The sequence below is a fragment of the Mytilus trossulus genome, unplaced genomic scaffold (genome assembly GCF_036588685.1).
Source record: "Mytilus trossulus isolate FHL-02 unplaced genomic scaffold, PNRI_Mtr1.1.1.hap1 h1tg000070l__unscaffolded, whole genome shotgun sequence".
Taxonomy (NCBI): Eukaryota; Metazoa; Mollusca; class Bivalvia; order Mytilida; family Mytilidae; genus Mytilus; species Mytilus trossulus.
Genome location: NW_026963294.1, coordinates 1,922,931 through 2,172,754, shown reverse-complemented (window position 1 = coordinate 2,172,754; position 249,824 = coordinate 1,922,931). Strand labels below are relative to the sequence as shown.

Sequence of the window (249,824 nt, the reverse complement as noted above, 5' to 3'; positions counted from 1 at the left end):
CTAATTTCTATTTCAAAAAACAACGGCAGACATTATCTGTTAACAAAACTCTGTTCGTTACCGGTTAATAAGTTAAATAAAATTTTGGAGGATTGCAACACAATTTCATATAGCAGTCCTAAGTATGAAATTGTTCAAATTATTATGGCATATTGTTATTCTAAATTATTTCCCAAAATTGATCGCCCTGAAGATCATAAAAACATTTTATTAAAATAAAGTATGTCAATAAAGGCTTTGATTTTGTAAATATTGCCGGTATATTAAACGACCATTCTGTTAAAGAACAAATTCCTGGATATTTTGACAATACTGAGCTACCTCTTATTTGTTATATTTACAAGAAATCTACCCGGAAATTTGTGTTTAATTATAGTCAATTGTGTAAAGATGTTAATATCAGTGAAAATACACCTACTTCATGTAATTGCAGTAATTCCGAATATATTTATGGACCCATTTCCCTGTTATAACAGGAGATCTTAACATCGTACAAGACCGAGAACTAAAATCATTTCTCAGTAAAGGACCTAAATATCGTCCCCCGTCAAATATTAATTGGAATGAGTGTCGTAATATCATCCACGACTCACTCCAAACTTACTGTATGAAATGGATAAAACGGGAAAAAGCTGACAAAAATTCTTTGGACTCTTTTTTTAATTCAGTAATGAAGATAGTTGATATACGTATTCAACATTTTAAAGAACATTTTACTATTAACAATAACCACAATAAACCTATTTCCCGTATCAAACATAAACTAAAAGAACTAGCCAAGGAATTTGTTTTTGTCCCGGCCGATAAAGCTGCTAATAATATTATTATTGTTTGACGTAAATTTTACATTGAGGTTCTGAAAAAGAAAATCACCAATTCACCAACATTCCAACTGACTCCATTTTCAGAAAACGAAATCTGTAACAAACATAAACTTTTAGCCACCGCTTTACAAGCAGAGCCAAATACAATGAAAGTCCCAACTATGTATTGGCTTCCGAAGCTACACAAAACCCCTTACAAATATAGATTTATTTCGTCTTCAAGCCATTGTTCAACTACTAAATTGTCTATTATTCTTACCAGCACACTTGGTACAATTAAAAACCTTATAATAAATTGTTCAAATTAGGCCTTCGAAAATAATGGAATAAATTACTTTTGGAGTGTCAAAAACTCGTTGGAAGTACTTGATAAATTGCATGCTTATATTGGAGATTTTCAATCTGTTCAAAGTTTTGATTTTTCTACCCTGTATACCACATTGCCTCACATTCTCATTAAGAAAAAATTCACATACCTAATTAAATGGGCATTCAAAAAATTAGAATGTGAATATATATGTACAAACTCTTTTAGGTCATTTTTTAGTAGCAATAAACAAAAAAACTATGTTAATTGGACATGCTTTGATACTATATATGCCCTTGAATTTTTAATAGATAACATTTTTGTTCGCTTTGGGGATTCCGTATATCGTCAGATTATAGGAATTCCAATGGGGACTAACTGTGCACCACTTATTGCGGACCTCTTTTTGTATTGTTATGAGTTACAATTTATGACAAAAATAAGCAAAGACCCATCAAAACAACATCTGATAAACAAATTTAATAATACTTTTAGATATTTGGATGATATTTTGGCTCTCAATAATGACGACTTCAGTATGTATTTTATAGAAATTTATCCTGGTGAACTTACTTTAAATAAAGCTAATACTAACAATGACCACTGCCCTTTCCTCGATCTTGATATCTATATCACTAACGGGAAGCTGAATACTAAAATTTATGATAAAAGGGATGATTTTTCATTTCCTATCGTTAATTATCCGTTTTTAGATGGTGACGTTCCCTTGTCACCATCTTACGGTGTTTGTATATCTCAACTTGTACGATTCGCTCGTGTATGTAACAATGTTTTAGATTTTAACGAGAGAAATTTATGTATTACTGAAAAATTATTACACCAGGGTTTTCGATATCACAAACTAGTCAAAACATTTACTAAATTTTATCATCGGTATAAAGACATCATTCGTAAATATAGCTCAACATGCAGACTTCTTATACGTTCAGGTATTTCACATCCATTTTTTTTATGGAAATATTCTTTATAAAGCACAAAGGTGTCAGTATTCACCTCATAAACTTACAAAACCTTTGAATAGAATTATTAAGAAGGGATATAATTACGATACTGTTGTCAAGTCATTAAAGATTGCATATTTTGGCGTTAATATTGAGTCACTGATAAGGTCTTTGCATCGGAACTAAACACATTTATTCTAAAAACAGTTGTTGGCATGACACGGGTTATGTTCTTCTCATATATGTTATGATAGTATGATACTAAAACCCTAACGGGAAGGATTGTGCCTGATGTTCATATGATGAAATCATAATCTTTCAGTCAGTTTAATTGAAGTCTGGAGCTGGCATGTCAGTTAACTGCTAGTAGTCTGTTGTTATTTATGTATTATTGTCATTTTGTTTATTTTCTTTGGTTACATCTTCTGACATCAGACTCGGAATTCTCTTGAACTGAATTTTAATGTGTGTATTGTTATGCTTTTACTTTTCTACATAGGTTAGAAATATTGGGGGAGGGTTGAGATCTCACAGAATGTTTAACCCCGCCACATTTTTGCGCCTGTCCCAAGTCAGGAGCCTCTGGCCTTTGTTAGTCTTGTATTATTTAAATTTTAGTTTCTTGTGTACAATTTGGAAATTAGTATGGCGTTCATTATCACTGAACTAGTATATATTTGTTTAGGGGCCAGCTGAAGGACGCCTCCGGGTGCGGGAATTTCTCGCTTCATTGAAGACCTGTTGGTGACCTTCTGCTGTTGTATTTTTATTTGGTCGGGTTGTTGTCTCTTTGACACATTCCCCATTTCCATTCTCAATTTTATTCTCGTATCAAACATATACTAAAAGAACTAGCCAAGGAATTTGTTTTTGTCCCGGCCGATAAAGCTGCTAATAATATCATTATTGTTTGACGTAAATTTTACATTGAGGTTCTGAAAAAAGAAATTACCAATTCACCAACATTCTAACTGACTTCATTTTCAGAAAACGACATTTATTACAAACATAAATTTTTAGCTTCCGCTTTACAAGCAGAACCAAATACAATGAAAGTCCCAACTATGTATTGGCTTCCGAAGCTCCACAAAACACCTTCCAAATATAGATTTATTTCGTCTTCAAGCCATTGTTCCACAACTAAATTGTCTAGTCTTCTTACCAGTACACTTGGTACAATAAAAAACCTGATAATAAATTGTTCAAATAAGGCTTTCGAAAATAGTGGAATTAATTACTTTTGGAGTGTCAAAAACTCGTTGGAAGTACTTGATAAATTGCATGCTTATATTGGTGATTTTCAATCTGTTCAAAGTTTTGATTTTCTACCCTGTATACCACATTGCCTCACATTCTCATTAAGAAAAAATCACCCACCTAATCAAATGGACATTTAAAAAGTCAGAATGTGAATATATATGTTCAAAGTCTTTTAGGTCATTTTTTAGTAGCAATAAACAAAAAAACTATGTCAATTGGACATGCTTTGATACTACAGTATATACGCCCTTGAATTTTTACTAAATAACATTTTTGTTCGCTTTGAAGATTCCGTATATCGTCAGGTTATCGGAATTCCTATGGGGACTAACTGTGCACCACTTATTGCGGAACTGTTTCTGTATTGCTATGAGTTACAATTTATGACAAAAATCAGCAAAGACCCATCGAAACAACATCTGATAAACAAATTTAATAATACTTTTAGATATTTGGATGATATTTTGGCTCTCAATAATGACGACTTCAGTATGTATACTAAAGAAATGTATCCTGTTGAACTTACTTTAAATAAAGCTAAAACTAACAATGACCACTGCCCTTTCCTCGATCTTGATATCTATATCACTAACGGAAAGCTTAATACTAAAATTTATGATAAAAGAGATGATTTTTTATTTCCTATCGTTAATTATCCATTTTAAGATGGTGACGTTCGCTTGTCACCATCTTACGGTTTTTATATATCTCAACTTGTACGATTCGCTCGGATATGTAACAATGTTTTAGATTTTAACGAGAGAAATTCATGTATTACTGCAAAATTATTACACCAGGGTTTTCGATATCACAAACTAGTCAAAACATTTACTAAATTTTATCATCGGTATAAGGGCATCATTCGTAAATATAGCTCAACATGCAGACTTCTTAATGTTTAGGTATTTCACATCCAATTTTTTTATGGAAATATTCTTTATAAAGCACAAAAATGTCAGTATTCACCACAGAAACTGAAAAAAACCTTTAAATAGACTTATTAAGAAGGGATATAGTTACAATACTGTTGTCAGGTCATTAAAGATTGCATATTTTGGTGTTAATATTGATTCACTTATAAGGTCTTTGCATCGGAACTTAACACATTTATTCAAAAACCAGTTGTTGGCATAACACGGGTTATGTTCTTCTCATATATGTTATGATGGTATGATACTAAACCCCTAACGGGAAGGATTGTGCCTGATATTCATATGATGAAATCATCATCTTTCAATCAGTTTAATTTAAGTCTGGAGCTGGCATGTCAGTTAACTGCTAGTAGTCTGTTGTTTTTTATGTATAATTGTCATTTTGTTTATTTTCTTTGGTTACATCTTCTGACATCAGACTCGGAATTCTCTTGAATTGAATTTTGGATGTCCGTATTGTTATGCGTTTACTTTTCTACATTGGCTAGAGGTATAGGGTGAGGGTTGAGATCTCATAAACAATACAATACAATACAAAGTTTTTTATTGTCAATTATGACGCCCAATAATTTGAGCAGTACAATTAAGTTCAATTTCATACAAGTGATTACATATTGATTACATTGTTATTTAACAATTAAACAAAGTCAAGTCTTTTTCACCCAATTTCAAATAATATCTGCAAAAAAGATGAATATATATATATATAGTTTTACAATATAATATAGATGGACAAACTACCGGTGACTAAACTGTATCTAGAATTGATTTTCTCTCTTTGAATAAAGTACACAATAATAAACTTACTTTTTTAATTATAACATTATCCTCAGATGACATTAACCATATTAATTTTGATTTATTTGGGAGGCTTTTAAAGTTTTTGTTAACCTTATTTAAGTAATCTATATATTCAGATCTTTTATTTTCTAAAACAGGACACTGAAGAAGAAAATGAATTTCATCTTCAACCTCAGTGTTACATAATTTACATGTTCTATCCTCCACTCGAAGCCCCACATATCTGCCTCTTTCAATTTCTAATGTATGTGCACTGACTCTAAACTTAGTAAGCAGTCGCCTTTCATCCTCATTTAAAATTAATAAGTATTTTTCCATATAAATATTTTCTTTAAATAATCTGTAAGTTCTTAGTTTATTTCCATGCTGTTTATTTTGTCTATCATTGTAAAGTTCAGATTTCCAAAAAAAAGAATATTTCTGTTTTAATTTCCGGTAAATTAGTGATTTTAAATCCATCTTTGAATTTTTAATAAGTTTAAGATCTATATCAAGATATTTCATAAGAATAGCAATACAACTATACCAACTATTTTTGTTTAAACTATTTAGTGATCTAGAGACATTCAGGGCATCAGAGAGAAGGATATCATCAGACTTTAATATATATTTATAATATCTAAACATATTTAAAATTACCTCAAGAAATAAGGGAAATCTTCCCATTTCACCCAATACAGCTATATTTGTAGATTTTTTACCTAAACCCAAAGAAAATTTACAGAATTTGACATGAATACTTTCTTGTTTCATGTCTTTGCATAGTTTAAAAAGGTTATGTTCATTTTTATTTAGTTTATTTATTACTGAAGATCCCCATATTTCACTCCCATATAACAACACAGGTTTCACAGTATGATCAAATATATGTGAAAGTGTGGTAATTTTAGGTTTATATAAGTTAAAACTTTTTTTATATTTAAATAAAGCTTTCAGTCCCCTTTTATATAAATCATCTTTAGCCTCTGTAAAGCTTCCACTTGCGCTTACATAAATTCCTAAATATTTATAGCCCCTAGCCCTTTCAATAGGTATATTATTAATATTAAATATTTTTCATCTAGTTTTCCTGTTTTATTAAATACTACTGATTTAGTTTTCTTTATATTTATTTGGAGCCCCCATTTATCACAGTAATTATATAGTTTATCAATACACCTCTGTAGACCATCAGCTGTTTCTGACATCAATACTAAGTCATCTGCATACAATAAGCAATTAAGCTGTAAGGAATTTAAAATAGCAGGTTTACATGTCTCATCAAAAGAGTCAATAATATCATTTATAAGAATTTTAAATAAAGTGGGGCTTAAATTATCCCCTTGTTTGACTCCTATGTTAGATGTAAAGTTTTCAGTCATAGAATATTTGTTGACCTTTACACAAAGTTCAGTATTATTATACATATCTTTTAGAGTGTTATAAAATAAATCACTGACTCCAATATTTCTCAGTTTATAAAAAAGTCCATCATGATTAACAGTATCAAAGGCTCTTCGTAGGTCAACAAAGCACGTACAGAATTTTGTATTGCCTTGTTGAGTATACTTTTCTATAAGAGTTCTCAAAACTAAATGATGATCACTGGTGCGCTTGCCTTTACAGAAACCAATTTGTTCCGGTTTAATAATATTTCTACTTGCCAAAAATTTCTCTAAACGAATGTTTAAAATTTTCACAAATAACTTGCCTAAACAACTTCCAATGGTAATTCCTCTATAATTTGAAGGATCATCTTTTGAACCACTTTTAAATAAAGGAAATATATATCCTTTTGCCCAAATTTTTGGAAAATTTCCTGAGTTTAAGATACTATTAAACAATTTTTGAAAACAAGAAACTAAATATATTTGACTGGACTTTAACATTTCATTTAAAATTGTGTCAAAACCATTGGCTTTTTTATTTTTAAGTGTACTAATCGCCTTTTCTATTTCTGCTTTTGAAATCAAATTAAACATGTTTAACCCCGCCGCATTTTTGCGCCTGTTCCAAGTCAGGAACCTCTGGTCTTTTTTAGTCTTTTATTATTTTAATTTTAGTTTCTTGTGTACAATTTGGAAATTAGTATGGCATTCATTATCACTGAACTAGTATATATTTGTTTAGGGGCCAGCTGAAGGACGACTCCGGGTGCGGGAATTTCTCGTTACATGTAAGACCTGTTGGTGACCTTCTGTTGTTGTTTTTTCTATGGTCGGGTTGTTGTCTCTTTGATACATTCCCAATTGCCATTCTCAATTTTATTCAGTGTGTCAAAGGATTGAGGCCCACGACAACAGTAGTAAAGTATTACAGCATTATACAGTCTTTACTAACAGAAATATTGTTTTCAATGTGTCAAAGAATTGAGGCCCACGACAACAATAGTAAAGTATTACAGCCTTATACAGTCTTTACTAACAGACAAATGGTTTCAATGTGTCAAAGGATTGAGGCCCACGACAACAGTAGTAAAGTATTACAGCATTATACAGTCTATACTAACAGACAAATGGTTTCAATGTGTCAAAGAATTGAGGCCCACGACAACAATAGTAAAGTATTACAGCCTTATACAGTCTTTACTAACAGACAAATGGTTTCAATGTGTCAAAGGATTGAGGCCCACGACAACAGTAGTAAAGTATTACAGCATTATACAGTCTTTACTAACAGACAAATGGTTTCAATGTGTCAAAGGATTGAGGACCACGACAACAGTAGTAAAGTATTACAGCCTTATACAGTCTTTACTAACAGACATATGGTTTTCAATGTGTCAAAGGACTGAGGCCCACGACAACAGTAGTAAAATATAACAGCATTACACTGACTTTACTAACAGACATAGGGTTTTCAATGTGTCAAAGGATTGAGGCCCACGACAACAGTAGTAAAGTATTACAGCATTATACAGTCTTTACTAACAGACATAGGGTTTTCAATGTGTCAAAGGATTGAGGCCCACGACAACAGTAGTAAAGTATAACAGCATTACACAGTCTTTACTAACAGACAAAGGGTTTTCAATGTGTCAAAGGATTGAGGTCCACGACAACAGTAGTAAAGTATTACAGCATTATACAGTCTTTACTAACAGATATAGGGTTTTCAATGTGTCAAAGGATTGAGGCCCACGACAACAGTAGTAAAGTATTACAGCATTATAAGTCTTTACTAACAGACATAGGGTTTCAATGTGTCAAATGATTGAGGACCACGACAACAGTAGTAAAGTATTACAGCCTTATACAGTCTTTACTAACAGACATATGGTTTTCAATGTGTCAAAGGACTGAGGCCCACGACAACAGTAGTAAAATATAACAGCATTACACTGACTTTACTAACAGACATAGGGTTTTCAATGTGTCAAAGGATTGAGGCCCACGACAACAGTAGTAAAGTATTACAGCATTATACAGTCTTTACTAACAGACATAGGGTTTTCAATGTGTCAAAGGATTGAGGCCCACGACAACAGTAGTAAAGTATTACAGCATTATACAGTCTTTACTAACAGACATAGGGTTTTCAATGTGTCAAAGGATTGAGGCCCACGACAACAGTAGTAAAGTATTACAGCATTACACAGTCTTTACTAACAGACATATGGTTTTCAATGTGTCAAACTTGCAATCATCTCAATTCTTAACAAGTTCTGAACAAACCAATCAGAAAAAAATTAAAGATATGCTATTCCTATTTTCCAAAACGTTGCTTTGGGAAGGTTTACATTAGCCTCTCTCTAAATTCGCGTCCATTTACATTGTATAGAGACCATACAAAGAGAGATCTTAACACAGAAGCTTACAGCTTGACCCGTTTAGAAAGGGGTATTCGACATGAGGGAGCGAAAACCAGGTCCCTGTTAATGAATCTTAATATTTTTCGAAGCATACTGAATCTTACAGGTCTTATTACCAGTCAATTATATTTCATTAATCGTTGATCATCGTTAAAACTGGTTTAATTCTGTTTGCAGAATATAGTTGAAAAGAATAGTCTTTTTAAGTTACAATGGTTTCTTTTGTGACAAAAAGTGTAAATATTCATATTGATAATCACAGATGTCTTATAATTAATCTACGTATATCAAGTTTTACCCGAGTTTTCAAAAGGGAACAGTTGACGAAATGTTTTTTCGATATGATAATGTGTTTAGATATAAATTTATAATGTACAATCTAAGGCCAACTTTGCCCCAGGGAGTCGAAACCATATTTTCTAATTTCAATATTTATTAACGGACAAATTTAGTATCTAAGTTTTGACTACTGAACTGATGATACCCTCGGGGACTGATAGGCCACCAAGAAGAGGTATGTCTCAGTGCTGTGAAAAATGAAAACACCACGTTATACATTTCATGTGTCCGAAGCGCTTTTCTATGTTTTCTTTCATCAGGATTATACATAAACAAGGTGACTGAAATCATCAATTGTTAAGACTTTTTTTCGCGAATGCAATGTGAAGTAGTTATCGTTTATTTTACATGCGAATACTACTGTAGAATAGAAAACCTTCCGAGTAAGAAATTTGATTTTACTGCTTCCAAAATGAGCATACTGATTATTTATGTTAATATATTTATAATACATGTAAACGCTATACAATGGGCAAATGATACACAAAACAAGGTTTGCTACTGCAAAAAAAATACATCATGTCAAGGTTTCCAATCAATCTGTCCTTTCGGTTTTATATTTAAATTATGAGGTTGACAGAAAAATAATCGAAAGAAAACAAAACGAACATTTAAAAACAATCATATGAAATGTAGAATAAAGACACGTTTATGTGTCGAGATAAACGTGTTGCGGTCAAATCCATACGTACTTGTATATCTGTTTCTTTAATACACTTATGTACACATTGAATATTGGTATTATTATAAAATAAACTGCATATAAACATATAAACTCAAGTGAATATAAACAGGTCTAACTCAAGTGATGTCTTATTGGCAAATAAAATATCACTTTATCAATAGAAAAGCCGGAATATTAAATATGTAAATGTTGAAAGGCAATATTATGAATTGCTAGACAAACTTAAAAATCTCTGAGATTGCATTATCCTTTAGTGTGTTAAGTTCAAGAGAAAAACTATACAAACTTTAAATACACACTTTAAATACATTCTCAAACCTAATAATCGTCAATAACACATGGCTAAATACAAGCTCTCTTTGCCTATCTTAATTTAAATCCTTTTAAATGACATCCGAATATAAAATGTCAGATTCTAGTGTTATTAGTCATTGAACTATCTATTACGCTCAAACAATGTGTCTGTTGTATATTTATTAAAAATTTGCACACATGGATAAACTTGTATGGCTCTTTGTTAAATCGCACCTAGTGTATTTAACAGAATATTTGGTGTCGAAAACAATGACAAAGACTTTAATATTTGTTCACTCGAAATATTTCCTGTACACTTATAACTGATTGCCGTCTTCCTCATTGAGGTATAACTGTGCATTATTCAATAAACTTATACAAAATTTTAACTTCGTTACTTCTGCGAGATGCAACACATTCACAGGCTACTTTTTACGGCAGTCTATGGTCTCATTGCAGATACAATTTAAATGTTCTCTGTACATTTGCATGTTTTAAATCTCAATTTTTTGCGGACACTCCTCTTTTGTTCAGACTAGATATAAGTCAAAATACATTTGTTCATACTATAAAATCATGTCTTTTCCACATAATTTGTTTCGGCAAGGACGTCAATATTCTTTGATTCAATTGTACGTGACTATTGACTCTTCATGATCCGCGCAAATCTGACGTTAACCCTTGTATAAGTGTATTATTGTTTATCAAGTACACATGCTTTTCGGTCCGTTTAATTTAAGCCGGGGGTCTTGGAGGCACCGAATAGTCTGAATTCTAAGTCGATAGAAAGGAATTCGAAAAAGCAAAACAAAAATTAGATTTCGCTTCAGAAAAAAAAATCTTAATGATTCAATAAAAAGGGCAATTGAATTTAAAGGAGACATAAACTTTTGTGCAAATGCAAAGCATTCGTTATTCTTTCCTTGTGTTCTCATTTTGAGAAAATACCATATTACCGTAACATTCATATCACGTCACTGTTACATATTCAGTAATAGTGTGTAAAAACAATTTATGTGACGAAGAAAGATAGAAAATATTCCTACCTCAAGCTGTCAATTACATTTTTCATATATGAATATGTACTACCTTCCATTTACATTCCATTTAAACGGTAATTGCACCCAATGTAGCGTCTAGTTACTACGCAATCAATGCAAAACACGAGATTTGTCTATTTATTTAAAATTTTACTCTTGAATAAACAAACAGGATCTTTGTTATATTGTACCGTTAATATTTAAAAGAAGTATACTATGTATAGTTACATGCGTAAATAGACTTGTCATACTATTTATGAACATGTCATATTGGTTGCATTTCCTAATTATAAGCTAGCGATAACAACTTCTAGAAATTGACAATAAAGGTCGGTTGAAAACAAAACTTTACGACAAAAGAGATGATTTCAGCTTTCCAATTGTGAACTTTCCATTTCTAAGTAGCAACATTCGAGCAGCACCTGCATACGGGGTATATATCTCCCAATTGATACGATATTCCCGTGCTTGCATTTCATATCATGATTTTCTTGATAGAGGGTTGCTGCTTACAAAAAAGCTCTTAAACCAAGAGTTCCAAATGGTGAAGTTGAAATCATCCCTTCGTAAATTTTACGGACGCCATCACGAGTTGGTTGACCGTTATAGAATAACCGTTTCACAAATGATATCGGATATGTTTCTACAATCCCCTTCCCTTTTATGAATGTGACCTACCGAATTAGACAATTTACCGGATTTGTAATCATATAAGCAACACGACGGGTGCCACATGTGAAGCAGGATCTGCTTACCTTTCCGGAGCACCTGAGATCACCCCTAGTTTTTGGTGGGGTTCGTCTTGTTTATTCTTTAGTCTTCTATGTTGTGTCATGTGTACTATTGTTTTTCTGTTTGTCTTTTTCATTTTTAGCCATGGCTTTGTCAGTTTGTTTTAGATTTATGAGTTTGACTATCCCTTTGGTATCTTTCGTCCCTCTTTTTTTTTCTAGCAATTTTAGGAGCTTACTTCTTAACCTTTGCAGCAATTATTTTGTAAATACTATTTGGTCTATAATTAGAAATGTCAGTAATTTCGAAATTATGCTTTCGTTATCGATCATATGAATAAGCATTGCAGCTGTCCACCCTTTATTCAGTTTAACTGTTAAGATCTACATGTAACAAAGTTATAGTTGAGTGTACATTATTGAGGCACAAAACCGCCGACAGAAGAAGCAACAATATGTCTATATATTCTTCAACAATAAATAGATGACAACGCAATATTTCAAACTAATAGATATCCGAATTCTTAAAAGTTAGGAACAATTCAAAGAGAAAAACAAATATGTCATATTCACCAAATTTCAAAAACTTGGCTCTGGCTAGGTCTGTAGTATCCTCTCTTTGGATTCACGTTAATTAACACTATACAGAGTCTTCATAACGATAGACCTGAACCATGAAGTTTATAATTCGACACAATTGTAAAAGTGAAAATAATATATAAAAATAACCCGTCAACTGGTCTAGTGTGTTGGAGGTAACTTAATCTTATGCTTTTGGTCAGGTTTGGAAAACAAAAAGGGGGGGGGGCATTATATTGAAAAGCATGAAGCAAATGTAACATGTTGTTTGAATAATTGTGATTTTTGATTCATATGAAAATCAAAATGAGATGAAATGAAAGGTTAGGGGTAAGAAATACAAACATAAACTAATAATAAGAGCTACGATATAATGTTTTGTAAACTGTTGTCTTACGTGAAATAGTCTTTTTAGTCTCGGTTAAATAATTTAAGCTTTAGTGTTTACAACAACGTTTTATTTTGATATCTACAAAACGTATATCACAGAATATTTATCGTATATATAAGGATTGAATGGCATGTAACATGATACAACTGACTATCAACAATATATTCCGTGTCATATAAAAAAGAAGATGTGGTATGATTGCCAATGAGACAACTCTCCACAAGAGACCAAATGACGCAGAAATTATCATTATGGGTCACCGTAGGGTCTTCAACAATGGGCAAAGCCCATTCTGCTATAAAAGGCTCCGAAATGCCAATAACTAGTAACTAGTAAGTAGACTATTTTACTGTTTTGTACGAGAAAATTAAAACGTGTCCACTCAAAAGTCATTCATATTTCTTGTATTAAAACACCTGCTTAATTTGGGATGGTGCAGTAGATAATACAGAATTTATAAAAACCTCAGAAGGGGGGCTGGTCTACAAAAGTCTCATAAGTGAACCTCGTATCTGCAAGATTAGAAGGTAAAAAACAGGGCCCGAAACCCTGAAAGGTTTGTTTTCCAAAAACAAATGAAAAGAAATCACAATGATATTATATGTTTTTGAAATAGTACAATCTGTTATAACATATTTCAATAATGAATTTGAAACCTATCAACAGCACCCAATTTTAAAATATTATATCCTAGCCTAACAATAGTGTCGTACTAAACTATCGACCACGTACACATTGTGTGCCTTTTGTGAATTTTGTTAAAGGTCCCCGCATGAATAAACATAAATACCTCAGTTATATTGCACCTTAAGTATTTAAAAGAAGTATTGGGTTACGTAAACATTTCAGAAAACTTTAAATGATTTCAATCGAAATATTTTCTGTACACTTAAAATATTATTTTTTTATTTCTGCGAGTTGTAACGAATTCATAGGGTACTTCTTAAAGGCTGTCGATGGTCTTATTTTATAAAAGATTTACCCTGCTCTGCGGAATGTTTGAAATCTCGCGCGGTACAGACTAAATGTTAATGATAAATATATTGACAGACCTTTTCCCCTCAAAATGAGGTGCCGCTGTCTATATTGTAGTGCCAATTCAACTATCCAAGGTACTTGCAAAGTAGGCATGCAATAGGGATATAATTGAAAACATCCATTTCTTTTGAACTTAGGAATCATTCCACATATATTCTTTTGTTTTAGATTTTATTTGTAATTGTTTCTGTTGTTTTAATTGTCTCATCATTCCGTTTCAACTTCGTACCTCATTTGGCCTTTTAAACATTTTTTTATTTGAGCGTCACTGATGAGTCTTTTGCAGACGAAACTCGCGTCTGATGCAAATTAAATCCTGGTATATATGTTAGCTGATTGACATTGCTTTTTTTTATTACCAACATCAACATTTTATATCATACTATACAGCCTAAAAATCTTCTAGACATTTCTCTGCATTTACTTTAATTTGTTAAAACCATTGAGGGTCTGTGAATGCGTTACCTTCCTACGTATACGTATTCTAGACTTGAGGGAAAAGAGAGTGTCGTTGTGGAACTGATTTTTTCGACATAGATAGACATACAGTGAGGATGCAATAATGAATCATGTTTGTTTCTACATAAAACCTTAAAAAATAAGAAATTATAAAATGTTTTTTTATAAAAAGAGAACAATCGACGATCAGCAAAAACATCTGACTGATCGAATGATGTTATGAAACTTAAAGGAGTGTTTAATAGCGAAGTTTTCATAAACCTGACCTTTTATTTTAGAAAAAAAATAAAATAACATATCTCATTTAAATATAGATGACTTTCAACTGTTAGATATTAAGAAGTTAATTGTTAAAGACAAACTATTGTACGAAGACAGCAAAAACATGTTCTTACCTCAAACTGTCTTTAATATCCATCAAATATCAATATGCAAGTTATTTACTATCAAACCATTCACTTATATCCCATTTTAAAATTTAAACTTCATACTACATAACGTCGCGTGTAGTTACTGAGTAAATATATACACACGCTATTTGTCTTTTTATTTAACAGATATCCGCTTGAACAAACATACAATGTCCTTGGTTATATTTTACCTTAGGTATTTAAAAAAGAAAATATAATATGGTTACAGGTGTAAACAGTCTTTGTACGTATTCATCCGAATTGTGCGCACTGTCAAAATATAAAATAATTAAACTACTGAACTACTAGGAAAATTCAACACGGAAAGTATATTTTATCAAATTACAAAATCAAAACCTTTAACACATGGAACGACTGTTACTCAACTGTTTTATTCCTTATTTGGTAAAGACATTTCCTTGTTTAGACAATGGTTTATTAAACCTGGTTTATTGCCTTGCTAAACCTTTCATTTGTATGACAGTTGCATATAATTCAACTATATTGACAACAATCTGTGAGCAACACAAACAGACATAATAGGAAAAATGTAAAAAAAAAATAGTTATAGCAGTCGACACTTTGTAACAGTGAAACGTCTCAAAAACTAGCCGCTCGTCGGCCCACAGAAAACGGCCACTTTACATGGGTGGCTGGTTAGTCAACTTTTAAATCACTTAAGAGTTACTTCCCTTTTAATATATGTGTTTGTAAACATTTGAAAATATATATTACCTTAATCGAAATATATGTTTTCCTCTGTGCATTTTAGGTTTGTATTTTACATGTATCATAAAATACAGCTAAAACTTCTAACTCATCCTATTTCATTTTCGTTTGCAGGAATAGCAAATAAAAACACCATAAAGTCATTGTATTTCTTATTTATCAAACTGCTCTACATTAAACGATTTCAATATGGTTTAAGAATAATGACTACTTTTGTCTAGCATGTGTATTCATTTTTATCTGTCAAAACATGAATGTTTTGTTATTGAAACCAGTTTGACAAGTAAAACCGTAATCAGTAAGCATGCATTTGGACGACAGTATCTTCTTTGTTTATATAACAATAATATGTACTAATCAATCATTCCAGGTTTTGTGAGGTGGAATTTTCTTGATTTTGATTAACTAGATACACAAAACCGGTCGGTTCTGGTGTGTAGAGGTTGCCGGTTTTTTTTACCATTTATTTGAATACAAATCATCACGGACTTTTATTTTGCCGGTAACATGTTTGACCCCGACACATTCTGTATGTGCTGTCCCAACTCAGCAGCCTGTAATTCAATGGTTGTCGTTTGTTGCTGTGTTTCATTTGTTTTTGTTCATAAGATCTATCTGCCTTGAAAGTTTCAGAAGAATCTAACAACTCGTTGTTGGGTTGCTGCCTCTGAATTGGTAATTTTAAGGAAATTTTGCTGTTTTTGGTTATTATCTTGAATAATATTATAGATAGAGATAAACTGTAAAAGGCAATAATGTTCAGCAAAATTAGATTAACAAATAAGTCAACATGAACAAAATGGTCAGTTGATCCCTTTAGGAGTTTATATTGCTCTTTTTAGTCAATTTTTAACCATTTTTCATAAATCTTAGTAATCTTTTAGAAAAATCTTCTCCTCTGCAACTACTGGGCCAAATTAAACCAAACTTGCCCACAATCATCATTGGGGTATCTAGTTTCAAAATTGTGTCCAGTGACCCGGTCAACCAACCAAGATGGCCGCCATGGCTAAAAATAGAACATAGGGGTAAATGCACTTTTTGGCTTATAACTCAAAAAACAAAGTATTAAGAGCAAATTTGGCAAGGAGTTAAATTGTTTATCAGGTCAAGATATATCTGCCTTGAAAGTTTCAGATGAATGTAACAACTCGTTGTTGGGTTGCTGCCTCTGAATTGGTAATTTTAAGGAAATTTTGCTGTTTTTGGTTATTATCTTGAATAATATTATAGATAGAGATAAACAGTAAACAGCAAAAATGTTCAGCAAAGTAAGATTTACAAATAAGTCAAACGACTGATATGGTCAGTTGACCCCTTTCGGAGTAATTGCCCTTTATAGTCAATTTTTACATTTTTCATAAATTTTGGTAGATTTTTAGAAAATATTTTCCACTGTTATTACTGGGCCACTTCATTATAGATAGAGATAATTTTAGCAACAAGAATGTTCAGTAAAGTAAGAGCTACAAACACATCACCATCATCAAAACACAATTTTGTTATGAATTTATCTGTGTCCATTGTTTAATATGCACATAAACCAAGGTGAGCTACACAGGCTCTTGAGTGCCTCTAGTTTCGGGCAGTTGTCAAATCCGCCACCTCCTGTTCTCAGGGTAAACATATTACCATCAGAGCTCAGAACACCATGGTCCAGCTATATATATAGAAGACTCCATAATCAACCCAAAGTTTATTAAACGGCACCATATGGCATCCATTAAGACTTGCCGCATTATTGGTTTTATTATAATTCAGCCATTTATGAATATCCATCAAGCAGATGCTACATGTACATATAATATAAAAATAAGAAGATGTGATGTAGGTGCAAGACAATAACAATCAAAACCAAGGAGTAAACACAGACTCAAAAAACCAAAGGACATTTACATCAACAGTTATAAATAATGAATAAGAAACAACACGAACTCAACTAAAAACCGGGAGTGAAATCAGGTGCTCCGGAAGGGTAAGAATTTCCTGCACCGTATATGGCACCCGTCGTGTTATTTCTTTGTTCAGTTTGGTAATGATGGAAGGTTATTATGACTGAGGAAGAATATCAGATATGATTTCTGACACACTTTTGTCATAATGGCCAATCAGCTCATGATGGCGACCGTAAAATTTCTTATCGGACCACAGATGAATTATCACGTTGTGATTGATTAAACGCCGTCAAGTGTTGACCCCTATGAGACCGTATGGGGTTAGTAATATTCATATGGGGTTCATGACGCGTTAATAGGGACGTCATCTATTCATGTTGTTGTGTTTCATTGTTTATTTTTCAACAAAACGCCGCAGAAAAAGTCCAGCGTCCGATAAATTCGTTATACGGTTAACTACTGAACCCCTACGGATCCATAGAGGGTGAATAAAGTTCACAGGGGACTCGGACTCCGGCCTCACCCCCTATGGATTTTACTAACCCTCTACGGATCCGTACGGGGTCAGTAGCAAACCATATAACTTATATTATCGGATCACAGATGAATTATCACGTTGTGATTGGTTAAACGCCGTCACGTGATGACCCCCTATGAGACCGTATGGGGTTAGTAAGTTTCATATGGGGTTCATGACGCGTTAATGGCGACGTCATCTATTAATGTTGTTGTGTTTCATTGTTTATTTTTCATCAAAACGCCGCAAAAAAAGTCCAACGTCCGATAAATTCGTTATACGGTTAACTACTGACCCCCTACGAATCCACAGAGAGTGAATAAAATTCAAAGGGGACTCGGCCTCCGGCCTCACCCCCTATGGATTTTACTAACTTTCTATGGAACTGTATGGGGTCAGTAGCGAACCATATAACTTATAATAATAGACAACCATAGAATGACGGGTTCATGCCTAGTGACCGGCACATACTGCTATGAGGCGGGTTTAAATTAGTTTAAAACGCCAACCTTCTTTTAAACTGGGGCAGTGTTGTGATCATTATGACCTACAATCTTAAACTCCACAAATAGAATGATTATGTCTATACGGATACATAATTATTGCAAAAATAAACATGATTGTGTAATTTATTTGTTCACCATTAAGTTACAATTGTAACATATTTATCACTTATTGTCATGTTGTATAAATTTCTCAAGATCAAGTTAACTCAATGGTTCCCCCTTTTCTAACCCAGTTGACGATGCTTCAATCACACTGTGTATTTAACAGATTACAACCCTCCTCGGTACATGCATATGTTCATTTCTGATGGAAGGAAATTTAACCATGTCTTCATTTACAATAAAGTTTCCTTATTTTGGATCTATTATCTTGCGACGTTACCTCGCAAGTCGTTGCAAAGAAGAAAAAATACATAGCGATCGATATATTCAATGATGAAAATACATGCGACAGACATGCTTTATATATCTCTGATATCAGGAATAAGAAGAAAAATAATAAATTATTTAAAAAATCAGGGAAATCCTTCCACAATGCTATTGTAAATAAAAAAAAGTCAACAGTAGTATACCACTGTTCGAAATCCATCAATCGATTGAGAATAAAACAAATCCGGGTTACAAAACTAAAACTGAGAAAAACACATCAAATATAAGAGGAGTACAACATTAAAATGTAACACACACACACAAACGGACTATAATATAACAATTGCCATTTTCCTGACTTGGTACAGGACATTTTAATACAAACATTTGGTGGGTTGAATCTGTTTTTTGGCATGCCAAACCTCCCGCTTTTATGGTCTTGTTAAATATAACAATAACATGACATCATTACATGATAGGACTTCAATACATAAAAATAGGAGAACATAAGGGACAGAGAAACACACGAAAAATAGCCAACAAAATGTGCCAGGTTTAATTTTTAATACGCCAGACACACGTTTCGTCCACACAAGATTAACCAAAAATACGAACAAAGTTGCAGAGCATTGAGGACCAAAAGTTCCAAAAGGTTGTGCCCAATATGGCTTGGGTTTTTCTTCCTGGGATTTGAACATCCTTATTACTACTTTTGCAAACAGTTCATTTTTATAAAATGACTATATAAAAAATATAAATGATAAAACCGGTGACTAACTACAAAATAAAAACGAAAAGATAAAAGGCCCAAGCCAGCATATAAAAATTCACAGCCGCGTTAGCAGAATTGATAAACGGACAATTTAAGTTACGTCACATTTGAGTTTCTAAAAATTCCCCCAAAATAGGATAGAATTAGGATAGATTCCACAGTGCTATTGTAATAGTAAAATACCAAGGGATAGATGTGTTTGGATAAGAACCACCGTCGGTCGGAGGCCTCAGAGGTTTGGTATCTAGACACACCTTATCCCGAGATGTATAACTAACTTACACCCTAAGCTTAACCATATATTTGTTAACATTGATTACTATCTGAAAAGCAACGTATAGCGTATTTATTGAGAATATCAAACCATTCCTAATTAAAAAAAAAGATTTTTTTCACGTGAAACCCCACTAGTAACCTTATATTGTCTATTCTCGTTCAAACTTTGACAAATTAGCAGATTTAACAAATGTCGAAGTTGCTGTTTTGCATATTCTCATTAAATTCATGTGCTAATATGGCTAAGCAGGTCAAGATTGACTGTTTCGTGCATTCTCAAAACAAAATACATCACGCTCTTTGTATGCAGCTGTCAATATGGTCGGGTATAAGACGGACGACATTTTGAGTCAATTGTAGGATTTGGTAGAAGAGACTTAAGATAAAGGCTCTCCTATAATCTAAAGTACGTATACCTCGGTTTTAGTTTGTTACCCCGATTTTGTTTTTGTCCATGGATTTATGAGTTTTGAATAGTGGTATACTTCTGTTGCCTTTATTTACTTAAGGTAATCATCAAAATCAATGTTGCGGTTTTATTAAAAAAAGATGTTTGACACATTGAAAACCATATGTCTGTTGGTAAAGACTGTATAATGCGTAAATAAACAATTTGTAAATTGTAACTGTGTCACTTCAAAATTCATTGTTCGTAGATGGTAAATTTGTAACTTGTATCTGTATGATTTCAAAATTCTTATTGGTAAATTGTCAATATGTAAATTGCTGTTTTGTAACTTGTAACATGTCGATTCGTTAAATGTCAATGTGTGAAATGTTATCGTTGTATTATGCTAACGATAATTTTGACGACAGACGGCGGGTAAATTAACTTGTTAACTAACTTTGGAAATTATGAAATAAACTTCGAGTACATTTTACGTTTGAATTTGTTTTGTTAAAATTACTTTTATCTTAATTTTTACGTATACTAGTAAGTGTTTAAAAACCTTTACAATTCAAAAACACTGTAAATTCAAAATATTAACTGTGATTAAATAAAAATCATAACAGTTACTTTAGTAGCGGATTTTCTATATTTTCCTAAACTTAATATGAAATTACAAGTATTGTAGATTTTACAGTTCTAAGATATACATATTTTTTTCTAAATGTATACGATGATTAATCTTTAATTAATTAAAGAGATGGTATATACATATCTGTAACTGTAATCGTCAATCTGTCAATCGAAAATGTACAGTCTTGTGATATGTTATAAAATTGAGAATGGAAATCGGGAATGCGTCAAAGAGACAACAACCCGACCAAATGAAAAAACAACAGCAGTAGGTCACCAACAGGTCTTCAATGTAGCGAGAAATTCCCGCACCCGGAGACGTCCTTCAGCTGGCCCCTAAACAAATATATACTAGTTAAATGATAATGAACGCCAGACTAATTTTCCAAATTGAACACAAGAAACTAAAATTAAAATAATAAAAGACTAACAAAGGCCGGAGGCTCCTGACTTGGGACTATGTCTGTATATTAAGAACACGATGACTATCCGTGTAAATAGTTATCAAAAGTACCAGGATTGTAATTGTATACGTGTAACACGTGTGATTATTATTCACAAGAATAAAAAGGCGCGCCTTGTTTCACATTTACGCGGAATCAAATGCGAAAGTAAACGCGCGTTTACCCTTTACAAAATTGGAAGACGCGCCGTTTTTGCGTTAACGGAGGTAAACGTTTACTTTGTATACGTATGTCTACTGAAATTTCGAAGTTTACGAGGCGTTTACATGAAGTGCACTCGAGTAAACACCCAACTGTATGACTGAGTCGTCAGTATTCCAGTTAAATCGTCGATTTTAAAACGCCCAAGTGACTTTCAATGTTCCGAACGAGATACTCCCCTTTGTTAACTGGAAGGCTGATTTTCCTTTTAATCAGCAAAATGAGCTGCTGTTCTCTTCCCTTACGATTTATTTTTATTTTGTATACACTTTCATCACTTTACATCATTTTATTTGTTACTGTGTTCAGAACAATCTAATAAGAGTGTGAAATATTTTGTCCCTCCTGTTACCATTTTCAAAAGAAATTTTTAGTTATTTAAAAACGGTTTACATGCAATTTTGAGCGTGTTTTACGTAGCCAATTGTGTGGTTTTCAAGAGAATAAACTTATATATATATATATTTATTCTGTGAAATAATAGATTATTTGCCAATTTTCCAGGTTGTAAAAATTACCACCAGTAATGCAAGTCTAAGATAGCAAGTCATATAGTTCGGCATTTTATGTCTTTCAAATAAACCCAACATCAAGTAAATCCCTCATAAGTTAGTTTATACTTTTCCCTTTATTTCATTGGTAACAGGAACGTACGTTTATGATCTATCACTATATAAAAGTCATCCTGTTACCTTTTTTGTCTATCCTGTTACCGATATCAGTATTGCACCTGCAAAAACTTAACTGGGAAGATTAAGACGTAATAACCTTGAGATGAGTTCAAACAGCGAAACATTTCATTTGTTTTGCAACTATATGTTAAGATAAAAAAAAAAGTAACGACATTTCTGTCTACAGTTGTCTACCCTGTTACTGTAACCATAGCAACCATTGTAACAAGATAGACATAACAGAATAGACAAATTTCTTCAGTTTTGAATGCTGTTGTGAAATAACTACTCCCCCTTTGGTGAAGTGATTATGGTTTTCTGTTATAAATTTGGTTTCCAACACTTCTTTGCACTTTTTACAAGTATACTGTTGATGAAATTAATCAAAATTGTTGTTAACAGCATAGACATGAAAAAAGTACCCTCTATTTGTTTTCACTAAATGTCTTGAAATTTCTTTTCTCTACACTGTCGTTCAAGAAACGTGACGTTTTAAATGCAAAGGTTACTTTGCACTTTTGAAATTAACACTGACTGATTCAAATCATAGGTAGAACAATTTAACGACTGATTTAAGTAGCGGTAACAGTATGAACATGAAGTTTAGTTGTTACAGGCATATTTTTTCTGTAATTACATATAGGTGTACTATTCAAAATTGGAATACTATGAACTGTTACATCTTTCAATGGACATGAAGTTCATGTACGCTGATTGAATTTAGTTTGTAGAAATGTGTTTTTCTGACACAGTACGAACACAAATACCCCCCCCCCCCCCCAAATCGGCCTTAAATACATCATAATCTTATCAAAATAGATGTAAATCGTGATTATTATTTATGTTCTGAATCCTACAAGCTTTTACAATTGTACTTTTTTCACTTTCGATCTTTTATATCTGGGAGTCTTGTTTTCGTCTAGTCTTGTGTGGACGAGGCGCTTTTTTGGCGTATTGAATTTTAAACCTGATGTTTTTTGTTATCTATTAATCATGTGTTTCTTTGTCTAATATGTTGTCCTATTTATTTGTATTGTAGTCCTGTTATATTATGTTGTCATTTCAATGTTATATTTAACATTGCCATTAAAGTGCGAGGTTTGGCACGCCACAAAACCAGGTTCAACCCACCATTTTTTTTCCTTTAAAAATGTCCTGTACCAAGTCAGGAAGATGGCCATTTTTATATTATTTTTCGTTTCTGTGTGTGTTAAATTTTAACGTTGTGTCGTTTGTTTTCTCTTATTTTTGAGTGTAAATTCAATTTGCGATAAGACGTGTCACTGTACTTGTCTATCCCTAATTCATGTATTTGGTTTTGTTGTTATATTTGTTATTCTCGTGGGATTTTGTCTGATGCTTGGTCCGTTTCTGTGTGTGTTACATTTCAGTGTTGTGTTGTTGTTCTCCTCTTATATTCATTTGCAAGTCAATAATTCGACCTCATCAAATACATATTCTTGTGAACTCCAATTTAACCCTGTAAAAAAAGATAGAATAGCGTATGCATTGTCCGTGTACGGTATTTAAAGGAAATGAATGTGAACATTGAAAGTCAAACAAAGGTAAATAATTTGATTAACCGATTCGATCCACACAAAAACATTCTTATAAAGGTAAAAACGACGATAAACATACATTTTGAATCTATAATACAAAATTTAACAGACCTATAAAAATCTAATTGCACGAGATGCTTAATCTATTTATAGTTGTGTTTATTTTCACATCGCTTATATGGTCATAGAAGGTCAACTCAATAGTTAATAAGATGACGTATTGGCTAAAAGAGGGACGAAAGATACCAAAGGGACAGTCAGACTCATAAATCTAAAACAAACTGACAACGCCATGGCTAAAAATGAAAAAGACAAACAGAAAAACTAAATTTCACACGAAATGAAGCAACATCTTATTGAGACCATGTCCTGTATGAATTTGGCAGATAGTGCCCATTTAAGGCTAAGTGTTGATCATAAGACATGAGAAGACAAATGCATTTGTCTTCTAGTTTAAGTAAAAAAAAAGCGCGTTAAACAAGATATCTTTTTTTAGGAACATCCCAGGTGGGGTGGGGGCGTGTGACCTACACGCCGTCTGGATTCCTCACAAATGTGATATAACTAAATCGTATACCAACTTAGAACTTTTAGAAGAAATAAGAAAACAGTGACTACCGCGAAATCGAATGTATATGAGAAGGATTATCATGTTTAATCTAAACATTCACATTGATAATTAAGAATCGTACAATAGCAGTCATATTTATGTTGAATTTCATCCGATGGACAATTGTATTAAGACCGTGTTAGTGTTACTTTTTATAAATTTGTGGTTTCCAAACAAAACAAAAACGGTTGATATACATAGACAAAACCGGGTGTTTGTGTAGTAAACAACATTGACCAAACTGGCCTTTTCCATTTTGGCCCATTTCTTTCATTCAATTCACAGAAATACAAGTATTGAGGTGCTCAAAGTGGTTTGTTTTGTAATCTCCGATTCAAAATATCTTTATTTTCATGCCTTTATTCCCGTAGAATGTGAACAATTTATCGAGATATTAAACAAATCCGAGGCAAGGTTCACTCAATCCGTCATTTTGACATGCATTTTTGATGTTATATTTGTAATTCTCATCTTGATGTTATATTTGTAATTCTCATCTTGATGTTATATTTGTAATTCTCATCTTGATGTTATATTTGTAATTCTCATCTTGATGTTATATTTGTAATTCTCATCGGATTTTGTCAAATGTGTTGACGTATTTCTATTATATTTTATGTGTTATGGTAAAGAAAATTAATCACCGCCTTCATTTATTAGATTTCATTTTGTTCAACGTAATCTGTACGATCTTTTACGTTTGAAGTTAGATTCAAAACAAACCGGACATAGCTATATAATATAGTTAATTGCTACCTTAGTTTGCTATTAATAAGTATTGAAATGTTCATTGTTATTAAATGTAATATCAATATTTAGTTCAAACATAATCTTAAATCAATCCTTATTCTATCTTATTCATTCAAATGTGACGTATTTTTTTCATTTTTTGATGATCTGTTTTTACAAATTCAAGTGTGACGTCATTTTTTTTTGTCATTTTTTACAATTTCAAATATGACGTCACATGGCGTTGAGGTTTTAACTAATTCGGATATGTCTATTTTTTGGTACATTTGTCGGGTTATGTAATAAAATAAACGGTACCAATTTTGTTGCACCAGATGCGCATTTCGACAATACATGTCTCTTCAGTGATGCTCGTGGCCAAAATATTTGAAATCCAAAGCATATATAAAAGATGAAGAGCTATAATCCAAAAGGTCCAAAAAGTATAGCCAAATTCGTAAAAGGAATCAGAGCTTTGAAATGTATTTCGGTTGTTTCTTGTAATTAGTTCATACCTCAGTTTTATCATAGATCTTTTGTATAGTCATTTTATAAAATTTACTGTTTACAAAAGTGTAAATTATTCTAAATAATAGGGATGTTCTGGTTCCTAACAGAAAACCCCGGCCGTTTTTGGCACAACTTTTTTGAACTTTTGGTCCTCGATGCTGTTCTACTTAGTACTTGTTTCGGATTTCTAACTTTTGTATCCGGGCGTCACAAGTAAGTCTTGTGTGGAAAAAATGCACTTCTGGCGTATTAAAATTTTAAACTTGTTGCCTTTTGTTAGCTATTATTCGTGTGTTTCTTTGTCAATTGTGTTATCCTATTTATTTATATCGTTGTCCTGTAATGTTGTGATGTCATTTTAATGTTACATTTCACATGGCCATAAAAGAGGGAGGTTTGGTATGCCATAAAACCATGTTCAACCCACCATTTTTTCCTGTATAAATGTCCTGTACCCAAGTCAGGAATATGGCCATTGTTATATTATAGTTCGTTTCTGTGTGTGTTACATTTTAACGTTGTGTTTCCGTTGTGTCGTTTGTTTTCTCTTTTTTGTAGTGTGAATTCACATTACTATAAGACGTGTCACCATACTTATCTATCCCAAATTCATGTATTTTGTTTTGATGTTATATTTAATATTCTCATAGGATTTTGTCTAATGCTTAGTCCGTTTCTGTGTGTGTTACATTTTAATGTCGTTGTTCTCCTCTTATATTTATTGCGTTTCCCTCAGTTTTAGTTTGTTACCCCGTGCCGGATATTAGATACCATCGAGTCCAAACATGTTTTGCCGGTGTGGTTAAGACACAGTGTGAAAGAAAGAAACTTCAATCGCAAAATTTTTTATCACAATAAGAACTGTCAGTCGACAGATGAGAAGTATACTGTCCAATCTACTATTTTCACAGAATACATCAATGTTTTACATCCAGAATTATTTAACTATGTTATATCTGTGATGTGTATAGTATATATTTCCCTTCTTTAAGTATTCTTATTTTCAGTAATAAACTGTTCTTATGTCAATAATTATTTAATTTTCTAGCAAGTTAGGTTTTGAAACTTGCAATTTATGTAATTCGATATTCCTTCTGATAGAATACACTTCAAGAAGAATGCATTTCATTGTCAAATCATGCAAATGGAGATGCATCACTATAATGCTAAAAGAGTTATACTCATATTCAACGTTTTGAAATAAGAAATAGTGATATACATCACTATAATATAAACAAACATACTCTAAGATTGTAATAAATCTGTCTCAAAATGAATCATTATATTTGAAATTTGTATTATTTGTTTCCTTTTGTAATTCTGTCAAGAACTGTCTTCTTTCATTGTCTGTCTTAAAATTGCAGTGACTATGATACTCAAATAACAATCACCGACCCTCCAGATCTAGTTATTATTCTTTTTTTTATGCCCCACCTACGATAGTAGAGGGGCATTATGTTTTCTGGTCAGTGCCTCCATTCGATCGTTCGTCTGTGCGTCCGTCTGTGCGTCCTTTCGTCCCGCTTCAGGTTAAAGTTTTTGGTCGAGGTAGTTTTTGATGAAGTCCAATCAATTTGAAACTTAGTACACATGTTCCCCATGATATGATCTTTCTAACTTTAATGCCAAATTATAGTTTTGACCCCAATTACATGGTCCACTGAACATAGAAAATGATAGTGCAAAGTTCAGGTTAAAGTTTTTGGTCAAGGTAGTTTTTGATGAAGTTAAAGTTACATCAACTTGAAACTTAGTACACATGTTCCCCATGACATGATATTTCTAATTTTAATTCCAAATTTAAGTTCTGACCCCAATCGTTACGGTCCACTGAACACAGAAAATGATAGTGCGAGTGGGGCATCCGTGTACTATGGACACATTCTTGTTTCTTCATATATTGGACTGAAAGAGCCTGCCCTTGTGTTACAGTTAATGTGCAATAAATATTTGTTTGTATTTTTTTCTGTCATTCTTACTTGTGTTTTTCTTTATATGCCTTTTTGCGTTTCTTTGTTACATATTTGTTTCTGTTATGATGATTATACATGCGCGGGTTTTAGCTAGCTATAAAACCAGGTTTTATTTACCATTGTCTACATAAAAAATGCCTGTATCAAGTCAGGAATATGATTGTTGTTATCCTTTCGTTTGATGTGTTTGGGCTTCACATTTTGCCATTTGATAAAGGACTTTCCTTTTTTAAATTTCCTGGGATAGCATTTTTTTGTGATTTTACTTCTTCAAAAGAATAAAAATAAAAATATACGACACAAAATAAATTATTAGAGACAAGTACAAAGAACGTATATCTAAAATGAACAATCAACTAAATGTTAGTGATCAGAACAACAACAATTATGAAACAATGTAGGTAAAAATAATGAAACCAAACAAAGAAGTAGAAAAAGAAAGAGACAAACACAAAACTGGTAACAAATCATTCGTAAATAGTTATCAAAGGTACCAGGCTTAAACGTTATCGCCAGTTTAGAATGAGAACATTTGAATGCAAATGGAAACCCTGTTGAAAGTAAAAGAATAAAAACCAGGCTACAAGGCAGCACTCGCACCGGCAATGAGGAAAGAGATTAATATAAGTTGTAAAACTGGTTTCCCAATCCACTATAAATAAATATGTTTAAACTAAAACTAAACTAAACTAATAAAAACCTGAAAAAATTGCAAGGGCATTGTAAATTCAGTGTAGTAAGAAGATTTCTGCTTCTGAAAGGTTTTGATCATTAAATGATCCTGCAAAGCATGTTTACTATTCAAGGACTGTACTATGAAAAACAAAAGAAAAAGAAACGTACTAGCCAACACAATTGAAGAAAACAATGTGTAAATGGATATAATTTCTACACAGTCATCTCAGTACCAGAATCTATGACAAACGAGACGATTTTAATTTTGAAATTATAAATTTCCCCCACCTTAGTAGCAACATACCAACTTCACCTGCATATGGGATATATATTTCCCAACTTATTCGATATTCAAGAGCTTGCAGCTCCTACTAAGACTTTGTAAAACGTCATCAGTGTCTGAGTAGAAAGTTGATGAACCAGGGGTATGTCAAAGAACGTCTCGATTGTCCTTTTTCTAAAAAAGTTCATCGGAAGGTACCAAGACCTTGTTGATAAAATATTCCGTATCAACTTCTCAAATAATACACGATGGTCTTGATGTATAGATTCTGCGTACTGATGTTGTTTATAATCTTAACAACATGTTTTACTGTTCTTTCATTTGTATTTGTTCTATTATTAATATTATTTTTACTGTTGAATGATTTTATGTGATATCCGTTTGACTTGGCTCGGTACTTATACATTTCGTCAATGTGTGTGTATTGGCTTTAATTTTTTTGTGGTTTGTTTTGTATATGCGACTCTTTGTATTTCTTTTGTTCTTATTACGTGACTCTGTACTTTAAAATATCCCGTCAGTATTATTTTGGTCTATTATATGTCATTATGATATATTTCTATTATGAATTACTATATACGTTGAACCACAAACGTCAAAATCATTCAATCGCGTAGTGGAATTAACTATTTTTGGATTCTCATAAATTCTACCTATAACTTTGGGACTAGTTTAAATCTCGGTCTATTTCTGTAATTTGCTCTTACATACTTTTGATTTTTAACTCAGTATGCTTGCATTGCCTGTGTAAATTTTTAAACTGTTTGTATGCACATTGAACGACAAATTTGTGTGACGTATACAAATTTTATGACGTCAGACACTCAAGTCAATCCATGTGTTCGTAGATAGATGTTTTTGTGTTCTGTTAAATTGTCCCTTTTAAAATTGTTATGCGATGATGACTGATGTACCCATATTTTGACTATTTTATTAATTGTGACTGTTTATTTAACGCATCATGTAAATATAACGGAATTTAATGAGACTGTTATTAAAGAGAGAGGGTTGGCGCTGTGGAACCAGGTTTAATCCACCATTTTTACATTTGAAAATGCTTGTACTAAGTCAGGAATATGACAGTTCTTGTCTATTCGTTTTTGATGCATTTTGTTATTTGATTTTGCCATGTGATTATGGACTTTCCGTATTGATTTTCCTCTGAGTTCAGTATTTTTGTGATTTTACTTTTTTCTGATATAAGTTCGCAATAAAACCCGGTGGCATTTTGATCATAAGAAATCTGATTTTAAGGACAAAAGATGATAACATATCCACCACAAAATTGCAGAAGTAGTCTAATTCATTATTGGAGATCATAATTCATTTCTGAGATTTGAATCTGATAATTCATTTTAATCGTAGAGCTAATTCATAAAAAAATAAACTGACAACGCCATGGCTAAAAATGAAAAAAAACAAACAGAGAAACAATAGTACATAGGACACAACATAGAAAACTAAAGAATAAGCAACACGAACCCCACCAAAAACTAGGGGTGATCTCATGTCCTCCGGAAGGGTAAGCAGATTCTGCAACACATGTGGCATCCGTCATTTTGCTTACTGTGGAATCATTTATTTTCGTGGATATCAATTTTCCTGGATTGCTGAAAACTTGCATATTCGTGGATATTTGATTTCGTGGTTTTATCAATCACTGTATACAAACCTATTCAAAATATGCTGAAAATATGTGGAATCTTCTCGCTGCATTGTAGACCCTTGGTGATCTACAGCTGTTTTCTGCTCTTTGGTCGGGTTGTTGGTCTATTCGACACACTCCCTATTTGCATTCTCAATTTTAAAGTCCATTAAAGACATATCTATCGAAGTATTATTAATATAGAACTCAAGTTAAGATTTCACATTGATAAAAAAGATAGGTATGATCAATGTGAGAAGAATAAATCCAGTTATTATCCTAACTGGTTAAGAATTAGGAACCAAAACAAGCATTTTTCTTCTTTTGGGACCATAACTTGTGTGCCCTGCAAATCATTTTATTGATGGTTGTTTTCGTTCTTTGAATCAATCAGATTGGTCAGGCGTTTTTAATTTATTTTATAGCTTATTTTCATGTTGTGCTGTTATAACCCTTCCGAGTTTAGAGATCAGTAGTTTTGATATTTTACTTTTCGCCATCCAAAACAGATTTGACATTTTGAATGTGTTTGTCCAAAGTGAGGAGCCTTTAATTCTGTTGTCGTTTTTCTAGCTGTACATCCATTTTGGATAAATCAGGCAGTGATGTTTTTTATTTGAATTGTTTTACATTTTGCCATGTCAGTTCTTTTTATGGATTGCTATCTGGTATTGCTATTGGGTTTTGTTCATTGTTGAAGCTGTATATTGATCTTTAGTTGTCAAACATCTACATCATTTGGTTCTGATTCTCATGTTTGGAAAAATTATAAAAATGCAAAAATATATTTTGATATCAATGAAATTTCAGAGGTAGTGCTGTCTTTACATTCATCAGTATACCAAAATAACAATATTGTTTAATGCACATTTACTACATATTTTATCTTTATCGACATTCAATATTCTCTCCTTAAAGATATTAACTATTTTTCAAATTGATATATTTATTCCTTTTTATCAAATATACTTATTTACAACCAACAAGTTACAAGTTTTAAGTACAACATATACATAACAACGATAAAATATACATAATATACTGTAGAGTGGTTTGTTTCCAGGGGATTTAAATAGGCTTTAGAATATTTCATTATTTTCCTTTCCCTTTAGTAAAGTGGGAGATGTATATCTAAAAGACAAACTAGATCTATCAACAAAAAACTAATATCTTCACAATAGATTAAATAGAATTTAGGATGGAGACCTGATTTAATGTATTGAAGATTTAATATGCATACATTTTAGGGATAATACTAGACTTAAATAAAATGTTTTACTATTCAAGAGTTACACTTAAGTTCAGATGGACTACCAGTAAGCTTTTACAAACTTCCCAACTTGTGAATTTGCATTTAACATAAAAAAAACATTCAACAAAAAAGCTATTCTGATGTTACACAGGTATTGTATTATCAGTTTTTATTATCAATAAGAAACATCATGTCCAATCTAGAGGGTTGTTATCTCCCACCGTGGTAAGTTAGTTACCATGAAATCCATCAGAACTGGACTGTGGTAACTATTTATAATTTCAATCATCACCATCTACAGAACAGATACTTTTACAAATGTGGTTGGGATGGAAGGTTCAATAAAAAAAATATTATAATTTATCTTATATGTTGCAAATTATGTCCCCAAATCTCATTAAACAATTAACAAGTCAATTCACTTTCCAAAAGTTTGATTTTAAATTGTGTGAAATACCAATATGAAACAGAATAGTATTAATTATTTTATTAAAAAATAACAATAAAATGAACAACAGCTACTAAAATTGATTTCAAACTTATTTCAAATACAATTATCAAAAGATGATTGTTTTCAAACTTGATCTCTTTTTTTTTATATCATTATGTACAATAAAGCAAAAAATAATGAATTAAGAAATCAAAATATGTCGAATCTATGAACCAAATGTAAGTCACTTTCTCCCGACAGCTTTCCACGTTGTCATCTTCCATTTCAAAGGGAGGTAATTCCATTATTATCTGGCTGCAGCTGTTGTCTCCCCTACACCATAAATCAATCATTGTCTGTTCGGGTTTAACTTACCTCTTAACAAAAATAAAAACTATCAGACATGCCTTGTGACTACCTGAATTCAGCTATCTCCACAGGAAACAATGTTATGTCATTGTACCCTGTAATTGAGGGGGATCAGTCATTTCCACTAAATTACTGTGGGTAGCTCAACTCAAATGTTACTTCAAGATTTAACACTTATGATAAAAGATAATAAATTGACCAATCATCTTGAAGATTAGAAATGACAAACTTGTCTTTGGTAGCCCCACAAAAATCTGCTTCTTTTGGAAGTTTGACCCTTTAGTGCCCCTCCAACTATGGACAATTAGCCAGGACATAACTGGTCATCTGTAGTGATCACCAGCTAAATTACATAAAAAAGATATGATTTTGAAAAAATAATAAAATAAGTATGCCTCTCCTAAACATTGATGTCATGAGAGGGGGAAAAAATCTATAAAATGTAAAACCATTAACAATAGAAAATTGGGCTCAGGCTATTCCAAAAACAAGATTTTAACCCTCAATACAATACAGTCCTCTCTGATTTTAATATAAATCTTACATCTAGTTTTTTATCATCTTTTCTCAATAGACAATATTTAAGGATGATGAACACCGTAAATTCAGAAATCATTGCAATTTGTCATTTCAGACAAAAAATAAATTTTAATTTTTGCGATATTGAGAAAAATCCTGTTTAATTCATACAATTTTTTCTTAGATGCAAGTTTGAATTACTGCGATTATTACTCAGGTGAAATTTTTAACAATAATAAAAACATCGTAATAATTTCTGAATTTACAGTGATTTACTTCAATCAGTTAACATACCTTCTTTAAATAAAAGAATAGCCGGTAGACAGACATCTATCTCTTCTAACTGGCACTTTTTTGCAATGTCTACAGAATACATACCTCATACATGTCATATATCCATCTCAATTATGAAGAAACTCCTATGTTTAGTTCATGTTTTATCAAAAAGTGTATTTCCTGAACTAAGAATATTTTGAATAATGTCATTAAAAAACACGAAATGTGAGAATTTAAAAACAATGATTGATTTATGGTCCTGTTAATATCTTCTTCCACGGAAACCACGACCACGTCCACGACCTCGTCCACGTCCTTGACCTGAAAAACATTAAAGTTATGTCTGTAAATAAAAATTGTAATATATCATAAAAGAATAGAATTCTAATGTCTCTTGCATTTCACATCTGATCTGACCAAACTCCTGACATGTGATTTTTTTTTTCAGGTAAAATTAATTTAATTTTGTGGGAACCAATTAGAGAAAAATTGTATTTTCTTGGTTTTGCTCAATTCTGCTGGACACAAGTCTATTGAAAATTATATTTCACCTCTAGCCACAAATCCATGAAAACAGGTAACCCCATAAAAAATATTATTCATAGTAAAACTGCTTAAGCTATTTACAGAACTTTAACCCTACCACATTATTTATGTATGTGCCTGTCCCAAGTCAGAAGCCTGTAATTCAGCTGTTGCCGTTTGTTTATGTGTTACATATTTGTTTTTAGTTCATTTTTTTACATAAATGAGGCCTTTAGTTTTCTTGTTTGAATTGTTTTACAATGTCTTATCTGGGCCTTTTATAGCTGACTTTGCGTTATGGGATTTACTCATTGTTGAAGGCCATACTGTGACCTACAGTTGTTAATATTTGTGTCACTTTGTTCTTCTGTGGATAGTTGTCTCATTGGCAATCATACTACATCTTCTTTTTCATATCACAGTGATCGGGAAGGACGTGCGCCCTGCGCCTATAGCGCATATTCACCAGAAATGGCGCATAGAGTGACAAATGTAAGCGCCCACGTGGCGCACGATATTTTTCACATCGTTTCGAAACGTTTAGATATCGTCAAAAAGTTTTCCGATCGTGTTCCGTGCCGCCATGTGTGTGTACACAACTGTATAATGTTCCTCCAATCATAGGAGCACCTATATATTTTAGGACGTCTCGTGTGTTTTCCTATGGTAATAGAACCATGCGGTTTAACGTCTCGGGTGTTTTCCTATGGTAATAATAGAACCATGTGGTTTAACTGATAACCCAAAAAAACGCAATTAACCATCATTCATGATATAATTTTTTATAAACAACTTTACATTTGTGAAATTTGGCTATTACAGACGAGATTTAACTCTAATAATAATCTTTTAATTTAGTTTAGCTTGCTATTATTTCGATTGAAAACCCCTGAAGCCTTTTTATGAAGATAGTTTTTGTCTCCATAAAAGGCGCTTAACTGTCCTTGTCATTTTTTGGTCTTTGGCTCGTTTTGACATTTTGTAAACATGACTTCAGCGAATTATTGTTTTGTTCTATCAATTAATGGTACTCTCTACTGTTATTCTTGTCATCTTGATGAAGTAATAATAATAATACAAGAAATGCAGAGGACGTTCCTGAAATGACCTCTAATACAGAACGTCTGGAAAGAGTATGGTATCGACGAAGACCCAAATTTAATGTTAAAAAAAACATGAACATGAACAAGCCAAGGCAACAGTAACAGTTTAAACATTGTAAATAAAGGTTTATCTTTAATATTGTCCGTTTTGGAAGAAGTTATTGTATACTCATTGAAATTACAGAATCACAGGAACAATATTATTTAAAATCATAAAGGTAAACTTGTACCAACACCTCTTTTCCAAAACATTAGAAAATAATGATACTTTTTATTTTTTATAAGTCAATTCGAATGGCCCACTCATTTGACAACATGGCCCATTATTTTTTAAAATGGCCCATAAAATTTATTTTTGAGGGGCCCTGGGCCCATAGTGAAAAAAACCTTCCAGATCACTGTATCATAAATGTTACCTGCTTCATATGTGCCAGCTCGTTCACTGAACTTTCCACCAGGGGGTGAATATAACGTCACATCTTTTCTGGAATATTTCTTAGCACTGGAGCCATTGGAATCCAAAGATGTGCTTCGTTTTTGACTGAAATTAAAAAGACCGGAATTTTACTATTTTGGGTCTTAATTTCTAAACCATTGTAAACAAGACAAATGCAGGGACTGGATCTGCTTCCTTGCATGTACATGATGTAATTGATCAACATGATCAAGGTTATATGTATACTGGTCCATAACACAATTATTTTCTTTTACTGATGCCATGACAAAATTTTCTTGTACAATAAGAGTTGTAAAATTTCAACTCCTGCAAACTACTGCAGTTTTTTTCAAACTACTGTAGTTTATTTTGGTGGAGTTCAAATTTTGTGGTTTTGTCTCTTTAACGATTTCGGGGGGAATTTAATTTCGTAATTTCCAGTAAATGAAGGTGATACTATACGCAGGTTGAATTTTCCTGGAGGTTTTAATTTCGTGGATATATTCTTTCCACAAAATTAACGAAATTAGATCCTCCACAAAAATGTCTGCGTTTACAGTATCAGATGTACACAAAGATACCAAAGCCATAAAAAAGATTATGTTTGTAAGCCCTAACCTACCTACACAAAAAACAGCTGCCTACTCAAAATATTTCATTGTCTTGTTGTGAAAAGTGTTGGTTTTTTTAATCGTATAGGCATGGAGGGTAAAAAACATTTGATGCTTAAATTTCTTTTTAAACAGGTCTTATACAAATACTGTGGATTCATTAATATTAGTTGGATACTAATTTTAGTGGATTTTGTGGGTACAGGGGACCTTTGAAAATAAATGTTCAATGAATACAAATTTTCTATAGGAATTTAAACAGACTTTGCCAAAACCACTAATTTGCAAATTTTACTCAATCCTCGAAATTTTGTACCCATGAAAATAAATAAATTCCGATGAACAAAAAACAAATTTGTGGAAGTCCATCAAGCAGGTATAAAACTGACAGGGTATCATCTTGACATAAATTGTTGTCCACTGGACAATAGTTATACTTCAATCAACCAATGTTAATTGTTTGTCATTCTATCATTTACCGTTTAGTTTTTGTTATTTCACACTAATCCGACTTACCCTGTCTCAGCTGCTTTTGGCTCTGGTGCTTTTTTCTGAAATGGGAATTAAACATATTAAGTTTATTATTAATCAGTCTTCATAACCTAGTTTCAAGGATGCTGTACACTCATCATACCATGTTTACTTTGTCTATTTTTACCCATCACAGAGCTTGCTGTTTGTTCTATGCTACTCAAATGTCTGCTATGTTTGAATGTTGAACACAAATGTATTGTTATTGTTACCCTTTTGATATAAACCCTTTCTACTAGGTTTCATCTTCAATACCTTTTGATATAAAAACATTCTATAGAAACTAGGTTCACTAGGTTCAATCTTTAATTTTCTGTGATGGGTTTATACAATCTTAAATTTTCTGTTGTGTTTTCTGTTTAATAGGTTTACAGTTTAATATTGAATTTTCTGTAACAAAAAAACAACACTTCATAAATATAACATCATTAACAGTTTCCATGACATCATAAACATAACAACACTTAGTTTCTTTGACTGCATAAACATAACAACACTTACCATTTCCTTGGCTACATCAATGTAACAACATTTACCATTTCCATGGCTACATAAATGTAACAACATTTACCATTTCCATGGCTACATAAATGTAACAACACTTACCTCTTCCTTGGCTACATAAATGTAACAACATTTACCGTTTCCTTGGCTACATAAATGTAACAACACTTACCTCTTCCTTGGCTACATAAATGTAACAACATTTACCTCTTCCTTGGCTACATAAATGTAACAACACTTACCTCTTCCTTGGCTACATAAATGTAACAACATTTACCGTTTCCTTGGCTACATTAATGTAACAACATTTACCATTTCCATGGCTACATAAATGTAACAACACTTACCTCTTCCTTGGCTACATAAATGTAACAACATTTACCGTTTCCTTGGCTACATAAATGTAACAACATTTACTGTTTCCTTGGCTACATAAATGTAACAACATTTACTGTTTCCTTGACATCACACCAAACATCACGAACAGTTTCTGTGACATAAACATAAAAACACTTACCGTTTCCATGACATCATAAACATAACAACATTTACTGTTTCCATGACATCATAAACATAACAACATTTACTGTTTCCATGACATCATAAACATAACAACACTTACCGTTTCCATGACATCATAAACATAACAACACTTAGTTTCCTTGGCTGCATAAATATAACAACATTTGTTGTTTCCATGACATCATACCAAACATAACAAACAGTTTCTGTGACATAAACATAACAACACTTACAGTTTTCATGACAAAGTATACAACTGCATTAGTAACCACTGAAAGTTTCCATGGCTTCATTCTCATGCACTGTACCTACAAGTTTCCTAGACAACACTTACCACTGAGTGTAGAATGACTTTGTTACCATGACAACACCATTGAACCTGAATGTTTCCAACACATAACTCTAAAGACAACACTGGGATGTTATTTACATCAAAATGACACTTACCACCAGCAGAATTCATGACTATACAACCGTGACAACACTTACCTCTAAGGTTTCAATGACTATATAAACATGACAAAACTTACCACTAAAGGTTTCCATGACTATATAACCATGACAACACTTACCACTAAAGGTTTCCATGACTATATAACCATGACAACACTTACCACTAAAGGTTTCCATTACTATATAAACATGACAAAACTTACCACTAAAGGTTTCCATGACTATATAACCATGACAACACTTACCACTAAAGGTTTCCATGACTATATAACCATGACAACACTTACCACTAAAGGCTTCCATGACTATATAACCATGACAACACTTACCACTAAAGGTTTCCATGACTATATAACCATGACAACACTTACCACTATGACTAAAGGTTTCAATGACAATATAACAATGACAACACTTACCACTAAAGGTTTCTATGACTATATAACCAAAACAACACCTACCACTACAGGTTTCAATGACTATATAACCATGACAACACTAACCACTCAAGGTTTCTATGACTAGATAATCATGACAACACTTACCACCAGCAGATTTCATGACTATATAACCATGACAACACTTACCACTAAAGGTTTCCATAACTATATAACCATGACAACACTTACCACTAAAGGTTTCCATGACTATATAACAATGACAACACTTACCACTAAAGGTTTCCATGACTATATAACCATGACAACACTTACCACTAAAGGTTTCAATAACTAAATAAACATGACAACACTTACCACTAAAGGTTTCCATGACTATATAAACATGACAAAACTTACCACTAAAGGTTTCCATGACTATATAACCATGACAACACTTACCACTAAAGGTTTCCATTACTATATAACCATGACAACACTTACCACTAAAGGTTTCCATTACTATATAAACATGACAAAACTTACCACTAAAGGTTTCCATGACTATATAACCATGACAACACTTACCACTAAAGGTTTCCATTACTATATAAACATGACAAAACTTACCACTAAAGGTTTCCATGACTATATAACCATGACAACACTTACCACTAAAGGTTTCCATTACTATATAACCATGACAACACTTACCACTAAAGGTTTCCATTACTATATAAACATGACAAAACTTACCACTAAAGGTTTCCATGACTATATAACCATGACAACACTTACCACTAAAGGTTTCCATGACTATATAATCATGACAACACTTACCACTAAAGGTTTCCATTACTATATAAACATGACAAAACTTACCACTAAAGGTTTCCATGACTATATAACAATGACAACACTTACCACTAAAGGTTTCCATGACTATATAACCATGACAACACTTACCACTAAAGGTTTCAATAACTAAATAAACATGACAACACTTACCACTAAAGGTTTCCATGACTATATAACCATGACAACACTTACCACTAAAGGTTTCCATTACTATATAACCATGACAACACTTACCACTAAAGGTTTCCATGACTATATAACAATGACAAAACTTACCACTAAAGGTTTCTATGACTTTATTACAATGACAACACTTACCACTTGAGGTTTCCATGACTATATAACCATGACAACACTTACCACTAAAGGTTTCCATGATGGTATGATGGGTGTTTTATAAGATGGTGGATTATGAAATAAATCTTTTATCAAAGAATTTATGTTTGATGTTATCTTTAATGCTACCACTTTGATTTTATTCTGAAAGAGAAACAAATAACAATAAATATCTGACAAGTTTATTTGCAAATTTTTATTTCAAGGTATTAGACATTCTATTGGTAGCTATACTGTGCAGGTTTGTATTACTGTATAGTAGGATATTTAAGCAGGGTGCTCATTTTACGCTTATTTTCGTGGATAGAACAAAATCTCCAAATAAATTCCACCAATTTAAAAGTGTACATGCTAATGTATTGATGATGGATTTAAACCACCAAAATAATAACCTCCAAAATATTTCATACACTATATTCAAGGTAAACCGCACAATTTTACATCCGCGAAAATAACCCCCTATATTGTATGTGCTAAATTTTAACAACAAAGTAAGACAAACAAAAGGAAAGGTTGGTTTGTGTGAACATTTGCTTGAACCAAGTTAAGCTACAGGTCTGTCTTTTGTGCTGTTAGTTGTTGTTTATTCATTTGTACATCTATTTTTATGATTCTATTGTCAGGTTTTGTTGTGGTCTGGCCAATTTATTGGTGTTGATGTTGATTTCTAAAACAATAAAATGAATGCTTTTGAATGCCTCAGTTGCAGGATTGTATTGCCCATTTGTGGCCTTGGGCTATTTTGTCAATGGTACTTGTTTTTAATATCCAATTCCAGCTGGTTGCTGTATAAACTCATTGCTACTGTATTTTTATGGTTTAGTGATGTTTATATTCTTTGCTACTGTATTTTTTTCAGTTTAGTGATGTGTATATCAGTATATATGTCGCTACTGTATCTCTTAGGTACAGTGATGCTTATATCTATTGCTACTGTAATTTTTGGTACAGTGATGTTTATATTCTTTGTTATTATTTTATTTTGGTACAATGATGTTTATATTCTTTGTTATTATTTTATTTTGGTACAATGATGTTTATATTCTTTGTTATTATTTTATTTTGGTACAATGATGTTTATATTCTTTGTTATTATTTTATTTTGGTACAGTGATGTTTATATTCTTTGTTATTATTTTATTTTGGTACAGTGATGTTTATATTCTTTGTTATTATTTTATTTTGGTACAATGATGTTTATATTCTTTGTTATTATTTTATTTTGGTACAATGATGTTTATATTCTTTGTTATTATTTTATTTTGGTACAGTGATGTTTATATTCTTTGTTATTATTTTATTTTGGTACAGTGATGTTTATATTCTTTGTTATTATTTTATTTTGTTACAGTGATATTTATATTCTTTGTTATTATTTTATTTTGGTACAATGATGTTTAAATTTGTTGCTACTGTATTTTTTTTTGTACAGCGAAGTTTATACCGTACATCAGGTTTTTTTTCGCGTGTTTAATTTTTGCTTTGTTTGTGATCGCTATAGAAACACACAAAAATTTGATTTCACGCAAATTTCCCTACATATTCCATGATTTTTTAAAACTTGAAAGTTTTAAATATTATACTGTTAATTATGGAGTCTATTGTTTGTTTCAACAGATCAAAAGGATGAGCAAACTCAATCAAAATCTCTGTTTTCATAAAAATTTAATCAGCAAAGCATGTCACACCTTTTGACAATCACAACAATCAGATGCTAATTAGTGATGTGCTAATGTATTGATATGTATATATAATCCAAAAAAAAAATGTTAAAATATAATAAAGATAATTATTTTTACAAGAATATTTTTATATCGATCAAAACCTTCAATCTTCAGCATGCCCCTATGACTCAGTAAATGTGGATATTCCTTCCGTTTGGTAACTCGTAATATCTGTAATAGATTACCTGTCAGTCAATCAATGACGTGTTCCTTCCATTTATAACAATGCGAGTTATATTTTCACATGTTTTTTCTCATTCAGCGAAAAATTTTACAGTGAAAAGTTAGTATGCCCATTTTGTATTGAAATCACGAAAAAAAAGCAGATGCTTACAAAAGAGGGATAGATGGTAGTAGTTGCTAATTTGCTACTGTATTATTTTGGTACAGTGAATTATACATCTGGAGAATGTAACTAACCTCATCTGTTTTTAAAGCTTCACCTGCTTTTCCTTGTAACGCCTGTCGTAACTGTTTAATATAAATCTGTACACCTCTGGCAAAATACTGTAATCTGAAAAAACATGCCAATGAGACACTTATTTTTAGTTTTCATTCATATAATGAAGTCTCAACAATTCCTTATCCTTGGTAGTACAACATTAGAACAAACTAATATTCACTTGATCAAAACTCTTCAGATTGGAAGTCAGCACATAAGCAATCACAATTAAGAAGAGTTTGCTACTCAGTTTCAAAATAATAAGCTTTTCACAACACTAGTATATATTGACATGATTGATAGCCATGGGGTTAAATAAAGGAACCAAAAAAGCAAAAAAATATATAAGTCAATGTGCTTTTTTTGAGATATTTAATTTTGAAATTTTGGTGGGTAAGTGACTTTTCATAGCTTTATCATTGACAAGTTAAAGTTCTCAAAAACTATTAAAAAATAACAAAGATTTTATAAAACTTTACAGGTGACATATAATTACACATACGATTTATTAAAAGAAAAATGGTGGTAAATAGGAAAGATATTTTTTAAGGCATTCCAATGGATAAAACCAGAGGATTCCTAAAATCTTACAAAAAGTCAAAACATCATTAAGAAAGTTTTCAATGATCACTCAATGTTTTAAGTTTTTTTATCAACTTTAATGATAAATCCAGAGAAATAAGAAAGTGGGTCATTCCTATTTAAAATATTCCAATGCAGGAGAACTCCCACTTAAAACTTGAGGGTTGTTAGGTATGTATCAGACATACAAACAATCATTCAGCCCAAATTTCACTGAAATTGGCTGGACAGTATTTTAAGAAAAACACCTGACAGAAATCCAAGTGATGACGAGAGGAATATAACACTTTCAAGACCCTGTGGCTAAGATAGATCATTTATTTATATGAAATGTTAATTTTACCTTAACTTAAAATCTTTTAATCTGTCTGCATTTGCTTCATCTGCCAGAAAACCTGGTAACTTCCTGCCGAGCTGATGGAAAGCTAACATTAAACATTCTACGGTAGAAAACTGGAACTTAGGTTCTTCTTCACTGCTACTCAGATTATCATTTTCCTCGGCTGGGGGCACTGGCATATAACTCTATAAAGAAAAATAATCAGATTATCATAAAGAAAATCATAACACTCCAAATGGCAAATGATAAAATATGTATATTTGGAACGACAGAAATGTTTGTTTTTTAAAAAGCTAAAACAATGAAATAAACAATTGAATCCACAGGCCTGAAGCTCAATTTTATCAAATTTTTAGTTGGATTCTGTAGAGAAGAATTTTGTGGCAGAAGGATGGATAGATGGACGGCAGGTAAAACTTAATTTGCCAAAATTGCCAAGGAATTGGCCTTGCAAAAATCAAAATCTAACATAATAGATTTTGATAGCATTATTATTGAATTTATTCTAACACAATGAACACCATTTTGATTTTTCAACTATCACAATTATATAAAATTTGTAAGGGTTCTGCAGAACCCAGTTACTCGCGATCGCCTAATTTTGCTGTTAATCACACATGCAACAAAAATGATGAAAAAAATCAATAAAAATATTCCTCTTGATACTAAGTTTGGTAAAAATCCAGGCTAGTTTAAGAATCTTGTTTTAAAAACTTTAACTGCAGACTGTATGTAATGATAACTGGAAGAAAAACTTAAGTCTATTTATAAGTAAAATACGTGAATGATTTTTTTTTTTTAAATTTACTTCTGGATACTATCTTATGATTAGAAACATGCCTTTACCCAAGTTTGGTACAAATCTAGGATAATTTAAGAGAGTTATCAAAATTTTAAAAACTTTAACTGCAGACTGTATGTAATGATAACTGTAAGAAAAACTTAAGTCCATTTATAAGTAAAATACAGAAAAATTTGAATTTTATTTTTACAAAATTTACTTCTGGATACTATCTTATGATCATAAACAAACTTCTGTCTTAGTTTGGACAAATCCAGGATAGTTTAAGAAAGTTATAAAAAAAAAATTAAAAACTTTATAAACCACAGAGTGAATGTAATGGTTCCTGACTTCGTTAAGGGGCCGTTAAAATTTACTCCTAGATACTATATCTTATTAACATAAACAAGCTTCTGTCAAAGTTTGGTAGAAATCCAGGATAGTTCAAGAAAGTTATTCAAATTTTTAAAACTTTAACCAGAGTGAATATTTGTGAACGCTGCAGACGACACCAACGAAGCCAACGGAATGTAGGATCACTATGACTTGCTTTTTCATCTAAAGTCGAAAACTCAACAAAAATGCACAAAAACTTGTTTTCCTTTATCAAATTTATGGATTGATGTCTACTTAATACACACCATGCCTCTTCTTTTCATAGTATTGTACCTCTGTCAAATAAATAGATCACTTAAGTTAGAAAATAAATGTTGCATCATTAATTGGAACAAAAATTAGATAAACACGAAGAAATAAAATAGTTTACAATATCGTCCAACTTACAATAAGACATTTGTATAGATTATCCAATCTGTTTTCTAACTTGTCCAAGTCTCCAGCAAACTCTGAGATCTCACTAAACAATTTTAACATCTCTAACTGTGCATCTACTCCATCATCAGGACTGGCTAGTTTACTGATCACAGGTAAAACATTATCACATATATACCCTACAAACGCTTTAGAATGCACATTCTTCTACAAATAGAAATAAAACTGATTTTGTTATATAGAAACAAACACACAAACCACAAAGGGTATATCTGAAAAGAAAAGAGAAGATGTGGTATGATTGCCAAAGAGACAACTCTCCAAAGGAAATCAACTGAAAATGAAAATAAGAACTAAAGGTCACCATACAGTCTTCAACAATGATCCAAGTCCATAAGTTAACAATCAAACACATTTTCTTTCTTTTAAATTGATGAACTATTGATCCTCTTTTTTTTCTGACAATAAACACAAATTTTTCCAATATTTTTTGGGTGTGATAAGGGACATAATTCAATTCTTATCTACCTCACATTTATTACCAGGTGATTTAACAATGGAATGGCACTTATTAAAATAAGTTTTCTTATTTGAATTGTAAAACAAAATTTATAGCTTCCTATGTGGTATTGGTTTTGCTCATTATTCAAGGCTTTACAGTAATCCAGTCATTTGGTCTCTGGTCCAGAGTTGTCTCTTTGGCAATCATACCACATCTTCTAATTTTTATATTAAAAGCCTTAGCTTGTTTGTACTTAAATAAAATAAAGGCCCTCTCCTAACATACTCTAATCTGATGTTCAGTAGTTGTCTTTTGTTGATGTTGTTCAAAAGTGTTTCTGGTTTTTCGTTTTTTATATAGATTTGACCATTGGTTTTCCTGTTTGAATGGCGATACACTAGTAATTTTTAGGGCTCTTTATAGTTTACTGTTCCATGTGAGCCAAGGTTCTGTGTTGAAGATGGTACTTTGACCTATAATGGTTTACTTTTATAAATTGTGACTTGGATGGACAGTTGTCTCATTGGCACTCATACCACATCTCCTTGTATCTATCTAATATTCATAATATTACTTACTGAAAATAAAGGTGCCGCTTGTTTTATACAATGAATCAATCGATCAACACAGTCTGTATCTTCAGCCTGTAATAAGAAATAAGTCAGAGCTATTCATGATCAAAGGTTGGTCAAATATTTAACCAGTATTATCTGAGATATTTATTTACAAGATGTTCAATTGATTTTATTCAAATATACCCAGTTTAATACATACAGGGGTTTATGTGTGCGACACTTTTACTTTGAGTCCTGTGCCAAATGGTGTTGACAAATTTCATGTTCAGTAACTAACCTCAAAACTTTGATCCAAGTCTGCCTGTTCAGTAACTAACCTCAAAACTCTGATCCAAGTCTGCCTGTTCAGTAACTAACCTCAAAACTTTGATCCAAGTCTGCCTGTTCAGTAACTAACCTCAAAACTCTGATCCAAGTCTGCCTGTTCAGAAACTAACCTCAAAACTCTGATCCAAGTCTGCCTGTTCAGTAACTAACCTCAAAACTCTGATCCAAGTCTGCCTGTTCAGAAACTAACCTCAAAACTCTGATCCAAGTCTGCCTGTTCAGTAACTTACCTCAAAACTCTGATCCAAGTCTGCCTGTTCAGTAACTATATAACCTCAAAACTCTGATCCAAGTTTGCCTGTTCAGTAACTTACCTCAAAACTCTGATCCAAGTCTGCCTGTTCAGTAACTTACCTCAAAACTCTGATCCAAGTCTGCCTGTTCAGTAACTAACCTCAAAACTCTGATCCAAGTCTGCCTGTTCAGTTACTAACCTCAAAACTCTGATCCAAGTCTGCCTGTTCAGTAATTAACCTCAAAACTCTGATCCAAGTCTGCCTGTTCAGTAACTAACCTCAAAACTCTGATCCAAGTCTGCCTTTTCAGTAACTAACCTCAAAACTCTGATCCAAGTCTGCCTGTTCAGTAACTATATAACCTCAAAACTCTGATCCAAGTTTGCCTGTTCAGTAACTTACCTCAAAACTCTGATCCAAGTCTGCCTGTTCAGTAACTTACCTCAAAACTCTGTTCCAAGTCTGCCTGTTCAGTAACTAACCTCAAAACTCTGATCCAAGTCTGCCTGTTCAGTAACTAACCTCAAAACTCTGATCCAAGTCTGCCTGTTCAGTTACTAACCTCAAAACTCTGATCCAAGTCTGCCTGTTCAGTAATTAACCTCAAAACTCTGATCCAAGTCTGCCTGTTCAGTAACTAACCTCAAAACTCTGATCCAAGTCTGCCTGTTCATTAACTAACCTCAAAACTCTGATCCAAGTCTGCCTGTTCAGTAACTAACCTCAAAACTCTGATCCAAGTCTGCCTGTTCAGTAACTTACCTCAAAACTCTGATCCAAGTCTGCCTGTTCAGTAACTAACCTCAAAACTCTGATCCAAGTCTGCCTGTTCAGTAACTTACCTCAAAACTCTGATCCAAGTCTGCCTGTTCAGTAACAATTTCTACAAGTTGTTGTCTCCCTTGCACTGTAGACATTGAACTTTGTGATCTTAATACGTCCATAATCAAAATAAATTCTTCTTTAGTTACATCTTGTAAAACCTGAGGAAAAAATTATGAGATTTTTTTTAATCTTATATATTTAACCATTATTAACTGTATTTCAAAAGTAATTTTATATAATCCAGTTTCCATTCAAAAAAGTTTGAAAATGTTCAGTTTGTAGATTATTATTGTAAAAAAAAAAAGCAAATTATACTATCAAATTCAACACAATTATCTGCCCTTGATTTTAAAAATATAATTGTTCTAAAAATCGAAAACACACTTGAAAAATCTTTATATTTTTTTTTTTTATTTAATTCCTAAGTTTCAAGTCATTGCAAGTGTTAAATGTGATTCTATTGTAAATTGAATAGAAATTGGTAAAATATTTTGCAACCAAAGAAGTATTTTTGCAATATGACAGTAGAGATACTCAGTAAAACACACCCAATCTACCTTAAGGTTGGTTATCTATTAAGAATGCTTTTTGCCAATTTGAACAATAACCAGATTACTTGAGCCTCTAAAGCATCTTTTACAATAGCTTCTTTTTTGTAATATCATCAATAAAGGGCAATAACTCTGTAAAGAGTTAAATGACGAATTCAGTCTTGTTGACATATTTGTAGTTCTTGGCCTACAGATATGTTTTGCTTTTAAAAGTATCTTTCTACCTATGTACCTATTAATTTTCAAGATAATCATGATAATAGGCAAAAAAAATAAAAAAATGGTAAAAAATCATCTTTAAAGGGCATTAAATCCAATCAAGAGTTTTAGCAAGGTCGGCTAAAAAACTTTTAAAGCTTATGTGTGATGACCTTAACATAAAACAAAAGAAAATTCCTGGAATTCAACTTTTTGACCCCTCATCATAATTTTCCAAACAAAACAGAAAAAAATTGTCAAGGTGGTACAAATTCCGCACACTGAATGATGTCCATATGTCCATTCCAAGTGTTTTGTACATAAAACGTCATTTTATGTATAATAGGTATACAAGTCTGGCTTCAATTCTTCCAAATTCTTTTAAAGGAACACGGTTTTCAACAAACAGAAGCGCCATGTTTGAACTTTCATACAGGTATTCAACAAAGAAAGATAACTTGTGTTTGCAATGTTTTTGATAGAGAAACATAAAAGAGGTATTCTGATCCCGTTACCTGTTTACACTGTGATACAAGAGAAACATTAAAGAGGTATTCTGATCCCGTTACCTGTTTACACTGTGATACAAGAGAAACATTAAAGAGGTATTCTGATCCCGTTACCTGTTTACACTGTGATACAAGAGAAACATTAAAGAGGTATTCTGATCCCGTTACCTGTTTACACTGTGACACAAGAAATTCTTCAGCTTCTTTATCTATTGTATCTTCTCCAAGAACTTTGACTTTGGTACCTAAAAACTTAATGGCTCTCTCCCTCACAAGTTCATCTTCTGATAAGATCTGTTTAAACATACCCTGTAGAGTACCTGTAAATATATAATCAATGATTTGTTACCCCACTGTCACAGGTTAGTGAAAGGTTGTGCAACTGCAAACATGTTTAACAATGTTTAACCCTGCCATTTTCTGTATTTGCCTGCCCCAAGTCAGGAGATAGTAATTGAGTGGTAGTTATTTGTTGCTTTATATATCATATTTGTTTTATGGTGATTGTTTTGCAAACAAGTTCATGAAGTTAGGCTGTTATTATTCTCACTTGAATTGAATTACTGTCTTTTGTTATGTATAACGTGCACATTTATACCCTAGGTCATGTTTCTTGTAAGAGGGGTGCGTGTTATACATGACAAAACAATTTCTTAGTCTTTTTTTTCAGGTCCAAACTCCGACAAATAAATTTCCAAGTAAAGTGAAGAGTACAGAATATTTTGGCTAAAACCTCAATTGTTTTTATGTTTTACATGTTTAAATTGTAATATATATCGTATTGTTCTTGATTTGTCATGTTTTATTCAAATAAAATACATTTTATATCTTTGTTGTAACGTTAATCGTGTAAATTTGTCCATCTGTTTAGCAATCTTGAAATTTGCCAAGTATTAATAAAGACACAATAAAGCTTTTGCTGTCGATTAAATTAGCCTCTGTGTTCCTTGTTGTCACAACTTACTGTTATTACATGTGTTCATCATAGAGAGTTGAAGAAAAGTGTTTGAAAATTGAATAAACCATTCTCGTTTTGAAAATATAAACCACCATATTTTTCGAATGTATTGATAAGGTGATCGCCAGTCATGTGGGTCAGTCATGCGACTTAATATTGTAAAGTGATGATTTACTCTATGACAAATGTATAAGGAAAAATACCTTTTTACTTTTTAACTTTTCAACTTTTAATTTGTTATTATTTCATTGTCTGAATCAGAATAATTTGGACATTTAATCTTGTCCTTGATACTCAAGCAGTTTATTAAATTTGGTTTAAAATATTTATCTCAATCTAATAAAATATTCTTATTCATTTGTAGGAATACTTTCAATTTCATATTAATCACGTATTCCGTAGGGAATTATCTGACCTTAATGTCCATTTAAAAAACTTCCTGTTTGCCGATTTTGGAGCTGTAACTTTTCCGAAAATTGTCTAGTATAATATGACCAATAAACTTTTTTCTCTCGATTTTTGGAACTCAAAAGGGGGGCACACTATACACACCAAAAGATGGTACATTAGTATTTCATAGCTGACTAGGTGGTATGAGTTTTGCTCATAGTTCAAGGCCGTACAGCGACCTATAATTGTTTAATATTTTCTATGCCTTTTTGTCTGTAGTGGAGAGAGTTGTCACCTTGGCAATCATACCACATCTTCTTATTTTTATAAATGTATAGTAAATAACTTTTAGAATACCAACCTTTACAGCACACTGCCATTAGGTTGATAAGTGATGACTGAATGAGACTAAGTTCTGTTGTATCATCACATCCTAGTAGTTGTGTTAAAGCCTCAGCAATCTTTGGTACATTATCAGCAGAATTCTTACACAGGGTTGGTAAATCTTTAATGGCTTGTTTACGGATCTGTAAATGTTCATATATTATTCATTCTATTAAACTAAAACTATCTCATTATTCTCATATGCTGTCATGACTGTAATTGCTTTACACTTTTAAATATATATATATTGTTAGTTCAAAAATTATTGCTTGCATTTGTTATTGTGATTTTTCAAGAATAAACAAAAATTCCAGTCTTATTATTGCTATTTAGTAAACATGGTAAAGAGAAATACATGTCTATATTTCGGTTATCAGAAAACACGTTATTATTATTGCTATTTTGTAAAGAGACATACATGTCTATATTTCGGTCCTATCCAGCACATGCTTGCATTCAATATCCTAGCAGCTACATAGATTTAGGACTAATGAACATGTAGCTAGCCCAGCTGCTACATAGATATTGATAGCAGCTAGGCTAGCTACTCAATCAATAGTCATTCGTAGCACTAGTTATGTAGCTGCTACAATATTGAACACAAGCCTGATTAGATGATATAATTACATACCATAACATCATCATCTTCACACAGATCAAACAAGGCATTGATAGCTTGGTTGGCTAGTGATGGGAAGTGTTTGAAGAATCTGGCAATAAACTGTGATGCTAATCTCTTCTCTCCCGGTCCTCCTTTAACAGCATTGATGAAGTTCAAGTATTCCTGCTCATGCTGAAAAAAAATTGTTTTTATTAATCACATATAATAACATGAGCTACAAATAATAATTCACAAATCAGAGTCTTTATCCAATTATCATATAATTAATTAATTGAGTGAAATATTTTTCTAATTGCATTATCAATTTCAGTTTATATTACCCCTCAAGCCACTATCACATTGTGTTTTTGTACCAGTAACCAACATGACCAACATGCTCATAAATGTATTTGGTTTTTTTTTCAATATATATAACATGATATAAACATTGAATAAAGGCATTCCATAACAAAGATGAACATCAACTGTTTCATATATCTTAATCCATATAATATGTATAAATATGTGTCTTTCAAGTAATTATGTGATCATGGTGAGAGACATTTTATTTGGCTGAACACTGCTGAGGCAGGGCATTTTTTCTGGTTTTATTTGTGCCTGGTTTGTTGCAATTGTTCCACCAATTTTGTATTACAAACATGACAAATACAAATATACAGATATTTCATTGGCACAAACTCATTAACAATAAATGGTTAATGCTCATGGTATATTAATTACATAGTTGATCATACATAATAAGTATTGTAAATAATGACTATATTAATATGTAATATTACTGTATTTTCTGTTTATTCATATAAACTGATGTTACTAGCGGAGAAGTTACTGATATGTTTAGCGCTTTCATTTTGTCTTGAATTTGATACCTGGTATGGTGAAATCTACACATAGTTAAATTGACACCTGGTTAAATCAATACCCATCAGTTAGTCACTAGTCAAATGCCCCAGACTAGCAGTCAGAGCTCAGACATAAATAAGTCTGAATCTGCTTTTGACTTATAGGGGTCTAAATATGTAGGTTTTAGGATTTGTCTCCCTTTAATGCAAGGCAAACACGACTTTAACGAGTCAAATATTGTTTAGCAAGAAATATTTGACCAGAATCAAAAAGTTGCAAATATCTGAATATCGACTTCTACAAGTCGATAAGTGATCAAAATTGGTTAACTTCAAGACCCACGCATATTTATAAGGAGGTCATGCATCTAGATCAAATAATGACAACATTGAAAGACAATGCTTTGTCTTCTAAAGAAAAATATGAATGAGAGTCTAAAAAATCGGAGATAATGTTAATTAACCTTAAAATGCAACCACCTGGAACCACACTTAATGAGGTAAAACTTCTGTGTTTAGTAAGGATGTTCAATTAGACAATTAAATATAGATAGCTCAAGTCCTTGTGAACTCTCAGACAGGTTTTTGCTGTCATAGGTGGTGTAGTTTGGCTACCAAGTGAAATAAAGTTTTTTCATTAACATAAACAGACCTAAACAAGTCTGTCATTTTCTGACTTACATTGACTTAGATCAGTCTAAAATTGAAAACACATTTTTATGATAAATACATGTTTTGACTTCCTTAAGTCGAAAACAAAAATTGACTTGTTTATGTCTGAGCTCTGACTGACTAGTAAGTGGGTCTTATTGTTATCTTAGTGTGACATGGGAATCATTGTAGATTTTTTGTTAGCAGGACTATATATAGCAGAATCTTCAGTTTGTTGAAGGAGGCTATTATCCGACAGAAACATTAAAGTCAAATAATGTGCCATTAAAACGGAAAATGAAGTCTAGCGGGACATGGGAAATTACAAATAAATGAGAATTGCTGACATACATAGTGTAAGTGGGATACAGGAATCTGACAAAACAGTAAGCAGGATCCACCATCAAAACACCCCAATGACAGGGTTTCAGCTAGGATTTTGAGGGCTTTAGTCATTTTTGCGCGTGATAAAAATCAGCCTTATTTTTTTATAATAGCAAGGGGTCTAGGATGTTTATCAAACTACAAAATGTAGCTATACATATACATGTATGTCCAAGTCCTTCAAGGACTAGTCTAGGATCTTTGAAGACTTTAGGATTGCTAATGTAGGCAGTTATTGGCAATATTGAATGAATTGACTGATGTGATGCTAAGATATGAAGATAAGAACAGGGATCTGGTAATATGGTTCACAATTTCACTTCAGTTATTTACAGGGCACACCCCTGATCAACAAAAGTTGGGTGCCTCTATTTTTTAAACCACTGCACAAATGATCTTGTAACGACTTTTTCACTTCACAATCATTTATATCCTTGAAAATACGTTTAAATATCTATTTGGAATCAATTTCTTTAATATTGGATAGAAGGATCTGCATCTATACTTAATGTGACGATTCTAATGACTGTAGACTTTAGATCATGTTTACTTTCGATTTTTAAACAAAATGAAATGAAAACGGAAAGTGACAATGGAAAATAATTTCAGAAGAAAACCGGATTCATCTACGAACTTTTACGCATGCGCAATACATAGAACAGGAAGCACCTGTTTGCAAGTGAAAATATTTACGTTTTGAATAAAGTTCATTCTTTTTAATCAAAGTTGTCGAAAGTTTTTGATGAATATTTATATAAAGTATGACGAAAATACGTTAAAATGACGAAACTACGACAAGCAAATTATGATCGTAAGGAAAATAAAGTTGAAATGTCCAGGAAGATTATCAATTTTGTTCGAATGATGAAAATTTGACAGAATATTGTGAGAAATGATAAAAATGAAATGCTGACTGACCGATTTAACTTAAATAGATTATTATGATGGTCATTTATGAGGTTTTATAATAATAATTAAGGGATTAGTGACCCATCTGATTGGCGATAGGCGGATTACATGTCATCACAACTTTTAACACCTTTGGTAAACGTTAATTACCTGAGGCTCATAAACTTGTCAGAAACATAAAGACATGCAGAATTCAAGTAATTGATGTGTAAATATTTTTACACTTTCCAAAGGAGTAGGGGCAATAAGGCCCTTATTTGGCCCAAAAATTACTGCAAATTTCAAAGTTATCATACATATTCTTTAAATACTGAAAACTTGTCTAAGGTATAAGGTACTAAGAAAAACCAAACAAATTTGACATCGAACAAGTTACCATGGCAACAAATCATAACCTTATTTTCATATTTTGTTAAATTTCATGATTTTTATTGTTTTTTCAATAATTTTCATCAAATTTTATGTATATTTTAGACTGAAAAAGTATGTGCGCACTCAAGAAACAACTTTATATTTAGAGAGATAATGCCAATAGTTATAATATAGCTTTTGTTAAATTATTTTGTTGTTACTTGGCTGCGCTGGATGTTTCCACAACGGAAATAAAGTCAGAAAACTACATAAATTCTGTATTTTTTCTTGTTTTTTGTGAAAACAGTACATATTATGACGTAATTGTGACGTCATCAGATAAAAATCTGAATGTTTTACATTTATGTTTCTTGACCCCATGCATTTCTAAACATTATGTGCCAATTTGAAATAGTTATCAAACATTTATTTTTCTTGGGCCAAAACTAGGCCTTAATGCCCCTATATATAGCTACTCCTTTAAGTGACGAAATTGATATGAAATATTTTCGTCATTTCGAAAACCTTTTCGTAAAATACGAAAATGACGAGCGCTAGAAAAATCACGGAATGAGACCCACTAGTAAATATTGATTCATACTAGTGAAAAAGTTTCAAAATTTCTTATAGTCATATAAAGATAAATTTGTACATATAGTTTCCGGACTAGTAGAAAAAAAAGTATCAAAATTGTTATTTGGGTATTACAAGTGTTATTCTCATAATAACACTGATATTCAGTCCTTCAAGGTACCGAGTTGCACCAAGCACTGACATTGTTAAATTCAAAGACAGTCAGATAAAAAAATGTTTTGCCTACATGTATCTGTAACAAAAAATATGTTCCAGCGTGACATTTGTTCAGCTGGAACAAATTTCATAGGAAATATGTTCCGCCGGAACTTATATCACAGAAAATATGTTCCAGCACTGTAAAATTTGTTCCAGAACTAATTTTTTGACCAAATATGAAAAAAGTTCCGGAACAAATATCATATCCATGAATTTTGTTCCAGTTAATATTAAAAGTTTTAAATAAGTTTCTGTGATATTAGTTTAAGATCAATATGTACATATTTTAAAGAAATTAATGAATAAGTTATTCTCAAACCTATTTTCACTGAAATAAGTACCTTTGCAACATATTACACAGCGAAACATTTTCTTGTTACACTTAAATTATAAAGCAAGCTAAACGCTGTACTGAGTGTGCTGGCATGGGATACATGTGCAATTGTAGGCATGACTGTTAAGGTCTACAGGATAAAGTGATGGTAATTTATCATAATTTGTATCTATGACTTATGTGGTATTCCTCCTTGGTTCCTGTTAACTGTCATGGCCCTGTTTCTAGTCATACATGAACTTGTCATGGAACAGTTTCAAAAGAGTTTGTCTTTTGTTTTTTCATGTCTTTTAGAATCATTAATCAGTTATTTTGTCCTTTTCAAATTAGTTCATATGTTCATCTTTGACTTTTATTTTTTCTAAAATATTTTTCTTATCCTACTCTTTTCTGGCTCAAAATGGGACTGTCATTTTGATATTTTTTACGTTTATAATTAAACATTTGCTATAGTCCACAAGATTCTTTTTGGATGATTTAAATTTTTCAACTATTATATTATCAATATATTATATTTATTTTTATAATGTACTTGAATGATAACTTTAAACTCATTGATGACAAATGTTCAGTATATATAAGATAACCTGTTCAACCAGTGGAACATATTTCACCGACTAGGAACTTATTTTACCAGGTGAGGAACAAAAGAGGGATGAAAGATACCAAAGGGACAGTCAAACTCATAAATCTAAAACAAACTGACAACACCATGGCTAAAAATGAAAAAGACAAACAGAAAAACAATAGTACACATGACACAACATAGAAAACTAAAGAATAAACAACACGAACCCCACCACAAACTAGGGGTGATCTCAGGTGCTCCGTAAGGGTAAGCAGATCCTGCTCCACATGCGGCACCCGTCGTGTTGCTTATGTGATTACAAATCCGGTAAATAGTCTAATTCGGTAGGTCAAATTCATGAAAGGGAAGGGGATTGTAGTTACGACGTAAGGAACATATCCGATATCATTTGTGAAATGGTTATTCCATAACGGTCAACCAACTTATGATGGCGTCCGTAAAATTTACGAAGGGATGATTTCAACTTCACCATTTGGAACTCTTGATTTAATAGCTACCTTGTGAGCAGTAACCCTCTATCAAGAAAATCATGATAGTAAATGCAAGCACGGGAATATCGTATAAATTGAGAGATATATACCCATACAAATTTCACAAACCCAGAACTTATTTCACCAGGTAAGGAACAAATCTCATAAACCTGGAACCTATTTCACTAGGTAAGGAACAAATTTCACCAACCCGGTACTTATTCCACCAGGTAAAGTGTGGAACTTATTTCATAAAGATGGAACAAATTATATTGAAATTATCTATGAAAAAAGTTCTCCCAGAACATACACATGACATATTTCCTGTGATATTAGTTCCACTGGAACTTTTCTCACAGGAACAAATTTTGGCTCACATATCATCTACCTTCCATTTTTTTCTTGCAACCTCATAATTAGTTGGACTAGTCTTAACCAATTACTGAGTTTTACTGTATATTTCCAGTTAAAGAACAAGACTTTTTATGGGCAGCATGTTTAAAATGGTTCGTTTAAAATGTATGAATATATTAGATCTTTATTTATTGAATAGAAGTACTGTGCGCATGCGCGGAGAAGATGGCTGTGAAATTTTTCGGGGAAGAACTTCATACAGATTTTTAGAGTTTTTATCAGGAAAATGCATGCAACACACATTTAAAATACGTCCAATACATATCCCAACATATTTGTCATAGATTTGAAAACTATTTGTGTCACCATTATAGTAATTACTAGCAAAACAGTAACTTTTATTGGAGTCTGGTGCAACCACGTGGTAACCGCAAAATGCCTCCCAAACAGAAAAATTCTTGTAATGACTGTGAAAAAGACGTTACAGGTTCAGATAAGGCTCTGAGTTGTTGTATTTGTGAAAAATGGTTTCATATAAAATGCCAAAGGGTTCCAAACAGTGACTATGACTTTTTGCAGAAGTCCGATGACAGTATTCAATGGTACTGCAAATCATGCAAGGGCGCATCACAGAAAATGTACAAGATGATATCAGTAATGCATAAAAGGCAGGATGAAATTGATAATAAAATTGTAGGGTTAAGTACTAACATTAGTAAATGTAATGTCAAACTTGACGGTCAAGCTGAGAACATTAAAGGGCTCAAAAAGGTGGTAGATCAGTTGAAGGATAATTTACCCTCTCTTATTACTAAGAGAATTGTCAATATGTTAGAGGATAAAGTCGAGGAGGAAAAGAGGGAGGATAACCTAATATTCTTTAATATCCCAGAAGTCAGTGCAGAGGAGGATGAGTCCTTTATTAAAGATTTATTAACAGAGTCATTGGGGCTTGGGGAGACATGTGTTACTATTGATAATATGCAGAGGTTAGGGGCTAAACCAAAAGATTTAAATAGTAGGCATAGGTTATTAAAGATAAGCATTAAAAGCCATGCGGTAAGAGGTGACATTTTGAAAAGTGCACATAAATTGAGGAATGCTAAAAAAGTGTCTCACAGGAAAGTAGGAATCAGTAAAGACCTTACACAAAGCCAAAGGGAAAATAATAAGATTTTAAGACAAGAATTAATGAGGAAAAAAGAGGAGTGTCCAGAAAAAAAATGGGTAATAAGACGAGAAAAGGTAATAGAATTAAAAGGCCATACAGGGATTCCTCCCGGGCAGTCAGGAGGAGATAAGGGAGAGTAATAATGTTGATGACAGTTTTAATGATGTAAATAGTGTTGAGTTAACGTTTCTAGTTCAAGTTCAAGTTCAAATAGTTCGTTTTCTAATGTTCGAAGTTCGAGTTCAAGTTCGTTATTTTTAAGTGACAATTCTGATGTGAGTTCAGAAAGCAACGAGGAAAGTTTGAATACAGATGATAAGCAGAAATTGAAAATTTTGTTTTCAAATGTCGATTCACTGAGTAACAAGTGTTCTGAATTATTAACATATTTAGCTAATCAGCGTCCTCATATAATTGGTTTGTGTGAGGTATTTCCTAAGTGTTCAACTGACAAAGAAAGTATAATAGATATATCCTTGCAGGGGTATGATAAAATTACACCGGACAATCAGGGAGACAGAGGTGTTTTATTATTCGTAAAAAGCAATTTAAAAGTTAGTAAAGTATCAATATTAGATAACGCATTTAATGAAGCAGTCTGGTGCGAAATAGTGTTAAAAGGTACAGACAAATTATTAGTGGGGTTACTTTACCGAAGCCCAAATTCTACTACAATAAACAATGACAATTTACTAGTAGCAATAAACAGAGCTATAGAGCTAAAATATAGCCATTACTTATTTTTTGGGGACTTTAACTATAAAGAGATTGACTGGATTAACTGTGAGGCAACTGTAGGTGAGGAGCATTCAGCTGCAAAATTTTTTAATTGCATTCAAGATAACTTTCTTTTTCAACATGTGAAGTCTCCGACTCGATTTAGAGAAGGTCAAAACCCAAGCTGTTTGGATTTGGTTTTTACAAACGAAGAAAATATGATTGATAGTGACTCTTTAGTAATTGATTCACCAATTGGTAAAAGTGATCATGCCGTAATTCATTTTGACTATAACTGTTATTTAAGTTTTGAACAAGATACAAGTGAAAGATTTCAGTATTTTAACGGTGACTATAAAGCTATTAGCGACGAGCTAGATCAAGAAAATTGGGATGTCTTATTTGAAGACAAGAGCATTGAACAAATATGGAACATTTTCAAGTCAAAATTAAGTCAGTGTATAGAAAAATATATACCAAAAAGAAGGCATAGTAACAAATTTACGAATCCGCCAATGTGGATGGATAGGAGAACTAAATCAGCTATAATTAAAAAGCGTAGAGCATGGAAAAAATACCAATTCTCAAGGTCAAGAGTTTCATATACTAATTATGCATCTAGTAGAAATAATTGTACAAACACTATACGTGAGGCTAAGAAATCTTATGAAAGGAAGGTAGCATTAGAGGCTAAAACTAACTGTAAGTCATTCTGGAAATATGTCAATTCTAAATTGAAAACAAGAACTGGTGTGGGTAACATAATGAAGTCTGATGGCTCTTTAGCTATTAGTGACACTGAAAAAGTAAACGTACTTAATACTTTCTTTAGTAGTGTATTTACACGTACAGAAGATTTAAATGAACAATCTAATGTGAAAGATATGGAAGAGGTACTTTTAGATATCTCAGTTACTGTTGATGATGTTTTAAAAAAGCTGAACAATTTACATGTAGACAAGTCTGCAGGGCCCGACAACCTTCACCTTAAAGTTTTATATGAAGTGAGACAATCTATAAGTTATCCGTTATGTATAATTTTTAATAAATCCTTATCAGAAGGTGTTTTACCAGAAGAGTGGAAAAATGCAATACTTTCACCTATTTTTAAAAATAAAGGTGATAAAAAACAGCCATGTAATTATCGTCCAGTCAGTTTGACATGCGTTATTTGTAAAGTGTGCGAATCACTTATTAGAGATAAACTAATGAAACATTTATTAGAGAATAATCTGTTGTCTGATTGTCAGTATGGTTTTAGACCTGGACGTTCTTGTTCAATACAACTACTCGAAGTACTTGATCATTGGTCATCGTTATTGGATAATTTTTGTTCAGTGGATGCAATTTATTTAGATTTTAGTCGTGCTTTTGATACTGTGCCTCATGAGCGTCTTATTGGCAAACTTTACAATCTAGGAATTCAAGGAAAAGTTTTGGATTGGATAAAATGTTTTTTAACAAATAGATCCCAGCGAGTTAGACTTAATAATACATACTCTACATTTGCTCTACTAGAGCTGAAGTGATAAGTGGCGTACCCCAGGGTAGGGTACTGGGGCCCGTACTATTTTTGGCGTTTATTAATGATATGCCGGATGCAGTTGCTGGGTTGATTAAGGTTTTTGCAGACGACACAAAAATTTATTCATCTGTAGATAATGAGCAACAACACCAGGACTTGCAAGCCGATTTAGATAGACTATGTGATTGGTCCAGAAAATGGAAATTATCGTTTAATGCAAGTAAATGTAAAGTTATGCATTTTGGTCAAAATAATAACTTGTCTAGATACACAATGTTAGATAATGAGGATGATTATGTCCAGGTTAATCCTGTTACTGAAGAAAAGGACTTAGGAATAACTTTTGAGCCTAACCTAAAGTTTGATAAACATATTACTAACTGTGTGAATAAAGCCCAGAGAGTCTTGGCATTAATCCGTATTTCCTTCGACTATTTGGAAAAAGATATGTTTATTATTTTATACAAGTCAATTATACGTCCTTTGTTGGAATACTCCACTACAGTGTGGTCACCATATTTGAAGAAAGATATAAGGAGAATTGAAAAGATCCAGCGTCGAGCTACCAAATTAGTGCCTAGTATAAAAATGTTAAGTTACGTTGAAAGATTGAGAGCCTTGGGCCTTCCAACACTTGAATACAGAAGAGATCGTTATGATATGATACAAGTTTATAAAGCTTTACATGGGATAGATGATATTAAATGGCAAAATATGTTTGAGTTATCTACAAATTCTACTAGAGGACATCCTTGGAAATTAAGTAAAAAGAGGTGTAATTCAACTCAGCGTCTCCATTCATTTTCTCAAAGGATCATTGATCAATGGAATAGTCTTTCAACCGTAACAGTTTGTGCAGAATCTGTCAATATTTTTAAAAATCATATTAATGATGAACATTGGAATAGGAAGAAGTTTAATCCTACATAATGGAATAGTCTTAATATTATATAGATTTCAGCAGTAAAAGTTTGTGCAGAATCTGTCAATATTTAAAAAAATCATATTAATGATGAACATTTTGGAATGGGAAGAAGTTTAATCCTACATAATGGAATAGTCTTAATATTATATAGCTTTCAACAGTAAAAGTTTGTGCAGAATCTGTCAATATTTAAAAAAATCATATTAATGATGAACATTGGAATGGGAAGAAGTTAAATCCTACATAACATTTTAATATAAATGCAGCAGTTTATAAATGTATGCGACAAGTATTTAAAATATTGTGGAAACCATCGTACAACATGTACAGAAGTACAGAAAAATTATTCGTTCTATTTATGCGCACAGCTCACAGTTAAAATAAGTAATTTAATATCAAGTAAATTATGAGGCGGCAAAAGAAGTTTTCAACTTAATGATCGCCGCAATAATCCAGGTAGAATCCAGGTAAAGATGAAAATCTTCATTAAATTTTGTGTTGTTTTAACTTTTAGTAACGAAATGTGAATTATTAAAAGTGATTCATAATGCTATACCTCTCCGGCTTTGTCTTTAGCCTCTGCCAAGACACCAAAGTCTTTATACATTTGTTCTACTGTCACCATTTCTTTATATTTGGAGAAACTCGTAGAAATGAATAGAAAACGTTTTCCTTGCGCGTGGGTTACCGGCGGAAGTTGATTCTGAGACAATAAAGTGTTGATTTATAATTTTAAAACCTTAATGATCATTTATATATATCTCTTAAATGGCCTGTAACAAGTGTTATAATAATTAGTTTCATTCTGTACAAACAAACAAAAAACTTTTTTTTTTTATAAGGCCGTATTTCATTTGATAATATTTGTCTTTATTTTTTTTTTGCCATTTTTTATGAAGGAGGCCAGACCAACGAACGCTAGACAATTCGCCCCAAAATATCTCGCCACCGTCTAATAGTTAATTTCAGGTATCTTCTCCTGAAGTTAATCCTGTACAGTTAGATCTTAAAAGCTAAATGGCGTACCAACTTCGGATATCACCCGTTTAAAGTTTAAACACTTAAGCCGTCCTAATGTGACAAAATGTGTTTATGTCACACAAATAAATTAAGAAATAATTTATGGGGCTTGAACATGTTGAATATATCGTGATTTTACCACGGGTTGGCCCTTTATGCAAAATATTTTACCCCTAAGCGATAGCACAGCATTAATATGTGAGTAATTATTCAACCAAATAATTTCAATCCAAATTTCTGAATTTTTGTAGCAAGATCGACTGCATGGCTCGTCACTTCCATAAAAAATAAAACACGATTTGTCAGATGAGGATTAAGTACAGACAAACGAAAACATAGTTTCTTCGTAAGATCCATCATAAGCTGGAATGAACTGCCGCCTAAATATAGGTAGCCTATTTGGAAATTGTTAACTATAATACACCAAGACGCACCTAATAGCACACGGATATACATGATATATGCGTTAATCAACATATAAAAATTTTGCTGCGAAATATCATGGTTGCTTTTCAATCTTAATTTATTGTAACGGATGTACACCTATCAGTGAGGAGCCAAAGATTTTTAGAATTAGACTTTTAATCTTAACCTGATATATGGGTTTGAGTGACTGCAAACAAATTGACTGAAGAAAAATCATATGGTGGTGCACTTCTATTTTGCTTCAACCATTTGAAAGTACCGTACCCATTTTGATGATTTTTCCTTTTTCATAAATTTTTACTCATTCTTGTGCTATTAACATGAAAAACAATATGACAGTTTCACAGTTAATTTTTTTTTTAATGCTTTCACTGAAGATGAAGTGGAACAATCTGAATAAATTTAACTCCCCAAAAATATAGGTATAGGTGTTAATATATCAAATCAAATCAAATGCTTTTATTGCCATATAAATAAATAAAAAACGATCTGTGACAAACATAACATATATACAAAAATAAACAATATAAATAATACAATACAAAATGTAGCAGTTCAAATTATTGTTTTGGGTCTCCCGTCGGCGCAGTTCTAATTACTGTCTTACATGTATATAAAGGAAACTGTATTTTTAATTTGACTGTGAGATGTGAGGTTTAGTAATAATTTATATATAAGTTTAGGCATGTCATCTTTAGCAGTATCTTTCCACTCCGAATTGATTTTCATGGTTTTTTCTATAAAAGTTATATTTAGGGCATTTGAGAAAGAAGTGTTTTCGTCCTCTATCTTATTACAGAATTTGCAATATCTCTGATCTCTAGGATTTACCCTTTTCTATTAAGAGTGTGTTTGCTAATAATGAATTTTATTAATAGTTTTCTGTAGTCGAAATGGTTAGAAAGTTTTGTAAATTTGGGATTTTTCTCTCTTTTTTTTTGTATTTAGAACGAAAGCACTTTATCTTTTAACTTCTTTGTTATACTTATGGTAATGTAATTTAACATTCAGGTTTCAAGCAGTATTCATTATTTTGTACGTATAAAGATATAATTTTATTTTAGAATTGTGCGTGTAAAATACATTAATTTTTTCTTTCTTTAAATATTTTTTTACACTTGATTGAAATTCTCCGCCTAAATCAAAACGTACAGTTTTGGGTCTCCTGTTACCCGTTTTAAAAATCTCTTTTAAAGCAGACGTTACTGTGTCACTCTTTTTATCTTTTAGAGGTTTAACTATCAAAAATCAAAAATCTTGAAAAAATATCAATCAGTATCAATAAAAACTTAATATCCGAGTTGTATTTTTCCATTGAGTTGTATTTCGATACATTTTCCATTGATGCTAAATCTCCGTCCCATTGAGCATTCAACCCTGCTACAACTACTCTATTTCGTCTAAATGTTTTTCGTGAAGGTTTTTGAACACTATATGTATCCTCTTTAGCTAAAATCTTTTTTAAATGTGCTCTGCTTATGTCAAATTTTCCTTCACTACGTATAACTTTTAATAATTTATCTGGTCCAGCAAAAGCTCCAGGATGATTAGGGTTTGTCCATATTCTTTTAACGTAATTCTCCTTTTGCTTCTGTGTCATTTTGTTTTTCTGTGGTGTAATAGTGTTCAAATTTACAATAGTTTTAAACGTGTATTAACGTTCTGATGATAACCCACTTAAATGAACATTAAATCTGTGTAACAATGATTTTATAAAGTGGTATAATTTCCAATGAGACTCAACTCTCTGCCAGAATTCAAATGAAATAGATGTAAGAAATATAGGCAACCGTAATGCTTTCAACAATGAGAAACATCCATACCGTATACGGTAGATATAAATAGTCAACTTTAATTAAGACATGAACAATATGAAACAACAAAAGAGAAAACCAGCGTTCTTACTTTAAATTTCTACTTTTAAATACGCTGGACTCTAGAAAGGGATAACGTATGAGTTAGATTTTGGGGTAGGCTTAAAGCCTCCAAACCCCTTCTTCAACTCCCCACATATATGTTTTAATTTATTTGTTTTGTGTCTAAATTTTAAGAGAAATTGTGTTGTTATTGATTAAGCCTTTGTTTTATTTTTTCATTATTTGATACTCGAAAGAGGAGGGGCCAGACAGTGCCATAAACTTCCATCACAGAAGATGATAGGGAGCTACCATTTGAATTACGGAAGGGGGGGGGGCTAAGATAAAAAAAAAATGGCCTGCGTTTTTCTTTAAATTGAGATCTCTGTCCTGCCCCTTTTTATTAGTTTATCCTGAGTTTCTTTTTTTCCCACAAATTGTCATCCTGTCTCTTTTTTTGCCAGGTTGCTCTTCCTGCCTTTTTTGTTAAATTTTTCAACCTAGCACCATTTTCCATAACAATCAAATGGTAGCTCCCTAATATCTTCGATGGTGGAAGTTTATAATGCGGCTGGTCTAAGCTCCTCTCCTTCTCTGCTTTTTCGTATCATTGTCAACGACGGGAATGGGTAGATAATGGGTATAGTGCAATAACTAAATAAACCGCCCGGTTAATGCATTTCTTTGGAAAACCTCGCTAACGTTCATTCATTATTTATTTTTCATATTTCAAAATTAAGTAATGAATTTAAAAAATAACAGAAGTTACAACGTTAATAGCATCGGAGATCGCAAAATACCATCCATATGCTTCAATGTCATAAAATTCGCTATAAATAGCCAAGAAAAATCAATACTAGCAAGTCATGCTATTTTTAAAGGTATTTCTATAGGTAAATTGGATATGCATTCAAAAATATTGTGAAAATACAAATAGCAGTCTATTTATTGACCTTTTTGTAGAACAACTGTAAAACAGTGACATGTAAGTGATGATTTTATTATACTTTGGTTTGTATAGTTCGTTCTTATGTTGTACTGTTATACCTCTGTCCCCGGTTAGGGGGAGGGTTGGGATCCCGCTAACATGTTTAACCCCGCCACATTATTTATGTATGTGCCTGTCCCAAGTCAGGAGCCTGTATATTCAGTGGTTGTCGTTTGTTTATGTGTTACTTACTTTGTTTTTTGTTCATTTTTTTTACATAAATAAGGCTGTTAATTTTTCTCGTTTGAATTGTTTTACATTGTCTTTACATTGTCTTAAAATAACCCATATGGTCCATATACATATATTGTCCAGTTCGTCCTAAACCGTATGAGTATACTCATAATGTCGGACCGTACCATAGGTGCTTGAGGACAGGATCCTGTAATGAGCCCCCCATAGTCCCCCCTTATTATCATAAATCTCAGATTTTTTAAATAAATATCACTTATTTGTACCACATATATACTAATATACCATATTTTTACTTTACGCATGTTTACTATCAACCTGAATCTCGACTATATATATACTAATTATATACCATATTTTTACTTTAAATATGCATGTTTACTATCAACGTGAATCTCGACTATAGAGCGAAGTGGGGGACTATGCGGGGGGGGGGGGGGGGGGCTCATTACTGGATCCTGTCCTCAAGCACCTATGGACCGTACGAGTATACGCATACGGTCAAAATACTCATATGGTCAAGCCTTTTATTTGAACTGATAATTTTAAAGAGGAGGCATGCTGTCAAAAATAGTATAATAATCTATATTTTTGTATTTCTTGCAATTCTACTGTAACATGTCTATCATTTTGTATAAATTAATATGCCTGTCTGTCTGTTTGTTTAATTTTGTTTTGTATTTTAGTAACAATCCTATTGTTTGGATTTTAGACTAATAAAATTCTTATTCTGATTTGTATTCTTATTCTTATGGTCTGAAACATATTTACATTTTAAAATTTATAACTTGGAGAGATTTAGAGCAGATACAAGCATATCTATTGCTTAAAAGAGGGACGACAGATACCAAAGGGACAGTCAAACTCATAAATCTAAAATAAACTGACAACGCCATGGCTAAAAATGAAAAAAACAATCAGAAAAACAATTTGTACACATGACACAACATAGAAAACTAAAGAATAAACAACACGAACCCCACCAAAAACTAGGGGTGATATCAGGTGCTCCGGAAGGGTAAGCAGATCCTGCTCCACATGCGGCACCCGTCGTGTTGCTTATGTGATTACAAATCCGGTAAATAGTCTAATTCGGTAGGTCAAATTCATGAAAGGGAAGGGGAGTGTAGTTACGACGTAAGGAACATATCCGATATCATTTGTGAAACGGTTATTCCATAACGATCAACCAACTCGTGATGGCGTCCGTAAAATTTACGAGGGGATGATTTCAACTTCACCATTTGGAACTCTTGGTTTAAAATGATTCAGGTTTTGCTCATTGTTGCAGAACTCATTGTGACCTATAGAAAATCGAATCTTCGACCTTATAATCAGTAAATATATACAAATAAGTAGATCTAGTATGATTGACAACGAAACTGATATCCACCACAGTTAAAAATAAACTGTTTGTAAGCAATTATAGGCAACCGTACGGCCTTCAACCCATATCGTATAATTGGCTATAGAAGTCACCCTCGTGAAAAAACCGAAGCAGTTTAATTGAGAAAACTTACGGCCTGCTGTATAACACTGAATTAATTTACGAAAAAACAAATATGACAGACATAAACCAACGGCAACTTCTGAACTACAGGCTCCTAACTTGGGACAGGTATATAAAATGTGGTGGGTGTATAAACAAGTTTGAAGGCGTCAACCTCCCCTACCCTTCTACAGTGGTGAAACAATACAACATAAAATCAAATTATAAAATAAGTAGTAATATATGTCATTTGGTCCCTGGTGGAAAGTTTTCTCATTGGCAATTATACCACATCTCCTTAGTTTCATATTGACTCATCAAATAGCAGAAATGCATCTAACAAAAAAACACAGACAGGTCGTGACGGGGTATTTATACATTTCTAAAAACAAAACAAACAAAAAACACAAAGCACAGTTCTTAGAGTACTCTGAGTTACTGAAATCTTGTTCAAGGTAAATAAAAACTAATAAAAAAAATCATGTATCTAACACTAAAATATCAATCAGTTCACATCCAATGGATTTAGTGTAAATACGTCATACTTTACAGTCAGAGAAAAATACGACCTTGTGCAATGCCAAGATACAGTTATTGACTGTAGAGCCAAGATTTGTATACTAGTATGTACATAAAATAAAAATGATAATAAGTTTGATTATAATTTCCTGATAGTAAAATGAATATTTATACCAATACAAACAATACTCAAAGATATAATTACAGTGTTGAAATGGTAATATTCTTTTAGAATAAGTTTATTTCAATGATCGAAAAGTTTGACCGGATCGTTTCTAAGTTTCTGGGCTCGATAAACAAAAGCGCAGTAAAAATTAGGATGTGTTATCCCGTTTGAAATAAGGGGGCTACCATTTGATTGTTAGGAGAGGGGGGCTAGGATGAAATTTGAAATACGGGCAGGACAGCTGGGAGTTCTTATTTAGAAAAAAAACCAGGATGAGGTACTTGACAAAAAAAAGGCAGGATGACAATTAATGTAAAATAAGTCAGGATAAACTTAAGAAATATAAGACCGAATAGCGAGAAAAATAACGCAGGACAAAAATTACAAGCCGCCCCCTTTTTCCCCCCAATAAAAATCAGATGGTAGACCAAAGTTTTCTACAGATACAACCAATTGCAAACTTCAAAATCTAATCTTTATATATCTATAGAAGTATTAAGTAAAGGATTTATGTAATTTATGGTAACGAAAATCCTTAAATGACTTAATAATTTACCAGTTTCTGAACTACTAGTATATAGATTACTTAGTGAAATCCAAAACGTCACAACAGACACGGGCATAGCGAACAAGTCGAATGTCAAAGTACATACGTACTACTATTTGTATTATCTTATAATTGCAGGTATCTTCCATGAAGATTTCAGTATCATATGAAGTATGTCGATTCAACCAAAATGTATGCATAACAAGAGGAAATGACCATTCGACCATTGCTGTCAACGATCGAATCAACCTGAATTTTGTCATAATAACGTGAATTACAGAACAGTAATGGAAGAAGGTACATCTTGGTTTTAAATGCTTTTTACTTAAAAATCAACCAAAGTGTTAATAATTATGTGAGGTGCAGAATGGGGTTTACAGAAAAAAGAATAATGACGAAAAAAGATAATGAATAGAGAAAAATTAGCAAAATATATAAAGTACAGAGAATAAGTGGGTGCAAAGGTGTAAAGAACAGAGAATAACGGGGTGCAAAAGTATAAAGTACAGAGAATAAGTGGGTGCAAAGGTGTAAAGAACAGAGAATAACTGGGTGCAAAAGTATAAAGTACAGAGAATAAGTGGGTGCAAAGGTGTAAAGAACAGAGAATAACGGGGTGCAAAAGTATAAAGAACAGAGAAAAATGGGTGCAAAAGTATAAAGTAGAACTGTGGAAAATATAATAATAGAGTAATACAATACTGATTATAAAACTAATGATGTGGAGAATAAAACAAAATTTATCGTATTCCACAAAATTTCAATTGTAAAATATTTTCTTGAAATTTTACAAAATAATTGTTATTGTTTAAGATAAGGAACAAATCAAATCAAATCATTTCATTGGTGTAAAATCCAAATATTGATAAGGAACATTGCTTTTAAAATCAAAAGAAAAACACAAATGAAAGTCCCGTATCAATACCCTGTTCTGTTGTCTAGTGTTATAGAGTAAAACTGTCTGATAGAGGAAAAAATACACAGAACAATAACAATACTTCCTTGCTTTTAAAAAGATTAAACAGTTAATATATATACTTTTCTATTTAAAACTTCCAGGGTAGCAATTGATTTAAATTTGATATTGATGAGAATATTTCAAAACAAAAGATATAAAATATTTAGTAGCTATTACATGTAGACATAAGTGCTCCATTTGTATTTGACTTTATAACAATACGATAAGTTTCATTTTTTTTCTCACAAATAATTTGACAGTTGTGAGCATGACGTGAATGTAAGCCGCCATGTCGTGAGCATGACGTGAATGTAAGCCGCCATGTCGTGAGCATGACGTGAATGTAAGCCGCTATGTCGTGAGCATGACGTGAATATAAGCCGCCATGTCGTGAGCATGACGTGAATATAAGCCGCCATGTTGTGAGAATGACGTGAATGTAAGCCGCCATGTTGTTTGTGTATTGCTACGAAATTAGTCCAATGAACCGAAATTATAAATAAGAAGATGTGGTATGATTGCCAAAGAGACAACTATCCACAAAAGACCAAAATGACACAGACATTAACAACTATAGGTCACCGTACGGCCTTCAACAATGAGCAAAGCCCATACCGCATAGTCAGCTATAAAAGCCCCCCCCCATAAGACAATGTAAAACAATTCAAACGAGAAAACTAACGGCCTTATTTATGTAAAAAAAATGAACGAAAAACAAATATGTAACACATAAACAAACGACAAACACTGAATTACAGGCTCCTGACTTGGAACAGGCACATACATAAATAATGTGGCGGGGTTAAACATGTTAGCGGGATCCCAACCCTCCCCCTAACCTGGGACAGTGGTATAACAGTATGTCTAAAAATGCAGCGTACAAACACTTTCGGAATCACCTGTTTTCTTTAATTATTCAAAATAAAGCAAATTATCAGAATTAGTATCATCTGAGTATTTATAAGTCTTCGTTGTGGAAAGAAGTACTAACTATTTAAAAATATCGTTTTGTTTGACAGGTATTCAAGAAAGACAGAAAATGTCTTACGCAGTAATAAGACCTTCAAACCAACAGAATTCCTCATATGTTCCTGCAAAACCTACAAATAAAACAGAATCTTCATCCAGTACTGTTTCTAAGCAACCAGTGATAACTACCAGAAGACCCCCAGGTAATAACACAAAGTCTAATGCAAAACTGTAATCAACTTTATAAAAAGTGAAATAAGCTATTTTATAAAAGATAAGACGAGGATTATTGCCACAGTGAAGACCAACACTTTTTTGACCGTTTGATTTGACTGTTTGATTTGACTGGTTGATTTGACCGGTTGATTTCGTGTCGGTTGGCTAAGAGCGGCAGGAGCAGCTTATGGATAAATTGGTCAGGGCTAATTTTTCAAATGCATTGATTGTGCCTATATATATGGGAAACGCATCTGGGCTTACGGGATTGAGCCGCATGGGTAAATGCCGTTTGACTACCGTTGATGACCAAACTGCACCATATGTACGGCCACTGAAGCCTCATTTAAGGACAACAGCAAACAAGCATTAGCCTTTCAAAAAGGGCTATAGTCGACTCTTAGCTGATGAAAATGGAAAGTGCTCTCGCTTTGTAGATAAATTCATTTACTAGAATAGCCACGTGCATCAATCAACAAATTTTACCACACACGTGAGGTTACACGTTATGGAGTAGTATATATCGTTTAACGTTGTTGTTTACGAAACTCCAGAAGATTCGACTATTTATAGATAAAAGTTACATGTGTACCAATATCATGAATATGCATGATTGATGACCGGGCAAAATCTAATTGCTAATATAGAGAGTACAAATCCGATGCTCTACGGGATTGAAGGACATTTACTAGGTTTGGATTGTCCTAACCAATCAATAAATTTGGATTATTCACGTCTCGTAATATCTTCCAATCAGGAAGCAAGAAAAATTCACGCACTAACTGTGCATCGTTCAATTCTTAATATCGAATCATATGAGTCGATAATGAAATATTTTGTCAATTAAATAATGTAGATATTCTGCAAATTAGGTCACATAATTAATTATAAATCTGACAAAACACGAGGATCCCTAAAGGTCTTTAAAAAAAGGAACAGAACGTTGTTGTGTTACGCTATGGTTCGACAATTGGGTTTAAAGTAGTTCGAAATTTCCTCTTGATATTCTAATGTTAAAACATATTTTTCTTACATTCAAGTAATTAATCATATTGAACGCACATAACTTCTTTAGACTTGTTTTTAAAAGCTTTTGGTCAGATTGTAAAGAAACAAGTATGGGTAGAAGAAAAGCCGACCATTCCTGGTGTACTCCCGGGACTGCAGTACCTTACATCTCTGGATCAAGTTTTCGTCAAACAACATATTGACATGATGGAAGGTAAGACAAGAGATTTCCAAAAGATATTTAAACTTCAGGAGCCTGTATATAGTGGTTGTCGTTTGTTGCTGTACATCATATTTGTTTTTCGTTCATTATTTTGTACATAAATCAGGCCATTAATTTTTGTCGTCTAAGTTGTTAATTGTGGTGCCATTTGGTCTCTTATGGAGAGTTGTCTAATTGACAATATCCAATATTATTTTTATAATGACTTTAAATTGACTTTTGTTTTTTTACATCCAATCTTTTATGGTAATGTTCTATACAAAGCTAAAGAATTTCATCATTCACCTCATAATATAACTAAACCTTTAAACAGACTTATTTAAAGAAGGGAAAAATTTTGATACTGTTGTCAGGTAATTAATATTTTGGTATTAGTTTTGATTCACTCATAGGGTCTTTGCATCAGAAATAAACATGCTTATTTAAAAACCGATTATTGGCATCATACGGATTATGTTCTTCCCATATATTTTATGATGGTATGATACTAAATCTTTAACAGGAGGGATTGTGCTTGATTTTCATATGATGAAGACATACTATTTCACTCAGTTTAACTGCTAGTAATCATTTGTTGATATATATATGTGTCATTGTCATTTTGCTTTGGGTCTTATGTTACTTATTCTGACATCGGACTTACAATTTATTTTAACTGAGTTTGGTCGTTTCAGAATCTAATGCATCCTGGGTAATATTTTCGAAAGCGTTCACCAATGAAAGCGTTTTGATTAGTTTAAAACGTTATAAACAATGGAAATTCAACCAATGACGTAACGTTGTTTTCACTTTGGGGTACGAACAATTAGATTACCCATGATGCTCTAGTGTGTATAGCTTTGTGTTTGTGTATTTTCCATTGGCTAGCGGTATAGAGGCTGGTTGAGATCTCCAAAAATAAGTTAAATAGCGCCGTATTTTTGCACTGGTCTCGATTCAGGAACCTCTGTCCTTTGTCAGTCTTGTATGTTTTTAAAATTTTAGTTCATGTTTTTATTTAAAGTTTGATGTTACTCCCATTTTTGGTTAGGTGCCATTGGAAGCCCGCCTCAGGGTGCGTGTTTTTCTCGCTATACTATGTTAAGACCCATTGGTGGCCTTTGACTGTCTTTTGGTCGAGTTGTTGTCTCTTCTACACTTTCCAATTTTCCATTCTCAATTTTATTTACTCTAAACGCTGTTAACTACACAGATCCACGAAATCGTTCATCGACGTTACTGTTCCATGAAAAATGTAGTGACTCATTGATTCTTGTTTCTTTAACGTTCAGATATGTTATACATGTTCACGACTAGAAGAATTAACAAATAATACATAATGTAGGTCATGTAGCACATACCTACCAACTGTCACTATTTGAGGGGATTTCCCCCATGGAGGCTCTCAAATTGAAATTTTGAAAGAGCAATTTTGTCCACAATTTAAAAAAAACAATTACTCGTAATTTTACAATGACTTTAGGCTTATAAAAGTATGAAAAAGCCAAAAAAAAAAAAAACCAACATCAAAATGTATTTGCAGGCCCCCTTGAAGGTTTTTAAGGACTATGCCAGCCATCTTGCACGCGAAACCCCCATGGGCATTTTGAAAAGTTGACAGATATGGTAGCAGAGTGTCGACAGTATTGAAAGGATAGACATTTGGCATGACACTGGACAATGAGGATATACATGTATTGGATATGACAGACATTTAGCATAGCAAGTCACCCAGGGACAACTCAAAGAGTTGCTACAAGGATGTTGCAATAAAAGAAATATGTCCAAAACAAAAACAACAAAATACAATTTAAAATAATGTTACTTAATTTGACTCAATACATGGCTTTGAAATAACAGTCAGTTAACTGTGAGTACTCTCAGATCTGTACCTAGTGTCTTTATGTTGTTGGGATGTACAAGTACCTGGCCACGTCCACTTGTATTTCTATCCATCTGATGAGTTAAGAAGCCTTTTTTCAACTAATTTCTATAGTTCGTTCTTATGTTGTGCTGTCTTAGCATGAAGGGAGGGTTGGGATCCCGCTAACATGTTTAACCCCGCAACATTCTGTATATATGTGCCTGCCCAAGTCAAGAACCTGTAATGCAGTGGTTGTCGTTTTTTTAAGTGTTACATATTTGGCCGTTAGTTTTCTCGTTTGAATTGTTTTACGTTGTAATTTTGGGGCATTTTATAGCTGCCTACGCGGTTTGGGCTTTGTTCATTGTTGAAGGCCGTACGGTGACCTATAGTTGATAATTTCTGTGTCATTTTGGTATTTTGTTGAGAGTTGTTTCATTGGCAATCATACCACATCTTCTTTTTTATATTTATTATCTAGTTTAAAGATGTTTTCTATTGCAGCAACGTGGGAAAAAGCAAACAAGTACAAAATACTAAACAACCAAAGCGAACAAGTTTACTTTGTGTCTGAAGGTAACGCAATATTTGTATTATAAAAAAGAAGATGTGGTATGATTGCCAATGAGACAACTATCCACAAAAGACAAAAATGACACAAACATTAACAACTATAGGTCACCGTACGGCCTTCAACAAAAGATCAAAGCCCATACCGCACTAACGGCCTTATTTAAGTAAAAAAATATGTAACACATAAACAAACGACAACCACTGAATTACAGGATGGGACAGGCACATACATACAGAATGTGGCGGGGTTAAACATGTTAGCGGGATCCCAACCCTCCCCCTAACCTGGGACAGTGGTATAACAGTACAACATAAGAACGAACTATAAAAATCAGTTGAAAAAGGCTTAACTCATCAGATAGACAAAAAATACAAGTGGACGTGGCCGTTTTTCAATTAGTTGTAACTAGCGGTATTAATTTTTGATAAACCACGTTATTCATATAACATATTATGTTCTAGTCCTCAATATGCATTTAACTTCACACTGAAAGTATAACATTTGGAAATGAAGGAACGTTGTTCCAAATCAGAATTCCAAACAACAACATTAAACACAATGTTCTTTATATAAAATATGGCTCGTCGACTAACTGTTTAGCAAAATTATATGACTTACAAATGAATAAAGAATTTGAAAATGGAATCTTGTATAATTAGTAAATTTATTGGGATAATGTTTTTGAACATACACATTACAATTAAATTTCGCATGTCCGTAATTTCGCAGAGCCTTAAAATTATATTTTATTGATAAATCCCAAAATGCAAAACTTTAAAAGGAGGGGATACAGCAAACTAGGGACACATCGTGTTTTGTTTTTTTTTAATTTGACGAACTTTGACCGTGTGATTTAAAAAAAGAATTACGATAGTTAAGCAGATGTAGGGAAACAGAACAATAAAATTGAGAATGGAAATGGGGGATGTATCAAAGAGACAACAACCCGACCAAATATAAAACACAACAGCAGAAGGTCACCAACAGGTCTTCAATGTAGCGAGAAATTCCCGCACCTGGAGGCGTCCTTCAGCTGGCCTCTAAACAAATATATACTAGTTCAGTGGTAATTAACGCCATACTAGTTTCCAAATTGTACACAAGAAACTAAAATTAAAATAATACAAGACTTACAAAGGCCAGAGGCTCCAGTATACAAATATCCAAGTTGATTTCCGAATTGAACAGGAAGATTGAAGAAGTTGACCCTTGACTTTCTTTAATTTTTTTTCGATTTTTTAATGGAGATAAATATTTTCATATTTAAATAGAGGCAACAGTAGTATAACTCTGTTCAAAAGTCACAAATAATTCCTAATTTCATGTATAGCTCTATGCAATAAAATTTTATATTGTTAGAGTCAGATAAATGGAATAGACAATTACAAGGACCGGACCGAGGATTCAATCTTCGTGTACTTGACAATACATCACAGGTAAGTGTATAGAGCACATTCTTTCCACATTCGTTACATCTCGGCAGATTCCGTACCTTCATCTAGATTGACGGAGAATAACGGATTCATCCGAGGATTGCCGATTGATGTTAGTGTGCGTCCGTCACAACTCGGCCGATTCCGTACCTTCATTTAATATAGAAGGAGAATAACGGATTCACCCGAGGATTGCCGATTGATGTTAGGGTGCGTCCGTCACAACTCGGCCGATTCCGTACCTTCATCTAGATTGACGGAGAATAACGGATTTATCCGAGGATTGCCGATTGATGTTAGGGTGCGTCCGTCACAACTCGGCCGATTCCGTACCTTCATCTAATATAGAAGGAGAATAACGGATTCATCCGAGGATTGCCGATTAGTTCTTTCAATTCTGAATTTAGTAGATGTAGTTCTGGGAAACCCGTTTTCACATGGATACCGGCGAGACAATGGAAACTGATATAAATAGGAAGATGTGGAATTATTGCTATTGAGATAACTTTTCATCTAAGTAACAATGTATAAAAAGTTGAGAGTTGTAACCTTTTCTGCACACTGAAAGTATACAAACTGTAAATAATGGAAAAGAATTTTTTTCTTTTGACAAATACTGGTTAAAACTGAAAAGTTATGAAATCAGGCCTCATCTTACATAGTGCATTGCAAAGGTGTATAATTGAGGCGAAAGATACAAAAGGAACATTCAAACTCGAAAATAACTTACAACGCCTAGCTGAAAAAAAGACAGAGACAAACAGACAAACAACAGTACACAAAACACAACACATCAAACTAAATACCGAGTGTGCAATACGAACTGTGCCAAAAACCGATTGATGATCTAAAATGCTCCGGAATATTAAGCAGTCCCTTCGCCGCATGTCTTAATCTGTCAATGTAATGCAGCATACGAACATATTGAATAAAATCAGCAGATCGCAGAGTTATTTCCCTTTTATTACTTTTTATATTGCGTTTTACAGTATACGTATATCCAAGTAGAAGCTACAGGTAGTTTGAAAGATAACTTTGCATTCTAATCAAAATATATAAAACAAATATATGTATACATAGGCTTTCAACCCTGAAATCAACCGTTGCATGATCCTGAGGTAAAGTAGTTCTTATATGTAGAAGGTAAAACTTATTTATTTCTGCTTCTGCTTATTTTTTAAAAGGAGGTTATGCGTTTCTCTAGAGAACACATATGCTGCGGTGGATGTTGTTGTGGTTATTGTGAAAGTCTTCGCCAAGTGCTGACCGTAGAGGCACCAGTCGGGGATGTAATTGGATATGTTCGACAGGAGTAAGTACTCATTCGCGATCCTACCATTGTCATCTTTTTCTCTCACAGCCAGAGACGCCCCTCTCATAGTTTATATCACGTGATTCTTTTAAAATCACCTTTCTACTGAAAAGTGAACATTGAATGATCTTTCTCTTTCAATCAAAGAATTGCTAGAATCGGTGACATCTCATAAATCCCCTTCTGCATGATTCTTAAAAAGATATATTTCGAAATACTAAGCATTTTCTGCCCCATGAATAGATTACCTGGCTAAGCAGTATTTGGCAACACTTTTAGGAAATTTGTTGCTCTTCAACTTCGTACTTTGTTTAGCCTTTTTCATTCGAGCGTTTCTACTGAATCTTTTCCAGACGAAACGTGCATCTGACGTACAAAATTTCTATCTTGGAATCTATGATGATTATATTTACTACGTCATCAACAGCCTAAGACTAACATCAGATTGTGCAATGTCAAAATGTCATACTTACACAGCTAGAACGAGAAATCATTATACGAATGAATGCAACAGGTAGACTGGGATTCATATTTTTCCTACTTAATGCAAAGCTTTTTAATTATTTGATATGAATTCAAAACAAATGGAAACTCCTTCTATACTTTTGGTGACGAAAACTTAAAAAAAAATAACTAACGATTTAATTTCTATCGGGGGAAAAAAATGTTTCTTTTCAGGTTTAACAAATCTGGACCTTGTTATTCAGTCAGAGATGCAGAAGACACCATCGTTTATAAGATTACTGGACCTTGCTGTGTATGTGACTGTCCCTGTAATAGAGTTAGATTTCCGGTAAGATTACTGGACCATGCTGTGTATGTGACTGTCCCTGCAATAGAGTTAGATTTCCGGTAAGATTACTGGACCTTGCTGTGTATGTGACTCTGTCTGTAATAGAGTTAGATTTCCGGTAAGATTACTGGACCTTGCTGTGTATGTGACTGTCCCTGTAATAGAGTTAGATTTCCGGTAAGATTACTGGACCTTGCTGTGTATGTGACTGTCCCTGCAATAGAGTTAGATTTCCGGTAAGATTACTGGACCATGCTGTGTATGTGACTGTCCCTGCAATAGAGTTAGATTTCCGGTAAGATTACTGGACCTTGCTGTGTATGTGACTGTCCCTGCAATAGAGTTAGATTTCCGGTAAGATTACTGGACCTTGCTGTGTATGTGACTGTCCCTGTAATAGAGTTAGATTTCCGGTAAGATTACTGGACCTTGCTGTGTATGTGACTGTCCCTGTAATAGAGTTAGATTTCCGGTAAGATTACTGGACCTTGCTGTGTATGTGACTGTCCCTGTAATAGAGTTAGATTTCCGGTAAGATTACTGGACCTTGCTGTGCATGTGACTGTCCCTGTAATAGAGTTAGATTTCCGGTAAGATTACTGGACCTTGCTGTGTATGTGACTGTCCCTGTAATAGAGTTAGATTTCCGGTAAGATTACTGGACCTTGCTGTGTATGTGACTGTCCCTGCAATAGAGTTAGATTTCCGGTAAGATTACTGGACCTTGCTGTGTATGTGACTGTCCCTGCAATAGAGTTAGATTTCCGGTAAGATTACTGGACCTTGCTGTGTATGTGACTGTCCCTGCAATAGAGTTAGATTTCCGGTAAGATTACTGGACCTTGCTGTGTATGTGACTGTCTCTGCAATAGAGTTAGATTTCCGGTAAGATTACTGGACCATGCTGTGTATGTGACTGTCCCTGCAATAGAGTTAGATTTCCGGTAAGATTACTGGACCTTGCTGTGTATGTGACTGTCCCTGCAATAGAGTTAGATTTCCGGTAAGATTACTGGACCTTGCTGTGTATGTGACTGTCTCTGCAATAGAGTTAGATTTCCGGTAAGATTACTGGACCATGCTGTGTATGTGACTGTCCCTGCAATAGAGTTAGATTTCCGGTAAGATTACTGGACCTTGCTGTGTATGTGACTGTCCCTGTAATAGAGTTAGATTTACGGTAAGATTACTGGACCTTGCTGTGTATGTGACTGTCCCTGTAATAGAGTTAGATTTCCGGTAAGATTACTGGACCTTGCTGTGTATGTGACTGTCCCTGTAATAGAGTTAGATTTCCGGTAAGATTACTGGACCTTGCTGTGTATGTGACTCTCCCTGCAATAGAGTTAGATTTCCGGTAAGATTACTGGACCTTGCTGTGTATGTGACTGTCCCTGCAATAGAGTTAGATTTCCGGTAAGATTACTGGACCTTGCTGTGTATGTGACTGTCCCTGTAATAGAGTTAGATTTCCGGTAAGATTACTGGACCTTGCTGTGTATGTGACTGTCCCTGCAATAGAGTTAGATTTCCGGTATGATTACTGGACCTTGCTGTGTATGTGACTGTCCCTGTAATAGAGTTAGATTTCCGGTAAGATTACTGGACCTTGCTGTGTATGTGACTCTCCCTGTAATAGAGTTAGATTTCCGGTAAGATTACTGGACCTTGCTGTGTATGTGACTGTCCCTGCAATAGAGTTAGATTTCCGGTAAGATTACTGGACCTTGCTGTGTATGTGACTCTCCCTGTAATAGAGTTAGATTTCCGGTAAGATTACTGGACCTTGCTGTGTATGTGACTGTCCCTGCAATAGAGTTAGATTTCCGGTAAGATTACTGGACCTTGCTGTGTATGTGACTCTCCCTGCAATAGAGTTAGATTTCCGGTAAGATTACTGGACCTTGCTGTGTATGTGACTCTCCCTGTAATAGAGTTAGATTTCCGGTAAGATTACTGGACCTTGCTGTGTATGTGACTGTCCCTGTAATAGAGTTAGATTTCCGGTAAGATTACTGGACCTTGCTGTGTATGTGACTCTCCCTGTAATAGAGTTAGATTTCCGGTAAGATTACTGGACCTTGCTGTGTATGTGACTGTCCCTGTAATAGAGTTAGATTTCCGGTAAGATTACTGGACCTTGCTGTGTATGTGACTGTCCCTGCAATAGAGTTAGATTTCCGGTAAGATTACTGGACCTTGCTGTGTATGTGACTCTCCCTGTAATAGAGTTAGATTTCCGGTAAGATTACTGGACCTTGCTGTGTATGTGACTGTCCCTGTAATAGAGTTAGATTTCCGGTAAGATTACTGGACCTTGCTGTGCATGTGACTGTCCCTGTAATAGAGTTAGATTTCCGGTAAGATTACTGGACCTTGCTGTGTATGTGACTGTCCCTGTAATAGAGTTAGATTTCCGGTAAGATTACTGGACCTTGCTGTGTATGTGACTGTCCCTGCAATAGAGTTAGATTTCCGGTAAGAATACTGGACCTTGCTGTGTATGTGACTGTCCCTGTAATAGAGTTAGATTTCCGGTAAGATTACTGGACCTTGCTGTGTATGTGACTGTCCCTGTAATAGAGTTAGATTTCCGGTAAGATTACTGGACCTTGCTGTGTATGTGACTGTCCCTGTAATAGAGTTAGATTTCCGGTAAGATTACTGGACCTTGCTGTGTATGTGACTGTCCCTGTAATAGAGTTAGATTTCCGGTAAGATTACTGGACCTTGCTGTGTATGTGACTCTCCCTGTAATAGAGTTAGATTTCCGGTAAGATTACTGGACCTTGCTGTGTATGTGACTGTCCCTGTAATAGAGTTAGATTTCCGGTAAGATTACTGGACCTTGCTGTGTATGTGACTGTCCCTGCAATAGAGTTAGATTTCCGGTAAGATTACTGGACCTTGCTGTGTATGTGACTGTCCCTGTAATAGAGTTAGATTTCCGGTAAGATTACTGGACCTTGCTGTGTATGTGACTGTCCCTGCAATAGAGTTAGATTTCCGGTAAGATTACTGGACCTTGCTGTGTATGTGACTGTCCCTGCAATAGAGTTAGATTTCCGGTAAGATTACTGGACCTTGCTGTGTATGTGACTGTCTCTGCAATAGAGTTAGATTTCCGGTAAGATTACTGGACCATGCTGTGTATGTGACTGTCCCTGCAATAGAGTTAGATTTCCGGTAAGATTACTGGACCTTGCTGTGTATGTGACTGTCCCTGCAATAGAGTTAGATTTCCGGTAAGATTACTGGACCTTGCTGTGTATGTGACTGTCCCTGCAATAGAGTTAGATTTCCGGTAAGATTACTGGACCTTGCTGTGTATGTGACTGTCCCTGCAATAGAGTTAGATTTCCGGTAAGATTACTGGACCTTGCTGTGTATGTGACTGTCCCTGTAATAGAGTTAGATTTCCGGTAAGATTACTGGACCTTGCTGTGTATGTGACTGTCCCTGTAATAGAGTTAGATTTCCGGTAAGATTACTGGACCTTGCTGTGTATGTGACTGTCCCTGTAATAGAGTTAGATTTCCGGTAAGATTACTGGACCTTGCTGTGTATGTGACTGTCCCTGCAATAGAGTTAGATTTCCGGTAAGATTACTGGACCTTGCTGTGTATGTGACTGTCTCTGCAATAGAGTTAGATTTCCGGTAAGATTACTGGACCATGCTGTGTATGTGACTGTCCCTGCAATAGAGTTAGATTTCCGGTAAGATTACTGGACCTTGCTGTGTATGTGACTGTCCCTGTAATAGAGTTAGATTTCCGGTAAGATTACTGGACCTTGCTGTGTATGTGACTGTCCCTGTAATAGAGTTAGATTTCCGGTAAGATTACTGGACCTTGCTGTGTATGTGACTGTCCCTGTAATAGAGTTAGATTTCCGGTAAGATTACTGGACCTTGCTGTGTATGTGACTCTCCCTGCAATAGAGTTAGATTTCCGGTAAGATTACTGGACCTTGCTGTGTATGTGACTGTCCCTGCAATAGAGTTAGATTTCCGGTAAGATTACTGGACCTTGCTGTGTATGTGACTGTCCCTGTAATAGAGTTAGATTTCCGGTAAGATTACTGGACCTTGCTGTGTATGTGACTGTCCCTGCAATACAGTTAGATTTCCGGTAAGATTACTGGACCTTGCTGTGTATGTGACTGTCCCTGTAATAGAGTTAGATTTCCGGTAAGATTACTGGACCTTGCTGTGTATGTGACTCTCCCTGTAATAGAGTTAGATTTCCGGTAAGATTACTGGACCTTGCTGTGTATGTGACTGTCCCTGCAATAGAGTTAGATTTCCGGTAAGATTACTGGACCTTGCTGTGTATGTGACTCTCCCTGTAATAGAGTTAGATTTCCGGTAAGATTACTGGACCTTGCTGTGTATGTGACTGTCCCTGCAATAGAGTTAGATTTCCGGTAAGATTACTGGACCTTGCTGTGTATGTGACTCTCACTGCAATAGAGTTAGATTTCCGGTAAGATTACTGGACCTTGCTGTGTATGTGACTCTCCCTGTAATAGAGTTAGATTTCCGGTAAGATTACTGGACCTTGCTGTGTATGTGACTGTCCCTGTAATAGAGTTAGATTTCCGGTAAGATTACTGGACCTTGCTGTGTATGTGACTCTCCCTGTAATAGAGTTAGATTTCCGGTAAGATTACTGGACCTTGCTGTGTATGTGACTGTCCCTGTAATAGAGTTAGATTTCCGGTAAGATTACTGGACCTTGCTGTGTATGTGACTGTCCCTGCAATAGAGTTAGATTTCCGGTAAGATTACTGGACCTTGCTGTGTATGTGACTCTCCCTGTAATAGAGTTAGATTTCCGGTAAGATTACTGGACCTTGCTGTGTATGTGACTGTCCCTGTAATAGAGTTAGATTTCCGGTAAGATTACTGGACCTTGCTGTGTATGTGACTGTCCCTGTAATAGAGTTAGATTTCCGGTAAGATTACTGGACCTTGCTGTGTATGTGACTGTCCCTGTAATAGAGTTAGATTTCCGGTAAGATTACTGGACCTTGCTGTGCATGTGACTGTCCCTGTAATAGAGTTAGATTTCCGGTAAGATTACTGGACCTTGCTGTGTATGTGACTGTCCCTGTAATAGAGTTAGATTTCCGGTAAGATTACTGGACCTTGCTGTGTATGTGACTGTCCCTGCAATAGAGTTAGATTTCCGGTAAGATTACTGGACCTTGCTGTGTATGTGACTGTCCCTGTAATAGAGTTAGATTTCCGGTAAGATTACTGGACCTTGCTGTGTATGTGACTGTCCCTGTAATAGAGTTAGATTTCCGGTAAGATTACTGGACCTTGCTGTGTATGTGACTGTCCCTGTAATAGAGTTAGATTTCCGGTAAGATTACTGGACCTTGCTGTGTATGTGACTGTCCCTGTAATAGAGTTAGATTTCCGGTAAGATTACTGGACCTTGCTGTGTATGTGACTCTCCCTGTAATAGAGTTAGATTTCCGGTAAGATTACTGGACCTTGCTGTGTATGTGACTGTCCCTGTAATAGAGTTAGATTTCCGGTAAGATTACTGGACCTTGCTGTGTATGTGACTGTCCCTGCAATAGAGTTAGATTTCCGGTAAGATTACTGGACCTTGCTGTGTATGTGACTGTCCCTGTAATAGAGTTAGATTTCCGGTAAGATTACTGGACCTTGCTGTGTATGTGACTGTCCCTGCAATAGAGTTAGATTTCCGGTAAGATTACTGGACCTTGCTGTGTATGTGACTGTCCCTGCAATAGAGTTAGATTTCTGGTAAGATTACTGGACCTTGCTGTGTATGTGACTGTCTCTGCAATAGAGTTAGATTTCCGGTAAGATTACTGGACCATGCTGTGTATGTGACTGTCCCTGCAATAGAGTTAGATTTCCGGTAAGATTACTGGACCTTGCTGTGTATGTGACTGTCCCTGCAATAGAGTTAGATTTCCGGTAAGATTACTGGACCTTGCTGTGTATGTGACTGTCTCTGCAATAGAGTTAGATTTCCGGTAAGATTACTGGACCATGCTGTGTATGTGACTGTCCCTGCAATAGAGTTAGATTTCCGGTAAGATTACTGGACCTTGCTGTGTATGTGACTGTCCCTGTAATAGAGTTAGATTTCCGGTAAGATTACTGGACCTTGCTGTGTATGTGACTGTCCCTGTAATAGAGTTAGATTTCCGGTAAGATTACTGGACCTTGCTGTGTATGTGACTGTCCCTGTAATAGAGTTAGATTTCCGGTAAGATTACTGGACCTTGCTGTGTATGTGACTCTCCCTGCAATAGAGTTAGATTTCCGGTAAGATTACTGGACCTTGCTGTGTATGTGACTGTCCCTGCAATAGAGTTAGATTTCCGGTAAGATTACTGGACCTTGCTGTGTATGTGACTGTCCCTGTAATAGAGTTAGATTTCCGGTAAGATTACTGGACCTTGCTGTGTATGTGACTGTCCCTGCAATAGAGTTAGATTTCCGGTATGATTACTGGACCTTGCTGTGTATGTGACTGTCCCTGTAATAGAGTTAGATTTCCGGTAAGATTACTGGACCTTGCTGTGTATGTGACTCTCCCTGTAATAGAGTTAGATTTCCGGTAAGATTACTGGACCTTGCTGTGTATGTGACTGTCCCTGCAATAGAGTTAGATTTCCGGTAAGATTACTGGACCTTGCTGTGTATGTGACTCTCCCTGTAATAGAGTTAGATTTCCGGTAAGATTACTGGACCTTGCTGTGTATGTGACTGTCCCTGCAATAGAGTTAGATTTCCGGTAAGATTACTGGACCTTGCTGTGTATGTGACTCTCCCTGCAATAGAGTTAGATTTCCGGTAAGATTACTGGACCTTGCTGTGTATGTGACTCTCCCTGTAATAGAGTTAGATTTCCGGTAAGATTACTGGACCTTGCTGTGTATGTGACTGTCCCTGTAATAGAGTTAGATTTCCGGTAAGATTACTGGACCTTGCTGTGTATGTGACTCTCCCTGTAATAGAGTTAGATTTCCGGTAAGATTACTGGACCTTGCTGTGTATGTGACTGTCCCTGCAATAGAGTTAGATTTCCGGTAAGATTACTGGACCTTGCTGTGTATGTGACTGTCCCTGTAATAGAGTTAGATTTCCGGTAAGATTACTGGACCTTGCTGTGTATGTGACTCTCCCTGCAATAGAGTTAGATTTCCGGTAAGATTACTGGACCTTGCTGTGTATGTGACTGTCCCTGCAATAGAGTTAGATTTCCGGTAAGATTACTGGACCTTGCTGTGTATGTGACTGTCCCTGTAATAGAGTTAGATTTCCGGTAAGATTACTGGACCTTGCTGTGTATGTGACTGTCCCTGCAATAGAGTTAGATTTCCGGTATGATTACTGGACCTTGCTGTGTATGTGACTGTCCCTGTAATAGAGTTAGATTTCCGGTAAGATTACTGGACCTTGCTGTGTATGTGACTCTCCCTGTAATAGAGTTAGATTTCCGGTAAGATTACTGGACCTTGCTGTGTATGTGACTGTCCCTGCAATAGAGTTAGATTTCCGGTAAGATTACTGGACCTTGCTGTGTATGTGACTCTCCCTGTAATAGAGTTAGATTTCCGGTAAGATTACTGGACCTTGCTGTGTATGTGACTGTCCCTGCAATAGAGTTAGATTTCCGGTAAGATTACTGGACCTTGCTGTGTATGTGACTCTCCCTGCAATAGAGTTAGATTTCCGGTAAGATTACTGGACCTTGCTGTGTATGTGACTCTCCCTGTAATAGAGTTAGATTTCCGGTAAGATTACTGGACCTTGCTGTGTATGTGACTGTCCCTGTAATAGAGTTAGATTTCCGGTAAGATTACTGGACCTTGCTGTGTATGTGACTCTCCCTGTAATAGAGTTAGATTTCCGGTAAGATTACTGGACCTTGCTGTGTATGTGACTGTCCCTGTAATAGAGTTAGATTTCCGGTAAGATTACTGGACCTTGCTGTGTATGTGACTGTCCCTGCAATAGAGTTAGATTTCCGGTAAGATTACTGGACCTTGCTGTGTATGTGACTCTCCCTGTAATAGAGTTAGATTTCCGGTATGATTACTGGACCTTGCTGTGTATGTGACTGTCCCTGTAATAGAGTTAGATTTCCGGTAAGATTACTGGACCTTGCTGTGTATGTGACTCTCCCAGTAATAGAGTTAGATTTCCGGTAAGATTACTGGACCTTGCTGTGTATGTGACTGTCCCTGCAATAGAGTTAGATTTCCGGTAAGATTACTGGACCTTGCTGTGTATGTGACTCTCCCTGTAATAGAGTTAGATTTCCGGTAAGATTACTGGACCTTGCTGTGTATGTGACTGTCCCTGCAATAGAGTTAGATTTCCGGTAAGATTACTGGACCTTGCTGTGTATGTGACTCTCCCTGCAATAGAGTTAGATTTCCGGTAAGATTACTGGACCTTGCTGTGTATGTGACTCTCCCTGTAATAGAGTTAGATTTCCGGTAAGATTACTGGACCTTGCTGTGTATGTGACTGTCCCTGTAATAGAGTTAGATTTCCGGTAAGATTACTGGACCTTGCTGTGTATGTGACTCTCCCTGTAATAGAGTTAGATTTCCGGTAAGATTACTGGACCTTGCTGTGTATGTGACTGTCCCTGTAATAGAGTTAGATTTCCGGTAAGATTACTGGACCTTGCTGTGTATGTGACTGTCCCTGCAATAGAGTTAGATTTCCGGTAAGATTACTGGACCTTGCTGTGTATGTGACTCTCCCTGTAATAGAGTTAGATTTCCGGTAAGATTACTGGACCTTGCTGTGTATGTGACTGTCCCTGTAATAGAGTTAGATTTCCGGTAAGATTACTGGACCTTGCTGTGTATGTGACTCTCCCTGTAATAGAGTTAGATTTCCGGTAAGATTACTGGACCTTGCTGTGTATGTGACTGTCCCTGTAATAGAGTTAGATTTCCGGTAAGATTACTGGACCTTGCTGTGTATGTGACTGTCCCTGCAATAGAGTTAGATTTCTGGTAAGATTACTGGACCTTGCTGTGTATGTGACTCTCCCTGTAATAGAGTTAGATTTCCGGTAAGATTACTGGACCTTGCTGTGTATGTGACTGTCCCTGTAATAGAGTTAGATTTCCGGTAAGATTACTGGACCTTGCTGTGTATGTGACTGTCCCTGTAATAGAGTTAGATTTCCGGTAAGATTACTGGACCTTGCTGTGTATGTGACTGTCCCTGTAATAGAGTTAGATTTCCGGTAAGATTACTGGACCTTACTGTGTATGTGACTGTCCCTGTAATAGAGTTAGATTTCCGGTAAGATTACTAGACCTTGCTGTGTATGTGACTGTCCCTGTAATAGAGTTAGATTTCCGGTAAGATGACTGGACCTTGCTGTGTATGTGACTGTCCCTGTAATAGAGTAAGATTTCCGGTACGATTACTGGACCTTGCTGTGTATGTGACTGTCCCTGCAATAGAGTTAGATTTCCGGTAAGATTACTAGACCTTGCTGTGTATGTGACTGTCCCTGTAATAGAGTTAGATTTCCGGTAAGATTACTGGACCTTGCTGTGTATGTGACTGTCCCTGCAATAGAGTTAGATTTCCGGTAAGATTACTGGACCTTGCTGTGTATGTGACTGTCCCTGTAATAGAGTTAGATTTCCGGTAAGATTACTGGACCTTGCTGTGTATGTGACTGTCCCTGTAATAGAGTTAGATTTCCGGTATGATTACTGGACCTTGCTGTGTATGTGACTGTCCTTGTAATAGAGTTAGATTTCCGGTAAGATTACTGGACCTTGCTGTGTATGTGACTGTCCCTGTAATAGAGTAAGATTTCCGGTAAGATTACTGGACCTTGCTGTGTATGTGACTGTCCCTGTAATAGAGTTAGATTTTCGGTAAGATTACTGGACCTTGCTGTGTATATGACTGTCCCTGTAATAGAGTTAGATTTCCGGTAAGATTACTGGACCTTGCTGTGTATGTGACTGTCCCTGTAATAGAGTTAGATTTCCGGTAAGATTACTGGACCTTGCTGTGTATGTGACTGTCCCTGTAATAGAGTTAGATTTCCGGTATATACACTTTTACATTAACTCCTCTTGTGCTTGAAACTCCACACTAAAATTTACGACACAAGGGACGATTTTCGTTCCCTATTGTTAATTTTCCACTTTAATTAGATGGTGATGTTTCGTTGGCACCATCTTCCGGTGTTTATATTTCACAGCTCGTTCGCTATGCCGGTGTCTGTTGATTTGGTTTTGAAGTTTGGTTGTACCTGTAGAAAACTTATTTCAAACGGGATAGCATATCCTCATTTTTACGGAAATGTTGTTAACCGTGCCCGGAAATTCAGAAATGATCCTGGTAAACTTATCGCTCCTTTAAATAAACTTATTCTATAAGTTTACCATTTCAACACTGTATTAAGATCATTGAATATTGTTTTTATTGGTATAAATATTGATTTTGTTATCAGTAAATTAAAAGCAAACGAAATATTTCTAGTATGGTATATACATATACATATTCACGGATCTACAATCTGTATGTTTTAAGGTCATTCTGTTTTCTTTATACGTTTGGTCATTTTCACTATTCTTTATTTGTTCGCCCTATTTTTAGCTATGCCTATTTTTTGGGGTTCATTTTGTCCCATCATTCTTAATTCTGTAAATTCCATTCACTACAGACCCTTATATGTTGGGAAGAATTATTTTGTTCAACTGGTAATTCTATAAAGAGCATGAAAAGTACATTTCAAGATACATGTTTGTTTGGAATTATTTTGTTTTGCATGGGTTTGGTAGACATCTGTATACAATGGTATATGCCCTTTAGGTTTTTCTTGGCAACGGTTAAATTTGTAGATGGGTTGCCGTTTCATTGATGAACACGCCACATTCCCTTTTATTTCAACATAATTGTACAACGTATTTTAAGTTCACATGTTTTCATATTTTCTTAGTTCTATAGATATTGAGATGTCCTTTAAAAGATAAAACAGACACCACTTTTACATATTGCATGATTTAACAATATTGTAAGATTGTAAGATGTAAGTCTTTACTCCACTTTGAAAGATCACTATGATTTTGAGATGAAGAACGGCGATACATGCAGTATTTCTTTCTTTAAGGTTTTCATGCTAATGAAGAGTTCCAGTCATGAATTTTTATGTTCAATACATTATTCCTTTTTTGTGTTTTGACTACTCATACATTCTAAACAGGAATCTTATGTTCAGTAGTTGTCGTTTGTTGATATGGTAAATAAGTGTTTTTCGTTTTTCGGTTTTTATATAGATTAGGCCGTTTGTTTTTCCGTTTGAGTTGATTAACACTTGTCATGTTTGGGCACTTTATAGCTTGCTGTTCGGTGTGAACCAATATTCCGTGTTGAAGACCGTACTTTCACCGATAAGGGTTTACTTTTACAAATTGTGACTTGGATGGAGAGTTGTCTCATTGTCACTCATACCGCATCTTTTTATAACTACTTTCAATAATTGTAGATAGTCGTTGATCATCTCAACGAGATTGATTTTCTCGCTTGAGCCGGTACGGCGTAAGTGAGAAAAGCAATTGAGGTGAAATGACCAATGATTATCTGTTTATCGCTATTTTACCTCTGACAACGTTGTCGATTTCATGTCAATTTTATTAGCAACGCCACGTGCCTCCTTAGTTTTTAGCGATTATTTATATATCACTCGACTTCGCTAAGAATGGAAATTATAAGTCAGCAAGATCAAAGAAAAGTTTTGTAAAACAGTGATAAAATAACATACATCCTAAACAATGAAACATTGTAAACAGTAAAAAATTCCTAATTAACAATTTACATACATCAAGAAACGTTTTATCTTACAGATAGTGTCAGCAGACGATACAGAGGAAGTAGGGGTAATCAGCAAAAATCTTGGTATAGAAAATTATTTCGGTGATGCTGATACGTTCGGTGCAAAGTGTAAGTAAGCATACTATTAGTTCAAGGGCAACTCTTTATCCACAACTGTTTTTCAAGTCAGGAAGATGGCCATTGTTATATTAATGTTCGTTTCAGTGTGTGTTGCATTTTAACGTTGATTCGTTTGTGTTTTCTCTTATTTTTGAGATATTGAGATAAGACGTGGCACGGTACTTGTCTATCCCAAATTCATGTATTTGGTTTTGATGTTATATTTGTTATTCTCGTGGTGTTTTGTCTGTTGCTTGGTCCGTTTCTGTGAGTGTGTGTGTTGCGTTTCGGTGTTGTGTCGTTGTTCTCCTCTTCTATTTAAAGCGTTTCCCTCGGTTTTAGTTTGTTACCCCGATTTTGTTTTTTGTCCATGGATTTATGAGTTTTGAACAGCGGTATACTACTGTTCCCTTTATTTATTTACTGTTAATATTTTGTTGGAATGTTGATGTATCATATCAGTTTCTTATTTTGTTCATATACGCACAAGCATGTCGTTAAGAAGAAAATATTGAAAGATTTTTAATCAAATTACAAGTCTTAAAAAAATGTTTCGGGTAGTTTTTTTATGAATGTATTTTTTACTATGTTAAATTGTTGATAACGCCACACAATAGAGCGTTATATACTGTTCCGACAAATGTATGCTAACTGTTAGACAATGTGTTAACCTCTAAACGATTTTGTTTAGTTGTTTCGTGAAGTTGAAACAATAAATTTATCGTAATAATTTTTGAAAAACTGAAGCTTTTCTACCTCAGGAATAGATAACCTTAGCTGTATTTGGCAAAACTTTTAGAATTTAGGTCCTCAGTATTCTTCCACTTCGTTCTTTATTTGGCCTTTTTTACTTTTTTGAAATTGAGCGTCACTGGTGAATCTCTATTAGACGAAACGTAAATACTGGTATCTATGATGAGTTTATTTACAACCACTGGGTCGATGCCACTGCTGGTGGAGTTTTAATTCCCCGAGGTTGACATGAATTATCATTGATATGGTCATATTTATAAATTAACTGTTTACCAAACTATTAATGTTTGAAATACTAAAGCTTTTCTACCTCAGATATATATAACCTTAGCTGTATTGGACAAAACTTTTAGGAATGCTCTCCAACTTTGTACTTTATTTGGCCTTCTTTAACTTTTTTTGGAGCGGCATTGGTGAGTCGTTGGTAGACGATACGCGCGTCTGCCGTTAATACAAAATTTTATGAGTTCATTTGCATTCGTCAAAAACTCGGCATATTCGTTACTTTCATCTAGACAAGAAGAGGTCCGAGGATTGCCGATGGGCAGGGTTGCAGACACATCTTTGTTAACATACAGGAATTTTATGCAACTGTCATACAAGTGAGATTTATAAAATCAGGTTTTATCCACAATTTTCTACACAAGAAAATTGCTTTACCGAGTAAAGAATATGGCAATTGTTATCAATTCGTTTTATGTGTTTGAACTTTTAAATTGAGGAGACTGGACAAACACCTGGGTTGAGTTCAATATCGTAGTACCTAGTTAGCGGCTATCAATATCAATGACTGCAACCAGTCTATAGCTGCTACAACATTGAACTCAACCCTGCATACATATTATTCGTGTTAACTTCTTTTTTAAGATTATTAATATGATTTTTCATGGTAATGTGTATAACCACTTTGGGAATAAATGAGTACTTCATTAATAAAAAAATATATTAATCAACCAATATTATTAGATTCACGTTTAAAACAACATTTTTAAACAGACGCCTCCGGGTGCGGGAATTTCTCGCTACATTGAAGACCTGTTGGTGACCTTCTGCTGTTGTTTTTTTATTTGGTCGGGTTGTTGTCTCTTTGACATATTCCCCATTTCCATTCTCAATTTTATTTATACAAAAATTTTTATTTTTTATTTTCCACAGTTCCACTAGATATTGATGTAAAAATCAAAGCCGTACTGCTTGGTGCAATTCTGTTGATTGTAAGTTGATATACAAATAGAGATAGATAGTATGCCAAGGATGATCACACCCTGTACATAGCTTTACTCAAAACAATAAAAATATAAAATATAAAAAACCAGTAATCAAATATTTATACCATACTTTATGCTACACAAAATTGTTTTAAATATATGGGAATTATTTTAAAAAGACAACTAAATTATGTGCTTTATATCATGTTACACGAGAAGGATAATATTTCATCTGGAACCATATCCCCAGTGACTGAGCTTGATATATAAAGACACCAGTAGTATACCGCTGTTCAAAAGTCTTAAATCGATTGAGAAAAAAAACCCAAATCAGAGTGTCTTACGGTCTAAATAGGGTTTACAGAATAATGGCAAAAAGTAAAATCACAAAAAATACTGAACTCAGAGGAAAATCCATACGGGAAGTCCATAATCACATGGCAAAATCAAATAACAAAACGCATCAAAACGAATAGACAAGAACTGTCATATTCCTGACTTGGTACAGGCATTTTCAAATGTAGAAAATGGTGGATTAAACCTGGTTCTATAGCGGTAACCCTCTCTCTTTAATAACAGTCTCATCAAATTCCGTTATATTTACATGATGCGTTAAATAAACAGTCACAATAATATTATAATGAAAAGAGAAAAAATAGGACATAAAATAGAGAATAGAGAATGATGGAGTGCAAAATAATTAAGTGCAAGAATAACTGTGGAAAATAGAGTAAAACTGATTACAGAAATGAACAATGTATAAAATAAAGAAATTATACATTTTCGGATGAGTTTAATGAAATCATTTTCATGAGAATTTTATAGAATATTATAGAGTTATTTTTAAAGATAAAGAAAAATACCGACCATGCAAGACACCTTATGTACACCCTCATATATCATTGCAATATCGGTATATATCATTCTCACGATTGTCGTTCCATACTTTGCTTATTTTTGATAGTGATCCTGTAAACTATTTTGTTGGGGATGGGGACAGGGGACAAAGGTGTTAAGACTATCGAGTTGAACAGAGATAAATGGGTTTAAAACTAAAGAATACAAAAATGGTTCAAATAAATAAAGAAGCAAATTACAATATACAAATATATCTATTTCTGCAAAAACGTGGACATACAAAATAAAGGATATATAAACATTGCATAAAAGCTGAAGGGTACAGAACTTACGACCTCTAGGTTCCGACAATCGTACATAATTTGTATTCATGTTGCAGGACTTCAGCCATTTTGAACAAGGACAACAACACTGGTAAAGAGCAGGTAGGAAAGAGGTTATGTTAATACAATGTATATAATCATAGTGTGATATCACATCTTTTCTTTTCATTTATTATATCTGGACCCTTTATGTGATGGAAAACGTATGATTTTGTCAATACTTCCCCTTTCTTAATTTACTATTGAGTTTAGTATTTTTGTTATACTTTTTGTAATATATTTTCAGACTATACATTATTTTTCACCTGTCCGTTTTTAATATGACACAAGGGTCACACAAATAAGAATAAGAACACTTCTTGTTCCTATAATGCAAAACGTGGAGTGTTCTCATGTGCAACGGTGAGGACAGCAATTCCTGTTAATAAAAGGTAAAATATTGAAGAAAAAAATAAGTATCTACTAGTATATCATGAGTCCAAATCAATTTTGAAGGAATATCAAGAATGAAAGGAAATATTGTTTAACATCAAATAGACAACATCCTAATGAAATCTTTTATTTGCAATATTAATTACACGAATGTTTAGGCCTACTTACATAAAATAGTAAATTTCAGAATCTGAAGCTCGAAAAACACTGCTGGCATGTGTTTGAAAATATAGTACACCCTGGGGGATTTAACCAAGTAGTAAAGAGGGCCCCTGTTGGATTATAATACAAAAGGTTTAAGGGTTATGCAATTACATGCTATATGTCTAGATTCTTCTATCAAAGGTATAAACTAACAAATTTAGAGCGAGGGGCCATGCTGATGATTAAAATTGCTAATAAAATGGAGGCAGCTAGAGAAACGAAAATAACTTTTGACAATGATGGGATCATTTGACGATAACGGAAGATAATTAAACGCTGAGGGATTCATGTTGTTCAGTTTGCAGTAGCCTATGCAGTGAATGTTTGTGAATGTTGTTTGCCTTTTCGTTTTTCTTTCGATCTTTTGTTACTGCGTAGCGGTATGTTCTCATCTCTTTTATTACGATTTGATGATTTAAACGATAAAAGAAAAAAATGCTAGATATTAATGCAAAGCATATGCTGTTGCAAACGATATAGTCTTGATATAAAAAAATATATATTTTAAACAAAGTACATGTACTATGATATTGCTAAAAACGGTATCCATATCAAAGTATGGGTAAAGCAGACAATTCTATGACAATATAAAGTTTGCACTGTTACTTTTTATTTTATTTTGTAGGGCTATAATAATCTCCTTTTGGAACAGCGACCAATAGAGAAAGAGATTGAAGAGTAACCCTATTAATGAGTTGTCACTTTACTTTGAACATTGTTTGTATGTTGTAATTTGTAACTGTCACCTTAGATTGGCTTGAAATTTGTGCAAATATATTCAGGTCTAATCTACCATTTACTTCATAAGGAAATGCCTGTATCATGTCAGGATTATTGCAGTTGTTCTATCGTTCGTGTGATTTTGACATGTGATAAGAATTTTGTCGTTTTTAATTGAATGTTGTGCACCAACGCAGGAATATGACAATAATTTTTTCACCGTCACTTTTGTTATTTAACTTTTTGCGATAAAATAAATCATGTATCTAACGCTATGTCAAACAATCAAACAATATGTACACAATATGTACGTATTAATGTATAATACAGCTATCATTATCAAGGATTTTCTCGTGCCATTGTTAACATGTTTAATACTTAAAAATGTTAAAAACCTTATTGTCCAGAAGTTGTTTGGTTTATAACACTTGTTTTTATTTGTTTGCCAATTAAAATGATACTGGTGTGTTTTTTTTAACAATATTGCATATTGTATATGGTGTAAAAATATATTAAAAAGACAATATTCAGCTCTTCTTTTTACAGGCAGAAAATCCCTACAACACCTGCTTTTGTTAAATAGATATAAGTTTTGGAGATAACAAATAAAATAATCAACATTATATACACCTGGTGCGCGTTGCGTTCACTGAAAACTCACTGAGACATGACTATATGGAAATAATCATTATTCAGCGTTTGGATCGGCTTTAATAAATAGAGAAAAAGTGGGTCATATCTACGAAAAAATTACCTCAGCAATTTATGAATGAGAAAAAGAGGACAAACAAGTATAACATAAAGAAGGATGGGGTGTTAAACTGCAAGTCTAGAGAATAATGGGCAAAACAATGGCGTTAAATAACATCCAGAATTAAAGAATACAGAAATCAATGTCGCCCCATCCATATGCTTATAGTATAATAATTCTTCTATGACTTGCATATGACGGAACACGTTGATATTATTGGTCAAGAGGACTTCTAGTAGTTGATCTTCACGTTTGTTTGTTTTTTGATAGACGATGTTGACCGACAAGCACACAATACAATACACATAACCTACACAGATATCTTATAAGCTGAATCACAAGTAATAAAAACAAGGAACTAAAAGCATCATATATATAAAACATTTAGTGAGCAGGATCAAAATATACACACCTCTACAAGAAGCTATATGCGGTAATGATTTATAGCTCGGTTTAACTAAATGGAAATTAAAATGAAGACGTCTAAAATTATGGGAGGTTTAGCGTAACACACGATTTGACCCACAAGTTTATTTTGAAATTGCCTATTCAAAGTCAATATATGGCAGTTATTTTTATATTTTTTTCCTTGATTGAAAGTGTTTGATGTAGTTTTTATGGACTTCCTCCTTTTTTTAATTTGAGATTTTTGTTATACGTTTTTAATGTAAAACATTTTTTTCCATCTTCAACGTTTACCCGATACTTTTGAGTTTGCAAAAATTGAATATCTTAGCGGTCAATAAAATGGAAGTTGAAAAAGCTGTATTTTAGTTCTCAAGACGATTGCAAGCACGTATGTAATACTCACCCGGGACGCTTGAGTCAAAATTTTGGGTTGACCAAATCAATTGCGAAGTTTTGAACATTAAAAACAAATATTTCAAAACTTTGTGACAAATATCACATTAGCTTTCTATACATGGATATTGATAAACCTAAGTGTAGCGAATTATTCAACCAATTATTATTTATACTTGTTTTGGCTTTCAGACATTTTTAATCTGCATGAGCGTCGCTGGTTAGTCTTGTGAGGACGTGGTGCACGTCTGACTTATTAAATTTTCAACCTGATTCCTTTTATTGGCTATTATGCGTTTATTTCTATGTGCTTTTCTTCCAATTATTTGTATTTTAGTCCTGTCATGTAATGTTTTCATTTTACTGTTATGGATAACATTGCTATTTAAGCGGGAGGTTTGGCATGCCACACAACCAGGTTCAACCCACCAGTTTTTTTCTTAAAATGCCTTGTACCAAGTCAGGAAAATGGCCATTGTTATATTGTAGTTCGTTTCTCTGTGTGTTACATTTTAATGTTGTAATTCTGTTGTGGTGTAGTTCTGTTATATTTGATACTTTCCCCTCAGATTTAGTTTGTAACCCGGATTTGTTTTTTTTTCTCTATTATTTCATGAATTTCGAACAGCGGTATTCTACTGTTGCCTTTATTTACAAATAAGAACGCGACAAAGATAGGTTTTATCAACAACCAAGTACCGAGTACATAAATGAGGAATATTAAAGTCATTAAGCATTCCCGTACGTGAGCACCTGTTTTCTGTATTTGAATCATTTGGTTCAGATGTAGACACATATTTCTATCTTGTTTTGAATTAACTACAAATATTGCATTATTTGAAATTCCGGCTTGCACAGTTTTTTTTTTTAGAAGTTAAATAATGTATCCTTTACATAAATATATATTGCAGAAAACATATTTATGGGTAATAGTGCAATGTAGCTGTCTATATTTCATAATTTATAATGGACACAATGGTTAATTATATAGTTATTTAATGTACCAGAGTTATAATTTGACACGCCAGACGCTCGTTTCGTCTTCATATGACTCATCAGTGACGCTCACATAAAATAATCATAATTTCATTTTGATGTTGTTTGTAAACTCAAAAAATAAATAATGAAAATAAAAATGTCTGTAAAAATTCATACTGCTTATGGCCAAGGAACAGTATATAGGGTATATTTCAGATCTAAATAGTATTTTGCTTTCAACCTAGGCTCGGCAACATAAACTTGGAACACTAATAGCATAAATCTAAAATTTAATTTTCTTAAATACTGTTGATTGAATAAATTTGTCTTAAAATCGTCAATTCTTTTTTTTTTAAATTTCAAATCCACAATTGTTTTCTAAACTATATACTAGTATATAATATGCTATGAGCACAAAAGAAGTGTTGAGATGCAGCTTATATTTTTTGTGTGACAAGTGCAAAGCTCATAACATAAAAACTAAAATCCAATATACTAGTGTACAAATCAAAAACATAAGAGGAAAACCAATTCGCGAAAGTTTATCCAACTTCTCAGCTTTACTTCGTCCACTGCATGTTACTATATATATCTGTAAGAATAAAATCATATTCCTAGGGAAGAAATTTATAAATATTTCTCTAATAAATCATACTTTTGTAATTCAAAACTATGACCTTTTTAATGATAATTCATATCAGCACAAAAGTGATGAATACCTAAAAACGCGGATATTGTGCAACAAAAATATGCTGTTATCAATTAATAAATCAAAAAATAATTTCCAATTAAATAAAGTATCCGAACCAATTATGACTACATAACATGTATGTAAGACAAAGATGATAATATATTATTTTAAAGATCTATATCTCAACAAGATTTGACTGTCATAAAGGCATAGGGTAATGCAAATTTGTAATTGTAATGAATGGTAATGCATTACATGTTTTCAAGTTATTGATTTTAATGTGTAATGCAGCATTTTTTGCATTATGTGGAATTGTGATTTAATGCATTACTTGAATAAAAAGTTGTGTCATTTCATGCAATACAATGCATTACATAGGCCGAAGTCATGATTTTACTTCTTTTTTTCACGTATGTTGACCTTTTATAAAACAAAAGTAGTAAATGTGAACTATCCATTCGAGGCATATTTTCAACGTGTATATGCCCAAAACATGTAATATTTTAAACTTACACTCAAATCTTGTACTACCCCTACCCAGACTTTAGGCTTCACACAGATTTTAATTGGAACGATATGAATATGTATATTTACTGGTAACAATCCCGAGTTATGTCTCTACGAGATGAAGCATAAATATCATAACTGGGAACCAGCCCGATTCAGCACGTCAACAAAATTTATTATCTATGAACATTATATATCATCCGAAAAGAAGCGTGGTTTGAACAACAGCTTTATTTTCAAAGTGCAACACGTGTTTCATAACAACAGCATGTAGACGCGTGTTTCATACCAACAGCTATAGACATGTGTTTCATGATGAAATTGAAATAAAAAGAACTCTATCTACAAGTAAAAAAAGACAACAGTAGTATACCGCTGTTCAAACTCATAAATCCATGGACAAAAAACAAAATCGGGGTAACAAACTAAAACCGAGGGAAACGCATTAAATATAAGAGGAGAACAATGACACAACACCGAAACGCAACACACACAGAAATGGACCAATCATCAGACAAAATCCCACGAGAATAACACATATAACATCTAAACCGAATACATGAATTTGGGATAAACAAGTACCGTGCCACGTCTTATCTTAATATCTCAAAAATAATAGAAAACAAACGACACAACATTAAAATGCAACACACACATAAACGAACAATAATGTAACAATGGCCATCTTCTTTACTTGGTACAGGACATTTTTAAAGGGGAATACAAATGGTGGGTTGAAGCTGGTTTTGTGGCATGCCAAACCTCGCACTTTAATGGCCAAGTTAAATATAACATTGAAATGACAACATAATATTACAGGACTACAATACAAATAAATAGGAGAACATATTAGACAAAGAAACACATGATTAATAGATAACAAAAAGAATCAGGTTTAAAATTCAATACGTCAAAAACGCGCCTCGTCAACGATAATATTCTGCACAAATACAAACGTACCTGTTCGTCACCAGTATGCAAGCTTCGCCCCATTGTTTCATTGTCATATTGTGGAATACACCTCCTTGCTAGAACATTCACAACTGCAAATTCTATAACTGATGCAAAAACAAAGATCAAACACATGAAATGCCAAGCATCTATTGCTATAATGTATGAAACTTTTGGAAGAATAATACCAGCAGCCGACGGTTGTGTGACCATGGTGAAGAAAGTCAATATACCTAACTGTGTTCTGGCAGTGACAGCGTTACAGTCAAGCCAAAACGAGATCCACGAGATGATAAGTAAAATCGTTGTCGGTGCATAAACTTGTAGTATATGTGACCATAGTAACCTCTTCAGATGAAAATCCATTTGTAGACAGGAAAAGTTAGTTACTGAAATAAAATAATATATTAACTACGAAACCTCTCGTTAAACGTTGTCCTCCGTACAGCGCAAGTGCGAAAGGGAAAACTGGACGGTAATGAAATAGCACTTGATAACTGGCATGATTCTTAAAGAATAAATTAAATACACCAAATTATTAATGGAATTCTGTTAGTTACAAATAGGAACGTGTGAAAATTAAAAAAAATATATAATGGCTCTATTAATTCATCTATAATTACATGATCCGAGTGCTTTTAGCTGATTGTTTATCAATGTCAATATTCAACTTAAAACTTATTTGCTAATTAGTCTCCAACTTTTTGTTCAGTATCAAACAATTTGAATTGTTCTGCATCAAATCAGCAGTTAACCGGTGAACAGATCTCATATATTGATGAAGACAACACATAAATGTTACTGACAAAAACTAAGGGAATTCGCCGTTTCAGTATCTGGTGCATTCTGGGTAATATTGTAAAAGTGTAAACCGAAATGCGCTGATTGGTCCTAAATATTGGAAATTTTACCAATAACGTGACGTTATTTGGGATACAAACAAAATGAAAATAACCGTGGCCACAGTCCTTTAAATTCGAAAAGGTCAATTGTATTAACTCCAGAAGGAACGAGACTGCTTGCGTCTTTTTGATAATGTCTCCTGCTGTGCTTTTATAATCCGTACTGCAATTCATATTCCGTCAAGATATCGCAATCGAAAATAAAACACAATCGGTAATATTACAAATTAGTTCAGCATTATGATATATAAATCTCCAAGATGTCCAAAACATGGTCCTAGTGATTTGAGACACATACATGCAGTAACGCTGAACTAATTCGTATTGGTTACCGTAAATAAAGGCAACTTAAAGTAGTATACTGCTGTTCAAAGGCCATAGATCGATTGAGAGAGAACAAATACCGGTAACTAAATCCAAGGGAAACAAATAAACTATTATTATAAGAGGGAAAATGACGAAACAACAGAACTCTGGAATGCAACCAAATACAAAAACAAGGTAAATACTAGTAAATAGAAAAGAACTATTAAATAACAACTGTTGTATTCCTGACTTGGTACAGGACATTTTAAGAACACAATGGTGGGTTGAACCGGGTTTTGTGACTAGCCAAACATTCGCACTTTTTGACAATGTTAAATATACCCCTAAAATGACAACAAAACTTACTTGGTCCATATAGTGAAATCATGTATGAGAGTTATGCATCAGTTGAGGTAATAAATGTATGTAAACTCAATATGCCGTGACAGAGGGTATGTTACAACTTAGAATAATCACTGATCCTAGTTTGACGTCGTTCATTTGTATCAATTTTTAGAAGAAGAAAAATCGGACCATTGACTTTTTGTTGTTGTTGATATATATATATCAATTTTTAAACCATGGTCAATCTGATAACAAAGTTGAACTAGAAATACAAACCTCTTGTTTGTCTGCAGTCTGAATGTCTGATATCAGAAATTTGAAATTGTCGAAGTGCCAATGTTTTCCTTATATTTCGTTTACTCCACATAAAAACAACTGAACTAGTAGAATGAGAAACTGAAAATAGAAATATGTTATCTATTAAAAAGAAGTTTCACAAAACATAGTATGCCCTATTGATTAAATTATCATTTCAGATGTGCCATTTTATATGTCTTGTTGTATTGTTAAATATATTAAAAACGTCTTGATATCTTTTTTTCTGATATTTTCTAAATCTTATTCATTTTTGCTGCGTTTAAGAAATACTAGTAAAATTGAGAATGGAAATGGGGAATGTGTCAAAGAGACAACAAACCGACCATAGAAAAAACAACAGCAGAAGGTCACCAACAGGTCTTCAATGTAGCGAGAAATTCCCGCACCCGGATGCGTCCTTCAGCTGGCCCCTAAACAAATATATACTAGTTCAGTGATAATGAACGCCATACTAATTTCCAAATTGTACACAAGAATCTAAAATTAAAATAATATAAGACTAACAAAGGCCAGAGGCTCCTGACTTCGGACCGGCGCAAAAATGCGGCGGGGTTAAACATATTTATGAGACCTCAACCCTCCCCCTATACCTCTAGCCAATGTAGAAAAGTAAACACATAACAATACGCACATTTCAAATTCAGTTTAAGAGAAGTCCGAGTCTGATGTCAGAAGATGTTACCAAAGAAAACAAACAAAATGACAATAATACATAAATAACAACATACTTCTAGCAGTGACATGCCAGCTCCAGAAATACTGTATGTTTACTACGTATCAACACACACACATGAATATTCATAGAGTATTTTGTTTACATAAAAATACTTACAACTGCTAAGTATTAATGTACAAACTTGGACATATACAGAGTTTATATGTGTATACCTATATACTTACAACTAGTAAATATCAACGCACAAACTTGCACATATAAAGAGTATATGTGTATATCAACAAACTTACAGCTATCAAGTATCAACGCACAAACATGCACATCTAAAGAGTATATGTGTATACCAACAAACTAACAGCTACTAAATATCAATGTACAAACTTGCACATCTACAGAGTATATGTGTATACCAACAAACTTACAGCTATTAAATATCAACGTACTAATCTGCATATCTAAAGAGTATATGTGTATACCAACAAACTTACAACTATTAGATATCAACGCACAAACTTGCACATCCAAAGAGTATCTGTGTATTACAACAAACTTACAGCTACTCAATATCAACGCACAAACTTGCACATCTATAGAGTGTATGTGTATACCAACAAACTTACAGCTACTAAACATCAACTCACAAACTTGCACATCTATAGAGTATATGTGTATACCAACAAACTTATAGCTACTAAACATCAACTCACAAACTTGCACATCTAAAGAGTATATGTGTATACCAACAAACTTACAGCTATTAAACATCAACTCACAAAATTGCACATCTATAGAGTATATGTGTATACCAACAAACTTACAGCTATTAAATATCAATGTACAAACCTGCATATCTAAAGAGTATATGTGTATACCAACAAACTTACAGCTATTAAACATCAACTCACAAAATTGCACATCTAAAGAGTATATGTGTATACCAACAAACTTACAGCTACTAAACATCAACTCACAAAATTGCACATCTAAAGAGTATATGTGTATACCAACAAACTTACAGCTATTAAACATCAACTCACAAAATTGCACATCTAAAGAGTATATGTGTATACCAACAAACTTACAGCTACTAAACATCAACTCACAAAATTGCACATCTAAAGAGTATATGTGTATACCAACAAACTTACAGCTATTAAACATCAACTCACAAAATTGCACATCTAAAGAGTATATGTGTATACCAACAAACTTATAGCTACTAAACATCAACTCACAAAATTGCACATCTAAAGAGTATATGTGTATACCAACAAACTTACAGCTACTTAATATCAACGTACAAACTTGTACATCTATAGAGTATATGTGTATACCAACAAACTTATAGCTACTAAACATCAACTCACAAAATTGCACATCTAAAGAGTATATGTGTATACCAACAAACTTACAGCTACTAAACATCAACTCACAAACTTGTACATCTAAAGAGTATATGTGTATACCAACAAACTTACAGCTATTAAACATCAACTCACAAAATTGCACATCTATAGAGTATATGTGTATACCAACAAACTTACAGCTTTTAAACATCAACTCACAAACTTGCACATCTATAGAGTATATGTGTATACCAACAAACTTACAGCTATTAAACATCAACTCACAAAATTGCACATCTATAGAGTATATGTGTATTACAACAAACTTACAGCTACTAAATATCAATGTACAAAATTGCACATCTATAGAGTATATGTGTATACCAACAAACTTACAGCTATTAAACATCAACTCACAAACTTGCATTTCTAAAGAGTATATGTGTAAATCAACAAACTTACAGCTACTTAATATCAACGCACAAAATTGCACATCTATAGAGTATATGTGTATACCAACAAACTTACAGCTATTAAATATCAACGTACAAACCTGCATATCTAAAGAGTATATGTGTATACCAACAAACTTACAGCTACTAAATATCAACGCACAAACTTACACATCTATAGAGTATATGTGTATACCAACAAACTTACAGCTATTAAATATCAATGTACAAACCTGCATATCTACAGAGTATATGTGTATACCAACAAACTTACAACTATTAGATATCAACGTACTAATCTGCATATCTACAGAGTATATGTGTATACCAACAAACTTACAGCTATTAAATATCAATGTACAAACCTGCATATCTACAGAGTATATGTGTATACCAACAAACTTACAACTATTAGATATCAACGTACTAATCTGCACATCTAAAGAGTATATGTGTATACCAACAAACTTACAGCTACTAAACATCAACTCACAAAATTGCACATCTATAGAGTATATGTGTATATCAACAAACTTACAGCTACTAAACATCAACTCACAAACTTGCACATCTATAGAGTATATGTGTATATCAACAAACTTACAGCTACTAAACATCAACTCACAAAATTGCACATCTATAGAGTATATGTGTATATCAACAAACTTACAGCTATTAAATATCAATGTACAAACCTGCATATCTACAGAGTATATGTGTATACCAACAAACTTACAACTATTAGATATCAATGTACAAACTTGCACATCTAAAGAGTATATGTGTATACCAACAAACTTACAGCTACTAAACATCAACTCACAAAATTGCACATCTAAAGAGTATATGTGTATATCAACAAACTTACAGCTATTAAATATCAATGTACAAACCTGCATATCTACAGAGTATATGTGTATACCAACAAACTTACAACTATTAGATATCAACGTACTAATCTGCATATCTAAAGAGTATATGTGTATATCAACAAACTTACAGCTATTAAATATCAACGTACAAACTTGTACATCTATAGAGTATATGTGTAAATCAACAAACTTACAGCTACTAAATATCAATGTACAAACTTGTACATCTAAAGAGTATATGTGTATACCAACAAACTTACAGCTATTAAATATCAACGTACTAATCTGCATATCTAAAGAGTATATGTGTATACCAACAAACCTACAGCTATTAAATATCAACGTACTGTGACGTTTTTGACAGATAGCACTGCCTAAATTGCTGTTGATATCGTCTATATTTTGTTGAACTGCTATTTAGCTAACCTTGGGAAATACTTTATGAATTATGGAGATTACATGTTTTAATCTAATTGGGTTGACTTTGTTTGTCTATGTCTCTACCACGACTGTACTTAATATCAATATATATAGCAAAGAGTGTTTGTATTTTATGTCATAATTACCTATGTATTGTATAAATGTTTTTATATTGTAAGTTCCTGAATAACAGAAGGCATGGTTTTATGACCGGTAGCTTGTAGTAAAATGTACGTTACTTTCACTTTGGCTTTAACCGGAAGTCACGTATGGTGTTAAATATAGTGGAAAGCCTGAGAAATAATATAATTTGTAGACTGTCTTGATCATGTTTTTGTATGTTTTTCAATATAGAGATATATGTTAGAACATTTTATGTAAGATTTATGTTGAATAGAGTTTTATTCTCTTTATTGTAACATCGTCTTACGAACTATTTTTGCACCGACGTTGCGCACCTTTTCTCCGTAATAGGGCTGGTATGACGTCATGTTTCTAAGACGTTAGTGCAAAGATATGAACCTTATAAGGAAGTTTCCTTATTAGGTCATTGTTTTCTATCCATATTTGGAAGTTCTCTCACGCGAAATAACAACACTAGCGTAAGATTAATAGTATTTTTACGTCAGTTCCAGCTTGTCCCTAGTTCCGGAAAGCAGCAAAATAAACTTGTCTTAACTTTCAAGGTACAGTTTTTCTAAAGAAGCAGTTTAAAAGTTCCTGTATATTGCATAAAATATATGCAATATAACTATTTTTGCAGTTCAAATATAACGTTAATTATTCCAGTTTCTAGTTTTAAACGGAGGCAGAATTTTACTAGTGTTCTTGATTTCCGAAAGATTATAAGTTTTGAGAATAAAGATTAATAATGTATTTTAACTTTAAATAAGAGAAAGGTGTGTCAACTCGGCAAAGGGGGCCGTTTGTTTTAAATAGTTAGGGTGGCTGTTTATATATCTTTTTATGATATAAAAAGAGAGTTACGAAAATAGTGACTTGTTTATTTGTGTATAGTATTTTACATGTATTTATATGGAGAGTTGCTGATAATCTGTGTTTCCTGAATGTTGATTTTTGGTGTAACTGTTTTAGAATATTATTATCTGTTTATCTAATCTATGCGGACGATTGTTAATTGTTGATTGTTGTTTTAAGAGATTTATTGCTGTTAATCCATGGTCCAGTTGTTTTTAATATTATGTCTGGATAATAAAAGTTATTATACATGTTAAACGTATTTGTGTTTCCATCCAGAACCTCAAACTAGAGACTGAACTGATAATTTATAACATTTACATATAAAAAGCAGATCCGACGTACACACACACATATAAAGAAACTTGGTGCTGACCTAGAAACTATGTCTTGGTGATATGCAGTTATTGTAGCAGTAATATAGTAATATTGATTTATCCGGAGTGTTTATATTTCCTGTGAAGTTATCTTTGGTTCGTTGTTGGTGTCTGGTCTGTTGGGTAGTTTGGTTAGTGGGAAAGGTTCTCACCGGTTTGCGAACACGTTACAGTACTAATCTGCATATCTACAGAGTATATGTGTATACCAACAAACTTACAGCTATTAAATATCAACGTACAAACCTGCATATCTAAAGAGTATATGTGTATACCAACAAACTTACAACTATTAGATATCAACGCACAAGCTTGCACATCTATAGAGTATCTGTGTATTACAACAAACTTACAGCTACTCAATATCAACGTACTAATCTGCATATCTAAAGAGTATATGTGTATATCAACAAACTTACAGCTACTAAATATCAACGTACTAATCTGCACATCTAAAGAGTATATGTGTATACCAACAAACTTACAGCTACTAAACATCAACTCACAAAATTGCACATCTAAAGAGTATATGTGTATATCAACAAACTTACAGCTATTAAATATCAACTCACAAACTTGTACATCTAAAGAGTATATGTGTATACCAACAAACTTACAGCTACTAAACATCAACTCACAAACTTGTACATCTAAAGAGTATATGTGTATACCAACAAACTTACAGCTACTAAACATCAACTCACAAAATTGCACATCTAAGGAGTATATGTGTATATCAACAAACTTACAGCTACTTAATATCAATGTACAAACTTGCACATCTAAAGAGTATATGTGTATACCAACAAACTTACAGCTACTAAACATCAACTCACAAAATTGCACATCTATAGAGTATATGTGTAAATCAACAAACTTACAGCTACTAAATATCAATGTACAAACTTGCATATCTATAGAGTATATGTGTATATCAACAAACTTACAGCTACTAAATATCAATGTACAAACTTGCATATCTACAGAGTATATGTGTATATCAACAAACTTACAGCTACTAAACATCAACGCACAAACTTACACATCTATAGAGTATATGTGTATACCAACAAACTTACAGCTATTAAATATCAATGTACAAACTTGCATATCTATAGAGTATATGTGTATATCAACAAACTTACAGCTACTAAACATCAACGCACAAACTTACACATCTATAGAGTATATGTGTATACCAACAAACTTACAGCTATTAAATATCAATGTACAAACTTGCACATCTATAGAGTATATGTGTATATCAACAAACTTACAGCTACTAAACATCAACGCACAAACTTACACATCTATAGAGTATATGTGTATACCAACAAACTTACAGCTACTAAACATCAACTCACAAAATTGCACATCTATAGAGTATATGTGTATACCAACAAACTTACAGCTATTAAATATCAACTCACAAAATTGCACATCTATAGAGTATATGTGTATACCAACAAACTTACAGCTACTAAACATCAACGCACAAACTTACACATCTATAGAGTATATGTGTATACCAACAAACTTACAGCTACTAAACATTAACTCACAAAATTGCACATCTATAGAGTATATGTGTATACCAACAAACTTACAGCTATTAAATATCAACGTACTAATCTGCATATCTAAGGAGTATATGTGTATATCAACAAACTTACAGCTACTTAATATCAATGTACAAACTTACACATCTATAGAGTATATGTGTATATCAACAAACTTACAGCTATTAAATATCAACTCACAAAATTGCACATCTATAGAGTATATGTGTATATCAACAAACTTACAGCTACTTAATATCAATGTACAAACTTGCACATCTAAAGAGTATATGTGTATACCAACAAACTTACAGCTACTAAACATCAACTCACAAAATTGCACATCTATAGAGTATATGTGTAAATCAACAAACTTACAGCTACTAAATATCAATGTACAAACTTGCATATCTATAGAGTATATGTGTATATCAACAAACTTACAGCTACTAAATATCAATGTACAAACTTGCATATCTACAGAGTATATGTGTATATCAACAAACTTACAGCTACTAAACATCAACGCACAAACTTACACATCTATAGAGTATATGTGTATACCAACAAACTTACAGCTACTAAATATCAATGTACAAACCTGCATATCTAAAGAGTATATGTGTATACCAACAAACTTACAGCTACTAAACATCAACTCACAAACTTGTACATCTAAAGAGTATATGTGTATACCAACAAACTTACAGCTACTAAATATCAATGTACAAACTTACACATCTATAGAGTATATGTGTATATCAACAAACTTACAGCTACTAAACATCAACTCACAAACTTGTACATCTAAAGAGTATATGTGTATACCAACAAACTTACAGCTACTTAATATCAACTCACAAAATTGCACATCTAAAGAGTATATGTGTATACCAACAAACTTACAGCTACTTAATATCAACTCACAAAATTGCACATCTAAAGAGTATATGTGTATATCAACAAACTTACAGCTACTAAACATCAACTCACAAAATTGCACATCTATAGAGTATATGTGTAAATCAACAAACTTTCAGCTACTAAATATCAATGTACAAACTTGCATATCTATAGAGTATATGTGTATATCAACAAACTTATAGCTACTAAATATCAACGCACAAACTTACACATCTATAGAGTATATGTGTATATCAACAAACTTACAGCTACTAAATATCAATGTACAAACTTGCATATCTAAAGAGTATATGTGTATACCAACAAACTTACAGCTATTAAATATCAATGTACAAACCTGCATATCTAAAGAGTATATGTGTATACCAACAAACTTACAGCTACTAAACATCAACTCACAAAATTGCACATCTATAGAGTATATGTGTATATCAACAAACTTACAGCTATTAAATATCAACGTACAAACTTGCACATCTAAAGAGTATATGTGTATACCAACAAACTTACAGCTACTAAACATCAACTCACAAAATTGCACATCTATAGAGTATATGTGTATATCAACAAACTTACAGCTATTAAATATCAACGTACAAACTTGTACATCTAAAGAGTATATGTGTATACCAACAAACTTACAGCTACTAAACATCAACTCACAAAATTGCACATCTAAAGAGTATATGTGTATATCAACAAACTTACAGCTATTAAATATCAATGTACAAACCTGCATATCTAAAGAGTATATGTGTATACCAACAAACTTACAGCTACTAAACATCAACTCACAAAATTGCACATCTATAGAGTATATGTGTATATCAACAAACTTACAGCTATTAAATATCAACGTACAAACTTGCACATCTAAAGAGTATATGTGTATACCAACAAACTTACAGCTACTAAACATCAACTCACAAAATTGCACATCTATAGAGTATATGTGTATATCAACAAACTTACAGCTATTAAATATCAACGTACAAACTTGTACATCTAAAGAGTATATGTGTATATCAACAAACTTACAGCTATTAAATATCAACGTACAAACTTGTACATCTAAAGAGTATATGTATACATAAAATACTTACAAATACTAAGTATTAATAAACAACTTGGACAGCATATGGTATTGTATACATCAACATACTTACAACTGCTAAGTATTAATGGACAAACTTGCACATCTACAGGGTATTTATGTAGATCCATCATGCATGCTACTGTTGACGAAATCCTGATAAAGCAAATAATTAATATTGTTATAAGGTATTTACAAGATGAAGGTACTTCTTTCAATGAGAATATGAAAAGTTTCAACCTTAGTATGTGAAAAATAAAGAAAAATTAACCCTTTTTCGGAAGTAGGGTAAACTGAGGTTTAGCTAGCTGCTAACTGCTAATTTATTTCGGAAAATGTTTTTAAAGTCAATGAAAGTTCTTTTCTAGTCCGAGTGTTGGTCGTTGAAAATCGAGCGTATGGTTTTGGTGAGGTGCGTTGGTCGTTGATAATTGAGCGTATGTTTTTGGTGAGGTACGTTGGTCGTTGATAATTGAGCGTATGGTTTTGGTGAGGTTTTCTAGTTCGTGTACGGGGCACCGAATGGGACTCTTGTGATTTTGTCCTCGAAATTCAATTTTGTACGAACAAAAGTGACGTTTGTTCAACAAAAATGAGTTCAGTTATACAAAATTTGTAACATACTACAAATCTAAAATTTTGTCATACAAAATTATCTTTCAGTGGACAAAAGTCACTTTTGTCATGACAAAATTAATTTTTGTTACACAGACTTGACTTTTGTTACCTGATTTGAAATTTGGGCGACAAAAGTCAATTTTGTATGCAAATTAGTTAAGTTTGGATTCTGTGAACTTATTTGCATACAAAATCGACCTTTGTTACCGAAAATGGGAATAAAAACACAAAAGTCAATTGTGTGAGACAAAATTGACAAAATTCAATTTTGTAACAACAAAATTCAATTTTGTGAAGACAAAATTTAATTTTGTGACGACAAAATTCAACTTTGTGACAACAAATTTTTTTTTTATGACGACAAAATTTTACTTTTGTTAGACAAAATTGACAAAATTGAATTTTGTCTCAATTTTGTGAGACAAAATAAAAGTCAATTTCGTTACTTTTGTTAGACAAAATTGACAAAATTCAATTTTGTCTCAATTTTGTGAGACAAAATTTAATTTTGTCAATTTTGTCTCACAAAAGTCAATTTTGTTTTCCATAGTAGGTAACAAAAGTCAATTTTGTATGCAAATAAGTTTATATTTGCATACCTATTTGACAATATTTTTTGTATACAAAAATGAATTTTGTCATGACAAAATCGAATTTTGTCTACAAAAATGAATTTTGTCATCATAAAAAGAAGCTCTCATAAAACAAATCTGTATCACATAGTTTTGTAAGACAAAAATGATTTTGTTATGACAGAATTGAATTTTGTACAAAACCACAAGAGTCCCATTCGGCGCCCCGTACCGTGCGTTGGTCGTTGATAATTGAGCGTTTGGTTTTGGTGAGGGTTTATGGAAATCCCTTTATTTTAATTTACATTTGGTGTTTCTTATATTGAATAACAAATACTTATTTATTTATATTCTATTGAAAGGGGTTGAATTGTAACCAAACCCCCCCCCCCCCCCCATAAAAAACCCTTACGTTTATGTTCGTAAAAGTATATGTTATGTGTATTTATAGGTGTATTTATATATGCCCCCCTGGGAACCTAATTTGGAAATAACAGTTATCTTATCTTATCTTTTAGGCACTAATTGTCTCAGAAAAAAGTCCTATAGATATATATACATGTATAAAGAAATATTTGAATCAATATCTAAACTCAAAAGTGGTAAAGCCTCAGGTTTGGGTGGTATACCTAACGAGATGTTAAAGGCAGGAAGTCTAGTTCTAAATCCTTTAATTTAGAAACTGTTTAACCATCTTGTATTTTAATCTGGTATTTATCCAATGCAGTGGTCATCAGTCTATTTATCTGCTGTTTTTAAGTCTGGTGATTCAAGTAAAACAGATAATAATCGTGGCATTGCCATTAACTCTTGTGTTGGTAAATGCTTATATTCTAAATATGTATAGATTATTACATGGCATTTTTCATATCAGACCCTTTATCCGCCCAAGGTTATGATATCAGCCCAAGAGCCGCAGGCTCGAGGGCTAATATCATGAACGAGGGCCGATCAAGGGTCCGATATGAAAAATGACATGTAATTATCTGTTTATCATATACTTCAGCAGAAGAAATACAGACAAGAACTATTAAGATTTAATTTTGTTTGCCTTTGCACTTTCAAATACTATTTTCAGAAAAAAACGAAAAAAAACCATTAACTTTAATTGTTTTTATTGATATTACAAGCATTTTATTTATCTTGTCACAACAATTATCATGTTCTCCAATAATATTAACATGTTTGACTCAATTCATTTTTTCTCCTCAACCATTTTGTGAAAAGTTTTATCACTTGCTGTTTTTCGCGTTCTGTTATCGTTTTCAAACGAATTTTCGGAAATGCACGAAGTTGCATGTGATAAACGTCACGGAACTTAACGGAAAGGCATGTAATAACATTCCGGAAGCAGTCAATAAAGGTACCTTTATCAGCCCGCTATGGAAATTCTTAGGAATCTGGGCCCAGTTTCACGAAGCCGTCTTAGGACAAAGACATGTCTTAGGATGGTCTTACGGACATGTCTTAGTCCTAAGTGGGTTTCACAAAGTGGTCATAAATTATGACATCTCTTAAAGTTGGTCATAAAGTTAGGACAACGCGAGAGGTGTCTTATGATGGTCTTAGGACAGTTATACGTTTATTTATATAAATAAAACTCATTTTTTATATTAATTTTGAAAAAAAATATCTTATTATAACCAAATTATCTCCTGTCCCTGCTTATAACGTTATCTTTCTAGATTGACGGATTATCATGATTTGTCAACAATGAAAATTCGATGTATTGATATAAGATTGCATGATTTTATCCCGTAACCTTTTATAACCATTGAGTTTAACTCACTTGTACCGATAAAATAATGTCATCATTTTATATTCTTTTTTTCTTAGTTTTGCATTTAAAAATTTCATATTTGTATTGATGTATATTGTTTAAAGATAATTTATAAATTGCTTTTATTTTTCTATTTTTATTTTGCAAATCATGTCATTATATTAATCAATACGTTTAGAATAATTTATGGTAAGACATACTACCGTAAATCATATTCATATTTGAAAATATAAAGAACTTGCGACAGGTTTATGATGTCTTAGCTAAGATTATCCTAATATAGCTTCGAGACGAGGTCTGAGATATGTCCTAGGATAGTCATAAGAGGATCATAAGACAGGTCCTAAGATATATCTTATGACATGTCTTAGGATAGCTTCGTGAAACCGGCCCCTGGTTAATAAACCTAGTAATCTTTCATAGCCTTTTGATATTTTGAAATGTTATTGAACAGTAAAATTTTGGTAATATTTTATTCCAGTATATGATAAATATGTATATATATGCATGCCTCTATTATTGTTGTTGTTACCAATTATGTAAATCAATTATATCTGATTTTATGTCCTTTATGGGCCCTGTATTTGGGAAATAAAAAATATTCTATTCTAATATATTTAATTATATTCTATACAAAATAATAACTTTATTCTATACAAAATAATAATTTTATTCTATACAAAATAATAATTTTATTCTACTTAGTATACAAAATAATAACTTTATTCTATACAAAATAATAACTTTATTCTATACAAAATAATAATTTTATTCTACTTAGTATACAAAATAATAACTTTATTCTATACAAAATAATAATTTTATTCTACTTAGTATACAAAATAATAACTTTATTCTATACAAAATAATAATTTTATTCTACTTAGTATTCAAAATAATAACTTTATTCTATACAAAATAATAACTTTATTCTATACAAAATAATAACCATGATAACTTTATCACTGTTATCTGGTTATATTAACATGATTAATATAAAGAAAGATTTTAAGATGTGGTATGATTGTCAATGAGACAACTATCCATAAAAGACCAATATTACACATACATTAAAAACTGTAGGTCACCGTACGGCCTTCAACAATGAGCAAAGCCCATACCGCATAGTCATCTATAAAAGGCCCCGATAAGACAATGTAAAACAATTCAAACGAACCTAAAGCTAACGGCCTTTTTCTGAGGCAAACGCCTGTATCCACGCTGACTGTGTGCACACTTGTATTCTAACAATACGTTATGTATACCCTTCCGGAGCACCTGAGATCACCCCTAGTTTTTTTTTGTTTTTTTTTTTGGGGGGGGGGTTCGTGTTGTTTATTCTTTAGTTTTTTATGTTGTGTCATGTGTACTATTGTTTTTCTGTTTGTCTTTTTCATTTTTAGCCATGGCGTGGTCAGTTTGTATTAGATTTAGGTGTTTGACTGTCCCTTTGATATCTTTCGTCCCTCTTTTATTACCACTGGGTCGATATCTCTGCTGGTAGACATTTTGTCCCCGAGGACATCATCCGCCCAGTAGCATGAACTTACGAAGATCAAACAAGAAACTGGCTAGGACGTCGCCCAGTATACAAAGGTCAGAAACAGACGTCACCGTGGACACGGTGTCGTCTGATATGGCAGGTGTCCCCTCGTCACCAGACATGACGAGAATGGGACAACATCCCTAATGCGCCTTGAAATGAGGAACTCAAAAGTCACGTGTAAAGAAAAATCTCTATGTAGTGATATTGGACATGTTTCTATTTTTAACAAATGACTGAACTTTTTAAAATTATTTGTGGTGATTAGGAAAGTAGAGGAACATAGAATAAATGTGTAAAAACTATGGAGCTATTGAATGTGATCAAAGTATTAAATTTTCAAAGAACTTATTGTGTTAAAAAGGGGATATTTTACCACAAGGAGCCGCATCACAAAAGGATGTTCGGGGTTTGCTAATTTACGGAAAAAGTAATCTCACTTCGTACCCCGAAAATTTAACCACATATGTGAAAATGTCACAGCTTCGAAACGAGCTATCATACATATCCAAGTTTACGATATGGACTAAGCTACATGAAAAAACGTTACCATTACCGCCTATGGAAAAACAATTAAAGATATTGAGCCAAATATCTCAAAAACGTCTCATTCAGATGATCTTCCTAGTGACAATAGCAATATTACACATATACAGCCATGTTCAGTTCTCCTTAAAGACATTTTGGTTTTGATGACACAGTACACTACTGTCGCATTTTAAAATGTGAGACCAAAGGCTGCAAAACTTGTGCTATTTTAATTACAGATGCTGAATTCACTAGCAATTTGACCAAGAAGTCATATTTTACCAGAAGTTACGATAATCTGAATTGTAAATCGTTCAATGTCGTCTACGGATTAGAGTGCAACCTTTGCGGATTGGTATACGTCGGTGAAACGAAAGGAAGGCTAAACAAACGTATGTGCGGTCATAGATCAGACATTAACCTCAATGCTAACGACATTCTATACCAGCATTTCAATCAGCCCGATCATTCCATCGTTTCTATGACAGTTCGCATTATCGAAAAGATATACCATAGCTCTAACAATCCTAATCTTTCAACGACTCTCTGTAGACAAAAAGAAGACTACTGGATTAGACAATTGGGAACTGCTACACCTTATGGCTGCAATGATAAAATTGATGGTATAGGTATTCTGTCTAGTCCTTCGTGTAACTCGGTGAATGTGATAAATATTTTCAACTCCTTGCAGTCATTGTCATCGTCATTATACATTACCTTCTCTGCATGATGTCTCTACTTGCTGCCATTCATACAAAAGCCGTTATGTGTTCATCACATTTGCACGAAACTTTATTCATTACCCCTTTCAACACTTCATTCTCTGTTCAATTTATGTTTGGAATCCACTGTTACAAACCCTCATTCAAACCTATACAAACTTCAAGCTATTATTTTGGATATTGCAAGTCACAGAATTTTCAAGCCAGTTCGCATTGGAAAAGATGAAAAAGAGAAAAGATCTTTTCTAAATCTTTCCTTTGCCAACAAAGGTCTCGATGGCGTCAACCTAGCTAATATCCTTCATCATAAATTAGTTCAATCGAAAATACCTCCTTATTTCAAAGACCATTATGTACCAATAATTTCTTATACCTATACCACACCCATTGCAACTAAAAATTTTAATTACAAACGCGTTTTGCAGGATCTCGATATTGACGACTTCAAGTCTAAACCTCCTGATTACACTTGTGCTAGTTCCCAATTTACAAATAATCCTGCTGGCCACGTTATTACCGGTGACCTTAACATTGTTAATAACACTTCTCTTCGAAATGTGTTATCAAAAGGTCCAAAATGTCGTGAGCCTAAATCCATCAATTGGAAATACAACTTTAAAATTTTGATGGATTCAGTCGAGGATTATGCCAGGCAACGGGCTAAGCGCGAGAAAGAAGACGACGTAGACCGAATGGATTAAGGCAGTGAGGTCGTTGATAAAAATCAGAATTAAGAAACTGAATGGGTCGATCAATGCCCATACATGTACTACGTCAATCTTTAAAGACCCAAATGTTGCTAAACATCTATCCGACCTCCATGATAATGTTGTTGTCCCAGCAGACAAAGCCCCAAATAACATCGTTTTTGTGTGTAAAAGTTATTATATTAGCTGCTTGACAAACGAATTAGGTATTGACAATTCACTTGGAAACTCAAAATATACCCTCACGACACTTACCAAAGAGGAAATCCTGGATAATCATAGGTCTGTTCTTTGTTCCTTTGGAATTTTAACCAAAGATGAAGATCTGGATCTTCCATCACTGTATTGGATACCTAAACTACATAATTGTCCTTACAAACAACGGTATATTGCTGGGTCTTCCAAGGGCTCCACGAAACCTCTTTCTAAATTATTTAAACATCTATTTTATCAGCAATCAAAGACGGTTTTCAAAGTTGTTGTGAAACTGCATATTCTAGAGGCGGCGTGAATCAGATGTGGATACTTAAAAATTCCAAAGATCTTTTAGAGTACATACAATCTTACTCTCTTTCATCTTGTAACAGTATTAAAACATTTGACTTTTCTACTCTTTACATAAGTATTCAACATTCCAAACTAAAAGACAAATTGAAAGAGTTGGTATTACTTAATTTGCTTCATAAAAAAAGAATGGCCAACGTAGATACAAGTATCTTGTCTTAGGGAGGGATAAATCCTACTTTGTAAAGAATAACTCTGATTCAAACAAAAAATTCTCTGAAACTGATATTATCAAGATGCTTGATTTCTTGATTGACGACATATTTGTTACGTTCGGAAGACATGTTTTACAACAGACTGTCATTCCAATGGGAACAAACTGTGCCCCTCTACTTGCCGACTTGTTTCTTTATTATCACGAGGCTGACTTCATGCAGGATCTTCTTAGGAAGAAAGATAAGAAGTTAGCAATATCCTTTAACTCTATTTTCAGCTTTAGAGATGATGTTCTTTCACTAAACAATTCAAAATGTGGTGACTATGTGGAACGCATCCATCCCATCGAACTAGAGATAAAGGATACTACAGATTCAGTTAAGTCGGCTTCATGTCTTGACTTACATCTAGAAATTGACAATGAGGATCGGTTGAAACCAAAACTTTACGACAAAAGAGATGATTTCAGCTTTCCAATTGTGAACTTCCAATTTCTAAGTAGCAACATTCCAGCAGCACCTGCATACGGGATATATATCTCCCAATTGATACGATATTCCCGTGCTTGCATTTCATATCATGATTTTCTTGATAGAGGGTTGCTGCTCACAAGGAAGCTATTAAACCAAGAGTTCCAAATGGTGAAGTTGAAATCATCCCTTCGTATAAATTTTACGGACGCCATCACGAGTTGGTTGACCGTTATGGAATAACCGTTTCACAAATGATATCGGATATGTTCCTTACGTCGTAACTACAATCCCCTTCCCTTTCATGAATGTGACCTACCGAATTAGACTATTTACCGGATTTGTAATCACATAAGCAGCATGACGGTGCCACATGTGGAGCAGGATCTGCTTACCTTTACCTTTCCGGAGCACCTGAGATCACCCCTAGTTTTTGGTGGGGTTCGTGTTGTTTATTCTTTAGTATTCTATGTTGTGTCATGTGTACTATTGTTTTTCTGTTTGTATTTTTCATTTTTAGCCATGGCGTTGTCAGTTTGTATTAGATTTATGAGTTTGACTGTCCCTTTGGTATCTTTCGTCCCTCTTTTATGTCCCAGTTCTAAAACAGTATGACAGTGGTATAAAAACACTATAAAATCGGGGCCGATTTATAATTTCTATAAATACTAAAACATTTTTTTTTGTAAAATAGATCGATCGATACCTTAAACTAAGAATATATCATATTTATACAGATATGCTTATAATTAAAATAGCATGAACAGGTTTTTGAGATCTCCCAAAATATAGATAATTAATAAACCAAAATTAGATCTTCTTAATAATTGGTTAGAATTTATTTTTTTTAAAGATACTTAAAAAATAAACACAAAACAAAATTAATTTGAAAAAAGCCGATTTGTTATTGGTGATGTCTCCTGACCACTTGTTCTTGTCCAAAACTCCTTTCCATGCATAAACAATGCAATTCGGTCTACCCCCTTTTTTTTTTTGAAAAAAATATTGATTATATAGGGATCATGGAAGCATGACAGGAGGAAACCCCCTCACGCATATGGCAGTCAGTGGACCCCCTTATAAGTATTATAAATTCTAGATTAGACACTTATTATCCAATCGTTTATAATACTGCAGCACTGCTCCTTGTTCGATCTGCTCATCCAATATATCTGTACCCTTTAATTTTGACATTAAGATTTTTCTGTCGCCATTGACTGACGTTAACCCAACGTTGAATTAACGTTGTTGTTTAAACGTTGATTTTAACGACGTAAATTCAACGTTGAAACAACGTTGTGAATTCAACGTTGAATACCATGACGTTAGATCAACGTTGAATTTAGGTCGATCAACGTCACGACCATATTTCAACCAAATTTCAACGTTGTCACAACGTTGAGTGCCCACTGGGTAGTCCTATAACATATGACCTCGGGGGCATTATTTACTATTTCTATTTACTGTTCTGATATTTTTTTTACTATCAATGTGTGATACGGTGCTTTTTGTCCGCAATTCGCTTTTTGTCCGCTTTTGCTTTTTGTCCGATTATTTTGCTTTTTGTCCGAAACTTTTGCTTTTTGTCCGTTGCTTTTTGTCCGTTTTGCCTTTTGTCCGATTATTTTGCTTTTTGTCCGAAACTTTTGCTTTTTGTCCGTTGCTTTTTGTCCGTTTTGCCTTTTGTCCGATTATTTTGCTTTTTGTCCGAAACTTTTGCTTTTTGTCCGTTGCTTTTTGTCCGTTTTGCTTTTTGTCCGATAATTTTGCTTTATGTCCGATATAAAATGTGTATATTTTTGGCAGGTTTCATTTTGAAATTCAAAATACCATGTCCTTTTAGGAGTTAAATACAGACCATACTCACATTATAAATGATTTGCACATGAAATTTCATGTCTTTTACAATATATCGCATTACCTCTAAAATGGCTATAAGCACTAATATCCTAGACTAGGTGTTGGTCAACAGAGGGCAAGGGGAATACTCTTGTATATCCCTAAGTCTAAAAAACAACTATTGAAAGCTGGCTAAACTAAGACATACTCCAGGTAGGCCATTATACCAGAAGTAGAGGTAGTCAAACCCTTATAAATGGCTTATAGCACTTACGTCCTGGATCTACACGAGTTTATCAGCAACGAATTCAAAGGGGCATGAGTTTCGCCGGTATATCACGAAGTAAAAATAAACCTCATTATTGTCAGCTCTTCAAACTAAGAGATTCTCCACGTTGGCAATTATACCAGAGGTATAGGTTGGCAGTGCCTCTTAAATGGTCCATGGGCCATGTCACTTATGTCCTCGACCCGTACGAGTTGGTCAGAAGAGGGTAAGGGGAATACTCTAGTATATCACACAGTCCACCAAAAATAGTGACGGCTGCCCAAACTAAGACATTTTTAGGTGCGCCCTTATACTAGATGTTGGAGTAGTCATTCTCTTAAAAATGGCTCATAGCACTTATGCTATAGACCCGAACGAGTTTGTCAACAATGAGTTAAAAGTGGGATGAATTACCCCGGTATATAACGAAGTTGAAATAAACTGTTGCCCGCTGGCTAAACTAAGAAATTATCCACGCAGGCCATAATATGAGAGGTAGAGGAAGGGATTGCCTCTATAAAATGACCATGAGCACGTCTGACCTAGACCCGTACGAGTTAGTCATCAAAGTGTAAGGTTGGTACCCTAGTATATAATAAAGTCGAACTAAACTATTGCTGGATGGCTAAGAGATTCTCCGCGTGGGCCATGATACCAGAGGTAGAGGTTGTCATTACCTCTAAAATTGCCTAGATCACTTATTCCCGAGAGAAGTACGCGGTATCATCAAAGGGTTTAAAAGGGAGTTGGAACCTCTGTTTACAAAGAAGTCGAAATAAATTATTGCCGGCTTGCTTAAGTACGAGATTCTCCAAGTTGGCCATTAATCCTAGGTTAAATGTGTGCATTGCCTTTTAAATGGCTGATAAAACTAACGCCCTAGACCTGTACGAGTTTGTCAGCAAAAGGTTAAAGGGGGGGGGGGGGGGGTGCGATGCCTCTTTTTACAACGAAAATATAAATTAAGCCGACTGGCCTAACTAAGAGATTCTATACGCGGAGTATTATATCAGAGGATGAGGTAGGCATTACCTCTAACATAGCCATAACACGTATGTCCCAGACCCGTGTAAGTTAATCAGCAAAGGGTTAGGGGGGTACCTATGTATATCACAAAGTCGAAATAAACTATTGCTGGCTGGCTAAACGAAGAGATTCTCCACATGGGCCATGATACCAGAGGTAGAAGTGGCCATAGCCTCAAAAATGGCCACTTATGCCGTAGACCCGTACCAGTGCTTCAGCAAAGTGTTAAAAGGGGGAGGTGGTATTTATGTTTACAACGAAGTCGAAATGAATTATTGCCGGCTGGCCAAACAAAAAAAATCTCCACATAGGCCATTATAACAAAGGTAGTGGTGGACATTGCATCTAAAATGGCCCATACTTCTTATTCCATTGATCTGTACGAGTTTGTCAGCAAAGGGTAAGGAGGGTACCCTGGTATATAACAAAGTCGAAATAAACTATTGCCGGATGGCCAAAAATAAAAGTTGATCCACGTTTATCATGATACCAGAGGTAGAGGTGGGCCTTGCCTTTAAAATGGTTTATAGCACTTATGCCAGCAAAAGGAAAGGAGGGTATTCTAGTATATCGCAAAGTCGTTATGAAATATTGCCGGCTGTTCAAACTACGAGATTCACCACATAGGCCATGCCACCAGAGGTATAGGTGGCCATTGCCTTTAAAATAGCCTATAGCACTTATATGGCATATACCCGTACGAGTTTGTCAGTAAAGATCTAAAATGAGGAGGTGGTACCTCTGTTTACATTAAAGTCAAAATAACTGTAGCCGGTAGGCCAAACTCCGGGATTCTCTACGTGGATCATTATACCAGAGGTAGAGGTTTATTTCGACTTCGTTGTAAACAAAGGTAACACCTTTTATTTTTAACCCCTTGCAGGCAAAATCGTACAGGTATTTGGAATTAGTGTTATATGCCATTTTAAAGGCAATTACCATATCTATCTCTGGTAAAATGGCCTACGTGGAGAACCTTTTAGTTTGGCCAGCCGGCAATACTTTATTTCGACTTTGTTGTAAACAGAGGTACCATCTCCCCCTTTTTATTCATTATTGTCAAACTCGTACGGGTCTGGGGCATAAGTGTTATAAGAAATTTGTACGGCAATGCCCTCCTCTATCTCTGGTAAAATGGCCTACGTGGAGAATCTTTTAGTTTGGCCAGCCGGCAATTATTAAAGTGTATTTCGACTTCGTTGCAAACAGAGGTACCACCTTACCCTTTTAATTCATGCATTGTTGTCAAACTCGCACGGGTCTTGGACCTAAGTGATCTGTGCCTTTTTTAAGGTAATGCCTACTTCTACCTCTGGCATCATACCCCACGTGGAGAATCTCTTAGCCAGCCGGCAATTGTTTATTTCGACTTTTTTATATACCAAGGTACTTCCCTAATCCTTTGCTGACTTACTCGCTGGCTTATCCCTTATTGTAAGTAAGTAAGTTCAATAAATATAAGACTATATGCCAGGTCTTTCTGACAACCAATTACAAACAAATTGGGGTTTATCTAATGAGGCTTTTCCCAGGATGCAATTGCTCGTAGGCTGTATACAGTTGACCAAATAATCCACAAATTCCGCAAAAGGATCTTTTAATTATAGGCCATGTCCATTTAGACATTAAGCAACAAAAGCCCAGCATGACCGATGCATTTGTCTTTAACATCTCCGATATTGATTCCGCGTGGCCTTCCAATTGACATGAGTGTCCATTGGTGTTCATTGTTAAACCTTTGGAGCTATATCAGTTTGTGTGGAAATTAAGAGCACGATGACCTTCCCTTGGTGATAACAACATGACCAACAACCATATCGTGTGTTACCAAAAGCCGTCAGCGATAGTCACACCGACAATTTGCTACCTTCGTGGACAAAAACCTGGCTTTTCGCTGGATCCTAATTAACATCTAGTGTTGTCACTACCATTTGCTGTAGAGATTTAGTTGCACAACATAACAGAAACATTCTTTGTAAATACTCTATGTTGATATTTTGACATTTGGATGGTTCATATACCAATTGTAGCCGAAAAATGATAATGAAACATTTCTGTTTAATATCGATCTATTGTTGGAGTTGTAAATTTTCATATTCAATTTTTGTTTGTTTAAAGATTACCATTTCAAATAAAGATTTTATTTTTTTAAAAAGCAAGTGTTAAACTTGTGCTTTTATTGCCACTCAGTTCATATAACCTGTCATTTTAGTCGAGCCTGTAACTTTTGTTGCAGAAAGCTCGACATATGAATAGTGATCCGGCGGCGGCGGCGTAAGTTAACTTCTGAAAAGCTTAATATTTTAGAAGGTGGAAGAATTGGATGCTTCATACTCTGTATATACTCTGTATATATTCTGTATATAGATGCCTCATGTTACGAAGTTTCTGTCAGTCACATGTCCAATGTCCTTGACCTCATTTTCATGGTTCAGTGATCACTTGAAAAAAAAGTTCAGAATTTTAGTAATGTTGAATTCTCTCTTATTATAAGTAATAGGATAACTATATTTGGTATGTGCGTACCTTGCAAGGTACTCATGCCATTCACTTGACCTCGACTTCATTTCGTGGATCAGTGAACAAAGGTTAGAATAAGTTTTGGTGGTCAAGTCCACATCTCAGATACTATAAGCAACAGGGCTAGTATATTCGGTGTAAGGAAGGACTGTAAGGTGTACATGTCCAACTGGCAGGCGTCATCTGACCTTGACCTCATTTTCACGGTTCAGTGGTTATAGTTAAATTTTTCTGTCTTTGTCTGTTTTTCTCATACTTAATGCAATGAGTCTACAATATTTGTTGTATGGAATGATTGTAAGGTGTACATGTCTAGCGGGAAGATATCATCTGACCTTGACCTCATTTTCATGGTTCAGTCGTCAAAGTTCAGTTTTTGAGTTTTGGTCTTTTTATCTAATAATATATGCCAAAGGTCACTATATTTGGTGCATGAAAATATCTTATGATCTATATGTAAGTCTCACAGGTTTTATTTGACCATGACCTCAATTTCACGGTTCATTGCACAGTGTTAAGTTTTTGTGTTTTGGTCTGTTTTTCTTAAACTATAAGTAATAGGTCAAGTATATTTGTTGTATCGAAGAATTGTTAGCTGTTCATGTCTGCCTGGTATGGTTCGTCTGACCTTTTAAATTACCTCATTTTCATAATTCATTTGGTCTTTGTTTAGCTATCTTGGTTGATGTTAAGTTTATGTGGCAGTTGTAATAAAATCTTTATACTTAGGGCTATCAACATAATATTAATGATGAGTAAAGTAGGCGAGACATTTCAGTGTGTGCACTCTTGTTTAAATGTGCTTATTTATCCGAGTCCTGGACTGCATTCCAGTGGCTTTCATTCGTTTACTTTTGTGTAAATTTTATACAGATCAGTATTTTTTCAAATGTTTTACCAATATTTTAGCTGCATGTAACATCTTGAACACTCAGAACAGCAAAACCAAAATTTAGATTTCAGCAATAAATAGCCTTTAGTCATCGACGAATAGCCGATGATTTCAAGAGTTGTTTCCGTTAAAGGATGATTCCTTTTTTTGTGTGCAATACTTGCTCTTTCGGAGGCTCGGGGGTAATTTCAGCAAAAAATTTATCATTTTTGTTTTCATTACAAATTTTATTTATTACACTATTAGTTATAACTTTATGAATCGGCTCAAAAATCAACCCAAAAATCGAATGATTTTGGCCTCAGATTTATTTTTCAAATGTTTATATCACTGTAAAAGCTCCAAATTGTCTCCCTTTAGTGCAATAATGACATTTTGTTTTGGCATTAGAATTAAAATGTCTTTTTCAACTCATCGGTGACCTATAGATATTTTTCAAATATGCTTTACGTAAACTAAACAGTTGTAAAATTAAATCGATTTCTGTAATTTAGTTCTTTTTTTATTTCGATATATATATCTCTCTATTTCTCCTATTATTTCAACTTTAAAAAAGTACCTTAACAAAAATGGTTGCTTCTTTCGAGGGCAGATTGTGAGCTTAAGTGAACGATAACCCCATGTTTTTATTTGATTTTTCTATTTAGTATATGATAAAAGTTCATCTATAGAAAAACAAGCAAAATCCTACATGTATATTTAAAAAATAATGGATTAATACCCTCCAGTCCCCTTAACGACAAAAAATATAAATAGAACATTACAGTATTTTACAACCTCCATCGGTGATACAATATATGTATTTCTGCTGTTGTTTTATATAAGTTATTGTCCTGAATAAACATCTTTATGCGTTTTTGCGTTTCAGTTTTTATTGTGAAATTTCTTCAATCAGCCAAGACAAACTTTAAATTTCGCCTTAACGATGTTTTCGCGGGAAATCCATGTATTATTATCGAATTACTACAAATTTAATCATTGTCTAGTGCCCTAAAATGAGATTTTCCGAGACTGGGTTTGAAATGGGATACCCTATTTAGTTTAAACAATATTTGTAATCTTTTCAAAAAGATGCAGATGGGAATTTTCGTTCCTTATGAAAGTGTTCGCAAGGAGTTAAATTATAAACTCCTTATAGGATTATCAAAAAGCAACTATTGAGGACCCCCTTGGAATAAAGATCTTCCAAGACAACGTGTTCGAGAGTTTGAGTTTAATACATGACTTTTTAAAACTTAATGGACGGAGCAGGATTATCTTACTCTTCCAGTTAACCATACATTATCACAGTTGCATTGGTTTTTGTTGCTCAGATTTTATATTTCAATGATTTCGTCCGAGACCACAATTGTCGTCCCTTGATTTTCGTTATTAGTCCCTAGTGATAACAGTGGGTTACTTGCCAATAATTTTTATACCCCTTCCAAATTTATTTCTCCTTGTTTAATGCCTCAAATTGTAAGTAGGGGTGGGGGGGTGGGGGGGGGGGGGGGGGGGTGAAATTACACTGTAAAAAAATTTGGGTCCAGAATTTTACAGGAAAGTAGTGATTTGGTCCAGCTGAAAAAGGTTAAAAATTAGCACTTCGGAAGCTGTCAAAAGATTTCAAGACACCCTAAACACAAAATTGTCCATATTTTGAGTTAGACGCGATGAAGTTTTCTATAATTTTGATATAATTGGTCCCAAAATTAGTACAACACACTGTAAAAGTTTCATTGAGAAAGCGCAGGTGGGATTTTTTTTATTTTCATTTATGTTCTAAAAGAAATGCACTACGAATTAATTGTGTTCTCGGACCATTTGTTTTGTGGACTGTTGTGTATCTTATTGTTTTTCATTCACGGCTGCGGCTTTGTTGGTTGGTTTCAACCCTTTTTAGTGTGATTATCCTTTGGTACACTTTGCCTCTCTCTTATATATGATATCGCAATAATTATATATATGTAAGCGTTCATATACATTTATATGGATACAATATTGAATTAAAATAGACATAATAATTAGATGAGTGAAAAAAAGAAAATGAAGTAATAATTGTACGTGTGAGGAGTTGGCATTCTTATAAAAAAGAAGATGTGGTATTATTGCAAATGAGACAACTATCCACAAAAGACCAAAATGACACAGACATTAACAGCATTAGGTCACCGTACGGCCTTCAACAATGAGGAAAGCCCATACAGCATAGTCGGCTATAAAAGGCCCCGATAAGACAATGTAAAACAATTCAAACGAGAAAACTAACGGCCTTATTTATGTCAAAACAATAAATGAAAAAACAAATATGTAACACATAAACAAACGACAACCACTGAATATACAGGCTCCTGACTTGGTACAGGCACACACATAAATAATGTGGCGAGGTTAAAGTCTTTTACACTAGAAATATTTTAGATCTTGTTATATAGACTAATTCTTATTCATTCTGGTCGTAAGTTAGTCTGTCATCCTCAAACGTGTGAGCAATGGTGTACGTACACCAATTTGTAGAATACATGGGATATTCAAAGACTTAAACGAACGTTAAGTCTCAGAGGCATGACTTTTTATTAGTTGTTAGTGGCTTTGAAATAGCTTTCAGATAACTGCGAGTACTCTCAGATCTGTTCATTGTGTCTTTTTGTGTCGGGATGTATAAGTACCCGGCCACGTCCACTTGTATTTGTGTCTATCTGATGAGTTAAGCCTTTTCAACTGATTTTTATAGTTCGTTCTTATGTTGTACTGTTATACCACTGTCCCAAGTTAGGGGGAGGGTTGGGATCCCGCTAATATGTTTAACTCCGGCACATTATTTAAATCTGTGCCTGTCCCAAGTCAGGAGCCTGTAATTCAGTGGTTGTCGTTTGTTTATGTGTTACATATTTGTTTTTCGTTCATTTTTTTACTTAAATAAGGCCGTTAGTTTTCTCGTTTGAATTGTTTTACATTGTCTTATCGGGGCCTTTTATAGCTGACTATGCGGTATGGGCTTTGCTCATTGTTGAAGGTCGTACGGTGACCTATAGTTGTTAATGTTTGTGTCATTTTGGTCTTTTGTGGATAGTTGTCTCATTGGCAATCATACCACATCTTCTTTTTTATTTGCTCGAAACTTTAGAATAGTTTAGAAATTTATCAAATCAAATAATCCTTGAGTGATGGTTTCGTTATTGAAATTCTAAATTGATGTTTAACCGCGCTAAATATTATATATGATAATCATACGAATAAGTCAGGAACGGAGTTTCAATCTGTAATTCAATAGTTGTTGTTTGTTTCAGTATTTGTTTGTCGTATAGTGTTTTGTAAATCAATGGTTTTCTCGTTTGAATAGTTTTATCATTATATTAAATGGTGTCGGCGTTTGCTACATGTGAAAGTGCACACATTTACGACATGTTATTGCTTAAACGCACAGTTTCTTCTTCCCGCTAATAATATATAGTCACCATTTGCACTTATATGCGAATGGCCGATTGACAGTCGCTCCAAAATATTTCAGTTAAAAAAAACTTTTTTAAGTCTGGTAATATTTTCGTCATATTTCCAACAACTTTATTTTTCTTAAACATTACAAATATTACAAATATAACAAACAAACAAACTTCATTTTTGGAACACTATCACAAAGTTTACGTAATACATGTGTAGCTATTTATTTAGATAAACTGTATTAATCCATACATTTCGGAATTATTTAGCAACTATATCCAAATGACGAGGAAGTTCGAGGTTATTCAAGTAATAAGATTAAGGAAACTTTGGTTAACACAACAGCATTTTCAACAAAGTAGTTTATTTTCGTTTGACAAACTCGAAAAGAGGGGGAAAAGTAATAAAATGGTTACTTAAGCATTTACTTAATTTCTATCACGAAATAAATGCGTTTAATATTTTAGATACAGATACAATATAGTGCATTCGTAAATGTAAAACACTTTTTAATAGAAAATTTAAAAGAGATACATCAACAGTGTTTATTTTAGAATTGCTCAAGTCTGTAGGCTTATTCCCGATTGTTCCACTTTTTTTGAAATTAAGAGCTCATATTGTCCCACATGAAAAGTTCTGACTGGTCCACATTATTTTATGAGGCGAAATGTTCTTATCCCTTGTTAGATTGTCTCTATGGTTTTGTTTCAGATATATAAGCCAAAATCTACATTTTATGCGATGTTCTATTTTTAGACATTGCGGCCATCTTAATTATTGGACGGGGTCATCGGATACTTTTTTGAAACTAAATACCCTAAGGATGATTTTGGCCATGTTTGCTTTAATTTTGCCAGTAGTTTCAGAAGAGAAGATTTTTGTAAAAATTAATGACGACGACGAATAATGAAAAAATGAAAAAAGCTCACTTAGTCCTATGGTCCAGGTGAGCTAAAAAGCAAAACGGACAAAAAGCAACGGACAAAAAGCAAAAGTTTCGGACAAAAAGCAAAATAATCGGACAAAAGGCAAAACGGACAAAAAGCAACGGACAAAAAGCAAAAGTTTCGGACAAAAAGCAAAATAATCGGACAAAAGGCAAAACGGACAAAAAGCAACGGACAAAAAGCAAAAGTTTCGGACGAAAAGCAAAATTATCGGACAAAAAGCAAAAGCGGACAAAAAGCAAATTGCGGACAAAAAGCACCGTATCAAATGTGCCACAAAAAAAAATGAAAATATCAATATAAAAACGTTAAAAATTGAATAAGAATACGAAGTCATATGTTATAGGACTAGATCGATACCTACAGGCTCAGAGCAGACGGAGCAGAAAACTTCTTACAAAATCACAGATCGGACGTGGCAGGGTATTTTGTACATCGCCACAACCAAAAGGAACAATAAGTAAAGGCCAATAAAAACTTTATAAATTCGTGTTTGTTACAATTTTGTTATCATAAGTTATTTGTTTAAAGTTTATTTACAAGTCATGTATTACTATTTAAATAATCATAAGAAGTAAATATGTCCGCGTAGCGCAGGGGATAGCGCGCCGGACTTCTAATCCGGAGGTCGTGGGTTCAAATCCCACCGTGGATGACATATATTTTTTCCTATTTTTTTCAACCATCACTGTTTAGACGTTAAGGACAAAAATGCTGAACTTTCAGTTAAGGAAAATAAAATTAGATTTAAATTACGTTACATGTCATACGTTCCGTGCAATTTGGACGTGGTTAAATTTTGGTGAGACACGGACAATTTGACGGAAATTGGTGAAAAATTAGCGTTTCCTTAACATTGAAGGCGTAAACAAATCTTAAAACAAATTAAATTTCAGTAGTAACTTTTGTTTTCATAGTTCATTTGTCTGTCACTTTAAAATAGCCTAAATTATCGTAATACTGAAAAATCTTGAACAAATTGGGGATTTGTGTACAATTTTGTAAAAACAATTAGGCAATGTTATATTTTTTTTGGAGCAGAGATTTTTCGTCGTAAATTATTAAGATCGGGTTTAACCTGAAGCTGTGATAAGTGATAAAAAAGAAAAAAATAAATCACTAAATGAATAACAATACAATTATTCAAGCCTTGCTTGTCATTGCGCTTCAAATGCTCAATATTTTTTTAAACCTAAAAAAAAATGGAAATAAACTGTTTCTGAAAATGTCATTTTTATCATTTTTCTGCATGATCTGTATTTTGACATGCTCTCTCCCAATCTCAAATAAAAAATATAGGTCCCCGTGCTTGATTCCCTGATAACTGACGCAAGCGATTTATCCTAAAAATTGTATCCCCGTTTGTAACCTCAACGTTAGCGCTAAAGTGCACGACGTCGCTGGCAGACAATTTCGACGTTATCTCTGCAAATTACCGGCGACATTTTTCAAATAAAAATATTGCTTGTAAAGTACTATCTATAAATTGGTAATATTGTTTCCGGATGTTATGTGAATAACAAATACCTCTCTCTGTTTGTGGTCTAAGTGAGAAACATCTCCAGAAAACTTATTATAAAGGACTGCTAACTATTTTTACGGATTTTAAAATTAAAGACTCGGCAATTTAGAACTTGCCATTCAGGTACATTTACTGTTCACACTCGTATATTATTTCATACAAATTCGGCTTATAAGATCAACGTAAATGAGTCGTAAAATAGCTTTTTCTTGTTGTGATACATCTCAAAATCAAGTATTTATATATATTTAACAAAAGTATGCCCTATTTTTTTCTATTTATGCTTTTGAGACAATCTGCTGATCTTAGAAATATAAAGGATGCAAATAAAACAAGAAAACTGTTCACCTTAGGCAGGTAAATGGTGTTCCGACTTAAATTAATGTTTTTTTTCGATCGACGTAAATGTGGAAAATAAAATTCCCGGGTTACCACCAGGATACTCATTGAAACTCATTTCGTGGAAATATAAATATTCATAAAACGAACAACTGTTCGTGACCTTATACACGAGACATACAACTTTTATAGCCAGTGTTGGTGCATGTTTTTTTTTTTAATTTTACGGCTCTTTAACTTCGTTTTTGATTCCACGGCTTTCAAACTATTTTGATTTAAGTCTTTCAGTTCACTTGTACTAGTATATAAAAAATAAGGAGATGTGGTATATGATTGTCAATGAGTCACCAAAGTTCGAATACATTGTACAGTTGATACTATATAAAAAAGAAGATGTGGTATGATTGCAAATGAGACAACTACCCACAAAAGACCAAAATGACACAGACATTAACAACTATAGGTCACCGTACGGCTTTCAACAATGAGCAAATCCCATACCGCATAGTCAGCTATAAAAGGCTGTCTTTTAAAAAAAAGATAGAACTTTATAATTCATAAAATACATAAGGGTGGAAGATAAAAACGAAACTATGATAAAAACGATGAAAGTTTATCAAGAATTCCATCGTTTATGTATAGTCGACTCAAAGATTGTAAAATAAACCTAAAAACAACCGTTACATTGAAATACTTCAGCTGTATATCATTAATGGCCGATGTGGGCTCTTTTTCTTTTGAAAACGCATGAACCATAGATACTTTTTTTTTAATTTATACGATTTATTGCAGCGCCTTAATTACATGTACAGAAAAATTCTCACTCGTTTTTTTTTTACCGAGGGTATAGTTTGCCCGCCTGAATGACTAGAGACCCGAGGTAACCCTCCCGGGTCTTACGTGCAGCTTCTCGATGAAAAATTGATTTGAAGCAGTTTGTCTGTTCTCACAGGAATAGAACTCCAGTTGAACGGAATCCAGTCCAGTACCCACGAATGAAGTACCTTGACAAATCTGAAATCATTTCGATTTGATTATTGTAACCCGATCACTAAAATGTGAAGGTACTTCATCATGTTCATTGTGTACAGTTATTCAGAGGGAAGTAAGAAAATGTTCAACTCCAATATATCTTTAACAGCGAATCAAAAATGACGTACTAGTGTAAGATTATTATATGAGTGATTGGTCAATAAAATTTATTCATTCACTAGCTAGTAAATACTTTCGTCGGTTTAAGCCAAAGTATCATATTATTAATTTGAGTGGCTAAATGCATGCTTTCCTTAGAAAGGGAACTGAACAAAATGAGTTTTCTGGTTTTCTATCCTGAATTTGGCCTTTTTACATCAAATTTTGCCTGATGAACATATACTACATTAAGCGAAAGATGCGTCAAAGCCCCTATAGCTCAGTGGTTAGAGCACTGGTCTCGTAAACCAGGGGTCGTGAGTTCGACTCTCACTGGGGGCAGATTTTGCCACCTTTTTACGCAAATACCCTTGCTTCTTACAAATTTTTGCTCTTATTGCAAATAACAGATTTCTCGAATTCACTACATGTATGTTGCAAGAATGTTAGATGCATATGACAAGTTGATTTATTTTATAATGAACAGTAAACAAATTGTAGTATCACAGGGTACCCGGATATATAGAAATAGATAAAATTCACTACTTCCTATTGAAGCGCCGCTGATGTAGTGGTATCATGCAAGATTCCCATTCTTGCGACCCGGGTTCGATTCCCGGGCGGCGCAAATTTTTGCCACCTTTTACACACTTTGAAAATTGAAAAAGTAATAAAAAAAAGTTTAAGGTTTATTTTCTTTTCATGTAGATATTTTTGTCTTTCACGAATGCATCATGTAATTACTATGTATATGTATGTTTGATTTCAACCCTTTCTATTCACTAGCTAGTAAATACTTTCGTCGGTTTAAGCCAAAGTATCATATTATTAATTTGAGTGGCTAAATGCATGCTTTCCTTAGAAAGGGAACTGAACAAAATGAGTTTTCTGGTTTTCTATCCTGAATTTGGCCTTTTTACATCAAATTTTGCCTGATGAACATATACTACATTAAGCGAAAGATGCGTCAAAGCCCCTATAGCTCAGTGGTTAGAGCACTGGTCTCGTAAACCAGGGGTCGTGAGTTCGACTCTCACTGGGGGCAGATTTTGCCACCTTTTTACGCAAATACCCTTGCTTCTTACAAATTTTTGCTCTTATTGCAAATAACAGATTTCTCGAATTCACTACATGTATGTTGCAAGAATGTTAGATGCATATGACAAGTTGATTTATTTTATAATGAACAGTAAACAAATTGTAGTATCACCTGGTACCCGGATATATAGAAATAGATAAAATTCACTACTTCCTATTGAAGCGCCGCTGGTGTAGTGGTATCATGCAAGATTCCCATTCTTGCGACCCGGGTTCGATTCCCGGGCGGCGCAAATTTTTGCCACCTTTTACACACTTTGAAAATTGAAAAAGTAATAAAAAAAAGTTTAAGGTTTATTTTCTTTTCATGTAGATATTTTTGTCTTTCACGAATGCATCATGTAATTACTATGTATATGTATGTTTGATTTCAACCCTTTCTATTCACTAGCTAGTAAATACTTTCGTCGGTTTAAGCCAAAGTATCATATTATTAATTTGAGTGGCTAAATGCATGCTTTCCTTAGAAAGGGAACTGAACAAAATGAGTTTTCTGGTTTTCTATCCTGAATTTGGCCTTTTTACATCAAATTTTGCCTGATGAACATATACTACATTAAGCGAAAGATGCGTCAAAGCCCCTATAGCTCAGTGGTTAGAGCACTGGTCTCGTAAACCAGGGGTCGTGAGTTCGACTCTCACTGGGGGCAGATTTTGCCACCTTTTTACGCAAATACCCTTGCTTCTTACAAATTTTTGCTCTTATTGCAAATAACAGATTTCTCGAATTCACTACATGTATGTTGCAAGAATGTTAGATGCATATGACAAGTTGATTTATTTTATAATGAACAGTAAACAAATTGTAGTATCACAGGGTACCCGGATATATAGAAATAGATAAAATTCACTACTTCCTATTGAAGCGCCGCTGATGTAGTGGTATCATGCAAGATTCCCATTCTTGCGACCCGGGTTCGATTCCCGGGCGGCGCAAATTTTTGCCACCTTTTACACACTTTGAAAATTGAAAAAGTAATAAAAAAAAGTTTAAGGTTTATTTTCTTTTCATGTAGATATTTTTGTCTTTCACGAATGCATCATGTAATTACTATGTATATGTATGTTTGATTTCAACCCTTTCTATTCACTAGCTAGTAAATACTTTCGTCGGTTTAAGCCAAAGTATCATATTATTAATTTGAGTGGCTAAATGCATGCTTTCCTTAGAAAGGGAACTGAACAAAATGAGTTTTCTGGTTTTCTATCCTGAATTTGGCCTTTTTACATCAAATTTTGCCTGATGAACATATACTACATTAAGCGAAAGATGCGTCAAAGCCCCTATAGCTCAGTGGTTAGAGCACTGGTCTCGTAAACCAGGGGTCGTGAGTTCGACTCTCACTGGGGGCAGATTTTGCCACCTTTTTACGCAAATACCCTTGCTTCTTACAAATTTTTGCTCTTATTGCAAATAACAGATTTCTCGAATTCACTACATGTATGTTGCAAGAATGTTAGATGCATATGACAAGTTGATTTATTTTATAATGAACAGTAAACAAATTGTAGTATCACCTGGTACCCGGATATATAGAAATAGATAAAATTCACTACTTCCTATTGAAGCGCCGCTGGTGTAGTGGTATCATGCAAGATTCCCATTCTTGCGACCCGGGTTCGATTCCCGGGCGGCGCAAATTTTTGCCACCTTTTACACACTTTGAAAATTGAAAAAGTAATAAAAAAAAGTTTAAGGTTTATTTTCTTTTCATGTAGATATTTTTGTCTTTCACGAATGCATCATGTAATTACTATGTATATGTATGTTTGATTTCAACCCTTTCTATTCACTAGCTAGTAAATACTTTCGTCGGTTTAAGCCAAAGTATCATATTATTAATTTGAGTGGCTAAATGCATGCTTTCCTTAGAAAGGGAACTGAACAAAATGAGTTTTCTGGTTTTCTATCCTGAATTTGGCCTTTTTACATCAAATTTTGCCTGATGAACATATACTACATTAAGCGAAAGATGCGTCAAAGCCCCTATAGCTCAGTGGTTAGAGCACTGGTCTCGTAAACCAGGGGTCGTGAGTTCGACTCTCACTGGGGGCAGATTTTGCCACCTTTTTACGCAAATACCCTTGCTTCTTACAAATTTTTGCTCTTATTGCAAATAACAGATTTCTCGAATTCACTACATGTATGTTGCAAGAATGTTAGATGCATATGACAAGTTGATTTATTTTATAATGAACAGTAAACAAATTGTAGTATCACAGGGTACCCGGATATATAGAAATAGATAAAATTCACTACTTCCTATTGAAGCTCCGCTGGTGTAGTGGTATCATGCAAGATTCCCATTCTTGCGACCCGGGTTCGATTACCGGGCGGCGCAAATTTTTGCCACCTTTTACACACTTTGAAAATTGAAAAAGTAATAAAAAAAAGTTTAAGGTTTATTTTCTTTTCATGTAGATATTTTTGTCTTTCACGAATGCATCATGTAATTACTATGTATATGTATGTTTGATTTCAACCCTTTCTATTCACTAGCTAGTAAATACTTTCGTCGGTTTAAGCCAAAGTATCATATTATTAATTTGAGTGGCTAAATGCATGCTTTCCTTAGAAAGGGAACTGAACAAAATGAGTTTTCTGGTTTTCTATCCTGAATTTGGCCTTTTTACATCAAATTTTGCCTGATGAACATATACTACATTAAGCGAAAGATGCGTCAAAGCCCCTATAGCTCAGTGGTTAGAGCACTGGTCTCGTAAACCAGGGGTCGTGAGTTCGACTCTCACTGGGGGCAGATTTTGCCACCTTTTTACGCAAATACCCTTGCTTCTTACAAATTTTTGCTCTTATTGCAAATAACAGATTTCTCGAATTCACTACATGTATGTTGCAAGAATGTTAGATGCATATGACAAGTTGATTTATTTTATAATGAACAGTAAACAAATTGTAGTATCACAGGGTACCCGGATATATAGAAATAGATAAAATTCACTACTTCCTATTGAAGCGCCGCTGATGTAGTGGTATCATGCAAGATTCCCATTCTTGCGACCCGGGTTCGATTCCCGGGCGGCGCAAATTTTTGCCACCTTTTACACACTTTGAAAATTGAAAAAGTAATAAAAAAAAGTTTAAGGTTTATTTTCTTTTCATGTAGATATTTTTGTCTTTCACGAATGCATCATGTAATTACTATGTATATGTATGTTTGATTTCAACCCTTTCTATTCACTAGCTAGTAAATACTTTCGTCGGTTTAAGCCAAAGTATCATATTATTAATTTGAGTGGCTAAATGCATGCTTTCCTTAGAAAGGGAACTGAACAAAATGAGTTTTCTGGTTTTCTATCCTGAATTTGGCCTTTTTACATCAAATTTTGCCTGATGAACATATACTACATTAAGCGAAAGATGCGTCAAAGCCCCTATAGCTCAGTGGTTAGAGCACTGGTCTCGTAAACCAGGGGTCGTGAGTTCGACTCTCACTGGGGGCAGATTTTGCCACCTTTTTACGCAAATACCCTTGCTTCTTACAAATTTTTGCTCTTATTGCAAATAACAGATTTCTCGAATTCACTACATGTATGTTGCAAGAATGTTAGATGCATATGACAAGTTGATTTATTTTATAATGAACAGTAAACAAATTGTAGTATCACCTGGTACCCGGATATATAGAAATAGATAAAATTCACTACTTCCTATTGAAGCGCCGCTGGTGTAGTGGTATCATGCAAGATTCCCATTCTTGCGACCCGGGTTCGATTCCCGGGCGGCGCAAATTTTTGCCACCTTTTACACACTTTGAAAATTGAAAAAGTAATAAAAAAAAGTTTAAGGTTTATTTTCTTTTCATGTAGATATTTTTGTCTTTCACGAATGCATCATGTAATTACTATGTATATGTATGTTTGATTTCAACCCTTTCTATTCACTAGCTAGTAAATACTTTCGTCGGTTTAAGCCAAAGTATCATATTATTAATTTGAGTGGCTAAATGCATGCTTTCCTTAGAAAGGGAACTGAACAAAATGAGTTTTCTGGTTTTCTATCCTGAATTTGGCCTTTTTACATCAAATTTTGCCTGATGAACATATACTACATTAAGCGAAAGATGCGTCAAAGCCCCTATAGCTCAGTGGTTAGAGCACTGGTCTCGTAAACCAGGGGTCGTGAGTTCGACTCTCACTGGGGGCAGATTTTGCCACCTTTTTACGCAAATACCCTTGCTTCTTACAAATTTTTGCTCTTATTGCAAATAACAGATTTCTCGAATTCACTACATGTATGTTGCAAGAATGTTAGATGCATATGACAAGTTGATTTATTTTATAATGAACAGTAAACAAATTGTAGTATCACAGGGTACCCGGATATATAGAAATAGATAAAATTCACTACTTCCTATTGAAGCGCCGCTGATGTAGTGGTATCATGCAAGATTCCCATTCTTGCGACCCGGGTTCGATTCCCGGGCGGCGCAAATTTTTGCCACCTTTTACACACTTTGAAAATTGAAAAAGTAATAAAAAAAAGTTTAAGGTTTATTTTCTTTTCATGTAGATATTTTTGTCTTTCACGAATGCATCATGTAATTACTATGTATATGTATGTTTGATTTCAACCCTTTCTATTCACTAGCTAGTAAATACTTTCGTCGGTTTAAGCCAAAGTATCATATTATTAATTTGAGTGGCTAAATGCATGCTTTCCTTAGAAAGGGAACTGAACAAAATGAGTTTTCTGGTTTTCTATCCTGAATTTGGCCTTTTTACATCAAATTTTGCCTGATGAACATATACTACATTAAGCGAAAGATGCGTCAAAGCCCCTATAGCTCAGTGGTTAGAGCACTGGTCTCGTAAACCAGGGGTCGTGAGTTCGACTCTCACTGGGGGCAGATTTTGCCACCTTTTTACGCAAATACCCTTGCTTCTTACAAATTTTTGCTCTTATTGCAAATAACAGATTTCTCGAATTCACTACATGTATGTTGCAAGAATGTTAGATGCATATGACAAGTTGATTTATTTTATAATGAACAGTAAACAAATTGTAGTATCACCTGGTACCCGGATATATAGAAATAGATAAAATTCACTACTTCCTATTGAAGCGCCGCTGGTGTAGTGGTATCATGCAAGATTCCCATTCTTGCGACCCGGGTTCGATTCCCGGGCGGCGCAAATTTTTGCCACCTTTTACACACTTTGAAAATTGAAAAAGTAATAAAAAAAAGTTTAAGGTTTATTTTCTTTTCATGTAGATATTTTTGTCTTTCACGAATGCATCATGTAATTACTATGTATATGTATGTTTGATTTCAACCCTTTCTATTCACTAGCTAGTAAATACTTTCGTCGGTTTAAGCCAAAGTATCATATTATTAATTTGAGTGGCTAAATGCATGCTTTCCTTAGAAAGGGAACTGAACAAAATGAGTTTTCTGGTTTTCTATCCTGAATTTGGCCTTTTTACATCAAATTTTGCCTGATGAACATATACTACATTAAGCGAAAGATGCGTCAAAGCCCCTATAGCTCAGTGGTTAGAGCACTGGTCTCGTAAACCAGGGGTCGTGAGTTCGACTCTCACTGGGGGCAGATTTTGCCACCTTTTTACGCAAATACCCTTGCTTCTTACAAATTTTTGCTCTTATTGCAAATAACAGATTTCTCGAATTCACTACATGTATGTTGCAAGAATGTTAGATGCATATGACAAGTTGATTTATTTTATAATGAACAGTAAACAAATTGTAGTATCACAGGGTACCCGGATATATAGAAATAGATAAAATTCACTACTTCCTATTGAAGCTCCGCTGGTGTAGTGGTATCATGCAAGATTCCCATTCTTGCGACCCGGGTTCGATTACCGGGCGGCGCAAATTTTTGCCACCTTTTACACACTTTGAAAATTGAAAAAGTAATAAAAAAAAGTTTAAGGTTTATTTTCTTTTCATGTAGATATTTTTGTCTTTCACGAATGCATCATGTAATTACTATGTATATGTATGTTTGATTTCAACCCTTTCTATTCACTAGCTAGTAAATACTTTCGTCGGTTTAAGCCAAAGTATCATATTATTAATTTGAGTGGCTAAATGCATGCTTTCCTTAGAAAGGGAACTGAACAAAATGAGTTTTCTGGTTTTCTATCCTGAATTTGGCCTTTTTACATCAAATTTTGCCTGATGAACATATACTACATTAAGCGAAAGATGCGTCAAAGCCCCTATAGCTCAGTGGTTAGAGCACTGGTCTCGTAAACCAGGGGTCGTGAGTTCGACTCTCACTGGGGGCAGATTTTGCCACCTTTTTACGCAAATACCCTTGCTTCTTACAAATTTTTGCTCTTATTGCAAATAACAGATTTCTCGAATTCACTACATGTATGTTGCAAGAATGTTAGATGCATATGACAAGTTGATTTATTTTATAATGAACAGTAAACAAATTGTAGTATCACAGGGTACCCGGATATATAGAAATAGATAAAATTCACTACTTCCTATTGAAGCGCCGCTGATGTAGTGGTATCATGCAAGATTCCCATTCTTGCGACCCGGGTTCGATTCCCGGGCGGCGCAAATTTTTGCCACCTTTTACACACTTTGAAAATTGAAAAAGTAATAAAAAAAAGTTTAAGGTTTATTTTCTTTTCATGTAGATATTTTTGTCTTTCACGAATGCATCATGTAATTACTATGTATATGTATGTTTGATTTCAACCCTTTCTATTCACTAGCTAGTAAATACTTTCGTCGGTTTAAGCCAAAGTATCATATTATTAATTTGAGTGGCTAAATGCATGCTTTCCTTAGAAAGGGAACTGAACAAAATGAGTTTTCTGGTTTTCTATCCTGAATTTGGCCTTTTTACATCAAATTTTGCCTGATGAACATATACTACATTAAGCGAAAGATGCGTCAAAGACCCTATAGCTCAGTGGTTAGAGCACTGGTCTCGTAAACCAGGGGTCGTGAGTTCGACTCTCACTGGGGGCAGATTTTGCCACCTTTTTACGCAAATACCCTTGCTTCTTACAAATTTTTGCTCTTATTGCAAATAACAGATTTCTCGAATTCACTACATGTATGTTGCAAGAATGTTAGATGCATATGACAAGTTGATTTATTTTATAATGAACAGTAAACAAATTGTAGTATCACAGGGTACCCGGATATATAGAAATAGATAAAATTCACTACTTCCTATTGAAGCGCCGCTGATGTAGTGGTATCATGCAAGATTCCCATTCTTGCGACCCGGGTTCGATTCCCGGGCGGCGCAAATTTTTGCCACCTTTTACACACTTTGAAAATTGAAAAAGTAATAAAAAAAAGTTTAAGGTTTATTTTCTTTTCATGTAGATATTTTTGTCTTTCACGAATGCATCATGTAATTACTATGTATATGTATGTTTGATTTCAACCCTTTCTATTCACTAGCTAGTAAATACTTTCGTCGGTTTAAGCCAAAGTATCATATTATTAATTTGAGTGGCTAAATGCATGCTTTCCTTAGAAAGGGAACTGAACAAAATGAGTTTTCTGGTTTTCTATCCTGAATTTGGCCTTTTTACATCAAATTTTGCCTGATGAACATATACTACATTAAGCGAAAGATGCGTCAAAGCCCCTATAGCTCAGTGGTTAGAGCACTGGTCTCGTAAACCAGGGGTCGTGAGTTCGACTCTCACTGGGGGCAGATTTTGCCACCTTTTTACGCAAATACCCTTGCTTCTTACAAATTTTTGCTCTTATTGCAAATAACAGATTTCTCGAATTCACTACATGTATGTTGCAAGAATGTTAGATGCATATGACAAGTTGATTTATTTTATAATGAACAGTAAACAAATTGTAGTATCACAGGGTACCCGGATATATAGAAATAGATAAAATTCACTACTTCCTATTGAAGCGCCGCTGATGTAGTGGTATCATGCAAGATTCCCATTCTTGCGACCCGGGTTCGATTCCCGGGCGGCGCAAATTTTTGCCACCTTTTACACACTTTGAAAATTGAAAAAGTAATAAAAAAAAGTTTAAGGTTTATTTTCTTTTCATGTAGATATTTTTGTCTTTCACGAATGCATCATGTAATTACTATGTATATGTATGTTTGATTTCAACCCTTTCTATTCACTAGCTAGTAAATACTTTCGTCGGTTTAAGCCAAAGTATCATATTATTAATTTGAGTGGCTAAATGCATGCTTTCCTTAGAAAGGGAACTGAACAAAATGAGTTTTCTGGTTTTCTATCCTGAATTTGGCCTTTTTACATCAAATTTTGCCTGATGAACATATACTACATTAAGCGAAAGATGCGTCAAAGCCCCTATAGCTCAGTGGTTAGAGCACTGGTCTCGTAAACCAGGGGTCGTGAGTTCGACTCTCACTGGGGGCAGATTTTGCCACCTTTTTACGCAAATACCCTTGCTTCTTACAAATTTTTGCTCTTATTGCAAATAACAGATTTCTCGAATTCACTACATGTATGTTGCAAGAATGTTAGATGCATATGACAAGTTGATTTATTTTATAATGAACAGTAAACAAATTGTAGTATCACCTGGTACCCGGATATATAGAAATAGATAAAATTCACTACTTCCTATTGAAGCGCCGCTGGTGTAGTGGTATCATGCAAGATTCCCATTCTTGCGACCCGGGTTCGATTCCCGGGCGGCGCAAATTTTTGCCACCTTTTACACACTTTGAAAATTGAAAAAGTAATAAAAAAAAGTTTAAGGTTTATTTTCTTTTCATGTAGATATTTTTGTCTTTCACGAATGCATCATGTAATTACTATGTATATGTATGTTTGATTTCAACCCTTTCTATTCACTAGCTAGTAAATACTTTCGTCGGTTTAAGCCAAAGTATCATATTATTAATTTGAGTGGCTAAATGCATGCTTTCCTTAGAAAGGGAACTGAACAAAATGAGTTTTCTGGTTTTCTATCCTGAATTTGGCCTTTTTACATCAAATTTTGCCTGATGAACATATACTACATTAAGCGAAAGATGCGTCAAAGCCCCTATAGCTCAGTGGTTAGAGCACTGGTCTCGTAAACCAGGGGTCGTGAGTTCGACTCTCACTGGGGGCAGATTTTGCCACCTTTTTACGCAAATACCCTTGCTTCTTACAAATTTTTGCTCTTATTGCAAATAACAGATTTCTCGAATTCACTACATGTATGTTGCAAGAATGTTAGATGCATATGACAAGTTGATTTATTTTATAATGAACAGTAAACAAATTGTAGTATCACAGGGTACCCGGATATATAGAAATAGATAAAATTCACTACTTCCTATTGAAGCGCCGCTGGTGTAGTGGTATCATGCAAGATTCCCATTCTTGCGACCCGGGTTCGATTCCCGGGCGGCGCAAATTTTTGCCACCTTTTACACACTTTGAAAATTGAAAAAGTAATAAAAAAAAGTTTAAGGTTTATTTTCTTTTCATGTAGATATTTTTGTCTTTCACGAATGCATCATGTAATTACTATGTATATGTATGTTTGATTTCAACCCTTTCTATTCACTAGCTAGTAAATACTTTCGTCGGTTTAAGCCAAAGTATCATATTATTAATTTGAGTGGCTAAATGCATGCTTTCCTTAGAAAGGGAACTGAACAAAATGAGTTTTCTGGTTTTCTATCCTGAATTTGGCCTTTTTACATCAAATTTTGCCTGATGAACATATACTACATTAAGCGAAAGATGCGTCAAAGCCCCTATAGCTCAGTGGTTAGAGCACTGGTCTCGTAAACCAGGGGTCGTGAGTTCGACTCTCACTGGGGGCAGATTTTGCCACCTTTTTACGCAAATACCCTTGCTTCTTACAAATTTTTGCTCTTATTGCAAATAACAGATTTCTCGAATTCACTACATGTATGTTGCAAAAATGTTAGATGCATATGACAAGTTGATTTATTTTATAATGAACAGTAAACAAATTGTAGTATCACAGGGTACCCGGATATATAGAAATAGATAAAATTCACTACTTCCTATTGAAGCGCCGCTGGTGTAGTGGTATCATGCAAGATTCCCATTCTTGCGACCCGGGTTCGATTACCGGGCGGCGCAAATTTTTGCCACCTTTTACACACTTTGAAAATTGAAAAAGTAATAAAAAAAAGTTTAAGGTTTATTTTCTTTTCATGTAGATATTTTTGTCTTTCACGAATGCATCATGTAATTACTATGTATATGTATGTTTGATTTCAACCCTTTCTATTCACTAGCTAGTAAATACTTTCGTCGGTTTAAGCCAAAGTATCATATTATTAATTTGAGTGGCTAAATGCATGCTTTCCTTAGAAAGGGAACTGAACAAAATGAGTTTTCTGGTTTTCTATCCTGAATTTGGCCTTTTTACATCAAATTTTGCCTGATGAACATATACTACATTAAGCGAAAGATGCGTCAAAGCCCCTATAGCTCAGTGGTTAGAGCACTGGTCTCGTAAACCAGGGGTCGTGAGTTCGACTCTCACTGGGGGCAGATTTTGCCACCTTTTTACGCAAATACCCTTGCTTCTTACAAATTTTTGCTCTTATTGCAAATAACAGATTTCTCGAATTCACTACATGTATGTTGCAAGAATGTTAGATGCATATGACAAGTTGATTTATTTTATAATGAACAGTAAACAAATTGTAGTATCACAGGGTACCCGGATATATAGAAATAGATAAAATTCACTACTTCCTATTGAAGCGCCGCTGGTGTAGTGGTATCATGCAAGATTCCCATACCTTCTCTTGGCGTCGTATCGTTCAAAATGTCCTAATACAAAGTAGAATTGACCACATTTTCATTCCGAAAGCATATTCACAATTCGTCAAAAACGTGTATTATAAACATAATACATTCAGTGACCACTCTTTTGTTAATCTAAATATAGATTTTACTGAAATTGAGAGAGGCCCAGGGTTATGGATATTTAATAATTTGTTATTACACGACGAGGATTATGTTCAAAAAATTTCACGACTAATTGAAAAAGAAAAAAGCTGTAGACTTTTTGATGATGAGCCGCTTATTTGGTATGATAATTTAAAATTTAAAATTAAACAATTATCAAAATCATATGCACAAAATAAATCGCGTATTGAAAAGTCAGAATATTTTAAGCTTCAAAATGAATATGAAAAACTATCGTCTATGGCAGTAAATAATGTAAATTTTGATGTAAATAAGTTCGAAGAAATGAAACTAAAACTTAAAGCATATGAAGATAAAATTTGTAAAGGTGCAATATTGCGCTCAAAGGCTCAATGGGCCATAGACGGTGATAAAAGTTCTAAATATTTTTTGCAACTTGAAAAATATAAACAAAATAGTAACGCTGTAAAAGAATTAAAAACGACAGAGGGCAAAATTTTAAAAACTACAGATGAAATTTTAGAAGAAGTACATAAATTTTATAAAGAGTTATACTCTAGTACAGTAATAGATAAAGATAAGGCAAAAGAAATTTTGGAATTTATTTCTGAAAAAGTTTCTGATGAAGACAGTGAAAATTTAGAAACCGATTTAACTCTGCATGAAATTAAATCGTCATTATTTGGCATGTCAAAAAATAAATCACCAGGTCCTGATGGACTAACAGTTGAGTTCTTTTGTAAATTTTTTCATTTGTTTGGTGAGATTTTTCTTAAAATTTTTAAAGTTATAGAAGAAGAACATATATTAACAAGATCCATGCGGCATGGTATAATAAACTTAGTTTATAAAAACAAAGGGGATAAAAATTCATTGAAAAATTTTAGACCGATATCTTTGCTTTGTGTAGACTACAAAATAATTGCTAGAATAATGTCTAATAGATTAAAATTTGTTCTGCCGAAACTAGTGTCTAGTTTTCAAACATGTTGCATATTAGGCCGTGACATTGCAGACACTACATCAAGTATAAGAGATTTAATTGAAATAATTGAAAATGATGATTTAGAAGCCTATCTTATAAAAGTTGATCAGGAAAAAGCTTTTGATAAGGTTGACCATGACTATCTGTTTCTAGTTTTAGAAAAATTTGGTTTTGGTCCTAAATTTATGCAGTGGATTAAAATATTCTATAACAATGTAAACAGCAGTGTAAAATGTAATGGTTTCCTTACAAAGTATGTTAAACTTAATAATTCAATAAAACAAGGGTGTCCAGTTTCTGCTCTCCTCTATGTATTGGTGGCAGAACCATTAGGTCAAGCTATAATTAAAAATAAAAATATCCAGAGTGTAAATATCCCAAAGTCAACTGTAAATGCTAAAATATTTCAACACGCAGATGACACAAATATTTTTACTTCAAATAAAGAATCTGTAAATGAAACTTTCAAAGTTCTAAATTTGTACAGTGAAGCTTCTGGAGCTAAAATTAATAGACAAAAATCTGAAATTATGAGTTTAGGTTCTGGCAATATAACTGATTCAGAGTTAAATAAACTAAAAATACAAAAATGTGAAAATGTAACAAAAGTGTTAGGCATATATGTTGGAAAAGATAAAGAGTTATGTGAAATTCTAAACTGGAAAGATAAAATAAAAAAGATAAAAACAATTTTATTCTTTTGGAATAAAAGAGATTTAACTTTACCAGGTCGAGCTACAGTTTTAACTTCCCTTATAATGTCGAGGTTATACTATACTGTAACTGTATGTCCATTGCCAGAAAAAGTTAAAAATGAAATCCGTCTAATTGTTATAAAGTTTCTTTGGCAAAATAAATCACATTTAGTAAAATATCAAAGTGTAGTAGGTACAAAACTTGAAGGTGGATTAAATATTCCTGATATCTTTCTAAAAATGCAAGCCTTCAGACTAAAATTTCTAAAAAAATATTTGGATCCTGAATGTCAATCAATCTGGAAAGGTGCGTTTGATTATTTTATCACTAAAATCGATAATATGGATTTAAAACAAGATATTGTGTATACGCATTTAAATTCAAAACAGATTAAACACTTACCACTTTATTATCAAGAAATGATAAACGCATATTATAAAATAAAAGCTGATTTCAAAATCGAATTTCAAGTGCAACATGTATATAATAATCCGCTGTTTTGTAATCCAAATATAACATGCAACGGTAAAATGCTTCTGTTTGAAACATTCATTCAAACAGGCTTGATACGGATAAAAGACATTTGCTATGAATTTATGCCGGGTTTCTTCACATCAAATTCAATAGATGAAATAATAAAACAAAAATTTCCTGATGAAAAAACAGAACAAATAAAAACAGCTTTCGAAAAAATCATACGATGTATTCCTGAAGAGTGGAAAGAACTATTAAAATCCGAAAATCCTCTGAATGTTGAAAGTGCTCCGATTGTTAAAATTTGTTTAGATAATGACAGAGAAATTAATTTTAGAAGTGCTGTGACGAAATTATTTTACAGCCTTCTTCTGTCAAAATTTTTTGAAACGCCCTCTGCTGAAAAGCATTGGGAGGAGCAATACCCGCCTCTCAATTTCAAAAGTCTTTATTTGGTTGTCAATCAGAGTTGTTTACCTCCTGATTGTCATTGTTTAAATTATAGGATTGTCCATCGAGCTATTTTTACACTTGAAAAGTTGGTCAGAATAGGTCAGGCAGATACAGGCACATGCAAAGCGTGCGGCCTAGGTATAGAAAATCTTGGTCACCTGTTTGTACATTGTCAAAAGATTCAACCACTTCATGATTACCTGAAAGACATATTACACAACATATTTATCAATTACCCATCTGATATGGTTAATTCCATTGATTATGAACAGTTATTTTTACTTGGGTTTTTAAAACGTTCACAAGATATTAATACATATTTTCTAAACTTTTTCCTTAGTGTAGCCCGAGTTTGCATATTCAAAACACGGAATTTAAAAGTTTTTCATGACAAAGAAATTGATGCACTACGTTTTTTCAAATACACAATAAGAAAATACATTGAATACGCATACATGTATTATAAAATGACACAACAAAGACAATTATTCTACAAATATTTTTTACACAAAAACACTTTATTAGATATTCAGAACGACAACATAGTTTTGTTTGTCTAGACAGTAACTTCCATTTGATTGGTTGTTAGAACAATAGATCACATTCCAACGTAAAATTATCGATCGCACTTAGGTGTGTTCGACTTTTGAAAATATTTTGGAGTTGTCTCGCTTTCAATATAGAATTTGTCCACCGTCTATTCATATAGACTTTTTTTTGGAAAAATGAATCGCAATTAAAAAAAAAATAGAGACATATATGCTGTATATATTTCTTTTAACTTTTAAAACATGTATCATCTAGATGTATTTTATTTTTTACTAATGTAGGAGGATAACTACTAACAACTCTGTATATAGAAAAATTCTCACCAAAGAGGGATGTCTCAATGGTGACAGTATGTAAATATGTAATAAAAATTTTATTAATGATAAAAAAAATGCAAGATTCCCATTCTTGCGACCCGGGTTCGATTCCCGGGCGGCGCAAATTTTTGCCACCTTTTACACACTTTGAAAATTGAAAAAGTAATAAAAAAAAGTTTAAGGTTTATTTTCTTTTCATGTAGATATTTTTGTCTTTCACGAATGCATCATGTAATTACTATGTATATGTATGTTTGATTTCAACCCTTTCTATTCACTAGCTAGTAAATACTTTCGTCGGTTTAAGCCAAAGTATCATATTATTAATTTGAGTGGCTAAATGCATGCTTTCCTTAGAAAGGGAACTGAACAAAATGAGTTTTCTGGTTTTCTATCCTGAATTTGGCCTTTTTACATCAAATTTTGCCTGATGAACATATACTACATTAAGCGAAAGATGCGTCAAAGCCCCTATAGCTCAGTGGTTAGAGCACTGGTCTCGTAAACCAGGGGTCGTGAGTTCGACTCTCACTGGGGGCAGATTTTGCCACCTTTTTACGCAAATACCCTTGCTTCTTACAAATTTTTGCTCTTATTGCAAATAACAGATTTCTCGAATTCACTACATGTATGTTGCAAGAATGTTAGATGCATATGACAAGTTGATTTATTTTATAATGAACAGTAAACAAATTGTAGTATCACAGGGTACCCGGATATATAGAAATAGATAAAATTCACTACTTCCTATTGAAGCGCCGCTGGTGTAGTGGTATCATGCAAGATTCCCATTCTTGCGACCCGGGTTCGATTCCCGGGCGGCGGAAATTTTTGCCACCTTTTACACACTTTGAAAATTGAAAAAGTAATAAAAAAAAGTTTAAGGTTTATTTTCTTTTCATGTAGATATTTTTGTCTTTCACGAATGCATCATGTAATTACTATGTATATGTATGTTTGATTTCAACCCTTTCTATTCACTAGCTAGTAAATACTTTCGTCGGTTTAAGCCAAAGTATCATATTATTAATTTGAGTGGCTAAATGCATGCTTTCCTTAGAAAGGGAACTGAACAAAATGAGTTTTCTGGTTTTCTATCCTGAATTTGGCCTTTTTACATCAAATTTTGCCTGATGAACATATACTACATTAAGCGAAAGATGCGTCAAAGCCCCTATAGCTCAGTGGTTAGAGCACTGGTCTCGTAAACCAGGGGTCGTGAGTTTTGAAAAGTCGAGTGCACCTTACATTGATATAGACGTACAATTTATTGCTCCTGTTATTGTGTTATTATTTCTATACGATTTGGATATTACCAGCCGGATTTAGTAAATATAACTATTATAACAGTAATGTAAGTTGAATTGCTGACATTTTTGAGAATTATTTGCGTTTTATTGTTGATTTGTGAACTTTACTATTCTTCTTGTGAAAATTGAGGTACCTATCAGGGAAATCATTATGGAAAAATTGCCGAAGCCTTTAGTCGCCTTAATTAACAGTATTATTGATGATTATGAGCAACTGACATGGAATTCTCATTATTTAGGTGACAAAATGCGCATTTCATTGGTTTGGACAAGAGGTGATTTAATACACGTGAATCGTGGAGTAAAACATAAGTCAAGATCAAATAGAGAGAGAGACAATAAAAGGATGAAAACATGGAAGGAAAGAGCAGAAAATACAAACAATGACGTTGATAAGACATTTAATGGCGATAATCAGGATAATTCAGAAGTTATAATGGACTCGGAAGGTGAATTACAATACGATGGTCATTTAGATCTCCCATTAGTAGCCCCCGAGCAGATAAACATTACACCTGTAAGGAATGTTGTTCAACCGGTTGTGATGAAAGGTGTTCAGCCTATTAGTGTATCGCTGGTCAAAACAAGTAAGAACAATGAAATAACGGAAAGAATAGTGTGTAACGGTTCGAGAATTAAAAAGAATGTATACACCGAAGTTGAAAATATAGAAAATAATGAACAAGACAAAATAAAAACAATCGATCCGAAATTGATAATTACTGGGAACAATCTTAGTACAAACAGTCATTATCACAAAATTGTATTTAATAGACGATCTGACGGAAGTTGCATAATAGGAAAAGTGAAAAACAGAGACACCGTAGTTATGTGTAGTATAGCGACACGAGAAATAAGACATGTAAATTTGGACAGCGAGAAATCGGACTTTGAAAACGCAATGTATTGCGTTAATAGATTTAACGACGTAAGAAAATGGGACACTTGTGACATTGACTGTTACGTACGTGACATTCCAAGGATGGAAAGATACGCGGAGAAATATAGACTGTGTTCATGATGTTTCGATTAATAAACAGTTAAGATGGAAAACAGTATATGTTTATACACGGAAATTTTATTAAATAATTTTTGTGCCGGTGAATCAAAATTCTGGTCTGGAAACCAACCGTTTTGTATGTATCACATGGAAAATAAAAATAAAATAGAACTTTTGCGTGTGTAAACATTTAATGTTTTTTTTTTCTTGAATTGTTTCAAATGGTTTTTTTTTATTGTTTTATATAAAAAGAAAAAAAGGAAAAATAAAGAAAAAGTTTTATAACTGACAGTGAATTCGAAGTTAGTAAAAAATATTTCATGCAATATTGTTATGTAAAATGTCGAATGTTATCATTTCAGAGACAGGACAATAAGTTATATGAATGTTTTCATTTATATGTGTATTTTCAAACTGTGATATGTATATATGAAGTGTGATCATAATAAAGATAAAAAAAAAAAAAGAGCACTGGTCTCGTAAACCAGGGGTCGTGAGTTCGACTCTCACTGGGGGCAGATTTTGCCACCTTTTTACGCAAATACCCTTGCTTCTTACAAATTTTTGCTCTTATTGCAAATAACAGATTTCTCGAATTCACTACATGTATGTTGCAAGAATGTTAGATGCATATGACAAGTTGATTTATTTTATAATGAACAGTAAACAAATTGTAGTATCACAGGGTACCCGGATATATAGAAATAGATAAAATTCACTACTTCCTATTGAAGCGCCGCTGGTGTAGTGGTATCATGCAAGATTCCCATTCTTGCGACCCGGGTTCGATTCCCGGGCGGCGCAAATTTTTGCCACCTTTTACACACTTTGAAAATTGAAAAAGTAATAAAAAAAAGTTTAAGGTTTATTTTCTTTTCATGTAGATATTTTTGTCTTTCACGAATGCATCATGTAATTACTATGTATATGTATGTTTGATTTCAACCCTTTCTATTCACTAGCTAGTAAATACTTTCGTCGGTTTAAGCCAAAGTATCATATTATTAATTTGAGTGGCTAAATGCATGCTTTCCTTAGAAAGGGAACTGAACAAAATGAGTTTTCTGGTTTTCTATCCTGAATTTGGCCTTTTTACATCAAATTTTGCCTGATGAACATATACTACATTAAGCGAAAGATGCGTCAAAGCCCCTATAGCTCAGTGGTTAGAGCACTGGTCTCGTAAACCAGGGGTCGTGAGTTCGACTCTCACTGGGGGCAGATTTTGCCACCTTTTTACGCAAATACCCTTGCTTCTTACAAATTTTTGCTCTTATTGCAAATAACAGATTTCTCGAATTCACTACATGTATGTTGCAAGAATGTTAGATGCATATGACAAGTTGATTTATTTTATAATGAACAGTAAACAAATTGTAGTATCACAGGGTACCCGGATATATAGAAATAGATAAAATTCACTACTTCCTATTGAAGCGCCGCTGGTGTAGTGGTATCATGCAAGATTCCCATTCTTGCGACCCGGGTTCGATTCCCGGGCGGCGCAAATTTTTGCCACCTTTTACACACTTTGAAAATTGAAAAAGTAATAAAAAAAAGTTTAAGGTTTATTTTCTTTTCATGTAGATATTTTTGTCTTTCACGAATGCATCATGTAATTACTATGTATATGTATGTTTGATTTCAACCCTTTCTATTCACTAGCTAGTAAATACTTTCGTCGGTTTAAGCCAAAGTATCATATTATTAATTTGAGTGGCTAAATGCATGCTTTCCTTAGAAAGGGAACTGAACAAAATGAGTTTTCTGGTTTTCTATCCTGAATTTGGCCTTTTTACATCAAATTTTGCCTGATGAACATATACTACATTAAGCGAAAGATGCGTCAAAGCCCCTATAGCTCAGTGGTTAGAGCACTGGTCTCGTAAACCAGGGGTCGTGAGTTCGACTCTCACTGGGGGCAGATTTTGCCACCTTTTTACGCAAATACCCTTGCTTCTTACAAATTTTTGCTCTTATTGCAAATAACAGATTTCTCGAATTCACTACATGTATGTTGCAAGAATGTTAGATGCATATGACAAGTTGATTTATTTTATAATGAACAGTAAACAAATTGTAGTATCACAGGGTACCCGGATATATAGAAATAGATAAAATTCACTACTTCCTATTGAAGCGCCGCTGGTGTAGTGGTATCATGCAAGATTCCCATTCTTGCGACCCGGGTTCGATTCCCGGGCGGTGGAAATTTTTGCCACCTTTTACACACTTTGAAAATTGAAAAAGTAATAAAAAAAAGTTTAAGGTTTATTTTCTTTTCATGTAGATATTTTTGTCTTTCACGAATGCATCATGTAATTACTATGTATATGTATGTTTGATTTCAACCCTTTCTATTCACTAGCTAGTAAATACTTTCGTCGGTTTAAGCCAAAGTATCATATTATTAATTTGAGTGGCTAAATGCATGCTTTCCTTAGAAAGGGAACTGAACAAAATGAGTTTTCTGGTTTTCTATCCTGAATTTGGCCTTTTTACATCAAATTTTGCCTGATGAACATATACTACATTAAGCGAAAGATGCGTCAAAGCCCCTATAGCTCAGTGGTTAGAGCACTGGTCTCGTAAACCAGGGGTCGTGAGTTCGACTCTCACTGGGGGCAGATTTTGCCACCTTTTTACGCAAATACCCTTGCTTCTTACAAATTTTTGCTCTTATTGCAAATAACAGATTTCTCGAATTCACTACATGTATGTTGCAAGAATGTTAGATGCATATGACAAGTTGATTTATTTTATAATGAACAGTAAACAAATTGTAGTATCACAGGGTACCCGGATATATAGAAATAGATAAAATTCACTACTTCCTATTGAAGCGCCGCTGGTGTAGTGGTATCATGCAAGATTCCCATTCTTGCGACCCGGGTTCGATTCCCGGGCGGCGCAAATTTTTGCCACCTTTTACACACTTTGAAAATTGAAAAAGTAATAAAAAAAAGTTTAAGGTTTATTTTCTTTTCATGTAGATATTTTTGTCTTTCACGAATGCATCATGTAATTACTATGTATATGTATGTTTGATTTCAACCCTTTCTATTCACTAGCTAGTAAATACTTTCGTCGGTTTAAGCCAAAGTATCATATTATTAATTTGAGTGGCTAAATGCATGCTTTCCTTAGAAAGGGAACTGAACAAAATGAGTTTTCTGGTTTTCTATCCTGAATTTGGCCTTTTTACATCAAATTTTGCCTGATGAACATATACTACATTAAGCGAAAGATGCGTCAAAGCCCCTATAGCTCAGTGGTTAGAGCACTGGTCTCGTAAACCAGGGGTCGTGAGTTCGACTCTCACTGGGGGCAGATTTTGCCACCTTTTTACGCAAATACCCTTGCTTCTTACAAATTTTTGCTCTTATTGCAAATAACAGATTTCTCGAATTCACTACATGTATGTTGCAAGAATGTTAGATGCATATGACAAGTTGATTTATTTTATAATGAACAGTAAACAAATTGTAGTATCACAGGGTACCCGGATATATAGAAATAGATAAAATTCACTACTTCCTATTGAAGCGCCGCTGGTGTAGTGGTATCATGCAAGATTCCCATTCTTGCGACCCGGGTTCGATTCCCGGGCGGCGCAAATTTTTGCCACCTTTTACACACTTTGAAAATTGAAAAAGTAATAAAAAAAGTTTAAGGTTTATTTTCTTTTCATGTAGATATTTTTGTCTTTCACGAATGCATCATGTAATTACTATGTATATGTATGTTTGATTTCAACCCTTTCTATTCACTAGCTAGTAAATACTTTCGTCGGTTTAAGCCAAAGTATCATATTATTAATTTGAGTGGCTAAATGCATGCTTTCCTTAGAAAGGGAACTGAACAAAATGAGTTTTCTGGTTTTCTATCCTGAATTTGGCCTTTTTACATCAAATTTTGCCTGATGAACATATACTACATTAAGCGTAAGATGCGTCAAAGCCCCTATAGCTCAGTGGTTAGAGCACTGGTCTCGTAAACCAGGGGTCGTGAGTTCGACTCTCACTGGGGGCAGATTTTGCCACCTTTTTACGCAAATACCCTTGCTTCTTACAAATTTTTGCTCTTATTGCAAATAACAGATTTCTCGAATTCACTACATGTATGTTGCAAGAATGTTAGATGCATATGACAAGTTGATTTATTTTATAATGAACAGTAAACTAATTGTAGTATCACAGGGTACCCGGATATATAGAAATAGATAAAATTCACTACTTCCTATTGAAGCGCCGCTGGTGTAGTGGTATCATGCAAGAATCCCATTCTTGCGACCCGGGTTCGATTCCCGGGCGGCGCAAATTTTTGCCACCTTTTACACACTTTGAAAATTGAAAAAGTAATAAAAAAAGTTTAAGGTTTATTTTCTTTTCATGTAGATATTTTTGTCTTTCACGAATGCATCATGTAATTACTATGTATATGTATGTTTGATTTCAACCCTTTCTATTCACTAGCTAGTAAATACTTTCGTCGGTTTAAGCCAAAGTATCATATTATTAATTTGAGTGGCTAAATGCATGCTTTCCTTAGAAAGGGAACTGAACAAAATGAGTTTTCTGGTTTTCTATCCTGAATTTGGCCTTTTTACATCAAATTTTGCCTGATGAACATATACTAAAAAAAAAAGTCTACATTAAGCGAAAGTTGCGTCAAAGCCCCTATAGCTCAGTGGTTAGAGCACTGGTCTCGTAAACCAGGGGTCGTGAGTTCGACTCTCACTGGGGGCAGATTTTGCCACCTTTTTACGCAAATACCCTTGCTTCTTACAAATTTTTGCTCTTATTGCAAATAACAGATTTCTCGAATTCACTACATGTATGTTGCAAGAATGTTAGATGCATATGACAAGTTGATTTATTTTATAATGAACAGTAAACAAATTGTAGTATCACAGGGTACCCGGATATATAGAAATAGATAAAATTCACTACTTCCTATTGAAGCGCCGCTGGTGTAGTGGTATCATGCAAGATTCCCATTCTTGCGACCCGGGTTCGATTCCCGGGCGGCGCAAATTTTTGCCACCTTTTACACACTTTGAAAATTGAAAAAGTAATAAAAAAAGTTTAAGGTTTATTTTCTTTTCATGTAGATATTTTTGTCTTTCACGAATGCATCATGTAATAACTATGTATATGTATGTTTGATTTCAACCCTTTCTATTCACTAGCTAGTAAATACTTTCGTCGGTTTAAGCCAAAGTATCATATTATTAATTTGAGTGGCTAAATGCATGCTTTCCTTAGAAAGGGAACTGAACAAAATGAGTTTTCTGGTTTTCTATCATGAATTTGGCCTTTTTACATCAAATTTTGCCTGATAAACATATACTACATTAAGCGAAAGATGCGTCAAAGCCCCTATAGCTCAGTGGTTAGAGCACTGGTCTCGTGGTGGAGTCGAGTGGACCTTTAAGTGACTGGACGTTGTGTTTATGTCTAAGGAAATATTTACTATATTATAAGTGATTGCTCGGATTTCCAAGCATATTTTCGGAATATAAACGTTCTAACTTGTATCAGAAGTAAGTGTTTGACTTTAGTTATAACAAAACTGTCGTTTGTAATGTTTTACATTATTGTAAACATTGTCGTATAGAAAGAGGCTACCCAAGGGTGAATTATATTATGATGGAGAGACTTCCATCTTTATTAAGGAGTACCATTGAAAATGCTTGTGAACAATTTCGAAATATTACATTTACTGTGCATGGTGAAAGTGACAGAGCACGTATTTCTATAATGTTTGCAAATGAAGATACAAATAAAAGTAAACGAAAGTCGATTTCAACTGTCAACCGTGACAAAAAACGAATGAAAGAGTATAACAACAGTGTTGAAACTATTTCGAATATTGAAAATCATATCGAGATGATTCATTCAGATTGTGTATTTGAAAGTAATAAAATACAGGACGAAACAGTAGCGGCAAATACATCGGATATAATGGACATTGAAGATAACCCGTCTGAGGCCTCCGTTATGGCATGTTCAGGTAACATTGAAACCGGTATAGAACGTCCAAATATAGAACTGTGTGCAATCGATACAGGTAAAGAATTGTCTGTATCAGTTAACTGTGTCAATAGAAAAAATGTAAATAAAAACAAAGGTAGATTATCCATTGACAAAATTGAAAGGAATAAATGTAGTACAAAAGATGATGAACTTTCAGAGTTTCCGCCGCTTAGTAAAGTAAATTACAGGGATATTTTATCTGCTACATCTCAACGCGATAAATTGGTAGAAAACAATGACAAAAGTAAACAAACATTGCCGTCAAATATTGCAACTGACATTAAGTTAATTCCAAAATTTGTTTTGAAACAATCAGGAGGTCGCAACGAAATATTGATCGGAAAAACATTGAGGAATCGTCTGATATTGTATCATATAGATGATAAAGAATTTGAGATACTCGATTGCAGTGACCGAGGTTTATATAAATTTAACAAAGTGTTGACTGAAGATTTTCGTGATGTAAGAACTATACCGAAACTGATGACTGATGATGTGAGAAAAGGACTAGACGAGATGATAGAATTTGCGACTAATAAAAAACTTTAATTGTTTTATTATTTTATTTTATGTTGATTTGTAAGAGAGATAGTTTGTATGGTGTTTGTGAGAATGTTGTGAAAAAGTTTTTCCAAATATTTTGATAATTTTTGTGCTCTGTTTGCATGTCTTAAAATAGCTGATGATTGACTCGATATTTAATACTTCGAATTTTGATTGCGTTGTGGAATGGAATCCAGCCCAGTGCCACCAATATTTTCTATTGTATTATTTTTTGTCCTCTGTCGGAAAATAAGACGTCATAATCATTTTTCACTCTAATTTTTCTTTGTATTCTGTGTAAGCTTTTTATCAATTTGAATGTATGTGCTGAATGGTAGATAAGAGTGAGTTAGAATATAAGTATATGAATATGTTTCTATAGAATGTGATATGATATCTATATATGAGTATATAGTCATGTAGATAATTGTGTTCGTGACAAATATTTCACGCATTTGAATTGTAAACGTAGAATATTGAATGTTTCTTTTCAGAGAAAGGACAATAATTGATAATAATGTTTTTCATTGATGTGTAATTCTGAACTGTGATATGTAAATACGATGTTTGATTATAATAAAGATAAAAAAAAAAGAGCACTGGTCTCGTAAACCAGGGGTCGTGAGTTCGACTCTCACTGGGGGCAGATTTTGCCACCTTTTTACGCAAATACCCTTGCTTCTTACAAATTTTTGCTCTTATTGCAAATAACAGATTTCTCGAATTCACTACATGTATGTTGCAAGAATGTTAGATGCATATGACAAGTTGATTTATTTTATAATGAACAGTAAACAAATTGTAGTATCACAGGGTACCCGGATATATAGAAATAGATAAAATTCACTACTTCCTATTGAAGCGCCGCTGGTGTAGTGGTATCATGCAAGATTCCCATTCTTGCGACCCGGGTTCGATTCCCGGGCGGCGCAAATTTTTGCCACCTTTTACACACTTTGAAAATTGAAAAAGTAATAAAAAAAGTTTAAGGTTTATTTTCTTTTCATGTAGATATTTTTGTCTTTCACGAATGCATCATGTAATTACTATGTATATGTATGTTTGATTTCAACCCTTTCTATTCACTAGCTAGTAAATACTTTCGTCGGTTTAAGCCAAAGTATCATATTATTAATTTGAGTGGCTAAATGCATGCTTTCCTTAGAAAGGGAACTGAACAAAATGAGTTTTCTGGTTTTCTATCCTGAATTTGGCCTTTTTACATCAAATTTTGCCTGATGAACATATACTACATTAAGCGTAAGATGCGTCAAAGCCCCTATAGCTCAGTGGTTAGAGCACTGGTCTCGTAAACCAGGGGTCGTGAGTTCGACTCTCACTGGGGGCAGATTTTGCCACCTTTTTACGCAAATACCCTTGCTTCTTACAAATTTTTGCTCTTATTGCAAATAACAGATTTCTCGAATTCACTACATGTATGTTGCAAGAATGTTAGATGCATATGACAAGTTGATTTATTTTATAATGAACAGTAAACTAATTGTAGTATCACAGGGTACCCGGATATATAGAAATAGATAAAATTCACTACTTCCTATTGAAGCGCCGCTGGTGTAGTGGTATCATGCAAGAATCCCATTCTTGAGACCCGGGTTCGATTCCCGGGCGGCGCAAATTTTTGCCACCTTTTACACACTTTGAAAATTGAAAAAGTAATAAAAAAAGTTTAAGGTTTATTTTCTTTTCATGTAGATATTTTTGTCTTTCACGAATGCATCATGTAATTACTATGTATATGTATGTTTGATTTCAACCCTTTCTATTCACTAGCTAGTAAATACTTTCGTCGGTTTAAGCCAAAGTATCATATTATTAATTTGAGTGGCTAAATGCATGCTTTCCTTAGAAAGGGAACTGAACAAAATGAGTTTTCTGGTTTTCTATCCTGAATTTGGCCTTTTTACATCAAATTTTGCCTGATGAACATATACTAAAAAAAAAAGTCTACATTAAGCGAAAGTTGCGTCAAAGCCCCTATAGCTCAGTGGTTAGAGCACTGGTCTCGTAAACCAGGGGTCGTGAGTTCGACTCTCACTGGGGGCAGATTTTGCCACCTTTTTACGCAAATACCCTTGCTTCTTACAAATTTTTGCTCTTATTGCAAATAACAGATTTCTCGAATTCACTACATGTATGTTGCAAGAATGTTAGATGCATATGACAAGTTGATTTATTTTATAATGAACAGTAAACAAATTGTAGTATCACAGGGTACCCGGATATATAGAAATAGATAAAATTCACTACTTCCTATTGAAGCGCCGCTGGTGTAGTGGTATCATGCAAGATTCCCATTCTTGCGACCCGGGTTCGATTCCCGGGCGGCGCAAATTTTTGCCACCTTTTACACACTTTGAAAATTGAAAAAGTAATAAAAAAAGTTTAAGGTTTATTTTCTTTTCATGTAGATATTTTTGTCTTTCACGAATGCATCATGTAATAACTATGTATATGTATGTTTGATTTCAACCCTTTCTATTCACTAGCTAGTAAATACTTTCGTCGGTTTAAGCCAAAGTATCATATTATTAATTTGAGTGGCTAAATGCATGCTTTCCTTAGAAAGGGAACTGAACAAAATGAGTTTTCTGGTTTTCTATCATGAATTTGGCCATTTTACATCAAATTTTGCCTGATAAACATATACTACATTAAGCGAAAGATGCGTCAAAGCCCCTATAGCTCAGTGGTTAGAGCACTGGTCTCGTGGTGGAGTCGAGTGGACCTTTAAGTGACTGGACGTTGTGTTTATGTCTAAGGAAATATTTACTATATTATAAGTGATTGCTCGGATTTCCAAGCATATTTTCGGAATATAAACGTTCTAACTTGTATCAGAAGTAAGTGTTTGACTTTAGTTATAACAAAACTGTCGTTTGTAATGTTTTACATTATTGTAAACATTGTCGTATAGAAAGAGGCTACCCAAGGGTGAATTATATTATGATGGAGAGACTTCCATCTTTATTAAGGAGTACCATTGAAAATGCTTGTGAACAATTTCGAAATATTACATTTACTGTGCATGGTGAAAGTGACAGAGCACGTATTTCTATAATGTTTGCAAATGAAGATACAAATAAAAGTAAACGAAAGTCGATTTCAACTGTCAACCGTGACAAAAAACGAATGAAAGAGTATAACAACAGTGTTGAAACTATTTCGAATATTGAAAATCATATCGAGATGATTCATTCAGATTGTGTATTTGAAAGTAATAAAATACAGGACGAAACAGTAGCGGCAAATACATCGGATATAATGGACATTGAAGATAACCCGTCTGAGGCCTCCGTTATGGCATGTTCAGGTAACATTGAAACCGGTATAGAACGTCCAAATATAGAACTGTGTGCAATCGATACAGGTAAAGAATTGTCTGTATCAGTTAACTGTGTCAATAGAAAAAATGTAAATAAAAACAAAGGTAGATTATCCATTGACAAAATTGAAAGGAATAAATGTAGTACAAAAGATGATGAACTTTCAGAGTTTCCGCCGCTTAGTAAAGTAAATTACAGGGATATTTTATCTGCTACATCTCAACGCGATAAATTGGTAGAAAACAATGACAAAAGTAAACAAACATTGCCGTCAAATATTGCAACTGACATTAAGTTAATTCCAAAATTTGTTTTGAAACAATCAGGAGGTCGCAACGAAATATTGATCGGAAAAACATTGAGGAATCGTCTGATATTGTATCATATAGATGATAAAGAATTTGAGATACTCGATTGCAGTGACCGAGGTTTATATAAATTTAACAAAGTGTTGACTGAAGATTTTCGTGATGTAAGAACTATACCGAAACTGATGACTGATGATGTGAGAAAAGGACTAGACGAGATGATAGAATTTGCGACTAATAAAAAACTTTAATTGTTTTATTATTTTATTTTATGTTGATTTGTAAGAGAGATAGTTTGTATGGTGTTTGTGAGAATGTTGTGAAAAAGTTTTTCCAAATATTTTGATAATTTTTGTGCTCTGTTTGCATGTCTTAAAATAGCTGATGATTGACTCGATATTTAATACTTCGAATTTTGATTGCGTTGTGGAATGGAATCCAGCCCAGTGCCACCAATATTTTCTATTGTATTATTTTTTGTCCTCTGTCGGAAAATAAGACGTCATAATCATTTTTCACTCTAATTTTTCTTTGTATTCTGTGTAAGCTTTTTATCAATTTGAATGTATGTGCTGAATGGTAGATAAGAGTGAGTTAGAATATAAGTATATGAATATGTTTCTATAGAATGTGATATGATATCTATATATGAGTATATAGTCATGTAGATAATTGTGTTCGTGACAAATATTTCACGCATTTGAATTGTAAACGTAGAATATTGAATGTTTCTTTTCAGAGAAAGGACAATAATTGATAATAATGTTTTTCATTGATGTGTAATTCTGAACTGTGATATGTAAATACGATGTTTGATTATAATAAAGATAAAAAAAAAAGAGCACTGGTCTCGTAAACCAGGGGTCGTGAGTTCGACTCTCACTGGGGGCAGATTTTGCCACCTTTTTACGCAAATACCCTTGCTTCTTACAAATTTTTGCTCTTATTGCAAATAACAGATTTCTCGAATTCACTACATGTATGTTGCAAGAATGTTAGATGCATATGACAAGTTGATTTATTTTATAATGAACAGTAAACAAATTGTAGTATCACAGGGTACCCGGATATATAGAAATAGATAAAATTCACTACTTCCTATTGAAGCGCCGCTGGTGTAGTGGTATCATGCAAGATTCCCATTCTTGCGACCCGGGTTCGATTCCCGGGCGGCGCAAATTTTTGCCACCTTTTACACACTTTGAAAATTGAAAAAGTAATAAAAAAAGTTTAAGGTTTATTTTCTTTTCATGTAGATATTTTTGTCTTTCACGAATGCATCATGTAATTACTATGTATATGTATGTTTGATTTCAACCCTTTCTATTCACTAGCTAGTAAATACTTTCGTCGGTTTAAGCCAAAGTATCATATTATTAATTTGAGTGGCTAAATGCATGCTTTCCTTAGAAAGGGAACTGAACAAAATGAGTTTTCTGGTTTTCTATCCTGAATTTGGCCTTTTTACATCAAATTTTGCCTGATGAACATATACTACATTAAGCGAAAGATGCGTCAAAGCCCCTATAGCTCAGTGGTTAGAGCACTGGTCTCGTAAACCAGGGGTCGTGAGTTCGACTCTCACTGGGGGCAGATTTTGCCACCTTTTTACGCAAATACCCTTGCTTCTTACAAATTTTTGCTCTTATTGCAAATAACAGATTTCTCGAATTCACTACATGTATGTTGCAAGAATGTTAGATGCATATGACAAGTTGATTTATTTTATAATGAACAGTAAACAAATTGTAGTATCACAGGGTACCCGGATATATAGAAATAGATAAAATTCACTACTTCCTATTGAAGCGCCGCTGGTGTAGTGGTATCATGCAAGATTCCCATTCTTGCGACCCGGGTTCGATTCCCGGGCGGCGCAAATTTTTGCCACCTTTTACACACTTTGAAAATTGAAAAAGTAATAAAAAAAGTTTAAGGTTTATTTTCTTTTCATGTAGATATTTTTGTCTTTCACGAATGCATCATGTAATTACTATGTATATGTATGTTTGATTTCAACCCTTTCTATTCACTAGCTAGTAAATACTTTCGTCGGTTTAAGCCAAAGTATCATATTATTAATTTGAGTGGCTAAATGCATGCTTTCCTTAGAAAGGGAACTGAACAAAATGAGTTTTCTGGTTTTCTATCCTGAATTTGGCCTTTTTACATCAAATTTTGCCTGATGAACATATACTACATTAAGCGAAAGATGCGTCAAAGCCCCTATAGCTCAGTGGTTAGAGCACTGGTCTCGTAAACCAGGGGTCGTGAGTTCGACTCTCACTGGGGGCAGATTTTGCCACCTTTTTACGCAAATACCCTTGCTTCTTACAAATTTTTGCTCTTATTGCAAATAACAGATTTCTCGAATTCACTACATGTATGTTGCAAGAATGTTAGATGCATATGACAAGTTGATTTATTTTATAATGAACAGTAAACTAATTGTAGTATCACAGGGTACCCGGATATATAGAAATAGATAAAATTCACTACTTCCTATTGAAGCGCCGCTGGTGTAGTGGTATCATGCAAGAATCCCATTCTTGCGACCCGGGTTCGATTCCCGGGCGGCGCAAATTTTTGCCACCTTTTACACACTTTGAAAATTGAAAAAGTAATAAAAAAAGTTTAAGGTTTATTTTCTTTTCATGTAGATATTTTTGTCTTTCACGAATGCATCATGTAATTACTATGTATATGTATGTTTGATTTCAACCCTTTCTATTCACTAGCTAGTAAATACTTTCGTCGGTTTAAGCCAAAGTATCATATTATTAATTTGAGTGGCTAAATGCATGCTTTCCTTAGAAAGGGAACTGAACAAAATGAGTTTTCTGGTTTTCTATCCTGAATTTGGCCTTTTTACATCAAATTTTGCCTGATGAACATATACTAAAAAAAAAAGTCTACATTAAGCGAAAGTTGCGTCAAAGCCCCTATAGCTCAGTGGTTAGAGCACTGGTCTCGTAAACCAGGGGTCGTGAGTTCGACTCTCACTGGGGGGCAGATTTTGCCACCTTTTTACGCAAATACCCTTGCTTCTTACAAATTTTTGCTCTTATTGCAAATAACAGATTTCTCGAATTCACTACATGTATGTTGCAAGAATGTTAGATGCATATGACAAGTTGATTTATTTTATAATGAACAGTAAACAAATTGTAGTATCACAGGGTACCCGGATATATAGAAATAGATAAAATTCACTACTTCCTATTGAAGCGCCGCTGGTGTAGTGGTATCATGCAAGATTCCCATTCTTGCGACCCGGGTTCGATTCCCGGGCGGCGCAAATTTTTGCCACCTTTTACACACTTTGAAAATTGAAAAAGTAATAAAAAAAGTTTAAGGTTTATTTTCTTTTCATGTAGATATTTTTGTCTTTCACGAATGCATCATGTAATTACTATGTATATGTATGTTTGATTTCAACCCTTTCTATTCACTAGCTAGTAAATACTTTCGTCGGTTTAAGCCAAAGTATCATATTATTAATTTGAGTGGCTAAATGCATGCTTTCCTTAGAAAGGGAACTGAACAAAATGAGTTTTCTGGTTTTCTATCATGAATTTGGCCTTTTTACATCAAATTTTGCCTGATAAACATATACTACATTAAGCGAAAGATGCGTCAAAGCCCCTATAGCTCAGTGGTTAGAGCACTGGTCTCGTGGTGGAGTCGAGTGGACCTTTAAGTGACTGGACGTTGTGTTTATGTCTAAGGAAATATTTACTATATTATAAGTGATTGCTCGGATTTCCAAGCATATTTTCGGAATATAAACGTTCTAACTTGTATCAGAAGTAAGTGTTTGACTTTAGTTATAACAAAACTGTCGTTTGTAATGTTTTACATTATTGTAAACATTGTCGTATAGAAAGAGGCTACCCAAGGGTGAATTATATTATGATGGAGAGACTTCCATCTTTATTAAGGAGTACCATTGAAAATGCTTGTGAACAATTTCGAAATATTACATTTACTGTGCATGGTGAAAGTGACAGAGCACGTATTTCTATAATGTTTGCAAATGAAGATACAAATAAAAGTAAACGAAAGTCGATTTCAACTGTCAACCGTGACAAAAAACGAATGAAAGAGTATAACAACAGTGTTGAAACTATTTCGAATATTGAAAATCATATCGAGATGATTCATTCAGATTGTGTATTTGAAAGTAATAAAATACAGGACGAAACAGTAGCGGCAAATACATCGGATATAATGGACATTGAAGATAACCCGTCTGAGGCCTCCGTTATGGCATGTTCAGGTAACATTGAAACCGGTATAGAACGTCCAAATATAGAACTGTGTGCAATCGATACAGGTAAAGAATTGTCTGTATCAGTTAACTGTGTCAATAGAAAAAATGTAAATAAAAACAAAGGTAGATTATCCATTGACAAAATTGAAAGGAATAAATGTAGTACAAAAGATGATGAACTTTCAGAGTTTCCGCCGCTTAGTAAAGTAAATTACAGGGATATTTTATCTGCTACATCTCAACGCGATAAATTGGTAGAAAACAATGACAAAAGTAAACAAACATTGCCGTCAAATATTGCAACTGACATTAAGTTAATTCCAAAATTTGTTTTGAAACAATCAGGAGGTCGCAACGAAATATTGATCGGAAAAACATTGAGGAATCGTCTGATATTGTATCATATAGATGATAAAGAATTTGAAATACTCGATTGCAGTGACCGAGGTTTATATAAATTTAACAAAGTGTTGACTGAAGATTTTCGTGATGTAAGAACTATACCGAAACTGATGACTGATGATGTGAGAAAAGGACTAGACGAGATGATAGAATTTGCGACTAATAAAAAACTTTAATTGTTTTATTATTTTATTTTATGTTGATTTGTAAGAGAGATAGTTTGTATGGTGTTTGTGAGAATGTTGTGAAAAAGTTTTTCCAAATATTTTGATAATTTTTGTGCTCTGTTTGCATGTCTTAAAATAGCTGATGATTGACTCGATATTTAATACTTCGAATTTTGATTGCGTTGTGGAATGGAATCCAGCCCAGTGCCACCAATATTTTCTATTGTATTATTTTTTGTCCTCTGTCGGAAAATAAGACGTCATAATCATTTTTCACTCTAATTTTTCTTTGTATTCTGTGTAAGCTTTTTATCAATTTGAATGTATGTGCTGAATGGTAGATAAGAGTGAGTTAGAATATAAGTATATGAATATGTTTCTATAGAATGTGATATGATATCTATATATGAGTATATAGTCATGTAGATAATTGTGTTCGTGACAAATATTTCACGCATTTGAATTGTAAACGTAGAATATTGAATGTTTCTTTTCAGAGAAAGGACAATAATTGATAATAATGTTTTTCATTGATGTGTAATTCTGAACTGTGATATGTAAATACGATGTTTGATTATAATAAAGATAAAAAAAAAAGAGCACTGGTCTCGTAAACCAGGGGTCGTGAGTTCGACTCTCACTGGGGGCAGATTTTGCCACCTTTTTACGCAAATACCCTTGCTTCTTACAAATTTTTGCTCTTATTGCAAATAACAGATTTCTCGAATTCACTACATGTATGTTGCAAGAATGTTAGATGCATATGACAAGTTGATTTATTTTATAATGAACAGTAAACAAATTGTAGTATCACAGGGTACCCGGATATATAGAAATAGATAAAATTCACTACTTCCTATTGAAGCGCCGCTGGTGTAGTGGTATCATGCAAGATTCCCATTCTTGCGACCCGGGTTCGATTCCCGGGCGGCGCAAATTTTTGCCACCTTTTACACACTTTGAAAATTGAAAAAGTAATAAAAAAAGTTTAAGGTTTATTTTCTTTTCATGTAGATATTTTTGTCTTTCACGAATGCATCATGTAATTACTATGTATATGTATGTTTGATTTCAACCCTTTCTATTCACTAGCTAGTAAATACTTTCGTCGGTTTAAGCCAAAGTATCATATTATTAATTTGAGTGGCTAAATGCATGCTTTCCTTAGAAAGGGAACTGAACAAAATGAGTTTTCTGGTTTTCTATCCTGAATTTGGCCTTTTTACATCAAATTTTGCCTGATGAACATATACTACATTAAGCGAAAGATGCGTCAAAGCCCCTATAGCTCAGTGGTTAGAGCACTGGTCTCGTAAACCAGGGGTCGTGAGTTCGACTCTCACTGGGGGCAGATTTTGCCACCTTTTTACGCAAATACCCTTGCTTCTTACAAATTTTTGCTCTTATTGCAAATAACAGATTTCTCGAATTCACTACATGTATGTTGCAAGAATGTTAGATGCATATGACAATAGATATAGGAAGATGTGGTGTGAGTGCCAATGAGACAACTCTCCATCCAAATAACAATTTAAAAATTAAACCATTATAGGTTAAAGTACGGCCTTCAACACGGAGCCTTGGCTCACACCGAACAACAAGCTATAAAGGGCCCCAAAATTACGAGTGTAAAACCATTCAAACGGGAAAACCAACGGTCTAATCTATAAAAACAAAACAAGAAACGAGAAACACGAATATATTACATAAACAAACGACAACTACTGTGCATCAGATTCCTGACTTAGGACAGGTGCAAACATTTGCAGCGGGATTAAACGTTTTAATGGGCCCAAACCTTCTCCCTTTTTCTGAAACAATAGCATAACATCACAACATATAAAAACATACGATAAAATATCAATTGGAAGACTTAACTCAATCAAAAAACGTATGATTACACAATGAACGAATAAATTTGATCTGCGATATCTGAATACAAATGCACAGTTAATTAAATATTAGAGACAAACATTCATGACCAAAAGGCTAACAAAAAAATTCAAACACACTGAGAAATATTTAACCAATCAATGATTTATTTTATAATGAACAGTAAACAAATTGTAGTATCACAGGGTACCCGGATATATAGAAATAGATAAAATTCACTACTTCCTATTGAAGCGCCGCTGGTGTAGTGGTATCATGCAAGATTCCCATTCTTGCGACCCGGGTTCGATTCCCGGGCGGCGCAAATTTTTGCCACCTTTTACACACTTTGAAAATTGAAAAAGTAATAAAAAAAGTTTAAGGTTTATTTTCTTTTCATGTAGATATTTTTGTCTTTCACGAATGCATCATGTAATTACTATGTATATGTATGTTTGATTTCAACCCTTTCTATTCACTAGCTAGTAAATACTTTCGTCGGTTTAAGCCAAAGTATCATATTATTAATTTGAGTGGCTAAATGCATGCTTTCCTTAGAAAGGGAACTGAACAAAATGAGTTTTCTGGTTTTCTATCCTGAATTTGGCCTTTTTACATCAAATTTTGCCTGATGAACATATACTACATTAAGCGAAAGATGCGTCAAAGCCCCTATAGCTCAGTGGTTAGAGCACTGGTCTCGTAAACCAGGGGTCGTGAGTTCGACTCTCACTGGGGGCAGATTTTGCCACCTTTTTACGCAAATACCCTTGCTTCTTACAAATTTTTGCTCTTATTGCAAATAACAGATTTCTCGAATTCACTACATGTATGTTGCAAGAATGTTAGATGCATATGACAAGTTGATTTATTTTATAATGAACAGTAAACAAATTGTAGTATCACAGGGTACCCGGATATATAGAAATAGATAAAATTCACTACTTCCTATTGAAGCGCCGCTGGTGTAGTGGTATCATGCAAGATTCCCATTCTTGCGACCCGGGTTCGATTCCCGGCGGCGCAAATTTTTGCCACCTTTTACACACTTTGAAAATTGAAAAAGTAATAAAAAAAGTTTAAGGTTTATTTTCTTTTCATGTAGATATTTTTGTCTTTCACGAATGCATCATGTAATTACTATGTATATGTATGTTTGATTTCAACCCTTTCTATTCACTAGCTAGTAAATACTTTCGTCGGTTTAAGCCAAAGTATCATATTATTAATTTGAGTGGCTAAATGCATGCTTTCCTTAGAAAGGGAACTGAACAAAATGAGTTTTCTGGTTTTCTATCCTGAATTTGGCCTTTTTACATCAAATTTTGCCTGATGAACATATACTACATTAAGCGAAAGATGCGTCAAAGCCCCTATAGCTCAGTGGTTAGAGCACTGGTCTCGTAAACCAGGGGTCGTGAGTTCGACTCTCACTGGGGGCAGATTTTGCCACCTTTTTACGCAAATACCCTTGCTTCTTACAAATTTTTGCTCTTATTGCAAATAACAGATTTCTCGAATTCACTACATGTATGTTGCAAGAATGTTAGATGCATATGACAAGTTGATTTATTTTATAATGAACAGTAAACAAATTGTAGTATCACAGGGTACCCGGATATATAGAAATAGATAAAATTCACTACTTCCTATTGAAGCGCCGCTGGTGTAGTGGTATCATGCAAGATTCCCATTCTTGCGACCCGGGTTCGATTCCCGGGCGGCGCAAATTTTTGCCACCTTTTACACACTTTGAAAATTGAAAAAGTAATAAAAAAAGTTTAAGGTTTATTTTCTTTTCATGTAGATATTTTTGTCTTTCACGAATGCATCATGTAATTACTATGTATATGTATGTTTGATTTCAACCCTTTCTATTCACTAGCTAGTAAATACTTTCGTCGGTATAAGCCAAAGTATCATATTATTAATTTGAGTGGCTAAATGCATGCTTTCCTTAGAAAGGGAACTGAACAAAATGAGTTTTCTGGTTTTCTATCCTGAATTTGGCCTTTTTACATCAAATTTTGCCTGATGAACATATACTACATTAAGCGAAAGATGCGTCTAAGCCCCTATAGCTCAGTGGTTAGAGCACTGGTCTCGTAAACCAGGGGTCGTGAGTTCGACTCTCACTGGGGGCAGATTTTGCCACCTTTTTACGCAAATACCCTTGCTTCTTACAAATTTTTGCTCTTATTGCAAATAACAGATTTCTCGAATTCACTACATGTATGTTGCAAGAATGTTAGATGCATATGACAAGTTGATTTATTTTATAATGAACAGTAAACAAATTGTAGTATCACAGGGTACCCGGATATATAGAAATAGATAGAATTCACTACTTCCTATTGAAGCGCCGCTGGTGTAGTGGTATCATGCAAGATTCCCATTCTTGCGACCCGGGTTCGATTCCCGGGCGGCGCAAATTTTTGCCACCTTTTACACACTTTGAAAATTGAAAAAGTAATAAAAAAAAGTTTAAGGTTTATTTTCTTTTCATGTAGATATTTTTGTCTTTCACGAATGCATCATGTAATTACTATGTATATGTATGTTTGATTTCAACCCTTTCTATTCACTAGCTAGTAAATACTTTCGTCGGTTTAAGCCAAAGTATCATATTATTAATTTGAGTGGCTAAATGCATGCTTTCCTTAGAAAGGGAACTGAACAAAATGAGTTTTCTGGTTTTCTATCCTGAATTTGGCCTTTTTACATCAAATTTTGCCTGATGAACATATACTACATTAAGCGAAAGATGCGTCAAAGCCCCTATAGCTCAGTGGTTAGAGCACTGGTCTCGTAAACCAGGGGTCGTGAGTTCGACTCTCACTGGGGGCAGATTTTGCCACCTTTTTACGCAAATACCCTTGCTTCTTACAAATTTTTGCTCTTATTGCAAATAACAGATTTCTCGAATTCACTACATGTATGTTGCAAGAATGTTAGATGCATATGACAAGTTGATTTATTTTATAATGAACAGTAAACAAATTGTAGTATCACAGGGTACCCGGATATATAGAAATAGATAAAATTCACTACTTCCTATTGAAGCGCCGCTGGTGTAGTGGTATCATGCAAGATTCCCATTCTTGCGACCCGGGTTCGATTCCCGGGCGGCGCAAATTTTTGCCACCTTTTACACACTTTGAAAATTGAAAAAGTAATAAAAAAAGTTTAAGGTTTATTTTCTTTTCATGTAGATATTTTTGTCTTTCACGAATGCATCATGTAATTACTATGTATATGTATGTTTGATTTCAACCCTTTCTATTCACTAGCTAGTAAATACTTTCGTCGGTTTAAGCCAAAGTATCATATTATTAATTTGAGTGGCTAAATGCATGCTTTCCTTAGAAAGGGAACTGAACAAAATGAGTTTTCTGGTTTTCTATCCTGAATTTGGCCTTTTTACATCAAATTTTGCCTGATGAACATATACTACATTAAGCGAAAGATGCGTCTAAGCCCCTATAGCTCAGTGGTTAGAGCACTGGTCTCGTAAACCAGGGGTCGTGAGTTCGACTCTCACTGGGGGCAGATTTTGCCACCTTTTTACGCAAATACCCTTGCTTCTTACAAATTTTTGCTCTTATTGCAAATAACAGATTTCTCGAATTCACTACATGTATGTTGCAAGAATGTTAGATGCATATGACAAGTTGATTTATTTTATAATGAACAGTAAACAAATTGTAGTATCACAGGGTACCCGGATATATAGAAATAGATAGAATTCACTACTTCCTATTGAAGCGCCGCTGGTGTAGTGGTATCATGCAAGATTCCCATTCTTGCGACCCGGGTTCGATTCCCGGGCGGCGCAAATTTTTGCCACCTTTTACACACTTTGAAAATTGAAAAAGTAATAAAAAAAAGTTTAAGGTTTATTTTCTTTTCATGTAGATATTTTTGTCTTTCACGAATGCATCATGTAATTACTATGTATATGTATGTTTGATTTCAACCCTTTCTATTCACTAGCTAGTAAATACTTTCGTCGGTTTAAGCCAAAGTATCATATTATTAATTTGAGTGGCTAAATGCATGCTTTCCTTAGAAAGGGAACTGAACAAAATGAGTTTTCTGGTTTTCTATCCTGAATTTGGCCTTTTTACATCAAATTTTGCCTGATGAACATATACTACATTAAGCGAAAGATGCGTCAAAGCCCCTATAGCTCAGTGGTTAGAGCACTGGTCTCGTAAACCAGGGGTCGTGAGTTCGACTCTCACTGGGGGCAGATTTTGCCACCTTTTTACGCAAATACCCTTGCTTCTTACAAATTTTTGCTCTTATTGCAAATAACAGATTTCTCGAATTCACTACATGTATGTTGCAAGAATGTTAGATGCATATGACAAGTTGATTTATTTTATAATGAACAGTAAACAAATTGTAGTATCACAGGGTACCCGGATATATAGAAATAGATAAAATTCACTACTTCCTATTGAAGCGCCGCTGGTGTAGTGGTATCATGCAAGATTCCCATTCTTGCGACCCGGGTTCGATTCCCGGGCGGCGCAAATTTTTGCCACCTTTTACACACTTTGAAAATTGAAAAAGTAATAAAAAAAGTTTAAGGTTTATTTTCTTTTCATGTAGATATTTTTGTCTTTCACGAATGCATCATGTAATTACTATGTATATGTATGTTTGATTTCAACCCTTTCTATTCACTAGCTAGTAAATACTTTCGTCGGTTTAAGCCAAAGTATCATATTATTAATTTGAGTGGCTAAATGCATGCTTTCCTTAGAAAGGGAACTGAACAAAATGAGTTTTCTGGTTTTCTATCCTGAATTTGGCCTTTTTACATCAAATTTTGCCTGATGAACATATACTACATTAAGCGAAAGATGCGTCAAAGCCCCTATAGCTCAGTGGTTAGAGCACTGGTCTCGTAAACCAGGGGTCGTGAGTTCGACTCTCACTGGGGGCAGATTTTGCCACCTTTTTACGCAAATACCCTTGCTTCTTACAAATTTTTGCTCTTATTGCAAATAACAGATTTCTCGAATTCACTACATGTATGTTGCAAGAATGTTAGATGCATATGACAAGTTGATTTATTTTATAATGAACAGTAAACAAATTGTAGTATCACAGGGTACCCGGATATATAGAAATAGATAAAATTCACTACTTCCTATTGAAGCGCCGCTGGTGTAGTGGTATCATGCAAGATTCCCATTCTTGCGACCCGGGTTCGATTCCCGGGCGGCGCAAATTTTTGCCACCTTTTACACACTTTGAAAATTGAAAAAGTAATAAAAAAAAGTTTAAGGTTTATTTTCTTTTCATGTAGATATTTTTGTCTTTCACGAATGCATCATGTAATTACTATGTATATGTATGTTTGATTTCAACCCTTTCTATTCACTAGCTAGTAAATACTTTCGTCGGTTTAAGCCAAAGTATCATATTATTAATTTGAGTGGCTAAATGCATGCTTTCCTTAGAAAGGGAACTGAACAAAATGAGTTTTCTGGTTTTCTATCCTGAATTTGGCCTTTTTACATCAAATTTTGCCTGATGAACATATACTACATTAAGCGAAAGATGCGTCAAAGCCCCTATAGCTCAGTGGTTAGAGCACTGGTCTCGGAAGTTAATAGAAACCTTACATTGATATAGACGTACAATTTATTGCTCCTGTTATTGTGTTATTATTTCTATAGGATTTGGATATTACCAGCCGGATTTAGTAAATATAACTATTATAACAGTAATGTAAGTTGAATTACTGACATTTTTGAGAATTATTTTGCGTTTTATTGTTGTTTTGTGAACTTTACTATTCTTCTTGTGAAAATTGAGGTACCTATCAGGGAAATCATTATGGAAAAATTGCCGAAGCCTTTAGTCGCCTTAATTAACAGTATTATTGATGATTATGAGCAACTGACATGGAATTCTCATTATTTAGGTGACAAAATGCGCATTTCATTGGTTTGGACAAGAGGTGATTTAATACACGTGAATCGTGGAGTAAAACATAAGTCAAGATCAAATAGAGAGAGAGACAATAAAAGGATGAAAACATGGAAGGAAAGAGCAGAAAATACAAACAATGACGTTGATAAGACATTTAATGGCGATAATCAGGATAATTCAGAAGTTATAATGGACTCGGAAGGTGAATTACAATACGATGGTCATTCAGATCTCCCATTAGTAGCCCCCGAGCAGATAAACATTACACCTGTAAGGAATGTTGTTCAACCGGTTGTGATGAAAGGTGTTCAGCCGACTAGTGTATCGCTGGTCAAAACAAGTAAGGACAATGAAATAACGGAAAGAATAGTGTGTAACGGGTCGAGAAATAAAAAGAATGTATACACTGATGTTGAAAATATAGAAAATAATGAAAAAGACGAAATAAAAACAATCGATCCGAAATTGATAATTACTGGGAACAATCTTAGTACAGACAGTCATTATCACAAAATTGTATTTAATAGACGATCTGACGGAAGTTGCATATTAGGAAAAGTGAAAAACAGAGACACCGTAGTTATGTGTAGTATAGCGACACGAGAAATCAGACATGTAAATTTGGACAGCGAGAATTCGGACTTTGAAAACGCAATGTATTGCGTTAATAGATTTAACGACGTAAGAAAATGGGACACTTGTGACATTGACTGTTACGTACGTGACATTCCAAGGATGGAAAGATACGCGGAGAAATATAGACTGTGTTCATGATATTTCGATTAATAAATAGTTGGGATGGAAAGCAGTATATGTTTATACACGGGAATTTTATTAAATAATTTTTGTGCCGGTGAATCAAAATTCTGGTCTGGAAACCAACCGTTTATTTATGTATCACATGGAAAATAAAATTAAAATAGAACTTTTGCGTGTGTAAACATTTAATGTTTTTTTTCTTGAATTGTTTCAAATGGTTATTTTTTATTGTTTTATATAAAAAGAAAAAAAAAGGAAAAAATAAAGAAAAAGTTTTATAATCTGACAGTGAATTCGAAGTTAGTGGAAAATATTTCACGCAATATTGTTATGTAAAATGTCGAATGTTATCATTTCAGAGACAGGACAATAAGTTATATGAATGTTTTCATTTATATGTGTATTTTTAAACTGTGATATGTATATATGAAGTGTGATCATAATAAAGATAAAAAAAAAAAAAAGAGCACTGGTCTCGTAAACCAGGGGTCGTGAGTTCGACTCTCACTGGGGGCAGATTTTGCCACCTTTTTACGCAAATACCCTTGCTTCTTACAAATTTTTGCTCTTATTGCAAATAACAGATTTCTCGAATTCACTACATGTATGTTGCAAGAATGTTAGATGCATATGACAAGTTGATTTATTTTATAATGAACAGTAAACAAATTGTAGTATCACAGGGTACCCGGATATATAGAAATAGATAAAATTCACTACTTCCTATTGAAGCGCCGCTGGTGTAGTGGTATCATGCAAGATTCCCATTCTTGCGACCCGGGTTCGATTCCCGGGCGGCGCAAATTTTTGCCACCTTTTACACACTTTGAAAATTGAAAAAGTAATAAAAAAAGTTTAAGGTTTATTTTCTTTTCATGTAGATATTTTTGTCTTTCACGAATGCATCATGTAATTACTATGTATATGTATGTTTGATTTCAACCCTTTCTATTCACTAGCTAGTAAATACTTTCGTCGGTTTAAGCCAAAGTATCATATTATTAATTTGAGTGGCTAAATGCATGCTTTCCTTAGAAAGGGAACTGAACAAAATGAGTTTTCTGGTTTTCTATCCTGAATTTGGCCTTTTTACATCAAATTTTGCCTGATGAACATATACTACATTAAGCGAAAGATGCGTCAAAGCCCCTATAGCTCAGTGGTTAGAGCACTGGTCTCGTAAACCAGGGGTCGTGAGTTCGACTCTCACTGGGGGCAGATTTTGCCACCTTTTTACGCAAATACCCTTGCTTCTTACAAATTTTTGCTCTTATTGCAAATAACAGATTTCTCGAATTCACTACATGTATGTTGCAAGAATGTTAGATGCATATGACAAGTTGATTTATTTTATAATGAACAGTAAACAAATTGTAGTATCACAGGGTACCCGGATATATAGAAATAGATAAAATTCACTACTTCCTATTGAAGCGCCGCTGGTGTAGTGGTATCATGCAAGATTCCCATTCTTGCGACCCGGGTTCGATTCCCGGGCGGCGCAAATTTTTGCCACCTTTTACACACTTTGAAAATTGAAAAAGTAATAAAAAAAGTTTAAGGTTTATTTTCTTTTCATGTAGATATTTTTGTCTTTCACGAATGCATCATGTAATTACTATGTATATGTATGTTTGATTTCAACCCTTTCTATTCACTAGCTAGTAAATACTTTCGTCGGTTTAAGCCAAAGTATCATATTATTAATTTGAGTGGCTAAATGCATGCTTTCCTTAGAAAGGGAACTGAACAAAATGAGTTTTCTGGTTTTCTATCCTGAATTTGGCCTTTTTACATCAAATTTTGCCTGATGAACATATACTACATTAAGCGAAAGATGCGTCAAAGCCCCTATAGCTCAGTGGTTAGAGCACTGGTCTCGTAAACCAGGGGTCGTGAGTTCGACTCTCACTGGGGGCAGATTTTGCCACCTTTTTACGCAAATACCCTTGCTTCTTACAAATTTTTGCTCTTATTGCAAATAATAGATTTCTCGAATTCACTACATGTATGTTGCAAGAATGTTAGATGCATATGACAAGTTGATTTATTTTATAATGAACAGTAAACAAATTGTAGTATCACAGGGTACCCGGATATATAGAAATAGATAAAATTCACTACTTCCTATTGAAGCGCCGCTGGTGTAGTGGTATCATGCAAGATTCCCATTCTTGCGACCCGGGTTCGATTCCCGGGCGGCGCAAATTTTTGCCACCTTTTACACACTTTGAAAATTGAAAAAGTAATAAAAAAAGTTTAAGGTTTATTTTCTTTTCATGTAGATATTTTTGTCTTTCACGAATGCATCATGTAATTACTATGTATATGTATGTTTGATTTCAACCCTTTCTATTCACTAGCTAGTAAATACTTTCGTCGGTTTAAGCCAAAGTATCATATTATTAATTTGAGTGGCTAAATGCATGCTTTCCTTAGAAAGGGAACTGAAAAAAATGAGTTTTCTGGTTTTCTATCCTGAATTTGGCCTTTTTACATCAAATTTTGCCTGATGAACATATACTACATTAAGCGAAAGATGCGTCAAAGCCCCTATAGCTCAGTGGTTAGAGCACTGGTCTCGTAAACCAGGGGTCGTGAGTTCGACTCTCACTGGGGGCAGATTTTGCCACCTTTTTACGCAAATACCCTTGCTTCTTACAAATTTTTGCTCTTATTGCAAATAACAGATTTCTCGAATTCACTACATGTATGTTGCAAGAATGTTAGATGCATATGACAAGTTGATTTATTTTATAATGAACAGTAAACAAATTGTAGTATCACAGGGTACCCGGATATATAGAAATAGATAAAATTCACTACTTCCTATTGAAGCGCCGCTGGTGTAGTGGTATCATGCAAGATTCCCATTCTTGCGACCCGGGTTCGATTCCCGGGCGGCGCAAATTTTTGCCACCTTTTACACACTTTGAAAATTGAAAAAGTAATAAAAAAAAGTTTAAGGTTTATTTTCTTTTCATGTAGATATTTTTGTCTTTCACGAATGCATCATGTAATTACTATGTATATGTATGTTTGATTTCAACCCTTTCTATTCACTAGCTAGTAAATACTTTCGTCGGTTTAAGCCAAAGTATCATATTATTAATTTGAGTGGCTAAATGCATGCTTTCCTTAGAAAGGGAACTGAACAAAATGAGTTTTCTGGTTTTCTATCCTGAATTTGGCCTTTTTACATCAAATTTTGCCTGATGAACATATACTACATTAAGCGAAAGATGCGTCAAAGCCCCTATAGCTCAGTGGTTAGAGCACTGGTCTCGTAAACCAGGGGTCGTGAGTTCGACTCTCACTGGGGGCAGATTTTGCCACCTTTTTACGCAAATACCCTTGCTTCTTACAAATTTTTGCTCTTATTGCAAATAACAGATTTCTCGACTGCCGTAAGCATCAATGTGTGTGTACATGCGACACATGTACAGAAAAAAGCGATCGTTGTACTTGCAACAAACAGAATGACGAAAATGGTCCGGAAATAGTTAACATTACCGGTGAAAATGATGATGAAGATATGTCTGAAGTTTGGTCAGAGGAAGATGTTGCCGATACGGATCCTAAAACAACTGTTCCGATAGAAGTTAATGTGGTGCAAAATAAACCAAAAAGCCACCCTCAGGAGGAAAACAGAAAGAGAAAGATGGACAGTGATACCGAAAGTAACAATGAGATAACAGACGATGAACTATTGAATCTAGATAACGAGGAAGATGTTAATGAAAACGTCAATTTAGACAAGGATTTTTCTGATGGCAAAAAGTTAAAAATAGCTAGTAATGACGCTCCTCCTAGTGACAATATTGTCACTGGGGAGAGTAAAAATGAAATTGAAATTGAGCAGTGTTGCTCTAATGATGAAAGCACCTTCGTTGGTGACGAAGAAGTCTCCATGGAAGGTGCAAATGAAAATGAGTCTTCTATCTGTTCTGATGGTGAAAATGACACCCCAGATAAATTTGTAAGTGCAAAAATGGCCAGAAAAATTAAGAAAAAACAGAGGAAACTTGAAAGGAGATCTATTGCAAAACCTACTCCCAATTTGAGTGGTAAAAATGTAAGAAAGGTGGTTGACAGTAAAAAATAATAAAATGGATAAGTTTATATGCAAGTTTGTTTTTCTTTTTGCAATGGTGGTAATTTGTTCTTTTAATTGTAATGGTTTAAAGAATGTAATTAATTTTGAGAATTTTATAAGTATTATTCATGATAGAAAATTTAGTATGGTATTATTACAAGAAACATTTTGGGATGATGCTTATGTAGATAGTGTTAAACACCTATATGAAGGTGATATATATTGTAGTAACAGTTTACATGGTAGAAGGGGTGTGGCTGTTTTAGTGAATAATAATTTTAAAAATAAGATAAAATGTGTATATAAAGACTCTGATGGCAGATTTATCCATATAACATATGAAGAAGATGGACAATTGTTTAATGTAATTTCATTGTATGCACCAAATGTTAATGCTGAAAGAGTTATCTTTTTTAACTTTGTTAAACTGTATACGGAAAAGTTAGATAACTTGATAATTGGTGGGGATTTTAATACTTCTCTATCTATGCTAGATAGAGGTGGTAAAAGTAATCATGTTATTGATGAACCATGTAAAAAATTGTGTGACTTGATGGAAAATAACAATTTGTATGATGTTTGGCGTACTAGAAATAAAAGATCTAGAATATTTTCATGGAAAAGAATTTGTAATGGAGAATTACAACAAAGTAGAATTGATTATTTCCTTGTAAATAAACAGTTATCTCCTTATGTTCAGAATGTATATTATAATACTACTAGTTTAAGTGATCATTCGTTTGTAATTATGAATTTTAACTGTAGTAATATTGAGAGAGGTCCTGGATTGTGGGTCCTCAATAATACTTTATTATGTAATGAAGAATATGTAAGGAGAGTAAAAGAAATTATTTCTGATGAAAAAGAAAATGAATTATATAATAAAGATTTAATGATTTGGTGGGATAATCTTAAATATAAAATAAAGAGATATTCTCAAATTTTTTCTTCTAAAATGGCAAAAGAAAATAGAAGAGATTTTTATAGATTAGAAAGGCAAATCAATTTTTTATGTGAAAAAGCTGCTTGTGGTGTAGATATTGATGTAGCTAAGTTAGAAAGTTTGAAACTTGAGTTGTCAGCATATGAACTAGAAAAATGTAGAGGTGCAGTACTCAGATCAAAAGCTATTTGGGCTGTTGAGTCAGATAAATGTACAAAGTATTTTTTAAATTTGGAGAAATATAAACAAGAGAATAATTCTATAAAAGAATTATTAAATGAAAATAATGAATCAGTTTATGCTACTGAAGGTATTTTAGATTTACAATATAAATTTTATAAAGAATTGTACTCATGTGTAGATACAGATAATGATAAAATGTCAGAATTGTTAGATAGTGTAGATACAAAAATAGATGACAATGATTGTAATTTTTGTGATGCTGATATTTCACATGAAGAAATTTTTAAAGCAATAAATCAAATGTCAAAAAATAAAAGTCCAGGGTCTGATGGACTCACAGTTGAGTTTTACTGTCAATTTTATAATGAACTCAGAAATGTTTTATTTGATTTGTTTAATGTTATTGAAAAAGAAGGTGTTTTAGGCAGATCTATGAAATGTGGAGTGATTAGTCTTATATATAAAAAGAAAGGTGATAAAAAGTCTTTGAAAAATTATAGACCTATTTCATTACTACAGGTTGATTATAAAATATTAGCCAGGATAATGGCAAATAGATTTAAGGTAGTGTTGCCTAAGATTGTATCTAATGACCAAACATGTTGTATTATTGGTAGGGATATATCAAATAATATTGCAAATGTAAGAGATATTATAGAACTCATTGAAAAAGATGAACTTGAAGGTTATATAATGAAAATAGATCAGGAAAAAGCATTTGACAGAGTGAGTCATAAATATTTGTTATATGTGTTAAGAAAATATGGATTTGGTGATAGATTTGTAAAATGGATTGAAATATTTTATAATGGTATTAATAGTGCTGTAAAATGTAATGGATTTTTGACAAACTATTTTCATATTAAAAATGGTATTAGACAAGGCTGTCCTATAAGTGCATTATTGTATGTTTTAGCTGCTGAGCCTTTACATAATAAGATTGTTAAAAATGATTTGATAAAAGGTATTGTTGTTCCAAATAGTGGAAAAGAAGGATTAATTTTTCAACATGCAGACGATACAACTTTATCTGTTTGTAATAAACAATCTATATCAGAAGTTTTTAAAGTTTTTGATTTATATAGTAGAGCAACTGGTGCTAAAATTAATAGACAAAAATCTGAAATTTTATGTGTTGGAAAGGGAGAATTGTCACCTGTAGAAAAACAGGAGTATGGTTTACAAGTATGTGATAATAATGTACAGTTACTTGGTGTTTATGTTGGAAGAAACAGAAATATATGTGATAATCTTAATTGGAAAGAAAAGATATCAAAATTGAAATCTCTTTTGAATATATGGTTACAAAGGCAATTAACATTGCAGGGTAGAGTTGTTGTTGTAAATACGTTAATGATGTCTAGATTTTGGTACACTCTTTTTGTATCCTCTATCCCGGAATGGGCTTATAATGAGATAAAGATTTTATGTGTTAATTTTGTATGGAATAAGAGATCTCATTTGGTGAATTATAATGTTATAATAAATCATAAATGTAATGGAGGTTTGCAATTAGTTGATATGAAATGTAAAATACATGCATTTAGACTAAAGTTTTTAGGAAGATTGATAAATGATGAATATGATGTACTATGGAAGCATACTTTTCTATACTTTGTGTCAAAGATTTATAATATGAATCTTGGTTTAGAAGTCTTGTTTATGCAAGTACCACATTGTGAGTTAAAATGTTTACCGATTGTGTATATTGAAATGTTAGAAGCTTGGTATATCTTGAGACAGAAGTCTGAATTGAAATTGAGTGTAGAAAATATATATGACCAACCATTGTTTAGGAATCCGGAGATTGTATTGAAGGATAAACCAATACTTTGGTATGATTTTATAAATGCTGGTATTATATCTCTTAAGGATATATGTTATGAGGTTAAAACAGGGTTTTTACCTGATTGTGCTATTGTTGAAATAATACAAAATGTATTTGAAAATGCAAATGTAAAGAATGTAATTGATCGTTATCATTGTTTAATTTGTGCAATTCCTGATGACTGGAAGCAGACCGTGCTACGTGAATTGCATTATAGGAATGCAAAAAGAACAATAGACATTTCTGTTATTATTAATCATGTACCATTTGAGTTACCATTGTGTACTGTTAAAAAGCTGTATAATTGTTTACTAGATGATATTTGTAAAGATCCATGTGGTGTTGAAATGTGGAAAACACTGTTCAATATTGATGATAATGACTTTAGTAAAATGTGGTGTAATGTAAATTTATTCTGGAAACCTGCAAAGTGTATTGAATTAGATTACAAAATACTTCATAATTGTATATTTACTAAAAGTAAATTCAAAAGAATTGGATGGTCTGATGATGATTTATGTGATGTTTGTGGTAGTGAAATTGAAGATCTATTACATATGTTTATAAACTGTGATGAACTGTTAGAATTTCATAACTATTTGTCTGAATTGTTTGTAAAATTATTTGAAAATTGTGATTCTGACAAAATAAGTGGTGTACATAGTGAACATTTGCTACTATTTGGGTTAAATTGGAAAATGAAAGGTGTTAATGACAGTTTTGTTAACTTTCTGCTTTCAACTGCAAGATATTGTATATTCAGAAGAAGGAATATCATTATGAATGGCAAAACAAATGTTAATTTAGTTCAACTTTTTAAGTACGCACTAAAACATTATGTCATGTATTTTTATGTGTATATGTGTCAAAAAGGTAAAATGAAGTCTTTATTTGAAAAGAAATTTTTGCTTGATAATCCTTTGGTTAAAGAAAAAGATAATGATATAATATTTGAATTGTAGTAATTTGAAAATGTAAACTGATTGTGTATTGTAGACATTTATACAGAAGCTTGGAATTGAATGTTATAGACATTTCGAATTGATATTGACACTTGTGATAATGTTTTATGTATTTTAATGTGTATAATATGATGTCTTATTTTAATAAAGATAAAAAAAAAAAAAAGAGCACTGGTCTCGTAAACCAGGGGTCGTGAGTTCGACTCTCACTGGGGGCAGATTTTGCCACCTTTTTACGCAAATACCCTTGCTTCTTACAAATTTTTGCTCTTATTGCAAATAACAGATTTCTCGAATTCACTACATGTATGTTGCAAGAATGTTAGATGCATATGACAAGTTGATTTATTTTATAATGAACAGTAAACAAATTGAAGTATCACAGGGTACCCGGATATATAGAAATAGATAAAATTCACTACTTCCTATTGAAGCGCCGCTGGTGTAGTGGTATCATGCAAGATTCCCATTCTTGCGACCCGGGTTCGATTCCCGGGCGGCGCAAATTTTTGCCACCTTTTACACACTTTGAAAATTGAAAAAGTAATAAAAAAAGTTTAAGGTTTATTTTCTTTTCATGTAGATATTTTTGTCTTTCACGAATGCATCATGTAATTACTATGTATATGTATGTTTGATTTCAACCCTTTCTATTCACTAGCTAGTAAATACTTTCGTCGGTTTAAGCCAAAGTATCATATTATTAATTTGAGTGGCTAAATGCATGCTTTCCTTAGAAAGGGAACTGAACAAAATGAGTTTTCTGGTTTTCTATCCTGAATTTGGCCTTTTTACATCAAATTTTGCCTGATGAACATATACTACATTAAGCGAAAGATGCGTCAAAGCCCCTATAGCTCAGTGGTTAGAGCACTGGTCTCGTAAACCAGGGGTCGTGAGTTCGACTCTCACTGGGGGCAGATTTTGCCACCTTTTTACGCAAATACCCTTGCTTCTTACAAATTTTTGCTCTTATTGCAAATAACAGATTTCTCGAATTCACTACATGTATGTTGCAAGAATGTTAGATGCATATGACAAGTTGATTTATTTTATAATGAACAGTAAACAAATTGTAGTATCACAGGGTACCCGGATATATAGAAATAGATAAAATTCACTACTTCCTATTGAAGCGCCGCTGGTGTAGTGGTATCATGCAAGATTCCCATTCTTGCGACCCGGGTTCGATTCCCGGGCGGCGCAAATTTTTGCCACCTTTTACACACTTTGAAAATTGAAAAAGTAATAAAAAAAGTTTAAGGTTTATTTTCTTTTCATGTAGATATTTTTGTCTTTCACGAATGCATCATGTAATTACTATGTATATGTATGTTTGATTTCAACCCTTTCTATTCACTAGCTAGTAAATACTTTCGTCGGTTTAAGCCAAAGTATCATATTATTAATTTGAGTGGCTAAATGCATGCTTTCCTTAGAAAGGGAACTGAACAAAATGAGTTTTCTGGTTTTCTATCCTGAATTTGGCCTTTTTACATCAAATTTTGCCTGATGAACATATACTACATTAAGCGAAAGATGCGTCTAAGCCCCTATAGCTCAGTGGTTAGAGCACTGGTCTCGTAAACCAGGGGTCGTGAGTTCGACTCTCACTGGGGGCAGATTTTGCCACCTTTTTACGCAAATACCCTTGCTTCTTACAAATTTTTGCTCTTATTGCAAATAACAGATTTCTCGAATTCACTACATGTATGTTGCAAGAATGTTAGATGCATATGACAAGTTGATTTATTTTATAATGAACAGTAAACAAATTGTAGTATCACAGGGTACCCGGATATATAGAAATAGATAGAATTCACTACTTTCTATTGAAGCGCCGCTGGTGTAGTGGTATCATGCAAGATTCCCATTCTTGCGACCTGGGTTCGATTCCCGGGCGGCGCAAATTTTTGCCACCTTTTACACACTTTGAAAATTGAAAAAGTAATAAAAAAAGTTTAAGGTTTATTTTCTTTTCATGTAGATATTTTTGTCTTTCACGAATGCATCATGTAATTACTATGTATATGTATGTTTGATTTCAACCCTTTCTATTCACTAGCTAGTAAATACTTTCGTCGGTTTAAGCCAAAGTATCATATTATTAATTTGAGTGGCTAAATGCATGCTTTCCTTAGAAAGGGAACTGAACAAAATAAGTTTTCTGGTTTTCTATCCTGAATTTGGCCTTTTTACATCAAATTTTGCCTGATGAACATATACTACATTAAGCGAAAGATGCGTCAAAGCCCCTATAGCTCAGTGGTTAGAGCACTGGTCTCGTAAACCAGGGGTCGTGAGTTCGACTCTCACTGGGGGCAGATTTTGCCACCTTTTTACGCAAATACCCTTGCTTCTTACAAATTTTTGCTCTTATTGCAAATAACAGATTTCTCGAATTCACTACATGTATGTTGCAAGAATGTTAGATGCATATGACAAGTTGATTTATTTTATAATGAACAGTAAACAAATTGTAGTATCACAGGGTACCCGGATATATAGAAATAGATAAAATTCACTACTTCCTATTGAAGCGCCGCTGGTGTAGTGGTATCATGCAAGATTCCCATTCTTGCGACCCGGGTTCGATTCCCGGGCGGCGCAAATTTTTGCCACCTTTTACACACTTTGAAAATTGAAAAAGTAATAAAAAAAGTTTAAGGTTTATTTTCTTTTCATGTAGATATTTTTGTCTTTCACGAATGCATCATGTAATTACTATGTATATGTATGTTTGATTTCAACCCTTTCTATTCACTAGCTAGTAAATACTTTCGTCGGTTTAAGCCAAAGTATCATATTATTAATTTGAGTGGCTAAATGCATGCTTTCCTTAGAAAGGGAACTGAACAAAATGAGTTTTCTGGTTTTCTATCCTGAATTTGGCCTTTTTACATCAAATTTTGCCTGATGAACATATACTACATTAAGCGAAAGATGCGTCAAAGCCCCTATAGCTCAGTGGTTAGAGCACTGGTCTCGTAAACCAGGGGTCGTGAGTTCGACTCTCACTGGGGGCAGATTTTGCCACCTTTTTACGCAAATACCCTTGCTTCTTACAAATTTTTGCTCTTATTGCAAATAACAGATTTCTCGAATTCACTACATGTATGTTGCAAGAATGTTAGATGCATATGACAAGTTGATTTATTTTATAATGAACAGTAAACAAATTGTAGTATCACAGGGTACCCGGATATATAGAAATAGATAAAATTCACTACTTCCTATTGAAGCGCCGCTGGTGTAGTGGTATCATGCAAGATTCCCATTCTTGCGACCCGGGTTCGATTCCCGGGCGGCGCAAATTTTTGCCACCTTTTACACACTTTGAAAATTGAAAAAGTAATAAAAAAAGTTTAAGGTTTATTTTCTTTTCATGTAGATATTTTTGTCTTTCACGAATGCATCATGTAATTACTATGTATATGTATGTTTGATTTCAACCCTTTCTATTCACTAGCTAGTAAATACTTTCGTCGGTTTAAGCCAAAGTATCATATTATTAATTTGAGTGGCTAAATGCATGCTTTCCTTAGAAAGGGAACTGAACAAAATGAGTTTTCTGGTTTTCTATCCTGAATTTGGCCTTTTTACATCAAATTTTGCCTGATGAACATATACTACATTAAGCGAAAGATGCGTCAAAGCCCCTATAGTTCAGTGGTTAGAGCACTGGTCTCGTAAACCAGGGGTCGTGAGTTCGACTCTCACTGGGGGCAGATTTTGCCACCTTTTTACGCAAATACCCTTGCTTCTTACAAATTTTTGCTCTTATTGCAAATAACAGATTTCTCGAATTCACTACATGTATGTTGCAAGAATGTTAGATGCATATGACAAGTTGATTTATTTTATAATGAACAGTAAACAAATTGTAGTATCACAGGGTACCCGGATATATAGAAATAGATAAAATTCACTACTTCCTATTGAAGCGCCGCTGGTGTGTGGAGGTTTTTCGAATGCACCCAAAGCGGAAGCATGTAGTGTTGATAGGACCTATATTGTATTCGTATATTCGGTGAGTTAGAGAATTGTTTTCATGATAAATTGTTGATGCATAGACTAACTTTAGTGCGGAGATACTATTGACAATATCTATTGATAAATTGTGTTGACGTTTACCCCTATTCCTGGTGGTTTCAGGAAAAGGGGGGAGGACACTTCGGTGCACCTGACTGGGTTAGGTGTGTTCGGTAAAATGTCTCAAGAAACTAGTCGTAATGGAAAAATGCAGAATTCATATAGGCAAACAAAATATATGAAAGGCGGCAAGGTATTTAAGAAAGAATGTGCAGTTAAGGTAATTAACATACCAACTAGGACATTTTTGGCTGAGCAGGTAATTGAAGCAGCTGAGAAAGTATGTGGAGAAAATTCGGTTTTGGCAGTTGTACCTAATGATGCGGAAAGTTATTATGTGGTAACAACGATTACAGAAGAAAATGCTGAAAAATTGACAAGAGGATTAGAGATAGATGAACAATCTTTTGACTGTAATTTTCAATTTTCTGATTTAGTCGTTGTTTCATTTTTGAATTTGCCTGCACATGTTGAGGATAGTGTGATAATTAATAAATTGAAAGAAAAGAACTGTACAATTCATTCACCTATATATAGACATGTTCATCCGGGAACTCAGGTTGCTGATGGCACTCGATACGTGAAAGTGAAATTTCCACCTGACTTGATTTCTTTGTCGTGGTCTATGAAGTTTGATACTGGTTACGGGGAAAAATATTTTAAAGTCGTTCATGATCACCAGAAACAACTTTGTAATATGTGTGGGTCTCCTTCACACAAGTATAGACAATGCCCAAACTTGATTTGCCGTGGTTGTAACAAACAAGGACACAAAAAGAAGGAATGTAAAGCAAAGAAGTGTGATAAATGTGATAATCTGCCAAATGAGTGTTTCTGTCCGATTGAAGATGATGGTACTTGTTCATATTGCAAATATGATCCTTGTGTATGTTTTTGTGCAAAGTGTTATGAGAAATATGATGAATGCAAATGCCATTGTGAAGGGTGTGGCAAACAGAAAGAGGAATGTGAATGCTCAGATGAAGAAGAAATGGATGATGACGTAGATGATGAACATGATGTAGAAAGTCATCCCAAAATAGAAGTTCATGCAGAAGTACATCCCATAAGTAAGCACATGAGTGACGTTAACGAAGAAATCACGAGTACAAAAGATGATGACAGGAATGGTGGATCTGATGACGATGGTAGCAGTTCTTCCGAGCATACTATCGAAGAGATAACAGAAAACGAAGATCGCGGAGATGGTAGTGCAAAAGGAAAAGGAAAAAAGGATTCAAAAGATCGCAGTGGTGCAAAGAATAAAGATCGCGCTGATGTCAAAGATCGCAGTGGTAGAAAGAAACAAGATCGCGCTGATGTCAAAGATCGCAGTGGTAGAAAGAAACAAGATCGCGCTGGTGAGAAAGATCGCGATGGTGCAGAGAGCAAAGATCGCGCCGACGAAAAAGATCACAGTGGTGCAAAGAACAAAGGACAGAAAAGACAGATTGATGCTGATAGTGACACTGAAACTGTACAAAAAATATTGTGTAATGATGATAATGAAAATGAAATTGTTATAGAAAATTGGGATAATGATATGCAAGATGAAAATAATGAAAGTAATGATATGCAAAATGGAAAAAATGAAAGTAATGATAGTAATATAAGCAAGGACATCTTATTGTGTGAAAATAACACAGAATCTGATGTCAACAGCGAAAGCATGGAAGACTGTCCATGTGCTGATGAAAAAGAACATGGTCAGTCTAAGTCCACCAATACAGGTGGGTTTAAGAGAAGAAATAAAATGAAAATTCCCCCGAATGTGAAAGGTAATATAAGAAAGAACCCTTATAAAAAGAGTGTAAACAATGGAGAATCTTAATGTATTTTTTCTTTTTTCTTTTTTCGTAATGGTTTTATTTGTCAGCAATAACTGTAATGGGCTGAGAAATGTGAATAAATTTAAGAAGTATGTATCTGTAATAAATGAAAGTAGAATAGATTTTTTGATGCTACAAGAGACATTCTGGGATGAAAATTTTGTAACAAATGTATCTGACATTTTTGAAGGTACAGTTTTTTATAGTAATAGTACTCAATCGAGGCAAGGTGTTGCAATACTTGTTAGTCAGAAATATAAACACAATGTAACTAAAGTGTATAATGATAAAGATGGTAGATTTTTACACGTGAAGTTTGAACATGAAGGTAGTGTTTATAATATTTTGAATGTATATGCTCACAATATAGTAAAGGAAAAGAGTGATTTTTTTATGTTTTTAAATAATTATATGCAAAAATATGATAATATTATTGTATCTGGAGATTGGAATACAACTTTGTCAAAATTGGACAGGGCTAGTAAAACAGAACACAAAGATGATATTGGTTATAAAACATTGTGTAACTTAATGAATAATAATAATGTATATGATGTATGGCGTCGGAGAAATCCGGACAGTAGAACTTTTTCAAGGAAGCGTGTATGTAATTTAGATTTGCAGCAATCAAGAATTGATTATTTTTTAATATGTAGAAATATATCACAATATGTGCAATATGTAAGATATAAAGATACTTCTTTTAGTGATCATGCTTTTGTAGAAATGAAAGTTATTTTTGACAATGTAGAAAGAGGTCCAGGTGTTTGGATTTTAAATAATACACTTTTAGATAATGAAGAATATGTTTTAAAGGTTATCAAGATTATCGAAGAGAGTAAAAAATGTTCTCTTTTTGAAACAGAGACACTGATATGGTGGGACAATTTGAAGTATAAGATAAAAAAGTTTTCACAAGTATTTAGCAAGAGAATAGCAAAAGAAAAAAATGCTAAGTATTATACTTTACAAAATAAAATTGAAAGAATATGCATTAGAATTGCAGAAGGTGAAAATGTTAATATAGAGCAATATGAAAATCTTAAATTAGAATTGAGTGTATTAGAGGAGGAAAAGTGTAAAGGTGCTATATTAAGATCAAAAGCATATTGGGCAACAGAAAATGATAAATGTACCAAATATTTTTTCAATTTAGAGAAACATAAACAAGAAGCTAATTGTATAAAAGAACTTTTTGATAGTGAACAAAATACTGTTGTATCAGATACGGAAAATTTATTAGAATTGCAATATCAGTTTTATAACAAATTGTATTCTTGTGTAGAAACAAATGAACATGCCATGGATGAATTGTTACAAAGTGTACCTATAAAAGTAAATACAGATGACCAAGAATTATGTGACAGTGATATATCAATTAATGAGATATCTTTAGCCGTAAATAAAATGGCAAAGAATAAGAGTCCAGGGTCAGACGGACTTACTGTAGAGTTTTATTGTAAATTTTTTAATGTTTTAAAAGATATTTTATTGAAATTATATAATACAGTAGAAAATGACAAATCATTGACTAGATCTATGAGAAGTGGTCTCATATCTCTTATTTTTAAGAATAAAGGTGATAAGAGAGATTTACGAAATTATAGACCTATTTCACTTTTGCAAGTCGATTATAAAATTTTAGCTCGTGTTATGTCAAACAGGTTTAAGACTGTGCTTTGTAAAATTATTTCAAATAGTCAAACTTGTTGTATATCAGGAAGGGACATTGCAGATACAATTGCATGTATTAGAGATATAATAGATTTAATAGAAGATGAGAATATGGAAGCATATATTGTAAAATTTGATCAGGAAAAGGCGTTTGACAAATTATGTCATAAATATTTGGTAAAAGTGTTAGAAAAGTTTGGGTTTGGAAATAGATTTATAAATTGGATTAAAATATTTTATACTGATATACAAAGTTCTGTTAAATGTAATGGATTTTTGTCAAAATATTTTAAGATTAAAAATGGTATTCGACAAGGATGCCCTATCAGTGCCTTATTATATGTTTTATCAGCAGAACCATTAGCATATAGAATTAAGAGTAATTGTAATATTAGAGGCATAGATATACCTTGTAGTAATGAAACGGCGCTTATATTTCAACATGCCGATGACACAACATTATGTGTAAATGACAAGAGGTCAATATATGAAACTTTTTGTGTTTTTGATCTTTATAGTAGAGCATCAGGTTCTACAGTTAATAAAAATAAATCTGAGATAATGTGTGTTGGAAAAGGTAAATTAAATGATTGTGATAAAAAAGACCTAGGTCTCAAAATTTGTGAAAACTGTGTACAGGTCTTAGGAGTTTTTGTTGGGAAAAACCAAAACGAATGTATTGATAGGAATTGGAAAGATAAAATTAAAAAAATCACAAATATTGTAAATATGTGGAAACAGAGACATTTAACATTATCAGGTAGAGCTGTTGTAATTTCTTCATTGATGATGTCTAGGGTTTGGTATACTTTAGCTGTTTCATCTGTACCTCAGTGGGTTTCTGATAAATTGAAACAATTATGTATTAATTTTTTGTGGTCATCTGGCTCACACTTGTTAAAGTATAGAACAATTATTGGAAGTAAAGGTACAGGAGGACTTAACATTCCTGATGTTCATTTGAAAATGTTGTCTTTTAGACTGAAATTTTTAGGAAGGTTTTTAAATCCTGATTGTAAAAGTTTATGGAAAAGTACATTTAATTATTTTTTGAAAAGAGTACATAACATGAACTTAGATAGAAGTGTGTTATTTATGTCTTTAGATACAAAAAGTATGTTATGTTTACCTCCTGTTTATAAGGAGATGATGGAAGCGTGGCAGTATCTTAAACCAGAGATAAGTGTGGATCTCAGTACTGCTGATATTTATCACCAGCCTTTGTTTTTTAATTCTGTAAAGTTTTTATCAAGTAAAATTAATGAGTGGGATTGTTTTATAACTGCTGGTATTGTACAATTAAAAGATATTACATATGAAGTAATTCCTGGATTTTTGTCAAGCCAGGCTATTTTTGAAATAATACAAGAAAAAGTTGAAAATGTTAGCTTTGATAGCATAAAGGTTAAATATGAAAAATTGTTAATGTTAATACCTGATGAGTGGAAAACTGTTATATGCACAAAGTGTTTTGAAGTGCATGAAGAAGTTTCTAGATATTTTATAGAGTACGAAAACAAAGTTAGTGATGTAACTTCCTGTAACACTAAACGATTTTACTCAATTCTATTGGCTAAATGTTTTATTAAACCAAATGGTTATGAATTCTGGAGAGATCATGTTGATGTAAACGAAAGTGAATTTGTTGACATTTGGAAACAAGTGCATAGTTATTGGAAGCCATCTGACTGTATTGATTTAGATTTTAAGATTGTTCATAACAGAATTTTTACAAATATTAAACTTAAGAAAATAAGGATATTAGACAGTGATTTATGTCAAAGTTGTAATAACGACCAAGAAGATTTATTTCATATTTTTCTAACATGTGGAAAATTGAAAGAATATCATGATTATATATTCAACATACTTTTTGAGTTGTTTGTAAAGTCTGAAATAGATTTGTTTCAACAGTATACTTACAAGAGGATTTTCCTTCTTGGAATGACAGGAACAGTAAAAGGTGTTAATATTCATTTTGTTAATTTCATCCTTTCTGTTGCAAAACTATGTGTTATGAAACAGAGACAAATGATAAAAAACAATGTAAAAAGTGTAAATACAGTGGAATATTTCAAATATACTGTGAAACATTATGTAAGATATTTCTATACATATTGCAAATATACAAACAGACTTTCTGTTTTTAACAAGAAATTTTTAAATGATAATTGTATTGTCGTATTGGATGAAGAACTCCTGATGTTTTATTTGTAAATATGTAGTAAAATAAAATAACAGAATGACATTTTGAGATTTGAATTGAACAGTTATGTTATATGTTTGTTTTTAAGATATTGTAAATTGCAGTGAATGTTTTATTGAATAAAGATAAAAAAAAAGAGCACTGGTCTCGTAAACCAGGGGTCGTGAGTTCGACTCTCACTGGGGGCAGATTTTGCCACCTTTTTACGCAAATACCCTTGCTTCTTACAAATTTTTGCTCTTATTGCAAATAACAGATTTCTCGAATTCACTACATGTATGTTGCAAGAATGTTAGATGCATATGACAAGTTGATTTATTTTATAATGAACAGTAAACAAATTGTAGTATCACAGGGTACCCGGATATATAGAAATAGATAAAATTCACTACTTCATATTGAAGCGCCGCTGGTGTAGTGGTATCATGCAAGATTCCCATTCTTGCGACCCGGGTTCGATTCCCGGGCGGCGCAAATTTTTGCCACCTTTTACACACTTTGAAAATTGAAAAACTAATAAAAAAAAGTTTAAGGTTTATTTTCTTTTCATGTAGATATTTTTGTCTTTCACGAATGCATCATGTAATTACTATGTATATGTATGTTTGATTTCAACCCTTTCTATTCACTAGCTAGTAAATACTTTCGTCGGTTTAAGCCAAATTATCATATTATTAATTTGAGTGGCTAAATGCATGCTTTCCTTAGAAAGGGAACTGAACAAAATGAGTTTTCTGGTTTTCTATCCTGAATTTGGCCTTTTTACATCAAATTTTGCCTGATGAACATATACTACATTAAGCGAAAGATGCGTCAAAGCCCCTATAGCTCAGTGGTTAGAGCACTGGTCTCGTAAACCAGGGGTCGTGAGTTCGACTCTCACTGGGGGCAGATTTTGCCACCTTTTTACGCAAATACCCTTGCTTCTTACAAATTTTTGCTCTTATTGCAAATAACAGATTTCTCGAATTCACTACATGTATGTTGCAAGAATGTTAGATGCATATGACAAGTTGATTTATTTTATAATGAACAGTAAACAAATTGTAGTATCACAGGGTACCCGGATATATAGAAATAGATAAAATTCACTACTTCATATTGAAGCGCCGCTGGTGTAGTGGTATCATGCAAGATTCCCATTCTTGCGACCCGGGTTCGATTCCCGGGCGGCGCAAATTTTTGCCACCTTTTACACACTTTGAAAATTGAAAAACTAATAAAAAAAGTTTAAGGTTTATTTTCTTTTCATGTAGATATTTTTGTCTTTCACGAATGCATCATGTAATTACTATGTATATGTATGTTTGATTTCAACCCTTTCTATTCACTAGCTAGTAAATACTTTCGTCGGTTTAAGCCAAATTATCATATTATTAATTTGAGTGGCTAAATGCATGCTTTCCTTAGAAAGGGAACTGAACAAAATGAGTTTTCTGGTTTTCTATCCTGAATTTGGCCTTTTTACATCAAATTTTGCCTGATGAACATATACTACATTAAGCGAAAGATGCGTCAAAGCCCCTATAGCTCAGTGGTTAGAGCACTGGTCTCGTAAACCAGGGGTCGTGAGTTCGACTCTCACTGGGGGCAGATTTTGCCACCTTTTTACGCAAATACCCTTGCTTCTTACAAATTTTTGCTCTTATTGCAAATAACAGATTTCTCGAATTCACTACATGTATGTTGCAAGAATGTTAGATGCATATGACAAGTTGATTTATTTTATAATGAACAGTAAACAAATTGTAGTATCACAGGGTACCCGGATATATAGAAATAGATAAAATTCACTACTTCATATTGAAGCGCCGCTGGTGTAGTGGTATCATGCAAGATTCCCATTCTTGCGACCCGGGTTCGATTCCCGGGCGGCGCAAATTTTTGCCACCTTTTACACACTTTGAAAATTGAAAAACTAATAAAAAAAGTTTAAGGTTTATTTTCTTTTCATGTAGATATTTTTGTCTTTCACGAATGCATCATGTAATTACTATGTATATGTATGTTTGATTTCAACCCTTTCTATTCACTAGCTAGTAAATACTTTCGTCGGTTTAAGCCAAATTATCATATTATTAATTTGAGTGGCTAAATGCATGCTTTCCTTAGAAAGGGAACTGAACAAAATGAGTTTTCTGGTTTTCTATCCTGAATTTGGCCTTTTTACATCAAATTTTGCCTGATGAACATATACTACATTAAGCGAAAGATGCGTCAAAGCCCCTATAGCTCAGTGGTTAGAGCACTGGTCTCGTAAACCTGGGGTGGTCGAGTGGACCTTTAACTGACTGGACGTGTTGTTTATGTCTAAGGAAAAATTACTATGTTATAAGTGATTGCTCGGATTTCCAAGCGTATTTTTGGAATATAAACATTCTAACTTGTATCAGAAGTAAGTTGTTTTCTTTAATTATGACAAAACTGTCGTTTGTAATGTTTTACGTATTTGTAAACATTGTCGTATAGAAAGAGGCCACCGAAGGTGAATTGTTTTATAATGGAGAGACTTCCATCTTTATTGATGAGCACCATAGAAAATGCTTGTGAACAATTTAGAAATATAACATTTACCGTGCATGGTGAAAATGATAGAGCACGTATTTCTATCATGTTTTCAAATGAAGATAACAATAAAAGTAAACGAAAGTCTAATTCAACTGTCAATCGTGACAAAAAACGTATGAAGGAATATAACAATATTGTTGATAGTGTTTCTAATATTGAAAAACATACCGAAGTGATTCATTTGAATAGTGCATTTGAAACAAATCAAATACGGGACGAAACGGTAGCAACAAATACATCAGATATAATGGACATTGAAGAGAACCCGTCTGAGGCCTCCACTACTGCATGTACAGGTAACATTGAAACCGGTATAGAACGTCCAAATATAGAACTGTGTTCAATCGATACAGGTAAAGAATGTTCTGTGTCATTGAATAGTGAAATAAACAATGTAAATAAAAACAAACGTGGATTATCTATTGACATAATTGAAAAGGATAAATGTAAAACAAAAGGAAATGTACTTTCAGAATTTCCGCCGCTTAGAAAAGTAAATTACAGTGATATTCTATCTGTTACAACTCAACGCGATAGAATGGTAGAACAAAAGGACAAAAGTAAACAAACATTTCCGTCAAATATTGCAACTGATATTAAGTTAATTCCAAAATTTGTTTTGAAACAATCAGGAGGTCGCAACGAAATATTGATCGGAAAAACATTGAGGAATCGTCTGATATTGTATCATATAGATGATAAAGAATTTGAAATACTCGATTGCAGTGACCGAGGGTTCTATAAATTTAACAAAGTGTTGACTGAAGATTTCCGTGATGTAAGAACTATACCAAAACTGATGACTGATGATGTGAGAAAAGGACTAGATGAGATGATAGAATTTGCGACAAATAAAAAACTTTAATTGTTTTATTATTTTATTTTATGTTGATTTGTAAGAGAGATAGTTTGTATGGTGTTTGTGAGAATGTTGTGAAAAAGTTTTTCAAAATATTTTGATAATTTTTGTGCTCTGTTTGAATGTCTTAAAATAGATGATGATTGACTCGATATTTAATACTTCAAATTTTGATTGCGTTGTGGAATGGAATCCAGCCCAGTGCGAACAATACTTCTATTGTATTATTTTTTGTCCTCCGTCGGAAAATAAGACGTCATATTCATTTTTCACTCTAATTTTTCTTTGTATTCTGTGTAAGCTTTTTATCAATTTGAATGTATGTGCTGAATGGTAGATAAGAGTGAGTTAGAATATAAGTATATGAATATGTTTCTATAGAATATAATATGATATCTATATATGAGTATATAGTCATGAAGATAATTGTGTTCGTGAGAAATATTTCGCGCATATGAATTGAAAATGTAGAATATTGAATGTTTCTTTTCAGAGAAAGGACAATAATTGATAAAATTGTTTTCATTGATGTGTAATTCTGAACTGTGATATGTAAATACGATGTTTGATTATAATAAAGATAAAAAAAAAAAAGAGCACTGGTCTCGTAAACCAGGGGTCGTGAGTTCGACTCTCACTGGGGGCAGATTTTGCCACCTTTTTACGCAAATACCCTTGCTTCTTACAAATTTTTGCTCTTATTGCAAATAACAGATTTCTCGAATTCACTACATGTATGTTGCAAGAATGTTAGATGCATATGACAAGTTGATTTATTTTATAATGAACAGTAAACAAATTGTAGTATCACAGGGTACCCGGATATATAGAAATAGATAAAATTCACTACTTCATATTGAAGCGCCGCTGGTGTAGTGGTATCATGCAAGATTCCCATTCTTGCGACCCGGGTTCGATTCCCGGGCGGCGCAAATTTTTGCCACCTTTTACACACTTTGAAAATTGAAAAACTAATAAAAAAAGTTTAAGGTTTATTTTCTTTTCATGTAGATATTTTTGTCTTTCACGAATGCATCATGTAATTACTATGTATATGTATGTTTGATTTCAACCCTTTCTATTCACTAGCTAGTAAATACTTTCGTCGGTTTAAGCCAAATTATCATATTATTAATTTGAGTGGCTAAATGCATGCTTTCCTTAGAAAGGGAACTGAACAAAATGAGTTTTCTGGTTTTCTATCCTGAATTTGGCCTTTTTACATCAAATTTTGCCTGATGAACATATACTACATTAAGCGAAAGATGCGTCAAAGCCCCTATAGCTCAGTGGTTAGAGCACTGGTCTCGTAAACCAGGGGTCGTGAGTTCGACTCTCACTGGGGGCAGATTTTGCCACCTTTTTACGCAAATACCCTTGCTTCTTACAAATTTTTGCTCTTATTGCAAATAACAGATTTCTCGAATTCACTACATGTATGTTGCAAGAATGTTAGATGCATATGACAAGTTGATTTATTTTATAATGAACAGTAAACAAATTGTAGTATCACAGGGTACCCGGATATATAGAAATAGATAAAATTCACTACTTCATATTGAAGCGCCGCTGGTGTAGTGGTATCATGCAAGATTCCCATTCTTGCGACCCGGGTTCGATTCCCGGGCGGCGCAAATTTTTGCCACCTTTTACACACTTTGAAAATTGAAAAACTAATAAAAAAAGTTTAAGGTTTATTTTCTTTTCATGTAGATATTTTTGTCTTTCACGAATGCATCATGTAACTACTATGTATATGTATGTTTGATTTCAACCCTTTCTATTCACTAGCTAGTAAATACTTTCGTCGGTTTAAGCCAAATTATCATATTATTAATTTGAGTGGCTAAATGCATGCTTTCCTTAGAAAGGGAACTGAACAAAATGAGTTTTCTGGTTTTCTATCCTGAATTTGGCCTTTTTACATCAAATTTTGCCTGATGAACATATACTACATTAAGCGAAAGATGCGTCAAAGCCCCTATAGCTCAGTGGTTAGAGCACTGGTCTCGTAAACCAGGGGTCGTGAGTTCGACTCTCACTGGGGGCAGATTTTGCCACCTTTTTACGCAAATACCCTTGCTTCTTACAAATTTTTGCTCTTATTGCAAATAACAGATTTCTCGAATTCACTACATGTATGTTGCAAGAATGTTAGATGCATATGACAAGTTGATTTATTTTATAATGAACAGTAAACAAATTGTAGTATCACAGGGTACCCGGATATATAGAAATAGATAAAATTCACTACTTCATATTGAAGCGCCGCTGGTGTAGTGGTATCATGCTAGATTCCCATTCTTGCGACCCGGGTTCGATTCCCGGGCGGCGCAAATTTTTGCCACCTTTTACACACTTTGAAAATTGAAAAACTAATAAAAAAAGTTTAAGGTTTATTTTCTTTTCATGTAGATATTTTTGTCTTTCACGAATGCATCATGTAATTACTATGTATATGTATGTTTGATTTCAACCCTTTCTATTCACTAGCTAGTAAATACTTTCGTCGGTTTAAGCCAAATTATCATATTATTAATTTGAGTGGCTAAATGCATGCTTTCCTTAGAAAGGGAACTGAACAAAATGAGTTTTCTGGTTTTCTATCCTGAATTTGGCCTTTTTACATCAAATTTTGCCTGATGAACATATACTACATTAAGCGAAAGATGCGTCAAAGCCCCTATAGCTCAGTGGTTAGAGCACTGGTCTCGTAAACCAGGGGTCGTGAGTTCGACTCTCACTGGGGGCAGATTTTGCCACCTTTTTACGCAAATACCCTTGCTTCTTACAAATTTTTGCTCTTATTGCAAATAACAGATTTCTCCAATTCACTACATGTATGTTGCAAGAATGTTAGATGCATATGACAAGTTGATTTATTTTATAATGAACAGTAAACAAATTGTAGTATCACAGGGTACCCGGATATATAGAAATAGATAAAATTCACTACTTCATATTGAAGCGCCGCTGGTGTAGTGGTATCATGCAAGATTCCCATTCTTGCGACCCGGGTTCGATTCCCGGGCGGCGCAAATTTTTGCCACCTTTTACACACTTTGAAAATTGAAAAACTAATAAAAAAAGTTTAAGGTTTATTTTCTTTTCATGTAGATATTTTTGTCTTTCACGAATGCATCATGTAACTACTATGTATATGTATGTTTGATTTCAACCCTTTCTATTCACTAGCTAGTAAATACTTTCGTCGGTTTAAGCCAAATTATCATATTATTAATTTGAGTGGCTAAATGCATGCTTTCCTTAGAAAGGGAACTGAACAAAATGAGTTTTCTGGTTTTCTATCCTGAATTTGGCCTTTTTACATCAAATTTTGCCTGATGAACATATACTACATTAAGCGAAAGATGCGTCAAAGCCCCTATAGCTCAGTGGTTAGAGCACTGGTCTCGTAGGAAAAAAGTCGAGTGGACCTTTATATGACAGGACGTTGTTTTTGAGTACTGTGAAAATTATACTCTATTATAAGTTATTGCTCGGATTACCAAGCTGAATTATGGAATATTAACATTCTAACTTGTTTTAGAAGTAAGTTCTTTTCATTGATATCGGAAAACCGTCGTTTGAAACTGTTATAAATGTTGTAAATATTGTTGGATTGAAAGAGGCTACCCGAGGGTGAATTATAATACTGTTTTTAATTATATGTACAATGGAGAGACTTCCATCTTTATTGATGAGTACTATAGAAAACGCATGCGAACAATTTCGTAATATAACGTTTACTGTGCTTGGTGAAAATGACAGAGCCCGTGTATCTATAGTTTTTACCAATCAAGATAATACTAAGAGTAAAAGAAAATCGAATTCCACCATCAATCGTGATAAAAAATGGATGAAAGAATATAACAATGATGATCATGCAAATAATTCGAATATTGAGAATCATACAGATGTGATTTTTTCAGATCGTTTATCTGAAATTAGTCAAATACCGAGTGAAAAGGTATCGACAAATACCTTAGATATAATGGACTTTGACGATAACCCGTCTGTGGCCTCTGCTACTACAGGTAACATTGAAGTTATATTTATTTATTTATTTATTGAAGTTATAGAGAGTCCAAATATAGAACTGTCAATCGATACGTGTAATGAATTGTCTTTGTCATCAACCTGTTTAACGGGTGAAAATGTAAACAATGTGAATATAAATAAACAAAGAATATCTGGTGATAGAATTAAAAAGAATAAGTGTACCGTAGAAGGAGAACATATAGTAACAAAATGTACAATTAATAAACCGACAGATAATGATATTGTATCCACTACGTCATCAGGTGTACAATCATGTGAAAAATCGAAAGAACATAATAGAATCGTACCAGAAAGTGGAATTTTAAGTAAAATCGTTTTGAAAACAAGCCGGAATGGTTTGGACATTTTGATAGGAAAAACGGAAAGAGGACGTCTGATATTGTTGCGAATGGGCCGTGAAAGGTTGGAACTTCTCGTTCCAGGGGAACCTGAGTACCTTAGGTTTAACAAAGTGGTAACCGAGGACTTTCAAGATGTACGAACAACACCATTAATGAATGATGCAGTGAATGACGGAATATTGAAGATAGAAAAAATTGTAAAAATTAAAAAACTGTAACTTTTTTATTGATATTTTGTAATTTGTTTTTATTGTGAGAAAGTTGGTATGTTTCGGTGAGAAAATGTGAGAAAAAGTTTTAGCTGATTAATGATAATTATATTGTTATGTTGTTTGTTTGTCTTATTATTGCTGATAACTGCCCTAAGATTTAATACTTTCGAATTTTTTTTGCGTAGTGGAATGGAGACCAGCCCTGTGCGAATTATTATTTTGATTGTAACATTTTGTGTCATATGTCGGACAATAAGACTGTATAAACACGTAACTTTGTGATTCTTTCATTGTATTCTGTGTAAGCTTTCTTATAATTGTGAATGTATGAGCTGAATGGTAGATTAGATAGAGATTGAATATAAGTATAGGGATATGATATTTTTCTATAGAAAATGATATGTATATATGTATATAAATATGAGACTCGAAAGTAAATTATCAGACACTTATATGTTCGTGACAAATATTTCACGCTATATAAATAATGTTTCAAATGTGATTTGTTTCAGAGAAAGGACAATAACTATTGACAATGTTTTCACTTTTGTGTAACTGAAACTGTGATATGTATATATGAATGTTGATTATAATAAAGATAAAAAAAAAAGCACTGGTCTCGTAAACCAGGGGTCGTGAGTTCGACTCTCACTGGGGGCAGATTTTGCCACCTTTTTACGCAAATACCCTTGCTTCTTACAAATTTTTGCTCTTATTGCAAATAACAGATTTCTCGAATTCACTACATGTATGTTGCAAGAATGTTAGATGCATATGACAAGTTGATTTATTTTATAATGAACAGTAAACAAATTGTAGTATCACAGGGTACCCGGATATATAGAAATAGATAAAATTCACTACTTCCTATTGAAGCGCCGCTGGTGTAGTGGTATCATGCAAGATTCCCATTCTTGCGACCCGGGTTCGATTCCCGGGCGGCGCAAATTTTTGCCACCTTTTACACACTTTGAAAATTGAAAAAGTAATAAAAAAAGTTTAAGGTTTATTTTCTTTTCATGTAGATATTTTTGTCTTTCACGAATGCATCATGTAATTACTATGTATATGTATGTTTGATTTCAACCCTTTCTATTCACTAGCTAGTAAATACTTTCGTCGGTTTAAGCCAAAGTATCATATTATTAATTTGAGTGGCTAAATGCATGCTTTCCTTAGAAAGGGAACTGAACAAAATGAGTTTTCTGGTTTTCTATCCTGAATTTGGCCTTTTTACATCAAATTTTGCCTGATGAACATATACTACATTAAGCGAAAGATGCGTCAAAGCCCCTATAGCTCAGTGGTTAGAGCACTGGTCTCGTAAACCAGGGGTCGTGAGTTCGACTCTCACTGGGGGCAGATTTTGCCACCTTTTTACGCAAATACCCTTGCTTCTTACAAATTTTTGCTCTTATTGCAAATAACAGATTTCTCCAATTCACTACATGTATGTTGCAAGAATGTTAGATGCATATGACAAGTTGATTTATTTTATAATGAACAGTAAACAAATTGTAGTATCACAGGGTACCCGGATATATAGAAATAGATAAAATTCACTACTTCCTATTGAAGCGCCGCTGGTGTAGTGGTATCATGCAAGATTCCCATTCTTGCGACCCGGGTTCGATTCCCGGGCGGCGCAAATTTTTGCCACCTTTTACACACTTTGAAAATTGAAAAAGTAATAAAAAAAGTTTAAGGTTTATTTTCTTTTCATGTAGATATTTTTGTCTTTCACGAATGCATCATGTAATTACTATGTATATGTATGTTTGATTTCAACCCTTTCTATTCACTAGCTAGTAAATACTTTCGTCGGTTTAAGCCAAAGTATCATATTATTAATTTGAGTGGCTAAATGCATGCTTTCCTTAGAAAGGGAACTGAACAAAATGAGTTTTCTGGTTTTCTATCCTGAATTTGGCCTTTTTACATCAAATTTTGCCTGATGAACATATACTACATTAAGCGAAAGATGCGTCAAAGCCCCTATAGCTCAGTGGTTAGAGCACTGGTCTCGTAAACCAGGGGTCGTGAGTTCGACTCTCACTGGGGGCAGATTTTGCCACCTTTTTACGCAAATACCCTTGCTTCTTACAAATTTTTGCTCTTATTGCAAATAACAGATTTCTCCAATTCACTACATGTATGTTGCAAGAATGTTAGATGCATATGACAAGTTGATTTATTTTATAATGAACAGTAAACAAATTGTAGTATCACAGGGTACCCGGATATATAGAAATAGATAAAATTCACTACTTCCTATTGAAGCGCCGCTGGTGTAGTGGTATCATGCAAGATTCCCATTCTTGCGACCCGGGTTCGATTCCCGGGCGGCGCAAATTTTTGCCACCTTTTACACACTTTGAAAATTGAAAAAGTAATAAAAAAAGTTTAAGGTTTATTTTCTTTTCATGTAGATATTTTTGTCTTTCACGAATGCATCATGTAATTACTATGTATATGTATGTTTGATTTCAACCCTTTCTATTCACTAGCTAGTAAATACTTTCGTCGGTTTAAGCCAAAGTATCATATTATTAATTTGAGTGGCTAAATGCATGCTTTCCTTAGAAAGGGAACTGAACAAAATGAGTTTTCTGGTTTTCTATCCTGAATTTGGCCTTTTTACATCAAATTTTGCCTGATGAACATATACTACATTAAGCGAAAGATGCGTCAAAGCCCCTATAGCTCAGTGGTTAGAGCACTGGTCTCGTAAACCAGGGGTCGTGAGTTCGACTCTCACTGGGGGCAGATTTTGCCACCTTTTTACGCAAATACCCTTGCTTCTTACAAATTTTTGCTCTTATTGCAAATAACAGATTTCTCCAATTCACTACATGTATGTTGCAAGAATGTTAGATGCATATGACAAGTTGATTTATTTTATAATGAACAGTAAACAAATTGTAGTATCACAGGGTACCCGGATATATAGAAATAGATAAAATTCACTACTTCCTATTGAAGCGCCGCTGGTGTAGTGGTATCATGCAAGATTCCCATTCTTGCGACCCGGGTTCGATTCCCGGGCGGCGCAAATTTTTGCCACCTTTTACACACTTTGAAAATTGAAAAAGTAATAAAAAAAGTTTAAGGTTTATTTTCTTTTCATGTAGATATTTTTGTCTTTCACGAATGCATCATGTAATTACTATGTATATGTATGTTTGATTTCAACCCTTTCTATTCACTAGCTAGTAAATACTTTCGTCGGTTTAAGCCAAAGTATCATATTATTAATTTGAGTGGCTAAATGCATGCTTTCCTTAGAAAGGGAACTGAACAAAATGAGTTTTCTGGTTTTCTATCCTGAATTTGGCCTTTTTACATCAAATTTTGCCTGATGAACATATACTACATTAAGCGAAAGATGCGTCAAAGCCCCTATAGCTCAGTGGTTAGAGCACTGGTCTCGTAAACCAGGGGTCGTGAGTTCGACTCTCACTGGGGGCAGATTTTGCCACCTTTTTACGCAAATACCCTTGCTTCTTACAAATTTTTGCTCTTATTGCAAATAACAGATTTCTCCAATTCACTACATGTATGTTGCAAGAATGTTAGATGCATATGACAAGTTGATTTATTTTATAATGAACAGTAAACAAATTGTAGTATCACAGGGTACCCGGATATATAGAAATAGATAAAATTCACTACTTCCTATTGAAGCGCCGCTGGTGTAGTGGTATCATGCAAGATTCCCATTCTTGCGACCCGGGTTCGATTCCCGGGCGGCGCAAATTTTTGCCACCTTTTACACACTTTGAAAATTGAAAAAGTAATAAAAAAAGTTTAAGGTTTATTTTCTTTTCATGTAGATATTTTTGTCTTTCACGAATGCATCATGTAATTACTATGTATATGTATGTTTGATTTCAACCCTTTCTATTCACTAGCTAGTAAATACTTTCGTCGGTTTAAGCCAAAGTATCATATTATTAATTTGAGTGGCTAAATGCATGCTTTCCTTAGAAAGGGAACTGAACAAAATGAGTTTTCTGGTTTTCTATCCTGAATTTGGCCTTTTTACATCAAATTTTGCCTGATGAACATATACTACATTAAGCGAAAGATGCGTCAAAGCCCCTATAGCTCAGTGGTTAGAGCACTGGTCTCGTAAACCAGGGGTCGTGAGTTCGACTCTCACTGGGGGCAGATTTTGCCTCCTTTTTACGCAAATACCCTTGCTTCTTACAAATTTTTGCTCTTATTGCAAATAACAGATTTCTCCAATTCACTACATGTATGTTGCAAGAATGTTAGATGCATATGACAAGTTGATTTATTTTATAATGAACAGTAAACAAATTGTAGTATCACAGGGTACCCGGATATATAGAAATAGATAAAATTCACTACTTCCTATTGAAGCGCCGCTGGTGTAGTGGTATCATGCAAGATTCCCATTCTTGCGACCCGGGTTCGATTCCCGGGCGGCGCAAATTTTTGCCACCTTTTACACACTTTGAAAATTGAAAAAGTAATAAAAAAAGTTTAAGGTTTATTTTCTTTTCATGTAGATATTTTTGTCTTTCACGAATGCATCATGTAATTACTATGTATATGTATGTTTGATTTCAACCCTTTCTATTCACTAGCTAGTAAATACTTTCGTCGGTTTAAGCCAAAGTATCATATTATTAATTTGAGTGGCTAAATGCATGCTTTCCTTAGAAAGGGAACTGAACAAAATGAGTTTTCTGGTTTTCTATCCTGAATTTGGCCTTTTTACATCAAATTTTGCCTGATGAACATATACTACATTAAGCGAAAGATGCGTCAAAGCCCCTATAGCTCAGTGGTTAGAGCACTGGTCTCGTAAACCAGGGGTCGTGAGTTCGACTCTCACTGGGGGCAGATTTTGCCACCTTTTTACGCAAATACCCTTGCTTCTTACAAATTTTTGCTCTTATTGCAAATAACAGATTTCTCGAATTCACTACATGTATGTTGCAAGAATGTTAGATGCATATGACAAGTTGATTTATTTTATAATGAACAGTAAACAAATTGTAGTATCACAGGGTACCCGGATATATAGAAATAGATAAAATTCACTACTTCCTATTGAAGCGCCGCTGGTGTAGTGGTATCATGCAAGATTCCCATTCTTGCGACCCGGGTTCGATTCCCGGGCGGCGCAAATTTTTGCCACCTTTTACACACTTTGAAAATTGAAAAAGTAATAAAAAAAGTTTAAGGTTTATTTTCTTTTCATGTAGATATTTTTGTCTTTCACGAATGCATCATGTAATTACTATGTATATGTATGTTTGATTTCAACCCTTTCTATTCACTAGCTAGTAAATACTTTCGTCGGTTTAAGCCAAAGTATCATATTATTAATTTGAGTGGCTAAATGCATGCTTTCCTTAGAAAGGGAACTGAACAAAATGAGTTTTCTGGTTTTCTATCCTGAATTTGGCCTTTTTACATCAAATTTTGCCTGATGAACATATACTACATTAAGCGAAAGATGCGTCAAAGCCCCTATAGCTCAGTGGTTAGAGCACTGGTCTCGTAAACCAGGGGTCGTGAGTTCGACTCTCACTGGGGGCAGATTTTGCCACCTTTTTACGCAAATACCCTTGCTTCTTACAAATTTTTGCTCTTATTGCAAATAACAGATTTCTCCAATTCACTACATGTATGTTGCAAGAATGTTAGATGCATATGACAAGTTGATTTATTTTATAATGAACAGTAAACAAATTGTAGTATCACAGGGTACCCGGATATATAGAAATAGATAAAATTCACTACTTCCTATTGAAGCGCCGCTGGTGTAGTGGTATAATGCGAGATTCCCATTCTTGCGACCCGGGTTCGATTCCCGGGCGGCGCAAATTTTTGCCACCTTTTACACACTTTGAAAATTGAAAAAGTAATAAAAAAAGTTTAAGGTTTATTTTCTTTTCATGTAGATATTTTTGTCTTTCACGAATGCATCATGTAATTACTATGTATATGTATGTTTGATTTCAACCCTTTCTATTCACTAGCTAGTAAATACTTTCGTCGGTTTAAGCCAAAGTATCATATTATTAATTTGAGTGGCTAAATGCATGCTTTCCTTAGAAAGGGAACTGAACAAAATGAGTTTTCTGGTTTTCTATCCTGAATTTGGCCTTTTTACATCAAATTTTGCCTGATGAACATATACTACATTAAGCGAAAGATGCGTCAAAGCCCCTATAGCTCAGTGGTTAAAGCACTGGTCTCGTAAACCAGGGGTCGTGAGTTCGACTCTCACTGGGGGCAGATTTTGCCACCTTTTTACGCAAATACCCTTGCTTCTTACAAATTTTTGCTCTTATTGCAAATAACAGATTTCTCGAATTCACTACATGTATGTTGCAAGAATGTTAGATGCATATGACAAGTTGATTTATTTTATAATGAACAGTAAACAAATTGTAGTATCACAGGGTACCCGGATATATAGAAATAGATAAAATTCACTACTTCCTATTGAAGCGCCGCTGGTGTAGTGGTATCATGCAAGATTCCCATTCTTGCGACCCGGGTTCGATTCCCGGGCGGCGCAAATTTTTGCCACCTTTTACACACTTTGAAAATTGAAAAAGTAATAAAAAAAGTTTAAGGTTTATTTTCTTTTCATGTAGATATTTTTGTCTTTCACGAATGCATCATGTAATTACTATGTATATGTATGTTTGATTTCAACCCTTTCTATTCACTAGCTAGTAAATACTTTCGTCGGTTTAAGCCAAAGTATCATATTATTAATTTGAGTGGCTAAATGCATGCTTTCCTTAGAAAGGGAACTGAACAAAATGAGTTTTCTGGTTTTCTATCCTGAATTTGGCCTTTTTACATCAAATTTTGCCTGATGAACATATACTACATTAAGCGAAAGATGCGTCAAAGCCCCTATAGCTCAGTGGTTAGAGCACTGGTCTCGTAAACCAGGGGTCGTGAGTTCGACTCTCACTGGGGGCAGATTTTGCCACCTTTTTACGCAAATACCCTTGCTTCTTACAAATTTTTGCTCTTATTGCAAATAACAGATTTCTCCAATTCACTACATGTATGTTGCAAGAATGTTAGATGCATATGACAAGTTGATTTATTTTATAATGAACAGTAAACAAATTGTAGTATCACAGGGTACCCGGATATATAGAAATAGATAAAATTCACTACTTCCTATTGAAGCGCCGCTGGTGTAGTGGTATCATGCAAGATTCCCATTCTTGCGACCCGGGTTCGATTCCCGGGCGGCGCAAATTTTTGCCACCTTTTACACACTTTGAAAATTGAAAAAGTAATAAAAAAAGTTTAAGGTTTATTTTCTTTTCATGTAGATATTTTTGTCTTTCACGAATGCATCATGTAATTACTATGTATATGTATGTTTGATTTCAACCCTTTCTATTCACTAGCTAGTAAATACTTTCGTCGGTTTAAGCCAAAGTATCATATTATTAATTTGAGTGGCTAAATGCATGCTTTCCTTAGAAAGGGAACTGAACAAAATGAGTTTTCTGGTTTTCTATCCTGAATTTGGCCTTTTTACATCAAATTTTGCCTGATGAACATATACTACATTAAGCGAAAGATGCGTCAAAGCCCCTATAGCTCAGTGGTTAGAGCACTGGTCTCGTAAACCAGGGGTCGTGAGTTCGACTCTCACTGGGGGCAGATTTTGCCACCTTTTTACGCAAATACCCTTGCTTCTTACAAATTTTTGCTCTTATTGCAAATAACAGATTTCTCCAATTCACTACATGTATGTTGCAAGAATGTTAGATGCATATGACAAGTTGATTTATTTTATAATGAACAGTAAACAAATTGTAGTATCACAGGGTACCCGGATATATAGAAATAGATAAAATTCACTACTTCCTATTGAAGCGCCGCTGGTGTAGTGGTATCATGCAAGATTCCCATTCTTGCGACCCGGGTTCGATTCCCGGGCGGCGCAAATTTTTGCCACCTTTTACACACTTTGAAAATTGAAAAAGTAATAAAAAAAGTTTAAGGTTTATTTTCTTTTCATGTAGATATTTTTGTCTTTCACGAATGCATCATGTAATTACTATGTATATGTATGTTTGATTTCAACCCTTTCTATTCACTAGCTAGTAAATACTTTCGTCGGTTTAAGCCAAAGTATCATATTATTAATTTGAGTGGCTAAATGCATGCTTTCCTTAGAAAGGGAACTGAACAAAATGAGTTTCGTTTCTGGTTTTCTATCCTGAATTTGGCCTTTTTACATCAAATTTTGCCTGATGAACATATACTACATTAAGCGAAAGATGCGTCAAAGCCCCTATAGCTCAGTGGTTAGAGCACTGGTCTCGTAAACCAGGGGTCGTGAGTTCGACTCTCACTGGGGGCAGATTTTGCCACCTTTTTACGCAAATACCCTTGCTTCTTACAAATTTTTGCTCTTATTGCAAATAACAGATTTCTCGAATTCACTACATGTATGTTGCAAGAATGTTAGATGCATATGACAAGTTGATTTATTTTATAATGAACAGTAAACAAATTGTAGTATCACAGGGTACCCGGATATATAGAAATAGATAAAATTCACTACTTCCTATTGAAGCGCCGCTGGTGTAGTGGTATCATGCAAGATTCCCATTCTTGCGACCCGGGTTCGATTCCCGGGCGGCGCAAATTTTTGCCACCTTTTACACACTTTGAAAATTGAAAAAGTAATAAAAAAAGTTTAAGGTTTATTTTCTTTTCATGTAGACATTTTTGTCTTTCACGAATGCATCATGTAATTACTATGTATATGTATGTTTGATTTCAACCCTTGATATAGGACTCTATAAAAATTCCGAAATTGGTGAGTTTGGATGAATGTTTTCCACTCGAATTGTTGTACATAGTATTTATTAATGCAAAAAGAGCATTTTTGACTGTATTTTGACTTATTTGAGTACCCTTATTCCTGTTTATCGGCAAACAGGATAAGGGGGAGGGGATTTAGTTTGAAGGGGACAGTAACGTGTCTTACTTCGTTTTTCTGAATTTGTGTTTTGCGTTCGGAAAAATGGATAAGGTGACTAATAAACGTTTTCGATCTCCGAATCGACAGAAACAGAACTATGTTGTTGGAGATAAAGCGTACTCAAGGGATTGTACTATAAGGATTGAACGGGTAAATACAAATGTGGTTAAAGAGAGATTAATAATTGAAGAAGTTGAGACTATCACAGGTCTTAATACTGTTTTAGCTGTGGTTCAGCATGATGCATCGTCGTACGATGTCACTATGGATAGTAAACAGAATGCTTTAAAGATGATGGGTGGTGTATCTATCGGAAGTCGGGAATATTCAGTAAGCTTGATGCATTCAGATATTACTGTTGTGTCTATTATGAAACTGCCGTCATATGTTCCAGATGAAGATATTCGTATTAAATTAGCCATAAAAGGAGTCAATGTCGTATCTCCGATTTATAGAAGAACTGTCCCTGGTACACAAGTTGCGGATGGTACTAGGTTCATGAGATGTAAGTTCCCTCCAGGTTTAGTAGCGTTACCCTGGACAATACCGTTCAAAATAGGATCTGATACAAAATATTTCAGACTAAAACACAACAATCAAACAAAAGTATGTTCGGAATGCTCGTCGCCGGATCATATGAAAAACAGTTGTCCTCATTTTGAATGTTATGGCTGTGGTGCGGTTGGACATTCAAAGAGGTATTGTAAAGCAACAAAATGCAAGTCGTGCAGTAATTTACCACTATTGTGTGTTTGTGCTCGGGTTGCTCCTGGAATGGAGGACAGGACACCTCATGCGTCAAAAAATTGTAAAGAATGTGGCAAATTCTTTTGTAATTGCAAATGTAGAGTCTGTGGCAATAAGGTATGCAGCTGTGTTTGTTCTAAATGTGAACTTTACCCGTGTGTTTGTAGCTGTATGTACTGCCATGAAGAATCATGCGTGTGTCCATGTCAGGATTGTGAAAGACAACCATGTGAATGTAATTGTGCAAATTGCTCGAATTTGTTGAAAGATTGTACCTGTATGGATCAAAACATTGATGGTGATAAGGATAACAATGATGAAAATGAGGTAGTTAAGGATGATGATGCAGAAAGTAGTGAAAACATAAATGATGATGAACAAACAGAGTTGAAAATAGTAGATGATTCTCACAAAAATGTTAAAACTATTGTAGCAGAGGTACATGTCAATAGTGGTGGAATACAGGAAGACAGTAGGAAGAGGAAATTGGACAGAGATGAAGAAATTTTTGATGATGGTTATGATTGTGATGATGATAGTAATGCTATTGAACAGGTTCAAGAGAAAAACAAGAGAGCAGACAGTGATTCTGATGATGTTGTGAAAAAGAAAAAAAATGAAGAATGCTCTTCTGTTGACGTTGTTGTAACAGAGGAGTGTAATGAAGAGATGTCAACAGAGGAGCAGTCGATAAATATAGATGATGAGTATAGCACCTTAGATGATGACGAAGAAGTCATTGTTGAAGGTGCAAGTAGTTATACGGAGTCACTTGTCTGCTCTGATGTGGAGTTAGATACAGAGAGTAAAATTAATGATAGTGGAAAGGAAAAATGTATTAGTGTTAAAATGTTGAAAAAAATTAGAAAAAAAGAAATGAAAGATAGGAGGAGAAAACTTAATGTTGCTCCAAATCTGAATAGTCAAACTGTTAGAAATTTGTCCAAAAAAAAAAACAACAAGTAAAAATGGATAGAAATATATGTCATTGTTTAATATTTTTTGTAATGGTTGTTATATGTAGTTTGAATTGTAATGGTATGAGAAATGTTGTAAATTTACAAAGATTTCTAAGTATTGTACAAGACAGAAAATTTGGTATTGTATTACTACAAGAAACATTTTGGGATGATGGTTTCATTCAAAGTATTAAACATATGTATGAAGGTGATATTTATTATAGTAATGGTACGGATGGCAGACAGGGTGTAGCTGTTCTAGTTAGCAAATATTATAAAGATAAAATAAAATGTATTTATAAAGATGAACAAGGTAGATTTATTCATGTGACTTATCATGAGAATGATACATTGGTGAATTTTGTTTCTTTGTATGCACCTAATGTCGTTTCTGATAGATGTAACTTCTTTGATTTTGTGATAGATTATACTAAAGATTTAGATAATTTGATTATTGGAGGTGATTTTAATACTTCTTTGTCTGTGTTAGATAGAGGGAGTAAAACATGTCATATGAATGATGAACCCTATAGAAAACTTTCTAAATTGATGAATGATAATAATTTATATGATATATGGAGGGCTAGAAACCCAGATTGTCAAATATTTTCCTGGAAAAGAATTTCAGAGGGTAAACTACAACAAAGTAGAATAGATTATTTTCTTATAAGTAGGAATATGTCATCTTTTGTACAAAGTTTGTATTATAATGTTACTAGTATGAGTGACCATTCTTTTGTTATCATGAATTTAAATTGTACATGTATCGAAAGAGGTCCTGGACTCTGGGTTTTGAATAATACATTGTTGTTTAATGAAGAATATGTTCAAAGAGTCAAAGATATTATATCACAAGAAAAAGAAAGTGAATTATTTCATAGAGATTTTTTAGTTTGGTGGGATAATTTAAAATATAGAATTAAAAGATATTCTCAGATATTGTCATCTGATTTAGCTAAACAAAATAAGAGAGAGTATTATAAATTAGAAAGGCAAATCAATAATATTTGTGCAAAGGCAGCTAGTGGTATGGTAATTGATATTGCCAAATTAGAAAGTCTGAAATTAGAACTGTCAAATTTTGAAATAGAAAAGTGTAAAGGAGCTGTCTTAAGAGCTAAAGCTATATGGGCTGTGGAGTCTGATAAAAACACAAAATACTTTCTAAATTTAGAAAAGTATAAACAAGAGAGTAATGCTATAAAAGAATTGTTAAATGAAAATGGTGATACTGTGTCAGATACTGAAGGTATTTTAGAATTACAACATAGTTTTTTTAGTGACTTATATTCATGTGTAACTACTGATGAAAATAAGATGTCAGAATTGTTAAATTATGTTACAAAAACAGTAAATGAGGATGATAACACTATGTGTAATGATGATGTAACAGAAGATGAACTATGTAAAGCTATTAATCAGTTGTCTAAAAATAAAAGTCCAGGCTCAGATGGACTAACTGTAGAGTTTTATTGTAAATTTTATTCTGAATTAAAATATGTGTTACTGAAATTGTTTGATGCTATTGAAGAAGAAGGTATTTTAAGTAGATCAATGAAATGTGGAATTATAAGTCTAGTTTATAAGAAAAAAGGAGAAAGGAATTTTTTGAAAAATTATAGGCCAATATCTTTATTACAAGTAGATTACAAAATTTTAGCAAGAATAATGTCAAACAGATTGAAGTATGTATTACCAAAGATAATTTCTGAAGATCAAACTTGTTGTGTTATTGGAAGAGATATCTCAAATAATATTTCAAATGTAAGAGATATTATGGAACTTGTTGAAAGAGATGATCTTGAGGGATATTTTTTAAAATTAGATCAAGCAAATGCTTTTGATAGAGTTAGTCATACTTATCTGTTAGAAGTACTGAAGAAATTTGGTTTTGGTGATAGATTTGTGAAATGGATTAGCATATTTTATAATGGTATAAATAGTGCAGTGAAATGTAATGGTTTTTTAACAAAGTATTTTGTTATAAAGAATGGTATTAGGCAAGGTTGTCCTATAAGTGCTTTATTGTATGTACTTGTTGCAGAACCTCTGCATTGTAAAATTGTACAAAATGTAAATATAAAGGGAATTAATATCCCAAATAGTAATAAGATTGGTTTGATTTATCAACATGCTGATGATACAACTTTGTCTTTATGTAATAAGGAATCAATTCCTGAAGTGTTTAAGGAATTTGATTTGTATAGCAAAGCAACAGGTGCTAAAATAAATAGACAAAAATCAGAGATATTATGTTTAGGTACTGGTACTTTATCTGCAGTAGAAAAAGACTATATTGGTCTTAAAGTTTGTGAAGATTATTTTCAACTGTTAGGAGTTTTTATTGGAAAAAATAGAAAAATGTGTGATGAAATGAATTGGAAAAATAAGATAGTTAAGATAAAATCCCTTCACTGATGTTATCTAGATTTTGGTATGCCTTATTTGTAACTGCATTACCTGAATGGGCTTATATAGAGATAAAAAGACTTTGTGTGAATTTTATATGGAAAAATAGATGTCACTTAGTAAAATACAACTGTATAGTAGATGATAAAAGTAGAGGTGGTTTAAATGTTGCTGATATCAAATGTAAAATTTATGCTTTTAGGCTAAAATTTCTAGGTAGATTGTTAGATGATGAATATGAAGTGTTATGGAAATACACATTTAAGTATTTTGTATCTTCAATTTATGAGATGAAACTTTGTCATAATGTTTTTTATACTGTGATACCTAATTGTGAATTGAAAAAACTGCCTGTTGTTTATCAAGAATTTTTTCAAGCACTGAATTGTATAAGGAAACAAATAGAGTTTCCATTGTCTGTAGAAAATATTTATGACCAGCCTTTGTTTGTTAATCCAAATATTGTTTTTAATAACAGAACAATTGTATGGCACGATTTTATAGGTGCTGGTATTGTTTGTCTCAAAGATATATGTTTTGAAGTAAAAACTGGTTTCTTGCCTGATCATGCTATAGTTGAAATGATTCAAGTTGTATATGAAGATGTTAATGTACAATATGTAGTTGATAGATATAGAAACTTGTTGAATGTTATACCTGTAGAATGGAAAAACACAGTGAACACTGATATTCACAGAATATCTATACCAAGAACAATAGACATTTCAATTATTTGTAAAAATGTGCATTATGATTTGAAATTATGTAGTACTAAAACATTATATACTATTATGTTGGAAAATATTGTTGAAGAACCTGTTGGTATTGAGTTATGGAAATCAGAATTTGATGTGAGTTCTGAAGCATTCAGTAAAATATGGGAACATGTCAATATGTATTGGAAACCTTCTAATTTGGTTGAGTTAGACTTTAAGGTGTTACATAACTGTATTTTTACTAATGTAAAACTTCAAAAGATAGGTTTAGTTGATGATAATATCTGTAAAGTGTGTTGCAGTGAAAAGGAAGACATCCTGCATTTATTTATGAATTGTGATAAACTTGAAGATTTTCATAATTATTTGTCATCCTTATTAGTTAGAATATTTGAAAACTGTGATTCAGATAAGATTAGTTTAGTAAGAAGTGAGGAACTATTGATTTTGGGATTGAGATGGCATATGAAAGGAGTGAATGATTCTTTTCTTAATTTTTTTATGTCTGTTGCCAGATTTTGTATCTTCAGAAGGAGAAACTTGTTGAATAGTGGTTATTCTAGTGTAAATTTGATAAAATTATTTAAATATACATTAAAACATTATGTAACATATATGTATGTCTATCTCTGTCGATGTCATAATATGAGTCATATATTTCAAAAAAAGTTTGTAATGGATAACCCTTTGTTAGAAGAAACAGACAATGTTCTAGTCTTTAAATTGTAATAATTATTGTGTACCTGAAATGAGAAATAACAGTATTGTGAATACAAAGTATAGCATATAGCTATAATGTGTAAAAAATTAATAAAAAGAAAGAAAAATCAATTTAAAAAGGAAATATTTAGTCAGCTTTCAGCCCTTAGAGATACAGACCCTAAACAATATTGGAAATTATTAAAGTCATTAAAATATGAGAACACTAATAAAAAAATTGAGCTTCAAGCTGGTTTTCCAGAAATTATTGATCATTTTAAGCATCAAGGAGAGTCTGTAAACTATGATAAAGAATTTAAAACTAAAATTGAAACCGATATATTAAATGAAACTGATGCACTTTTATTCAATGAGGTAACTGATAAACCTTTTACTATCAATGAAGTAAATAAATGTATACAAAAATTAAAAACTGGGAAAAGCTCTGGTCCAGACCAAATTTGTAATGAAATTATTAAATATAGTGGTGTTGTTACTTGTAAAGCTATTACTAAGCTTTTTAATTTAATTCTTGATTCTGGTAAATATCCATCAAACTGGAGAAAATCTTTTACCATACTTATTCATAAAGCTGGAGATAAGCTAGATATTAATAACTATAGGGGAATTTCCCTTCAAAATTGTATTGCTAAACTTTTCAGTGCTGTTATTAATTCTAGAGTTGTAACTTACTATGAAGACAAGTTTTCAGTTCATCAATTTGGATTTAGAAATAATCATAGGACAGCAGATAGTATTTTTATTCTAAAAACTTTAATGATAAAATATTTGACAAAAAAGAAGAGTAAAATTTACTCTTGCTTTGTTGATTTGCGTCGTGCTTTTGACACTGTTTGGCATGCTGGTCTCTTATACAAATTAAAGAAGGATGATGTTGGAAAGAAAATATTTGAAGTAATTAAAGATATGTATAAGTGTTGTGAATCTTCAGTTAAAATAGATAATAAACAATCTGAATTTTTTGAAATAGATAAAGGGGTCAAACAAGGGGACAGTTTGAGCCCCACATTGTTTAATTGTTTTATTAATGATCTCCATTCAATTTTTGATGGGACATGTGATCCTGTGTCCTTAGATAAAACATCAATAAGTAGTCTTAGTTTTGCTGATGATCTTTTAATATTATCAGAATCTCAAAACGGTTTACAATCTGCTTTGAATAAACTGGAAAAATATTGCTACAAATGGCAGCTGACTGTAAATACAAATAAAACAAAAGTTATGATTTTTCATTCTAGAAATTCTTTTGAGTCAAAATTTTTTTATAAACAAAATCAGTTAACTGAAGTTAAAGAGTATAATTTTCTTGGGAACATTATTGATAATAAAGGAAAATATAAGAGATCTACACATGAACTATCCAAAAAAGCGCTTAAAGCGTTATTTTCACTAAAAAAATATATGTCTAATTTTCATCATGTCCCTGTTGATTTATCATGTAAATTATTTGATTCACTTATTAAACCCATAATTTTATATAATAGCGAGATCTGGTTTATGGAAGATTATTACTCAATTTATAGAGCCATAAATAGAGCCACTTTGCATGGAACTAACTGTGATATATCATTGACAGATAGATTCAGCTTTGAGAAAGTGCATCATAAGTTTTGTAAAACTGTTCTTAGAATTAAAAAAAACTCATGTAATATAGCTGCAAAGTCTGAGTTAGGACGATTTCCACTTGACTCTTTTATTAAAACTCAAGTTTTATTATATTTTTGTCGAATAAACTGCCATGAAATAAACCCTCTTGTTAAAGAAGCTTTTGCAGTAAATAAGTCTATGTCTGAAGATGGAATATATACTTGGTACACTTTTGCCAAGCATATTTTTAAAGAATTTAATATTGATGAAGAACAATATGTTGATTCTGATAAACCTTTTAAACTTATAAAAAATTCACTCAAAAAAACTTTTAAATGTATAGTGAAGGAAAAGTATAATAACATCACTCTTCAAAAACTTTCAAATATTGATAACAGTTCAAAACTTTACCTTTATAGTAAACTTAAAAATGAAATTAAATTTGAGGACTACCTGCACAATCTAAACAATTTTAATAGTCGTCAGCTTTTAACAAAATTACGTGTAAGTGATCATAATTTGGAAATTGAATTAGGACGTTACAAAAAAATTCAAAGAGAACACAGACTGTGCAAAGTTTGTAAAATTTTAGATGATGAGGAACACTTTTTCCTTCATTGCCAAATTAACAGTAATGTAAGACATTCCCTTATCAATGCAATTAAAACCCATTATCCTAATTTTAACCAGCTTGACTCAAACTCTAAACTTAAAACTATTCTAGATCCCAATAAAGATATTTTGTCTAGTGTTGTAGACTATATAAAGCAATCTATGGAATTGCGAAAATAAGGTCCACATTGGTCAATTATTATATACATCTATATATAGATATATGTTATTAATATCAACTTCACTTTTTAAAAACATTTATCATGTATAGTTATGTTTCTTGTCACTTGTGTATACATTGTACTCTGTTTGCATTTTAACCCGTCAGGGTTTCATGTTTTTTTGCAATAAAAAAAAAAAAAAAGATTATAATGAGAACAATCAAGGACAATTGATTTTATATTTTGTTTTATTTGTATTATATGATGTTTGATTTTAATAAAGATAAAAAAAAAAAAAAAGAGCACTGGTCTCGTAAACCAGGGGTCGTGAGTTCGACTCTCACTGGGAGCAGATTTTGCCACCTTTTTACGCAAATACCCTTGCTTCTTACAAATTTTTGCTCTTATTGCAAATAACAGATTTCTCGAATTCACTACATGTATGTTGCAAGAATGTTAGATGCATATGACAAGTTGATTTATTTTATAATGAACAGTAAACAAATTGTAGTATCACAGGGTACTCGGATATATAGAAATAGATAAAATTCACTACTTCCTATTGAAGCGCCGCTGGTGTAGTGGTATCATGCAAGATTCCCATTCTTGCGACCCGGGTTCGATTCCCGGGCGGCGCAAATTTTTGCCACCTTTTACACACTTTGAAAATTGAAAAAGTAATAAAAAAAGTTTAAGGTTTATTTTCTTTTCATGTAGATATTTTTGTCTTTCACGAATGCATCATGTAATTACTATGTATATGTATGTTTGATTTCAACCCTTTCTATTCACTAGCTAGTAAATACTTTCGTCGGTTTAAGCCAAAGTATCATATTATTAATTTGAGTGGCTAAATGCATGCTTTCCTTAGAAAGGGAACTGAACAAAATGAGTTTTCTGGTTTTCTATCCTGAATTTGGCCTTTTTACATCAAATTTTGCCTGATGAACATATACTACATTAAGCGAAAGATGCGTCAAAGCCCCTATAGCTCAGTGGTTAGAGCACTGGTCTCGTAAACCAGGGGTCGTGAGTTCAACTCTCACTGGGGGCAGATTTTGCCACCTTTTTACGCAAATTCCCTTGCTTCTTACAAATTTTTGCTCTTATTGCAAATAACAGATTTCTCGAATTCACTACATGTATGTTGCAAGAATGTTAGATGCATATGACAAGTTGATTTATTTTATAATGAACAGTAAACAAATTGTAGTATCACAGGGTACCCGGATATATAGAAATAGATAAAATTCACTACTTCCTATTGAAGCGCTGGTGTAGTGGTATCATGCAAGATTTCAGATGGTTCGAACGCACCGAAAGGTCAAGATGTAGTGTTTATAGGACTCTATAAAAATTCCGAAATTGGTGAGTTTGGATGAATGTTTTCCACTCGAATTGTTGTACATAGTATTTATTAATGCAAAAAGAACATTTTTGACTGTATTTTGACTTATTTGAGTACCCTTATTCCTGTTTATCGGCAAACAGGATAAGGGGGAGGGGATTTAGTTTGAAGGGGACAGTAACGTGTCTTACTTCGTTTTTCTGAATTTGTGTTTTGCGTTCGGAAAAATGGATAAGGTGACTAATAAACGTTTTCGATCTCCGAATCGACAGAAACAGAACTATGTTGTTGGAGATAAAGCGTACTCAAGGGATTGTACTATAAGGATTGAACGGGTAAATACAAATGTGGTTAAAGAGAGATTAATTATTGAAGAAGTTGAGACTATCACAGGTCTTAATACTGTTTTAGCTGTGGTTCAGCATGATGCATCGTCGTACGATGTAACTATGGATAGTAAACAGAATGCTTTAAAGATGATGGGTGGTGTATCTATCGGAAGTCGGGAATATTCAGTAAGTTTGATGCATTCAGATATTACTTTTGTGTCTATTATGAAACTGCCGTCATATGTTCCAGATGAAGATATTCGTATTAAATTAGCCATAAAAGGAGTCAATGTCGTATCTCCGATTTATAGAAGAACTGTCCCTGGTACACAAGTTGCGGATGGTACTAGGTTCATGAGATGTAAGTTCCCTCCAGGTTTAGTAGCGTTACCCTGGACAATACCGTTCAAAATAGGATCTGATACAAAATATTTCCGACTAAAACACAACAATCAAACAAAAGTATGTTCGGAATGCTCGTCGCCGGATCATATGAAAAACAGTTGTCCTCATTTTGAATGTTATGGCTGTGGTGCGGTTGGACATTCAAAGAGGTATTGTAAAGCAACAAAATGCAAGTCGTGCAGTAATTTACCACTATTGTGTGTTTGTGCTCGGGTTGCTCCTGGAATGGAGGACAGGACACCTCATGCGTCAAAAAATTGTAAAGAATGTGGCAAATTCTTTTGTAATTGCAAATGTAGAGTCTGTGGCAATAAGGTATGCAGCTGTGTTTGTTCAAAATGTGAACTTTACCCGTGTGTTTGTAGCTGTATGTACTGCCATGAAGAATCATGCGTGTGTCCATGTCAGGATTGTGAAAGACAACCATGCGAATGTAATTGTGCAAATTGCTCGAATTTGTTGAAAGATTGTACCTGTATGGATCAAAACATTGATGGTGATAAGGATAACAATGATGAAAATGAGGTAGTTAAGGATGATGATGCAGAAAGTAGTGAAAACATAAATGATGATGAACAAACAGAGTTGAAAATAGTAGATGATTCTCACAAAAATGTTAAAACTATTGTAGCAGAGGTACATGTCAATAGTGGTGGAATACAGGAAGACAGTAGGAAGAGGAAATTGGACAGAGATGAAGAAATTTTTGATGATGGTTATGATTGTGATGATGATAGTAATGCTATTGAACAGGTTCAAGAGAAAAACAAGAGAGCAGACAGTGATTCTGATGATGTTGTGAAAAAGAAAAAAAATGAAGAATGCTCTTCTGTTGACGTTGTTGTAACAGAGGAGTGTAATGAAGAGATGTCAACAGAGGAGCAGTCGATAAATATAGATGATGAGTATAGCACCTTAGATGATGACGAAGAAGTCATTGTTGAAGGTGCAAGTAGTTATACGGAATCACTTGTCTGTTCTGATGTGGAGTTAGATACAGAGAGTAAAATTAATAATAGTGGAAAGGAAAAATGTATTAGTGTTAAAATGTTGAAAAAAATTAGAAAAAAAGAAATGAAAGATAGGAGGAGAAAACTAAATGTTGCTCCAAATCTGAATAGTCAAACTGTTAGAAATTTGTCCAAAAAAAAAAACAAGAAGTAAAAATGGATAGAAATATATGTCATTGTTTAATATTTTTTGTAATGGTTGTTATATGTAGTTTGAATTGTAATGGTATGAGAAATGTTGTAAATTTACAAAGATTTCTAAGTATTGTACAAGACAGAAAATTTGGTATTGTATTACTACAAGAAACATTTTGGGATGATGGTTTCATTCAAAGTATTAAACATATGTATGAAGGTGATATTTATTATAGTAATGGTACGGATGGCAGACAGGGTGTAGCTGTTCTAGTTAGCAAATATTATAAAGATAAAATAAAATGTATTTATAAAGATGAACAAGGTAGATTTATTCATGTGACTTATCATGAGAATGATACATTGGTGAATTTTGTTTCTTTGTATGCACCTAATGTCGTTTCTGATAGATGTAACTTCTTTGATTTTGTGATAGATTATACTAAAGATTTAGATAATTTGATTATTGGAGGTGATTTTAATACTTCTTTGTCTGTGTTAGATAGAGGGAGTAAAACATGTCATGTGAATGATGAACCCTATAGAAAACTTTCTAAATTGATGAATGATAATAATGTATATGATATATGGAGGGCTAGAAACCCAGATTGTCAAATATTTTCCTGGAAAAGAATTTCAGAGGGTAAACTACAACAAAGTAGAATAGATTATTTTCTTATAAGTAGGAAAATGTCATCTTTTGTACAAAGTTTGTATTATAATGTTACTAGTATGAGTGACCATTCTTTTGTTATCATGAATTTAAATTGTACATGTATCGAAAGAGGTCCTGGACTCTGGGTTTTGAATAATACATTGTTGTTTAATGAAGAATATGTTCAAAGAGTCAAAGATATTATATCACAAGAAAAAGAAAGTGAATTATTTCATAGAGATTTTTTAGTTTGGTGGGATAATTTAAAATATAGAATTAAAAGATATTCTCAGATATTGTCATCTGATTTAGCTAAACAAAATAAGAGAGAGTATTATAAATTAGAAAGGCAAATCAATAATATTTGTGCAAAGGCAGCTAGTGGTATGGTAATTGATATTGCCAAATTAGAAAGTCTGAAATTAGAACTGTCAAATTTTGAAATAGAAAAGTGTAAAGGAGCTGTATTGAGAGCTAAAGCTATATGGGCTGTGGAGTCTGATAAAAACACAAAATACTTTCTAAATTTAGAAAAGTATAAACAAGAGAGTAATGCTATAAAAGAATTGTTAAATGAAAATGGTGATACTGTGTCAGATACTGAAGGTATTTTAGAATTACAACATAGTTTTTTTAGTGACTTATATTCATGTGTAACTACTGATGAAAATAAGATGTCAGAATTGTTAAATTATGTTACAAAAACAGTAAATGAGGATGATAACACTATGTGTAATGATGATGTAACAGAAGATGAACTATGTAAAGCTATTAATCAGTTGTCTAAAAATAAAAGTCCAGGCTCAGATGGACTAACTGTAGAGTTTTATTGTAAATTTTATTCTGAATTAAAATATGTGTTACTGAAATTGTTTGATGCTATTGAAGAAGAAGGTATTTTAAGTAGATCAATGAAATGTGGAATTATAAGTCTAGTTTATAAGAAAAAAGGAGAAAGGAATTTTTTGAAAAATTATAGGCCAATATCTTTATTACAAGTAGATTACAAAATTTTAGCAAGAATAATGTCAAACAGATTGAAGTATGTATTACCAAAGATAATTTCTGAAGATCAAACTTGTTGTGTTATTGGAAGAGATATCTCAAATAATATTTCAAATGTAAGAGATATAATGGAACTTGTTGAAAGAGATGATCTTGAGGGATATTTTTTAAAATTAGATCAAGCAAATGCTTTTGATAGAGTTAGTCATACTTATCTATTAGAAGTACTGAAGAAATTTGGTTTTGGTGATAGATTTGTGAAATGGATTAGCATATTTTATAATGGTATAAATAGTGCAGTGAAATGTAATGGTTTTTTAACAAAGTATTTTGTTATAAAGAATGGTATTAGGCAAGGTTGTCCTATAAGTGCTTTATTGTATGTACTTATTGCAGAACCTCTGCATTGTAAAATTGTACAAAATGTAAATATAAAGGGAATTAATATCCCAAATAGTAATAAGATTGGTTTGATTTATCAAAATGCTGATGATACAACTTTGTCTTTATGTAATAAGGAATCAATTCCTGAAGTGTTTAAGGAATTTGATTTGTATAGCAAAGCAACAGGTGCTAAAATAAATAGACAAAAATCAGAGATATTATGTTTAGGTACTGGTACTTTATCTGCAGTAGAAAAAGACTATATTGGTCTTAAAGTTTGTGAAGATTATTTTCAACTGTTAGGAGTTTTTATTGGAAAAAATAGAAAAATGTGTGATGAAATGAATTGGAAAAATAAGATAGTTAAGATAAAATCCCTTCTCAACATATGGTTGTTGAGAAGATTAACTATACATGGCAGGGTTAGTGTAATTAATTCACTGATGTTATCTAGATTTTGGTATGCCTTATTTGTAACTGCATTACCTGAATGGGCTTATATAGAGATAAAAAGACTTTGTGTGAATTTTATATGGAAAAATAGATGTCACTTAGTAAAATACAACTGTATAGTAGATGATAAAAGTAGAGGTGGTTTAAATGTTGCTGATATCAAATGTAAAATTTATGCTTTTAGGCTAAAATTTCTAGGTAGATTGTTAGATGATGAATATGAAGTGTTATGGAAATACACATTTAAGTATTTTGTATCTTCAATTTATGAGATGAAACTTTGTCATAATGTTTTTTATACTGTGATACCTAATTGTGAATTGAAAAAACTGCCTGTTGTTTATCAAGAATTTTTTCAAGCACTGAATTGTATAAGGAAACAAGTAGAGTTTCCATTGTCTGTAGAAAATATTTATGACCAGCCTTTGTTTGTTAATCCAAAAATTGTTTTTAATAACAGAACAATTGTATGGCACGATTTTATAGGTGCTGGTATTGTTTGTCTCAAAGATATATGTTTTGAAGTAAAAACTGGTTTCTTGCCAGATCATGCTATAGTTGAAATGATTCAAGTTGTATATGAAGATGTTAATGTACAATATGTAGTTGATAGATATAGAAACTTGTTGAATGTTATACCTGTAGAATGGAAAAACACAGTGAACACTGATATTCACAGAATATCTATACCAAGAACAATAGACATTTCAATTATTTGTAAAAATGTGCATTATGATTTGAAATTATGTAGTACTAAAACATTATATACTATTATGTTGGAAAATATTGTTGAAGAACCTGTTGGTATTGAGTTATGGAAATCAGAATTTGATGTGAGTTCTGAAGCATTCAGTAAAATATGGGAACATGTCAATATGTATTGGAAACCTTCTAATTTGGTTGAGTTAGACTTTAAGGTGTTACATAACTGTATTTTTACTAATGTAAAACTTCAAAAGATAGGTTTAGTTGATGATAATATCTGTAAAGTGTGTTGCAGTGAAAAGGAAGACATCCTGCATATATTTATGAATTGTGATAAACTTGAAGATTTTCATAATTATTTGTCATCCTTATTAGTTAGAATATTTGAAAACTGTGATTCAGATAAGATTAGTTTAGTAAGAAGTGAGGAACTATTGATTTTGGGATTGAGATGGCATATGAAAGGTGTGAATGATTCTTTTCTTAATTTTTTTATGTCTGTTGCCAGATTTTGTATCTTCAGAAGGAGAAACTTGTTGAATAGTGGTTATTCTAGTGTAAATTTGATAAAATTATTTAAATATACATTAAAACATTATGTAACATATATGTATGTCTATCTCTGTCGATGTCATAATATGAGTCATATATTTCAAAAAAAGTTTGTAATGGATAACCCTTTGTTAGAAGAAACAGACAATGTTCTAGTCTTTAAATTGTAATAATTATTGTGTACCTAAAATGAGAAATAACAGTATTGTGAATACAAAGTATAGCACATAGCTATTATGAGAACAATCAAGGACAATTGATTTTATATTTTGTTTTATTTGTATTATATGATGTTTGATTTTAATAAAGATAAAAAAAATCATGCAAGATTCCCATTCTTGCGACCCGGGTTCGATTCCCGGGCGGCGCAAATTTTTGCCACCTTTTACACACTTTGAAAATTGAAAAAGTAATAAAAAAAGTTTAAGGTTTATTTTCTTTTCATGTAGACATTTTTGTCTTTCACGAATGCATCATGTAATTACTATGTATATGTATGTTTGATTTCAACCCTTTCTATTCACTAGCTAGTAAATACTTTCGTCGGTTTAAGCCAAAGTATCATATTATTAATTTGAGTGGCTAAATGCATGCTTTCCTTAGAAAGGGAACTGAACAAAATGAGTTTTCTGGTTTTCTATCCTGAATTTGGCCTTTTTACATCAAATTTTGCCTGATGAACATATACTACATTAAGCGAAAAATGCGTCAAAGCCCCTATAGCTCAGTGGTTAGAGCACTGGTCTCGTAAACCAGGGGTCGTGAGTTCGACTCTCACTGGGGGCAGATTTTGCCACCTTTTTACGCAAATACCCTTGCTTCTTACAAATTTTTGCTCTTATTGCAAATAACAGATTTCTCGAATTCACTACATGTATGTTGCAAGAATGTTAGATGCATATGACAAGTTGATTTATTTTATAATGAACAGTAAACAAATTGTAGTATCACAGGGTACCCGGATATATAGAAATAGATCAAATTCACTACTTCCTATTGAAGCGCCGCTGGTGTAGTGGTATCATGCAAGATTCCCATTCTTGCGACCCGGGTTCGATTCCCGGGCGGCGCAAATTTTTGCCACCTTTTACACACTTTGAAAATTGAAAAAGTAATAAAAAAAGTTTAAGGTTTATTTTCTTTTCATGTAGATATTTTTGTCTTTCACGAATGCATCATGTAATTACTATGTATATGTATGTTTGATTTCAACCCTTTCTATTCACTAGCTAGTAAATACTTTCGTCGGTTTAAGCCAAAGTATCATATTATTAATTTGAGTGGCTAAATGCATGCTTTCCTTAGAAAGGGAACTGAACAAAATGAGTTTTCTGGTTTTCTATCCTGAATTTGGCCTTTTTACATCAAATTTTGCCTGATGAACATATACTACATTAAGCGAAAGATGCGTCAAAGCCCCTATAGCTCAGTGGTTAGAGCACTGGTCTCGTAAACCAGGGGTCGTGAGTTCGACTCTCACTGGGGGCAGATTTTGCCACCTTTTTACGCAAATACCCTTGCTTCTTACAAATTTTTGCTCTTATTGCAAATAACAGATTTCTCGAATTCACTACATGTATGTTGCAAGAATGTTAGATGCATATGACAAGTTGATTTATTTTATAATGAACAGTAAACAAATTGTAGTATCACAGGGTACCCGGATATATAGAAATAGATAAAATTCACTACTTCCTATTGAAGCGCCGCTGGTGTAGTGGTATCATGCAAGATTCCCATTCTTGCGACCCGGGTTCGATTCCCGGGCGGCGCAAATTTTTGCCACCTTTTACACACTTTGAAAATTGAAAAAGTAATAAAAAAAGTTTAAGGTTTATTTTCTTTTCATGTAGATATTTTTGTCTTTCACGAATGCATCATGTAATTACTATGTATATGTATGTTTGATTTCAACCCTTTCTATTCACTAGCTAGTAAATACTTTCGTCGGTTTAAGCCAAAGTATCATATTATTAATTTGAGTGGCTAAATGCATGCTTTCCTTAGAAAGGGAACTGAACAAAATGAGTTTTCTGGTTTTCTATCCTGAATTTGGCCTTTTTACATCAAATTTTGCCTGATGAACATATACTACATTAAGCGAAAGATGCGTCAAAGCCCCTATAGCTCAGTGGTTAGAGCACTGGTCTCGTAAACCAGGGGTCGTGAGTTCGACTCTCACTGGGGGCAGATTTTGCCACCTTTTTACGCAAATACCCTTGCTTCTTACAAATTTTTGCTCTTATTGCAAATAACAGATTTCTCGAATTCACTACATGTATGTTGCAAGAATGTTAGATGCATATGACAAGTTGATTTATTTTATAATGAACAGTAAACAAATTGTAGTATCACAGGGTACCCGGATATATAGAAATAGATAAAATTCACTACTTCCTATTGAAGCGCCGCTGGTGTAGTGGTATCATGCAAGATTTTCATTCTTGCGACCCGGGCGGCGCAAATTTTTGCCACCTTTTACACACTTTGAAAATTGAAAAAGTAATAAAAAAAGTTTAAGGTTTATTTTCTTTTCATGTAGATATTTTTGTCTTTCACGAATGCATCATGTAATTACTATGTATATGTATGTTTGATTTCAACCCTTTCTATTCACTAGCTAGTAAATACTTTCGTCGGTTTAAGCCAAAGTATCATATTATTAATTTGAGTGGCTAAATGCATGCTTTCCTTAGAAAGGGAACTGAACAAAATGAGTTTTCTGGTTTTCTATCCTGAATTTGGCCTTTTTACATCAAATTTTGCCTGATGAACATATACTACATTAAGCGAAAGATGCGTCAAAGCCCCTATAGCTCAGTGGTTAGAGCACTGGTCTCGTAAACCAGGGGTCGTGAGTTCGACTCTCACTGGGGGCAGATTTTGCCACCTTTTTACGCAAATACCCTTGCTTCTTACAAATTTTTGCTCTTATTGCAAATAACAGATTTCTCGAATTCACTACATGTATGTTGCAAGAATGTTAGATGCATATGACAAGTTGATTTATTTTATAATGAACAGTAAACAAATTGTAGTATCACAGGGTACCCGGATATATAGAAATAGATAAAATTCACTACTTCCTATTGAAGCGCCGCTGGTGTAGTGGTATCATGCAAGATTCCCATTCTTGCGACCCGGGTTCGATTCCCGGGCGGCGCAAATTTTTGCCACCTTTTACACACTTTGAAAATTGAAAAAGTAATAAAAAAAGTTTAAGGTTTATTTTCTTTTCATGTAGATATTTTTGTCTTTCACGAATGCATCATGTAATTACTATGTATATGTATGTTTGATTTCAACCCTTTCTATTCACTAGCTAGTAAATACTTTCGTCGGTTTAAGCCAAAGTATCATATTATTAATTTGAGTGGCTAAATGCATGCTTTCCTTAGAAAGGGAACTGAACAAAATGAGTTTTCTGGTTTTCTATCCTGAATTTGGCCTTTTTACATCAAATTTTGCCTGATGAACATATACTACATTAAGCGAAAGATGCGTCAAAGCCCCTATAGCTCAGTGGTTAGAGCACTGGTCTCGTAAACCAGGGGTCGTGAGTTCGACTCTCACTGGGGGCAGATTTTGCCACCTTTTTACGCAAATACCCTTGCTTCTTACAAATTTTTGCTCTTATTGCAAATAACAGATTTCTCGAATTCACTACATGTATGTTGCAAGAATGTTAGATGCATATGACAAGTTGATTTATTTTATAATGAACAGTAAACAAATTGTAGTATCACAGGGTACCCGGATATATAGAAATAGATAAAATTCACTACTTCCTATTGAAGCGCCGCTGGTGTAGTGGTATCATGCAAGATTTTCATTCTTGCGACCCGGGCGGCGCAAATTTTTGCCACCTTTTACACACTTTGAAAATTGAAAAAGTAATAAAAAAAGTTTAAGGTTTATTTTCTTTTCATGTAGATATTTTTGTCTTTCACGAATGCATCATGTAATTACTATGTATATGTATGTTTGATTTCAACCCTTTCTATTCACTAGCTAGTAAATACTTTCGTCGGTTTAAGCCAAAGTATCATATTATTAATTTGAGTGGCTAAATGCATGCTTTCCTTAGAAAGGGAACTGAACAAAATGAGTTTTCTGGTTTTCTATCCTGAATTTGGCCTTTTTACATCAAATTTTGCCTGATGAACATATACTACATTAAGCGAAAGATGCGTCAAAGCCCCTATAGCTCAGTGGTTAGAGCACTGGTCTCGTAAACCAGGGGTCGTGAGTTCGACTCTCACTGGGGGCAGATTTTGCCACCTTTTTACGCAAATACCCTTGCTTCTTACAAATTTTTGCTCTTATTGCAAATAACAGATTTCTCGAATTCACTACATGTATGTTGCAAGAATGTTAGATGCATATGACAAGTTGATTTATTTTATAATGAACAGTAAACAAATTGTAGTATCACAGGGTACCCGGATATATAGAAATAGATAAAATTCACTACTTCCTATTGAAGCGCCGCTGGTGTAGTGGTATCATGCAAGATTCCCATTCTTGCGACCCGGGTTCGATTCCCGGGCGGCGCAAATTTTTGCCACCTTTTACACACTTTGAAAATTGAAAAAGTAATAAAAAAAGTTTAAGGTTTATTTTCTTTTCATGTAGATATTTTTGTCTTTCACGAATGCATCATGTAATTACTATGTATATGTATGTTTGATTTCAACCCTTTCTATTCACTAGCTAGTAAATACTTTCGTCGGTTTAAGCCAAAGTATCATATTATTAATTTGAGTGGCTAAATGCATGCTTTCCTTAGAAAGGGAACTGAACAAAATGAGTTTTCTGGTTTTCTATCCTGAATTTGGCCTTTTTACATCAAATTTAGAGAGAAATTTTGCCTGATGAACATATACTACATTAAGCGAAAGATGCGTCAAAGCCCCTATAGCTCAGTGGTTAGAGCACTGGTCTCGTAAACCAGGAAAAAAGATAACCCGTCTGATGCCTCCGTTATAGCATGTTCAGGTAACATTGAAACCGGTATAGAACGTCCAAATATAGAACTGTGTGCAATCGATACAGGTAAAGAATTGTCTGTATCAGTTAATTGTGTGAATAGAAAAAATGTAAATAAAAACAAAGGTAGATTGTCCATTGACAAAATTGAAAGGAATAAATGTAGTACAAAAGAGGATGAACTTTCAGAGTTTCCGCCGCTTAGTAAAGTAAATTACAGGGATATTTTATCTGCTACATCTCAACGCGATAAATTAGTAGAAAACAATGACAAAAGTAAACCAACATTGCCGTCAAATATTGCAACTGACATTAAGTTAATTCCAAAATTTGTTTTGAAACAATCAGGAGGTCGCAACGAAATATTGATCGGAAAAACATTGAGGAATCGTCTGATATTGTATCATATAGATGATAAAGAATTTGAAATACTCGATTGTAGTGACCGAGGTTTCTATAAATTTAATAAAGTGTTGACTGAAGATTTTCGTGATGTAAGAACTATACCGAAATTGATGACTGATGATGTGAGAAAAGGACTAGATGAGATGATAGAATTTGCGACTAATAAAAAACTTTAATTGTTTTATTATTTTATTATATGTTGATTTGTAAGAGAGATAGTTTGTATGTTGTTTGTGAGAATGTTGTGAAAAAGTTTTTCAAAATATTTTGATAATTTTTGTGCTCTGTTTGAATGTCTTAAAATAGCTGATGATTGACTCGATATTTAATACTTCGAAATTTGATTGCGTTGTGGAATGGAATCCAGCCCAGTGCGAACAATATTTCTATTGTATTATTTTTGTCCTCCGTCGGAAAATAAGACGTCATAATAATTTTTCACTCTAATTTTTCTTTGTATTCTGTGTAAGCTTTTTATCAATTTGAATGTATGTGCTGAATGATAGATAAGAGTGAGTTAGAATATAAGTATATGAATATGTTTCTATAGAATATGATATGATATCTATATATGAGTATATAGTCATGAAGATAATTGTGTTCGTGAAAAATATTTCACGCATATGAATTGTAAATGTAGAATATTGAATATTTCTTTTCAGAGAAAGGACAATAATTGATAATATTGTTTTCATTGATGTGTAATTCTGAACTGTGATATGTAAATACGAAGTGTGATTATAATAAAGATAAAAAAAAAAAAGAGCACTGGTATCGTAAACCAGGGGTCGTGAGTTCGACTCTCACTGGGGGCAGATTTTGCCATACTTCAGCCAATACTTACATCTCATATATCCCAGTGAACTTGAAATTAAGGATACTACTGATACTAGAAGGACTGCTTCATACCTTGATCTTTTCCTCAATATTGACGTAGATGGACGACTTCACACGAAAATCTATGATAAACGGGACGATTTCAACTTCCCAATTATCAATTTCCCATTTCTTAGCAGTAACATACCCTCTGCCCCTTCGTATGGTGTTTACATATCACAATTGATACGTTATTCACGTGCTTGTTCACACTATACGGACTTCATATACAAGAGTGTGCTCCTTACGAAGAAACTGCTCCAACAAAGTTATGAGGAGGACAGATTAAAATTGACACTCCGTAAATTTTATGGACACCATCACGAATTGGTGGATCCATATGATGTCTCTTTAAGCAACCTAGCTAAGGACATTTTTACCACATGGTAGATTGTGGTTTGTCATTATGTCGTCTAATCTTTTAATTACCTAACGTGACTTATTCCCGATTGTGACTGTTTTGCTGAATGTGAATTCGTATTACTATAAGACGTGTTTCTGTACTTGTTTATCCCAAATTCATGTATTTAGTTTACATGTTTATTGTTATATCTGTAATTCTCATCGGATTTTGTCAAATGTGTTGACGTCTTTTTATTATATTTAGGTGTTACGGATAGAAAAATTAATCACCGCCTTTATTAATTATATTGAATTTTGTACGATTAATTACGTTTGAAGTTGAATTCATAACAAACTGGACATATATATATATATTACAGTTTATTGCTATTAATAAGTATTGCAATATGCATTTTGTTTTAATGAATTATCAGTATTTAGTTCTAATATAATCTTAAAGCAATCCTAATTCTATCTCACTTTTGAATTATAGTTTTTCATGTGTGACGTCATGCTGTTTCTGAATTTCATAAATTCAAATGTGGCGTAACGTTTGCCCTTTCGCCATCGTATGTGACGTCATTTTGTTAATTGCGTTGACGCCTGGACTGATTCGGGTGTGTCTATGTTGTATTGAACTTAGCATCATGTATTCGGGTTTAGTTTTCTGTAATAAGTTTATACTTCAGTTTCATTATGTATATATCTTTCATATTCATTTGTTAAAATTTACTGTTTGCAATAGCATGAATCGTTCTATATAATAATGGTGTTCTTATCCCGGGCATAAATACAATGCCGTATTTGGCAAAACCTTTTCAATTTTTGATCTTCAGTGCTGTACAACTTTGTACTTTTTTCACTTTCGATCTTTTATATCTGGGCGTTATGTATTGGGGTTTAGTTTTCTGTATTTAGTTAATACTTCATTTTCATTATGTATATCTCTTTCATATTCATTTGATAAAATTTACTGTTTGCAATAGCATGAATTGATCTATATAATAAGAATGTTCTTATCCCGGGCATACAAACAATGCCGTATTTGGCAAAACCTTTTCAACTTTTGATCTTCAGTGCCGTACAACTTTGTACTTTTTTCACTTTCAAAGTTTTATATCTGGGCGTCACTGGTGAGTCTTGTGTGGACAAGACGCGTTTTTGGCGTATTGAATTTTAAACATGATGCCTTTTGTTATCTATTCATCATGTTTTTCTTTGTCTAATGTGTTCTCCTATTTATTTGTATTGTAGTCCTGTAATATTATGTTGTCATTTCAATGTTATATTTAACTTTGCCATTAAAGTGCGAGGTTTGGCATGCCATAAAACCAGGTTCAACCCACCACTTTTATTCCCCTTTAAAAGTGTCCTGTACCAAGTCAGGAAGATGGCCATTGTTATAATATTGTTCGTTGCTGTGTGTGTTGCATTTTAACGTTGAGTCGTTTGTGTTTTCTCTTATTTTTGAGATATTGAGATAAGACGTGGCACGGTACTTGTCTATCCCAAATTCACGTATTTGGTTTTGATGTTATATTTGTTATTCTCGTGGTGTTTTGTCTGTTGCTTGTTGCGTTTCGGTGTTGTGTCGTTGTTCTCCTCTTATATTTAATGCGTTTCCCTCGGTTTTAGTTTGTTACCCCGATTTTTTTATTTTTTTTCCATGGATTTATGAGTTTTGAACAGCGGTATACTACTGTTGCCTTTATTTGCCACCTTTTTACGCAAATACCCTTGTTCCTTACAAATTTTTGCTCCTATTGCAAATAACAGTTTTCTCGATTTCACTACATGTCTGTTGCAAAAATGTTAGATGCATATGACAAGTTGATTTATTTTATAATGAACAATTATTATATATAGACAAATTGTAGTATTACAGGGTACCCGGATATATAGAAATATATAAAATTCACTACTCCATATTGAAGCGCCGCTGGTGTAGTGGTATCATGCAAAATTCCCATTCTTGCGACCCGGGTTCGATTCCCGGGCGGCGCAAATTTTTGCCACCTTTTACACACTCCAAAAATTGAAAAACTAATAAAAAAGTTTAAGGTTTGTTTTCTTTTCATGTAGATATTTTTGTCTTTCACGAATGCATCATGTAATTACTATTTATAGGTATGTTTCGATTTCAACCATTTCTATTCACTAGCTAGTAAATACTTTCTTCGGTTTTAGCCAAAGCATCATATATTATTTTGAGTGACTAAATGCATGCTTTCCTTAGAAAGGGAACTGAACAAAATGAGTTTTCTGGTTTTCTATCCTGAATTTGGCCTTTTTACATCAAATTTAGAGAGAAATTCTGCCTGATGAACATATACTACATTAAGCGAAAGATGCGTCAAAGCCCCTATAGCTCAGTGGTTAGAGCACTGGTCTCGTAAACCAGGTGTCAAAGATTCGACCCTCATCCGGAAAGGTTTTACCACCTTTTTACGTAAAGCACCTTGCGTCTTACTAATTTTTGCTCTTTCAATTTGTTGTTTTTATACAAATAATTTCTTATTCTTTATTGAACATGGTTCGATAACACGGCTGCAAAAAAAAAAACAACATCAACTTATGGTTTGATAACATGGCGGGGAAAAAGAAATACTATCAACTCATGGTTCGATATCAGGGCGGCAAAAAAAATCAAGTTATGGTTCGATAACATGAAGGCAAAAAAACAATATCAACTCACGGTTGAATAAGACACCAGGCGGCAATAAAAACAATATCAACTCATGGTTTGATAAATTGGCGACAAAAAAACCAATATCAACTCATGGTTCGATAACACGGCGGAAGAAAAAAACAATATCAACTCATGGTCCGATAACACGGCGGGGGAAAAAATTGATATTTTTTTTTGCCGCCGTGTTATCAAAGAATGATAACACGGCGGCAAAAAAATATCAAGTCTTGGTTCGATAACATAAACTCATGGTTGGATACATGTAACACACCAGGCGGCAAAAAAAAACCAATATCAACATATGGTTCGATAACACGGCGGCAAAAAAAAATCACTCGTGTTCGATAACATGGCGGGGAAAAAACAATATTAATTCATGGTTTGATAACATTGCGGCATAAAAACAATATCAAAACATTGTTCGATAACACGGCTACAAAAAAAAAACAATATCAACTCATGGTTCGATAACACGCCAGGCGGCCAAAAAAATTTGTAAAGATGGTCTTATCTTATAAACATCAAAGAAATAGAAAGAGATACAACACTATCTTACCTCAACTTATAGATAATAGTACCGTCTGAGTATATGTGCATCAGTTTGCTTGGAAATGGAACTTTATGGAAAAACGAATGTTTTTCATTCACAATATAAAAATCCGGGACCCAAATGTTTTTCATCATTTTAACATCCATTTCTAGTTTAGACATATTCAGTTGATTTGAAAATTCTAATCTGGAATCTTTCCATTCTAAATGTATTATCATACTCAAAGTAAAATCCTACAAAATATTGTTAAAATCTCGATTAACGGAGATAAATGTGTTGAACTTACGAAGAGACAGCAACCATACCAAACAAAACAACCAACGAACGTAAAAATGACGAGAACCTACATTTTAAACACGTTAAAATAGCAGCACAAATTTAAAAGGTGTTATATTGGTCATACACTTTTTTGAGCTTGGCATATCTTACATAGAACTTTCCCAGGATGAAGACTATGATACACTTAACCTCTAGAAGTCGTTTAAACTATTTTTTGTGGTTTGCTGTTTAATTTGTATTGCAATCTTTTCAAAATCAGTTTGTCTCGGCCATATGTCAAGAAGATGTGTTTTATGATTGAATACCTGACTGTTATGAACTAAGAAATGTTACAACAATAATATGGATGCATCAAAAAATTGTAATAGTTTATATTTTGTTACATTATAAAAATATTTTATCATAAACACGATACCGACTACATGCTTTACAGAAATTCATCCAGATAAATAAATACAAGGGGTTTTGAAAACAAACCTGTTCGAATAATAATACTTTTAATTTTCAATTTATGAATTTCCCCTATTCCGATTAGAGCCTGGAAGGTTTAAATCTGGAAAGGGGGTGGTTATTGCGTTCATCTTATGTTAGATATCGTGTTTAGATTTTGGATTGTGTTGTGGTTAAACTTTTTCATGAGACATGCACCATTTGAATCGTTAATGAATATTAAGTGTATTTATGGTGAATTTATGAATGAAATGACGCGTAAAAAAGAGTTGAAATGGTGCATCTATTAAATTAAATAATACATGGAAAAAGCTGTGTAAATATTATTAATGACACATGAAAAGAGGCGATATGATTCATTTATGAATTACACACGAGCGGAGATCATGGGGATGATATGGTGCATTTCTTAATTACACACGAGAGATGAGGACGCTTTTATTAATTGCACACATGAGGTGATGATAAGTTGCTTTTATTAATGACACATAAAAAAGGTGATATGGTGCATTTATTAAATTACATAACACACGGAAAAAGATGTGTAAATTTTTAACGACACATGAAATAGAGATGGTATGGGGCATTTATTAATGACATATGAAAAGAAGTTATATATTTATTAATTAATTATACACGTGAGGTGACGATTTGGTGCTTTTATTAATTACACACGTGAGGTGATGATTTGGTGCTTTTATTGATTACACACGAGAGGGGATGATTTGATGCTTTTATTAATTACACACGAGAGGTGGTGATTTGGTGCTTTTATTAATTACACACGAGAGGTGATGATTTGGTGCTTTTATTAATTACACACGAGAGGTGATGATTTGGTGCTTTTATTAATTACACACGAGAGGGGATGATTTGGTGCTTTTATTAATTACACACGTGAGGTGATGATTTGATGATTTTATTAATTACACACGTGAGGTGATGATTTGATGCTTTTATTAATTACACACGAGAGGTGATGATTTGGTGCTTTTATTAATTACAAACGAGAGGGGATGAGTTGGTGCTTTTATTAATTACACACGAGAGGGGATGATTTGGTGCTTTTATTAATTACACACGAGAGTTGATGATTTGGTGCTTTTATTAATTACACACTAGAGGTGATGATTTGGTGCTTTTATTAATTGTACACGTGAGGGGATGATTTTGTGCTTTTATTAATTACACACGAGAGGGGATGAGTTGGTGCTTTCATTAATTACACACGAGAGGTGATGATTTGGTGCTTTTACTAATTACACACGAGAGGTGATGATTTGGTGCTTTTATTAATTACACACGAGAGTTGATGATTTGTTGCTATAATTAATTACACACGAGAGGGGATGATTTGGTGCATTTATTAATTACACACGAGAGGTGATGATTTGGTGCTTTTATTAATTACAAACGAGAGGGGATGATTTGGTGCTTTTATTAATTACACACGAGAGGGGATGATTTGGTGCTTTTATTAATTACATACGTGAGGTGATGATTTGGTGCTTTTTATTAATTACACACGTGAGGTGATGATTTGGTGCTTTTATTAATTACACACGAGAGGGGATGATTTGATGCTTTTATTACTTACACACGAGAGGGGATGATTTGGTGCTTTTATTATTTACACACGTGAGGTGATGATTTGGTGCTTTTTATTAATTACACACGTGAGGTGATGATTTGGTGCTTTTATTAATTACACACGAGAGGGGATGATTTGGTGATTTAATTAATTACACACGTGAGGTGATGATTTGGTGCTTTTATTAAATACACACGAGAGGTGATGATTTGGTGCTTTTTATTAATTACACACGAGAGGTGATGATTTGCTGCTTTTATTAATTACACACGTGAGGTGATGATTTGGTGCTTTTATTAATTACACACGAGAGGGGATGATTTGATGCTTTTATTAATTACACACGAGAGGTGATGATTTGGTGCTTTTATTAATTACACACGTGAGGTGATGATTTGGTGCTTTTATTAATTACACACGAGAGGTGATGATTTGGTGCTTTTATTAATTACACACGTGAGGTGGTGATTTGGTGCTTTTATTAATTACACACGAAATAGGATGATTTGGTGCTTTTATTAAATACACGTGAGGTGATGATTTGATGCTTTTATTAATTACACACGTGAGGTGATGATTTGGTGCTTTTATTTATTACACACGAGAGGTGATGATTTGGTGCTTTTATTAATTACACACGTGAGGTGATGATTTGGTGCTTTTATTAATTACACACGAGAGGGGATGATTTGGTGCTTTTATTAATTACACACGTGAGGTGATGATTTGGTGTTTTTATTAATTACACACGTGAGGTGATGATTTGGTGCTTTTATTAATTACACACATGAGGTGATGATTTGGTGCTTTTATTAATTACACACGAGAGGGGATGATTTGGTGCTTTTTATTAATTACACACGAGAGGTGATGATTTGGTCCTTTTATTAATTACACACGTGAAGTGATGATTTGGTGCTTTTATAAATTACACACGAGAGGGGATGATTTGATGCTTTTATTAATTACACACGAGAGGTGATGATTTGGTGCTTTTATTAATTACAAACGAGAGGGGATGATTTGGTGCTTTTATTTATTACACACAAGAGGTGATGATTTGGTGCTTTTATTAATTACACACGTGATGTGATGATTTGGAGTTTTTATTTATTACACACGGGAGGGGATGATTTGGTGCTTTTATTAATTACACACGAGAGGGGATGATTTGGTGCTTTTATTAATTACACACGTGAGGTGATGATTTGGTGCTTTTATTAATTACACACGTGAGGTGATGATTTGGTGCTTTTATTAATTACACACGAGAGGGGATGATTTGGTGCTTTTATTAATTACACACGAGAGGTGATGATTTGGTGCTTTTATTAATTACACACGTGAGGTGGTGATTTGGTGCTTTTATTAATTACACACGAAATAGGATGATTTGGTGCTTTTATTAAATACACGTGAGGTGATGATTTGATGCTTTTATTAATTACACACGTGAGGTGATGATTTGGTGCTTTTATTTATTACACACGAGAGGTGATGATTTGGTGCTTTTATTAATTACACACGTGAGGTGATGATTTGGTGCTTTTATTAATTACACACGAGAGGGGATGATTTGGTGCTTTTATTAATTACACAGGTGAGGTGATGATTTGGTGTTTTTATTAATTACACACGTGAGGTGATGATTTGGTGCTTTTATTAATTACACACATGAGGTGATGATTTGGTGCTTTTATTAATTACACACGAGAGGGGATGATTTGGTGCTTTTTATTAATAACACACGAGAGGTGATGATTTGGTCCTTTTATTAATTACACACGTGAAGTGATGATTTGGTGCTTTTATAAATTACACACGAGAGGGGATGATTTGATGCTTTTATTAATTACACACGAGAGGTGATGATTTGGTGCTTTTATTAATTACAAACGAGAGGGGATGATTTGGTGCTTTTATTTATTACACACAAGAGGTGATGATTTGGTGCTTTTATTAATTACACACGTGAGGTGATGATTTGGAGTTTTTATTTATTACACACGGGAGGGGATGATTTGGTGCTTTTATCAATTACACACGAGAGGGGATGATTTGGTGCTTTTATTAATTACACACGTGAGGTGATGATTTGGTGCTTTTATTAATTACACACGTGAGGTGATGATTTGGTGCTTTTATTAATTACACACGAGAGGGGATGATTTGGTGCTTTTATTAATTACACACGTGAGGTGATGATTTGGTGCTTTTATTAATTACACACGTGAAGTGATGATTTGGTGCTTTTATTAATTACACACGTGAGGTGATGATTTGGTGCTTTTATTAATTACACACGAGAGGGGATGATTTTGTGCTTTTATTAATTACACACGTGAGGTGATGATTTGGTGCTTTTATTAATTACACACGATAGGGGATGATTTGGTGCTTTTATTAATTACACACGGAAGGGGATGATTGAGTGCTTTTTATTAATTACACACGAGAGGTGATGATTTGGTGCTTTTATTTATTACAAACGAGAGGGGATGATTTGGTGCTTTTATTAATTACACACGAGAGGGGATGATTTGGTGCTTTTATTAATTACACACGTGAGGTGATGATTTGGTGCTTTTATTAATTACACACGAGAGGGGATGATTTGGTGCTTTTATTAATTACACACGTGAGGTGATGATTTGGTGCTTTTATTAATTACACACGTGAAGTGATGATTTGGTGCTTTTATTAATTACACACGTGAGGTGATGATTTGGTGCTTTTATTAATTACACACGAGAGGGGATGATTTTGTGCTTTTATTAATTACACACGTGAGGTGATGATTTGGTGCTTTTATTAATTACACACGATAGGGGATGATTTGGTGCTTTTATTAATTACACACGGAAGGGGATGATTGAGTGCTTTTTATTAATTACACACGAGAGGTGATGATTTGGTGCTTTTATTTATTACAAACGAGAGGGGATGATTTGGTGCTTTTATTAATTACACACGAGAGGGGATGATTTGGTGCTTTTATTAATTACATACGTGAGGTGATGATTTGGTGCTTTTTATTAATTACACACGTGAGGTGATGATTTGGTGCTTTTATTAATTACACACGAGAGGGGATGATTTGATGCTTTTATTAATTACACACGAGAGGGGATGATTTGGTGCTTTTATTATTTACACACGTGAGGTGATGATTTGGTGCTTTTTATTAATTACACACGTGAGGTGATGATTTGGTGCTTTTATTAATTACACACGAGAGGGGATGATTTGGTGATTTAATTAATTACACACGTGAGGTGATGATTTGGTGCTTTTATTAATTACACACGAGACGTGATGATTTGGTGCTTTTTATTAATTACACACGAGAGGTGATGATTTGCTGCTTTTATTAATTACACACGTGAGGTGATGATTTGGTGCTTTTATTAATTACACACGAGAGGGGATGATTTGATGCTTTTATTAATTACACACGAGAGGTGATGATTTGGTGCTTTTATTAATTACACACGTGAGGTGATGATTTGGTGCTTTTATTAATTACACACGAGAGGTGATGATTTGGTGCTTTTATTAATTACACACGTGAGGTGGTGATTTGGTGCTTTTATTAATTACACACGAAATAGGATGATTTGGTGCTTTTATTAAATACACGTGAGGTGATGATTTGATGCTTTTATTAATTACACACGTGAGGTGATGATTTGGTGCTTTTATTTATTACACACGAGAGGTGATGATTTGGTGCTTTTATTAATTACACACGTGAGGTGATGATTTGGTGCTTTTATTAATTACACACGAGAGGTGATGATTTGGTGCTTTTATTAATTACACATGTGAGGTGATGATTTGGTGCTTTTATTAATTACACACGAGAGGGGATGATTTGATGCTTTTATTAATTACACACGAGAGGTGATGATTTGGTGCTTTTATTTATTACAAACGAGAGGGGATGATTTGGTGCTCTTTTTTTTATTACACACAAGAGTTGATGATTTGGTGCTTTTATTAATTACACACGTGAGGTGATGATTTGGAGTTTTTATTAATAACACGGGAGGGGATGATTTGGTGCTTTTATTAATTACACACGGAAGGGGATGATTGGGTGCTTTTTATTAATTACAAACGAGAGGTGATGATTTGGTGCTTTTATTAATTACACACGTGAGGTGATGATTTGGCGCTTTTATTAATTACACACGAGAGGTGATGATTTGGTGCTTAAATTTATTACACACGAGAGGGAATGATTTGGTGGTTTTATTAATTACACACGTGAGGTGATGATTTGGTGCTTTTATTAATTACACACGAGAGTTGATGAGTTGGTGCTTTTATTAATTACACACGAGAGGTGATGAATTGGTGCTTTTATTAATTACACACGAGAGGTGATGATTTGGTGCTTTTATTAATTACACACGAGAGTTGATGAGTTGGTGCTTTTATTAATTACACACGTGAGGTGATGATTTGGTGCTTTTATTAATTACACACGAGAGGGGATGATTTAATGCTTTTATTAATTACACACGTGAGGTAATGATTTGGTGCTTTTATTAATTACACACGAGAGGTGATGATTTGTTACTTTTATTAATTACAAACGAGAGTTGATGATTTGGTGCTTTTATTAATTACACACGAGAGGGGATGATTTGGTGCTTTTATTAATTACACACGAGAGGGGATGATTTGGTGCTTTTATTAATTACACACGTGAGGTGATGATTTGGTGCTTTTTATTAATTACACACGTGAGGTGATGATTTGATGCTTTTATTAATTACACACGAGAGGGGATGATTTGGTGTTTTTATTAATTACAGACGTGAGGTGATGATTTGGTGCTTTTATTAATTACACACGAGAGTTGATGATTTGGTGCTTTGATTAATTACACACGTGAGGTGATGATTTGGTGCTTTTATTAATTACACACGATAGGGGATGATTTGGTGCTTTTTATAAATTACACACGAGAGGTGATGATTTGGTGCTTTTATTAATTACACACGTGAGGTGATGATTTGGTGCTTTTATTAATTACACACGAATGGGGATGATTTGATGCTTTTATTAATTACACACGAGAGGTGATGATTTGGTGCTTTTATTAATAACACGGGAGGGGATGATTTGGTGCTTTTATTAATTACACACGGAAGGGGATGATTGGGTGCTTTTTATTAATTACACACGAGAGGTGATGATTTGGTGCTTTTATTAATTACACACGTGAGGTGATGATTTGGCGCTTTTATTAATTACACACGAGAGGTGATGATTTGGTGCTTAAATTTATTACACACGAGAGGGAATGATTTGGTGGTTTTATTAATTACACACGTGAGGTGATGATTTGGTGCTTTTATTAATTACACACGAGAGTTGATGAGTTGGTGCTTTTATTAATTACACACGAGAGGTGATGATTTGGTGCTTTTATTAATTACACACGAGAGGTGATGATTTGGTGCTTTTATTAATTACACACGAGAGTTGATGAGTTGGTGCTTTTATTAATTACACACGTGAGGTGATGATTTGGTGCTTTTATTAATTACACACGAGAGGGGATGATTTAATGCTTTTATTAATTACACACGTGAGGTAATGATGATTTGGTGCTTTTATTAATTACACACGAGAGGTGATGATTTGTTACTTTTATTAATTACAAACGAGAGTTGATGATTTGGTGCTTTTATTAATTACACACGAGAGGGGATGATTTGGTGCTTTTATTAATTACACACGAGAGGGGATGATTTGGTGCTTTTATTAATTACACACGTGAGGTGATGATTTGGTGCTTTTTATAAATTACACACGAGAGGTGATGATTTGGTGCTTTTATTAATTACACACGTGAGGTGATGATTTGGTGCTTTTATTAATTACACACGAATGGGGATGATTTGATGCTTTTATTAATTACACACGAGAGGTGATGATTTGGTGCTTTTATTAATTACACACGTGAGGTGATGATTTGGTGCTTTTATTAATTACACACGAGAGGTTATGATTTGGTGCTTTTATTAATTACACACGTGAGGTGATGATTTGGTGCTTTTATTAATTACACACGAGAGGTGATGATTTGGTGCTTTTATTAATTACACACGTGAAGTGATGATTTGGTGCTTTTATTAATTACACACGAGAGGGGATGATTTTGTGCTTTTATTAATTACACACGTGAGGTGATGATTTGGTGCTTTTATTAATTACAACACGTGAGGTGATGATTTGGTGCTTTTATTAATTACACACGAGAGGGGATGATTTGGTGCTTTTATTAATTACACACGTGAGGTGACGATTTGGTGCTTTTATTAATTACACACGTGAAGTGATGATTTGGTGCTTTTATTAATTACACACGTGAGGTGATGATTTGGTGCTTTTATTAATTACACACAAGAGGGGATGATTTTGTGCTTTTATTAATTACACACGTGAGGTGATGATTTGGTGCTTTTATTAATTACACATGATAGGGGATAATTTGGTGCTTTTATTAATTACATACGTGAGGTGATGATTCGGTGCTTTTATTAATTACACACGTGAGGTGATGATTTGGTGCTTTTATTAATTACACACAAGAGGAGATGATTTGGTGCTTTTATTAAATACACACGAGAGGGGATGATTTGGTGCTTTTTATTAATTACACACGAGAGGTGATGATTTGGTCCTTTTATTAATTACACAAGTGAGGTGATGATTTGGTGCTTTTATTAATTACACACGAGAGGGGATGATTTGATGCTTTTATAAATTATACACGAGAGGTGATGATTTGGTGCTTTTATTAATTACAAACGAGAGGGGATAATTTGGTGCTTTTATTTATTACACACAAGAGGTGATGATTTGGTGCTTTTATTAATTACACACGTGATGTGATGATTTGGAGTTTTTATTAATTACACACGGGAGGGGATGATTTGGTGCTTTCATTAATTACACACGAGAGGGGATGATTTGGTGCTTTTATTAATTACACACGTGAGGTGATGATTTGGTGCTTTTATTAATTACACACGTGAGGTGATGATTTGATGCTTTTATTAATTACACACGAGAGGGGATGATTTGGTGCTTTTATTAATTACACACCTGAGGTGATGATTTGGTGCTTTTATTAATTACACACGTGAAGTGATGATTTGGTGCTTTTATTAATTACACACGTGAGGTGATGATTTGGTGCTTTTATTAATTACACACGAGAGGGGATGATTTTGTGCTTTTATTAATTACACATGTGAGGTGATGATTTGGTGCTTTTATTAATTACACACGATAGGGGATGATTTGGTGCTTTTATCAATTACATACGAGAGGGGATGATTTAGTGCTTTTATTAATTACACACGTGAGGTGATGATTTGGTGCTTTTATTAATTACACACAAGAGGGGATGATTTGGTGCTTTTATTAATTGCACACGAGAGGGGATGATTTGGTGCTTTTTATTAATTACACACGAGAGGTGATGATTTGGTGCTTTTATTAATTACACACGTGAGGTGATGATTTGGTACTTTTATTAATTACACACGAGAGGGGATGATTTGATGCTTTTATTAATTACACACGAGAGGTGATGATTTGGTGCTTTTATTAATTACAAACGAGAGTTGATGATTTGGTGCTTATATTAATAACATACGTGAGGTGATGATTTGGAGTTTTTATTAATAACACGGGAGGGGATGACTTGGTGCTTTTGTTAATTACACACGAGAGGTGATGATTTGGTGCTGTTATCAATTACACACGTGTGGTGATGATTTGGTGCTTTTATTAATTACACACGATAGGGGATGATTTGGTGCTTTTATCAATTCCATACGAGAGGGGATGATTTGGTGCTTTTATTAATTACACACGATAGGGGATGATTTGGTGCTTTTATCAATTACATACGAGAGGGGATGATTTGGTGCTTTTATTAATTACACACGAGAGGTGATGATTTGGTGCTTTTATTTATTACAAACGAGAGGGGATGATTTGGTGCTTTTTTTTTTATTACACACAAGAGTTGATGATTTGGTGCTTTTATTAATTACACACGTGAGGTGATGATTTGGAGTTTTTATTAATAACACGGGAGGGGATGATTTGGTGCTTTTATTAATTACACACGGAAGGGGATGATTGGGTGCTTTTTATTAATTACACACGAGAGGTGATGATTTGGTGCTTTTATCAATTACATACGAGAGGGGATGATTTGGTGCTTTTATTAATTACACACGTGAGGTGATGATTTGTAGCTTTTATTAATTACACACAAGAGGTGATGATTTGGTGCCTTTATTAATTACACACGAGAGGGGATGATTTGATGCTTTTATTAATTACACACGAGAGGGGATGATTTGGTGCTTTTATTAATTACACACGTGAGGTGATGATTTGGTGCTTTTATTAATTACACACGTGAGGTGATGATTTGGTGCTTTTATTAATTACACACGTGAGGTGATGATTTGGTGCTTTTATTAATTACACACGAGAGGTGATGATTTGGTACTTTTATTAATTACAAACGAGAGGTGATGATTTGGTGCTTTTATTAATTACCAACGAGAGGTGATGATTTGGTGCTTTCATTAATTACACACGAGAGGGGATGATTTGGTGCTTTTATTAATTACACACGTGAGGTAATGATTTTTTGCTTTTATTAATTACACACGTGAGGTGATGATTTGGTGCTTTTATTAATTACACACGAGAGATGATGATTTGGTGCTTTTATAAATTACACAAAGAGGTGATGATTTGGTGCTTTTATTAATAACACACGAGAGGGGAGGATTTGGTGCTTTTTATTAATTACACACGAGAGGTGATGATTTGGTCCTTTCATTAATTACACACGTGAGGTGATGATTTGGTGCTTTTATTAATTACACACGAGAGGGGATGATTTGATGCTTTTATAAATTATACACGAGAGGTGATGATTTGGTGCTTTTATTAATTACAAACGAGAGGGGATAATTTGGTGCTTTTATTTATTACATACAAGAGGTGATGATTTGGTGCTTTTATTAATTACACACGTGATGTGATGATTAGGAGTTTTTATTAATTACACACGGGAGGGGATGATTTGGTGCTTTCATTAATTACACACGAGAGGGGATGATTTGGTGCTTTTATTAATTACACACGTGAGGTGATGATTTGGTGCTTTTATTAATTACACACGTGAGGTGATGATTTGATGCTTTTATTAATTACACACGAGAGGGGATGATTTGGTGCTTTTATTAATTACACACCTGAGGTGATGATTTGGTGCTTTTATTAATTACACACGTGAAGTGATGATTTGGTGCTTTTATTAATTACACACGTGAGGTGATGATTTGGTGCTTTTATTAATTACACACGAGAGGGGATGATTTTGTGCTTTTATTAATTACACACGTGAGGTGATGATTTGGTGCTTTTATTAATTACACACGATAGGGGATGATTTGGTGCTTTTATCAATTACATACGAGAGGGGATGATTTGGTGCTTTTATTAATTACACACGTGAGGTGATGATTTGGTGCTTTTATTAATTACACACAAGAGGGGATGATTTGGTGCTTTTATTAATTGCACACGAGAGGGGATGATTTGGTGCTTTTTATTAATTACACACGAGAGGTGATGATTTGGTGCTTTTATTAATTACACACGTGAGGTGATGATTTGGTACTTTTATTAATTACACACGAGAGGGGATGATTTGATGCTTTTATTAATTACACACGAGAGGTGATGATTTGGTGCTTTTATTAATTACAAACGAGAGGGGATGATTTGGTGCTTTTATTTATTACATACGTGAGGTGATGATTTGGAGTTTTTATTAATAACACGGGAGGGGATGATTTGGTGCTTTTGTTAATTACACACGAGAGGTGATGATTTGGTGCTGTTATCAATTACACACGTGTGGTGATGATTTGGTGCTTTTATTAATTACACACGATAGGGGATGATTTGGTGCTTTTATCAATTCCATACGAGAGGGGATGATTTGGTGCTTTTATTAATTACACACGATAGGGGATGATTTGGTGCTTTTATCAATTACATACGAGAGGGGATGATTTGGTGCTTTTATTAATTACACACGAGAGGTGATGATTTGATGCTTTTATTTATTACAAACGAGAGGGGATGATTTGGTGCTTTTTTTTTATTACACACAAGAGTTGATGATTTGGTGCTTTTATTAATTACACACGTGAGGTGATGATTTGGAGTTTTTATTAATAACACGGGAGGGGATGATTTGGTGCTTTTATTAATTACACACGGAAGGGGATGATTGAGTGCTTTTTATTAATTACACACGAGAGGTGATGATTTGGTGCTTTTATTTATTACAAACGAGAGGGGATGATTTGGTGCTTTTTTTTTATTACACACAAGAGTTGATGATTTGGTGCTTTTATTAATTACACACGTGAGGTGATGATTTGGAGATTTTATTAATAACACGGGAGGGGATGATTTGGTGCTTTTATTAATTACACACGGAAGGGGATGATTGGGTGCTTTTTATTAATTACACACGAGAGGTGATGATTTGGTGCTTTTATCAATTACATACGAGAGGGGATGATTTGGTGCTTTTATTAATTACACACGTGAGGTGATGATTTGGTGCTTTTATTAATTACACACAAGAGGTGATGATTTGGTGCCTTTATTAATTACACACGAGAGGGGATGATTTGATGCTTTTATTAATTACACACGAGAGGGGATGATTTGGTGCTTTTATTAATTACACACGTGAGGTGATGATTTGGTGCTTTTATTAATTACACACGAGAGTTGATGATTTGGTGCTTTTATTAATTACACACGTGATGTGATGATTTGGTGCTTTTATTAATTACACACGTGAGGTGATGAGTTGGTGCTTTTACTAATTACACACGAGAGGTGATGATTTGGTGCTTTTATTAATTACACACGGAAGGGGATGATTGGGTGCTTTTTATTAATTACACACGAGAGGTGATGATTTGGTGCTTTTATCAATTACATACGAGAGGGGATGATTTGGTGCTTTTATTAATTACACACGTGAGGTGATGATTTGGTGCTTTTATTAATTACACACAAGAGGTGATGATTTGGTGCCTTTATTAATTACACACGAGAGGGGATGATTTGATGCTTTTATTAATTACACACGAGAGGGGATGATTTGGTGCTTTTATTAATTACACACGTGAGGTGATGATTTGGTGCTTTTATTAATTACACACGAGAGTTGATGATTTGGTGCTTTTATTAATTACACACGTGAGGTGATGATTTGGTGCTTTTATTAATTACACACGTGAGGTGATGATTTGGTGCTTTTATTAATTACACACGAAAGGTGATGATTTGGTACTTTTATTAATTACACACGAGAGGTGATGATTTGTTGCTTTTATTAATTACCAACGAGAGGTGATGATTTGGTGCTTTCATTAATTACACACGAGAGGGGATGATTTGGTGCTTTTATTAATTACACACGTGAGGTATTGATTTGGTGCTTTTATTAATTACACACGTGAGGTGATGATTTGGTGCTTTTATTAATTACACACGAGAGGTGATGATTTGGTGCTTTTATTAATTACACACGGAAGGGGATGATTGGGTGCTTTTTATTAATTACACACGAGAGGTGATGATTTGGTGCTTTTATCAATTACATACGAGAGGGGATGATTTGGTGCTTTTATTAATTACACACGAGAGGGGATGATTTGATGCTTTTATAAATTATACACGAGAGGTGATGATTTGGTGCTTTTATTAATTACAAACGAGAGGGGATAATTTGGTGCTTTTATTTATTACACACAAGAGGTGATGATTTGGTGCTTTTATTAATTACACACGTGATGTGATGATTTGGAGTTTTTATTAATTACACACGGGAGGGGATGATTTGGTGCTTTCATTAATTACACACGAGAGGGGATGATTTGGTGCTTTTATTAATTACACACGTGAGGTGATGATTTGGTGCTTTTATTAATTACACACGTGAGGTGATGATTTGATGCTTTTATTAATTACACACGAGAGGGGATGATTTGGTGCTTTTATTAATTACACACCTGAGGTGATGATTTGGTGCTTTTATTAATTACACACGTGAAGTGATGATTTGGTGCTTTTCTTAATTACACACGTGAGGTGATGATTTGGTGCTTTTATTAATTACACACGAGAGGGGATGATTTTGTGCTTTTATTAATTACACACGTGAGGTGATGATTTGGTGCTTTTATTAATTACACACGATAGGGGATGATTTGGTGCTTTTATCAATTACATACGAGAGGGGATGATTTGGTGCTTTTATTAATTACACACGTGAGGTGATGATTTGGTGCTTTTATTAATTACACACAAGAGGGGATGATTTGGTGCTTTTATTAATTGCACACGAGAGGGGATGATTTGGTGCTTTTTATTAATTACACACGAGAGGTGATAATTTGGTGCTTTTATTAATTACACACGTGAGGTGATGATTTGGTACTTTTATTAATTACACACGAGAGGGGATGATTTGATGCTTTTATTAATTACACACGAGAGGTGATGATTTGGTGCTTTTATTAATTACAAACGAGAGTTGATGATTTGGTGCTTTTATTTATTACACACAAGAGTTGATGATTTGGTGCTTTTATTAATTGCACACGAGAGGGGATGATTTGGTGCTTTTTATTAATTACACACGAGAGGTGATAATTTGGTGCTTTTATTAATTACACACGTGAGGTGATGATTTGGTACTTTTATTAATTACACACGAGAGGGGATGATTTGATGCTTTTATTAATTACACACGAGAGGTGATGATTTGGTGCTTTTATTAATTACAAACGAGAGTTGATGATTTGGTGCTTTTATTTATTACACACAAGAGTTGATGATTTGGTGCTTTTATTAATTACATACGTGAGGTGATGATTTGGAGTTTTTATTAATAACACGGGAGGGGATGATTTGGTGCTTTTGTTAATTACACACGAGAGGTGATGATTTGTTGCTGTTATCAATTACACTTGTGTGGTGATGATTTGGTGCTTTTATTAATTACACACGATAGGGGATGATTTGGTGCTTTTATCAATTCCATACGAGAGGGGATGATTTGGTGCTTTTATTAATTACACACGATAGGGGATGATTTGGTGCTTTTATCAATTACATACGAGAGGGGATGATTTGGTGCTTTTATTAATTACACACGAGAGGTGATGATTTGGTGCTTTTATTTATTACAAACGAGAGGGGATGATTTGGTGCTTTTTTTTTATTACACACAAGAGGTGATGATTTGGTGCTTTTATTAATTACACACGTGAGGTGATGATTTGGAGTTTTTATTAATAACACGGGATGGGATGATTTGGTGCTTTTATTAATTACACACGGAAGGGGATGATTGGGTGCTTTTTATTAATTACACACGAGAGGTGATGATTTGGTGCTTTTATCAATTACATACGAGAGGGGATGATTTGGTGCTTTTATTAATTACACACGTGAGGTGATGATTTGGTGCTTTTATTAATTACACACAAGAGGTGATGATTTGGTGCCTTTATTAATTACACACGAGAGGGGATGATTTGATGCTTTTATTAATTACACACGAGAGGGGATGATTTGGTGCTTTTATTAATTACACACGTGAGGTGATGATTTGGTGCTTTTATTAATTACACACGAGAGTTGATGATTTGGTGCTTTTATTAATTACACACGTGAGGTGATGATTTGGTGCTTTTATTAATTACACACGTGAGGTGATGATTTGGTGCTTTTATTAATTACACACGAGAGGTGATGATTTGGTACTTTTATTAATTACAAACGAGAGGTGATGATTTGGTGCTTTTATTAATTACCAACGAGAGGTGATGATTTGGTGCTTTCATTAATTACACACGAGAGGGGATGATTTGGTGCTTTTATTAATTACACACGTGAGGTAATGATTTGGTGCTTTTATTAATTACACACGTGAGGTGATGATTTGGTGCTTTTATTAATTACACACGAGAGATGATGATTTGGTGCTTTTATAAATTACACAAAGAGGTGATGATTTGGTGCTTTTATTAATTACACACGTGAGGTGATGATTTGGTGCTTTTATTAATTACACACCAGAGGGGATGATTTAATGCTTTTATTAATTACACACAGAGAGGGGATGATTTGATGCTTTTATTAATTACACACGAGAGATGATGATTTGGTGCTTTTATTAATTACACACGAAAGGGGATGATTTGGTGCTTTTATTAATTACACACGAGAGGGGATGATTTGGTGCTTTTATAAATTACACACGAGAGTTGATGATTTGGTGCTTTAATTAATTACACACGAGAGGGGATGATTTGGTGCTTTTATTGATAACACACGAGAGGTGATGATTTGGTGCTTTAATTAATTACACACGAGAGGGGATGATTTGGTGCTTTTATTAATTACACACGAGAGGGGATGATTTGGTGATTTTATTAGTTACACACGTGTGGTGATGATTTGGTGCTTTTTTATTAATTACACACGTGTGGTGATGATTTGGTGCTTTTTATTAATTACACACGTGTGGTGATGATTTGGTGCTTTTATTAATTACACACGAGAGGGAATGATTTGGTGCTTTTATTAATTACACACCTGTGGTGATGATTTGGTGCTTTTTATTAATTACACACGTGTGGTGATGATTTGGTGCTTTTATTAATTACACACGTGAGGTGATGATTTGGTGCTTTAATTAATTACACACCAGAGGGGATGATTTGGTGCTTTAATTAATAACACACGGGAGGTGATGATTTGGTGCTTTTATTAATTACACAAGAGAGGGGATGATTTGGTGCTTTTATTAATTACACACGAGAGGGGATAATTTGGTGCTTTATTTAATTACACACGAGAGGGGATGATTTGGTGCTTTTATTAATTACACACGAGAGGGGATGATTTGGTGCTTTAATTTATTACACACGAGAGGTGATGATTTGGTGCTTTTATTAATTACACACGAGAGGTGGTGATTTGTTGCTTTTATTAATTACACACGAGAGGTGATGATTTGGTGCTTTTATTAATTACACACGTGAGGTGATTATTTGGTGCTTTTATTAATTACGCAGAAGAGGGGAGGATTTGGTGCTTTTTATTAATTACACACGTGAGGGAATGATTTGGTGCTTTTATTAATTACACACGTGAGGTGATGATTTGGTGCTTTCATTAATTACACACGAGAGGTGATGATTTGGTGCTTTTATTAATTACACACGAGAGGGGATGATTTGGTGCTTTTATTAATTACACACGTGAGGTGATGATTTGGTGCTTTTATTAATTACACACGAGAGGTGATGATTTGGTGCTTTTATTAATTACACACGAGAGTTGATGAGTTGGTGCTTTTATTAATTACACACGAGAGGTGATGATTTGATGCTTTTATTAATTACACACGAGAGGTGATGATTTGGTGCTTTTATTAATTACACACGAGAGGGGATGATTTGGTGCTATAATTAATTACACACGAGAGGGGATGATTTGGTGCTTTTATTAATTACACACGTGAGGTGATGATTTGATGCTTTTATTAATTACACACGAGAGGTGTTGATTTGGTGCTTTTATTGATTACACACGAGAGGTGATGATTTGGTGCTTTAATTAATTACACACGGGAGGGGATGATTTGGTGCTTTTATTAATTACACACGAGAGGGAATGATTTGGCGCTTTCATTAATTACACAAGTTTGGTGATGATTTGGTGCTTTTTATTAATTACACACGTGTGGTGATGATTTGGTGCTTTTATTAATTACACACGAGAGGGGATGATTTGGTGCTGTTATCAATTACACACGTGTGTTGATGATTTGGTGCTTTTTATTAATTACACACGTGTGGTGATGATTTGGTGCTTTTATTAATTACACACGAGAGGGGATGATTTGGTGCTTTTATTAATTACACACGAGAGGGGATGATTTGGTGCTTTTATTAATTACACACGAGAGGGGATGATTTGGTGCTTTTATTAATTACACACGTGAGGTGATGATTTGGTGCTATTATTAATTACGCAGAAGAGGGGATGATTTGGTGCTTTTATTAATTACACACGAGAGGGGATGATTTGGTGCTTTTATTAATTACACACGAGAGGTGATAATTTGGTGCTTTTATTAATTACACACGAAAGGGGATGATTTGGGGCTTTTATTAATTACACACGAGAGGGGATGATTTGGTGCTTTTATTAATTATACACGAGAGGGGATGATTTGATACTTTTTACTTATTACACACGAGGGGGATGATTTGGTGCTTTTATTAATTACACACGTGAGGTGATGATTTGGTGCTTTTATTAATTACACACGAGAGGTGATGATTTGGTGCTTTTATTAATTACACACGTGAGGTGATGATTTGGTGCTTTTATTAATTACACACGAGAGTTGATGAGT

General features: G+C 33.6%; 3 protein-coding genes and 144 non-coding genes across 149 annotated transcripts; 145 read left to right on the top strand and 2 right to left on the bottom strand.

Moving 5' to 3' along the window:
• Window positions 1–33,205: 33,205 nt before the first annotated feature.
• On the bottom strand, window positions 33,206–60,790 carry LOC134699506 (apoptosis inhibitor 5-like). Its single transcript, XM_063561106.1, has 13 exons — window positions 60,637–60,790; window positions 50,076–50,237; window positions 49,422–49,587; window positions 47,881–48,032; window positions 46,472–46,612; window positions 45,070–45,135; window positions 44,002–44,196; window positions 42,441–42,622; window positions 41,494–41,587; window positions 39,374–39,493; window positions 36,285–36,319; window positions 35,138–35,262; window positions 33,206–33,414 (listed from the first exon to the last, which is right to left on the bottom strand). Exons 1-13 carry the CDS (start codon window positions 60,703–60,705, stop codon window positions 33,356–33,358), a joined length of 1,566 nt encoding a protein of 521 aa, XP_063417176.1. The 5' UTR covers window positions 60,706–60,790; the 3' UTR covers window positions 33,206–33,355.
• Window positions 60,791–64,277: 3,487 nt separating this feature from the next.
• On the top strand, window positions 64,278–93,598 carry LOC134699434 (phospholipid scramblase 1-like). Of its 3 annotated transcripts, XM_063561031.1 has the most exons (12): window positions 64,278–64,367; window positions 67,422–67,580; window positions 69,261–69,413; window positions 70,517–70,648; window positions 73,005–73,076; window positions 74,434–74,510; window positions 75,692–75,819; window positions 76,498–76,612; window positions 88,502–88,598; window positions 90,498–90,556; window positions 91,788–91,833; window positions 92,993–93,595. In XM_063561031.1, exons 2-11 carry the CDS (start codon window positions 67,571–67,573, stop codon window positions 91,824–91,826), a joined length of 882 nt encoding a protein of 293 aa, XP_063417101.1. In that variant the 5' UTR covers window positions 64,278–64,367; window positions 67,422–67,570; the 3' UTR covers window positions 91,827–91,833; window positions 92,993–93,595. The 3 variants fall into 3 exon arrangements, with proteins under 3 accessions (XP_063417101.1, XP_063417102.1, XP_063417103.1); XM_063561032.1 differs by lacking the exon at window positions 73,005–73,076 and having other exon boundaries at window positions 92,993–93,598; XM_063561033.1 differs by lacking the exon at window positions 64,278–64,367 and having other exon boundaries at window positions 67,536–67,580; window positions 92,993–93,598.
• Window positions 93,599–96,083: 2,485 nt separating this feature from the next.
• On the bottom strand, window positions 96,084–103,894 carry LOC134699522 (glycine receptor subunit alphaZ1-like). Its single transcript, XM_063561119.1, has 4 exons — window positions 103,834–103,894; window positions 99,596–99,715; window positions 97,725–98,155; window positions 96,084–96,209 (listed from the first exon to the last, which is right to left on the bottom strand). Exons 1-4 carry the CDS (start codon window positions 103,892–103,894, stop codon window positions 96,084–96,086), a joined length of 738 nt encoding a protein of 245 aa, XP_063417189.1.
• Window positions 103,895–127,488: 23,594 nt separating this feature from the next.
• Trnar-ucu (transfer RNA arginine (anticodon UCU)) lies at window positions 127,489–127,561 on the top strand. Its single transcript has one exon. It is a non-coding gene; the product is annotated as a tRNA-Arg (tRNA).
• Window positions 127,562–130,167: 2,606 nt separating this feature from the next.
• Window positions 130,168–130,240, top strand: Trnat-cgu (transfer RNA threonine (anticodon CGU)). The gene has a single exon. It is a non-coding gene; the product is annotated as a tRNA-Thr (tRNA).
• Window positions 130,241–130,455: 215 nt separating this feature from the next.
• Trnag-ccc (transfer RNA glycine (anticodon CCC)) lies at window positions 130,456–130,526 on the top strand. The gene has a single exon. It is a non-coding gene; the product is annotated as a tRNA-Gly (tRNA).
• Window positions 130,527–130,870: 344 nt separating this feature from the next.
• Window positions 130,871–130,943, top strand: Trnat-cgu (transfer RNA threonine (anticodon CGU)). The gene has a single exon. It is a non-coding gene; the product is annotated as a tRNA-Thr (tRNA).
• Window positions 130,944–131,158: 215 nt separating this feature from the next.
• Window positions 131,159–131,229, top strand: Trnag-ccc (transfer RNA glycine (anticodon CCC)). Its single transcript has one exon. It is a non-coding gene; the product is annotated as a tRNA-Gly (tRNA).
• Window positions 131,230–131,573: 344 nt separating this feature from the next.
• Window positions 131,574–131,646, top strand: Trnat-cgu (transfer RNA threonine (anticodon CGU)). Its single transcript has one exon. It is a non-coding gene; the product is annotated as a tRNA-Thr (tRNA).
• A 215-nt stretch (window positions 131,647–131,861) lies between these two features.
• Window positions 131,862–131,932, top strand: Trnag-ccc (transfer RNA glycine (anticodon CCC)). Its single transcript has one exon. It is a non-coding gene; the product is annotated as a tRNA-Gly (tRNA).
• A 344-nt stretch (window positions 131,933–132,276) lies between these two features.
• Trnat-cgu (transfer RNA threonine (anticodon CGU)) lies at window positions 132,277–132,349 on the top strand. Its single transcript has one exon. It is a non-coding gene; the product is annotated as a tRNA-Thr (tRNA).
• A 215-nt stretch (window positions 132,350–132,564) lies between these two features.
• Window positions 132,565–132,635, top strand: Trnag-ccc (transfer RNA glycine (anticodon CCC)). Its single transcript has one exon. It is a non-coding gene; the product is annotated as a tRNA-Gly (tRNA).
• Window positions 132,636–132,979: 344 nt separating this feature from the next.
• Trnat-cgu (transfer RNA threonine (anticodon CGU)) lies at window positions 132,980–133,052 on the top strand. The gene has a single exon. It is a non-coding gene; the product is annotated as a tRNA-Thr (tRNA).
• Window positions 133,053–133,267: 215 nt separating this feature from the next.
• Trnag-ccc (transfer RNA glycine (anticodon CCC)) lies at window positions 133,268–133,338 on the top strand. Its single transcript has one exon. It is a non-coding gene; the product is annotated as a tRNA-Gly (tRNA).
• Window positions 133,339–133,682: 344 nt separating this feature from the next.
• On the top strand, window positions 133,683–133,755 carry Trnat-cgu (transfer RNA threonine (anticodon CGU)). The gene has a single exon. It is a non-coding gene; the product is annotated as a tRNA-Thr (tRNA).
• A 215-nt stretch (window positions 133,756–133,970) lies between these two features.
• Window positions 133,971–134,041, top strand: Trnag-ccc (transfer RNA glycine (anticodon CCC)). Its single transcript has one exon. It is a non-coding gene; the product is annotated as a tRNA-Gly (tRNA).
• A 344-nt stretch (window positions 134,042–134,385) lies between these two features.
• Window positions 134,386–134,458, top strand: Trnat-cgu (transfer RNA threonine (anticodon CGU)). The gene has a single exon. It is a non-coding gene; the product is annotated as a tRNA-Thr (tRNA).
• Window positions 134,459–134,673: 215 nt separating this feature from the next.
• On the top strand, window positions 134,674–134,744 carry Trnag-ccc (transfer RNA glycine (anticodon CCC)). Its single transcript has one exon. It is a non-coding gene; the product is annotated as a tRNA-Gly (tRNA).
• Window positions 134,745–135,088: 344 nt separating this feature from the next.
• Window positions 135,089–135,161, top strand: Trnat-cgu (transfer RNA threonine (anticodon CGU)). Its single transcript has one exon. It is a non-coding gene; the product is annotated as a tRNA-Thr (tRNA).
• Window positions 135,162–135,376: 215 nt separating this feature from the next.
• On the top strand, window positions 135,377–135,447 carry Trnag-ccc (transfer RNA glycine (anticodon CCC)). The gene has a single exon. It is a non-coding gene; the product is annotated as a tRNA-Gly (tRNA).
• A 344-nt stretch (window positions 135,448–135,791) lies between these two features.
• On the top strand, window positions 135,792–135,864 carry Trnat-cgu (transfer RNA threonine (anticodon CGU)). The gene has a single exon. It is a non-coding gene; the product is annotated as a tRNA-Thr (tRNA).
• A 215-nt stretch (window positions 135,865–136,079) lies between these two features.
• Window positions 136,080–136,150, top strand: Trnag-ccc (transfer RNA glycine (anticodon CCC)). Its single transcript has one exon. It is a non-coding gene; the product is annotated as a tRNA-Gly (tRNA).
• Window positions 136,151–136,494: 344 nt separating this feature from the next.
• Trnat-cgu (transfer RNA threonine (anticodon CGU)) lies at window positions 136,495–136,567 on the top strand. The gene has a single exon. It is a non-coding gene; the product is annotated as a tRNA-Thr (tRNA).
• A 215-nt stretch (window positions 136,568–136,782) lies between these two features.
• Window positions 136,783–136,853, top strand: Trnag-ccc (transfer RNA glycine (anticodon CCC)). Its single transcript has one exon. It is a non-coding gene; the product is annotated as a tRNA-Gly (tRNA).
• A 344-nt stretch (window positions 136,854–137,197) lies between these two features.
• Trnat-cgu (transfer RNA threonine (anticodon CGU)) lies at window positions 137,198–137,270 on the top strand. Its single transcript has one exon. It is a non-coding gene; the product is annotated as a tRNA-Thr (tRNA).
• A 215-nt stretch (window positions 137,271–137,485) lies between these two features.
• Trnag-ccc (transfer RNA glycine (anticodon CCC)) lies at window positions 137,486–137,556 on the top strand. The gene has a single exon. It is a non-coding gene; the product is annotated as a tRNA-Gly (tRNA).
• Window positions 137,557–137,900: 344 nt separating this feature from the next.
• Window positions 137,901–137,973, top strand: Trnat-cgu (transfer RNA threonine (anticodon CGU)). The gene has a single exon. It is a non-coding gene; the product is annotated as a tRNA-Thr (tRNA).
• A 215-nt stretch (window positions 137,974–138,188) lies between these two features.
• On the top strand, window positions 138,189–138,259 carry Trnag-ccc (transfer RNA glycine (anticodon CCC)). Its single transcript has one exon. It is a non-coding gene; the product is annotated as a tRNA-Gly (tRNA).
• Window positions 138,260–138,603: 344 nt separating this feature from the next.
• Window positions 138,604–138,676, top strand: Trnat-cgu (transfer RNA threonine (anticodon CGU)). The gene has a single exon. It is a non-coding gene; the product is annotated as a tRNA-Thr (tRNA).
• A 215-nt stretch (window positions 138,677–138,891) lies between these two features.
• Window positions 138,892–138,962, top strand: Trnag-ccc (transfer RNA glycine (anticodon CCC)). Its single transcript has one exon. It is a non-coding gene; the product is annotated as a tRNA-Gly (tRNA).
• A 344-nt stretch (window positions 138,963–139,306) lies between these two features.
• On the top strand, window positions 139,307–139,379 carry Trnat-cgu (transfer RNA threonine (anticodon CGU)). Its single transcript has one exon. It is a non-coding gene; the product is annotated as a tRNA-Thr (tRNA).
• A 215-nt stretch (window positions 139,380–139,594) lies between these two features.
• On the top strand, window positions 139,595–139,665 carry Trnag-ccc (transfer RNA glycine (anticodon CCC)). Its single transcript has one exon. It is a non-coding gene; the product is annotated as a tRNA-Gly (tRNA).
• Window positions 139,666–140,009: 344 nt separating this feature from the next.
• On the top strand, window positions 140,010–140,082 carry Trnat-cgu (transfer RNA threonine (anticodon CGU)). Its single transcript has one exon. It is a non-coding gene; the product is annotated as a tRNA-Thr (tRNA).
• A 215-nt stretch (window positions 140,083–140,297) lies between these two features.
• Trnag-ccc (transfer RNA glycine (anticodon CCC)) lies at window positions 140,298–140,368 on the top strand. The gene has a single exon. It is a non-coding gene; the product is annotated as a tRNA-Gly (tRNA).
• Window positions 140,369–140,712: 344 nt separating this feature from the next.
• Trnat-cgu (transfer RNA threonine (anticodon CGU)) lies at window positions 140,713–140,785 on the top strand. The gene has a single exon. It is a non-coding gene; the product is annotated as a tRNA-Thr (tRNA).
• A 215-nt stretch (window positions 140,786–141,000) lies between these two features.
• Trnag-ccc (transfer RNA glycine (anticodon CCC)) lies at window positions 141,001–141,071 on the top strand. Its single transcript has one exon. It is a non-coding gene; the product is annotated as a tRNA-Gly (tRNA).
• A 344-nt stretch (window positions 141,072–141,415) lies between these two features.
• Window positions 141,416–141,488, top strand: Trnat-cgu (transfer RNA threonine (anticodon CGU)). The gene has a single exon. It is a non-coding gene; the product is annotated as a tRNA-Thr (tRNA).
• Window positions 141,489–145,813: 4,325 nt separating this feature from the next.
• On the top strand, window positions 145,814–145,886 carry Trnat-cgu (transfer RNA threonine (anticodon CGU)). Its single transcript has one exon. It is a non-coding gene; the product is annotated as a tRNA-Thr (tRNA).
• Window positions 145,887–146,101: 215 nt separating this feature from the next.
• Trnag-ccc (transfer RNA glycine (anticodon CCC)) lies at window positions 146,102–146,172 on the top strand. The gene has a single exon. It is a non-coding gene; the product is annotated as a tRNA-Gly (tRNA).
• A 2,217-nt stretch (window positions 146,173–148,389) lies between these two features.
• Trnag-ccc (transfer RNA glycine (anticodon CCC)) lies at window positions 148,390–148,460 on the top strand. Its single transcript has one exon. It is a non-coding gene; the product is annotated as a tRNA-Gly (tRNA).
• Window positions 148,461–148,804: 344 nt separating this feature from the next.
• On the top strand, window positions 148,805–148,877 carry Trnat-cgu (transfer RNA threonine (anticodon CGU)). Its single transcript has one exon. It is a non-coding gene; the product is annotated as a tRNA-Thr (tRNA).
• A 215-nt stretch (window positions 148,878–149,092) lies between these two features.
• On the top strand, window positions 149,093–149,163 carry Trnag-ccc (transfer RNA glycine (anticodon CCC)). The gene has a single exon. It is a non-coding gene; the product is annotated as a tRNA-Gly (tRNA).
• A 344-nt stretch (window positions 149,164–149,507) lies between these two features.
• On the top strand, window positions 149,508–149,580 carry Trnat-cgu (transfer RNA threonine (anticodon CGU)). The gene has a single exon. It is a non-coding gene; the product is annotated as a tRNA-Thr (tRNA).
• A 215-nt stretch (window positions 149,581–149,795) lies between these two features.
• Window positions 149,796–149,866, top strand: Trnag-ccc (transfer RNA glycine (anticodon CCC)). The gene has a single exon. It is a non-coding gene; the product is annotated as a tRNA-Gly (tRNA).
• Window positions 149,867–150,210: 344 nt separating this feature from the next.
• Trnat-cgu (transfer RNA threonine (anticodon CGU)) lies at window positions 150,211–150,283 on the top strand. The gene has a single exon. It is a non-coding gene; the product is annotated as a tRNA-Thr (tRNA).
• Window positions 150,284–150,498: 215 nt separating this feature from the next.
• Trnag-ccc (transfer RNA glycine (anticodon CCC)) lies at window positions 150,499–150,569 on the top strand. The gene has a single exon. It is a non-coding gene; the product is annotated as a tRNA-Gly (tRNA).
• Window positions 150,570–150,913: 344 nt separating this feature from the next.
• On the top strand, window positions 150,914–150,986 carry Trnat-cgu (transfer RNA threonine (anticodon CGU)). Its single transcript has one exon. It is a non-coding gene; the product is annotated as a tRNA-Thr (tRNA).
• Window positions 150,987–151,201: 215 nt separating this feature from the next.
• Window positions 151,202–151,272, top strand: Trnag-ccc (transfer RNA glycine (anticodon CCC)). The gene has a single exon. It is a non-coding gene; the product is annotated as a tRNA-Gly (tRNA).
• A 343-nt stretch (window positions 151,273–151,615) lies between these two features.
• Window positions 151,616–151,688, top strand: Trnat-cgu (transfer RNA threonine (anticodon CGU)). The gene has a single exon. It is a non-coding gene; the product is annotated as a tRNA-Thr (tRNA).
• Window positions 151,689–151,903: 215 nt separating this feature from the next.
• On the top strand, window positions 151,904–151,974 carry Trnag-ccc (transfer RNA glycine (anticodon CCC)). The gene has a single exon. It is a non-coding gene; the product is annotated as a tRNA-Gly (tRNA).
• A 357-nt stretch (window positions 151,975–152,331) lies between these two features.
• Window positions 152,332–152,404, top strand: Trnat-cgu (transfer RNA threonine (anticodon CGU)). Its single transcript has one exon. It is a non-coding gene; the product is annotated as a tRNA-Thr (tRNA).
• Window positions 152,405–152,619: 215 nt separating this feature from the next.
• Window positions 152,620–152,690, top strand: Trnag-ccc (transfer RNA glycine (anticodon CCC)). Its single transcript has one exon. It is a non-coding gene; the product is annotated as a tRNA-Gly (tRNA).
• A 2,408-nt stretch (window positions 152,691–155,098) lies between these two features.
• On the top strand, window positions 155,099–155,169 carry Trnag-ccc (transfer RNA glycine (anticodon CCC)). The gene has a single exon. It is a non-coding gene; the product is annotated as a tRNA-Gly (tRNA).
• A 343-nt stretch (window positions 155,170–155,512) lies between these two features.
• Trnat-cgu (transfer RNA threonine (anticodon CGU)) lies at window positions 155,513–155,585 on the top strand. The gene has a single exon. It is a non-coding gene; the product is annotated as a tRNA-Thr (tRNA).
• A 215-nt stretch (window positions 155,586–155,800) lies between these two features.
• Trnag-ccc (transfer RNA glycine (anticodon CCC)) lies at window positions 155,801–155,871 on the top strand. The gene has a single exon. It is a non-coding gene; the product is annotated as a tRNA-Gly (tRNA).
• Window positions 155,872–156,228: 357 nt separating this feature from the next.
• Trnat-cgu (transfer RNA threonine (anticodon CGU)) lies at window positions 156,229–156,301 on the top strand. The gene has a single exon. It is a non-coding gene; the product is annotated as a tRNA-Thr (tRNA).
• A 215-nt stretch (window positions 156,302–156,516) lies between these two features.
• Window positions 156,517–156,587, top strand: Trnag-ccc (transfer RNA glycine (anticodon CCC)). Its single transcript has one exon. It is a non-coding gene; the product is annotated as a tRNA-Gly (tRNA).
• Window positions 156,588–158,995: 2,408 nt separating this feature from the next.
• On the top strand, window positions 158,996–159,066 carry Trnag-ccc (transfer RNA glycine (anticodon CCC)). Its single transcript has one exon. It is a non-coding gene; the product is annotated as a tRNA-Gly (tRNA).
• A 343-nt stretch (window positions 159,067–159,409) lies between these two features.
• Window positions 159,410–159,482, top strand: Trnat-cgu (transfer RNA threonine (anticodon CGU)). The gene has a single exon. It is a non-coding gene; the product is annotated as a tRNA-Thr (tRNA).
• A 215-nt stretch (window positions 159,483–159,697) lies between these two features.
• Trnag-ccc (transfer RNA glycine (anticodon CCC)) lies at window positions 159,698–159,768 on the top strand. Its single transcript has one exon. It is a non-coding gene; the product is annotated as a tRNA-Gly (tRNA).
• A 343-nt stretch (window positions 159,769–160,111) lies between these two features.
• Trnat-cgu (transfer RNA threonine (anticodon CGU)) lies at window positions 160,112–160,184 on the top strand. The gene has a single exon. It is a non-coding gene; the product is annotated as a tRNA-Thr (tRNA).
• A 215-nt stretch (window positions 160,185–160,399) lies between these two features.
• Trnag-ccc (transfer RNA glycine (anticodon CCC)) lies at window positions 160,400–160,470 on the top strand. The gene has a single exon. It is a non-coding gene; the product is annotated as a tRNA-Gly (tRNA).
• A 357-nt stretch (window positions 160,471–160,827) lies between these two features.
• On the top strand, window positions 160,828–160,901 carry Trnat-cgu (transfer RNA threonine (anticodon CGU)). Its single transcript has one exon. It is a non-coding gene; the product is annotated as a tRNA-Thr (tRNA).
• A 215-nt stretch (window positions 160,902–161,116) lies between these two features.
• Trnag-ccc (transfer RNA glycine (anticodon CCC)) lies at window positions 161,117–161,187 on the top strand. The gene has a single exon. It is a non-coding gene; the product is annotated as a tRNA-Gly (tRNA).
• Window positions 161,188–163,595: 2,408 nt separating this feature from the next.
• Trnag-ccc (transfer RNA glycine (anticodon CCC)) lies at window positions 163,596–163,666 on the top strand. The gene has a single exon. It is a non-coding gene; the product is annotated as a tRNA-Gly (tRNA).
• A 343-nt stretch (window positions 163,667–164,009) lies between these two features.
• On the top strand, window positions 164,010–164,082 carry Trnat-cgu (transfer RNA threonine (anticodon CGU)). Its single transcript has one exon. It is a non-coding gene; the product is annotated as a tRNA-Thr (tRNA).
• Window positions 164,083–164,857: 775 nt separating this feature from the next.
• Window positions 164,858–164,928, top strand: Trnag-ccc (transfer RNA glycine (anticodon CCC)). Its single transcript has one exon. It is a non-coding gene; the product is annotated as a tRNA-Gly (tRNA).
• Window positions 164,929–165,271: 343 nt separating this feature from the next.
• On the top strand, window positions 165,272–165,344 carry Trnat-cgu (transfer RNA threonine (anticodon CGU)). Its single transcript has one exon. It is a non-coding gene; the product is annotated as a tRNA-Thr (tRNA).
• Window positions 165,345–165,558: 214 nt separating this feature from the next.
• Trnag-ccc (transfer RNA glycine (anticodon CCC)) lies at window positions 165,559–165,630 on the top strand. The gene has a single exon. It is a non-coding gene; the product is annotated as a tRNA-Gly (tRNA).
• A 342-nt stretch (window positions 165,631–165,972) lies between these two features.
• Trnat-cgu (transfer RNA threonine (anticodon CGU)) lies at window positions 165,973–166,045 on the top strand. Its single transcript has one exon. It is a non-coding gene; the product is annotated as a tRNA-Thr (tRNA).
• A 215-nt stretch (window positions 166,046–166,260) lies between these two features.
• Window positions 166,261–166,331, top strand: Trnag-ccc (transfer RNA glycine (anticodon CCC)). Its single transcript has one exon. It is a non-coding gene; the product is annotated as a tRNA-Gly (tRNA).
• Window positions 166,332–166,674: 343 nt separating this feature from the next.
• On the top strand, window positions 166,675–166,747 carry Trnat-cgu (transfer RNA threonine (anticodon CGU)). Its single transcript has one exon. It is a non-coding gene; the product is annotated as a tRNA-Thr (tRNA).
• A 215-nt stretch (window positions 166,748–166,962) lies between these two features.
• Window positions 166,963–167,033, top strand: Trnag-ccc (transfer RNA glycine (anticodon CCC)). Its single transcript has one exon. It is a non-coding gene; the product is annotated as a tRNA-Gly (tRNA).
• Window positions 167,034–167,377: 344 nt separating this feature from the next.
• Trnat-cgu (transfer RNA threonine (anticodon CGU)) lies at window positions 167,378–167,450 on the top strand. Its single transcript has one exon. It is a non-coding gene; the product is annotated as a tRNA-Thr (tRNA).
• Window positions 167,451–167,665: 215 nt separating this feature from the next.
• Window positions 167,666–167,736, top strand: Trnag-ccc (transfer RNA glycine (anticodon CCC)). Its single transcript has one exon. It is a non-coding gene; the product is annotated as a tRNA-Gly (tRNA).
• A 343-nt stretch (window positions 167,737–168,079) lies between these two features.
• On the top strand, window positions 168,080–168,152 carry Trnat-cgu (transfer RNA threonine (anticodon CGU)). The gene has a single exon. It is a non-coding gene; the product is annotated as a tRNA-Thr (tRNA).
• Window positions 168,153–168,367: 215 nt separating this feature from the next.
• On the top strand, window positions 168,368–168,438 carry Trnag-ccc (transfer RNA glycine (anticodon CCC)). The gene has a single exon. It is a non-coding gene; the product is annotated as a tRNA-Gly (tRNA).
• A 344-nt stretch (window positions 168,439–168,782) lies between these two features.
• Trnat-cgu (transfer RNA threonine (anticodon CGU)) lies at window positions 168,783–168,855 on the top strand. Its single transcript has one exon. It is a non-coding gene; the product is annotated as a tRNA-Thr (tRNA).
• A 215-nt stretch (window positions 168,856–169,070) lies between these two features.
• Trnag-ccc (transfer RNA glycine (anticodon CCC)) lies at window positions 169,071–169,141 on the top strand. The gene has a single exon. It is a non-coding gene; the product is annotated as a tRNA-Gly (tRNA).
• Window positions 169,142–169,484: 343 nt separating this feature from the next.
• On the top strand, window positions 169,485–169,557 carry Trnat-cgu (transfer RNA threonine (anticodon CGU)). Its single transcript has one exon. It is a non-coding gene; the product is annotated as a tRNA-Thr (tRNA).
• A 215-nt stretch (window positions 169,558–169,772) lies between these two features.
• Trnag-ccc (transfer RNA glycine (anticodon CCC)) lies at window positions 169,773–169,843 on the top strand. The gene has a single exon. It is a non-coding gene; the product is annotated as a tRNA-Gly (tRNA).
• Window positions 169,844–172,042: 2,199 nt separating this feature from the next.
• Window positions 172,043–172,113, top strand: Trnag-ccc (transfer RNA glycine (anticodon CCC)). The gene has a single exon. It is a non-coding gene; the product is annotated as a tRNA-Gly (tRNA).
• A 343-nt stretch (window positions 172,114–172,456) lies between these two features.
• On the top strand, window positions 172,457–172,529 carry Trnat-cgu (transfer RNA threonine (anticodon CGU)). The gene has a single exon. It is a non-coding gene; the product is annotated as a tRNA-Thr (tRNA).
• A 215-nt stretch (window positions 172,530–172,744) lies between these two features.
• Window positions 172,745–172,815, top strand: Trnag-ccc (transfer RNA glycine (anticodon CCC)). Its single transcript has one exon. It is a non-coding gene; the product is annotated as a tRNA-Gly (tRNA).
• A 343-nt stretch (window positions 172,816–173,158) lies between these two features.
• Trnat-cgu (transfer RNA threonine (anticodon CGU)) lies at window positions 173,159–173,231 on the top strand. The gene has a single exon. It is a non-coding gene; the product is annotated as a tRNA-Thr (tRNA).
• Window positions 173,232–173,446: 215 nt separating this feature from the next.
• Window positions 173,447–173,517, top strand: Trnag-ccc (transfer RNA glycine (anticodon CCC)). The gene has a single exon. It is a non-coding gene; the product is annotated as a tRNA-Gly (tRNA).
• A 343-nt stretch (window positions 173,518–173,860) lies between these two features.
• Window positions 173,861–173,933, top strand: Trnat-cgu (transfer RNA threonine (anticodon CGU)). Its single transcript has one exon. It is a non-coding gene; the product is annotated as a tRNA-Thr (tRNA).
• Window positions 173,934–174,148: 215 nt separating this feature from the next.
• On the top strand, window positions 174,149–174,219 carry Trnag-ccc (transfer RNA glycine (anticodon CCC)). Its single transcript has one exon. It is a non-coding gene; the product is annotated as a tRNA-Gly (tRNA).
• Window positions 174,220–174,563: 344 nt separating this feature from the next.
• On the top strand, window positions 174,564–174,636 carry Trnat-cgu (transfer RNA threonine (anticodon CGU)). Its single transcript has one exon. It is a non-coding gene; the product is annotated as a tRNA-Thr (tRNA).
• Window positions 174,637–179,756: 5,120 nt separating this feature from the next.
• Trnag-ccc (transfer RNA glycine (anticodon CCC)) lies at window positions 179,757–179,827 on the top strand. Its single transcript has one exon. It is a non-coding gene; the product is annotated as a tRNA-Gly (tRNA).
• Window positions 179,828–180,170: 343 nt separating this feature from the next.
• On the top strand, window positions 180,171–180,243 carry Trnat-cgu (transfer RNA threonine (anticodon CGU)). The gene has a single exon. It is a non-coding gene; the product is annotated as a tRNA-Thr (tRNA).
• A 215-nt stretch (window positions 180,244–180,458) lies between these two features.
• Window positions 180,459–180,529, top strand: Trnag-ccc (transfer RNA glycine (anticodon CCC)). Its single transcript has one exon. It is a non-coding gene; the product is annotated as a tRNA-Gly (tRNA).
• Window positions 180,530–180,872: 343 nt separating this feature from the next.
• Window positions 180,873–180,945, top strand: Trnat-cgu (transfer RNA threonine (anticodon CGU)). The gene has a single exon. It is a non-coding gene; the product is annotated as a tRNA-Thr (tRNA).
• Window positions 180,946–181,160: 215 nt separating this feature from the next.
• On the top strand, window positions 181,161–181,231 carry Trnag-ccc (transfer RNA glycine (anticodon CCC)). Its single transcript has one exon. It is a non-coding gene; the product is annotated as a tRNA-Gly (tRNA).
• Window positions 181,232–181,574: 343 nt separating this feature from the next.
• Trnat-cgu (transfer RNA threonine (anticodon CGU)) lies at window positions 181,575–181,647 on the top strand. Its single transcript has one exon. It is a non-coding gene; the product is annotated as a tRNA-Thr (tRNA).
• A 215-nt stretch (window positions 181,648–181,862) lies between these two features.
• On the top strand, window positions 181,863–181,933 carry Trnag-ccc (transfer RNA glycine (anticodon CCC)). The gene has a single exon. It is a non-coding gene; the product is annotated as a tRNA-Gly (tRNA).
• Window positions 181,934–182,276: 343 nt separating this feature from the next.
• On the top strand, window positions 182,277–182,349 carry Trnat-cgu (transfer RNA threonine (anticodon CGU)). Its single transcript has one exon. It is a non-coding gene; the product is annotated as a tRNA-Thr (tRNA).
• Window positions 182,350–182,564: 215 nt separating this feature from the next.
• Trnag-ccc (transfer RNA glycine (anticodon CCC)) lies at window positions 182,565–182,635 on the top strand. Its single transcript has one exon. It is a non-coding gene; the product is annotated as a tRNA-Gly (tRNA).
• A 343-nt stretch (window positions 182,636–182,978) lies between these two features.
• On the top strand, window positions 182,979–183,051 carry Trnat-cgu (transfer RNA threonine (anticodon CGU)). The gene has a single exon. It is a non-coding gene; the product is annotated as a tRNA-Thr (tRNA).
• Window positions 183,052–189,527: 6,476 nt separating this feature from the next.
• Trnag-ccc (transfer RNA glycine (anticodon CCC)) lies at window positions 189,528–189,598 on the top strand. The gene has a single exon. It is a non-coding gene; the product is annotated as a tRNA-Gly (tRNA).
• A 344-nt stretch (window positions 189,599–189,942) lies between these two features.
• Window positions 189,943–190,015, top strand: Trnat-cgu (transfer RNA threonine (anticodon CGU)). The gene has a single exon. It is a non-coding gene; the product is annotated as a tRNA-Thr (tRNA).
• Window positions 190,016–190,230: 215 nt separating this feature from the next.
• On the top strand, window positions 190,231–190,301 carry Trnag-ccc (transfer RNA glycine (anticodon CCC)). The gene has a single exon. It is a non-coding gene; the product is annotated as a tRNA-Gly (tRNA).
• Window positions 190,302–190,644: 343 nt separating this feature from the next.
• On the top strand, window positions 190,645–190,717 carry Trnat-cgu (transfer RNA threonine (anticodon CGU)). The gene has a single exon. It is a non-coding gene; the product is annotated as a tRNA-Thr (tRNA).
• A 215-nt stretch (window positions 190,718–190,932) lies between these two features.
• On the top strand, window positions 190,933–191,003 carry Trnag-ccc (transfer RNA glycine (anticodon CCC)). The gene has a single exon. It is a non-coding gene; the product is annotated as a tRNA-Gly (tRNA).
• Window positions 191,004–193,412: 2,409 nt separating this feature from the next.
• On the top strand, window positions 193,413–193,483 carry Trnag-ccc (transfer RNA glycine (anticodon CCC)). The gene has a single exon. It is a non-coding gene; the product is annotated as a tRNA-Gly (tRNA).
• Window positions 193,484–193,826: 343 nt separating this feature from the next.
• Window positions 193,827–193,899, top strand: Trnat-cgu (transfer RNA threonine (anticodon CGU)). Its single transcript has one exon. It is a non-coding gene; the product is annotated as a tRNA-Thr (tRNA).
• Window positions 193,900–194,114: 215 nt separating this feature from the next.
• Trnag-ccc (transfer RNA glycine (anticodon CCC)) lies at window positions 194,115–194,185 on the top strand. The gene has a single exon. It is a non-coding gene; the product is annotated as a tRNA-Gly (tRNA).
• Window positions 194,186–194,528: 343 nt separating this feature from the next.
• Window positions 194,529–194,601, top strand: Trnat-cgu (transfer RNA threonine (anticodon CGU)). The gene has a single exon. It is a non-coding gene; the product is annotated as a tRNA-Thr (tRNA).
• A 215-nt stretch (window positions 194,602–194,816) lies between these two features.
• Window positions 194,817–194,887, top strand: Trnag-ccc (transfer RNA glycine (anticodon CCC)). Its single transcript has one exon. It is a non-coding gene; the product is annotated as a tRNA-Gly (tRNA).
• A 343-nt stretch (window positions 194,888–195,230) lies between these two features.
• Trnat-cgu (transfer RNA threonine (anticodon CGU)) lies at window positions 195,231–195,303 on the top strand. The gene has a single exon. It is a non-coding gene; the product is annotated as a tRNA-Thr (tRNA).
• Window positions 195,304–195,518: 215 nt separating this feature from the next.
• On the top strand, window positions 195,519–195,589 carry Trnag-ccc (transfer RNA glycine (anticodon CCC)). Its single transcript has one exon. It is a non-coding gene; the product is annotated as a tRNA-Gly (tRNA).
• A 2,452-nt stretch (window positions 195,590–198,041) lies between these two features.
• Trnag-ccc (transfer RNA glycine (anticodon CCC)) lies at window positions 198,042–198,112 on the top strand. The gene has a single exon. It is a non-coding gene; the product is annotated as a tRNA-Gly (tRNA).
• Window positions 198,113–198,455: 343 nt separating this feature from the next.
• Window positions 198,456–198,528, top strand: Trnat-cgu (transfer RNA threonine (anticodon CGU)). Its single transcript has one exon. It is a non-coding gene; the product is annotated as a tRNA-Thr (tRNA).
• A 215-nt stretch (window positions 198,529–198,743) lies between these two features.
• On the top strand, window positions 198,744–198,814 carry Trnag-ccc (transfer RNA glycine (anticodon CCC)). Its single transcript has one exon. It is a non-coding gene; the product is annotated as a tRNA-Gly (tRNA).
• A 343-nt stretch (window positions 198,815–199,157) lies between these two features.
• Window positions 199,158–199,230, top strand: Trnat-cgu (transfer RNA threonine (anticodon CGU)). The gene has a single exon. It is a non-coding gene; the product is annotated as a tRNA-Thr (tRNA).
• Window positions 199,231–199,445: 215 nt separating this feature from the next.
• Window positions 199,446–199,516, top strand: Trnag-ccc (transfer RNA glycine (anticodon CCC)). The gene has a single exon. It is a non-coding gene; the product is annotated as a tRNA-Gly (tRNA).
• Window positions 199,517–199,859: 343 nt separating this feature from the next.
• On the top strand, window positions 199,860–199,932 carry Trnat-cgu (transfer RNA threonine (anticodon CGU)). Its single transcript has one exon. It is a non-coding gene; the product is annotated as a tRNA-Thr (tRNA).
• Window positions 199,933–200,147: 215 nt separating this feature from the next.
• Window positions 200,148–200,218, top strand: Trnag-ccc (transfer RNA glycine (anticodon CCC)). Its single transcript has one exon. It is a non-coding gene; the product is annotated as a tRNA-Gly (tRNA).
• A 343-nt stretch (window positions 200,219–200,561) lies between these two features.
• On the top strand, window positions 200,562–200,634 carry Trnat-cgu (transfer RNA threonine (anticodon CGU)). Its single transcript has one exon. It is a non-coding gene; the product is annotated as a tRNA-Thr (tRNA).
• A 215-nt stretch (window positions 200,635–200,849) lies between these two features.
• On the top strand, window positions 200,850–200,920 carry Trnag-ccc (transfer RNA glycine (anticodon CCC)). The gene has a single exon. It is a non-coding gene; the product is annotated as a tRNA-Gly (tRNA).
• A 343-nt stretch (window positions 200,921–201,263) lies between these two features.
• Window positions 201,264–201,336, top strand: Trnat-cgu (transfer RNA threonine (anticodon CGU)). Its single transcript has one exon. It is a non-coding gene; the product is annotated as a tRNA-Thr (tRNA).
• A 215-nt stretch (window positions 201,337–201,551) lies between these two features.
• Trnag-ccc (transfer RNA glycine (anticodon CCC)) lies at window positions 201,552–201,622 on the top strand. The gene has a single exon. It is a non-coding gene; the product is annotated as a tRNA-Gly (tRNA).
• Window positions 201,623–201,965: 343 nt separating this feature from the next.
• On the top strand, window positions 201,966–202,038 carry Trnat-cgu (transfer RNA threonine (anticodon CGU)). The gene has a single exon. It is a non-coding gene; the product is annotated as a tRNA-Thr (tRNA).
• Window positions 202,039–202,253: 215 nt separating this feature from the next.
• Window positions 202,254–202,324, top strand: Trnag-ccc (transfer RNA glycine (anticodon CCC)). The gene has a single exon. It is a non-coding gene; the product is annotated as a tRNA-Gly (tRNA).
• A 343-nt stretch (window positions 202,325–202,667) lies between these two features.
• Window positions 202,668–202,740, top strand: Trnat-cgu (transfer RNA threonine (anticodon CGU)). Its single transcript has one exon. It is a non-coding gene; the product is annotated as a tRNA-Thr (tRNA).
• A 215-nt stretch (window positions 202,741–202,955) lies between these two features.
• Trnag-ccc (transfer RNA glycine (anticodon CCC)) lies at window positions 202,956–203,026 on the top strand. The gene has a single exon. It is a non-coding gene; the product is annotated as a tRNA-Gly (tRNA).
• Window positions 203,027–203,369: 343 nt separating this feature from the next.
• On the top strand, window positions 203,370–203,442 carry Trnat-cgu (transfer RNA threonine (anticodon CGU)). The gene has a single exon. It is a non-coding gene; the product is annotated as a tRNA-Thr (tRNA).
• A 215-nt stretch (window positions 203,443–203,657) lies between these two features.
• Trnag-ccc (transfer RNA glycine (anticodon CCC)) lies at window positions 203,658–203,728 on the top strand. The gene has a single exon. It is a non-coding gene; the product is annotated as a tRNA-Gly (tRNA).
• Window positions 203,729–204,071: 343 nt separating this feature from the next.
• Window positions 204,072–204,144, top strand: Trnat-cgu (transfer RNA threonine (anticodon CGU)). The gene has a single exon. It is a non-coding gene; the product is annotated as a tRNA-Thr (tRNA).
• A 215-nt stretch (window positions 204,145–204,359) lies between these two features.
• Window positions 204,360–204,430, top strand: Trnag-ccc (transfer RNA glycine (anticodon CCC)). Its single transcript has one exon. It is a non-coding gene; the product is annotated as a tRNA-Gly (tRNA).
• Window positions 204,431–204,773: 343 nt separating this feature from the next.
• Window positions 204,774–204,846, top strand: Trnat-cgu (transfer RNA threonine (anticodon CGU)). Its single transcript has one exon. It is a non-coding gene; the product is annotated as a tRNA-Thr (tRNA).
• A 215-nt stretch (window positions 204,847–205,061) lies between these two features.
• Trnag-ccc (transfer RNA glycine (anticodon CCC)) lies at window positions 205,062–205,132 on the top strand. Its single transcript has one exon. It is a non-coding gene; the product is annotated as a tRNA-Gly (tRNA).
• Window positions 205,133–205,479: 347 nt separating this feature from the next.
• Trnat-cgu (transfer RNA threonine (anticodon CGU)) lies at window positions 205,480–205,552 on the top strand. Its single transcript has one exon. It is a non-coding gene; the product is annotated as a tRNA-Thr (tRNA).
• Window positions 205,553–205,767: 215 nt separating this feature from the next.
• On the top strand, window positions 205,768–205,838 carry Trnag-ccc (transfer RNA glycine (anticodon CCC)). The gene has a single exon. It is a non-coding gene; the product is annotated as a tRNA-Gly (tRNA).
• Window positions 205,839–214,657: 8,819 nt separating this feature from the next.
• On the top strand, window positions 214,658–214,728 carry Trnag-ccc (transfer RNA glycine (anticodon CCC)). The gene has a single exon. It is a non-coding gene; the product is annotated as a tRNA-Gly (tRNA).
• A 343-nt stretch (window positions 214,729–215,071) lies between these two features.
• Trnat-cgu (transfer RNA threonine (anticodon CGU)) lies at window positions 215,072–215,144 on the top strand. Its single transcript has one exon. It is a non-coding gene; the product is annotated as a tRNA-Thr (tRNA).
• A 6,640-nt stretch (window positions 215,145–221,784) lies between these two features.
• Window positions 221,785–221,857, top strand: Trnat-cgu (transfer RNA threonine (anticodon CGU)). The gene has a single exon. It is a non-coding gene; the product is annotated as a tRNA-Thr (tRNA).
• Window positions 221,858–222,072: 215 nt separating this feature from the next.
• Window positions 222,073–222,143, top strand: Trnag-ccc (transfer RNA glycine (anticodon CCC)). The gene has a single exon. It is a non-coding gene; the product is annotated as a tRNA-Gly (tRNA).
• Window positions 222,144–222,486: 343 nt separating this feature from the next.
• Trnat-cgu (transfer RNA threonine (anticodon CGU)) lies at window positions 222,487–222,559 on the top strand. The gene has a single exon. It is a non-coding gene; the product is annotated as a tRNA-Thr (tRNA).
• A 215-nt stretch (window positions 222,560–222,774) lies between these two features.
• On the top strand, window positions 222,775–222,845 carry Trnag-ccc (transfer RNA glycine (anticodon CCC)). Its single transcript has one exon. It is a non-coding gene; the product is annotated as a tRNA-Gly (tRNA).
• Window positions 222,846–223,188: 343 nt separating this feature from the next.
• Window positions 223,189–223,261, top strand: Trnat-cgu (transfer RNA threonine (anticodon CGU)). Its single transcript has one exon. It is a non-coding gene; the product is annotated as a tRNA-Thr (tRNA).
• Window positions 223,262–223,877: 616 nt separating this feature from the next.
• On the top strand, window positions 223,878–223,950 carry Trnat-cgu (transfer RNA threonine (anticodon CGU)). Its single transcript has one exon. It is a non-coding gene; the product is annotated as a tRNA-Thr (tRNA).
• Window positions 223,951–224,165: 215 nt separating this feature from the next.
• Window positions 224,166–224,236, top strand: Trnag-ccc (transfer RNA glycine (anticodon CCC)). Its single transcript has one exon. It is a non-coding gene; the product is annotated as a tRNA-Gly (tRNA).
• Window positions 224,237–224,579: 343 nt separating this feature from the next.
• On the top strand, window positions 224,580–224,652 carry Trnat-cgu (transfer RNA threonine (anticodon CGU)). The gene has a single exon. It is a non-coding gene; the product is annotated as a tRNA-Thr (tRNA).
• A 616-nt stretch (window positions 224,653–225,268) lies between these two features.
• Trnat-cgu (transfer RNA threonine (anticodon CGU)) lies at window positions 225,269–225,341 on the top strand. Its single transcript has one exon. It is a non-coding gene; the product is annotated as a tRNA-Thr (tRNA).
• A 215-nt stretch (window positions 225,342–225,556) lies between these two features.
• Trnag-ccc (transfer RNA glycine (anticodon CCC)) lies at window positions 225,557–225,627 on the top strand. The gene has a single exon. It is a non-coding gene; the product is annotated as a tRNA-Gly (tRNA).
• A 3,989-nt stretch (window positions 225,628–229,616) lies between these two features.
• Trnag-ccc (transfer RNA glycine (anticodon CCC)) lies at window positions 229,617–229,687 on the top strand. The gene has a single exon. It is a non-coding gene; the product is annotated as a tRNA-Gly (tRNA).
• The last annotated feature ends 20,137 nt before the right edge of the window (window positions 229,688–249,824 follow it).

Bases quoted from the DNA above. Each gene is read 5' to 3' on its own strand.
- LOC134699506 (XM_063561106.1), bottom strand. From the start codon at position 60,705: ATGGTGACAGTAGAACAAATGTATAAAGACTTTGGTGTCTTGGCAGAG. The intron at 35,263-36,284 runs GTAAGTCGGATT...TTTTAATTTCAG, and splicing joins CCAAAAGCAGCTGAGACAGG to TCAAAAACGAAGCACATCTT. The intron at 33,415-35,137 runs GTAACATTTATG...AATGTTTTTCAG, and splicing joins AGCTGGCACATATGAAGCAG to GTCAAGGACGTGGACGAGGT.
- LOC134699434 (XM_063561033.1), top strand. The intron at 75,820-76,497 runs GTAAGTACTCAT...GTTTCTTTTCAG, and splicing joins ATTGGATATGTTCGACAGGA to GTTTAACAAATCTGGACCTT. The intron at 88,599-90,497 runs GTAAGTAAGCAT...TATTTTCCACAG, and splicing joins TGATACGTTCGGTGCAAAGT to TTCCACTAGATATTGATGTA.
- LOC134699522 (XM_063561119.1), bottom strand. From the start codon at position 103,894: ATGACGTCATACCAGCCCTATTACGGAGAAAAGGTGCGCAACGTCGGT. The intron at 98,156-99,595 runs GTTTGTATTTCT...ATTTTATTTCAG, and splicing joins AGACTGCAGACAAACAAGAG to TAACTAACTTTTCCTGTCTA. The intron at 96,210-97,724 runs GTATTGAATTTT...TTATTCTTACAG, and splicing joins TGACGAGGCGCGTTTTTGAC to ATATATATAGTAACATGCAG.